General features: G+C 40.9%; 3 protein-coding genes and 1 pseudogene across 5 annotated transcripts; 2 read left to right on the top strand and 2 right to left on the bottom strand.

Moving 5' to 3' along the window:
* The first annotated feature begins 5,091 nt into the window (after positions 1-5,091).
* CYRIB (CYFIP related Rac1 interactor B) lies at positions 5,092-151,943 on the top strand. 3 transcript variants are annotated; one of them, XM_063079551.1, is made up of 13 exons: positions 5,092-5,285; positions 41,499-41,551; positions 95,461-95,499; positions 124,043-124,125; positions 130,922-131,043; positions 136,616-136,721; positions 138,399-138,535; positions 139,647-139,724; positions 141,729-141,845; positions 142,700-142,779; positions 144,333-144,459; positions 146,201-146,271; positions 151,239-151,943. In XM_063079551.1, the coding sequence occupies exons 4-13, from the start codon at positions 124,053-124,055 to the stop codon at positions 151,300-151,302; spliced, it is 975 nt and encodes a 324-aa protein (XP_062935621.1). In that variant the 5' UTR covers positions 5,092-5,285; positions 41,499-41,551; positions 95,461-95,499; positions 124,043-124,052; the 3' UTR covers positions 151,303-151,943. The 3 variants fall into 3 exon arrangements, with proteins under 3 accessions (XP_062935621.1, XP_062935620.1, XP_062935622.1); XM_063079550.1 differs by lacking the exons at positions 5,092-5,285; positions 41,499-41,551 and adding an exon at positions 64,819-65,021; XM_063079552.1 differs by lacking the exons at positions 5,092-5,285; positions 41,499-41,551; positions 95,461-95,499 and adding an exon at positions 64,819-65,021.
* A 13,095-nt stretch (positions 151,944-165,038) lies between these two features.
* LOC134364271 (U2 spliceosomal RNA) lies at positions 165,039-165,130 on the bottom strand (annotated as a pseudogene).
* Positions 165,131-171,310: 6,180 nt separating this feature from the next.
* Positions 171,311-174,813, bottom strand: LOC134363722 (gasdermin-C-like). Its single transcript, XM_063079275.1, is given in 6 exon segments — positions 171,311-171,580; positions 172,362-172,435; positions 172,899-173,028; positions 173,342-173,390; positions 173,392-173,460; positions 174,716-174,813. Coding segments are annotated over 6 exon segments (690 nt in total).
* Positions 174,814-186,941: 12,128 nt separating this feature from the next.
* On the top strand, positions 186,942-234,688 carry LOC134363721 (gasdermin-C-like). The gene is made up of 10 exons (XM_063079274.1): positions 186,942-187,155; positions 187,824-188,007; positions 198,603-198,768; positions 207,544-207,679; positions 210,397-210,744; positions 212,375-212,514; positions 212,813-212,927; positions 213,393-213,466; positions 214,253-214,502; positions 234,501-234,688. Exons 1-10 carry the CDS (start codon positions 186,942-186,944, stop codon positions 234,686-234,688), a joined length of 1,815 nt encoding a protein of 604 aa, XP_062935344.1.
* The last annotated feature ends 9,105 nt before the right edge of the window (positions 234,689-243,793 follow it).

Here is a 243,793-nt window from a genome sequence, read left to right as displayed (position 1 = left end):
GCTAAAAAAAGAAAAGTGGTAAGAAAGAATGGCTGGCTCTGGAGAGGGCACTACTGGTGAATTTTGCTTGCTTTCTTACACTTTTCTTTCTCAATTTTTCTAGGATGAGTATGGATCACTTTCAGAATTAGAAAAAATATTTTACACAAACACCCTCTCCTTCTTATGTGTGTGTGCAGTGGGCATGTGTGTGCACATGGGCATTGGTGTGCAGTTGGCATATGTGTGCATGTTGTGTGCAGTGGGCATGTGTGTGCAGTGGGCATGTGTGTGCAGTCGGCCTATGTGTGCAGTGGGCATGTGTGTGCACACCTATGCTTGTGGAAGGGACAGAGACGTTTTGTGCTTAAAGAAATGACTCATATTAAATTCAGAGGGTGGTTTTATTTCAGTATGTTCAGAGTGGGAAAATTTCTGTCCCTTATCACACAGGGCCACTTGATATCTCACTGAATGTCACTGACACTGGATCCCTGCAACACCTCAGTGGGGAAAGAGGTACCTCCCATAAGTGAGTTTTTCTGGACAATGAAAGTTTACCCACTTAGGCAATTCCTTCACAGGTAACTGTTTAACAGCAATGTCTCTAAAATGAATCACATTCCCCAGGTTTTCTTGAGGATTTAGGCCCTTGTTAGAATGTGAGGGGCTAGTTGCCTCCCACTAAATGATCCCAAGGAGTTTGCAGTATTTTTAGTTCAGACTCCTGCTCTGGAGTTGAGAGGGCAAGGACAGAGCGACACGTGCCACCACCACATCACTACTAACTACCAGGTACTGTTTGCCAGGCACGTGTGTTAAATCCCTCATGCAAACGTCCTCAATGTTCTGTTCGTACATTAGTGCACACAGGTCCAAGTCACCAGAGTCGAGACAGTGGTTTCTAAAGTTACCCTGTGATGGACTGAATGTTTCATGAGGGTGGAGCCTTCATGAAAGGGACTAGTACCCTTATAAAAGACACCCCAGAGAGCTCTCTTGCCCCTTCTTCCATGTGAGGACAGTGAAATCTGCAGCCTGGAAGGGGGCCCTCACCCTGATCTCAGACTTCCAGACTCCAGAACTGTGAGAAATAAACTTCTATTGTTTATAAGCCACCCAGTCTATGATACTTGATATAAGTGGCCCAAACAGACTAAGGCATACCCCAAGAATCTCTTTGGTTCATTTTCTGCATGAATCCATGTTTTGAAAGATTTTGCATACCATGTAGTAACAATGACAATGGCAGTAAAAAAAACTATGCCACTCATTCCCCTCAACAATCCTATTATGCAGATATGTCAGCCCCAGTTTACATAATGAGGAAATAGAAGGCCAGAGGCTAAATACTTTTTCCAACTTCCTGCAGCTAACAATAACAAAAGGCAGAATTTGAGTTCAGGTCTCTCTAACTCGACTCTGAGCTTTTCCACTACGCTGCACTCTTTTTTCAGAAATACAGATTGTTATAATAAAAATAAAAATAAAAATACAAAACTATATTATTCAATGCTAACTCCTTTTACTTACTTCTTTTTTTTTTTTTTTTGGTGGCTGGCCGGTACGGGATCCAAATAGTTCCTTCTAGTTCCAATTGTTAAAGGACCAGTTTTATAAACTGGCTACTCAGAAAGAGTTACCTTGCCCAGTTGCTATGCCTGACCTTTTTTTTTTTGGCAACTAGCTGGTATGGGGATTCAAACCCTTGACCTTGGTGTTATAACACCACGCTCTAGCCAACTGAACCAACCAGCCAGCCCTGCTCCTGACATTCTGATTTATTTATGCAGCCCTATTGGGGATATATGGAAACATTAAAAATGCAGTAAATGTTCTACTCACTAGCTTTTTTCCCCCCTCGATTTCTTTGTTTCTTTTGTTTTTAAATTTAGGTGAAATTCACATAACATGTAGTTAACCATTTTATTTGTATTTTATTTTTATTTTTTTGGCAGCTGGCTGGTACTAGTCAACCATTTTATTTAATTTATTTTTTTGTTTTTGCTTTGGTGGCTGGCTGGTATGGGGATCTGAACCCTCGTCCTTGGTGTTTCCAGCACCAAGCTCTAACCAACTGAGCTAACCGACCAGCCCTAGTTAACCATTTTAAAGTGAACAATTCAGTGTCATTTAATACATTCACTATACTGTACAATTACTGCCCTTGATTGAATTCCAAAATATTTTTGTCACCCCAAAAGGAAATCCCGCATCCCTTAAGCAGCTGCAGTCACGACCCCATCCACCCCTCCTCCCAGCCCCTAGAACAATCACTCATCAGCTTTTGGAGGCCTGGGCTCTGTGGCTCTTGGTGAGGATCCCTGTCCCAGCTTGAGGGCTAGCCATCTGTCATGGGTGCATTCTACCTCACTGAGTGGAACTCCCCAGCCTGAATCAGCTGGCTGGGCTATTTGCACGCATCTTCTACATGGCAATGCTGCAATTTGGGACAGTATTCCCTGGCAGGCTTGCCCTTGGTTTGAGTCTGGTCTCTTATCTCTCTTGGTTCTGAATGGCCAGGGGTGTGGTGAGCCTGAAAAGCAGGTAAGCAGAATGGCACTGAGTTTGCTTTTATCACGATGGGATGGGGAGGCTACTTAATTGCAAAATACTCACCAGCAGGACAAAAACTGAGTCTTCGTGTTTCCTGACTTCTACCTTCTGCTGCCCTCTGGTCTCACTCTTGCAAATAAATGCTCAGCGGGGAAACACATTTTGCAGGCATATTTTCGAGGGGCTTTTGCACATGTGAAGGAAATAGCTAGCGATTTTTGCTTGAAAGATGTTTGGACTGCATGCGCTGTGAGAGAACAGGATTCTAATATTGAAACTAAAATGTGCATGCTGTTTTACAGGTTACGTAGCATGAAAAATTCATTATCTCAGGTAGTTCTCTCAACAGAAGATAATGTTATTATTCCCGTTTTACAGATGAGGAAATTAGAGGAGTCAGAGGTTAAATGACTTGCACAGGGTTGCACAGCTGGAAATGGCAGGCTGGCCTTCCTGACTCCAAAGAAAGTGCTCTTTGCAGCATGTTGGACTTCTGTCTGCCATTGCAGAGTTGATACCCCAGGGAAACAGAGCGGGTCACTGCAGAATTGCTAGAGTTTCCCCAGACATTATTCCCAGGTCCCCATTTGCTTAAATTTGTCAAATCTATCAGAATCTGGCTAAATAAGCCAACAGCAGCTTCTCAGCCTCACTGTATCCGGTGAATGGAGACTTTCCTTTCTGAGGCACATACATATGAGTTGAACTCCTCATCCCAGGTATATCTGAACAGTGGAGTGCAGGCTAAGTGTGATCCAGCTCCTTCCCAGACCTTCACCTATTCTTACCTGCCCCCCATATTTGCACTCTATCTTACAGTCATGCCAAACTATTTGCAGTTCCCAAGCATGCCAGAAAGTTCCTTACCTCATGCTTTTAACGATTATCATGATAATAATAACAACGGTGATAGCTCTCTCCCAGGTCCTACTAATGCTAGGTTCTACACATGTGCTATTTCATTTAATCACCAACAAAACTCAATGAAGTAATTATTGTCCTTTCCATTTCATAGATGAACAAACAGAGGCTCAGAGTAGCTTAGGAGTCAGACAATCTGGGTACGTGCCCAGCTCCACCGCTATTTAATTGGTATAACCTTGGGCAAATTCCATCTCTCTCCCAGCTTCAGAATCTTCTTGCATAACACTGAGCATGATAAACCTGCCTCACGGGGCTGTTGGGAGAATGACATACATGAGATGCGCACAGCGTTTGGCACCTGGCTAGCACTTCATAGATGTTTGGAATTGTTAATGCCCATTTCGTAAGCAGCTCAGCTCTGATTCCAAACCCTTTTCCTGCTCCTCAAGTTCATAGTTCAGGAGCCAGCTGTTTCAAACCTACTTCTCTCCACTGCAAGTTCCCTTCCTTCAGGGACGAGGGCACTGAGCTCAGAGAAGGATCATCTCGGTGCCCCCAACTCCTAGCCCTGGGCCTGGTCAAGGGGAAGGTCTCAATGCACCAGACAGCCACCAAAAAAAGGGGGGGGGAGGGCTCAAGACACCTTTATTAAAGAAATGAATGGATTATAATCAGGTGACTCAGCACTCAATATGATTGGGCACACCCCAACACCCGCAGGACAGCTGGAGGTGGAGGGTGGACAGAGCCAAAGCTTTTGATGTAACTCTTCATGCCCTGCTAGAGGACGGTGGAAAGATATTTTGGAGAATATATCGTCTATATTCCTGAGAAATCTGACTGAGTTTCAAGATAATGACAGGATGGGCTTGAGGGTCTGGGGTGCAAGGCAGAGGGACGAAGAACATTATCAGTTTCCTAGGCAAGTCCCCTTACAGGGAGAACAACACACTCTGCCATAAGAGACTAGGGGAAAGTTGGGGTCTCCACAATATCCGAAACCGGAATTCTGGAGAGGGAGCTTTTGGTCTGGGAATTTCTGTACGGAGTTAAAAGTCCTCGGAGAGCCACTTAGGGTGGCGCAGACACCCCCACCCTCTGTCCCCTGACCAGGCTTTATTTTTTCCTCATAGCATTTAGCACTTGACCCACCAGAGGTGCGTTCGTCGTCTGTCCCCCGTCCCCTCCCAGGCACAGCCTGGCGCTTGGCAGGCGCTCAGTACCTCTCTGTGGCCGGGCTGAAGGAATGTGTGGACGGACCCCGCGGGGCCGTGGGTCGGCCGGGGCTTGTCCCCATTCCCTAAGTCCGGGGACGCGGACCCGCGGACAGGAACCCGGCTGGCCCGGAGCCCTGCCTGACAGGCTGTGACCTTGGGGGGCCACCCTGGCCTCCCGGAGCCGGCGTTTCCTACAACCCACAGGGAGGGCGCCCCACGCCGCCTCCGGCCGTCCTGCTGTGACTTGCCCAGGGTCGCCCCGGCCCGGCCCTCGCTCCCTCCAGCGGGGCGCCCGCAGCCCGGTGCCGGGCTTGGGGTGGGCGCCGGCGCGGGGCGGTCCCGGGCGCGGCGCGGCGGGGCCGGGGCGCGGGGGCGGCGCGTGGCGAGCGTCCTCCTTTTGTGCCCGCGCCGGCGGCTCGGCTTCTCCCAGGTCCGCGGCGCTTCCTCTTCCTCCTCGCCGCGTCTCTTCCTTTTATAGTTATTTCTCGCCTGGCACGCGCCGGGGCCGCCGCCGCCGCTGGTACTGCTGCTGCTGCTGCTACTGTCGCCGCGGCGGGGGCCGCTCGCAAACCTGTGGCGGTGACGTGACACCCGCCAACCCGGAAACGGCGGCGGCCGCGGCACCGGAGGCTCAGGCGCCCGCGCTCCCCTCGCCCGCCCGGGCCGCAGGTACGTGCCGGGGACCCGCCGCGAGGGCGCGGGGACGGTCACCGCTGCGGGGGGAGAGGGGGCGCCGCGGGGCTGGGGCGGCCGCAGGAGGCGAGGGGGCGCCGCGGTGTCGCCGCCCGGGTCTGCCCAGTGCGGGGAGCGCGTCGTGCGCCCCCAGGCGGGGGGCGCGGAGGTCGGGGTGGCTGTCCCCGGGCTGACCCCTCCCGAGAGCCAGGTGACGGCGCTGGGACCGGCCGCGGGCGCAGTGCAGCCCCGGCTCACTAGGGCTGTGGAAGGCCGGTCGCTTTAGAATTGAGGAACTGGAGGGGACGAGCACAGTCTCCATTGGCCTCAAGACTTCCTCCCGGGGTAGCCACCGCCTGTGCTGACAGCACTTCCTCTTTGCCCTTTATCTTTTCATAATCTTTTTTTTTTTTTAAATGGAAGTTCGATGTTCACGGGTGGATGCCTTTGCAGCCTGCAGGGCTTTCCCGGGGCTGTGCACACACACCGTGGGTCTGGAAGTAACCTGTGTGTCCGTTGAGACGTGTGTCCTGTGTCGGGGATGGGAGGAAAGAGGAACCGAGGACTTCCCTTGCTGGAGCCCCCCACGGGGGTGGGGGTAACAATGTCTTTGATCCCCACCCTGTTGCAAAAAATGGAGGGGTGGGGAGGGAATGAGTGGGAAGGAGATGCCGCTGGGGACTTTCATGGGGACTTTGTACCTATGTGTTTAATTCCTGATCTTGCTACTTACTGGCTGTGTGACCTTGGGCAGGTGGCTTACCCTCTCTGAGTCTTAGGCTCCTGTCTGTAAAATGGGCTGCTGTGAGATGCGCCTGGAGAAAATGAGACTGGCCTCGCTGGGGTGCAGTAATTGAAAGGGTCATTGTCAGTCACCTTTAGTTTCTGCAAACCCAGCGCCTAGAGGGGGTGCCTAGAGCACGTGGCAGGCGCTCTGGAGGTATTTGTGAAATACTGGGTGCGTGGTGAATTTTGAGAAGTGAGCTGTTGTGGTCCCACGTTTTGGCTTCCTTGCCCTGTGCCATCCCTCTCACAATCCCCAGACAGCCACATTTGCCACCTGGGCTCGTGGAATCCACCCTCCTCCCCGAGGAGGATTATCTTGTAAAAAATATTGACTCTCTGTGAAAAGGAGCTTAAACTCTGACTTTGAGACTCTCCCATTCTTGGAAAATCTCATTTGGTGGAAATAAAAAGGAATCATCATTTTGATTGCCACTGCCAGATGACAAGCGGAGGCAACTGCCAGGACTGAAAACTGGGATGATTTCCCAGGCCTTGGGGGTTCCTATAACTGTGGACGAAGCTGAGAAGTGGGTTTTCTCCCTGGGTGGGGCATGCAGAAGTGGTCAGCTGGCCTGGGTTTTTCTCCTGGGGAGGCACGTTGTAATTCGCATTCTCGAGATCCTTGTTGGGCTTTCAGAGTGGGAAGAGGCAGTGTGAGATGAAGGAGGTTAGAGTGAGTTCATGCACAGGGAACTTGAAAATGGAATTCAGATATGTGTTTCTGCACTTGACTTTGGGAGCTTTTCGAGTCATTTTGCTTTCTCCGACAGCCTTCCCTTCTCCTTTCTCAGTTCCCAAAGTCTTTTGTGTTCCTCCCTTCGGATCCTTGTCTTTGTGGGTTCCCCCACCCCCCAGGTCAGGAGATGAGTCTGAATGCTACTGTTGTTTTTAAGAGGCAACAGCAGGCACCTCTATGCAGTGAGAAGCGACAGTTTGAGCATGTGCAGATTTATTTTTAACTTGTGGAGTGGCCACGGTTACCTGTGAAGTAGAAATATTATTCTCATTTTCCCGAGACCTAAAGAGAGTCCAAGACTAAGCCCAAGACCCTCAGCCAGTGACAGGCAGATGCAGGGTTCTCACCTGCCTGCAAAGCTCGCGATCTTTCTGGTAGAGCCTGCTCCATTCTGAGTGCCCTTTGTGTTTCCCCTGCACCGGGCGGTTGCCTGGCATATGCTGGAAACTCAGTACATATTTTTTGACAGAATGAACAAAAGAGCGATGGTTTCCCCATTTCTCTTTATAGACATACACGTACATTCTGTTTCTATCTCAAAGTCGGCACATTCTCCTGTAGGTGACCTTGAAATTGTTTTCCGGTGGTTCCTCCTAATGTGGAATCCCAGTTCCTGACAGTTCTTACATCAGGATGCAGAGACTGATACGTGGGAAGGATTCCTGAGGGACTTGGGTGCCTGGATGTTGTGGCCTCACTCTCAGCATTACCGCCATCTCTTTTGAAGAGACCACCATTCATGTGGCTTTGACAGTTGGAGACTTAGCTGTCTTCAGCAAAACTGGCTTCCAGTGAGCATTGTGGAGGCAGTGTTGTTGAAGAGTCACATGTAAAATCAGTACACTTTAGCTACGTATGCACTGGCCACACAGCCTTAGAGAGCTCACGACCCTCTTGGACCCTCTTTTCTTCATCTAGAAACAGGCCAAAGAATCTCCATCCTCATCTGTCACAGGGGTCCTGAGTAAGAAAGTAAGATCCACATTCACACCTGTTTTCCCTGACACTGCTCGTGTGTGTGTGATCAAGTTGCTTCAGCTCTTGGAGCCTCAGTGTTCACATCTGTGAAATGGAGCCAATATGTTGTGTGGTTGTCTTGCTCATTGCAGCAGTGTAAGCGAAGCCCTTAGCACGGGCCCTGGTTCCCGTAAGCACCTGATGCGTGGCTGTGTCCTCAGAGGAGGACAGCATCTCAAAGGCCAGAGGCATCTCCCTTTTTTCACTTGAATTGGAGCTTCTTGAGAGAAGTAAACTGCAGGTGGGGGGAAAGGGATGATTTTATTCTCTTTTCCCTTCTCTAAAGGTGACAATTGATAAAGAAGACAGTCACTGTGATCCTGGTTTTCCTCTATATCTCAGGGTAAAGTGTCTTTCTCCCCCTCCCTCTCCTGTAAAGTCAACTCCTGATGTGCCTGTGACCTCATTTCATGTCTTCTCATGACCTTCGTGTTGACTCCTTCCTGCTTTCAGCTGAAACTTTACTTCCTCAGTTTCTCAAATGGACAAAGTTCCTGTTGCTTTGGTAGAGCTTTGGTGGTTAAGCCTTCCTTAGTCTTAAACGGGGTGACTGGCCTCATCAGGGTGAAAGTCAAGGATGCCCATGGTTAAGAACACTTATTTTTTTTCTCATCCTTTACGATACCTAGAGGCAGTGAGGGTTGGGGGGCCAGGCTGCCTGGGTTCACACCCCACCCTGGCTCTGCTGCTTGGTAGCTCTGTGACCTTGGGCAAAATGCTGCTTCTCACTTTGGGCTTCCTTCATATTTCAAATGAGGAAGAATAGCTGCCACCTAGAAGTGTTGCTGTGACGATCAACTCAGGGGTGGTATGGAAAGCCTCCCAGCAGAGTGGCACACAGTAGGTGCTCAGCAAATGTCTCCCCCACATCCCCCGTGCTCTTTCCATCCCTCCCCTGGTCCCATCATCCTACCCTTTCCTAACAGAGCTCCAGTTCCCCTTGGGAATGGAGCCCTTGGCTGGCAGGTTATGGCTAGATTAAAATTGGAGCCTCTTAGCTTTCTGAAGTCCAAGTGTGCTATTTTAAACCAATTGTTGACTGGCTGCTGTGTGGCGCTTCCACTGAATGGAAAGATAATTGTACCAGAGCTTGTCAAGAAGAGTAAATGGGGGAGTCATCGAGTTTACATTCTGTCCCATTGATTCTTTTTTCTCCTTTTCGAAGACTTACTGGCTGCCATCTGCTCCTTGAACATCGTGTTCATAAATATATAAATAATCGAAGTCGACGAGGAGGTTTGCTTTGAAAAGTGTTGCCAAGAGTGATTTTTATAAATATTTAAGATAATCTGAAACCATTAAAGGAATGGCAGCGTTTATTAAAAAACTGAAAACGTGTTTTGGGAAGGTTCCTTTTCTTTCCCAGTTGAGTAAATGTCAACAGTAGAAAAAGAGGGAAGAGTGGTTTCTGAGCGTGGACACAGGACCCGTGAGGGGTAGGTGGGCAGCCGGTCTGTCTCTGCTGTCCCATGTCGCAGCTGTGAAATCACTCATTTAAGGGGTGGGGAGGTGCCGGTAGGCCAATCCAAGGGATGAGGACAGGCTTACCATTTTTCAAAGCCTCCTGGACATCCTTGAGACTCTGAGAGGGCCAGTGAGTGACATGTGCCTGCTAGAAATTTCAGATCCTGCTTGTTGAGAGTCCTTGGCACGCTTCTAGAAGGTTCCTCGGGCCAGTCTCCTTTGGTTAATGATGGGCCATGTTTTAGCGAGTCCTGCTAAGACCCACAATTCGGGAGACTTCTAGGTGGTAAAAGCAAGGGATGTGGGTTGGAGGAGTGCCTCCCAGACTTGAGTGTGCTCCCGAATCCCTGGGGCATCACCTTGCAGATTCTGAGTCAGGGGTCTGGGGTGGGCTGAGATTCTGAATTTCTGACACTCCCATGAAATGTGATGCCTCTCATTTGTGGACCACACTTTGAGGAGGGGGGAGGGCTTGGAGATCATCTAGTCTGACCCCTCCTCCTCATTCATTTGGGACCCAGCTGACATTGAGGATGCAGATCTGAATATGACACTGGAGGTTCCCAAGACAGCTTATAGTTTAGTTAGTGGAAGAGGCAGCCATGCAAAAATCACGTACGACCAAACAGTGAGGTCCTAGGATAGAGTCCAGTACAGGCTGCAGTGGGAACGCAGAGGGTGGAGAAGAGAGATCTCGATCTGCCAGCAGGTGCTTAGTAAGCCCAGGAGGGCCTTGGCACTGTGAGCCGTGGAGGTGGGGCGCTGGCAGGGAGGGAAGGAGGGGCGGCAGTGTGAGCAGGACACGTCGTCGTGGTCTGGAAGCATCGAGCAGGAACCTCATGCTCAGAGTTTCAGGCCTCAGAGTCCAGTGCTCTAATTTAAACACATGAAGGAACTGGGGCCCCGAGAGGGAAGCATCTTGCCCAAAAGGCACAATCAGGACTGGAACCCAGGTCTTCCGTCTCCCTAGCTGAGCTTTCCCCTTTGACCCACGATGCCCATGCTTGCACCCTGAGGACAAGTGCTGGCTGTGCTTGAGCAGCAGGGCAAGAGGATGCTGAAGGCTGGAGCCCTCCCCTAGCTCCAAAGGTAGCTCTGCCCTTGACCTTCCTTCAGCACAGGACTAAGCCTATAAATCCACAGTGAAAAAGGGCCCCACATGGGAAAAGGACAGCTTTGAAATCACCATGCACCATGTCAGAGACTGATGCCATCCTATCCCCCTCCCGGCATCAGCACTCTTTGATAAGGAATGGGGGAGCACAGTGAGGGTACAGTCATCAGAGGAGTCAAGGACAGGAAGGTTTGGGCAGCAGGAGGAATAAAAGCTCCATACTTTATTCATCTGCTTAATAGAGGCTCCTGTCACTGGCTCCGTCTGGCCACTTTGAGCTCTTTGGAATTTAACCCGATGCTCACTCAGCAAATCCTATTGCACTGTAGAGCTGTAGGAGCCCCGGCCCTGCCTCTCAGCGCTGTGTGACCTGGGCAAATCACATCACCTTACTGAACCAAAATTGTCACTGGCAGAGCTGGGATGATATCACCTGCCTGTCTGGGGTCTTTGGAGGATTAGGCGGGATGATGTGTAGAAAAGCACCTAGCATAGGCCCTAGCAGAAACACTCCATAAATACAACCCACTTCCCAGAGGACATAGTCACAGATGGGTGAGAGCTGTATGATTTGTTCAGTGCCAATTTTGGACCAGGGTTATCCTTCTGGCAGAGATGGTTGTGGGGGAGGGTGGTGTGGCTGTATTTTTTCAAGATGTTTTCAAACTGCTGAGGTGGGCCGGCCCGTGGCTCACTCGGGAGAGTGCGGTGCTGATAACACCAAATTATGCAAATTGAGTTCTGTGCCCTTGGTTGCTGGCACCTTTGAAAGGGGACAGTGGTGAGGTGGGAAGTGTGGGCTATGGAGCCAGGGAGGTCTTGGTTCTGACCCAACTTCCTAACTGTGAAGTCTTTTGCAAATTGTATAACCTCCCCCAGCATCTCAGTGCCTGTTTCTCAGCTTGTTGTGGCTCTTAAGTCAGAAAATGTCTGGATGTGCCGGGCTCAGGCTCTGGAGTCTAATAGGTGCTCAGTAATTCGAGTCTCCAGTCCATACCACCTCAAGGCTGGGACTCAGGGAGAGCAGCGTGTCAACTAAGGGAGGTCTTTCCTGCCAGTCTCTTCACCTGCCCCAGCTTTGCTCAAAACCAGAGTTGAAGTAGAAAGCAGAAGACAACGTGGAAGTGAAACTTGGGCAATAACATCCTCAAATGTCTGCTTTGACCCCCTGAACTCTGGTTTTGTGTACTGCTCTGTGCTCCTGGGGCCAGTGTGCCTGCAGGTCAAACAGGCTTACCAATGAAAGAACCAAATAGAGATTTCTGTGTATCCTGAAAGTGATATTTTACAGTCATTCCTGAACACGCCTTCATAGCTCTCAAGTTTGGCATTCAACAGCAGTAACTGAGTGAGTGCCTACTATGTGCTAAGCCCTGTGATGGATCAGAGTACTCGTATCCCCCGGCCACCCCACATGAGTGCTGAAGGGGCTTGGGCAGCTCGGAGAGGAAGGGGTTTGGATTTGTTTGCTTGGGCTAACCCAAGCTCGGCCCCCTAGGCCTGGTCTTCTCACTTAGGAATTAGAAAATCATTTCTTTCTTTCTTTTTTTTTTAAAGCCAGTCAAGTTTAGCATTAGGGGGTTGTGCCAACTTTAGTGACACTAATGCTAATCAATTCTGATCGGAGTGGCCTAGAAAAGCATTTCTGACTAGGCTTGGAGATAGGACGATAGGGCAAATTGCCAGACCCCACGAAGTAGAGATGAACTGGTTGATAAAAGGCGGGGTGGGAGCTGGGGAGTGTGGTGACATTTCCAGACCCTTTGGCAGACATTTACAGCCCAGGCGAAGTCCTGCGCAAAACAAGGCTGCCATCAACACCATGTTGTGGGTTTTTGTGGGTTTTTTTTTTCCTGGTCTCCGTTATAACAACAATAACTTTCCCTTATGGAGCACGGACAGTGTGCCGTGTACTTCGTGTATTTTATTTCCTACCTTCAGAGTAACTCTGTGAGGCAGGTAATATCATCCCCATTTTATAGATGAGGAAACTGAGAATGCTTAGAGGCTAATAAGACCCGGAGCTGGAATTCAAACATACCACAGCAGCTTCATTGCCGACCAACCTTCTGTTTTGACTACCTGCTCCAGGTGAACCTCCCCTGTAACTCGACAAGGCTCCACATGGAGTCGTCTCCTCGGGAGTAGACACTGCTACTGCTAGATGCTGCTAGAGAGGGTGGTAGTTTTCTGAGTGGGCATCTCAGCAACCCTCACTGCCGAGAACCACCTACTGCAAACTCGTCAGCCAAGGAAGTTCAGAATTTATAGACTGCTGCTGTAAATAGATTACTTGGGCTAATTTGAACGGTGAGGTTTTTGGTGAATTCAGTGTGAAACTGACTCATGCTAATAACACACCTCTTGGTGGGTGTTGAGATTTGTAGCGCGTTTCATGGTCTGCATTAAGGTGCCTGCGTACACCCCCACCAGAGTAAGATCTGGGGGAAAGGAGGTCCTGAGGCTTCATGCTTTGGGGTTGAATTTGAAAGGAAAATTTCAGTGTTTGGACACTGGTCACTGTAGACAGTTGGATATAGGATTTACACCTCTGCTTTCAGTGTTCCCCTACCCATTTCAGTATGTGAACCTGCCAGAATATTCTATGCATGTGTTTCCTCTTGCCCAGTATTTCTTTCTTCTGGTCATGCCTTCGGTGTGCTTAAGCTTGCTGGGTGGGAGGGTCAAGAATCCACATTTTTAATGAGCACTTTCAAGTGATTCTGATGCTGTGGTCCCTGTCACCCGATTAGAGAAATACCTATTTAGTGTATAACCTTTTGGCCTTGTGACATCTGAGTGTGTTGGGGGTGGGGCAGTTGGTGTGACATGGAAGGACATTGAAGATTACCTAGTCACATCTTTTCCAGCCTTTTCCAGGCCATGGCCTACACAGGAGACAGAATTTGTAAGGCACAGGTTGGGGGAGGGGACAGTGAAAGAAGTATCTCCCAGTTGGAGGTGACTGACCCAGGGTCCCCACTGGCCCACAGTGCTGAGGAGGTCAGTATCTCAACACACTGTAACCTCTTCTTAGAGTCTCACTTGGGGGGAAGCTGTTCAGACAGCCAGTGGAGGCCCAGAGAGGTAATATGAGTCGTCCAGAGTCACACAGGAATATGGAAACCATTTAGGCCACTCCTCATCTGAAGAATGAGGAACCAGGGAGGTGAAAGTCTTGCTAAAGGACACACAGGCAGCTCGTGGCCTAATGAGGAGGGCCAGTTCTCATGATCAGACAGCCTGTCTTTAGAAGCTGGGTTGTAAAGCCTTGGGGCCCTGCCCAGTGCCCACCAGCCTCGGAGTTCGGGTTTCCTGTTCTGATCCGAGATGAACTAGTTTTCTGCTAGTCCCCAACAGACAGACACATCCCCCAAGACCCCAAAGCACCAAAGGAGAGAAAACCCGACAGAGCAGAGTCACATCTTCTTTGTGAAGTTCACAAGTTGGCATAGCAGGCAAAAATTCATAGTGAATATGAATGGACATGATTCCTTCTAAAAAGAAAAAAACAGTGGTCTCGTAGAAGTAGAGAGGAGTGTAATGGTTTCCAGAGGTCAGGAAGGGAAGGGGGGATTAACGGGTACAAAGTTACGGGTAGGTAGGAAGAGTACGTTCTGGTGTTCTAAGCTGACTAGAGCTAATGATGGGACATTGTGTGTATGACGGTGGGCCAGACGCAAGATGTCCACCAAACCGAGAAGGTATCTTGTGACTGAAAAATGAAACAGACAATTCCGTGTAGTAAAGCAAAGAATTTTATGAGGGTACATTACACACAGGATGATGGATCGGGCGGATGATGACCCAGAGGCGTCCTAACTCCAGATGTCTTGTGACAGTGTTTACTGTCATGGTGATCTTATGATGCAGGTAGCCAGACCGGCTGCTGCTGTTGTTGCCATGTGCGTACTTAGTCATTAAACTCCTTCTTTGTAGACAGCAAGCTGTTCCTACCTCTTGTTCTGCTACCTTACTCCTGCTTACTGTGTCACTTCTGTGGGCAGGTGCACACAAAGGACAGAGCAAGTGCTGAGGGCTCCACGATGGAGTAAGCTGGGTTCAGTCTCACATTGTGTGTTTCTAAATAGCTAGAGAAGGAAATCTTGACCATAATCACCACAGAGAAAAGGTAAATGTTTAGGAGGTGGGTATACTATCTACCCTAAGTGAATTGTTGTACAATATATGCATGTATTAGAACAACACACTATACCCCACAAATGTGTACAATTAAAAATAAAAAATAAAAGAAAGAAAATAATTCCAGACAATCCCCTGAATTGCCCCTGAAGGACAGTTCCATACACATGGTTTTATGTGTGTAATGCTGTATGTACAGTAACCCCAATGCATAAATGTACGATAGAGACAGTGGTGGACAATATACACTAAAGGACAGTGTACGATACACAAAAAAAGAAAGAAACAAATAAATACAATAGGCAAAATACACGTTTACGTTATTTGAAGTTTTTTAAGTTAAAGGAAAAAGGACTTGGCTTTTTTTGAGTAGAGTTGAATGTGGCCACGTCGAGTGAGGGTATGATGTAAGCCTGTTGCACGTTGTGATGCTTCGTGGACGTCTTCAGATTGTGCAAAGTTGCCCTTATACCCGCTGGTGGTGGGTTCCATGTATTACGTTTATATATATAATTATTCATTCAGGGGTTTCTCGTGCTTGAGTGTGATTAGTATGGCTGTCTGGTGCGGGAGACCTAGTGGACAGGAAGGAGGCAACTTTCCTTGGCCTAGCGAGGCCTGATCCAATTTTTTTGAATAAAAGCAGAGTCTCTTTGGTCACAGTAGCTCCTAGACTTAAGCCCTTTATGACTTTGTCATTGTTCCTGCACATCTCGAACCTGTGGTTGAATGCCCCTTCCTGGAGCTGATCTGAAGGGGCTTTGGCCTCCTGGACCCATGAGGGACCTCAGCCTTTGGTGGGGGACCGCAACCTTTGAATTTGACTCTGTGGCCCCTGAGGCCTCTGAGTGGAACAGTCTCTTTCCCAAGCAGTGTTTGTCAGAGTTTCTACGGAAGTGTAGAAAAACATCTGTATACTTCTGACTTTACCCTAGACCTCCCCCTCTCAGAAGTACATGGGGAATTAATCAGGTAGTCCTCTGAATGTCCCCCACCCCTGTCACCGGGTATGTGGTTGGAAAAAGCCTCTCTCCAGATAAACTCACCTTTGTCTCAAGACCTTGGACACTTAAAACCAGAAGAAAAGGAACCTGATCTTTTGTTCCCTCTGATCATCCCCAAATAGCTGTTGGGGGAGGAGAGAGGGAGTGTTTGATTCCACCTTGGAGCGATTTCTCCAATGCATTATGGAGCTCCCATTCAGCAAGGGAGATTTGAAAAGCACCTGAGATTTTTAGCTCAGCTTTTAACTAACAAAATAAAATGGAAATAACCTAGGTGTGTGACAGTAACCACATACTTAAAGCAGTTATGCTGCAGCAACACGGTAGAATATGACATGGCCACTCAAAGTCAGGGCCACAGAAGCTGCAAGGAAGCTTTGAAAAGCTATCAATCATTTATAGGAAAAAAGACTTAAAAGAAATACACCAAAGTGGTGTCAGAGGTTGTATTAGGGGGACAGAAGGTGGTTGATTTTCTTTTCCTTTCTCCCTTTTGCACATTTTTCTATAATGTGGTTATGTTACTTTTACAGAAGAAAACTTCCCCTCCCCTTCTCTCTTCTCTTTGCCTTTCCACTCCCCTCAACCTATGCAGAAGACATTAGTGTGACCATTTTGTCAATGAGGAAACCTGGGGTCAGTAAGAGGTCATATGATTTTTCTAGAATCACACCACACCTTCCTGGTGAGCAGCTGATGGGATTAGGAGAGTCTAGAAACACCTGGGGCCAGTAACTCTCTTAAGTCATACAGAAATTATTTCCAGGGAAAGGGAAGGTGAATGACAGCTACCAATGAACAACAGCGAAGTGTTTTCTGTTTGGGGGGCGTTGCCTACACAAGTGCCTAAGTGAAAATGAATTTCAGTTCAGATGGAGGGAGCTGCTGTCCAGTGCGATCTCAATGACAGATGAGTGACCTTATGTCTCTAAGCACCTGAGCATCCCCTGGCTCCTGCCTCTGACCGGGATGCACGGGACAGAGAGAAACAGATGTGTCTGCCTCTGGAAACCTACAAGGAGCAGCCGAACACAGGCACCTCGTGGGGGGCTGACCTATAACTGGCCATGGGAGTGCAGATTTCCAGCTAAACTCTGTGGTATTTAACATGCTGTTTTCTCTCAAGTTCTGTTATCAGTAATGCAGCCCATTTGTCATCTTTGCCTGTGTTTAGGAGGGGTCCTGATTCAAAACTCCTCGGCTGTTTTTTTTTTTTTTTAAATGGAAGCATAAAATATGGAAATGTATCTGGTATGTAGATGCCAGACGTATGTTTGATGAACGAGAATATGAATGAACATTCTACTTTGGGTGGATGGTTGAAATTGGTGCCCGTATTAATCTGTTTCTGTCGCTTACAAGAGAATACCTGAAACAGGGCACTTTATAAAAAAAAATATTTATTTCTTACAGTTTTGGAGACTGGAAAGTCAAAAGTCCAGGGAACACATCTGGTAAGGACCTTTTCTTGGTGGTGACTCTACAGCGATGCAGGGTGTCGCATGGTGAATATGGCATAAGCAGAGACAGCTACCTCCTTACTTCTCCCTTTAAAGCCCTCAGAACCACGCCCGTGACCACTATTAAACCATCAGTGGATTAATCCATTTACTAGGGCATGGTCCTCACAATCTAATCACCTCTTCAAGCTTCACCTTTCAATTACCCTAATAGGATTTCCCACCCTCTTAACACTGTCACAGTTGGGACTAAGTTTCTAATACATGGACTGGGGGACAGCAGTGCCTTTTAAAATATTCATTTCGCACTCTAAGTCATCACTTTTATATGTGTGTATATGTGTTTCTATGATTAGATATGAAAGGGGACACATTTTAGCATTTCAAATACGCATTTATTGAGTGTCCAGAGAATCCCTAGGTTAGTCCTTCGCCTGCCCTGCTCTGTCCCTTCCCCGGGCTCTGAGAGAGGAAGTGATGCATAAATTGGTCAGTTGTGCTGCTGTGGGTGAAGGTGTGAACGGAGAAACAAACCTCCGGCCACTTGCTGAACCAGGCACTGGGCTTGCTGAGCCATCGTGCATGTTCCTCATACTCAGAGAAGGGAAATGAAGGCCTAGAACCCAAAGTGAACACGCTGATGGTGGAGCTTTCTGCTGGGCATACATCCTCTCATTTAATCCTCATCACAACCTTGCAGGGAGATTTAGTTCAACTCAGCAGCTCGTGGCTGGCGGCCCATCAGGTGTGGAGCAGTTCTGGTAAGAGGTTTAGTCCTCACGAGAAATTGAAACCTTATGGCAGCTCCGAGGTTTTAATGGCCTGAGGGTGTTGATTTTGTCTGCTTCTGGGGTGCTTGGCATACAGGGGCCTTGCCTCTGCCTTAGGTCTCCAGCTTTGCCCATTTGTTCGTCCTGTGGCTCCGACATGGCATGTCACTTCTCTGAGCCTCCCTTCTCTTCCCTTCCCTATATACACCCATATAAAAGGATGTATATTGCACAGGAGGCCTTGGGTAACTCATGCATCTGTCTCCTCCCCACTGAGCAGACCCAGAGGGTGCTGTCACTGGCTGCCCTCCCCAAGGGGTGTGGCTGCTCTCTGGGCAGCAGACGGGGTCTTCCTAGATCTGTCCCCATGCTCCTCCACACCTCCTGCTTCCCATCCTTCTTCCCTCCCCACCAGTGCCATTCTCAGAGCGTGGGACAATTCCTTTGTTAGGGTGAATAGTGGAGGCTTAATTCTAGGAACAGACGTCTATGAATAGATGTGCTGGATGAAAGCATTTTGCCAAGTTTGAGCTGAGCTGAGTATTGTCGATGCTGAATTAAAGATGAGCTTCCTGGCTCTCTGTTCTATTTAGTGTTGACCAGACACCGTATATTGAATCTTTAAAAAAAGGAAAAGAAAAGGAAGAGAAAAAAAGTCAGAAAGGGACTTACGTGATAGGAGATAAAGTACAGTTGCCTCTCGGTATCTGAGGGGAATTGGTTCCAGGACCCCCGCCCAATTCCAAAATCCATGGATGCTCAAGTCTCCCATATAAAATGGCATAGTATATGCATATAACCCACACACATCTTCCTGTATACTTTAAATCATGTCTAGATAACTTATAATACCTACTGTGTAAATAGTTGTTATCCTATATCGTTTAGGGAAAAATGACAAGAAAAAAGAGTCTGTACTTGTTCAGTTACAGCAACCATCACGGGCCTAACTACATTTTTGACCCATGATTGACTGAATCTGCGGATGCAGAACCTGTGGATATGGAGGGCCGACTATAACACCGCCTTCTACCTGTAGAGTGCTTTGAGTTTACTCAAACTTTGGCCGTGTCCTACTAAACACTGCCAAACCCAGGACAGGGCCATTTTCTCTTTTAGATTTGCAGGCCAGGGTCACAGTAGGCCTTGCTGCATGAGTGATTGTAGAACGAATGCATATTTTTTTTTAGAAAATTGAAGCTCAGAGAGGATGGGTGGTTTGCCCAAAGCTGCACAGCTGGTCAGGGCCAGAGTTGGTACCTATTTTCTTAGCCCTGGCTCTTATTAAACTCCACTCGGTGGCTTCCTGACAGCTGCCCTTCAGGCTGGTAGAGAATGTAAAGTCAAAAGACACACTTAATTCATGAAAAGAGCATTACTGAGGCTGCATGCTCCCTTTCTTCCGAAGCTTGTTGTGCCTTTTACTCTCAAAATGAGCCCGTTCTCATAGTGGCCACATAAACTGTCTTCCCCTCCCTGACCACACCCTTTGTTGTGTGTAAGCATTTTCTTATTTGTGTGACACTCACTGGGTTTCCTCCAAAGATCCGAGAAGCCACATGGGGCTGTATTATTTTGTGAGTTGAAAGTCAGGGTGGAGCTAGAGCTGAAGGAAAGAAGACATTCGTCCTCCATGAGCAAGGACTCTGTCACTGTCTGTTAGGCGGGCCCTGAGTGGGGTCTCCTCTGGAGCACTCACCCTTTGTTGTCCAAGCCTGTCCATTTTCTCAGCTGTGGGTCATTCATTCATCAAACCATGCGGAGCCCCTGCTGTGTGCTGGGCACGGTACTGTGGGTGCTGCTTCTCATAGTTAGTGCTGCCCCATCCCTCTAGCCAGCTCAGGGTGGTGTCCACGTGGGTCCCATGCACCTTCAGACTGTCCAGAAAGGTGCTCTAAAGGTGTACGCTACTGTGGAAGCTCCTGCACCCCTCACCCCCTCCCTTTTTGGGTCTAGTGGGTAGAAAACCTTGCCCTCAGTATTTTCTGGTTTTTTACATTTTCAGCAAGCATGCACAATGCGTGAACTCTGTGCCAGGGTTTGGGTTAGGCGCCTGGACAGGGAGATTAAAAGGATACAGGTGCTGCCCCCAGAGGGTCTCAGACTGTAGGAGGAGATGGGCATAAAGACAGATCATTGTGTTAGTATGCAAAGTGTTAATATTTTGAAATATTTTGAAACATGCAAAACAATACTGTATACTGCCTAGGAGGTACAATTATATATAGTAAAAGTAGAAACTCATGGAAATGATAAACACCAAATTCAGGATAGTGCTTACCTCTGGGGATTGGGGAGAGGGTTATGGGTTGGAGGTGCCCAGGAGATGTCCTTCTATTTGCTGTATGTTATTCCTCAAGCTGAGTGGTGGATACAAGAGGTGGTTTTATTTATTCTTTACATGTTTTCTGTACATCTGAAATATTGTATACACTAAATTTTTTAAGACAGTTGTGAGCAAGGGGTTATTTGGAAACTTTAGTCTGGGAGGGTCTCTAGCCTGATATGGATGTTTCTTCTCTCGGCATTTCTAGCAAAGCACAGGGCTTGGCCAGACTCACAGACATAGGAACTATTGAACCTAACTCAGCCTGGAGGTGCTGGGAAGCGCTTTCAGTTTGAACTGAGTTTTGAAGTCCAGTGCTGGGAACAGCATTTCCGAGGTCTGAACAGGCAGGCAGGACAGCCTTCTAGGAACTACAGGTATGAAGGGGTGGGATTGGCTGAGCTTGGAGCTGTCCTTCTAGTCTGTTTTGCTCTTGGCCATTTATATTCAGAATGGCTCAGAATCCGGGTTGGCTTGGAGTTGACTCGGGATGGACTCCAGTCTCCTATTAATCCCAAGCGGGTTTCCAGAGAGTGCTTCGATGTTCATTGGGGCCTCAGCATGGCCAGGGATTAGTCCCGGCCCGAGGAGATTGACTTCAGCTTCAAGTACAGAAAGCCACTGGCAAACTGAGACTCTGGAAGGAGTTGGACCTGCAGAGTGTGAAAGCTGATGGGAGGGATGGTCTTGTACAGAAGAGAGCCAAGTGTGGGTGCACCGAGCATCTTGAGGTTGCCATCGTCTGACATGAAAGACTCATCTGGGAAACTGCTGCCTGCTGGGGTGGGGTTGGGGGGGCAGGGGCAGGAGGAGGCAAGGGGGCCCAGCTTTCTGTTTAGCGGCTTGAGGAATAATGTATATTCAAGATGGTTTTCTTAGAAAACATAGCAAAGCCAAGGAAATCCCCGGGGGAGCCAGATTAAAGCACTGATGGGGATTTCATCAGGGCTTAATCAAAAGACACTGATTGTTTTCTGGCCCCCTCTGGTTACTCTCCCATTGTTGTCTTTAATTGTGGAAACTTGTTCATTAGGGTTTCATCAAGGCTGGCTCTGGGCACCGCCCCTCCTTTGCCCCCTTTGATCTCTGGGAAGCCATCCACTTCCTTGGGGAATCTTGAGGGCTCCCCCGCTCCTCCACATCTTGGCCACTCATGTTCAAATTTGGGCCAGACTTGCGCACGTATTTCAGAACAGAGGTACTCCTCTGCACCCCAGGTTCCTGCGTGGACTAAGGAAAAATTTAGAGCGTGGGTAGCTGTCATTGGAAGGGACCTTAGTCAGTATCTAGTGCAGTGCTCAGAGAAGGATATTGAAGTCCTAGAGATGAGCTGGCAGTGAATGTTCTGGAAGAGGCAGCTTCAGCTTCTGACACTTCTTAAGGTGCCTCTTTTAATCTGCACACAAATTCTTCCTTCCAAGGCTGCCCCCAACGAACCTGCAAATCCACAGGATTTGTAAATGGAGTCTTGCAGGCTGTTTGACAACCTAGGGGCAGGAGGGTGGAGGGGAGATCGTGTTAGCTGCATCGTGATTCTCTGGCTCTGTCCAGAGGAACATAGCATGTATCTCCCACCGGGGACCAATTAATTCTGCAGGAAGTTACGGTTTACATTTCACCCTGGAAACTTGGGCATTGCACACATTAATGCGCCTTGGCTCACAAAGCATCCTCCTGCAAGTTCTGTTTAATCACAGTCATGATTGAAAACTCACTGCATTTTCCCCTGATTTTATTAGCTAGTCCTTGCCCACATTTCATCTGCTTTCTGTTAAACACTCTTTCTGGGTCTGTGTTTATAGACCCTGAATAAACACAAATCCTTGACTTTAATTAGGAAGCCAGCAATGGCCAAAAAAGGAGGCTCATTCTGTCTGTTTCTCTTGGACTGTTGTTGAAAGGAGAGTAATGAGGACAGGGATCCCCAAGCAGATAATAGTGTGGCCTGGGGGTGGGGGGAATCATGTGGTCTCTCCCACCCCAGTGGACCATATGTTCTGAGTCAGCTCGAGTTACATCTTGAATAGATGATGGCATTACCTGCACTTCATGCATTCAACAAAGGGACACCACCTTTTCATAACACCATTTCACGATCACACTTCAGAGGGCAGCAGTCTTTACCTGTGTTCATTCCTTTATCTCTGTGCCTAGGAGAGAGCATACCGTGGGTGTATTTGTTTAATGAACAAGTGAGTATCTGACATTCCATCATTAGGAATTCTTTTTTTATCTTCAGGGTATCTTTAAAAAAAATAGCCCAGAAGAAGAGTAGAGAGTGCATTAGGTCCCCAATGATGGGATGATCACAGGAAGGCAGGTGGAACTCTGCGGCCCCTGCGGAGAGGGTTTACCAAAAACTGGCTGCGGTGGAGAGAGTTGGTTTGGAAATTGATACGAAGAGAGTGAGCTTAGAGACCCAGCTGGTTTTAGTAGCAATAACATCTCCGCTGAGTCAGCCAAGCCCTCTGAGACAAAGTTCCTAATCTATAAAGAGGGGAGGGAATGGTAATGCCAGATTCTTACCTTAAGAGTCTCACCTGCTCCTTCCCACTTGGTTTCTGTTTCCCCACGGACTCTCTGTCCTCTCAGATGTTCCCATGGGTCCTGACCCAAGACATTCATCCTGTGCCGACTGTGTGCCAGGCGCTGTGCTAGGCCCTGGGGACATAGTGGTGGATGAGTTAGGTGAGTCCGTGTTTCTTCTAAGCCAGGGAGTTTAGAGTGAAAGACAGCCATGATGCAGGTGCTGTGAGGTAGAGGATCCTGGGCCTGTGCATCGAACCAGCCTGAGAACCTGGGGAGGGCATCCAACCAGCCTGAGACATCAAGGAGGGCTTCCCAGAGGAAGTGGCATCCGACAGGGTAAGGGCTGTTTTGTGACTCTTTCGGCTCCAAGCTCTAAGCAAAGTGCCTTGCATAGAACAGGTGTTCAGTGAATGAATGAGGGAGTGAATGTGTATGAAAGTGTTTTATAAACTGGAAAGTGTGGTGCAAATGGTGGGTGTTGGTTTCAGTGAATGAATGAGGGAGTGAGTGTGTATGAAAGTGTTTCATAAACTGGAAAGTGTGGTGCAAATGGTGGGTGTTGGTTTCATGATTTGTGGAGGGGACAGTAGGGGTGCCTAAGACAAGCTTCATCTCCCAGTTTTCTAAGGGCCATCAGTTGCCAAGAGCTCGGGTCTATCCTGGAGCACAGCCAGCTGGGTGACAGTGTCAGCCTCTGTCTCTTGTCCCCCCACTCAAAGAAGCAGACTGCCCATGGCTTGACATTTTAAGCCAACCCAGTATCCGGCTGCCCTTGCTCAGAGGATACAGATTTGGACACCCAGCCCTGCTCCTCTAGACCTCAGTCCTAGGGCTGGTAGCAGACTAAGGAGGTAACTTACTGGGGTGTGTGTGTAGAGAAATGGGATGATGCCCATAAAATGCATATTCCCATCACTAACTTCTAACCCTGCATTATAATTGCCAGCCTCAAAACAAAGCTCACTTTTTTATGGTCCTCCCCTCCCGATGGCTGAACCTCTGGAGGTCAGGGTTGGCGACTGATTCATTTTTGTAACCCCAGTCCCTAGCACAGGGTCTGGCACTTCTGGGTCTTGAGGACAGTTTGCTGAATGAATGAATGAATGAATGAGCATCAGAGGATGGGAAATTATACAGAATGTAGATGATGCTGAATGGCTTTATGGAACATGGGGAAAGGATGTTTCTAGAAATGGCCTTCTGCTACTACTTTAGATGTTTTGCAATCGTAGATGCTTGAAATTCTGCTTCACACTTGCTCTCTGTGGTGAGAGATGAAGAAACACTTCCGTTGTTCACACTTGGCCCCGGGGCTGTGTAGACATGCAGGGGCCTCTCCCTCACTTCCGCCACCCTGGGAGCCCCTGAATCCATTCTGTAGGACTCAGTAATGGTATCTATTGATTCTGGGAACTTCCTGTATCTTCTCATCAAATTCTTTTTTTCTTGATAAAATAGTCATAGCTGATTTCTATTGTCTGTATTCAATAGCCATGACTGGCATGTGCCACCAAGGCCATAGTGAGGCACATTGTCCCTGCTGTAGGCCTTGGTAGTGAGACGGGAGGCTTGCTTTGGTGCGTCTGTGTCTCCCACCCTCCTTTTTGTGAGGTAGGCACCCCCCACCAGCCCAACCCTTTCCTTGAAAACCCAGTCCTCTGCAGTTCAGTTCAGTAAACACTGAGCCTCCTGTGTGTGTCAGGCATTGTGCTGAGCACAGGGATACAGAGAAAAGAAGCCTCTGGAAGTTCCCTAGGTCTGCTGTAACAAAGTACTATAGACTTGGGGTATAAACAACAGACATTTATTGTCTCTCAGCTCTGGAGGCTGGAAGTCCAAAGTAAAGGTGCCAGCAGGGTTGGTTCCTTCTGAGGACTGAGGGAGAACCTGGTCCATGGCAATCTTTAGTGTTTCTTGGATTGTACACGCACCACCCTGGTCTCTGCCTTCATGTTCATGTAGCATTCTCCCTGTGTGTGTCTCTGTCTTCACATGGTTGTCTTCTTATAAGGACACCAGTCCTATGGAATTAGGGCTCACCCTACTCTGTCCTCATCTTAACTAATTACGTCTGTAACAACCTTGTTTCCAAATAAGGTCACAATTCAGCATATAACCCAGCAGCATCCAGAGGTGGAGACAGACACACCAATGGATAATTATGTCCGGCATGGTAGGAGAGTAGGGGTGGGCAGGGGTGCACGCTGTGGTTGCAGAAGGGACTCATGACCCTGATGGGGTGCCCTTGAAGAGAGGTAATGCCTGAGCTGGGTTAGTAGAATGCAAGGAGGTAGCTAGACAAATGGGTAGCAAGGAGGGGATTCCTGTTGTAGGGTGTGGAATAATGAAACCAAGGAAGCAGAGAATGGTGTGTGGTCAGTCTGGAAGGGAAGGCAGAAGCCAAAATATGGATGATCTATATGTCAGGGGTCAGCAAACTTTTTTTGTACATATGAGTAAAGTAGTAAATGTTTAGGCTTTGCAGGCCATATGGTCTCTGTCGCAACCAGTCTGCTCTGCCATCATTGTCGTGTGCAAGCAGCCACAGACCATCCATGGGAGAGTGAGCATGGCCATGTTCCAATAAAACTTTATTTACAAAAACAGGTGGTAGGCCTGATTTGGTATGTGAGCTGTAGTTTGCTGACCTCTGTTGTACAGCAAGCCGAGGAGTTTCTACTTTTTTTTGAGGTTACGGTGCATATATGAGGGTACTTCAAAAAGTTCATGGAAAAATAGAATTAAAAAATAATACGAATCTTTCCAGGGATTTTTTGAAGTGTCTTCGTATATACTTCTGGTTGCTCATAACAGTAAACTCAAGCTGGTTTAGGTAGGAAAGGGAATTAATGAAGACATATAATTGAAACGTCCAAGGGTAGTGCAGGCTTCAGGTGGGGCTTAACTTGGACCCTTCCTCATTTCTCTGCTGTTTTCCTCAGCTCCACCCTCCTGTGTGACCTTTGTCCTCAGACTGCCTCCCTCATGGTGGTGATGTGGCTGCAGCAGCTCCAGGCTTTGCATCCACTGTTTTCCCCCACTTCCTGTTGTGCCAGCTTAGGTCATGTGTGTATCCTGGAGCCAATCCCTATGGCTAGGAGAATGCTGTGTGCTGATCGGCTGAGGCCTGGGTTCCCTCTTCTTGAATTGCTCACTGACAAAGGGACTGGGACCAGATGACCTGCCTTAGGCCAGCCAGGGCAATCCCGAAGGGAGATATGGCCAGTTCTGCCCAAACTGCATGCTGTGCCCCAACAGGAGAGGGTAGGACGAGTCTACCTGAGGGAGGATTGTACGCAGGAGAGTGATGCAGTCAGGTTTACGATTTCTAGAAAAATCGCTGACATTGTGATGTTGAGGAAAAGAGGCTAGAGGGAAGGACACTGTTAGGAGGTTGTTTCTAAGATCGTTGTAGCCAGTAGTAAGGCAGTGGCACTGGACATGGAAAGAGGAGAATGGATTTGAGATCTACGGTGGAGGTAAATTGATAGAACGTGTGACTCATTTAATGTGTGTGAAGGAGCGGTAGCAAGACAGAGTCTTCAAGACGTTCCCATTTGTAGTTTGGTAACAGAGAACTGGATGAAGAGCACACATGCAAGGGAAGACATTGAGTTCTGTGATGAAGAAGGTGTGACTAAGTTCTGTGACTTAGCAGGTGTCTGTACCCAAGGTAACCCTTGCCTGCTCACGCCAGCCTTGTTAACCCGGAGTAGACCCCATCTTTTTTATTAGAATTTAAGGAAGCCAAGAAATGCTGTGTTGCCATAGAGGAAAGGTTTCTCTTCCTTCCTACCCTGTATCCTTTCTGCTCTGGCTGCCAGGAAGCTCAGAGCCAAATTTATGCTTAGTCATAGCGGCTGTAACCAGCCCTCATGTTCAGTCTATCTGCTTTGCCATTGTTTCCAGATCACTTTTTAAAATTCTTCTGTTTAGAGTCCTTAGGGGTCCTTTTTTGTAAGCTATCTCAAGTCTCTTTTGGAAAGAGGCAAGGTGTATACAGGTGACAGAGAAAGGTGGAAATGAGAACACTGTGTTGATCAGGGCCCTGAAGCTCTGTCCCCCTTTTCTGAATTAAATGCTTCTAGTCAGGGCAAGGCTGGCTGATCTTGGAGACCGGGATTTTAGGCTCCTGGAGGACAGTGCCTGTGTCCTTCATCTCAGTGTCTCCAGCATTTATCACAGTACCTGGAACATATGAGATGCTCACTAAATAGCTATGGAAAACAGAGTAAATCAGTGCTGGCTGAATCCCATGTTATCTTTCTGGGTGCTGTTCCCAGGCGGGCCAGTAGGTTGTTTCTCACTCTTTGACAAGTGGGCAGGGTGCTGAGGGGACATCCCCCCCTGCCCCCACAATTCATTCTTCTTATTGTGCCAGATCTTTTAAAAATGTCAAATCTTGCCTTCACTCCATCTCGATACCCTGCCCCTTCCCTTCAGAGTCCTCCACTCGATATGTACGGAGTGTGTGCAGTTTGCATGCCTGTTTATGAGGTCTCCCCCCACTACCCCAAAGGCAGGGACTACATCTACAAGATACTTCAAAAAGTTTGTGGAAAGATTCATGTTATCTTTTAATTCTATTTTTCCATGAACCTTTTGAAGTACCCTCGTATCTGTTCATTCACATTAACATGATGCCTGGCACTTGGTAAATACTTGCTCAGTAAATGCTCATTGACTGAAACGAGGCTGGTGTCCATCCATTTGACCAGCATTTATTGAATACATACTACGTGCCAGGCAGGCACTGTGCTAGGGCCCAGGGATACAGTGGAGAATAAGAGACACAATGTTTGCCCTCCTGGAGTTTTAATTTCAACTCCTTAGCCTGTTCTGCCCGTAAATCATGTCTTGTTCTTTACCTGTTCACTCATTTGTACATGCATACATATGCATATAAATATTATATATGTATGAGTCATTTACCAAACACCTACTACGTGCTAGATATAAAACATGCATATATATGTATGTGCCATGTATGTATAAAACAAGCATTTATTGAACACTATATGCTACAAATAAGAACATGCTTTTAGATATAAAACATGTATATTCAGCATATGCATATATGAGGGTACTTCAAAAAGTTTGTGGAAAAATAGAATTCAAAGATAATACACATCTTTTTGGGAATTTTTTGCAGTACCCTTGGATGCATATGTACAGGTATTTGTGGAACACTACTCGGTGCCCACACCGGGTGAGCACAGCCTAGTAGAAGAAATGGAGAAGAAAATGCCATTTTCATAGACTGTCCGGGGAAGTGCCCTAAATGTGATGAGCCAAGGCAGAGAGGTGGCCCTTGGTTGCGCTCCTTTCCCTGGGAGCTATGGTGTGAACTAAGGATGTCAGGTCTGCAGCGTCCTAAACACATCACATCGTGCAAGTGGAGTGGCCGCGAGTTCTGGTGACTTGATAGGGACGGTCTGGCCACAGTGCCTGCTGTGCCTGGTCCCTGTGAGGAAGAGACTCGGAGCAGCTTCTTATGTATTGATTTAGGGGCTTGCCAGAATCAGAGATGGTCTGGGGAGTAACTCAATTTGATTCTTTTAAAATAATCAATGAGATGGAAATTTCAGAAAACTAAGAGACTTAGATCTGTATAGATATAAAACTTCTCTTTTTCCTTAGAGTTGACAGTAGTTGGGGGAGGGGTCATGTTAGTGACAAAAGCATTTCTCCCGCTCTTCCCTCATCCCTTCCTCATCTGAAACTTGCTATTTATCTTGGTTATCTTGTGAAGGTTTGTCATTCTCTTAACCCCATTACTCCTTGGTTTTGAAGCCAAAATGACCCTTTCAGTCCATTCAGGCTGTGAATGGTGCCCCAGGGCAGGTCCCTGATGGCTTCTTTGGTGGTGAGGATTCTGGACGGGTCATCTGCATGAGCCCTGCATGCTGGCTTCACCCTGCGCTGGCTCTTTTCTGTTTTGTAACAGCTTTATTGAGGGATACGGTAAGCAGAAGAACAGCCCCCCAAGGTGTCCACGCCCTAATCCCCAGAACCTGTGAATACTTTACATGGCAAAGGGGACTTTGCAGATGTGACCAAATTAATAATCCTGGATTATCTGGGTGTGCTCAGTGTCATCACAGGGGTCCTTAGAAGAGGGAGGCAGGAGAGTGAGAGTCAGAGAAGGAGAGGATCAGAATCCAAGAGAGATTTGACAGTGCTACACTGCTGGCTTTGACGACCGAGGAGGAAGGAGCGAGAGCGAGCCAGGGGATATTGGCAGCCACCAGAAGCTCACAGGCAAGGAACGGACTCTCCCCTGGGCTCTCGCCTCCTGGAGAGGTTTCAGCCCAGTGAAACCAGTTCCCGACTTGTGACCCCCAGAATTATAATATACTATATTTGTTCTGTTTTACGGCACTAAATCTGTGATAATTTGTTACTGCAGCAATAGGAAATTAATGCAGGATGTATTTTACAAATCACCTAATCTACCCATTTCGAGTGTGCAATTCAGTGATTTTTAGTGACTTTATGAGTGGTGCAGCCATAACCATCACACAGTTTTAGAACATTTTCGTCACCCTGATAAGATCCCTCATGTCCATTTACAGTTAATTCATTTTCCCACCACTCTAGCTGCAGGTAACCACTAACCTACTTTTTCCTCCTATTTTAGTTAAAAAACAACCAGCTGTGTAAATTTCACCCAGAGCCCTAAGAAAAAGTCTATGAATAAAACTTCTCTTGACACTAAACATAATTTGACATCAGTTATAATTGCAATGTACAGAGAAGTCATTTCAAAATAGACCTTGGAGATCTTTCGGTACAACCTTCCCATTTTACAGAAGTGGAAACTGAGATTTTGAGAAGTGAAATCAATGCCCAACATCACACAGTTAGGAGACAGGTGTCAGCACAAACTCTGCCTTTTTCCCCTTAACATTTATAAATAACTCACTTCATTTTAATTCTTTTATTACAATACTGATACATGCTCACTTAAAACTGTAAACGACAGAGAAGTTCTGTATGTATTTTCTACTCTTTGCAATACAACTCAGTGCATCTCTGGAAGATGGGGTCTTTGTGTTGACTGGCAGAATGACTGTAGCCTTGCAGCCTTAGACCTCATATGGTTTCTCACCCTCTCTACTGCCTGTAAACATCGCCAACATTGGCAGCACAGACAAGAGCAGCTGCTGGTTGTGCAATGAACGGCTGTCTCTACATCCCAATGTGGATAGAGGCAGTGGTGGTTTTTGCAAAATTGTCTACCCTCTCCTGGACCTAGTCGTCATCAAAATAGTCCCTCAGTGCTCAGTGTTGCTTTATGTCCCATTAGTCAATAATGAAAAAGCATCTTCCAAGGTAACTATGACTTTGGAAACAGCCTGGAGTTTGAATTTCTGGCTGCTCTTTTCACAAATCCCAGGCCACCACCTGGGTCAGCAGAGTGGCCAGCCCCAGAGTACAGCTTGAGAGACTTGAACCCCATTCAGTAGATGGTATTACTGCCGTTTTTGAAGATGAGGAAACTGAGGCTCAGAGAAGCCACAAGACTTCCAAACAATGGAATATTATTCAGTAATAAAAAGGAGCAAAGTACTGATACACTCAACAACATGGATGGACTTCAAAAACATTATACTCAATTAGAAGAAGCCAGACACAAGACCACACATCATATGATTGTATTTACATGAAATGCCCAAAAGGCAAATCTACAAATATACAGTCATTCTCCCAGTCAACACAGAGATCCCGTTTTCCAGAGACCCACTGAGATGCAGTACAAAGAGCAGAAAATACATACAGAACTTCTCTGTGGCTTACAGTTTTAATTGAGCATGTATTAGTGTTATAATAAAAGAATTAAAATGAAGTGACAGTTATTTATAAATGTTAAGGGGAAAAAGGCAGGGTTTGTGCTAACACCTCTGCCTCCTAGCTGTGTCATGTTGGACATTGATTTCACTTCTCAGAATCTCAATTTCCACTTCTGTAAAATGGGAAGATTGTACCAAAAGATCTCCAAGGTCTATTTTGAAATGACTTCTCTGTACGTTGCAATTGTAACTGATGTCAGATTATGTTTAGTGTCAAGAGTTTTATTCATAGACTTTTTCTTAGGGCTCTGGGTGAAATTTACACAGCTGGCTGTTTTTTAACAAAAGCAGGGAAAAAATCAGCCACGGTTTAAGTAATAGAGGCTTGTTTGACTCAGAGCCTGTGTGTCTGAGGTGGGTATTAGAAAGCTTTTGGGAGGGCCTTGATAATCATGGAGAGGGAGAGGCTGTGTTTATGAGGTTCTTTCACCATTTACTTAACCCCCACGAGGTGCAGGGGCTTGGACCCAAGTGGACAGGATGTGGGTTACAGAATGTGAGCGGGTCACCCTTGTCCTCAGAGCTTATGCTTATGGTGTGAACTGGGATTGTAAAAACGCTGAGTGTTTGGGAACACGGTTCCCATTGTGGCATGTGCAGATGCCTGGAGATGGGGAGGGTCTCTGTATAGTCCAAGAACCAGAGGATGCGTGAGGAGAAGAACACAGGTCGTCAGGACCAGGCGATGGTGGCTTTGTAAGCTGTGTTAAAAGGAACTTGCACCTCAATCTGTAAGCCATGCAGAGCCATGGAGGAGTTGTGTATGAGCAAAGGTGGCAGCATTTGAGATGGAAGGCAAGAGACTAGAGTCTGGGGTCCATAGTGAGAGAGGGGAGTTCCATTTGCACCCAGCGGGGGACTTGGGGCCAGCCTCCAAGTACCATGACAAACCACAAGTCAGACCTGAAGTGGTAGCCAGGGCAGGAAATGGGGCCTGGTGGCAACCACCAGCCTCTCATGAACCCACTGAGCATTGTGTCAGGCAGTGCTCTGGGTTGCAAGAGACAGTAAGCAAACTCAAGCTAGCTGAGGTTCAGAAGAGATCATTTATTGTGTCAAGTAACTACCCAGTTAGGCATGGCTGATCCAGGGTCTCAGACCACTCTGTCTGGGTTTTGTCTCCTGTCTCCTGGCCCTGCTTTCCTTCCTTGTGTTTCTCAGGCCAGCCCCATGGGGAGAATAAAAGACATCCCTTCCCAGTGGCTCTGAGGGCTCTTATTGGTCAGTTTAGGGTCACATGGCTGTTTTTGAACCATCTGTTTCTTCTGGAAGTTTCCATGATTTGACTGTTCTTCCCTAGGTAATGTGCCACCCCTGGAGCACGTGGAGGGGAGGGTTTGGGGATGTCCTGTAGGAAAACTGGGTGCTATCACCGGCAGGGGTGTGGAGCCTGGGCAGGTGAGACGTCAGCGGTGCATGGCATTTCCTGTTGCCTGGCTGGGCAGGCTTCTGCAGTGGTGCCCTGAACTTGGACAGAGTGCCTAGAGGGAGGGAGGTGTGGGCGGTTCTGTGGCCTGTCCTTGGGACCACTGCCATGTGACTCAGTCTCTCTTTCTCTCTCTCTCTTCCCCTTCTCTCCCTCTCTCATTTATTGAGGCCTTGTCCCTCCTCAGAATCCTCCAGAATTTTGTTTGGATTCTTCAATGCAACCCTTACCTGTGCCCAGGAGTGACGGCCAGAATTTTGAACACTGAGCACCCACCAGAGTACCTTCTGGAAGCCTCCACAGCATCTGGCACTAATTCTTTTTCTTTGCAGGACCTTGGGGGAAGTCTGGGAGCGCTGGGGGAGGGGCCCCTGGAAGAGGCTGCTCTGGGCAGCAGCTCTTTTCGGTTCTGTTTTGGAAGCGCTTCAGTGTTCTAGCAACTGGTGCAGCCGTACTGCTGTGAAGCTGATGAAGGCTTGCTGCTGGTTTGCAAGTGTTCAGAGTAGGGCTGGAGGAGCGTGTTCCCCACTCCCAACCCTCCTTTCAGTGGGCTTTTTTGCACAGTGAATGTTCCATTGATTTTTTTTTTTTTTTTTTTTTGTGGAAGTCGATTGAGAAAATTGGAGGGTGATTGCTCAGGAAACGGTGGTTCCCCCGTGCTCTCAGCTGCCGTTTCCTCTGGGGTTCCATTAGGTAGGCCACCTCGCTCACTCTCTTTGCTCCTAAGCATTTTTTTCTTTCCCCTGGGAGCAATTCAGGTTTATGGGGAGCGTGAGAATATTTGATTTTAACTAAGGAAGTCTGAAATGGGGAATAGAAAAAGGTTACTTGTTTATTATTTCTGGGGGGGTGGGAGGACATGTGGTACCTACAAGCCATAGTCGTGTGCTTGGTTATCATCACCTCCTGGATGGACCAGAAGCCCAAGAGCAGAGGCCAGGCCAGGGGCAGTGGGTCAGCTGGCCTGGGGCTGGGGGCAGACAGTGCGGTGAATTAGGCAAGAGGGTGAACTCGGAAACTTTCATTATGGGCCAGAATTGAGTGTGGAGAAGGCAACAAGAAAGGGGTACCTTCCACCTGTTAGTCCTCCTGCCAGCTGGCCATGGTGCCCATCTTGTGACTTTGAATGATCTCACTAATCCTCACCACAACCTTTTGTGGGAAATATCCCCATTTTACAGCTGAGGAAACTGAGCCCAGAGAAGTTAGGAAGTTTGTCTCAGGTCACCCAGCTACTAAATGGCAACCGTGGTGTGTCAGACTCCAAAGCTGTGCTAAAAACCACCACCTTGTGCTTAGAGGGCATGCCTAGAGGACCCCATTGACTATTGTAAGGAGGGTAGGTGGGTCCTATAAATTAGAGCCCTAGAATAGGAAATGAGATTTTATTCTGACTGGCAGAGCCTGTCTATGGCTGTAAGAGGGAGACAAGGAGAAAGGAACTGTTGGGGGAAGGGGTGGGCAGTGGGCCGCATCTTGGGGTACAGGGAAGAGGATGAGCCCAGAGTTCCCGTGCCAGCCCTGCCCCCAACGTCACGTGGCCTCGGGTGAGTCATACCATCACTCTGAGCTGGTTTCCTTCTCATTGAAAAGAGGGTAACAATCACAATAATAGCGTTCATTGTGGCTTCCTAAGTGCCAGGTGCATGGATTAGGCTCCTGCCTTTGGATGCTCAGGGGTTGGTGTGGAAGTACTCTCCCTGCCAGCTCTGCACAGGAGACATTGGATGGGGAGGTCCTGGGGAACCCGAAGGTGCTCAGCCAATTAGGGGCAGCGGGAGGCAGCTTGTGTCCTAAGTCTGGCTTCAGGGCCCTGCAGCCATCTGACTGTTGTCCTTACAGCCAGAGGGAGGGAACAGTTAACAGGACTTGTTGCCACAGCCCTAAATAGTGCTTCCCTCTGCCGGTGGTCCTCCCATCTCTGCTGCTCAAGCATTCAGAAGAGAAAGAGTCTCCAGCTGTGCAGCACCATCACCTGGGAGCTGTCTGCAAACTCCGACTCCCAATTCCGGGACACACTGTTTTTAAAAAGCTCCCCGGGTGATTCTGATCAATGGCTGGCCTCTCCTGAGACTCACTGCCCCTTCCTGCCAAGGGGATAGATTCGTTAGGGCCAGGGAGAGGTTCCGGAGAGGATCGGCCGCAGGGGGCCGCGCAGCTGCTCAGGCTCCCCAGTCCCACGTCCCACGGGAGGGAGCGGGGCGGTGTCCCCTGCAGAGCGCTGCCTCTTCCCTGCCCTGGGACGCGCCTGGATCCCTGCCTCTGGGGCCTTGTTGACCTGGCACAGTAACTCCCAGCCAGTGCCTGCTGCCCTGTGGTAGCTTCTTTTTTTTAATTAAACTTTTTTTGTTGCTGTTTTGTTTTTTAAATTTAGCAGGGTATTTTTTTTACACTTCATTAAGGTATAATTGACATACAAACATTGCACATATTTAGTGTATACAGTTTGAGTTTGGACATATGCATGTTTATTACCTAGATTGTGGTGACCGTGGTACCTTCTGGTGAGACTCAGTGACAGCCAGCTGCAGATATGGGGACAGAAATCAAGGTGTGGCATGCCCAGCAGGATAGCTGTGACAGTTAGAATGAGAATTTAAAACGGACAGGGATTTTGAAGATGCAGTGAAAATGATGCTCACGCGTTCACATTTTTTTAGTTCAGAATCAGATATTTCTAGTATTTTTACGTAAATGTAGTTTTAGCTGCTTCTAGAGAAATCCTATTTCTTGAGGTTCTACTATGAGCCAGCCACTTTCTGAACATTATTGCATAGTAAATTTGTAAGGATTAATAGATGAAGAAACAAGTTCCCTCAAAAAGTTACAGCTGCATTAAAAACATTTTTAAATCATGATATTGTGGAAAAACGTAAGACTGGTGTAGTAAGCTGTACCCAGCCTATGCCAGGAGAATGGTTAGGCAGAATGTAGAATCTGTATTTTTATTTTTATCATGCATCAGAAGTTTATACTGAAAATGGTTCATAGTTCCAGGAGATACTGGGGGGAAGAACATCAAAGCCAGAAAATTTGTACAAACTTGTGGTGGACCTTAGAATTGGTTATGCTATCTCAAAAGGATTCCAAAATGTGTATGGGATTCACATCTTGGTGGTGAACATGCATTGGAAGTCGGAAGTACCTTGTATGTTCCTAGTATTAGGATTGTAGAAAGTTGACATGTTTTTAAAAATTTATGTGTGTGCACGTGCACACACGCAAAACCTTTATAAATAACCCTTAATATTTTAAGTACATTCTTGGATCAGGTATATTCCTGCTTTGCAAGTAAATGCAATGCTACTAAAGGCAGCGGGTTCCTGCTGTCGTGTAGGAAAAAGAGTTTCAGAGCCAATTAGTACTAGTTATGGTTATGATTAGGAAATTAAACATCTGGGATTGTGTCGAAGGACATCCCCCCCAAGTGTTAGCTTCTTTTCTGGACTGCATACTTGACAAATAATAATTATACACATTAGCAGAGCTGTAGAGAACCCGGTTAGTATAAAAAGAACACAGTCTCAGTGGATCAGGGGACACTTTAGAAAACTCAAGCATGGGGGAGGGTTCCTCCAAATGCATTCATTTTCCAGGCTGCATCTTTGGTTCCTTTTGGCCCTGGCACATGCCGGCGGAGATGGCGCCCACAGCCATGCAAGGCTGCAGTCTCCAGGGATCCTAGAGACTGTAGATCTGGTACAGTGGGGGTTTCAGACATTGCTGTTTTCCCAACAACAGATCCACATCAACCAAGACAAATTAGAATCGCATGTGTGAAGCCTGTTTCACAACCATCTTACACTAATAATGTGGTGCTTGGCCGACCAGAATATTAAATGAAAACGTGAGTTAGAGAAGATTTCATATTCAGGTAATCTGAGGGCTTAGCTATATAACATACTATAGACAATAAAATTAATGTATAGAAACTAAAATTAATACTTCTACGACTACTAATAGAAGGTGCCCACCCTCAAGGTGCTTATGATCTCATTGCAAGAATCAAGACAAACATTAGGTGATAATACAATGTGCTATACGATTGAGCGTCAAGGTTAGGTGACGGGGGCAGTGAAGAGCGTGGGGCTGATGAGAACTGCAGTTGTTATCTTGTCATCGTTATCCACAACTACTTACCTTCTAATTTCTGACTCTTTCAGGCCTAATATTTAGGGCTGCCTCTGTGATCTTATCCTTTCGGTGTCCATGTCACCCTGTAGTTACCTCTGTCAGAGCCGTTGTCACCTGTGTTGCAGTAGCCAATCCACACACTACCTCAATTGTGAGACTCTCGGAAGCGGAGCTGTGTCCTCATCTCTCTCTGCCTGGCATGTGTTTGTCAATCATTATGTTCTCATTCAGGGAACCAAGCCATTGAGTAGCTGAAGGCCCAAGTATGATCACTTTTACTTTGTTATTGGCATGTAATATACATACAGAGAAGTGCACCTCATGATGATTTTTGGATGTGTGTTTTTGAGTCCAATTGATTGACAACACAAAATGGCCAATTTGGGGAGATGGAAGGCAGAAAGAAGCGAAGCACAGAAGAGCTCAGGTGTAAGCTGTGGAAACAAGCACAGCAGATCTTCCCGTGGCTGCCTCCTGTGCTTGGCACACCGCAAGGAAAGGTGAGGGCTGGAGTCATTCATCCCAGAAGGACAAGACATTTGGAAATGTTCTTCATAAAAGGTCCTCGTTCTGATTCAGAAATTGTATTTCTTTCTTTCTTTTTTTTTTTTTCCGAACAGATTTTTGGCTTCTCAGAACTGAGGGCTAATGCGAACACATATAAAAATCACCTTTCTAATTCAAGCTCAGGGAGGCAGTTGTAGGCAGAAGTTGCAATGGGAGACCATTTGTAACTAATTGCAGTGTGTTTCCAGGTAACTACGGGAACAGCTGAGCCTTAACAAGTAGCTTTCCAGAGCCCCCTTGAATGGGAAGATTAATTACCTGTATAATGATTGCATTTAATATTTGGTAAAAAAAAGAATTGATTTGCCTTAAAGTCTGTTTTCATAAGTTTGTTAAACATTGCCCTAATAATTTTTTACATTATTGGTAATTCCTCCTAATTGTGTGAAATAAAGCTTCAGACCAGTTTAGAAAAATGATGAATTCTGAATTAAAATAATTCTGAGTATCCATTATTATTATAATTAGCTAACATTTATTGCATATTTACTATATATTAGCCACTGTTCTTGGGGAAAGCTTTATTAAATAAAGTGATTAAGTGTTGGAAATATTACAGAGCTTTTTTAATTGAACAGGATTATGGGTATATGTTTATAATTTTATTAACAGGGAAAGAATGAATCATGGTAAAGAAAACACAAGCGGTAGACAAGCCAATAAAATTACAAGATGAATTCACTGAGGGGGAGGAGTAATTATTTGAATCATTTTTTTTTAATTAACATTGTCTTCTGGGTAACAGGCACTGTTAGGTACTTTTATATCTGCTATTTTATTTAATTACAAAGAGTTCTTCACTTCCAGATAAGATTTCCCATGGGCTTCCTTAGACTAATGAGTTACCCTAGTCCTCTTCCTCTCAGTCCTGACTGCACATGAAAATCACCTGAGGAGCTTTGGCAAAGTATGGCATTGGGATTTCATCCTCAGAGAGTTGTTTAATTGTGCAGGGCTGGGACATGGTCGTGGTATTTCAAAACTCTGATCAAGCGAGAGATGTTATTTCACTTGCAGGAAAAATATTGACAATATTTTTGGCAATAAGCAACTGTTTGGAACTTCAGTAGTAGAGTTTGCTGTGCCAGGTGGAATAAATGAAAAACACCTATTTTCCTTGCTCTGTTTCCTATCAAGTGAGATGTGGGACATGTCAGAATAATTATTGGATGAAGTAGGCTAGTAAATGCTGCCCTAAACGTCTTAAACCCAAAATTTCCAGGTGTACCTAATTTGTAGGCTGGGTTTTGCTCTGAGGTGGTTATCAGAAACATCATGCTGGTGATTTGCATAATAAAAGGCTTTTTTTTTTTTCTTAAGGAAAAAAGACCCTATTTAAGGAACTTCTATATTAAATATTATTCCTTTTAATGAAATATATTGAGTACAGATCTGTGAATAAAAGGGTTTAAGAGGACACAGAGAATTGTTAGGAATTCTTTTTTTTGGTGGAGGGATTATAGGTAGAAATGTCTTTTTTAAAAATTGTGATGTTTGGGCCGGCCCGTGGCTCACTCGGGAGAGTGCGGTGCTGATAACACCAAGGCCCCGGGTTCGGATCCCATATACGGATGGCTGGTTCGCTCACTGGGTGAGCGTGGTGCTGACCACACCAAGTCAAGGGTTAAGATCCCCTTACCGGTCATCTTTAAAAAAAAAAAAAAAAAAAAATTGTGATGTTATAGTAAAGTTGTTTAATAATAAAACATTAAAAAAATAGGAACTAAATGGTTTGCAAAGCTCAACTTTTCTTTAAAAATTATTATTGTTATTATTTTTGGTGGCTGGCCGGTAAGGGGATCTGAACTCTTGACTTTGGTGTTATAAACACTACACGGTAAGCAAGTGAGTTCAGTGGCCAGTCCCTTTAAAAATTATTATAGCCTTACATTACATAAATAGAGAATTAGCTTTAAAAATAATCTATAATTGAAAGTATATGCAGTCCCTAAAATTCCAGGTCATTTTTGTAAGTAGATTTGCTTCAGTGGGAACTTTTAGTGCTCCCTAGAAAATCCCAGGAGTCATGAAGGTGTGATGCAATTGATAGCCAGGTAAAGGAAAGTTTACATTTCACTTGCCAACTTTAGGGTTTTCCCCTAAAATAAGCAACGTTTCTGGTAGGTGTGACATGATAACCTTACATTTAAGCAATATAGAGCCCCTTTTAAAAAACATATCACATTTGTTAAGAAACCTTGAGTAAGTCATATCATTCTTTTGGGACTGAGGTTCTTTGTTGGTACAATAAGGGGACTGAACTAAAGTAGTCGTCAGTTTTCAGGTTGGGCTTCACAGAGCCCCTGGAGTCTCCTGGGGAGCACTGCGGGAGGAGTATTGAGTTGGCCTGACTTGGAGATTCCCGCCCTGGTCTTGGACAGATCTGCTGTGTGTGGGGTCTGGGTTCATTTGCACAGAGAGGAAATCAGTTTGGTTCTGCATGCAATTTTAAGGACCTACTATGCATTAGGCATAGCATGAGGTGCTGGAGACCCTAGGATGACCAAAACACAGCATCAGTTTTCAGGTAGCTTAAAGTCTCCTGGAGGAGACAGACAAGGACACAGGTATAATCCTGACATTTCTTCAGCTGGGTCAGGAGCTGGATGGGAGAAGAGGGAGTTGTTCGGAAGGCTGATTGTGTACAGGAGCCCTTGGTGTTTTTTTTAAGAACCAAGTGACAAGTAGAGGACAGCTCCCTCCTTGAGTCACTGTCCAGACACCTCCAGAGTGAAAGAAAAATGAAGGGGGAAGGCATGAGGCATGGTTGTGACTCCCCTTGTGCCCTGAAGCAGATGTCAGCATGAAAGGGCTGTCAGGGAAAAAGAGAACCTGGGCTCTCAGAAGACCACGGAATCAGCCCTGAGGGCTGCAGGGACCTCAGGAGGTCACCTAGTCCAGGCGGGTTGCCCAGCAAGCCCACCCTCCTGCACATCCAGGCTGGGCCAGGTGAACCACAGTCCAGCTCACGGGCCTTTGCATGAGCTGTTTACGTTGCTTGGCTCCCCTCCTGCCTCTGGCCAATTCTAGCTTATCTTTTAGTTCTCTGTGTAGATAGTACCTCCTTTGGGGAAGCCTCTCTTACATAATCCAGTACCTTCTGTCCCCTGCTGAGTTAATTAAATACCCTTTTCTGTGATTGCTTGCTGAGCACCTGGACTCACTCAGTTGTATTGTAATTGCTTGTCCGCCTGTAATTGCTCCCACTAATCTCCCGGAGCTCCTGGGTGGCTGGGATGCTTTAATTCATGGAATTATCTCTATGGCCACACTGCTCGGCACACAACAGGTGCTCCGTAGCTATGTCTTGAGTGAATGAGTGTCCTCACTTTATAGCAGAAGCTGCAGGAGCTCAGAGAGGTTAAGTGACTTGCTCGAAGTCAGACAGCTGTGAGAGACTGGGAAGGGATTGGAGCCCATGATATGAGTCTGAAGAGAAGCCAAGATCTGGTTTCTAGAACTATAGTCCAGGTTCTCTCCGCCCATATCTTGGAAGTGAAGAAAAATCACCCTTGTTTAGAGATGGCCACTTTCCTTCTACCAGAACCACACTGTGTCCTAGGTTTGTCTCTGACTTATGCAATAATCAGCTTATACTTAGTATTCTAAAAAACAAACAAAATAAGAGTTTTGTGAGGGTGAGTTAGCATGCTTTTTCAAATTTCTAGGACTTTGCCCAAGGCCCATGATTTTTCCCAAGTAAATAACTCGTCCACATTTTCTATTTTGTAAATCTGGTCAAAGAATAAGAGAGATAGAAAAACATTCTTACTTCAACTGGGAGACGTAGCAAGGGGAGTCAGGAGAACTGTAATCATGAGTCTGGGCGTGTGTGGTGTGTATGTATGGTGTGTATGTGTATGTGGTATGGGTGTGCATGTGTGGTGTGTATGTGGGGTGTGTGTGTGCACGTGCCCACATTTGAGGGCATAGCTTGTGAGTATGCTTTTATGGTTCTTAAATGAAATCCCCTCTCTCTTTGGCCATTGAGCAGTTCTGTGATTATTATTTAGAGGGGAATGTTAAATCACACTCATGCAACAAGAACACAACAAAAAGAAAACCTGTAGCAGCAGACAAAAGGAGAGCTGGCAAAAGCAGCAGAAGTGGTTGAAATTATCAGCAGAGAGTCTCCCAGGACGATTAGACAGGGCCTCCAAAGCTTTTGTGAATAAAAAGAGGCTGGGTAAGTGGCTTCCGGTAGTTTCAGCACCTGATGAAAAGCAAAGAGAAAGCACTAAAGCAGGTAAAGATTTAGTAAGGGCCAGAAAAAAGGCATTCTGTTTCTCTTCTGTCCAATAATAAGTATCTAGACACTGCAGACTTTGCTCTGATCTTAATTAAAAATGCTGGTGAATGTGTTAAAATGGAATGTTGTTTATGGTTTTAGGAAAACTCTTTGATTCATCAGTTTTTGTCACTGTAAGAGATTTTTGAAGGCGACAAGGCCAGTGTAATGTACATTTGTTTTCCTTTTTTTGTAGAGTAGAAACCTAAATCAGGAAGTGATTTAGGGGCAGAGAGACTTAAGGCCAGTTCAAACTCAAGTTGAGCTGGGACTGAGATTTGCTGTTGCAGCTGAGTTAGTTTGGGTCTTTGCCCGTTACTTCCTGTGCAGTCTTCAGCAAGTTACTTAACTTCTCTGAATTTCCACTTCTTTATTTGTAATGCACAAGACTGTTTGGAGCATTAAATGAGAAAAGTGTTTGTGAAACAACTCTGTGAAGTATAGTGGTCTGTACAAATGCTATTTGGAGTTGTTATTCCCAGACTGTGTCTCTGGTATGGGAAAAAAATAATAGTGGGTAGGGTTTACTGAGGGCTTTTTGTGTGCTGATGACTGTTGTAACTTGCTTAATCCTTGCTATAACTCTTTTACAGGAGAAGAAACTGAGGCTTGGAGTTTGAGTAATTCATTCAAGGTTACCAAGTTGGTAAGTAACAGAGCTGGGATTTGACCACGGCCATCTGGCTCCAGAGCATGCATTCTTAACCACTTCACTATGAGGAAAAATTAACGTGGATGGTAATGGCCAGGAGATGGATTTCAGTTCAATAGAAATAAGAATCTTCTGCCTCTGTTGAAATCAGAATACATATGCATTCTTTCATTCACTCCATGGATATTTATTGGTAACTTACAAGGTTATCAGATCAAATTATTCATTTAAATAACAACTATAATTTTGAAGGGAAGAAGACACTTTCAGCCTCCTATCATCAGTAGTAATAATAATAGCTAATATTTATTGAATGTTTACTGTGTGCACACTCTGTGCTAAGAGCTTTACCTGAACAAACTTGTTTAAGCTTCACAACTGCCCTACAAAGTTGAGGCTCAAAGAAGAAAAGTAACTTGCCCAAGGACTCTCTGTCAGTAAAGAGTCAGGATTCACATCCAAGCAGTCTGGCTTGAAAGCCAGTGCTCTCCAGCACTGTGATTTCATTCCTCTTGTAGGCGTCTCATGAAAAACCCTGAACTCTTTGGGCTTAGGTGCCCTCTACCCCCATCCAGGCATTTCCCTTTTCTGCCTGTCTTCTTCCGAGGTTTCCTGGTCTCCTCACCCCCCTGCATTTGACTGGCCAGCCTCTGGAGAGGCTTACCCAGAGACTGGAGACCCTTGGCAGAATGCTATGCAGCAGTCTCTCTATAGGCATGCTTTTATTTTAATCGAGCTCTAACTTACATACTGTGAAATGCACAAATCGTAATCATACAGCTCGATGAATTTTTAATAAGTTACACCCATCTGAGCACCAGGGTATATATTTCCATCTTTCCAGTAAGTTCCCTCATGCCCCTTTGCAGTTAGTATCGCCCCAGGGATAAACACTATTCTGACTTTTACATCACAGATTTCAAGCTTCAGACTAACCCAGATCTAAATATACTTGCTCAACAAAAATGAAACAAAGTAGAGATAAAAACAACACCTGAAATAGCATGAGTGATCCTGTCATTCTACCCAATGGGTGTCTCTTGGAGTGAGCGTGAATGGCAGGCTAGGGTCTTTGTTCCAATGGCTTTTTAGAGTGTGAGCATCTTATGCCATCGAGTGTGTTTCTTATATTTATAGACTTTAATTATCATACAACATGGCCCCTATTCCAAGCCAGCTATTTCATATGGTGCTCATCCTAAGAAACCAAATTTAGTATTGAAGGAAAAACTGGCTGTGTTGGACTTCATGAGAGATTGTCAGTCTCCAACGTGAGATCTTAGTGTGGGATTTCTAAGAGGAATTTTGACTCCTTTCTATTTTCATATTACACGCTGACTTTAGAAGCTAACCCTTGAGTAAGGTGCAGTTTTAATGTGTAGTGCAGAACTCAAGCGTGGGTAAGTGGTTGTGTTAGATTTGGTGACCTGTAACACTTCTGGCAACATGGTAGACTAAGCTGATTTGCATGAGTCCTTCCTGGTATGAACACAGAGCTGACTGAAATACAAGAATTTTCTCTCGGAGAGCTAATAAGAAAAGGAAATCCACAAGTGTCATAAATGAAAAGAGAAATTTAAGGCAGGTGGTTGAATGAGAGCTGAAGCCATGACCACGCATGGAGCTTTTGCACTCCGGTATATGCCCTGGAGTCTGGGGCTAAGGTTTTAATGCCACAGTGAGTCTAGAAATGAGGTCTGGGCTAAGGATAGAATCGAGTGATCTGGAGCCTTGAAGGTTTGACTTCTTTATGAAAAGGGGCTAGAAAACCCCACTGCCTGGAGAAATAGAGAGGAAGCTTGACTTGAGTGGTAAAGTCACCAGCAAGAAATTAAAAACCTGGGACTGTACCACATGTAGTTGTGAAATCTGTATTTTCATTACCTATGAGATATGAGACCCTTCAACTTGAGAAATTAGCATAAACCTGGTCTCGTACCATGGAAACCCCTACCACAAACACAAAATCATTCCATGGGGATATTTCAACAACCCATACCTAACAGGACTCCCACAGAAAGAACTTCCTTCTTTGAAAATGAGTTCACAATGAAAACCTAAACTGTTCAGAAAATAAACCACTCCAAGTTGGAAGAACCATCTAAGAGGGACTGCAAGGTTGTATATTTAAAATGATTCAGAATTAAAGATGACATCAAAAATGTCGAGAGAGATGAAAAAAGAATAGGTTGATTTGAAAAGCAGCCAAATTGAAATGAAAAATAGCCATAAAATTAAAATCCAGCAAAAGGGTTAAATGATATATTAGGCATAGAGAGAGAATTAGTGAACTGGAAGATAATAATAACAGTTAACATTTGTTAAATTCATACTATATGCCAGACACTGTTCCATGTACTTTACTTGCATTAATTCATTTAATCCTTGGTACAAAATTATGAGGAGGCATTATTATTATCATTTGTGTTTTATAGGTGAGGAAACTAAGGCAAAGCAGTTAAAGCCACTTGCCCAAGGTCATACTTGCCCAGGGTAAGTGATGGAGCTGGGGTTTGACCCCAGGCTGTCTAGTGTAGCCTAGCATGTGTGTTCACAATTACTACACTATGGGAAATCACCAAGAATAGGCACTAAATGATAAAGAGATGGAGATAGGAGAGAATGGTAAAGAGGCATAGAAAGACTAAGGGACTGGTGATAGTAGAAAACATAAGGATTAGATATTCTTTTCTTTTTTTTTTTTTTTTTAAAGATGACCGGTAAGGGGATCTTAACCCTTGGCTTGGTGTTGTCAGCACCACGCTCAGCCAGTGAGCGAACCGGCCATCCCTATATAGGATCTGAACCCGTGGCCTTGGTGTTATCGGCACCACACTCTCCCGAGTGAGCCACGGGCCAGCCCAGGATTAGATATTCTTTCAGATCTTCTCCAGTCGTTAATTTCCAAGAATTTGTGACCAGGACAGCATCAAGGGCGAAATAGTCATAGAAGAGTGGCAGAGCCTCAGTTTCCACTGTGGTATTCATTGATGTGCTGGTAAATGTGGCAGTCTCTCTGGGGGAAGAAAAGAGGCCCTGATTTGTAGCATTTGCTGACTCCTGTGGTGTAACTACTACTACCCCCACCCTGCCACCACTTGCTATCCTTATTAGAGGGCCCCACATCCTCATGGGACTCCAGCCAAACCAGTCAGGTCCCCCAAATATGGCAGTAGGCCTAGAAAGGGAGGGGAATGACTTATGATCCTGCCACACCACCCTGGGAACAGAAACCCAATTTGGCTTAAATACTTCTCCCATGACCAATGTCAAGCTACCAACATGTTGTCACTGAACATGGAGTTGGGGAGAGATGAGCACAGTCGGGTCTCTTGAGCCAGTATGTGCCGGCTCCAGCACACCACTGGCTCTGCCATTCATTGTGTTTTAAACTCTGATCTCTGGGTTGTGCATCCAGGGTGGAATTTTCAGGAAGTTGTAATGTCATGTGTGATATCATAGGGGCAGGAAGATACATTGGGACAAGAGTGGTGCTTGCCTTCCTTTCTTCCCTTGTGTTTAAAAACAAAACACACAAAAGAAAGAGCAATAGCCTTTTGTGAATGTGGGCAGAGAAACTGGTATACTCATTACACTATTGATGAGAGTGAAAGTTAATACCTCTTTGAAGGACAATTTGGCATTGTCTACCAACATTTTAAGTGCACATGTCCTCTGATCTAATAATTCCACATAGAATTATTAATTTCTCTAATAAATCCTGCCTTTCCTGTGGTTACATCTTTGTGAAGGTGCGTGTAAGGTATATTCATTGCTGCATTGTATGTAATAGCAGGACCCTGGAAGCAACTTAAATGTGTGTCAGTGAGGAATTAGTTGAATGTATATCCTTACAGTAGAAAGCTGTGCCACTGTTTAAACAGTAGGTCATATATGCTAAGAAGGAATGATTTCCAGGATACATACTTAAGTTTAAAAAAAGCAATACACAGAAAAGTGTATGTGACATGCTGCCATATGTGTAAAAAAAAAAAAAAGAGGGGAGTGCAATTGGTTATACATACTCACCCACACACGTACACATGCTTGCTTGTGCCTAGACTATTGCTGGAAGGACACCAATAAAAAAAAAAAAGGAAATGGTGATGGGGGAAATACTGTATACCTGCTGGGAAAAGCCTAGAGTATTGTGAGTCTGGTGTGGATGGGAGATACCTACTGTATGTTTATTTATTAATTTATTTATTTTGAGGTTTTTAAACCTAAGCATATAGTACTTTTTAATTAAAAACAAATTAGTCAGAAAAAGAAAAAAAAAAACACTTTGCTTTGGGAATCTTCAACATGAAAGCCCCTCCTATTTTTAGAGGTTAACAGATCTCTTTGGTGGGGTTGCTAATCCCCAATGGGAAATCCATATTTGTTGAGCACACACCAAATGTCAGGCACTTACCTGTGTTACCTGGCTTAGTCCTCACACGTTCATAACGCTGTAGGTCTCACCATTGCCTGGCTCTACCTGGACCGCAGAGATGCCTAGTAAATGTGTAATAAACAATTATCTCATTTTCTAGAAAAGGGGAGGTAAGGTAATTGTGCAGAGTCCTGGGACATGCAAGTAGAGGAAGTGGAATTCAACAGCAGTCTTAAAGATGTTCTAGAAACAGAGGTAACCCAGCCTCTTAGAAATCTGAGTTATCTGGAAGGCATCACAAGCCTTTTTCCCTCTTGCCACTAATCCCTGGCCTCTCCCTTGAGACCACATGGAAGTATTCTGTCACTATTAATTTTTCCAACTCTAAGATTCTTTGCTCTGGAAAGTTGGAGCTGTGTTTCTGGACCAAATGAACTGCTGATGTGTTTGGAAACAAGGCGAGGAGAATTTGTGCTGTGCTGTCCTCCTTTTCTGACTTGTTTTATTTTTACAGCTCTCCCGTTGAGTGTGTATCATCAAAGGTCAAAGAGACACTAGCTTCTGTTCACTTTAAAAAAGCAGCCTTTAGGGCCTATGTTAGCAAAATAATGTTCCCAGAGGTGCTTTTATTGTTGTTATTGTTGTTTTCTTCAGTCAGCCATGTTTCTAACCCATCGTGAAATGTTTTATACAACGAGAGGCTTTTTCTCTTCTCTCTGCTCTTCTTATCATTTGGAAATAAATTCACGAAGTAGGTTATTCATCTTGAAGGGGCTGTTGTTGGGATGTTGTTGTGATTTGAGCAGCAGTAATCCAAATAGGCAAGAACACTGGAGTGAAAAGCTTATAGAATCAAAATCACAAAAACTGAGCTGGGTATTAAAGAGTGTAGCATCATCTGGAGCATTCAGATGAAATTTTTGCAAGTGAGGGTTGTTTGACCTTGGCACTTTGCTGGTCTCTTGAGATGGTATTTTGTGGGCTCATTTAGAGAGCTGGTAAGCACTGGAAGTATCGTTACCCCTCTGTGCAATGTGGGATGGAGTGGTTTTAGTTTATGTAAGACGAATATGAATCAACAGTGTTATCTGATGCCTGCAAACAGTAATTCTATCTTCACTGCCCAAATAGAGATAGAGAGGAGGTTTAAATGCCATTGTTGTGAGGCATTCCCTGCCTCCCCCTTCCTGTGCTCATATCGCACTGTGCAGTATTTAATTAAAGCAATTATCTTATTGGCTTTAAATAATTGTGGTTGTTTGTAGCTATCTCCACATCAGACTGTGAGTGCCTGGAAAGAAGGCCTGGATCGTCTTGCTGCATCTGTGTGTAGCCAGTATACAGCATATGTCACCGCACTTCAGATTTCATCAGTCAGGGTTCTTTCCATCTCGAAACAGAACCCCAACTCAAACTGACCTCTGCAGAAATTAAAAAGTCCAGGGATGGAATTTAAGGCATGGAGGATCCAAGGCTTAAACAGTGTTGCCAAGGCTTACAGTTTTTCATCATCTCTCAGTGCTGCCTGCCTTTTCTTTTTGGATTGTGGTGCAGAATGGCTGGGAGCAGTTCTAGCAGGAGGTCAAAACCACTCTTCCAGTAGTACAACAAAAGTCTTGGAATTGTGTCTCTCTGTCTCCGGTTGGTCTTTTTTGGGTAAGATGTACATTCCTAAACCAATCCAGGTGAATGCAATGCTGTGATTGGCTATCCTGGGTCAAATGCCTGCCTTCTGAAGAAGCTGGGGTGGGGTCTGTGCCACCTGGGGCATGAGGACTGAGAAGGAGGGAACGCAGTCCTTCCCCAAGGACATCCGGGAACCATTTGTGAATGGTGGATAGGCAAAAGCGAAGAATGTCTAATAGCGCAGGTTTTTAATCAGTGTTTACTCAGTGAATGAATTAACAGATGAATGAGCAAACGAGAGCAGGCTGCTGATGCTGTGATCTGGTTAGGCGATACCCGGAGTGGGGTTTTAACAGATGGGGCCTTTGCAGAGAGGAGAGATAAAAGAGGGCCCTGAAATGAAGTCATATAAGGATGACATTAAAGTAGCTGAAATATTTAACAGGAAATAGGAGACAGGAGAGACATATGATCGCTGTTTCCAAATGTCTGAAGGGCATTCATAATAAGGAACATTTGCTGGGTCCCTACTTTATGCCATTAGTTTTGAGCTACACACTTTGACATCACCCCACTTTTATTTCCATTTTATTTTTATTAGACACCTAAGTTATGTTGATTTTAGAAAATCAGAAACTGCAAAAAGAAAAATGAAAGTCTTCCTAATAATCTTGCCATGTAGGGCTAACTGCTGTTAATATTTTGATATGTAGCCTTTCAGTCTTTTCTCTCTATTTATAGCTGCATTAAAAAAAAATCTTATTTAATTTTGATAATTGTGTTTGTTAGAGAAAGAAACTGTGAGGGGCCGGCCCGTGGCTCACTCGGGAGAGTGTGGTGCTGATAACACCAAGGCCACGGGCTCAGATCCTATATAGGGATGGCTGGTTAGCTCACTGGTTGAGCGTGGTGCTGACAACACCCAGCCATGGGTTAAGATCCCCTTACGAGTCATCTTTTTTTAAAAAAAAAAAAAAAGAAACTGTGGCTCAGAGTGTTTAGGAACTTGCCTGAGGTCACTATTTGTTTATCCACTCACTGGTCTTCATCCATGTATTCAAGAAATATTTCACTGGGCACTTTCTGGATGTTGAGGATTGACCAGTGACTGAGGCAAACCCCAGCCCTCCTGGAGCTTACAGTCTAGCTGAGTTCCACATTACTTCTAAACGGTTAAATGACAGCCTCCAAGGATGTGCAGATATGTGATATTGCATATTGCACTAGTCCCACATCTCTGTCAGGAGGCAGCCAGAAAAGCCAAAAAGCTGAATGGCCCAGTTTTATATGTGCCCTCTGCCTGGGATGCTGCTCCTGAAGGGCACAGGTGTATGTTGAAGGATGGGAGACTCAGGGTGTGCCTTGCCTGTTCTCACACTCCCGCTGGCTCTGCTGGGTGATTTGGAGTATGTCCCACCACTGTATACCTATGACTGTCCTCTTTTCTGAACCCCAGAGCAGAACCCATGGTATGAGGCAGGGGTAGATAAACAGGAGAGAAATAAATATTTCTTGAACATAGCGTCCTCTGGTACTTTGACATAGCTCCCCTTGTCCAGAAAGATAGGTATTATTATCCTCATTTTGCAGGGAAGGAAGCTGAGGCTTGGATGGAGTCATGATTTGAGCTCAGGCTTGTTTGATGGCTCCAAATCTTTTGAGCTTCCTATTGATGCTCCTTTGATCTGGACATGTCTGGGGAGTGGGGCTTTAAATGCTTCTGAAACTTCAGGTGATTTGGCAAGTATTCCATTTATTTATTTTAAGATGTATTTACTGAAGGCCTGTGTACAGAAACTCTGTTAGGCTCTGGGATCCAGGGTGACCAAGACTTGTGAGGGCGCCTGCTCCCAGGGTACCTAAAATCTGAGTTAAATCCTCGGAAGCGTGATGACACTTCTGCACTATCATTCGTTCAGTGATTTATTCAGCCTTGTGTCAGGATGTATCAGGATGCTTTGAGTTGCAAGCAATAAAAATCCCAGTTCACATAGGGTAATTGATAGAAGCAGTTAGGTGTTTCACGTAACTGAAACAGTGGAGAGGTAGGTCAGGTTTCAGGCACACTTGGATCAGGGCTCTGGCTTCATTTCTTTGCGATTCTCTCAGCTCTGCACTTCGGTCACTTGGCTTTGTTCTCAGGTTGACTTCCTTCATAGCAGTGAGAGGGGAAAGAGCGACTATCTCTCCCCAGAGCCATTGAACAAAATTTCTGAGCTTCCCTCTTATTGGACATGCATCCATCTCTCAACCAATCATGGTGGAAGGGGAAATGGGATAACACCAATTTGCTTGGACCATTCACGACCAATCCCCAAAATCAGAGATGAGGTCTGCAAGACTGAAGGATGACTCTTGACGGGGAAGGAGTGCAGTAGATGTTGATCAAGAGGCCATGACAGTCTCTTAGTGGGCAGTGTGCTAGGATTGGCGTCTCTTCTCAAAGAAGAAACTTACCTTTTAGTGAGTTTCTTGAGGAAGGTCATTTACATTTCTTGACTGCTAAGCACTTTACATATATTTTCACAGTTAGTTCTCATAATGTCAAGTAGGTAATCATTTTCATTTTACAGCTGAACAAGTTCAGAGAGGCAAAGTTGCTTGCCAGCAGTCACCCAGTGAGGAAGCAGGCAAGGTGTGTCTGTGACGGTGGATTCTATACTACTTCCTCTCCTTTTTTTGTGATGGTTGTAGAGAAAATAGATCATTAACAGGGACCCTGAAAAGATTCATCTAATGACTCTTCTACAACAAGCAGGGACTTGGGAGTAGTTAATGCTTTTCATTTCAAGCTTTTGTTAGAGGAATCCTGCCTGCTTTTTTTCTTTAACCAACTATAGATGGGAGGAAAACTCTCCCAGCTTCAGGTAAACAACAGATAATAGAATGAGCTTCTGAGAAAAACAGAACCATTGTCAACTAACAATGCCTCAGAGGAGATGGTTGCATGAGATAATTTTACAAAAATGGTTTCTCTCTCCTTTTGATTTTTTCTGCCTGAGGTTGACATTAGGTTTTAAAGTAATGGAGTAACTATTATGTAATCATATACAATGCTTCTTTCCCTTGGGCAAAGTTAACTTGTGATCAAAATACAGAATGCGTTTTTTTGGTAAAGAGTTTATGTAAAGTCAGTATGATTCCTAAATCAAACTGCCAAAATGGGGGCAAACAAACTGGGTTTTCTGGTTTTCAGGTGACTCTGCAGAGATATAACATCCGACAGAGCAGAAGATGATTTGCTGAAAATCGTTTGTGTGCTGGTGGGAGAATGAGTTCGTAGTGTTCCCTGTGCCTAGCGTGCGGTCCTGCACCTTGCTGCCGAGTGAAAGGGCTCTCATTTGTCCTGACCTCACTGACTTCCACTCCAGTAGACACAGTTTCATCCTAGGAAAAAAATAACCCAAAATGGTGACATCCAAATGATGGTTGGTGACATGTTAGCAAACAGGGTTTTCAACTGAGATGCTGTGCTTTTTGAGTTCTTGTGTCTACTTTTCATTTTTTTCCAGGTTATTTTTGATGATAATTAACTTACCTCTCCACATTTCTATCAGGTTGTGTACTATGTTTTGGGTCTTGGGGATAGAGAGTTGAGCAAAGCATGGTGTTAATTACTAATAGCCTTTAGTGGCCCTTCTCTAACCAGATTCCCTCTCAGTTTGTCCATGTAGGTATAATTTTGGGGTTCTGACTTACCCTGGGCCAGGAAAACTTGTTCAACTGGACCTTAAAAAAGGTATGAAGTAAAAGTAAATAGGACATAAGAAAGGCCTGAGGGTAAAGTGCATAGGCTTAAATGTCAGGTAAAGACCAGAAAAACAGGGTTGCTGGGCTCATCGTGACCCTAGAACGTGACCACTGTGGTTGTCATTAGGGATGAGATTTAGGGGTTCTTTGTTACCATGACATAATCTAGCTCACCCTAACTGATGTCACTACTACTGTCATAGAGGCAGCAAGATTCATGGAACCTGGGGGCAGGCCATTGCGTGCGTGTGCATGTATGTATGTGCGCAAGCAAATATGTGTATGTGTTTATATGAATCTTGCTGCCTCTGTGACACTAGTTTCCAAACTTGTCTGTGCATTAGAAAAACCTGGCAACCTTTTAAAGTCCCCAAGTTCAGGACTATACACTAGGTGAATTAATTTACAAACTCGGGGGGTGGGACAGTAACATTTGTAGGTTTTTTTATGCTCACCAGGTGATTTTAAAGTGCAGACAAGTTCAGGAACCACTGTTCTGTGAAAATTATAATAATAACACCATTATTATTATTTGACGAGGACTGGGGATAATGGTAGTGACAGTAGTAATAGCCATCATTATCATTTACTGGCTGTTACCTGTATGCCAGGTAGTGTCCTTGGTGTTTTACCAACATTATTACCTTCGATCCTCACTACACTCTGCAAGACAGCTCTGTAGGTGGTTGGAGAAAGAAAGGAGGGGGTCATATCTTTCAAACTGATGTCAGCCACAGAGTTGGCTAGCCCAGATTGTCAGGTAAAGACCAGAAGGATGGAGTTGCTAGGCTTATCTTGTTGACCCCAGAGGGACCATTGTGGTCATTCTTAAGGCTGAGATTTAGGGGTTCTTTGTTACCACAGCATAACCTATCCCGTCCCGACAGATGCAGCCATTCTTTTAATAACCACAGTGGATTTAGGAATCGAAGTTCAAAAACACATTTTGTGAAGTTGTAAATTGAGGGTAAGTTTATTTAGGCTTGTGGCTTGGAAGGAGAAAAGAGTATAGTAAACCAGGCTATTAATCTTGGGTTGGTTGATTCATCCATCAAAACCACTCTGTATATATCTTAAGGAATCAGGTTAAATAAATTAATAAAACATGACTTTGTGTTTTTGTAGTACTTTTCTCAATGGAATATACAGTGCTATGCAAACATCATACCATTGCTAGTCTTTTTGACATATCCTAGAAAGATTGTCAGGTATAAGTAGGGGCTGTGTGTTACTGTAAGGTAAAAAGAGGAACTAAGTTACGTTGAAATGCTAATCTAATGTCCTTAGAGATTTCTGACTTGAACCTTGATGCAGAGGTAGGAGTTAGGCCAGGAAGCATGAGAGTGTTGGGGAGGGTGTTCCTAGCAGAGGGCACCACACGGGCAAAGACACAGCAGCAGGAAATAGTATTTGTAGGAGCTCTGTAAGTAGTGTAGTATTACTACCAAGAAAGATACCATTCCCCACTATTAGTGGTGGTTGGGAAATCCCATAAAACCTGCATTTCCACTGTTTTCTTCATCATACAGTGCACACGTCTCCTAACAGTAACATCTTTAATTGTGGAAGAAATTTCTGTGTAATGAAGGCTTCAATAAGGATAATAATTTAATCAATCCTCTTTTACCCTGAAAGATCACACCATACCAAATGTTGCACACTGCTTATTAGTAGAGATATCTGCTAATGCCTCAATGATTCAGACTAGCCTTTGGCAATGAACTCAGCAGTTCTCTGACAGTGTCAACATGAACTTCTCTGACCTTCACTCTGGGCCCAGAGTCTAGGACTAGGGGATTGTGCCCCTGTTAACCTGCTCTGGGATCCTGGACAAGTTCCATAACCACTTGGGCCCTGCATTTTTATAAGCATAAAATATTGGATTGAAGGTGAATTCCAAGGTTCTTTCTACTTCTAAAATTAGGTGATTCATTCAGATACTCAGATGCAAAATACGAGTGGCCTACAGTAAATACTGAAACGGATATTACAGACATATTCTCCAAGTCTGTGGGTTGAAACAAGACCAGAGCTTGGCAAGGTAACATTCTCCTCTTTGCCTTCTCTTGTGCATTGGAACTGGGGAGAAGGATGCATTCTCATGAAAACTGTGTTCTAACATGAAATCAGCACCTGGATTTTAGAGAGGAAGCTAGCTAAACCAGTTAAACATCTTAACTTGGACCATATTGGTTCTTTTTTTTTTTTTTTTTTTTAAATCTTACACAATATTTTCCCTTCTGTAGTCTGTTCAATAAGTGACTGTGAGAACCTAAGCTCTTTCATACTCTTAACTCATGTTAGTCCTATCCCCATTGTTTTGTTTAAAGCCCTAAATTGCAAATACAAGGTCATACCGCTAGTGATCTGATCATTTAGGCTACTTTTGGGGGGATTTAAATATCACCTTCTTGTATTGCTTATCTGATTCCCTGGTTCCAGGTCTGTAGCCACACTGGGGATTCAGAGTAGAGTTAAGACCCTAGGACTGGGCTAACTCAGGCTGTCATCTCCTTGACCATCTGCAACTATTCATTGAGTGCATGCCTTGTGCCAAGCTCAGCGCTCTCACTGGGGATGCAGTGGTGACAAAACAGCGTGGCCTCTGCCCACGTGGAAGTCACAGTGCTCAAGGAACTATGCAAATAACCATACAATTACAATGCTGATATATGCTATAAACAAGAAGCACAGGGGCCTGAGTGCTGGCAGCTGGGGACCTGACCTGCTTTGCTCAAAGTGGCAAATGTGTGGACATGATGAAGAGGCCAGGCAAGCTGTTGGGAGCTGCAGGTATGAAGAGTAGCATGTGATCCCGTGTACCAGGTGGGACCAGGTGAAGGGGTCAGGATTCAGCCCACACACAAGCACTAAGGTCCCTGTAATTTGATAAAGGACAGGACAAGGCCTCTTCTGGATATTTTCCCTGCCACCTCTCCCTTGACCTCCCAAAGCCAGAAGGAACTATTCTTGCCTTTTAATTTTCAAGACGTAGCGTCTGTACCATTTATTTGGGAGTTGTGTGTTATTTTGTATTGGAGTGAGGCAGTGTGTGACCCAGGATGGAATGGTCCTTCAGTTGGCTAATGAAAGTACCTGTGGCACACGAGTTACCCTTAGTATGTGGGGACTTGTCCTTGTTGCATCCACAGCAGCAGATCAATAGAAGTCTCAGGACTGTTGAGAAAAGGAACATGTAACAGCCCAGGTGCCCCTTTGTGCTCAAATTCACCAAAGCTTCCCTTGATTGAGGCAGTTAATGATAAACTCTATCCACCTGGGAATAGCTTAACGGATATTAGCTTGTAATTAAGGTTCAAGGTAAATTGGCTGTTCTTAATCTGCATCATATTAAGTAGTTTTCTTTCTGCCCATGTGATTCTGTTTCCGTAATAGGGTAACTACCAACCACGGGCCTTCTATTTACTTCGGCCCCTCCTGCCTCTCCTGTGTTCTCCATCGGGTTCTATCCACCGTCTTTGGCCACTTATGTTCCTTTTCTCTTTCACTTTTCTCCTGTCTACACTCTCCTTTTTTCAAATACCATCTTTCTGAACAAACGGAATTGTTCAAAACATTAAAGGAAAATAAAAAAGGATATTATTTCAACCCGAATCCCATCCTGTTGTCATTGAGTTTTAACTTCTCTGATCTCTTTTACCATTTCCCCATGGGGGTTCCTATTTTATAGGAATAGCACTCCACCATATAGACGGTTTTGTGCTTTGCTCTTTTAGCTGAATATTCACAATTTTTCAAATGTTAACTGAGCTTCTACCATGTGCCAGGCATTCTAGGGGCTGAGGACACATCAGTGAACAAATCAGACATAAATCCCTGCTGTTGTGGGGCTTAGGTCTAGTTCATGCAGTGAGAGAATAAACATAGTACAAACTATGCTATGGAAAAAGTGGAGTAGGATTAAAGATTGGGAATATTAATTTATAAAATATTTTCTCATGTTTCTATCACCTTCCCAGGTTCTTAGTAGTCATATATTATCCTTCATGTGGATGGATTATAGTTTATTTAGAACCTTAGGACTTATCTAACTTTAAATCTGGAGAGGACTTGTGAGTCACTGAAAGCAAACCTTTATTTTTTGAGGTGAGGAAACAGGTCCAGAGAAAAGGAATGACTTGCTCAAGATCATATAGTCCCTGAATAGCAAAGCAGAGACTTTTAATTTTTAATTAAAGTGATTTCATTAATTCTAATGACAGCTCTTTTAGAACCCTACTATGCTGTTTCCCTGTTGTGGGAAGTTTAATATGTTTCTGGTTTTTATTATAAATAATGATGCAATGAGCAGCTTTAAGCACATACCATTGTAATGAAAGTAGCAAGCTTGTTAACGACAACAACAGTAATAAAGAATAGAAGAAGCTAATATTTATGGAGCACTTACATTTGCTGGGCATTGTGCTAAGTGCCTACGTGAAATAATTCACTTCTGACAGCGAGTGGTGTGACTTTCCTCTTTTTACACAGGTCTGAGACCGGAGTCTGACTCTCAGCCTCTCTGATATACACGCTTCTGAGTTTGAATATTAAAATAGCAAATTTCAAAAACCAAGATCATTAGTGTATTAGTCCGTTTTCATTGCTTATAGCAAAGTATCTGAAACTGGATGATTTATTAAAAAACGAAATTTATTGCTTACAGTTTATAAGGCTGGGAAGTCCAAAGTCCAGCTGGTGGTGGCAACAGTGACCCAGGGGTCTAACATTGCAAGATGGTGGAAGCAGAGAGAGCAGAGAGAACAGAGGGAGAGAGAGACAGACTCTCCTCTCAGAACCATGCCCCTGACCACCATTTTTAATCCATTCACTACCGCACGGTTCTATAATCCAATCACCTCTTCGAGGCTCTATAATAGGATTTCCCACCCTCTTTAACAGTCACAGTGGGAGCTGTTTTTTTTTTTTTTTTTTTTTTAAAGATGATCAGGGCCGGCCCATGGCTCACTCGGGAGAGTGTGGTGCTGATAACACCAAGGCCGTGGGTTCGGATCCCACATAGGGATGGCCGGTTAGCTCATTGGATGAGCATGGTGCTGACAACACCAAGTCAAGGGTTAAGACCCCCTTACTGATCATCTTTTCTTTTCTTTTTTTTTTTTTTAAAGATGACCAGGCTCTCCCAAGTGAGCTAACTGGCCATCCCTATATAGGATCTGAACCTGTGGTCTTGGTGTTATCAGCACCACACTCTCCCGAGTGAGCCACGGGCCAGCCCCGGGGCTAAGTTTTTAATTCATAAAACTTGGAGACCACAATTCAGGTTTCAAGGAGTTTTGGGGGGACATAATTCACTTCATTACAATTAGTAACATTTATTTATTTAAGAGTTTACCAAACATTTGAACTTTACCAAACTTTTGCATATTAGGTTTAACTGTATGTAATTGCCATTTTTTATGGCCAAAGGCAGTTTGAAATTGGCAATTCCATATGTTCCACCTATTGTTTTTGTCGGTCCTCACAACACAGTGAATTAGGTGGTTGTTGTACCTATTTTATAAATGAGTAGTGTAGTATTTTAGATGGAGTTTGGACACTGGGGGATTTAGTTAATTTTTACAGAAAGATAGGAAGAAAAGGTTGGGGGTGGTTGGAAGAAAGGAAGGTAGAGTGGTTTAGCAGCTGCTGAGACCTGGAGTAGAATCCTGGCTTCACCTCCTGGTAGCTTTGTGACCTCCAGCAAATCCTTGAACTTTGTGTCAAAAGTCATAAAAATTTGTAATAAAATCTCTTTCATAATGTTGTTGGAAGGATTGAATTATAAGTGGGTGGAAATCATTTTTTATAATACTGGCAGACACTAAGCAATTCATTAGAGTTGCTGGTGGTAATAGATCCTTCGGTCAGTATATTTCAAACCAAATCCTTTTCTCCCTCCTCTCACCATAGTATTTCTATAAAACACACAAAATATTTTAAAAATGCCATTGGTAAATTAATGACCCTGGACACAATTAGGGATTCTTTCCCTACAGGTAAAGCTTTCACCGAACTCTGGTGGTGTGCTGTGTGAGTGGGTGGAACCGTGGAGATGCACCGACTTCTGTTTGGGTTTTGGGGTAATCGTGGGGCAAAGCTCCTAAATGGATAGTGCACCCAGCCATTCTTCTCCCTTTCATTCCTCTGGTGCCTGCCATTTCTGATTTTATGGCATCTTGTCCCCTCCTTCAGGTGACCCCCCCCTTCTGTGCTCTTCCTGGTGGAGGGGATGTGATTGTCAAAGCGGAAAATGCCGCGTGGTAGTCCTTTGTGCTGCTGGACCACATGATGGGCTGAAAGAGCTGCTTGTGGGAAAGGGCGGCCATTCTGAGCACACCCTCTTGGATTTTTCTGCAGCCAGCGAGTCTGTCCAAGGAGCAGTGGGCCTTGGGCTGCAAACTGCTTCAGCATCAGTAAACCCCTGGACCAGCCTATCTCTCTTGGGAAAAACCTCGCCTCGGGGTAGGGCTTGAGAGGGAGAAGTGAAGGCGTGAAGAAAAGTCTTTTCCTCTTTTTCCCGTTAAACTCTTGGTGAGAAAGCATGTTCATTTCTGTCGCCTGGATCAGCAGCAGGTTCCCAAGGTGAACCTCAAGGCATCATCCTTGCTCCGTCATACTTCACCTTTTCTGGCTGCAAACAATTTTGCTTCTCTAGTTGATGGAGGCTCTAATAACTGAAGGTGGTGAATGGGTGGCGGGGAGTATGATTTTGTAGAAATACAGCTCTAAATAAAAACACGGGAAAAACAGGAAGCTTGTCAAGAGGGAAGAGCTGTAATAAAGCATTTTACCTTTATTGACATTGAGGAAACCTCCCCTTTAGCTCAACACTTGATTTGTAAAATACTACATGGTATAGCTATATGGTGGAGTATTATATATTATATAGCTTTTAACAATGATGTAGCTGAAGTACCTTTATTAAGGAAGCGTGATTAAGATACACGGTGAAGATGAAACACAGCAGATTATAATTCAATATATGAACCATTTTTATAAAAATACATGTTATCTTTATATAAACATAGGTATAGATACAGAAAAAAACATTTGGAATGGTATCCACATGGTGTAGGTGGGTGGATCACAAGTGTTTATATTTTCTTCCTTTTGCTCATATGTATTTTCAAATTTTTGCTGCAATTGACATGTTTTACTCATGTAATCAGGGTGAAAAAAGGTATAGGGGGCTGGTGGACCTCATTTACTACCCAGGTCCTCCCTTTTTACCTAGTTGTTCAGCATATTACAGGAGGGTCTCCAGGGACTGGGCACCATGGCAGAGATCGCAGTGCACACAGCAGCCCCGTCTCTGCCTTCACAGAGCTGCCATTTTAGTAAGAGTTTTTTTGTTTTTTATTTCTTAATTTTTAGGTTTTTTTTTTTATTTTTTAAAAGATGACCGGTAAGGGGATCTTAACCCTTGACTTGGTGTCGTCAGCACCATGCTCACCCAGTGAGCAAACCGGCCATCCCTATATGGGATCTGAACCTGTGGCCTTGGTATTATCAGCACCATACTCTCCCAAGTGAGCCATGGGCCGGCCCAGTGAGAGGTTTTTCTTTTTCTTTTTTTTTTTTAAAAGATGACCGGTAAGGGGACCGGCCCAGTGAGAGGTTTTTCTTTTTCTTTTTTTTTTTTAAAAGATGACCGGTAAGGGGATCTTAACCCTTGGCTTGCTGTTGTCAGCACCACGCTCAGCCAGTGAGCTAACCGGCCATCCCTATATGGGATCCGAACCCGGGGCCTTGGTGTTACCAGCACCACACTCTCCCGAGTGAGCCATGGGCCGGCCCAAGAGGTTTTTTTAGTTAAAACATTTTTCAGCTAAAAAATTAAAGCACTGTTTGTGATAAGTGCTATGAAGGAAAAAAACAGTGGCATGCTAGGGAATGAGAGATGGGATGTGGGGGTTTGTCTTTAGGAAGGGTGATGGGAGGTCCTATTTGAGGAGGTGACCTTTGAACCTGAAAGCCAAGAAACAGCAGCGTAAAGAGACCGGGAAGTATATTGGACGTATAGGGAAGGAACAGCCAGTTCAAGGTGGAGGGGCCCTTCTTCCTTCCTGCAGATCACTTGAAAGCCTGGGGGAATGAGACTTGGAGCTGCCCTACTTGTGAGGAACGTGCTACATTTGGAAATGTGATGTAGCTCATAGGTAGACTTTATAACTCTGGGGGAAGTATGGCCATAAGGACCACTTTCTGGCTCCAGACAGATTGGTTGATGTTTTGCTAAATAATAGGAATGTTTTGCTGGGTTTGATTTGTTGGCTTCTACTTTGGTTCATTGTGAATAGCAGCCCGGATGTCATCTTTCAATGCTGGATGAGCTTCTAGCCCTATCCAGGGGATTCCCAGGCCTCTTTCCCCTGTCCGCTTCTGTGTTCACTAACTATGCATTGGATCCTCATCCATAAGGCAACACTGGAGTCTTAGCCATTGGCCTCGAAACCCTGGCTGTGGTGGAAATGTTTGGAAGGTGCCTCTTTCCTAAGGGGTTCAGTATTCATACATCCTGTGAAAAGAAAGAGAGAAGAAGTTGACAGAACTCCCTAAATGTTCTATCAAGTAGTAAGAGTGGATACATAGGCAATAGAAACCATACTCCAGGTGCTTAAACATACTGAATGATGTATTTGGGTTAAGGATGGTAGAAAGTATTGATAGAGTCTTCTCTAAGGGCAATTGGGCAACACAAATCAAGAACCATAAAAATGTTTGGATCCTTTGACCCAGTAATTCCAATCCAGGGAATTTAGGCTGAGGTCATAGTTCTTTTTTTTTTTATTTTTATTTTTTTATTTTTTTTATTTTTTTTTTTTTCGTTTTTTCGTGACCGGCACTCAGCCAGTGAGTGCACCGGTCAGTCCTATATAGGATCCGAACCCGCGGCGGGAGCGTCGCCGCGCTCCCAGCGCAGCACTCTACCAAGTGCGCCACGGGCTCGGCCCTCTTTTTTTTTTTTTTTTTTTTTTTAAAAGAGGAGAAACAAAGATGTCTTTAACAATAGTAACAGTCAAAAATGATGTAGTGCTTTAGGGTTTAAAAGTATTTTCCTATACAGTGTTTATGAGAGCTTCACGACAGTCCCCTGAAATAGAGATTGTTATCCCCACTTCACAGGCAGGACATGGAAGTTTCGAGAGATCAGGCGAGTGGCCCTGTTTCACCCTGGCATATCCAGGCTCTGAACTCCAGTACATACAGCCTTGCCTGGTGGGTTTGGTCAGAAACTCAAGGTACACTGGCAGGAGCCAAGAAAGCATGAAGAGGGAACCAAGACTGACAACAATTATTGAGTTTAACCTGTGCCTGGTTCAGTCCCCAGGATTTCACAAATTTTATGAGAGTTAATTCTTACAACAAACTTGTGGGGAAACTGAGGCTCCAAGAGGTTGACTAACTTGCGTAAGTAGTAGAGCAGGTTTCAAACCCTGACCAGGCTACATCCAGAGCTTTGAGGGGGTTTCAGCTCTATAGTGTCACTCTCTGCTTCACAACAAGAATGCTTTGAGGGATGGGTGAGCAGATGAACAGATGAGTGAGCGAATGGGTAAAGGGGTGGGGACATGAGAACCAGCTTCCACGGAGAATTAGATGTCAGGATCCCAGGGATGGCCAGCTCTTTTCCACAGCTCTGCAGTTTCTGTGTGCAGTATACACTTGCTCAGGCCTCTCTCAGGAGAGCCGCAGCTTCACTGGCCCCTGAGGCCACGCTTTTCCACACCCTTTGCCTAAGGCTCTCTTTCCTGGCTCGACTCATCCCTTGCAAAATGCCCAGAGCTGAATGAGTCTAGGGTAAACGTGGCATGTAGGGTGTGAACCTTTAAGCAACCGAAGGAAACTGAGCTATTTTACCATTATGAAATATTCTGCAGCAATTAAAATGATAAATTTGACTGTGTAGAAATATGAAAAAGGGTTGGGAAATAGTTGCATATATCTGAAGATACTAATTAAAGCAATGTGCATTTACATGGATAAAGGTTGAAAGAGAATAGGAATGAAAACTGTAAAGGTGTTGTCCTCAGACTGTGTCACCATCCAATTGATCTGTTATTCTCTACAGCCCCTGTTTCCTCTTCCCCCAGATTCAACCAGTCACAAACATCAGTATGTATCTTAGTTCTGGTGCATGTTCTTCACCCCCACTACATTTCCTAGACCAGGCTCTCAGTATCTCTCATCTGGACCCCATAACAGACTCTTACCTGGTCTGCTGGACTCCATTCTCTCTCCTGCTGTAGTCTATATTGGACACTGTGGTCAGAGTGATTTTTTTTTTTTTTTTTTTTCTTTTTCGTGACCGGCACTCAGCCAGTGAATGTACCGGCCATTCCTATATAGGATCCGAACCCGCGGCCACTGGGAGCGTCGCCGCGCTCCCAGCGCAGCACCCTCCCGAGTGCGCCACAGGCTCGGCCCGGTCAGAGTGATCTTGACATAAAACATATCTGATTATGTCTCTCCCTTAGTCGGAAGCTTCTATTTACCTGTTACCTTCAGGAGGCAAGTTCAAATTCCTTAGCATGGCATGCAAGGTCTTTTACAATCTCACCCTCCATTCTTGCCCCCTGCCTGTCAAGAACTCTCCTCCCTTTGGCCCTGTGTCTTTTCTTCTTGGCCCATCCTCCTCCTTCAAGGCTAAGGTCAAAGGTGCCATCATCTGTGAAGCCTTCACAGCTGTCCCAGGGAGAGTTTGGTTCCTCTACCCTCCTAAATTACAAGTCATGCTGTGTTGTAATTGTGAGGTTACAGCCCTTCCTTCTCACTAGACTCTGAGCCCCTCCAGAGCAGGGACCTCATGTCTTACGGTCCTTCACCCCAGACGCTCAGCATGGTACCTAGAACATAGTAGTGGGGCTTTGTGTGTTGATTGAATGAACTAATGATTGAGTGAAACAATTTATTCTCTGTAATGTTTTAAAATTGATTTAATAATGAATAAAAATTTCAAGAAAACAGCACTGGAAAGCAACAGGGTTTCTGAAATGTAAGAAAGTAGACAGAGCGCACGGGCTGAAAATAAAAAAGAAAGTAGACAGAGGCAGTGTACTGTAAATGGAGAAACAGACAAACTGTGGAGTTGACAGGTTGGGTATGAATCCTGGACCTGTCAGATACTGAGCCTTGGTTTCCTCATTTATAAATTGGACATGTAGGATGGTTATATAGGATATGCAAGACAAGGGCTTAGTACAGTGCCTTGCACGTTGTAAGGACTCAAAAAATGCTAGTTAGCCACAGCCATTAATTCATCATTGAGAGGCAAGTGCTTTTATGTAAACATCTTTTTTTTGGCATCCTTCTGCTTGCCTTTTCAACATATAACTTTTAAAGCTTTGACCTCAGCTGAAATGTGATTACATTCATGCAGAATGATGAAGAAATATTGTGGAAGAATAAATTCAGCACTTCTTGTAGGGTCTTGTTTTCTGAGCCAGCTTCCCTCTTTCAGGGCATCCCACATAGAGTGATGGAAGAGCTCGTGAGTTTTTGCACAGCCAGGAATGGGTCTAGGACTAAGGAGGAGGGTGGTTCTCAGAGGAGTATTCCATGTTCCTCACAGGACTCATCTTATTTTACTGTTATCACTCATCAATGGACTGTTTTATTGTTGGGTATCAGATGTCTGGTCAGTGTAAAAGAAGAGGTTCCTCACAGAGGCGGCTGACAATTGCAGTAATGAGCTCCCCATAATTGGAGATATTCAAGCAAAACTGGATGTTCATGTGTTGAGGAAACTATGGAAGAGATTTCTGCTTTTGGTGCAAAGTTAGGTTAGAGGTGTGTAGTTACTCAGAGCTCCTACCTACAGGACTGGGCAGATGTATGAATTCTTCCTCTTGTTCAGGTTGAGGACGGTGGGTGTATATGGACCAGGGTTATCTAAGATTGGATGTCAGTGTGTCAGATGAATGGACTGACGTTCTTGGATTGTGAGGACTGTGCTGTCAGCATCAATGTTTGTAAAATATCTCTTACCTCAGTTTAATTAAAATTGATGAAAATTATAATAGATACAGTATGGAAGTCCCAAATCCTCCTGAAGTATGATAGTTAGGGTAAAAGTCTGAGGCTTAGGACTCTTGCCTTTAGTGTGTGCCTTGAAAAAGCCACTTAATCTCTCCATGACACTCTCAACACGATTCTATATAATATGACCTTAATATTCTATACCATTTGTTCTTCATGTAACTCAGGAGGAAGACAGAAAGGCTAAATTAAGGTAAGGGCTGCCCTTCTGTATCTGGGGGCAATGAGTGATTTATTGGCCACATTCAGTAAAGCCCAGATAGTTCCTGGGATCTTACCTATTTGACTACCGCAGGTGGTTCATAATCAGGATTTCATAGATAGGCTCCCTGGGTCCATGAATCTCCTGAAAGTCTATGCACATTTTTGTGCATATATGTATTTTTCTGGAGAGAAAAGCCCATGGGATTTTCAGTTGGTCCTTTGACCCAAAATGTTCAGAACCATTTACCTCCATCTTAGTGATCTGCTCAGCAGTCAAACTCAAAATAACCCTGGGAAAGGTAACATTGTAGTATTTTACACTTTCGTGTTAATGAAAAAAAATCTGGGAGTTATATAACGGGATTAGGATGCGCTCGCTAGATGGGATGTTCTGGTTTTGTTCGCGAAGAGGGGAAGGGAGCATATATGCTCAAAGAATGCAAGGGGGACTGGGAAATAAACATGCTGCGCCCTCTGCCACATCCAGGTTCTCAGCCCACTAGACATTTCTGCTAAGAGTCGACCCCAGAGCAAGGATCTGACTTATCTGAAAGTGCCGTGCGTGGCACGCCATGAGTCCCATGTGGCGTCTGATGTCTGTTCTCACAATGATCTTTTAACACCTCCCAAGGGCGTCTCTCCACGATACCGTCGCAGGCGATAACGGTGCATCTCTTGGCTCTGGGGAGCCTGCCAAGCGCGTCTGCGGTGTCAGGAAGCGCGAGTGAGGCTCAGTACCTGGCCGGGGGTGGGGGGGGATGGGCGTGCAGCCGGCCCCAGCCATTCCAGGCGTGGGGGTGGAGGAATGTGGCAACTTCGCAGGCTTTAGCACCGAGTCCTGGTTTGCTAGTCCCGAGCTCCAGTTCTTGCCATTTCCGAACTCTCTGACCTGAGGCAGGTCACCGCCACCTCTGAACCTCAGTTTCTCATCTGCACAGCGACAAGGCTGGAAGACCCCGACCCACCCAGAAGCTATCTCGGCGCGAAGGTGCTGCTCCTTTAAGGAGAAGGGGGCGCGGAGGGGTTGGCCACGCCCCCTTCCTCTCTGCGCCGCGCCCGTCCGACCACCTGTCTCCGGCCTCTCCCCGCCCCTTTCAGGAGGGGCGGGGGAGGGGGGGGCGGAGAAGGAAGGCTGAGGATTTACCTTGCGGGGCGGGCGCGCGGCGCATGCGCAGGGCTGGACAGGTCCGCGGCGCCCTCACTTCCTGGCATTCCCCCTTCCCCCTCCTCGCTGTTACCCTGTACATCCGGGTCACTTGCCCTCCCCACTCGGAGCCGCTGCAGCCGCCGCTACTTGGCTCGTCGCGGCTCCGCCACAGGGGCAGGTGCGGAGGGGCTCCCGGTCCGGCCGCCGCCGCTCTCCCGCTCCGGGCCCGGGGCTCCCCCTAGCGCCGCTGAGGAGCCGCCGCCGCGGCTGGAGGAGGGCGGAGGAGCCGGGCTGAGAGAGCCTGGAGGCTCGAGCGGAGGGTGAGTGATTGGTTTGGACCATTTTCCCCTCTTCCCTCACATCTCTCGCTTTCCTGCTCCCCGACCCCATTTTGGAGGAGAGGCGGGTGCGGCGGGCCCTGCACCGGCGCTTGGTTTCCTCCCCGTCCCCCCAGCGCTGTGGGCCCGCCCCAGGCGCCCACCCCCCGCCCCGGCGGCGCCCCCGGCCCGCTTCCTCCCCAGCCCGCAGCCCCGGCCCCGGCCTGTCCCCGCGCCCATTCATTCGGATCTTCCTTTCTTCCGCCCCTTCCTTCCACTCGCACCTTCACGAGCGTGCTCGTCGCCCCCTCGCACCCCCCGAAGACTGTCGCCTCCGTGACCTTTGGTTCCCCGGCTCGTCCCCTCCCGCGTCGACGTTTGCCCACTTCCCTGCTCCCATCTCCCCTCACTCGTAGAGGCTGCATGTCCTCCTGCCCCCCTTCCCTGTGCTGGTCGTCACATCCACACCTCTTCCTCCCTCGGACTCCGCCACGCCTCGCCCGGACACCCAGTCCTCACGGTCACTGGCGTGGAAGTTGGTGTCTTGATTGTCCCCCATCACTTCGTCTTCCACCTGTGCGGCCAGACCTTGCAACTTATGGACTACTTGGATCTCTTAAAATTCCCAGCGTCTGAAGTCCAGATTCTCAGTCCTAGGGTGTGGTCTTAGTGTGTTTCCAAAATATACAATTTGTACTATAATTACCGAAATCTATGACTGTCAAACTCTAGTGGAAGTGGCAGTTGCTGTGGGGTTTTTTTTTTTTTTTTTTTAAACCTCATGGCTATTCTGGGCAATACTAAATACCTTTCTCTCTCTCTCTCTCTCTCTTTTTTTTTTTTTAACTGGGAAAGTATCTATAATGGATTAATTTTCTCTTGAGTGTAAAATTTGGCAGAAGATTGTTGTTATTTCTAGTTCAAATTCCTCATCTCTCGGTTCCGTGACTGATTTGCAACATTACCTGTTAGTACTGTTGTTGGTGAGACTTTTTCTTGTCTCATTTGTCAACAGCATTTATTGAGTGCCCCTGTGTGTGGAATACTGATGAAATGACTGAATACTTGAGGTACCACAGAGTACCATTCTGGATAAGACAAAGATTTTTTGAATTTGTTTACACTTTACCCCCGCTCCTATAAGCTTATTGAGTTTGCCACATCTTTACTCTTTAATCTCTGTGAAAAATGTATATCAATCAGTTTTATGTTCTGTTAGTCTTGTAGTTTGGCAGGCTGACATTCCAGAGAAGTGTTTTAACATAGCTAAAGGAATTTCAGTCACTTGGGTGTTTGGTGACTTATTATTACAAATCATTTTAAACTAATGTACCTCAAGAAAAACACACTGATCCTTTTAATTCTTTAATTGTGCTTAATAATAGAAACAGAAGCTTTGTGTCTAGAAAGACTTGATAATTGAAGCTTATTTGATAGCCCTTTTGTAAAGTGTTGCAGTTAACTGAAACTGCCAAATTGGCATTCATAAAGTGAAATGACAGCACTTTCTTTTTCCCATGTGACTTTCATAGTCCGTAATAATAAACTCCAAGGGAGGTTCTTAGTCCTAAAGTACATGTACCTGCCTTCAGTATGATGATGCTCTTGCTGTCAATATTAATAGCAATGGTTTCTTACAACCCATTTTTTTGAGGAACTAGGTATTAAAAGGGTGCTTGGCTGTTTTTCCCTGTTTAGGTTTTGGATTACCACTTTAAGCAGTAAGATTTCTTAATTCATAGCCGAGATGACATTTTAAAATTTTTTTGGCAGAGCAGTTTTGCTAGATAATAATTTCTTAAGTTCCTTAGTGGTAGTGATGTCGCTGCCTCTGAGGAAATTCTTCCTTTGTAAAATATTGTAGGATATATAGTATAAACTCTAGATTATATAATTGGATAGAGGCTAGATTTGTCTCTTCTAAGAAAGTGGTTGATTGATCAAAGGGAAGTGAGATTAGTAGATTGATTCTAGTCCAGCAAAAATGTAATTTCAGATGCTGAGTAAAGCTCGGTGAATACAATTTATTTTTGATAGATTACAGGTGATATTTAACTAAACTGAACTTAAAAATAAATGAGTTTAAAAATTACATGTTAAGTAGTGCCACTCTTGAGATTATTTGACTCACGTTTGAAATGGACATTTTTTTTTTTTTTTTTTAGTAAATAATAGTTGATGGAGAAGGATACAGGGATGCTTATTTCATTTTACTCCTAGTCTCCTTGGGGAAAATAACTGGATTGTCACTTATGTGAGGTTACTTAAATCCTGTTAAGTATTGATGCATTCAACTGTAAGAGCCTGTAATTTTCTCTTTCACTGTTTAAGGAAAACAGGACTATAATAGTTGGAAATATTTAATTATGTTGTTAGTGGCATGCTTCTTATTATTCTTGGTCTTTCCTTTTCTGTTACTATACCAGACTTTAGCACCATGCCTGCCTGGTGTGTAGAGGATACTCACTCAATAAATGTTTTGAACAGTTGATGAATGGCAAAGTCAAAGAGTTTTAGACTGTAAACAGCATTTTGTAATTATGTTGCAAAAATGTAGGAGAAAGATGTTGATTGCTCTGAGCTGCAGTTTTCTCAGTTATCTTCTATATTTTGAAGATTGGTATATAGTCGTTCCTTGGTATCCGTGGGGGAGTGGTTCCAGGACCTCCTATAGATACCAAAATTCATAGATGCTCAAGTCTGTGATATAAAATGGTGTGGTATTTGCATACAAACTATGCACATCCTTCTGTATACTTTAAGTCATCTCTAAATTACTTATAATACCTAATGTGTTGTAAATGCTATGTAAATAGTTATACTGTATTGTTTAGGGTATAATGGCAAAGAAAAAAGTCTGTACATTTTCAGTACAGACACAATTTTTTTTCCCAAATATTTTGGATCTGTGGTTGGTTGAATCCACAAATACAGAACCCACAGATAATGGAGCATCAAATGTATTGGATTATGTAAACTACTTTGAGATCTTTGGGGGAGGAAGTACAATAGATATGCCATTTTGTGTTATGTTTTAGTTCACAGAATGGATTTGTTTACTTAGAATGGGTGTTAGACGTGTCTTGTCAGCATTAGGAACAGTAGTCAATTCAGATCATTTCTTATGCATTTAACATTTCTAAAAGTCAGCATAAAAGTTTTTGGATGCAAGAGCTCATTCTTTATTATGATCAATTCAAAGTTAGGTTCATTTTTCAAAACATTTTTTTGTGTAGCAGAAATGGAAGAAATGGAATTCAAAAATGTGAGTGTTAACAATATTTCAGTGGTGATACTGATGATAAAATAGTAGCTAATACTTGCATAATGTTTACTGCTTGCCAGGCAGTGTTCTAAGACATGTTTAATCTTTACAACAACCTTGTTAGGTTGGTATTAGTATCCCCATCTGATAGACAAGGAAACTGAGGTTAAGTAACTTAAGTGACACAGCTGCTAAGTGATAGAACTGGGTCCTGGCTCTTAATTGTTATGCTGTCACATTGAACACCTGTTATATGTCAGGTTCCTTATATACATTCAGTTAGTTTTATGGCAGTCCTGCAAGGTGTAGGTTGATTTCTAGTTAATTACTAATTAACAATAGGAAAGTAAAGCTCAGAGAGCTTAGGTAACTTATCCAAGTTAATATAGAATGTGGAAGATTGGCTTTTGAACCCAAGTCTATATGACTCATAACTTAACATTCTATTTCAAGGTACTAATTTGAGGTCCTGTATTTTATATTATGTATTTAGAGTGCATACTTAAAACAGCAAATCTCAAAACTTCTTTCAGCTGCCACAAAGGATGGATAATGTTATTTGTTCTGTGCTCTCCAGTGAGTGTATACAAGATTATAATTTTCTACTTACTAGCCATAACTTCACCCTTTTCCCATTCATGCAAGTATTTGGAATGCAGATGAGTGACATTTGTAAAACATTTAAACAAGGGAATCATTCTTCGGATTTTGATTTTTTAGATGTATATATTTCTTGCAACACAACCTCACATCTGAATAATGGTAGTATGGGTGAAAATGACTATTTTCAAAGGTGTTCGGTGATTTTGTTTAAGTAGAAGACCTAATGCAAAGATACATTTTTGTAGCTATTTATTTTGAAAAGATGATCTTCAACATAGAGGTACTATTGTATTTGACACTATGAAGCTTTGAATCCTGTACAATTATCTGCCATGCAGCAATCTCTACTTGGTATGTTCTAGTTGATGCATTATGTATGGTACATATTAAATCCTAGACTGATACAGACTGTTTTCACTGTGTCTAGAATACTTCTTTCAGTCATAAATTGGCATGTTCTCAGATAATCCAGATTACACTGAATACTAATTTAGGTCAAACATTTTCAGAAAACATTTGCTAAGAAAAAAATTTTGACATATCTCCAGATATTATTATTTTGGGATTATTTGTGCCTTTTTTCTCTTCTTAGTGGGGATAATGAAGAATTGAATGCAGTAGTTTAAGTGAAATCTGAGATTTACAAGGTCTTGAAGTAGACTTTTGTAGTTTGTTGACTTATACTCTTATTGATAGATTCTTCTCATTGTAGGATCTTACTATGTATGGACAAAAACATTGCATTTAATTCCTGATTTGCTCTTTTCTGATAGTGTAAATATCCTCAGATTATAAAATGGGAGTAACAATATCTCCGTTTCATGTACCACAACACCATTGTGAAATTTTTGTATTAACTTCAATGCAACGTAATAGGGAAGGCAGGATATAATTTTATTAAAGTAATACATTTCTAAGTCACATGATAATTAAAAAATTATTTTGTTTTTAATCATCTATTTCTTCGACACCTGGCACAATATTTGGTATATGGATTGCCATTAATTACCCAAATAGTTATTGAACACATAAGCAGGGTTATATTAACAGTGAATAAAACATTCCTGGTTCCTCCTTACAGTAGAGTAGAAGATAGAGAAAAATAGACAATGTGAATTCAGTGATCTTCAGAAGTCAGGATACGAGCCCCTGTGGTGATACCATCTAAGCTAAAACCCGAACAGTGGACCAGTCAGACAAAAGGGAGAATGCATTGGGGGGTAGGAAAAGAGAGGGAGGAACAAAGCCTGAAGGTAAGAGAGGTCGTTAGAAACTGATACTTGTTCTGTATGGCAGTAATGCATAATGTAAAGGAGGAGTGGGAAAGGTGGACAAGAAGTAAACCATAAGACAGGCAACATGAGTCATGCTAAGTTCAGCTCGGTTTGAACTGAAGGCAGTGGAGAAACCATTGTAGGATTTTAATGGGGAGAGATGTGGAGTAACTCAAGTGGCCTCTTTTCCAAAGGATATTCTGACTGCTTTTGCAGAATGGATTGAAGGTGAAGTAAGATTGTTTACTGAGAAACACAAGGCTGTTGCTAAAGCGCAGGAAAGAATTGACGGTGATCTGTACTTGAGTATTGTCAATGGGGGGATGACGTTAAATCTTTAAGATCTGATAATTTACTAGATGTGGGCTCCATAGAGCTGGAAACTTTGCTGCTGGTCATAGAGTAGGAGAGTTTCTCCCAGAGGGCTAGGTGCCACTTTTTTATGTAAAGATGAGATGATGCTTGGGGCTAAGGCTAAGCCAGATGTGTTTTCAAATAATCATTTTCCATTGGCTTACCACACTGTTAGTCAGCCAACCCACTCCAAAATAGGAATACCATGCTAGAAACTCATGAGGCCTCCAGGAGTCAGGCATTCAGTTTCCACAAGAGCCCAGAAGCAAGCTAATAGCTGCTTTTGAAAGTATACCTGATAGCTGTGTCAGGGAGGCAGAGAGTCCAAAACTCCAAGGGACATTTCCAGGTAGAGGCTGCCTCCCTTTGCCAAATGCTCCAGTCAGTAAAATCATGAGTCACAGAGACTCGTGGCTCGAAATGGTCATTAGGGTTATGGGCCCCAAAGATACTAACACTTTTCTGCATTCAGCCAGCCCTTACTGATTGGAAGAATCTTCTCTGGCACTTATGGGAGGGGGAAGTACAGGCGTATAATACATTGATTCCTACTATACCTTGAGATGTAGAGGCAACAACAGTGCATTGAATTGGCCCAAAGAACCCCACCCATAAGTCATATTGTTTTCCTAACCCACTGTAAACCCTGCCCAAACCCTAGTAGCTGAATTTGGTTGTTCCATCTTCCCACAGGACCAGATAAGATGATGACTTGGGTGCCTGTATCCAAGAGAACCATAAAATTTTGAGTCCTTTGCTAAAGTTCCCTGGGCAGCTTTAGATGGGTATGTCTGGCCTTCAGACCCTCTTGGGGGTCAGGGAGACCTCAACCCTATCCCTAATCATCTTTCTCCTTAAAGTAGGAAAGTTTAGGGGTAGAAGCAGAGAGGATCAGCAGGTGCAGTAGGAGAAAGCAGTTCCGTGTTGGTAACCAAGGCTTTGCATTCACGTTCAGTCATTCCCTTGAAGTTCAGCCAAAGGAACTTGTAATGCTTTTGGTCCACCTGAAGCTCTGCAGTTGGCAGTAAGGCCATCACCACTTACACTGTCTATTTTAGCTTGGGGGATTTCTTGGCTCAGCAGTTGCAGCCACATTGCTTTATCTTTCAAGGCTGTTCACTTTACAGACATCCTTGCAAAAAGATAGTCTAGAGCAAGGGACATTCGGTTCCTCTGCCTGCAGCACATGCAAAAGAGAGACCTATGGAGAATTGTTTCACAGCATATGTAATTATACCTCAATAAATCTGACTTTAAAAAATGTTTCTGACGTGTAGTAAGAATCTCGATGCATGTTATTAGTGCTGCTCATTTTCTTGATCTGTTTCTGGGGGCAAACCTGCATGTAATAACTTTGGAGGAATTTTGAGATTAATTTTCTCTAAAATAAATCGGCAGCTCTAATAACATTTACTCAGAGTAATGACTGACATGTTCAGACATCCGATTTGAAAAAGGTCGTATGTGGTCTTTTAAGATTTTCAGGGACATTAAAGTGAAGTATGCGAAGTATTACTTTGCTTTTATTATGTCAAACTACAGTTCTCTGCTTAAAATTTCTGGCAAATTCTAACAAACCAAAATGATGTTAATTAAGCACAAAATTTTTAAGGAAAGCTTCTTTCCTTTTATGTAAAGGGACAGTACAGATTTTAGGGGATTAGGAAAGTCTAGTGTAGTTAGTGAGGGGGAGGTTTAAACTTGCAATTTTTAATGTTTCCTTGTGTGGGGGGATAGGGTTCTAATTTATCTATTAGCATTTCACAAGTTTATCTTCCCTTTCTGTTTTTTTCTGTAAACAAGTATTCTAAAAATTATTTTGAGAGCTAACTTGCTGAAGATTATTGCATTTGAATTTATTTCAACTTAAATACCTACTGTATTCTGGTATTTCATAAATACGTTTCCCAAGTTGTTTTCAAAAATAGAGAAGTCAGTTTCATTTATTCATTCTTTTTTGTTAAATTGTACATGAATTTAGAGACTTGGAAATGTAAAATAATCTTCTGTCTATGGTGGAGCCAGTTCTGAGTTACTAGTGGGTAAAAGTAGGTGGATGCCTGACAATCAGGGGCTGAAGCATTTTGGAAATAGTCTTTTTGATAATTGAGACTTCCTATATTAAAATGTGAATATAGTTAAATTAAAGCTTTTCCTCTCTATTTATAGAACAGTATGTTGAAGCAGTAGTCAAAATATGTAGCCTGGGGTTGGCAACTTTTTGAAATGGGTGTGCCAGAGTTCCATTATGGTATGCGTGATGGCGACAACTGGCCAGTGTTCCCTCTTTGGTATGTTTCACTGACCCCTTCTTAGTAGTCTATTAGCATATTAGATGTGTATCTTAAGAACCTTGTTTTAGCTAATTTTCAGTTTTCTTTCTTTATAAGTAAAATTTTAAAAGTGTATGTTGTTTTATTAAAATGAAATTTAATTTTTTAAAACATTCTCAGTTTGGATAGGTAGGTAGCCCATGCATTTAAATACTTTTAAAAAAAATATTTAAACACTTCAAAATTCTTACTAGTTGAGGTCTACAAGCAGAAGTTTTTGTGAAGTCTTCTCACTACCTCCCATCTCTCATATCTCTTCTAGGAACTTGTTTGGGCCTCATAAGTAAAAGATGAATGAACAGTTTTTTAAAAAATATAACTGGTTTACAGTATTATAGGAAATTACCCTAAGTCATAACAGGTGCCTGAAGACACTTTATCCCAGGTAGTTTTTTTCCTCTATATCAAGTTTACGTTGTACATCAGGTCTTGTAGTTAATTTCCTGTACCTAATCTTTATATATATATATATCCTTTCCCCTTAACTTCTATAAAATGGGAACTGTAAGTCACCTTTTCATGGTTTAGTTGGGACTAGTGGAAAGGAGACTGCCAAGAACGATTCACTCACTACTAGCTATCAAGCCCCTTATGTTTAAGTATGACTTTGCTGGATTTCTAGCCAAAGAAAGTTCCAGAGCAGGCTTTGGATAGTAGTTATGTGCTTTCGTTTTTACTCTCTGGTATAGGAACATATGAGTGGTCTTCAAAAAGTTCATGGAAGGGGCTGGCCCGTGGCTCACTCGGGAGAGTGCAGTGCTGATAACACCAAGGCCACGGGTTCGGATCCTGTATGGGGATGGCCGGTTGGCTCACTGGCTGAGTGTGGTGCTGACAACACCAAGCCAAGGGTTGAGATCCCTTACCGGTCATCTTTAAAAAAAAAAAAAAAAAAGTTCATGGAAAGTGCATTTTATTAAAAAAAAACAAAAAAAACAAAAAACTATGCATGGTTTTCAAAAATTTTTTTTGCACCAAAATAAACTCGTACTGATTTGTTATAATATGCCTAACAGGATCTAGTTTGAGGCATGAAGAAGGGTAGGACATCCATTTGAAAAGAGTCCCTATCAGAGCAGCATGACTTCTGCTAAAATTGAAGCAAGAACAAACATTAGATTTAGGGAGAAACTTGGGCGGAAGAATGGTAAAATCACAGATGCTTTACGAAAAGTTTATTGGGACAATGCCTCAAAGAAATCAGCAGTTTACAAATGGATAACTCATTTGAAAAAGGGACAAGAAAATGTTGAAGATGAAACCTGAAGGCAGGTCATCCACATCAATTAGTGAGGAAAAAATTCATCTTGTTCGTTCCCTAATTGAAGAGGACCGATGATTAACAGCAGAAACAATAGGCGACACCGTAGACATCTTTATTGGTTCAACTTACACAATTCTGACTGAAAAAAATTACACTTGAGCAAACTTCCTGCTCAAAGGGTGCCAAAACTGTTGTATCCGTATCATCTGTAGATGAGCAAAGCTTTCGATGGAAATTTTAAACAAGTGGAATCAGGATTTTGAAGCATTTCTTTGAAGAATTTTGACCAGATGAAACATGGCTCTACCAGTACAATCCTGAAGAAAAAGCATAATCAAAGCAATGGCTACCAAGAGGTGAAAGTGGTCCAGTGAAAGCAAAAGCAGACCAGTCAAGAGCAAAGGTCACAGCAACAGTCATTTGGGATGCACAAGGCATTTTGCTTGTTGACTTTCTGGAGGGCCCAAAGAATGATAACATCTTATTATGAGAGTGTTTTGAGAAAGTTAGCCAGAACTTTAGCAGAAAAACACCCAGGAAAGCTTCACCAGAGTCCTTTTGCACCATGACAATGCTCCTGCTCATTCCTTTCATCAAACAAGGGCATTTTTGTGAGAGTTTCGATGGTAAATCACTCAGCATCCACCTTACAGTCCTGATTTGGCTCCTGACTCTTTTATTTCCTAATCTTAAAAAATCTTTAGAGGGTGCCCATTTTTCATCAGTCAATAATGTAAAATAAAAACACATTGACATTGTTAAATTCTCAGGACCCTTAGTTCTTTAGGGATGGAAATAAAGTTTATATTTTTTTCATCTTTTTTTTTTAAAGATGGCCGATAAGGGAATCTTAACCATTGACATGGTGTTGTCAGCACCATGCTCACCCAGTGAGCTAACCAGCCATCCCTATATAGGATCCGAACCTGTGGCCTTAGTGTTATTAGCACTGCACTCTCCTGAGTGAGCCAGGGGCCGGCCTCTTTTTTTTATCTTTTAATTACATTTTTCCACAAACTTTTTGAAGTCCCCTTGTACATATACATGTGTGTATTTTTATTTCTGTATAGCTGTATTTCTATTATGATCCTGTTGTAGCTGGAGAACATAATATGGAAGAAGCAAGTGACTCCTTCCCCTTTTTTAAAAAATCTTTCTCAGTTAATCAGGTCAAAAAGATGTGCTCTCATGACCCTTAGAAGTACTATCCTAATAAGTAGAAAGTAAAAATCACCTATAGTCCTGATAATAGAAATAAGTGGTATGTGTATTATTTTGGTATACCATTTTAATGTATATTTTCATTCAATATGGTTTGTTGTATCACTGATTTTTGGTTTTGGCATCTAGAAGAACCCAGTAATTCCTTCAGTAAACATAATTATATACTAACTTTTTTTTTTCTTTCTTTTTAAAAACAATTTTATTGAGATATACTTTACATACCGTAAAAATCCCCCCATCTTAAATGCAATTTAATGATTTTTAGTATTTACTGAGGTTTGCAGCCATCACCATAGTCCAGTTTTGGAACATTGTCCACTTACCCAGTTAGATCCCTTGAATCCTATTACAGTTCATCTTCATTATTACAGTTCGTAAGGCCCAGGCAACCACTTATCTACTCTGTCTCTCAATAGATTTTCCTTTTCTGGACTTTTCAGATAAATGGAATTATACAATATATAGTCTTTTGTGTCTGGCTTCTTTCCTTTAATGTAATGTTTTTGAGGTTTATCCATGTTGTTGAGTGTATCAGTAATTTGTTACTCTTTATTGCTGAGTAGTATGCCATTGTATGGATATGCCACATTTTGTATATCCATTCATGAGTTGGTGGACATTTGGATTTTTTTTTACTTTTTGGCTGTTAAAAATAATGTTGCTGTGAACATTTGTGTGCAGATAGTTGTTCAGCTGTGTGTTTTCATTTCTTTGGGGTAGATACCTAGGAATGGAATTGTTGGGTCATATGGTAAATTTATAGTTACTTTTTACAGAAACTGCCAAGCCCTTGTCCAGACTGTACTATTTTACATCCCATCAGCAGTGTGTGAAGATTTCAGTTTCTCCCAACACTTGTCATTGTCTTTTTGTTAAAATTATTCTAGTGGCTGTGAAGTGGTATAGCACTGTGATTTGAGTTTGCATTTCCCTAATGACTAGCTATGTTAAGCATCTTTTCAAGCCATTTTCTGTATCTTTTTTGGTGAAATGTCTATCAGATCTTTTTCCCATTTTTAATTGGGTTGTCTTATTGGATTGTAAGAGTTCTTTATATATTCTGGACCCAAGTCCTTTATTAGATACATTATTTGCAAATATTTTCTCTCAGTGGCTTGTCTTTTTATTTTCCTACTGGTATCTTTTGTCGGTAAGCATTTTGAATTTTGGTGGAGTCCAGTTTATCTTTTTTTTTTTTTCCTTTAAGAATAGTGCTTTGGTGTTGAATCTTTGCCTAACCAAAGATATACTCTGATGTTTCTTCAATAGTTTTAGCTCTTAAATTTAGTTAACTTTGTGATATGAATTGAATTTCTGAGTTCACTTTTTTGCTTATGGATATCCAATTGTCTCAGCACCATTTGTTTAAGAGACTGTCCTTTCCTCTGTTGAATTGCCTTGGCATCTTTGTTAGTAATCAATTGACCACGCATGTATGGATTTCTGGACTTTCAAGTCTGTTTCATTGATCTGTTGCATAGCCTGACCTTCTGCTAAGTACCACGTGGCTTGAGTACTATAGCCTTTTATACCACATTTTAATAATGAAAATAACTTCCTTTTTTTTCTTGTAAAAATACATGCTCATATTTATAAAAAATTGAAACAATATGAAAAAGTCAGAAGAAAGCAAGAATCTCCATCTAGGATGTCACTGAATTGGTGAACATCTTTTTAGGCATCTTAATGCATATATACATGTTATGTGAGTACACACACATACCCTCCACATTTATACAAAAAGACACATCAGTATTTGCCCACAGTCATTGTTCTTGTGTACTTTTTGAGTGAATACGCTTATTGTAAGCTTTAAGAGAGGACTGATTATTTTTTTTCTTCAGGCACTTTTGTAATTCTGTGAGTTTTTACTGACATAAATTTCTGTGAAGACCAAAGCCACTTTGGGCTAAGAACCATGAATGCATTTTTCTTGGTAGCATGTTTAAATGGAACTTACTTCTCACTTCATTTGCTGAAAGATGACTTTAAAACACATTTTTAAATGTGTGCTCTATGAATAGATAGCAAATTATGTGTGAAATTTTAACAAAATTAGTCCCCAGATCCAGTTTTAAATATTTAAAGTTTCATAAATCTGCTCTTGAGGATTAGATGAACTTTTTGACAGTTGGTAATGATGTGTGTGGAGCCAGTAAATATATATATGTGGTGATTGTGAATTTTATTTGCAGTCATGAGGACTGATTGCTGCTGCAGGTTTACTTTTACTGTCTTGCTGAAGGAATAATAACCTTTGCTCTTCTGCACTTTATGAATTTAACCTTGTAACACTTGGTGAAGTCAGATCCTGAGATACTTTCAGCCGCCATTGTGGAACTATGACCGAACTCTGAAATGCTTCTCATTTGTCAGTGTAGGTCAAATTCCATTATCACAAACTTTCTTGACATTCACATTTTTCTTGCAGTATGATTTTATATGATGAATATTTGGTTTAAAGTCACATTTAGAGATGTAACAGCTCTAGTCTCTATAAATGATACTTAATTTTTAGAAGGTTGAAGTTTAATCTCTGGCAGTGGGGAGCCATTAAAGGTTTTGGATTTGGGGAGTAACATGCAACAACTTTTAGAAAGACTGTCACATTGGTTTAGTGGAAATTTGGTGTGTGGATAAGACATGCTTAAAATGAGGTGAGAAACTGGATCGCTCAAGGAAATTATACAAATGAGGTGTTTGTGCAAGATTTTAAAAAGTTAAAACGAACTAAATTTTTAGAGACAAATTAACAGAAAGGAAATGTTAATTGTGGCTAACTGAGTGGTGAGGTTATGGATTTTTATTTTCTTCCTGCTTTTAATGGAAAATTTAGAAAATATAAAATATAGGTAAAAAATAATAATAAAAGAAAAAACATTTTGAGTCATGAGAGTACCTGTGCCCTTTAATGACAATTGTCTCGCCCAGGGTTAGCAAGGTAGAAGGGAGAGGAGTAAAAGTACGGCCCTCTCCGTACTATATAGGGCTCTCCGGTAGCAGGCGGAGCTGGGAATGCAGGAAAACTTAACCTTAAATGAAGAATTTTGGTTACACTAAGGTTCTGTCAGTTTCTAAACTTCTTTTTATAACTCAAAACTGACCATAGTCATGGGCTTGCCTAAATAAAAGTTCAGGAACATTAACTTATCCACAGAATGACTTTAAAGGACAGTAATGGACAAAAAGTTGCTTTTTATGGGTACATCCCCCAGGTTCTGCTTGTTCAGTTTAATGGTTACAGTTGTTTTTCTAATAAGAAAAATGTCAATGAAAATGCATTTTTACAGGAAGAATGTGCTCATTGAAGCGTTTAATTGTGGGTGAAATGGCATCAACTGTAGCACAAGCAGATCTGTTTTGTTAGTCAGATTAGCTCCTTATTAGCACTAAAGTGAGGTAAGTAAGCCAATTTTTGAGATTAATTTTCCTCATCTACTTTAAAAAGGATAACATCACCTGCTTTGCAGTATTCTATGAAAAAATTATGGTCTATAGCAAAATGTGTGGTACAAGGAGGTATTCACATTTATTAGTACAGTACCTTCTTTCCCCCTTAGAGTAAATGTTTTCTATAGTTTTAAATGTTTTTACTGTCCTTAATATGTGTTTTACTTTCTCAAAGAATATTCCTTAAAAATACCAGATGGAGGTAGGGGATTTAGTATGAATACAGGGTGTACTATGAAGGATGTGAGAAGTATTAGTTTTTTTTTTTTTTTTTTTTTTTTTTTCCTAAAAGATGACCGGTAAGGGGATCTTAACCCTTGACTTGGTGTTGTCAGCACCACGCTCAGCCAGTGAGCGAACCGGCCATCCCTATATGGGATCCGAACCCGGGGCCTTGGCGCTATCAGCACCGCACTCTACCGAGTGAGCCACGGGCCGGCCCAGAAGTATTAGTTTTTAGGGTAGCTCAAAATTCTACTTTTAATTTGAAATCTGAAAGATTTTCAGAAAGAATGAAAAGTAGTTTGTGTGAGAAAATGTATGAATTAGGGGACTAAAGAAAAGGTAGACCCAGATGGAAAATCTTTTCATTACTGTTCTTAGAGTAATTTGGAATATATAAAACAAAAGAAAGCATTGTGTTGTAGCGAGAACACCTTGTAAAAACTAGCATCATTCTTGTGTTGTTATACTTTCAAAATGTGCTTTATTCTTCTGTCTCTTTCTGGTAAAGCTTTTTTTGGTTCTTTATTCGACTGACACTTAAAAAATGATCTTGGTCTTTTGTCTTCTTTTGGAAGTATTTAATGTTCAAATCTTATACTTTGAAACTTAAAGTTTTCTTTTTAATGATCTAGTTACTTCTTAAATGTCTCAAAAAACTAATTACCATCTTTAATTTTTGGGTATCTTTATTGTTCATATTTGCACCCCAGTGTTATATTTGTATGTAGTTAAGTTTTGCTTATTTGTAGGAAATGGCTTTAAATTAGGAAGGAAATTGTAGTCATCTTTCTATTCAAGACCAAAGTATTCTTTATAATTCATTCAAGGGTCCTTGGTTGCTAGTAGCAGAAACTGACTGGGTAATTTGGATGGAAGAGGAATTTATTGGGATGATAACAGGTAGGTCGCAGAATTGGTGGAGAGACTAGGAATCCAGATTCACAAAATGAGCAGTAACCAAAGGAGGGTGAGCAGCAGGAAAATAACAGTCCAGATTATGTTGCAGTAACAGGCTGGTAGGGTACTGTGGCAACTGGTCTCTTATTGCTGCCACTGTGAATCATTTTTTAAGTGTCCCTGGGCTTTGGACCATTCTTTCAAAATATGAAATCTTGGGGTATAGGTGCAGTATTTGTGGTCTGACTTCTTCCCTGAACTCCTGTATTCATCACCTTCACAACATCTTCAGTTTGATGGCTCATAGACCTCTCATAATTTAACAGGTCTAAAACTGAACCTTATGCTCTTTTTTTTTATCCCTCCACTTGATCCTTCCCATCTAGGCAAGTTGTCTTTTAGGGCATCTTATAATCTGGATTTGTCTGTGTTATGCTTTCTCATAGAGTCAGGTTACATATATTCGACAAGTGTATTACATAGGAGGCATATGACATCTGTTTCTCACGTCAGGGGGCATATGATGTCTGTTTGTCACATTTTTGGTGATAGTTTGATTCCACAATCAAGATGATGTCTGCCAGATCTCTCCATTGTAAAAGCTCTTTGTATGATAATACTTTAGACCATGTGACTATCTGGTACCCCACAATTTTTCACCCAGTAGCTAGCATAGGAGAGGGCAGGCCCTCTAATGATGGCTGTTCAAGTATATCTGAATAATAGCTATCAGTCATTATCAAGAAGTAATGGAATAAAAAAACTCCAGTGTTAGTTTTTAGCTTTTTGTTACAGTAGAGGAAAGATAAGTAAATGATTCATTATCATAAATCTCAGATCCTGAAAAGAAGCTGATTTAATCCATATTAACAATCATTCCCTAATTTGGAATGCAAAGGGAACAATGGATGACTGTATAGTTTTAACTTTTTTTTTAATATATAAGTCTGAGAAAATGTACGTTAAGAAGGAGGCTGGACGTACTGTCTAAAATAAATATTGATAATTTGTTAACCTCAGTGATCTATACTTTCTCCTTGTCTGTCATTTAGCATAGATCAATGTTTTTATCCTCCAAATTCATAGTTTCAGGACTTACAATTTTGTTTTTTTATTTTTTTATTTTATTTATTTATTTTTACTTTTTTATAAAGATGACCAGTAAGGGAATCATGACCCTTGACTTGGTGTTGTCAGCACCACGCTCACCCAGAGCTAACCGGCCATCCCTATATGGGATCCGAACCCCATGGCCTTGGTGTTATCAGTACCACACTCTTCTGAGTGAGCCATGGGGCTGGCCCACAATTTTGTTTTTTTAAATTCTTACTGGTACCTTTTAAAATATTTTCCCTCTGGGGCTGGCCCGTGGCTCACTCGGGATAGTGTGGTGCTGATAACACCAAGGCCATGGGTTCGGATCCCATATAGGGATGGCCGGTTGCCCACTGGGTGAGCGTGGTGCTGACAACACCAAGTCAAGGGTTAAGATCCCCTTACCGGTCATCTTTAAAAAAAAAAAAAAATTTTCCCTCTTAATTCAAGGAAGCAAGATTTACTCCCCAAGTGACTGAAAATTTGTCTCCTGTTACAAGAAATCTTTTTCACCAGATGGAATAAGTTCCTAGAAACTGCAAATGAATATAGTAAACTATACAATGAAATCTAGAATATATAGGTGCCTCTGCATTTGGTGGAAATCAAGTGAAAGGAGAAAGGGGGGAGTTAAAAAATGTACAGATTTTTATAAGTTATTAGCGAATGAGCAAAACAGCAAAAGGGTAGAACAGCGAGGATGTTGTGAGTTATTTTAAAATCATATCTTGTTTATTTATCTTTTCCAGTCTGAAATACCTAGGTAAAAATTATTGGTATGAAAGTCTGTGTAACTTACCAGTGGGAAGTATAGCAGTGGTACTTTTATTCCGTTTTTGGGTGATTATCTGTTCAAAATAATTTAAACTAAGATGTTTAAGTCTGGGAAATAAAGACAGCACAATACTAGTTTCTTCCGTGCATAGCTTAGAGGAGTTTTAATTTGTTGATTTGCTTTCTCTTCTTCTTATACTAATGTTTTGAGAATAAAAACACAATACACTGTTTTGAGCATGTAGCACAAAATAGTATGTATGCATGTTGACAGTGATTTTAGGAAATGACAGTCCCTTCTCTACATAAACTGCAACATGAAGCAATATATGTATACATGTGCCAAAATCTGGAAATACTGAATGTTTTCCACTTATTATCTCTGCAAAACCTCAAAAAGGAAAAATAAAGTTTCATTAAGGAATTACCAGCTCTTTTGAGAAATTAAATGAACCTGTGTGATGTGATACTTTTATAGTTGTGTGTATTAGTGTTTTATCTGTTGATCCTATTAGATATGCTTCTATTAATGTGGCTTCTAGTGGATACTTAGGAGAAAAGTCTGTAAGACATGTAAGGTAGTTTTAAAGAGAAAGGCACACAAAAACTGTCATCCTAGGACATTTAGCAGGTTGGACTAAGTGTTTTTAAGATAAAGCTTTAATGCATAAATATGTACGCTCATGATTAAAGAGTAATTTTTAGAATAGTACATGTCCTTTTTTGAAAAGTGTTTTCCCCTCATTTGGTTTGTAAATTCAGGCTTGAATAGTCAAAATTTGGAATTGTTTAAGCTCTCCAATAAGTAGAAATAAAAGAAGGGCCAACAGATTGAAGTTCAAACATGTACAGCAAGTGGAACAGTAATTGTTGAAAAAATTAGTGTGGTTTTGTATTTAGTGGGACTTTAAAACCTTATCCATTGTTCTTTCAAATTCTTGATGTTGCTTCAGTCTCAGTTAACAAAACTTTTTTTTTTTAAGGACTTTGTTATTATTTCATTATGTACCCTTTTTTTTTAACAGTCAGATGGATAGTGTTTAAAACACCTTTTTTTAGTAGGAGGGAATATTGAGAATATTCCTCTTTTCCAGTTTAGTGGATATGTTAATACAAATCCTAAAAAAGGTATTTTACTTAATTTAAAGCGTATGAAAATTATGTCTTTGGAAGTTGTTAGTGGTGTTTTTTTTTTGGTTTTTTAAAGATGACCAGTAAGGGGATCTTAACTCTTGACTTGGTGTTGTCAGCACCACGCTCACCCAGTGAGCAAACCGGCCATCCCTATATGGGATCTGAACCCGTGGTCTTGGTGTTATCAGCACCGCACTCTCCCGAGTGAGCCACAGGCCAGCCGTGGTGTTTTTAAAATATTGCAAACTCAAACATCATCACTTCTCTAGCTTTCTCTGACATTTTCTTCTAGACATAATTCAATTATTCCCTCATCTGTTTTCCCATAGCAGTGTAACCACAAAACTCTAGTGTAACATTTTATTTAATTATACTGTACTGCAGTAATTTGTTTACATGTCATCTCATAGACTATGAACTTCACGAGGGCAGGTTTTGTTTTACTCAGTATTTTGTGCTCTGCGTGCATATAACATCTGGCCTACTGGAGGTCTTTTGCTGATCTTTGAATTGGGAGCACGTTTTTTAGATTATGTGGCAAAAAAGCATTTCTAATAGTCTTTTAAAAATCTGTTATTTGATTGCTACCAAAACATGTGGTAATGTGTTATCACATACCAGATATACAGCATCTCTCCAAAGTGGTTATCTATGCTTCTTGTTGCAATTGAGTTATTTTGTCAGCCCAGAAAAACTATTATCTATAAAACCACAGTGGACACTTCAGAGTATTTTATTTAAGGCTCCTTTATAATTTTAATTTTTAACGCGAGCAGATTACATGTTTTTCTAAATTTTATCAGTTACCTCCCACCTATATAATGATCTCTCCTTATCTCTCATTTTCTTAAACAAATCCTTTCAGCAGTCTTTTGGGACCTTAACTCTAGATATGTTGCATTTATTCCAGTCTCTTTATGCCTTTATCATGTTGTTTGCTTATTCACTTGTTCAGCGTATATACATTGGAGACTGTGCTGTGTCAGACATTGTGCTTAGTGCAGGGGAGTACGGTAACAGCCAAACCATCTGTCATAACCACTTTCAGTCATGGGAAAGGACCAAACATTTTGATGAGTGATGCGATGGGCTATGAGGCCCACTGGGAAGATCCTTAACCTGCATTTGGAGTATATGCTTCTCTCACACTGTCCAGTTCCCTAAACTTCTGTTATAATTGCAGTCTGTAACAATAATCTAGTGTTGACAGAATCATTATGGACTTGTTACTTTTTATATATGTATGTGTACATATACATATTACACACATATATAATATATATGTATATATTATTTCCACAGGAAGTCATTAACCTCTTGCAGGATAAACATCATCTTATTTCTTTGTATCTCAAGTACTCCTAGAGACACAATAAAGATTATAATAATATTTGTTGAATTGACGAACACAAACTTCCTGGTACTCTGGTGGTACTTAAACTGGGTCCTCAGAAGTACAAGGATGGTAATAATAGCACCTGTGCAGAAGGGTAACGTTGGCCTAAATGACAGATAAGACCTGGGAGAAAAGCCAGACAATGTAATAGGTGTCCCTCATTCTTTGAGTCTCTCAGTAATCTTATGAATAGATATTATCTTCCTTTGTAAGAGCATAGTGTACTTTGTGTGTTTTTTGGTATTCTTTTTCAACCTTTTAATAATGTAAAAATTATTGTGCAGGCAGAACAAAAACAAGGTCATGGTGTTAGATTTGGCCTGTGGGTGATCTGTAAAGAATTGGAATTTGTTATATTGTATAACCTTCTTAAAATTTTCATTTTTCTAGTAGTCTAGTTCCCCCCCCCCAGTAATTTTTTAAAAAGTATTAGACTATGATGGATGGAAATATCCTAGGAATGACCTATATTCAATGAACATGCTTAGGTCTTCGTAACAGCATTAGCTAGTAAGTGTGTGTATGCATTTTAAGTGTTTCTGTCAAAAATTTCAATTAATTGAACAACTTCTGGTTCTGATTATGATGGAAAAGAGAATTACTGTAATAATAACAGCTTAGGGAAAGACAGGGTTTATCACAAAACTGTCTGCTATATTTAGGCATCATTTTGAAAGTGGAGCTGATTCCTGAAAGTCAGGGTATTAGCTTGTAGGATTCAGTTTTGTGCTTTATATGTTGATTTATCAGTTTCTTGAACAGTAATAGAAAATTTGTTTCCTGTTACTGTAAACATGACACACAGGTTAGGAATTCACTGAATCATTTTACCTGAACCACTCTTTAACATGAGTCATCAGTTTGTCATCAGTTCATCCTCTTAATCATATAAATTGTTTTTTTTAGAAAAATGACTTGCAAGAAAAAAGACAAATAAAAACCTCAAGGCTTTGTTTTTATTTGAATGTACCTTCTCTGTTCCCAACCCTTCCCTCATCCCCAAAGTGTGACCTAAACTCTCCTGCTAGCCTTGGAATACTACTTATTTCACATAAAAATTTTTGAAATATCTAACACTTGATACATATAAAATATACAAAACATGTATATAGGTTTTAAAGTATTAGTAAGCATAAAGTAGAAGTCCATGAACTCACCACTGATTAATAATTAGGAAACTACTTTGGTCCTTCCCTGTACAACCCCCTGCCTCCCGCAGAGAAAAATGCTTTCCTGCATTTTGTGTTTATCATTTTAATAGCTTTAAAAAAAATCACATATGTGCATCTTGCTAAATAACATGTATTTTAGTTTTACTGTTTTTTGAGCTATATAAAAAAATGTATCTGGTCTTCTGAGACTTAATAAATTTGTTGTTTCTAAGATTCAGCCTTTATTCTTGCAGGGGGCAGTAGCTCATTTTCAGTGCTCTGTAAATATTCACTGTGTGAAAAAGCCACAATTTCTCCATTCTCACTGAACACTTTTCCTTCCCTCTATAACAAATAATGCTGCTTTGAACATGCTTATACGTTTCTCATCACATTTATGTACAAGAGTTTCTCTGGGTATATACCTGAGAGTAGAATTGTTAGATTATGTGGTATGTAATGTTCACGTTAACAAGATAATGCCAAATGTTTTCTATAGTGATTATAACAGTTTACAATCTCACTTGTTGTCTAAGAGTATCTGTCGATGCACATTCTTGCCAACACTTGATGTCAGATTTCTTAATTTTTACTAATCTCATGGGCGTAAAATGATGTTTCATATGGTTTTAGGTCATAAGTGTTGAGGATTTAGATAAGGTTGAGGGGGTTTTCCCCATGTTTTTATTTGCCGCGCGTGCGTGCGTGCGTGCGTGCGTGCGTGTGTGTGTGGTGTATTCCTGTTCAGAAGTGTGGTCCATTTTTTACTTGATTTCTTCATCTTGTTATATTGAGTTTAGCAATTTTTTAATATACTAGATACCTTTCTCTGTTATGTGTGTTGCCAATATCTTCCTATAGCTTAGTGGTTTATATATTGTGTCTTTAAAATGTTTTGAAAAACAGAAGTTCTTGATATTAATGTGATCAAATTTATCAGTCTTTATTTGTGGTTAATGCTTTTTGTATCTTATTTAAATTAAGCACTCTATCCCTACCTTAGGATCATAAAGAAGCATTCTGTGTTTTCTTCTGAAAGTTTAAGTTTTGCTTTTCAAATTTAAGTTTTTAACACTATGGGAATTGATTTTAATGTACGGCATAGGATAGGAATTTTATTTTTTTCCATAATAATGAACTTCCCCAGCCCCATTTATGCAATCTTCTCCTCCTTTCCCCAGCAATGAATTTGGGGGAGAATTGTCATCTTCACAGTATTGAGTCTTCCTAGTTATGAACGTCTCATCTTTATATTTATTTATGGCTTTCTCTAAAGTGTTATGATTTTTTAATGCAGATATTCCATAGCTTTTGTTAGATTTTCTCATAGTTACTATATTGTTTTTTACTTACTATAAATTGTATCTGTGGGGGAAAATTATCTTTTCTGCTTTTTTACTTGAGACTAGAGTGAATTGATATTTTTATATTGATAATATTATTACCTTACCAAACTCATGAATTCCAAAACTTTTGGATTTTCTCTGAACAATCATATATGTGGGAAAAATGATTTGTTGTTTCCTTTTTTTTTTTTTCTTAAACTTTTAATCTCTTTATCTCTTGAGTTTTAACACTGGTTAGGACCTGCAAAACAGTGTTGAATAGAAGTAGTGATAGTGGACATCCTTTTCTCACTTCACCTTTTAAAGGGAAAGTTTCTAATATTTCTTTATTAGGACTTATGTTTATTATAGGTTTGGTAGAGGTAGATAACATTTTATCTTTTCTATTATTTTGCTAAGTTTATTTTAAAAAATCACAAGTGATTATAGCTTTCATGAAAAGATCTTTCTGTGTCTTTTGAGGTAATCAATATGGTTGTTTTTCTTTAATCTGAAATGTGGTGTAAACAGTTGGTAGATATTCTGAATTAACCTTGCATTTCTGAGATAAGCCAAACTTGGTAATGATTTTTTTTTTTTAATTTTTAATTTGAGGTAACAGCAGGTAGGTTTGAAAATACTGTTTTTCTTATACGTAGAATTGTGAAGCTTTATTTTCCCTGTTATTACCTGTTCTTATTTACTATTCCTTTAAAATTAATTGTGTGTGTAAATTTTATAGGGGATTTTGAACATATGAAGTAGATTAAATGAACAATGCTAAAAACTCTACTTGTATCTTTTAACAGGCATCTAATTTTACAGAATTTGAGCTTATACAGCTGCAAAACCAGGGTACTTGTTTTACAGAACATATCTTAAACCTGTGGAATTTTTAGCTTGGCATGATTGCAGCATCTGCTGTCAAAATGCATTTTACAGTCTCTCTGGTTTTTGCTGTACATTCCAAAACATACCTGAGTTGAGGTATCCAAAAAGTCCCGTTGTAGAAAGTCTAATAATCAGGGCAATGTGTTGACACGAACCAGGAGATCGAGTAGTAAGTTTCTGTGTAATGTTCTGAAGCCTAGTTATCGTCTTAATCTAGCCCTTGCCTCAAATTTTCTAGTTATGCCATTGTAGGTTATTTTTTAAGGAATCATTTTAAATTTTACAATAAAAGTTAGTGGGAAAGTAGTATAGATATATATATTTTTTAACAGAAAGTCACATTTACAGAAAGTTGTAATCATTATTCTTGAAGAGAGTTGTTTACTGAAAAATAATTTTCTCCCCTTTTCGCCTTCCCTTCTCACCGCCTCCCCTCTGTTCTTCCCTTCACTCTCCCTCACTATCCCCCAGTCATGACCTTGGGCAAGCGGCCTAACTCTTCAGAGCCTCTGATTTCTCATCAGTGAAAAAGAGTCTAATAATTTTATCTTATTAGGTTGTCAGGCTTCAATGAAATAAATCATGCAAAGTGCTTAGCACAGTATCTTAAACACAGTAAGTACTTAGCAGTGTCTCAAGCACAGTTAAATACAACAAGGCAGCCAAATAGAAAGGGATAATTAAAAAAGACTGTACCTAACTTTATATATTTATACTGAGCGTCTGATCTGGGAAATTCAAACATGATAGTGATCCTCTCATAAAGATGAAAGACCTTAAAGAAAAGTGAGAAAATTATACAAATGTATATAAAAAATAGTTGACCTCATTAGTAGTTAAAAAACAATGTGAAAGAAGGCATTACATATGCACACACAAGGCACACTTTTTTAACTGTGAAGCTCATGTCAAGGATGTGAGATTGGCCCGTGCATGGTTCTGATCACAATGTAAATTGGAATATATCTTTAGACAGCAGTTCTGCATTAGGTATCAAGACCTTGACCTACCCTAAAAAGTTTTAAGTTATTTCAACAAAGATTTATGTTGATCACAGCCAGGATAATTATGGAGGGTGTCCACGTGGTCCTGTGCACAAGAGTGCCACATCTGTGGGTGTGTCGGGCACAATGTAGGCATGTCACTTGAGATCTTGGGTGAGTGTAGGAATTCTGGGCCTTTTGGTCACATCTTGGAGCAGCAGCTGCCTAGTATATAAACCCATACTAGCATCTGTGGCATGCCAGGACTCAGGAGTGCTCATGTGAGTACACTCCCTGGCCACACAGCTGCTTCGTGTCCAGACTGAGCCCAAGGCATACCCTGAGGAAATTTCTTCTGTTAACCTGCCTTCTTAGAGGCTTGATTCTCATCCTCTTAAACCCTGCTCTTCTCCCTGACCACCCGATCTGACAAATCTGATGTGCTAGTGTCATTGAGAAATTTGGGGCAAGGGCGCCTGACACTGGCTTAGGCATATTTGTGCCCTGATGTCAAGGGATTATGTTTGTGAGTAGGCAAGAGTGTAACCCATGTGTGCAGAGACATAGGACGTATGCATGGCCAGGGTTATTGCTTGCTGGGGTTCTTGAGCCCCAACCCAAGCAGAGCTACCTTATGTAGTTGCTCAGGTTGTGCAGTAAAATACTAGTTCACGAAAATTTTTTTGAGAATGGGATAACATTTTTTCATTTGCACAAAATCTTTATTTGCTTATTGAAGTTCTGGACATAGCATTGATTATAAGAGCAAAATGTTAAAATAAACCTGAATATCTAACAGTGGCAAGATGTTTGAGAAAATTTGAACCACTCATTGACAGGATGGTTCATAACGATTAAAAGTGGTATTTTGGAAGAGTTTTTAGTGGTGTGAAAATTTTGGTTATGATATGAATGATAAAAAGTGGGACAAATACAAAGAAATATGTTCAATTATGTAAAATATGCATAAAAGAAAAATTAGAAGGGAGTAAAATAGTCACACATAGTTTGCTTTGGTTGTGGAATTATAGGTAGTGATATTTATTTTTTTCTTTACTTGCTCTGTTTATTTTGGATAGTGAGCATGTATTAACCTTATACTAAAAGCAAAAATTAAAATTGTAAGAAATTTTTATAACCTGCAAATACAAAGTCATGTTCTGAAGACCTGGCATTGCCTATTCAGTTGTTACTGGCAGTTTATTTCTTCCTGGTGGTAATTAAAATGTTTTTAGGCTGAGAAATCTTGATATTTCAAACCTTCTGAAGCATATATTTACGATGGAGATTAAGAATTTTTTGATAATGTTGATTTTAAAATGCTAAGATATATTGATAGTATTAATAATCACATAATGTTAAGATTTATTATATATACCTTGATATGCATATCTGTAGAGAAAATGTAGTTTTGGGTGTAGCAGAGAGAGGCTTCTAACCTTTGCACTTTCTCTGATAAAAACATTTTGTGGTAGTAAGCATGGTGTAGTATGACAAGAAGCCTGAGATTTTTATTCAGGCATTTGTGCTCTGGTGTGCCTTAGACGTGGTTTTTTTTTTTTGTGACCGGTAAGGGGATCGCAACCCTTGGCATGGTTTCACCCGCACCGCGCTCAGCCATTGAGCGCACCGGCCATTCCTATATAGGATCCGAACCCGCGGCGGGACCGCTCCCAAGCGCTGCACTCTCCTGAGTGCGCCACGGGGCCGGCCCTAGACATGGTTTTTTAAAGAGTACTATACTTGAGATATAGTGTCAAAATAGAGAGGTTTGTATATGTTATTTTAATTTTAATATTAAATAAGAAAGATAGTGATCATGTTCTACAAAACTAGCATTTCCATTAATCTTCACAGAGTCTTTTGAGATTATTTTCACATTGTACAAATAAAGGAAAATGATGCTCAACTTAAGTGGAAATCTCCATTTTACAAATAACAAAACAGGTGCTCAAAGAACTTAATACTTTAAATAAGTGGAAACTCAACCGCAGTCAGTCTCATTTCAGAACCAGAGTTCTAAACTATTTTTGCTGTATTTCCTTTTTATTATTAGGGACTTTAATTTTTTCATTTCTGCCTACTATTTTGCCTTCCTCTTATAAATTATCATGGTTATCTTTTCCTCTCTTATCATGATGTTATTTATATATGTTCATGTGAACTATTAAAACATTTTGATATCTTTTAATTTTATGATTGATTTTTTTATTTCAAATTTCTTACAGTGCTTCAAATTTTAGTATTACTCCTGCAAAGATAAGTTCAGATACTATTTTCTATTTTCTGAGATTTAGTTTTGATAAATTAAACTGCAGTCTATATGCAATGTATAGGCCAAGATGGGTCTATATCAATTTTCCCTGGGATTGTTTCTGCACCATTTGTTAAAGTTTTCTTTCTTCATTGCCCTGATGATGATTACATTCCTCACCTTCTACCTCCTTTTCCTGCTTGTTAAAATCCTGTCCATTCTTCAAAGTCTATCTCAGACACCAGGGCTTCATTAAATCTTTCCTAACACCTAATTTTCATGTTCTTCCCCTCACTGGGAATAAACGCTCTCTCTTTTAATTGCCACAGCACTATATGTAGATGGCTCTCATAATGCATTTTTACCTTGAGCATTTTAATTGCCACAGTAAGACTGGACATTTCTAGAGAGCACAGTCTTTTTCATCATAGCATCTCCTGGAATATGTATTTTGTTATTACAGTCATGCATTGCATAACCACAGTTATGTCAATGATGGACCTCATATACTGTGGTGGCCCCATAAGATTATAATGACTATTCCATATAGCCTAGTAAGCTATACCATCTAGGTTTGTGTAAGTACACTCTATGATGTTTGCACAATGACAAAATCACCTAAGTATGCATTTCTCAAAATGTATCCCCATCGATAAGCAACATGTGATTATATATACATAGTAGACTCTCTGATAGATATTTGGTGTGTGTTTGTGCTTATGTTTATATACAATTGGAACTATTCACACTTCTCTGTTCTCTTCCCCTGACTATATATCTGTATCAGTTTCACAGTTTTAATTATTAATGAGGAAGACTGATCTTCTCATCTGTTCTTCTGCTTTTTGAAAATTTTTTTATAGACTTGCATGTTTCTGTTTACCTGAATGAATATAGAATACTTTTTCAAGTTCTTAAAACTTATTCATATATTTGTTGGAATTTAATAATAACACGCTTTTATATTTATTGTCTGATCTGGGACCGTGGTCAGTAGGCGCATTAATTCAAATGCTCTTTTCTGTTTCTAATATGGTTTTTAATATTGTTTTTTGTATGTCAAGGGGAGTTTAAACAAATTAAATTCACTTAGATTTTATCATATACCCAAATGAAGGAGGAATGTAGTCTAGGTTGCATAACCAGTTAGATTTATGTCCATCCTTTGAAATACTACAAAGATACAAACATGGCTGACAGAATGCTCTGAAGTTATAGTTCTTATATTTTACGTTTTTGTGGAGACAAAGAAATTTTAACAGTTACTTGAAGAACCTCTAGGTTTGTAGATTTTAGGTACCTGGATTATACAATTTAAACATTATCTTATATTCACTATTTATGACCTGATACTTGATTTCTAAGAGTTTTTATGTCTTGATTTATTAAGATTCAGGATAAATTGAATTTTTCCCTATGGTTTTATGTGAGTGGCACTGGTTTTTCTTTGTGGTTTATAATGGTGGCCTGCCAAGCCACTTGTTTATTTTTGGGTGGCTACAGTGGGCCTTAGGGAAGGAAGTTTTGTCTTTGGCAGAAAAAGCAAAAAAGTGTTTATTCATTCTATTTGTAGTAACACTGATCCAAGAGGAGCTTTTGAGGAAAACCAGAGTGGTTAGGCTTTGAACATAAATAGTTCCCATTTGTGTCCTAACTGATAGAGAAAAGTGAAAGGTAAAGGATTAATAATATAATACAGACAATGCAGTGTTCTAGAGCAGAAGTTAGAGACTGATGGTTCATCAATCAAATATAGCCCTCAGACTGTTTCATTTGATCTACTACTGAGTGTTTCTCAAACTTACTTCATTAGTTGCTAACATCAAGCATCTGTTTCTCATGAATATATCCAGCATTGGATCACCTGCATTTTTAGCATGGGATGTTAATAGCAGTAGCACCATTTAGATAAAACATACATGTCTATTTGCCCTAGTTCGCACTTCTATCTGCAGTGGGCCCTGTCAACCCCACAGGCATTTAACTTTGCAGCCTCTATTGTAGAGTTGAATACAAAGGAATATTAGATCTAATACTGCTAATGCAGCTGAATCTTACAGGCTATGTATAGTAGGCATGAAGATTTTAGATAGGGAATGTTTGGGTGGAATATGGGGTGTGCGAGAAAGAGTAGTCGAAGGGGAATCCAGAGTTTTTGGAGCAACTGGAGGTATAGAGTTGCCGTTAACTGAGATGGGGAGGCTGCATGCAGGTAGATCAGATTTGGGGCGGTTAGATGAGGAGTTAAGTTTCAGGTATCTTTTAGAACATTTCATTGGAGATATTATATTGAGTAGGCAATGGCTATGTGAGTGTGGAGTTGGAGAGAAGTGTCTAGACTGGACATAAATTTGAGATATATAGATGATAGATAAAGCCATGAGATGGTATGAGACCACAAAGGGAGCAGAACTCAGAACTGAGTTCTGGACATGGCAGCCTTCAAGAGTTTGAGAGAAGAGGAGGAAATTAAGAGAGGAGGTCAAGAAGGAGCATACAGTGAGGTAGGACAAAAAGGAAGGGAGTGTGGTATCCTGGAAGGCAAGTATCTTAAACTGGTTTCATCCCCAAAGCAGAGCCTCAGACAGGGGCTTTCTTGCAGGTAATTTATTTGGTGACCTGTTAACAAGAAACAGAAGTTGGTGGACTGGGGCAAGTGAAACAGGAGGGAGGGAAAGCCAAGGGTGTATTTTTGAGCTGGTCACTTCTGTGAGTAACTGTGACTTGATCCTGAGGAAACTTTTCTCTGCGAAGACAAGAAGAGTATGCCTTTGGGTGGGAAGAAGAGGATGTTTATCTACCAGATCCCATCCCCCATTGGTTGAGGGCTGCCCATGGTGTTTACACCTTCACACTTTCAGGTTGGTGTATATTTCTGGATGGCTGAAGCATTCCTCCTGTAGGCATCTCTTACTTCTCTTGGGCAAAACCAGGAGAAGAAAGTGAGCCACAGATAGTGCAGTCAAAGCAAGGTGCCTCAGCTGGTGTGAAAACATGAGGCTGGGCACAAGAGGTGTCCTCTACAGCCCACTCCCCTTGTACCCTCCATCAGGTGCTGGCCATTAAGATCAGCCTGCTACAGAGCTTTCAAGGTGGTGGCTGGCCACAGTCTTTCTAATAGACAGAATTGGAGGGTTAGTGGAACAGTGTTCATCGTTTTAGTTAACCACCCATTCTAGATTTTCCTCACCTTCAGCTAAAACTTCAACAGGTTGAGGCTTTTTCCTGATAGAATGACCTAGACCTTTCCCAAGGGATCAGTGCCCTCAATTGCTTTATCCTTTTCATGCCATAGTTGCTGCACCTGCCTATTTAGAGTCATCACTGGGCATGGCAACACCAGTGGAATCTCCTAGGTTCTTTGTTTGCTCCCTCCTGTCCCCATTGTGTAACATGATGGTTGTCAAGGTTGGTTTACTGCCCTCCCTGTCCCTGCCATATGGTAATTCCTTAGCATGCTTGTCCAAAGTAAGGAGTCCAAAATGATCTGTGATAGTTATTGCTTCAGAATTCTGCTGAACCCTTCCCGGGTCTCCTGGCAGGAGCCCCTCTCTGCTCACCGCTCCCAGAATGAGAAAGTCTGATTCAGTGGAGCCTAAAGTTGCCGATCCTCCTTTCATCTGTTGGTTCATTTTTTTTTTTTTTTTTTTAATTTTTATTTTTTAAATCTGTCAGAGGCAGAGCACCACATTTCAGCCTTTGGAAGACAGTGTGTGTCAGATCATTTACCATCTTGGAAGACAGTGCCCTATCCCCTCAAGATGTTACCTAGCACTTTTATATATAGAAATTGTGTGTTTGTTAAATCCAGGACTCTTGGGTTATAGAATAAACAATTAGGGAAAGAAATTTTCAAATAAAGGTGATTGGTTTCAGTAGTCAAATGTTTCTTCTCACTATGTGAACTAAGCTTGTTTGTTATAGTGGCTGTAGTTGCTCTTGGTTGCACAGTTATAACAAACTTTTTGAAGATTTCATTTTACCTAAAATTGTTTTAGGCTTGGAAATAGTAAAATCAATCCTAGAGAGGACTTTCTGCTTCACTTGAGTTTTGCCAGATGTGCTTCTGGCAAATAATAGGTTATTGACATGGAGTAAGAATTTTTGTAACTGGAGTTAAACGTTTTTAATACATTGAAACTGAATGAACCTAAACTGTGATAAAAATGTATAAATATGCCTATTTTGATGATTTTAGGCCCCTGTTAAAAGAATACTTGCTAATTTTTCTTCCCTTATTTCTTGCTTCAGAAGCTGTGATAATTGTGTACTTTCCTTGGTACATCGTTAGTCTTTGTGTGACTTGAGTGTGACAACTAGGTTGTCTTGTTTATTGTTTTCTAGAGCTTAACATGATGCCTGATTCTTAATAGGTCCTTCATAAATAGTGATTGAGTTAATCCAAGGAAATAAATATATATATGTATGTATGTATAAAACATGGATGTGATAGCATTCACAAATTTTATTATTAAAGTTAGCTGTAATAAAAGCTTGTTTAAAAGTGTAATAATGTTTTAGACTTTCTTCCTTTTTTTTTCTTTAAACAGATAGAAGGAGCAGGACACAATCACCAGCACTGGCTGAAGGTAAATATGTCTTTGGGGAAAATGATTATTCAAATATAAATGAAAAGTTCTGATTTAAATAAAAACCTACATTGGCTAAATATAATTTAAGGAAAATGTTCTATACACAATACTGAACTACTAAAAATGTTTAGGAAATACTCTATTGTTTAGTTTCTGGCTTAGAATAGGAAGTAGTGGGGAAAATGTAAATTAATTAGAACTTTTTTTTACAGCTTTCTTTCAGTTGGATAGGTAATGTGTTTTTCTTTGTATTCTTTTTTAAGTCATTTTAGCTATCACTAGTATAGTTGATTAAGAAAAATCTAAACCATATTTTAGTAGTTTAAAATATTTATTTTTTTCATTGGAAACTAGAAGGGAAGACACTTGTACACATTATCTTACATAAGAATTCTACCTATTATTGGTTTTGGCTCTTTTTTTAAATCTTAGGAGTAAAGAATACTTAACCAAAAAAGTAGTTTCTGATAAAGGGTCCTGAGTACTTAAACGTATGTAATCCTGCAATTATTTTAATTATAACAAGTTAATAGGTATTTGAAATTGTAATTTTTCTATAGGTATATTTTGTGTTTTTCAAGTGAAAATGATCATCCTAAAATCCCTTTCTGTGCTCTTCCAGGTCATAAACAGGATATTTACATTTCAAAATTAGCCAGTCGTCTTATTATAGCTGATAGGACAGTTATCATGATGGTCCTTTAGAACTGTCATCACCTCACTTACACTGTATGCTACAGTGCAGGGCTTCTTGATCAGGTTTTGTGCCAAGGATCTCTTTGGTAATCTGGTGAAATCTGTTAATCCTGCCTCAGGATAATGATTAATGATTTTATGACATAAAATACATAAGATTAAAAAGGAAACCATTATATTAAAATCTTATTAACAAATATTAAAAATATAAATTCGTGATAGAGTAATGTGTGTTTCTTGTATTAGAGAATATAAGCTTTTAGGAGCAGACTATTTGCTGTAATTTTTTTTTTTTTTTTTACAGCTTAGAATTGTCATTAAAACAATCATCTAAATTATAACAATCCTCTGGAATACAAAATGGCCTTCCAAGGTCTGGCTTTGGCAGGAGGCGGCACTCTGGCTACACAGACAGAAGTGCCTTTTGACATCTTCAAAAACAGATGGAGCTTCCCTGGAAGCCCACAGGGCAGGTTTGGCCCCAGGGCAACTAGGAGTGGCTGTTTCCCTGCCAAGGCTGCTCCTTCCAAGGGCTGCGAGGCCTCTGTTAGCGAGGAACACTTTGTCACCATTGCTGGTTGTGAGTCTCTGGACTTGTGGAAAAAAAGAGAAAGAAAAGAGAAACCTGTCCCCAGGTTTACAAAACATAGGCACTCAAGAAGTGTTATGCAGTGCCACAGGGTGTTTTCTAGGGGCTGGCGGGTACATGAATTATTGAGTGGATACCACTGGTCAGAGCGCCACTGTGGCTGAGGTGGGGCCTCAGTCAGGATGAACAAGGTGGCCTGTGCCCGAACAGCTATAGGCCAATAGCTCGGCCTCACAGAGTGACCTGAGCTGGGCAGTGACTTCAGGAATGGTTTCTGCCTGAGAGCCATCAGCAACACCTGTAATGAAATAATTATGGTCAGGGCCCTGCTCTCAGTGGACTTCAGAGACTTCCTTACTTGACAGCTCCCTTGTCCTAAAAATGTTCACTTTAAAAGAACACAGTCTCCTTAGCCACAGGCTCAAGCCTTTGAAAACCAAGCACTTCTTTCATTCTTTCTCCTTCTACTGCTGCTCAAGATGAGTCTGGGGACCACCATCCCCTCTGCCTTATTGGTCTGTGGGAAGGTGCCCAGGCTAGCTCTTTCACCCAAGGAGAGCTGAGCGAGGTGTTGCTGGCCCTCCCTGGTGTTTGCTCTAATTTTAAATAGTAAGTCTGCAACATTTGTAATATGAAAATACCTGTGATTTGTAGTAATGACAGATTTATAGGTATTTCTAATACTGCTGTGGTTTGTTTCCTATAATATTGAATGAAGGAATTGCTAATTTTCCTGTAGAGGTTAGTGAAGAGGTTCTCATCAAAATTCACAGATCATTGAGTTCTCTCTCTGGACCCTGGATGAAGAATCTTTGTTAGTGAAAAGTCAGCTAGACCTTTCTTTTTCCATCATTCTTGAGTAAGTGTAGTTTTTTTTAATGTTCTGTGTAATCTTAAGGAAGTAGAGTTACACATCTATTCCTTAAAAGTAACCTAATGGTGTAAGGCGGAAGTTTGTGAAATAGCTTTGAGGAACTTGTTCGCTTGTCAATAATAACAGAAACAACAAATTTTTGGAGACGGGAGTAGAAAATAAGTGTTGAGCCTTGGAGAGAGTGCCTGCTTTAAAAAAACTCACATTCTAGTTGAAGGAACAAGAAGTAAACATGTAAAAAATATATGAATATGATGTGCCAAAAGTTTTTAGCAAGAGAAATATCATAATTGCCATAGGAAGGATACAAATAGTAAGTGTTCTATGCTTGTGTTCTGGAAGCACACACAAAAAAAGGTACAGGCTTGCAGAAAGTGACCAGGTGTTTTGCAGTTTCTTCAGTAGTATGAACTATACAATGATCACGTGCCACCCTAAACTAGGAAGAGCCTGGGATGGCGTCACTAAATTCCAATGCTGTACAGCGCCTGGTACTTGACTACAAATAAGGAGAATAGCAGGTCTGTTGAAGTTTGGTTGATAACAAAAACAACATTAACATTTGTTTTGAAGGGGATATAGGGTATATGACTTTTGTTTCTGGTTTTTGTTTTTGTTTTTTTGATATTGTGGTGGTGTTGGTATTTGATTGTATGTGTCAATGTGGTCTGGCCCGATGCCATATTTTAAAGATGTTCTCAAAAGCTATACTGCTAGATCATTGGATTAAGCCCTATTTTTTTACTAATTTGGTGCTTTTCCCAAGTCACCAATCTTTTCTAGTCCTCAGTTCCCATCTTTCATAAAATTAGGGAATTGAGCCACATGGTTTCAAGTCATTTCACAAACCCTTTATTCTGGGCTCAGGTTTTCTATCCTTTCTCATCCCCTTTACTTCCTTCTTTCCTCTTCTCCTTTCTCCCTCCTAGCAACTTTAGATATATGATAAAAATATGCAAAGTAGTTTATTGATTTGAACTTTGGCTTATGTAATATTTCCCATTTATATGCTGTGTGAAACTTTAAAAAGCTATAATAACTAGGTGGCATACTTAGTTCAAAAAAGTTTATATGATATACACATACTGCATTTGTTCTTAGTAATAGTTTCAAATTTTTATTTAAAATTAGTATACTCCATAATACTGAGAAAATAAGTTACCTCCAATTTTTGTGAATCAGCCTTTTTTTTTTTGTAAATCAACTTTTATAGTGTTATTTAGTCAAAGGTATTGTCATTTGAAAATAATTATGGAATATGCTTTTTAAATTTACCAAGGTGATTTGTCTCTCCAATTTACCAAGGTGAGTAAAATAATGTTTTTAAAAATAATGTAATGAAAAAATACATATTCAGTTATAATTATGACCTTCTCGGCTAGATCAGAATGTAATGAACAACCTCTGCTGGAGTCTGTTTAGCGTTATAAAAGGTGCTGATTTACAAATTTTTTTGTGAAAAATTATTTAATACATACTTAAAAGTTCTGTTACCAAGAGGAGAAAAATATTAATTTTCATTTTTTTATTCTGTTTGATTATGATGAGCCTAGAGGGATTGTATTTAAAAGAATGATTTTAATGTAAGTTCAGTTAATTTAAGTTCAAGAGCAGGGGAAAAATTTGTGCCTTTTTGTAATTTCACTATATTAAATTCCTTTAGTGTGCTAGGCTCAAATAAAGACTTAAAACTTAGAGAACTTTTAAGGATATTTCTTGGCTAGCATCTGTATTTTCCTAATAATCATACTTTTTTTTCCTTAAAAAAGTTTTTTTCTATAAGAATTTTTTTTCCTAATTTAAACATTTTAGTGTTAGTGTTAATTTCTTTCAGGAACACTTGAAATTTTTGTTAATTCTTTTACTATACTTTGGATACAAAAGTTAAGATATAGTCAAACTCAGGGAAGAATAGCTTCATTGCCCTTAGTTTTTTTAGTTTATAATCTTTTTTTTTTTTTTTTTTTTTTTTTTAAAGATGACCGGTAAGGGCATCTTAACCCTTGACTTGGTGTTGTCAGCAGCATGCTCAGCCAGTGAGCTAACCGGCCATCCCTATATGGGATCCAAACCCGGGGCCTTGGTGTTATCAGCACCACACTCTCCCGAGTGAGCCACGGGCCGGTCCTAGTTTATAATCTTTAAGAAGGTCCCTATGAAGAGTATTTCCTAAATAACCACTTCTAAACTTTATTCTCTTTCAGAAGCTAAATCTTCATAATTAGTAGGCACAGGTAAAGCACAAGACAGGAGATGTCTTGTTTGTAATTTTTGAATATGTGAGTATATATTTATAGTCTGATGGATAACTTTCTTTTGATCTCATTTTAGTATATTTTAAGATAGTTCAAATAGTTAATGGTTTGTCATGTGGTACAGGGATTGTTTGTTTAGTTTGGGTCCAGGGGGCCAGTGAGAATTGAGACCAATGAGGGGAAATTAACAAGTGGGTCAATTTCAGCTTAATACAAGGATTAAGTGATTCTTGAGAGCAAAATTCATGTTCTACTAATTGTGTATCATTCAGTCATTGCCTGAAGTCTCTAAAAATTTTTCTAAAAATTGACTGAAATCTAGAATCTAAGTCATGCACGTAAGGTATTTAAGCAGTGGCTAGATGGCTAATTGCCATGGATGTTGTAGAATAAATTCATACTGAAGTAAGTGGTCAAGCTTGAGTCTTCCATTTTAACAGGGATGGCGTAAGATTCTCTTATTCATTGGTGATTGGATATGAAGCCATTCTGTCTGATGTCTTCCACTCCTCACCTGGACTATTAATGTTAAGGAGAGCCCCCAATCCACACAGAAAATCAAGGAATACCTCACTTTAAAGTATACCTTATCTTTTAACTCAAATTATGAGAGAACAAAAGTAGAACAAATTTTAAGAACCTCTTTTCCATTTCAGTTCTTGTGAGAAAAACAGAGTGGTGTTTTACTCTTCTGTCAGATTCTGGCAGATTTCCTCTTGATTCCTTCCTCCTCTGCCTGTGAAATCTCTGAGGAAAGGAAAGAAAGAATCATGGACAGTACATATTTCATCCTTTCACTGCCACAGGGCCTCCTTACCTGGGAGTGAGGCCTTGAGTTCTTGCTCTTTTGCTGCTGTTTGAGTGACTGGAAGAGGCATCAGAGACTCACTTTCTTGGACGGCGGGGTGCAATATTTATGTGTAGTAGATGAGAATGTCTCTGTAGTCCTTAGTTATTCTCCATGCAAAAAAAAAAAAAAAAAAAAAATTAAAAAGTGCTATTTCTGAGGATGACTGTTGGTCTTAGGGTCAAAAATTTGAAGGATATTGGCTCTGTTATTGCTGTAAGGCATAAGAACATGAGAAAACATCATTGAACATTAGTTCAGTGGTGGTAAAGAATATTGTGGAAAAGTCATTGCTGTCTAGGCTAGCTTTAATTTGTTACAATAAATATTTGCCTGCAATTCTTGCCCTTGATTTTCTTAGTCTTCGTGGAGCTTATCTTTGAATTATCCCTTGGTAGGTAACACATTCCGTAAGCTTACTCCCTAATTTGCGAAGTGGCACTTAATTTCATTTGACCTAAAGCTACTCCTTTTACAGGATGCCCTTAGTTTAGATATTTCCTTTTTTGATAAATAAGTTTTTTTACTTGAATTGTTCATTCACTCATTAATTGAAAAATGTTTATTGAGTCCTGGCTGTATGACAGAAAGTCTCCTAGAGGCTGGAGTGTCACAGAGGACAGAGATAGGGACTTCTTAGATGTTTGGAAGAAACTTCCTGTAAAACTCTTCAAGGAACTGACACTTTCTGTCGTTTATAAACTGTTCCAAAGAATAGAGGGAACTTGTATATAAAATAGGCTTCATAGCAAAACCAAACAAGAACAGAGAGAAAAATTATAGGTCAGTCTTACTTAAGAAATAATCCAAGTATTAGTAAACCAAATCCAGGAATATATATATTTTATTTTATTTTGCTTTGTTTTGTTTTTTAGTCAAATCTTTGCCTCTTTTTTTTTTTTTTTCTATTTTCTTTTTCTTTTTTGGAATATATATATTTTAAATTACCAAATAGACTTTATCTCAGGAATGTAAGGATGGTTTAGCAGTAGAAAATGAATTAATGTAATCTATTGTGTTCATAGATTAAATGACAAAATGGTTGGCAATATAAAGATGGCAGTTCTGCCTCAGAATGATGTATTTATTTAATGCAAAATCAAATGAAAATCCCATCAGGATTTTTTGTGAAATTTGACCATCACAAAAAGGCTGAGAATAACTAAGGCAATTTTGAAGAATAATTACTTAAAAACAGTAAGCACAGACCACAAAGAAAAGATGAAAAATGACTATTATGACAAACAATATCATAGACAAAGGTTTTTTGTTTGGCAGCTGACTGGTTTAGGGATCTGAACCCATGATATTGGTGTTACAAGGCTGTGTTTTGACCAACTGAGCTAACTGGCCAGCCCAGAGACAAAGTTAAGACATGTTAGAGACTAGGAGAAAGTATTTGCCTTGTATATAAGCATCAAAAGATTGGTATCCAGAATTCCTATTTAGAATTCCTAAAACTCAGTTGGAAAAAAAAAGGGGGGGGTGATAAATCAGTCAAAATCAATTTAGGTAAACATACCACTCTGGGTATTTCAAACATAATTTACTACAGAGGATTGGTTACAAGGGTAACCAGTTGGATACTGAGATCACCCTATTCACACCATTCCTACAGCAACTGCTAGACTGTCCTGACCAGAAGCTTCTCTCTTCCTTTTGCCTTCTCCAGTCCCTCCTGTTACATAACCTAACAGGGACCCAGTTGGCGAAGATGTCTGAAAAATGTCGTTCACTGGTTCTCAGCCTCAGCAATACAGCATAGTGGCAATACAGCCCCATTTCTCAGTCTCAGCAATACAGAAAGATAGGTGTGGGGCTGAGAACGGAAAAATAAGTGGCATAGGTGGCAAAGAGAATGAATATGCATTTCATAGATGGCCTATAAACATACAAAGAGGGGTACATTTTTACCTGTAATCAAGAAATTACAAACTAAAACATCAGTGAGATAGTTCACAATTTAAAAATTAAAGCTTGTGGGTTTGGAGGATGGAAAGAGGTAATCTTTTACCAGGAAGTGAATTGATAGAAATGCTTTGGGGAACAATTTAGCATCATCTAGTAAAGTTATAGCCGCCTTTTCATTTCTAGGTAGCTGTCCTGTACAACTCTTGTACACGTGCACAGGTATATGTAATGTGTGTATGGATGTGTAAGGCGTAATTCATTAACAGTAAAAAATTGAAAATAATCTCATTTTCCATCAGTAGGGGAGTGAATAAACTGGTTTCTTTGAGTAATACAATAATATGTAATCACTAAGATGAGAGAGCATGGATAATTCTAAAAAAAAAACTCTTTGAGAAAAGCCAGTTTTTCAAAAAATTATGTACAATATATCATCTATGCAAATTGGAAAGCAGAACAGTACTATGCTGTTTATGAATACATACCTACGTAGTAAAAATTTTTAAGTGTTTGGAAAGGAAACATTATTTTAAGATACTGATTATCTTAGGAGAGGAAGGAAGGTAAGGAAAGCAGGTTAGGGGGATGTTGGGAAGTTAATTGCACAAAAAAAGAGCAGAGTAGCCATCTGAAGGAAATATGGCAAAAACGTTATAGCTTTAATCTGGGTGGTAGAGTATGTGAAGGTTTTTTGTTGTTCTGTAGTTTTCTCTAGGTTTGAATTATTTCCTAATTTAAAGAAATAATAAAGAAGAAGGAATTAAGAATCAGCCCCTCTGGGAAGCCTTTACTAACCCAAGGCTGGGGTAGGTGTTCCTTTTTCAGTGTGTTCATTGCATTCTTTGTTTCTTTGTGGAAGCGTGCCGCACTCTCTTGTTTGGTCTCTTCCACTTGTCTGTGAATTCTTCAATCCCAGGTACCACAGTATCTGTCACAGTGATAGACAGGTGCTAAGTAAAGATTGTTTAAAAATAACCAGCACCACTGCCAGGCACTGTGCATGGATGATCTGTCAAAAAAAATTTACCATTGTATAAACCTTGAATAATGATTAATTCCGTAAATATGTATATTTAAATAGCTTAATTCCCTTATATATTATATATAAGAAGTATTATATACTAGTTCCAGAAGTATTTAAAGTTTTATATTATGTAAGTTTTTTTGATAGATTATCCATTCATTGTAGCATGTGAACTGGAAAACCTTCAGGCGCCTGAGTTCCAATCCAAACTTTTTACTGGGCTTCTTTGAATGAGTCACCTGTGCTTTCTGAGCATCAGTTACTAGACATTTAAAAATATTTTAAATTATTAATACAAAAGAATGTATATGCCTTACTTGCAAATTATAAAGCCTGCAAATAAGACTCCTGTGAAACCCACTAATTAAGGAATTAGAGTATTACTCAAAGCTTTGAAGTTGCCCAATTCTATGGCTGTCTGCCCCCAGAGATAAATATCTTTAGTATGTCACTTAATTTTATGATGTCATACTATTTACAGTTTACTGATTTAATTTTCTTATCATTATGTTTCTCCTATTCATCTTTGTTGCAAGTAGGTAGAGTTAATTTATTTGTACTATATTATAGTTCATTGGGTGAATATTGCACGTGAACTTCGTAAGGATTGTAAGATTTTTTTCCCAAAGTGATCATACCAGTTTACACTTCACCAGCAGTATTTCCATTACTCTTGCTTCTTACATCAGTGTAGCATAATTTTGAAGTATATAATGGGATAAAACTATATAACTATACTGTATTAACCGAATTAACCATTATTAAAACTATCGGCATATATTTATTTTTCGGCATGATATATAAATAAAGCCATAAGTCAAAGCAGAATGCTGCTTAACAAAAATAAAAAAAGATAACAACTTTGATGATTAAATGTGACAGTGGACTTGTGGCTAGGCTTTTCTTTTGAGTTGTTACCATAAAATAAAATTTATTATTTTGTATTTGTGGATTTCAAAATAGTATTAAGTTTAAGAAAGTGAATTCACAGTACTGTTTTTGTCTGATATTTTTTCAAGAGAAAGCTTCATAATTTTGTAAAGTCGATAATTTTGAAGGGTTTTTCTCATATTTCTATCACTCACCATTTTAAATATTCCTATATTACTTACACTGGATCTCTGTACTTTGGCTCCCCTCATACCCTTTGTTCCTGATGCAAGCCATGGTAGCAGGAAGCATTTCTTTGCTTTTATGTTCTGAATTTGCAGCTCTGATAATAGTTTGCATTGCTGGTTTAACTTTTAATGGCTGGAGGCATGGCAGACTACCAGTAGTCTTTGAATCAAACTCAAAGATGCTGTGACAATTTGATGTGATACTATTTTATTGTGGTTCACTTCCAAGAAAGGAACAGTATTGGTCTCCTAATTTGTTATATTGATTACACACAGCCTGATATTCTAGTGAGTCTTTAAAATAGCTGAAATAAGATTTTTAATTTTAAAATATGAAGTCTAAGTGTATCTCCACTAGATGTCAGCATTAGGAAAGATACAGAGTCACATACATAGAATCATAGCTAGAAGCAATGTGAAAGATTTAGTCTAAGAAGTAAAGTGACCTGTGTAAAGACACACATTTAATGATAGAGTCAAGACTAGATATCAAGTTTCCCAGTTTCCGTTCCATTGTTTGTTTTTGTCACATTTGTTTAAGTTAAGTAACTTAACTGCGTGTAATTTACTAGACTAAAATTCAAATATATTGATCTTGACATCTACTAAAGATTCATGGATGGTGTTGTAGCTAGGCACCCAGGAATACTGTCATTAATCACTCTGTCTCTTCCTTTATGTTTCGCAAAGGAAAGAGAATCCAAGAATTACTTTATTAATAGCTAAACTAGTACTTGATAATGATGGGTTAGATAGTGTTGGTAAGGTTGAAGATTATGCTCCTTTCTAGAACTTCTCTAGTACCAGTCATATTCCAACCAGGAAGAAAGAAACTGTGCTAGGCATTTTAAAACAGGGTGTTTAATATATGGATTTATTTATAGAAGTGTTGGAAGCCCGAGCCAAAAGATGCTGAGACAATCTAGATATTAATGGAAACTGCAGGAAGCAACAATTACTTCCAGGGCTGTGGGAACAAAAGAGAAGAGATGAGTTAGGGAGACTTTTAGGAGCTTGAAGGAGGAATCCCATGGGGCTGGAGGCTCACATTTCTGAAGGAGGCCAGGCCCTGCACTGCTGCTGGGAGCTCTACAAGAGGCCTAGAGCCCCCGCTGTCTTGCCACTGGAAGGAATGACAACAGTACTTGAAAAACAGAAACAAGGACCTTCTTTCCACCTTTTTATTTCCTTTTAGTGACATTTGCTTTCAAACGGTGATGGTGCTGTTCTCACAAAAGCAGTTTTAATAAGTAGACTTTGTGTTTGAAGAGGGTGGTGCCTGAATATTTTCAGAAGCAGACTTACTAAGTGAGACTGTTGATAAGATGTGATTTTTTTCAAAATTTCTACTATTTTAGTTTGTACTTGCTGCTTTCTGCAATCACATAAATGCTCATCCTTAAACCTTAGATCTAGAAATGTGGCAATGGAGTGATGTAACTGGCTTTCAGGATAGCAAAACCGTGTGAATTTCTACCTGCCTTTCAACTTTAATTGTATCTACCTAACTTCAACATTTTCCGTGGAGTACATCGATCAGAAGAATCTTTTCAGCATGTGTCACATAATGTTTCTGTAATTGCTCTCTAAGGGCACATGGATTTGGTTACTTCTTCAGTAGGTTCCAGGAAGGGAATCACTTTCTCTGAAAGAACCATTGCTTATTAGTAATTTTTTTTTTTTCTGTTGGCATTGTTACTATATTCAGAGTACAATATTAATACTTTTTTATGTTAAAGCATCATTTAAACATGTAATAGCTTTTGATTGAATATAAAACAAAGCTGTTCCAGAATCTCTGGTATGTCTTATAGTTTGTCTTTGGATGAAGAAGTATAAAAGTGATTTACTATATTTTTGCTTATACAAAATATTAAACTTTGTTATGTTATAATTGCTTTATGTATTAGTCCGTTTGTGTTGCCATAACAGATATACCTGAGACTGTAATTTCTAAAGAACAGAGGTTTATTTGTCTTAGGATTCTGGGACAGCCGCATCTCGCATGGGCCTCAGGCTGCTTCTACTCATGGCAGAAAGTGGCAGGCAGCCGACAGGTACAAGCAGATCACATGGTGAAAGGAAGCAAGAGAGCGGAAACAAGAGAGTGAAAGAGAGGAGGTGCCAGGTTCCTATAAACAACAAGCTCTCATGGGAACTAATAGAGCAAGAACTCACTTATCACTCCCCCGTCCCCCCAGGGAGAGCATTAATCCATTCATGAGGGATCCACCCCCATGATTCAAACAGTTTCCAACACTGCCACATTGGAGATCAAATTTCCACATGAGTTTCGGAGGGTACAACACATCCAAACTCCATCACTTTATGAACACATGACTGAAGGGCGTGAACAGAACATAAGTTTGTGATCCCTCAGTCACTCCAGACTTTCATCACGTTGTTATATTGTCAGTGACAATTTCAGCATATTTTTCATTCTGTTAATATTTCTTCAGATTTCCTGTACATGTCATATGAAAACGATAAATTTGTTAGATTAGTAAAGCAGAAGCATAGTTTAATTCCACATTAATCCTCCATCTTCTCAAATTTAAAGACTTACAGTTGTTTCCACAGGTCTGAATATCTGATGTGTAAGATAGAGAAATGGCATATTTAATATTAGGTAGTATTTTTATGCACAATAGAATATAATTCAGGAACACTTTATGGTAAAATGTTTTCTAGAAGACCTTTTTTTCCTTTTCCAAAGATGACTAGTAAGGGGATCTTAACCCTTGACTTGGTGTTCTCAGCACCACGCTCTCCCAAGTGAGCCAACCAGCCATCCCTATATAGTGATCTGAACCCGTGGGCCTTGGTGTTAGCACCACACTCTCCCAAGTGAGCCATGAGCCGGCCCTTCTAGAAGACCTTTTTAAAAAGCATGAGACTCAAAGCTTAGATAAATTCTAGAGGTTCTTTGCCTTTAACACAAGTGGTTAGCAGTCTTTAGCAATGGTTTTGACAAGCTTCCTGTTAGTCATCGCACATTTGAAGGTGCACAGGATTGTATTAAGCATTATTCCGAAATTTTTTGTTTTGAAGTTTTAGTAGGGAGGACAGAGTATATTTTGGGTATTTCCTTTTTTCTCTAATACATATTTTTTTGCGTTCTTTACTATCTGGGTTGAAGACGATAATGAATGTCATCATTTGTTTTGCAGTTTGCGTAAAATTTTGAAGGGGCAGAATTGATGTTCTGCTTTTAATTCTTTCTCAGAGGATATGTGGAATTCACAAATAGAACTTTATTGGAAGACTTGTGGTCTAAAGGGAATTTAATAAAATTTAAAACCACATTTTGAAGCTTATTTTGCTTAATGTTATGAATGCTGTTCAATTTTACAGAGATTAGAATTATGATATAGGCTAGTCTTTATTCTCTTATTCGCATTTTAGAGCCACATTTACGGGTCTAAAAAAGATATAATATTCTTCTCAAGTTATCTGGGCAAACTGTAGACTTCCTTGATATTCATATTATCTGCCAGTCTATTTCCCAGATATTTAATATTTCAAAAGTTCTTAATAGTTTTACCTAAAAGTAATGGCTTTTACAGAGAAAAAGAGAAGAGTGTTTGCATTAATTTGGCTGAGAAGGTATTCAGCTTTATCAAGATTCTCAGGTCTTTTTTTTCAACTCAGAAGAATTTTTAATTATCAGTATTTATTTTGACTTTTTCTCTCCCCCTTGGGATATGCATATAATTTTAAAGACAATTTTATTTCTTTTCTTTTTAATCATGCATTTATTCAACAAATGTTTATGACTGCCGACCATTTCCGAGGTGCTGCTCTAGGTGCTGGGAGTAGTGTGGTGTACAAAACAAAAGCCCCTGCCTTCTTAAAATTCACCTTTCAGTGGAAGAAAGAGTAAATAGATAATCAAAAGAATATGCATTAGATGGTGATAACCATGATTTTGGGAAGGGGATAGAGAGGGTAGGAGGAAAGGGTATAATAGATAGGCTGGTCAAGGAAACCCTATCTGGGGCTTGACTGGGCAGCAACCTCAGTGAAGTGCAGTAGATTGTCATCTGAAGGTCTGTGGAAAGAGCATTCCAGGACAGGGAAAAGAGGATATAAAGGTTCTGAGGAGAGAGAAATCTAGCTGTATCAGAGAAGCTGCAAGCAGGCTGTTGTGGTTAGATGAGCATGAGTACAGTGGAGAGAAATGGCGATGAGGGCAGAGTAAGTCAGGGACAAATCCTGCAGAGATTTGTAGGACCTGGTAAGGGATTTGGGTTTTATTCTGAGTGTGATGATAAGTTATTGTGTAGTTTTGAACAGAGAAAGGATTTGGTCTGATTTATATTTTTTAAGAGATTGCTTTGCCTCTTATAATAAGTAATTGTTGGAGGAGGTCAGGGTAGAAGCAGGGAGACAGATTAGGAGACTCCTGAAGTAATCCTGGAAAGAAGTGCTGGTGTCAAGGGCCAGGTGGTGTGGCAGTGGAGGTGAGATGTGGATACTTTATGCTAATGAGAAGAGTGTATCGAGGAGAAGGAGGGGGTGTTAATTATGTCTGATGCTCCTTACAGATGAGGTAAGGTGAGGGCTTGAGAATTGGCCTCCGGAATTAGCAACATGGAGGTTACTTGATGGCTTTGCCAAAGCAGTTTGGGTGGTGTAGGGTTGGGGGAAAGGCCAGGTTGGAGCAGGTTTAACTGAGAGTGGAAGGAGAAGAATAAAAGACTCTTAAGGAATTTTGTTGCAAAGAGAAGCAAGGGAGTAGTGTGGGAGCTAGTGAGGGAAGGAGACTCAAGATATGTTTTTGTTTTGTCTTAAGATGGGAGAAGTAAATGCATGTATTCTAAAGGGAAGGTGCTGAAAAAGAAAAATGGAGTATGAAGGAAACTCAGGAGAATGTGTTGTCTGTTGCTTTGCCTCCCATGGATTTGTCACCCCTTTTCCCCTGGGTGACGGAGCCACCAAAGATTACTCAAAGCCCATCTCTTCTGAGCAGTGAGATGCCCCAGAAAGGGATTAATCTCCCAGAACCCTCAAGAGCGAGGCATTCCTTCCATTTGGGAAATTAACCACAAATTGGGGTTCTCTTCCTGCACTTATTTTCCAGCCCAGGAAGTGACAGGAAGAGACATAGGTGGGGTTTTTGCTAAGTACAGTTTAACAAGTTTAACAATAGAAGCTGGTAACATGCAATTAAGTCGATCCACTAACAAAAGCTTGATTTTAGCAAACATTCTCTTCTTACAGCAATTTCCCAGTGTCTTCACATATCAATCAGTAACCTGTCTTTGAGCCAGCAACCTTGCTGTGTTACAATTCTTTATCTTACAACAGAGACTATATAGCCTGGGGAAATTTTCCTGTCCTTTGCAAGGTCAATATTTGAAACTGCAAGGCTTTGGAAAACCAGGCCCTATGAAGTACATTTGCTTTATGCATACTCTACATCTCCCCCCCCCCCCCCCGTTTTATTTATTTAAAAGAAAAAGCATGGGCCGACCCCGTGGCTCACTTGGGAGAGTGTGGCGCGCTGGGAGCGCAGTGGCACTCCCGCTGCGGGTTCGGATCCTATATAGGGATGGCCGGTGCGCTCACTGGCTGAGTGCGGTGCGGACGACACCAAGCCAAGGGTTGCGATGCCCTTACTGGTCCCAAAAAAAGAAAAAGAAAAAGAAAAAGCTGTAGATCAGGTTTTCACAGATAAGACAAAAGCATTTAAAGCAAAGTTGGTATCATTTAGCGTGGCAAGTCCTATTAATTTACTTCAGGTGAGGACTGATGATGTCATCATCTCAGAGTGGCTGCATCAGCATCATTCCAGGTGCAGTGAATTGGGTGTAATTACCAATTGTTGAAAGTCTGGAATGGGATTCTGCTCCATATAATAGTTGATTCTGAGTCCAGAGAGTTTGTTAATGTTCACCTGTCCAGGACATTACTGTTTTTAAAGCATCTAGTCTTTTGTAAAATTTTTGATCAATTACAAGTCTTTTGTTTAGGAACAGGATGTCTCATCCAAGTTACAGACACCCTCTTTAAGGCCAGGAAAATTTAGAGAACTGCTTTTGTAGAGAAGATGTTATTTCCCCCTCTGTGATGAAGGCATTCCTCATAAAAGCATTGATGATCCATATTTTGATTGAAAAGTTCTTACTTTTCTTTGTATAAATCCCTTGGTGTTGGGAAGGCTCTTTCCCAGGTGGTCTTGTGTCCCACGTCAGGGGGAAAGATGAACAGCAGGATGAAGCAGCAGTTACACCAAATGAAGGCAACATGAAAGAGGGATCAGCAACTTAGAAGTGAGACATGCTATCTTATATCCAAAGTTTTAAATTATATCCTGTTATAAAGAGAGAGTTAATTTTCATTGAACTTATAAAAATAGCCACGTTGCTATAATAATCATAAGAATACTTAAAGTTATTAAATTTGGGGGGGATCAAATAGGGAGAAAACAAATGCTTTTATCTCTGTTTTAAATGGCCTTTTACCAAACTGTTGTTAGTTATAGATAGCTTAAGAGAGAGAGAGTTTTCTTACATTTGGAAAACAAAATATTAAGAGAACCAGCAATGTTTCAAAATAAGGAAATTGTAAAAACTCATAATTCTTTTAAATTAATTTACCAATTAACTTTTGTTGTTTTGACCTTGTGAACAATTTCACAAACCCATCAGTTTTTTTAATTAAAATTTTGGAACTTTAGTTTGAAGATATGAACTCAAAATTTGTTAGGAAACTGTACCTATCAGAGTTTTTTTTTATGAAATATTTGAAAACATAACATTTTAAAATTATAATTAAACCAAGATTAAGACTGGTAGCATTTATATCAAGACAAAGATATTTAAGAACCTTACAAGATTTTGGAGCACGTATCTATAACACCTTCAGTACTGACAATGCTTTCCTGAATAGTTTAATTTATTAAATAAGCCAATTAGTTTTGATACATTTTTTATATATCCTTTGAGAGGCTCCAGGGCCCTTGGAATTCCTCAAAGTTATTTTAAACCAGAAAGGTTGGGCTTTCAGTTTTGGAAAGCTTTGTCAAGTAACAAAATGCTTAAAACAGTTAGTTGAATAAAATAAAAAAATTATTACAGAAAGTAAAACCAAAGTGACAGAGGGTTTCAAAGGCAGAGTGCAGAAGAAATTATCATGAAATAGGTTTCTTAAACCAGTTATCTAAGGGACAAAGAAAATCTTTTACAATTTTGTATTAAGAGCAGTCCAGTGAAAAGACCTCTAGTAATCCTGTTTGATTAGTAAATCCAGGCAATGATATGTGCTGATAAGAACATTCTTCTATACTCAGGTTAGTAAATAGGCGTCCATTTATCAGAGCAAATTATACAAAGCCCAGTTTGAGTTTTAGCTATTTTTACCTAATACATATTTATGGTTTCCTAGCCATAAACTTAGTGTATTAGATCTATATACCCTTATCAGTTAATGTTAACTAGGGCCTATGCGATATTGGGCATAGGTCTCTTTTCACTAGCCGTTTTGGGTCCCAGGTTTCCACGTGGCATTTGGAGCCATATGGAGCTTAAGACAGGGCAGTATTTACAAAGATAATGTTTAAAAGGTATTGTTTCTCCCAGCATGGCCAGGAGGCAGAGCTGAGATAACAAGGAGACGTATTGACTTAGAGACAAATTTAGGTAAAAGGTTTAAGTCAAATTTTGAAAATATATTTATCAAAACTTTAGAAAATTTAAGTCACGTGAACTTGAAAAGTACACGTATTTATTTAATGAGCACGCGTTAATTATAAGCCAATTTGGTACCTTGCACATAACACAATTATACATACAGACATGAACATATAGACATACAGCTTACACATCCATACATGCAAACAACAAGAACAAACAAGGATCTTATAGGTTTTGTACAAGATGTAAAAAAGCTCACTAGTAAAAAGGGCAATCAGGTTTAGATTGTGTTTTTTTTTTTTTTTAAAGACATTGGTGAGGCCTCACCCTGCCTAAAAGAAAGCAAGATAAGAAAATTTACATTGTAAAGCAAAGTATGCAAGCCTTTTCAAGAAGATGTAGAGAAGATTTTCTTCCTTTTAAGAAAATAGCATAGAATTCTACCATAGGATTTTGTGAAGAAATACACAGATGAGACTAGAAGAGAATTTAGAAGTCTGTTTAAGATAACCAGCTAGATGCCAGAAAATTGAGACCATCTAGTTAAACAGGCAGATTTTTAGGTTAGTTTTTGTTTCTCAAATGAGTTACTGAGCTTAAGGGCTGAGCTATTGAAAGTTATTTGACTGTTGATGTTTTTTAATTTACACTGGGTCAATTTGGAGCTTGTCATTATTTTCATTACTGGTGGTCTGATGCACTTCAGAGTGGAAGTGGTTGTTGGCACCATCATCACTGGTGGTCTGAAGTGTACCATCCCCAGTGAGATAGATTGAGGTGTGATGGCGAGGCATTGGGATTTTGGGATCAGATTCAATTCTTCGTCTGGTTTGGGGTTCCACATAAGGTTTAACAGCCTTAGTACTAATCCATAGCAGGCCTGTGGGTGAGAGAACAGATGCATACCCTTATCCCCCATGTTAACAATTCAGCAGGTCCCAAAATTGTGGTCCTGTCGGCAGGTGGCAGAATAAAACCAGGGCTCTAAGGTCTCTTTTTAGGAGGTATAAAGTGTCATTCTGTGGCCATTAATTTTTGGGAATTACAGTTTAAAAAATTTGGTTAAAGACCTGTTCATGAGAGGCCAGTTTTTTATATATATATATATATATATATATTACCTCTCCTTTTTTTTTTTTTTTTTTTTAATTTATTTGAGATTTAAGAAGTCCATTAGCTCTTTCAACAATTGCCTGGCCAGTGGGGTTAAATGGGATTCCTGTGACATATTCAGTGTTCCAGTTGTCAGCGAATACTTGAAAGACTTTGGAGGTGTATGCTGGTCCATTATCTGTTTTAATTTGATTTGGAATCCCCATGGCAGCAAAGACAGAAAGACAATGTTTTTAACATGTTTAGCAGTTTCTTCTGTTTGGGCAGTGGCATGAATAAGACCAGAGTAAGTATTAACAGTAACATGTAAATATCTGAGTGATTTTCACTGGCCAAATTTCATTACCTTCTATTCCTCGAGGGGAATTAGATTTAGAAAACCTCTGGCAATCGGGAAACGCATGAACAATATCTCGAGCTTGCCTGTAAGAGATCTGATGCATGTTAGCCAAAGCTTGTGCACCCTGATGAAAAAGCTGATGAGAATCAATAGCTTTCTGTAAACATTATTATACACAGCAAAGTGATCAGCCATATCATTTCCAATTGATAAAGGGCCAGGAAGACCAGAATGAAAATGTATGTGAGTTACATAGGATGATGTCTTTTTTGAATAAGTTTTTGTAAATGTCCAAACATTCCAAATAAAAGAAGATCATCTCCCTCATGCATAGATGCATCTTGAATTACCTGTAAGACTCCAACTACATAGGCAGAGTCAGCTACTAAACTAAGTGGCGGATTGTAAAAATGTTGCAAAGCTGCAATGGCAGCTGCCAACCCAGCCCCACAAGCAGATCCACGATGGACAGCAACAAAATGCCTCCAGATTCCTTGTTCCTGCCATGTTATAGATCCCTCTTCTGATCTACCAGAATCACTGACAAACAGAGTTAGTGCTTGAGGGAGGGGAATAGGGGATGATTGTTCAAGGGTAGTTTAAAAATCAGTTTTAGAAAGATCAGGATTAATAACATCAGGATCACACCCAGCAAGCACTGGAAAACAGTGTCCTCCCCCAGTGAGCAGCCGAATACATTGTTCTAATTTAGTATGTAATTTCTTTTTTGTTGTTGATGGGGTAAGAAAATCCATTCAGTGACTCCTATTTGAGGAAGAAATTGGCAAAGCAAACCTGTGGGACTATGTGGGTGTTTAAAATAATGAAATGAATGACTTGAGATTTAACAATACGTGTTAATGGTCTGGAATGTAAAGAAGATTCAATCTGTTTTAATTCTAATTTTACTTCTTCAGATAAGTAACAAGGGGAGGACAGATCAGGGTCTCCCTTTAGAGTCTTAAATAAATGTTGTAATTGATAAGTAGGAATACCCATAGAAGGGTCTGCCCTTAGTTAATGTGGCCAAGTAATTTTTTGTAAGTCATTTAGAGTAAAAGGCTTCTGAATATGGAAAGATGTATTTTGTGGCCGTATACTTCTCTGAGTGATTTAAAAACCAAGGTATTTCCAAGGCTCCTTTTTAAAAATTTTATCTGGAGCTACTTGTAAACCAGTGTTATTAACTTGTTTGATTAAATGTAAATAAACTTGTTATAGCAGTTCTGGATTATCATGAGCATTGTCAGTTTGTCTAGTTACAGCATCTTGAAGACAATTAATTAAATCTCTATAAGGCACAGTGGGTCCCTGTCTAACAGTAGAAAAAGATTTACTGGGAGCATTACAGGGACTATGCCATTGCTTTAAATGTCCCATTTATAACTGTTGCTTGACAAATGAAGTAGCTTGATTTAATTTCTTCCCTTTACGAGGCCACTGTTCCACCCAAACCAGAGGACCGGGGGTCCTTTATGGTTTGACTGGTGGGAGTGTGGCTGTGGCCATCATGATAAATTTTGAAGGAGATGTCCCAATATAAATACCCCATTGAGCAAGGAGGTCTGGGACCCATAGGGTTTGAGGTAGATCTGGAACATAAGGCATTATGAAGGCAGTTTGTCCCTTGGGGCTAGTACACAAAAAAGGATTTTTACTTTGATAAAGGATTTTGAACCTGCCTAATCCAGTAAGTGTAACTGGTGAAGAAGTTACTTTCCATAATGGAGTCCAGTCCTTTTTAGCAATTATGGTAACATCAGCCCTTGAATCTGTAATTTTTTTTCAACAGATGATGTCAATAGTGGCTGAGTCTTATCTAATCTTTGTATCAAAAATGCATCAAGGGAAGCAAAAGGTTGAAGTTTAGATTTTGTTTCAGGAATTTTGTCCCAAGCCTTTATGGCTGCTCTAGTTGTTTGATCAAGTAACATGTCCATGCTAATTTGAACCTCATTTCATAAATTTTCGAGTGAAATAGCATGTAAGGCTTCCCGATATTCTTGTAGCCATACAGTATACTGAGCAGGAGTTTAAACAGTTTTTCCAAGTGTGTTTTCCAATGCCAAGGGGTCATATTATACCCATTAGCATTTGATTCTAAGTATCCTTTAGTAAAAGTACTATGTAAGCCATTTTCTGTTATGCTCTTTTAAAATCTTTTAAACAAGGAGAATGGGAGGTTTTCATGTCTTGACTGAGTCCCAGTTCTTACAACGGGAAAAACATGATGAGTATCAACTCCCATGTTATGTCCTTCTTTAAGACAGGACTCTATCAAAGGAACAAATGAATCGTTTGCCTGCATAGGTGGAGGTGGTGGGGGGAGAGGAGGAGGAGGAAGCAAGGATTGTTTTTCATCCTCTTTAATGGCATGAACATGTTTTTTTCTTTTGTTAAGGTTCTGAATAATTTTTAAAGCAATTCGACAAAATTTCAAAGCGACTATAATCATTAATAATTTAGTTAGATGACTTTATAACGTACTGCCTTAAGGAGACAGAGAAGGATTGAACTATGTTGAATTTCCTTCTTAGAAAACTGCAAAACTTTGGGTAAAGCTGTAGCTAGACACTGCAGCAGGCATGCAGTCACTTAATCGAAAGCCACCCCTGTGATCCCCTTTACTGGGGTGAGTCCCCCTTACTGGGATCTCCCTCTTGATGGGATGAGTAGACATCCTCTTCCTTTTGCCCCTTTTGACGGGGCCTCCCTTTTGATGGGACCTCCCTTTTGTTGGCATGAGTGGTGGACGTCGTCTTTCTCTTGCCCCTTTTGATGGGGCCTCCTTTTTGTTGGGATGTACTCTTTCTTTTCCTTTCCAAGGCTTGGCAGGTCGGTCTCCAATCCGTGGACCCAGAATTTATCACATCGGGGTCACCATTTGTTGCTTTGCCTCCCATGGATTTGTCACCCCTTTTCCCCTGGGTGATGGAGCCACCAAAGATTACTCAAAGCCCATCTCTTCTGAGCAGTGAGATGCCCCAGAAAGGGATTAATCTCCCAGAACCCTCAAGAGCGAGGCATTCCTTCCATTTGGGAAATTAACCACAAATTGGGGTTCTCTTCCTGCACTTATTTTCCAGCCCAGGAAGTGACAGGAAGAGACATAGGTGGGGTTTTTGCTAAGTACAGTTTAACAAGTTTAACAATAGAAGCTGGTAACATGCAATTAAGTCGATCCACTAACAAAAGCTTGATTTTAGCAAACATTCTCTTCTTACAGCAATTTCCCAGTGTCTTCACATATCAATCAGTAACCTGTCTTTGAGCCAGCAACCTTGCTGTGTTACAATTCTTTATCTTACAACAGAGACTATATAGCCTGGGGAAATTTTCCTGTCCTTTGCAAGGTCAATATTTGAAACTGCAAGGCTTTGGAAAACCAGGCCCTGTGAAGTACATTTGCTTTATGCATTCTCTACAGTTGTCCTAAATGTCAAATGAAGAAAGTGTTTCAGGAAGGGATGAGTGAAAAACTGGGTCGAAAGTTGCTGAGTCCAGTCAGTTGCAGTGTGAGAATCACCCTTTATGTTTAGCCAGGTGCTAGTTTTGTTGACCTTGACAGGGACAGCTTCATTGTAGGGGGTGGTGTAAAAGTCAGACTGGAATGAGTTGAAAGAATGGGAGTTGAGGAGGTAGAAAGTAACTACAGACAGCTCGTTTGACGAGTCTTGCTATAGAGAAGACAGGAAAGACGGTATGATCATAGAGGGGGTGTGAAGTCCTTGAGCAGATGAAAAGAAATGGGAGAACTGGTGCCTGGAGGAAGAGGTGTCCCTCAGGACCAGGGGTAGAGCATAGAACGTGTGGTTACTGATGGAGAAAGGTGGTAGAAAAGGTAATAGATGTTTCCACACACATTTTTTTGTGTGAAAAAATTTATGAGATTATTTCTTAGAGTATGAAGGATGGGTTGTTTGGGATTTGAGGAGATTTTTTAAAAATGCATGGAATAGTTACCTGGAAGAGTGGGAAACTAGATTGATAGGGGATATTTAGTAGGATCATCAGGCAAAACTGAGGATGTACTTCAGTTTGTGGTCATATATTAAAAGCAGTGGCTCTCAACTAGGGGTAGTTTTGCCTCCCAGGGGACATTTGTCAATATCTGGAGGCATTGTTGGTTGTCACAACTTGGTGGCAGAGGTGACGCAAGATATGTAGTGGGTAGAGGCCTGGGATACTGCTGAATGTCCTACAGGGCACAAGAAACCACTTCACCTACCCCGCCACCCCAGCAAAGGATTGTACAGCTCAAGTGTTAATAGTACCAAGTTTAAGAAACCTTGATTTAAAGTGATGCTGATCAGTGTGTTTATGAGCTTTCCTTCCTTTCTGTCTTTCTCACTCTGTATTAGTCCATTTTGTGTTGCTATGACAGAATACTTGAGACTGTGTAATTTATAAGGAACAGAGTTTTATTTGGCTTATGATTCTGGGACAGTTGCATCTGGCACAGAGCTCAGGCTGCTTCTACCTATGGCGGAAAGCAGCAGGCAGCTGGCAGGTGCAAGCAGATCACATGGCAAGAGGAAGCAAGAGAGAGAGAGAGAGAGGGGAAGGTACACGGGTCTCTTAAACAGCTAGCTCTCGCGGGAACTAATAGAGCGAGATCTCACTCAGGCCCACATTCCCCAAGGAGAGCATTAAACCATTCATGAGGGATCCTCCCCTGTGACTAAAACAGCTCCCAACACTGCCACACTGGAGATCAAATTTCCACCTGAGTTTTTTGGGGGACAACACATCCAAACTCCATCATACTCCCATCCATAAATGTTTATTAAATTTGTAAGCTGCGTGAAGAGAATTGACACTAAACAGATTCAGATCATGGTAAGTATGCTGAAGGAGTAAGTTGGGTGGTAAGGTAGAAGATAATGGGGCAGCAGGTGCAGCTATTTCTGAGAAGGTTGGCAGAGAAACACCTCTCTAAAAGTAGCGGCACTAGAGACAAGGCCTGAGGGATGAGAAGAAGCCAGCTGAGGGGAAATCCTTGGCATTAGCATGCTAGGCAGAGGAGACAGCATTAAAAAGTGTCTTGAGCTCAGAAGAGGAAAATGAACCAAGAGCATCTCTTAGGAAGTTTCTAGAAAGATAAAGGAAATAATAAGTAGCTTATGGTTCTTTTTCTACTGGCTTCTATTATTCTGTAAGGAAACTTCTAATGTTTTATGGGAAAATGGTCTCATGTATCTATTAAGTGCCTTTTCTTAGCTTAAAAGATGTATTCCACAGACTACTGGCCAGGAAGAGTGTATTCCTTTCCAGATAAGTTGTCAGCTTTGAAACAAACATCTAACATAGAGTTTGTAGTCACAAAATTCGACCACAAATAATACAGACTCTTGAAGTAAACTATGTCTGGTTTCTGTGTGTTAAACATGTATTAAATTTCTTCTTAGCTTAGTCAGAATTTATAATATTTAGTTTAAATCCAAGGATTACAATGAAGAAATAATTTGAAAGAGAATTCTTTAGCTTTTTCCTCCTAAATTGATATAGAAATAGTGCTTCTAAAATATATCAGTAGTATTTTGGATCAAGTTTTATGTATCTGGTGAAAATTTTTTTGTATCTTTTAGTGTCTTTTATATATCAACTTTATTTATTCATCTCAAACTCAAATCTTATGAGTCAGAACTCTTTTAGATGTAAGTGGCACAAATACAACTCAACTAAACAAGTAAAAGGGATATTGATTAAAAGAAACTAGGATATCTTAAAACCAGAAGAAAATCAAGCAACTAAAGTGAGAGAAATGGCAGGTAGAACTTGGGAATAAGTAGAATTAGAAATTAATTACACCAGGACACTTTCCATGACTCTTGACTGCATTCTGGCTTCATTTTTTTGCCACATACCCCAAAGCCTCACATTTCACAGGCTGTGCTACTGAAAACAGATTCCGGTAGTTCAGTTAGGTTGCTCTGCTAGTTGGTCTACTAGTTATAGCAGCAAATAAACTGTCAGGCATGGTGCCAAGTGTTGTGCTTGTATTAATCCATGTAATGACTTTAGGAATGCTCTGCAGGGGGGGTTATCATCATGCACTTCTACAGATGAGAAAACTGAGGTATTGAGCAGTTAGGAAACTTGACTAATGTCACAGAACTTTGAAGTGTGGCACAGCTAGGTTTCACACCCAGGCAAGTCTGGTACTTACCAGAACTGACAGTTAGCCAGTATATCATATTAGTTGAAATCAGTCACACTGGGGGGAAGGAGTTTTTGTTTTATTTTTGACCAAGTTAAAATATGGCAAGATAGGGTTTTAATTTTTTTTGTTTATTCCTGTGAGAGGAGAACTGATAATGTTATAATAAAACTGTTTTCAGATCTTTGAAAAATTCCATGAGTTTTTGTTTAAACAGACATGCATGATATTGGTTGCTTACACAGCATCTGTCCTATGTGCTGTACGGTAGAGGGAATTTCTGCATTAGACAACAGGTGTGCTTCTCAACCAGGAGTGATTTTGTACCCAGGGAACATGTAATATCTGGAGACATTTTCGGTTGTCACAACTTGGGGGAGGTGAGGGTGGGGGGCGGTGGTTGCTACTGGTATCTAGTGGGTTGAGGCCTGGGATGCTGCTAAATATTCTACAATGTGACACCCCCCACTCCCACCCCCCAAAAGAATTATCCAGCCTAAAATGTTACTAGTGTTGAAGTTGAGAAACAGCTGTGCTAGATAAACTCAGCCATTTTCAAACTAAGTGCCTGTGTATGGGATGAAGAGGTAAGAAATTCTAAATTACTGAGAACTTTCGAGAGTGACTAGGTCAGGACTAAATATGAAGCAGTGGTGAGGAGTGTAGGATCACATTAGGCTGGGGTGCCTGGAAGGAAGGACTAAGTAGTGGAAGAAGTGTGCAGAAGGGGCTGTAGGAAAGCAGAACAAACTTGGCTACTTCCACCATTTTCCCTGAGGGTGGATTACGTGCACACAGGTAAAAAGGTAAGGAAAGCTGATCTCTCCCTTCTCCCTCCCTCCTGTGCCTGATGATGGTCTCTTGTTCGTAGGGCGTAGGGCTAATTTTAGGACAGCATTTCAACAATATTCTTGAAAAAAATGGGCTTTATTCTGATTTATAACGTTGGTAAATTGAAGGCTCTGTCTTCAGTTATTTCTTTGTTAAAAGAGATAGAGCCATTGTTATTTTTAAAAAGTTATTCTGTGATTTTGGATTATAACAGCCAACATAATATAAGTGCTTTTGTGTGCCAGACACTGTGCTGAGTCAGAGCTTAATCTCACTGAACTGTCATAATAATACTTTAAGATAGTTATTATATTATATGTTTTAACAATCAAAAAAGTCCCGGAGACGTTAACTACCATTCTTAAAGTCAAACAGCTAGTAAACTAGAGTTGGGATTATGGTTTGATTCCATAGATTAAACTCTTAACACGAAATGATGGGCTGCTTTTTCCCATTAAAAACAATTGCAGTCCTTTCTCATCACATAGTTTCCATTTATAGTTGCAGTTTTGATATCAGTAGGTTGTATATTTGGTTTCAGTTCTTGTTAGTGAAAGAATTTATATATGTTTGGAAACAGATATTCCATATATATTTGAAAGCTTTTAAAAATTAAAGCTGTAAAATATTCTATTTCCAAATGTTTTTTTCAGAAATCAATTGAATAAATTCAGTAACCAATTTGGGTAATTGGGCATGATTTTAGGAAAAATGCTTATCTTTTCCTTAAATTTAAAAGCTTGGTATTCTTAAACTTTTTACAGATAAGATGAGATATTAAATATTTCCCTCTTAGCTTTAATCTCACCTAATATATCTGTGTAAAACATTGTACAAAATTAGACCATTGAAATTCTGTGTAATAGAAATATTAGTGTAAAAAAGAAGCTAGATCTCTACCTCTCTCATTGGGGGAATGTTGTTTCAAGGGAGAGGGACCATTCAGTATTTATCATACCTGTGAATAAATTAGATTGCTTTCAACATTTTATAAAAAATGTGTTTCAGTCCATCAGACTTTGACCTTTAATGCCAATAACTGTTACACGTATGTATATATTTCCTTTCTGGTAAGCTTCCAGTTAGGAACATGTGCCATCGTCCGGGAGTAGGTGGAGGAAGGGGGAACAGCACGGGAGTAGGTGGAGGAAGGGGGAACAGCACAGGTAACCAGAAGTGCTGACTCTTTTCACACTTCTTGTAGTGGGGGTGAGTGAGAAGGTGTCTTTTTTGTTAATAAAAATATTGCTACTTTAATGTTTGTTTCATTTACATCTGCCAGCAGCTCAGTCTTTGGAGAAAAAGTATTGTAGTTGGAGGAGGGGAGGGTGTGGATAGCTGTGATGCCACAGTTAGCCTTCTCTGTTGTTCCTCCAGTTTCCAGGTCTTAACCTGGTTTCCAGGATGTTCCTGACAGCAGCTTCATCCTCACTGAGTTAAGACATATTCTTGGGCAACATTTAAGCCAGTGCCTTATTTTCACTTTTTTTTCCTCTGCAGACTAAGTTGTGATAATTGCTGGCTCCCTATGTGTATGTTTGCTGTGTTAACTTTTAAGTTACATACCTTGTATAGTTGAATATTAAATTTACAAGTTTAATAATAAAAGTTTGATTGATCTTAGGAGATATAAGATGTAAGAAATACTGGTTTATGTGTGGTAAATTTTTTTAAGTGGGTTATTAATTAATAACTTCCTTTCATCTTTAATGATTAAACGCAGCTTGAATAGTATCTTCTTTGTATTCCCAGTAGGATTTGATTCTGCAAAAATAAACAATAATGGTCTTGATACTTACTTATTTGAGAAATCTAGTTTTGCTGTTAAATTCAGAATATATACCTCAAAGATTTTAAGGAGTAGCACTAACAGATATTAATCAAGTGTAAATATTGCAAATTATATGTAAAAAAATCTAATCTTTTTTACCATCTTACTTTTATGTTACTTTTTTGATGTGTGGAAAAGTGGGACACTAGCTGTGAACTCAGAGCCAAACATGCTTTTGTTGTTCCAAATTTTCAATGCCAGAAGCATATAAACCTGCACCTGTTGGTATTTATGAGCAAGCCAGCCTTTGCCAAATCCCAGGCCTCTGCTTAAAATTTTTTACTGGAACTAAATGATGTTGCCATTTTTATTTTTAGGTTTGCTATGCCAGCATGGGTAATCTCATTAAGGTGCTAACCAGGGACATAGACCACAATGCAGCACATTTTTTCTTGGATTTTGAAAGTAAGTCTCTTTAGCCCTTCACAGCTGGTGCATAATGGTAAAGGTGAAAGATAATTATACTCACACCACAGTGAAGGCCAGCCAGAATATTTGTTAATGAAACATGGGACTCAAACAATGATTGCATGATTTTTTTTTCTTTATCATAGGCAAACATCACCATCATATGTATAATTCTTCAGTTTTTCATTTGCTAAAATCATGTTGAGTCTGTAGCCAGTGCTGTCCTTTCATTAGTCCATGAAGCAAGTAGCCTTATGATGAACATTCTAATAGTATGCTTTAGTGACTATGTCAGTCTGTTTGCTTATAATCCTATAATTTTATTAAAAAATGAGAATTGTGCTGCATATCCAGAATCAGGACTTTAAATAACCTCTACAAATCATTGATAATCCAAAATTGGTTAGAAAAATATGCTATGTGTAATGGCATACAGAAAGTGAGTTTTATATTCTGCTTCTTTAAGATGAGATGCGAAGGTGAGCTGTGGCCAAACCTTTTAATATTACCTTTGAAATAAATTGTTCTTTCAATGCTATACTAACAAGATTACGTGTGAGTAATTCTTGATCAGAAATTTCTTTTTCAGAATACTAGCACTATTGGAATACTTAAAGAATTTTTCATTATAAGGCCATTAATGAAACTTGTCTTGGGAGAGTTTTGAGAAGAATTAGAGCAACACTTGTGCCATGTGTACAGGAAAACCACATTTCACCTCTAGGTCCTACATATCAACACCTTGAGGACCCTGTTTGCTGTCTACCAGAGCATTCTCTGGGTAACCTGAAGGACGAATTCATGGCCTAATGAACGTTTTCCCTGTTGTTATTTTTTTTTAAGTAAATTTTGGATGTTCTTTTTTATAAAGGGATATTTTCTCTTTTCTCATTCTTGTCTTGACAGGTACCTTAACATGGGGAATCTTCTTAAAGTTTTGACATGCACAGACCTTGAGCAGGGGCCAAATTTTTTCCTTGATTTTGAAAGTGAGAAGATGATTTTATATCTATTTCTCTTTGCCTGCAGTAGACTGCGTTTGTCTTGCACTAAATGAATGTTTCTACTTCGCCATCTTTTTTAACTGCTTTGCATGACTGAGCTATGAATTGTTTGAGTAAAATTTCTGGTGCCTTCTAGAACTGGAAGTCATATTTTATAGATTAAATTATGATGATAAAAATGTCTTTTTGAATTTTTATGAGATTTCATATCTCAGAGATTATTTTATAATTTGAGATCTATTCTCTAATGAAACATTTTTATGAAAAAATTTTGGTGGAAAGGACAAATATTATCTCAAGATCTATTAATAGAAGCAGTATGTGGGGAAAAATTTTATTGTAGTAGAGAAAATTGATTAGGTTTTAATTACTGTATGTGAATATTGAAGTGTTTAAAGTACAAATCTGTTCATGAAGGCCATTCAGAGCTCAGTAATTTGGGCATAATATTAAAAGGTAAGTGTGAACCTAAATTATTTAACCTTCGCAGATAATTTGAAAAGTTAAAAAATTAATTTTAGGTATTTATTGCAGGAATTTATTCTTTTCTAACTAAATAAAAAGAAAAATAATGGGTTCACAGACCTTTAAGTAATTTGCCTTCTGTTTGTTTTATGTTGCATGACCTATTGTAATATGATCTAAGAGTGGCAGGTAAGTGTCATTGACCTCAGTGCATGTTGCAAAGCTTTTGCTTTTTTGGCTGTTGGTATCGCTTTAGCTTGTCTGTTTGTCAAATTGAGAAAAATGATATTAAATTGGTGTTTTAGTGTGAATGTTGCTGTTTTAACTGATCATTAGAAAATTGTAGGAAAGGGTGAAGAGTCTTTAAAAGGTTTTAAATCATGTAATCCCTTATATTTTTATCTGTGGTTGAAAAATTTGAACAGATTTTTAAATACTTAAAATTTAAGACTTTGTCTGATTTTAAGAACAGAACAAGCAAATCCCTTAAAATAAACCCCAAGAGAGTAATTGTCTTTTCCTCCAACTTCAGCTTAGTTTTTATAATTTTATATAACTCATTACATTTTATGAATCATTTCTGTATTTTTTTCTTTAAACTAGGACAGTTTACATGAACACATCAATTTATAACTTATCTCTATTTTACAGAATAACTGTGGTCTCTGATATTTTTCTACTTTTATACATTCCTGTATATAATCTGTTACAGTGTGAGTACTGTGTGCAGGCTAGTAAAGAGTAGTAATGTCAATATCAGGACCATGTTCTATTGTTGGGTTTCTAGGGGAAAATGTTATTAGATGAATATTAGTTTTCTTGACCCTTCTCAACAATTTAACAGTGCTGTCTTAAGTGCATGTTTAGCATGAATTTTAATCAGCTTGGGGATGTTGAGCAGATTGCTGATTTGAAGATTATTCTTTCAGATGAGGCAGCTTACAATTAGAGCTGTATTTTAGTTTATTTGCATCTGTTTCAAACTTGGTCTTATGTATCTTTCTGCTATTCTGTTTCCATTTTCCTCTTTGTCTCAAATTCCTTATATTTGCATAATCTTGGCTTTGATATAGTCAAGATCTTGTTCAAGACTTGGCACTTGATCTTTTTATTAACCTAGCATTATGCTCTGGTCAAGTGGGAAGAATGAATTTAAACGTAGTATTTATAGATTATTTGATTTTGGCTTTCCAATCTGTGGAGGGTTGGATCATTATCCTTAAAATTTAAATAGCTAATTTAGTGGCAGAAAAAGGTTAAAATCACTAACAAAAATAATAACCAGTAATATAGAACTACATATGAAGTGTTAACTTCTTAAAGGCAGGTATAAATTTAAAAATATTTGTTGCCTATATCAGCTAACATAGAACTTTTGGTTTGACACTTACTGGTATGCTGTAAATGAAATTTAGTGAAGCGTGCTCTATACCAGGCTAGAGTTTGCTCCTTGTTATTTCTTATTTAGAATTTTAAATATGTTTTCTTTGATTCTAATAACATTGGCTTTCTCTTAATTTTAACTCTCACTCTTTGCATATTTTTCTTCTTTTTGGAAATATACATTTGTAAAAGCCTACCTTATCATTAGGCTACTGTAGTGAACTTGGCCCATCAGATGTGTTCTCTTACACTGTTCTATACCTGATTTAAAATTCCCAACACAGTTAATTTGCCAGTTCCACATTCTTTATATTGGAGTCATTAGTAATACATTGGTTATTTCTAGATGCACAGTAACATTCAGGTCACCGAAGTAATTTAGTTATACTATTTCCATGATTCCAATTGGTTAAATCTAGCCCAGTATGTTTCCATAGTTGGGCAGCTATAGAAATAATTCCTTGCAGATATACCTGGCTTTTTGTATCAGATTGTATACCAATTAAGCATTCTAGTGCATTTGAAAAGTGATTTAATGCAGTTTTATAGTTCATAAAACGAAGACTGTCTTTAAAGTAAATCGTTACTTCCTTAATTACTCCCCTCTCCCATTCTGTTTTTCTTTTCAGTTCAGTGTACATTTGTGGCTTGCCTCCTTCCTATATACCAGCCAGTAGGTGCTGGGGATGCAAAGATAACTAAGATACAACCCCTACCTTTGGAGAGCTCTCAATACAGAAGGATAGATAGAAATGCAAACTCATAATTTTATTTACATAATTTACCTTCAAGGTGTACATCAGGAAGGTTATTAACTTTACCTAGCAATGAATAGTTTGGGGATCATGATGGAAGGTGGTGGTGTTTGGGATTTGGGAAGGTGAATTAGAATGTTTCAATCTAATATAATGAAAGACACTGTGGAAAGAAGTCACATGGACAAAGGCCTTAAGGCATGAAATGTCATTCTGTGTTCAGTGAAACGTTGTTCTTTAGATAGAGGGATTGTTTTCCTTAAATTACATCTATATGATAAGATATTATTTTATTTATTTATTTTTTTGATGGCTGGCCTGTCAAGGGAACTGAACTCTTGACCTTGGTGTTATAATGCTGTGCTCTAACCGACTGAGTAACCGGCCAGCTTTGTTTTGATTTTATTTAATAACAGTTCAATTGAGATATAAGCCCAGAATTGCTCCATAAAATTTGGCAGCAGTTAAGCTGATTAGCAGCATATAAAAAGCACTGAATGAGGGCCTATATAGCCTCTTATAGTTCTTACATTTTTCTACTGTTTCATAACAACATTGTTAATTTATAGCTCCTCCTTAATGACAGGTCTTTAGCCTGAGTAACTACTAGATCTTCTAGTTCACTAAATTCTGGTTCTTGGGAGAAGAGGGACTTTATTTTTGTGTCTCTTCCCAATTTTAGCAGAGTGCTTTGGAAATGATAGAAGTTCAGTATTCGTTAGTTAAACTTGATTTATCTCCAGGTAGATCAAAATAGAATAATTAGAGGTAGTAATTTGTAAATGAGAAATAGAATCTATATTCTCTGATTCTTTGTTACAGTGTCTTTCCACTGAATCATACATTTCTTCTATTTCTTGTGTCTTTTGTGTTACCTGTTTCTTCTCATCATTTAAAAATATTGGGACTCACTCTTAAGTCTGACTATTTTTCCATTTTATCTCTTGCATATTTTCAACTGCTTTTGCCCTATACTTTGAAATATCTTTATTCTGGTGATGTTTTTCCTATGTTTTCTAAAATGGATTAAAGTATAATCTTACAAGATTATATTTGTTCAGAGATCAAAATGCATAATAGCCTCCTTTAATTCATGCTGGAGGCTTATGTTACTCTGCCTTCTCATTCATTCAAGAAGTATTTATTATTGAAAACCTACTCAGTTTGCATACTGGGCCAGTGGTATGTACTGTATACATTTTGGTCCTTGCTTTGATGAAACTTATGAGATAGATTGTAAACATTTATTGAATGAATGTATGATTAAAGGAGAAAGACATGTAATCACAATTATAATTTTTATGTTGACTTGCTTTTTATTTTTTCCTTTCATAGCTAATCTTTGCCTTCTTTTGTATCATAATAACTTCAAATTTAGCACTTATTTTTAGTGACTCTTTTACTCTTCATTCTATAGGAAATTGGAATGAAATTATTAAAATATTTTATCTTCAAATAATAAAAGCAATAGATACATGCCTTGATTTCCCTTGCACAGCTTTTAAAACCTAGTTTGATGAGTAATCAATATGTCTACTCTCAGTAGTAGATTATTTCACAATCAAATGAATGTCCTTTTGTAAGCTGGCTAAGTGGTACATTTTTCTTGAAATAGTAAACCTGTTCTTTGCTATGAAAAAAACAAAGTGACAAGTCTTGGTTACATTATATAATACCATTTTTTGGAAAAAAAAAGCTTTATTTTATACAGTCCTTTTCCTTTGCTAGTATTTCAGCCTTTTGCATGACTTGCTATCAGTAAAGTAGTGCTTTACCTGTCTGCTATTTTCTGTTTGTCTTCATTTCTACAGCAGTCTTCAGCAGCTTTCAAAATTATAAATGTGACTTTCCTGTGACAGTCTAAAAATGTTTAATCAGTGTGGTGCTGGGTGTTTTTCCCACCCTTAGGGAATATTCTCCTTTATTTTTAAATTTATTGGTACTTATTAAACCTTTGCTACTTATTAACCACTTTCAAGGTCTATTTTAGTCTACTTGATAATGTTATGTTTGTATGTAAGTCTCAGTGTCACATTTTTATGTTAATAGCTAATCACTACACCAAAAATGCATAGTTAAGTATTTTCAAACTTCACAAATACCTTTGATATATAATAGATAGTTAAAATATTGTCCTTTGTCATGAATTCCCACTCCATGAATTCAAACTACAGTATGTGTCTACTATTGATGTTATGTCTGTAGTTCCTCAATTCCATATGAAAAAGTATAAAATAATCATTTTTGCATGTAAAAAGTATTTTTCTCTACTGCATCTGCTGTAAGTATAAAAGTTATGAGGTGTGCTTTTTTAAGTGTATGTGTATCTTTTTGGAAATATGGTCTGGTTAAATGTGAAAAAGTATTTCTGCTAAATGACAAACTCTGATTTTTAAAAAACCTAATCATTTAGCTACAGTATTAGTATTTGCCCCTAGTACAACCTTTGGACACAGAGTCTTTGTAATTTCTCAATTGGCTCTTCTGTAATTATTTTGTCATACTATTTTCATTCTAAAAAAAAAAAAAATACGTGATTTCTGAAAAGAAATTTGAAAATTAAGGGAACAGATATGTCAACACAAATTCTTAAGTTGGCTTTGCACCTGAATGTTACTTTATAATTGTTGCTGTGGTACTGTTTTGTGTACATTAAATTTAAAATTTGGTACTGTACTTGTTGATTAAAAAAAAGTATGTTACCTATATTTGACTAGTTGGCAGGTTTAATAAGTGGGATTGAATTATGACTTGCCCCAAGCACAAAATAAAGTTAGTTTTTGTGCATCTTTATTCCTAGCTTCATGTATGAATTAAGTTTCTTCTACATTTTCTAAGTAAAGGAATAAGTAGATTATTGTGTATTTGAGGGGAGATGAAGTAGATGCAGAAGAGTCTAGGTACCAGTTTTATATGATCGATAGACAAAGAGATTTATCAGAAACATTCCTAATTAATCTTACAAATTCGGACTGCCTCCCTTTCCCCCAGAAGAGAATATTATAGCCTGCAGAAATTTTGCCAGCATGATTCTCCTCTAAAACATGGTAATCATAATGTTTGTCATTTTAAGTACTTTATGCCTTATCTGTAATGTTGAATGTGGTCTAATTGGAAAGATTTATGAAAAACTTAGTTTCCTCGTGGAAAAAAAAAATCAAATATATTTAATAAAAAAGATTTGTTCTAAGAGAAACAAATGACCAAGTTATTAAAAGCAGGATTTCTGTTAACATCCAGTCTAGCAGAGAGAAATCCAGATTTAGTGATCCATTAACATATGTTTTGTGGCTGACACCACAGGTGGTGAAAATGCCTGTATGTTTGTGTTCCTGATTATGCCTTTTATAACTGTAACGTTCCCTTCATTTTTCTCTCACTCAGTCCCAAGTGTGCAGGAACTCAGTTTTTGCTTTAGTATTTCAACATGTCAGTAATAATATTGTAATGTTGCTTAAAGTGTATCTAGTTATCAGCAGCTCAGTAAATCTGGAGCAGGAAAGTAATTTAAAGTCCTCTGCACAGGAATCTTGACCTTTCATTCATCAGCAGAGAAGTGCAGTGATACTGCCTTGGGTTTGGTCTTAGATGTATATATCCTCTCCCTTCCTTAACCGTTATCATCATATAGTTGATACAGAATTTAAAGTGATCCCTAGAAAAGAGAATCTAAAAACCATTCTTTTATAGGTTACTTTTTTAAATATAAAAACTCAACCATTAAAAGTAAAATGAACTTTATAGGAAAATAAAGTTTCAGTTTTAAACTATAGATGAGCAAGATATTTTAATAGGCTTTTATTTCTATTGCATTAAAATCATAACTGATGCATTTGCAGTCATCAGTGATAGTGATGAATATAGTAGAAAAAGTAACTAAGACTATCACAATTAAAATTTCCAATTATAATTCTGTTTGGTTTAATATACCAAATCATAATTTGTTTTAACTTACACCAAATATAGTATTTGCTGTTCCCTTGCTTCTCTGTGATATTTATAAACTTGAGACTAGCTGTTCAAATATAGAACTATGGAGAAATAAATCATCGGTCTTTTCTAAGAAATGCAAAATTAACAACAAATAGAGTATAACTCATCTTTGAAAATTTGGATTTTTATGTATTTTTTAAAAATTCATTTCACTGTAAATTTTCTTGTGCTTTCCTGCTATTTAGATGCCCAGCCTACAGAGTCTGAGAAGGAAATTTATAATCAGGTGAATGTAGTATTAAAAGATGCAGAAGGCATCTTGGAGGACTTGCAATCATACAGAGGAGCGGGCCATGAAATACGAGAGGTAAAGCACGTTCATGCGTTTTCCAGTAAACTAAAATTTACTATATCCTGCCTCTTTTTAATCTGTTTTGCTTTCTAGACTTTAGAATGATCTATTTCATATTAAGCATTATATTTGAAGGAAGATTTTTTGGTGTTATTTCAAAAGTGGTTGCAGTGATATGAGGTTAAAAGGAAAACTGTTCCATAAATGTGTAATTTAGGTATATTAAAGAAAATTTTATTTATTTTTTGGTTGCTCTCACACCTGAAATTGATAATACCTATGGGGAGCTCTATTTATACCTTTCTCTTTTTTTGGAGAGAATATAATTTCTGCGGCTTTGTTCTGCCAGTCTGTTTTTTCCACACCTCCTAGGCTTCCTAGGAGAAAGTTGAAATCATCCTTGCAGTCTAGACCACAGACCCCAACACACCCACTTCCCCACTCTGTGACCTTACACCTCAAAGAAAATATTTGGTGTGGTCTCCCTGAACTTCCCTCACCTAAACCTCTGAGCTTCCATCCATCTCTTTTTCCATTTCTATTTTTAAGAAGAATCTGCGTTCCTACTTCTTTCCAAGACTGACTTCTCTATTTTTGTTCTCCATCCAGTTCTGGAACTTTACTCTTTTAATTATTCCTTCTCTTCATTACATCTTCCGTCTTTTTTCTTTAACTTCTTCCCCTCAGCATATACATACTCAGGTTTCCTATGCTACCCAAGGAATCTCCACAGCTTCTGGACCTTAATCTAATCTCTGTTTTCTCATTACCATGTTTCTTGAAGGTAGTCTTCATTTCTTTGAAATTGTCCTATATATAAACTTTTCTTTCATTGTACTCTCTTTTAGAAGATTACTATTGAATCTTAATATGCATCCAAGTAAATTTATGTACAGACTTTGTAGGAAACACTGTTTTTAAGGTAGGAAGCCTTCCCACAAACATAAGCAGAATAACCCTTCCACTGGGAAGTATTACAATGAAAAAATCCTAAGACTAAGGAAGGAAAGAAAGAGAAAGAGAGAACTATAATAATGCCTTGAACTTTCAGAAGGAGAGAGCAAACCTAAGGATACTAGAGATGGGGAGGAAGGGAAGGAGTTTGGGGAATGATAGGTCGGGCAATGGGCATAAAGAAAAATCGCTGTTTCTAATAATGAATATGCAAATAATAAATAATAAAAATTTTAAAAAATAGTTAATGAGTGTTTCTTCATTTTTCCCCACCCTCTGCTTCTAGTAATGTTCTCTATTAAGAAATGGTGCAGAGGTCCTCAAGCAAGGACCAGTCTTTTGGGCTTATAGTTTGTATCCAGCTTGAGTTCTCTTCCAACATTTGGAGTACTAATGAAGGCAGAATAAAGTACAGACACCAGAAGGTGATGATTCTACAGATGTTTTGGTGATTGACAGGATGTTTAGTGGAAGGGAGAGTTAAATGATGCCATGGTTTTTCTCTAGATTAGCATATGGTGGTGTCATTAACCGAGGGAAATTATAGATAATGTGAATTTCATTTCTGACCTCTCCTGCACTGGACTGCTGTTCCCTGCATGTCTTGCACGTGCACCATTCCTTGCCTTTTTGTCTGGAATGCCCTTTCTTTCTTTTCCTGATGTTCTGTCCTTCCTTTAAATTCTGATAATCTTCTACTTCCTCTTACTCTTTTGCCCTAGGACTTCGTACATATTTCTTTTATGGTAAGCATCACTTTTTTTTTTTTTTTTTTTAAACCATTGATATCTTTCCACCACTGTACCTCTAGTTTGAGGAGAGTAAACCTGTTTTCTTACATATTTTGGTTTTACAGGTTGAGTATCCATCCCTTATCCTAAATGCTTGGGGCCAGAAGTGTTTCAGATTTTGGATTTTTTTCAGATTTTGGAATATTTGTAAAATACATACCTGTAGAGCATCCCTGTTGCTTTGTGTTGCTTTGCCCCCCACGGATTTGTCACCTCACTTCCCCTGAGTGACGGAGACACAAAGGATTACTCAAAGCCCATCTCCTCTGAGCAGTGAGAAGCCCCGAAGTGGTTAACTTCCCTAGGATTCTCCAGCAAGAGGGATCCCTTCCTTGGGAAATTAACACCGAATTGGGGTTCTCTTCCTGCATTTATTTTCCAGACCAGGAAGTTACAGGAAGAGAACATAGGTGAGGTTATAGTTTAACAATATAGGCTGGTAACTTTCAGTGAAACAAGCCAGATGACATTCTGGTAGACAATTAAGTGGTCTTATCAACACAAGCTTGATTTTAGCAAACATTCCTTCTTACAGAAATTCTCAGTATCTTTACATAACAATCAGTAACTAGTCTGTCTTTGAGCCAGCAACCTGCTGTGCCACAAATCTTTATCTCACACCAGAGACTTATAGCCTGAGGAAAATTTCCAGTCCTCTACAAGGTCAATGTTTGAAACTGCAAGACTCTGGAAAACCAGGCCCTGTGAAGTACATATGCTTTATAGTATATTCCACACGTCCCTAATTTGAAATCTGAAACACACCTTTGAGTGAGCATCGTGTTGGCACTCAGAAAGTCTCAGATCTTGTAGCATTTCAGATTTTGGATTTTTGGATTAGGGATGCTTAACCTGCATCAGCACCTAGTGCAGTGCTTAGCAAGCAGTTATAACAGTTGAAGAAATAAATAAAAAAGTTTTAGACTAATTTTGGCAATATTACTAGTTTTACCATAAGACTTCAGTAAAAGAAGACATGTAACCATTTCTATGAAATTCAAGTTCTTTAAACATTTAAACATATTTTGAAAAATCATACATTTCTGGAAGTAAAGCATTTAAATGATTAAGCTGGATCTTAATTAGCTAATTGATAAATTGTTATTTTCGTGTAAGTCACCAATTCATGAGTTCTACAATGTTTGATGGTGTCTCCATGTTGATTATTAGTGCTGCAAATTACCTTTTAATTGTTTGTGTTATATCATTAAACATCTTTAAAGTTTGTTTTATGATTGAATTCTTGCCATCTGGTTAAAATTGTTTCTCATAAATAATAAAGGAAAAGGCTTATTCACTATAGAGACAAAGACTACTCATTAACTCTTTGATTTTTTTTTTTAAGGTAGAAATTTTAGGATTTTTTAAAAAAATTGAAGTACTTCCCAATGGAAGGGATATTCTGTTTGTTTTTATGGGAAGGCTTCCTACATTGAAAATAATGTTTCCTCCAAGGTCTATATATAGAGTTAATAGAATGCGTATTAAGATTCAATTGTAATCTTCTAGGAGAGAGGGCAATGATAGAAAAGTTTACATATAGGACATTTAAAGAGGGCTTGTGAAATGAAGAGCTGTGAATGCTGTGACCAAAGATTGAAGTTCTCCATAGGATGCTGTCCTCACACAGTAGCGCTCTTTTCGTGAAGAGATAGGCGATGTAGCCACATATACGAGGGTACTTCCAAAAGGCCATGGACAGATTTGTATCATCTTTTGAATCTATTTTTCCACGAACTTTTTGAAGTACCATCATAGTTCACTCATTTCCATGATAGTTAAACAAAACTGAAGAACACCAAATATAAGGGAAGAAAAAGCAGTGTAAGAGATTCACCTTCCAGGCTTTGAGATTTGGTATAAAGGAACCATCAGCAGGTGCTGCAGCTCTGGCCTGGCACGCTTGCCTTCTGAGCCTGCGGGCCACGCACTCACTCCCCACATGCATTGAGGGCGGTCATTGGCTGTCTCAGCACCATGGAGGTGAAGAGCAAGAAGCAGCAGACCGCAGTGCTTTAGATACAGACACGCTAGGAAAGAAGAAGGTTTTAACCAATGTAGTGCATCCTGACAACCACAGAAAAAAGCTACATATAGTCATGACTTCAGACCTGTTTTCTATTATACACGTGGATATTCTCCCAGAAACTCATCATAGGGTTTGTCTTTACAAATATGGCACTAAGAAACCCCTAGAATTCTACATTCAGGGTGGCTCCAGTGTCAGGGTAGCACCACACGGCTTACAGAAGGTCTAGGGATCTTTATATCCCTAGATTGGTTGGTTTATGTAGAAACAGGTAATCTCAATCAATACAAGTGGTATTTTAAAATGATTGTCTTTCAGGAGCTCAGTTTGTCAGTGTATGAAATAAGAACTATAAAATTAGTTGTACTCTTGCACAAGGTACTTATACTTTAGAAAATATATTGTAAACAACGGTAATTTAAGAGGAAATGTAAATGTGGAGACCTTCATAGCTGCCTTATTGATGGTTCCAACAATGTGGAAGTAATTCATAGAGTTATTGTGAAGATAAAATTAGATGATCCATGCAAAGAACACTGCAGAGTGCCTCACCCAAAGCTAACACAAAATGAGAGTTTTCTATAATTACTATGCCAATGATGTGGGATTATGTATATTTTAGTTTAAGTAACATTTTATTAAGCATTATTCTAAAACAATAAAATTTGATTTAAGAGAGAATCTATTAAATAACCAAAGTTTATTCTCTAAAATAAACTACTAGAGAGGGAAATAAATACTTTCCTCTAATGTTGTGATATGTCCATAACAGTTTTTAATGTTTTTGAAAATGAATTATAATACCTGCTCCATGCTAACCTCAACATTGACATTTACTAAGTGTCCTTTTGCGTGTTGGGCTGTAAGACCAAAAATCTTATGTCACAGCAGTGAAATTGCCTTGGTTATGAATTTCACCTTTCAAATAATGTGTTTAGTTTGTTTGACAAGGTTAGAAAAAGCAAACCAGGTTGTTGAAAAATGCATTAATAAGTTCATAAAGGACTAAGAAAACCATCTATAGGCAAGAGGAAGACAAAAGCAAGAAAGTTATTTTGGGGGGAATAACCCTCTTTACTCAGAAGAAATTTGCTTAGTGGTTTGCAAGACTGAGCATAGAAAAAGACATATTTATGTTTATATTAAGCATTTCCAGATCATGTTTTATTTTCTCCCCTTTCAGATTTGAAACTAACTTTTCATCTTCTTATTCTGAAAAGCCTGAGAAAACTTGGAATCCGGGATAGGATGTTAGTTATAGGGAATGAGTATCTGTGACCATTTCTAAATCACATTTTTCAGGTTGAATTTAGGTTCTTAAGTATGTGCTAGGTTTCTTAGAGATGGTTTGGCCTGGCATTTGAATTATACGGTTTCTTAGCCTGTTCTCAGAGTTGGCATCATTATTTATTGCCTTACTTTTTTGGTGTCCTTTTATTTCACCAATATAATTCTTTGACAAGGAAATACTAAGACAGCAGCCTGTCTGCAATATGGGAAACAACATAAAATATTTTTCATTTTGTGGATTTAAAAGGCACCAAGGCATAATATATTTAACAAATGCATGTTGTGCCACTTTTATTCCATTATATCCATATTTATTGTAAGGGTAAGTAAGAATGTATTATAATGAGTTAAAGGATCCATGGAGTTGAGAAGGCCTACTCTCACCACCCTGGGTCCATTATTCTATATTTTATAGGTTAAACTAAGGTTTCCTATGTTTGTTAAAATTTATATTTTAATGTAATAATGATAATGTTGTGATTAAAAAAAAAATGTAACTGCTTTTATTCTTTGGACTTTGAAGGCAATTCAGCATCCAGCAGATGAGAAGTTGCAAGAAAAGGCATGGGGTGCAGTTGTCCCACTAGTAGGCAAATTAAAGAAATTTTACGAATTTTCTCAGAGGTTAGGTAAGTTAAAAATTTTGAAATTATGAATTTCCCTTGTGAAAAAGATATTTATTAATAACAGAAGTTATTTAGAGCATCTTAACATTCAGGGTGCTGAATTTGGCTGAATGTCAGTTATATAGGTAAAGCAAGCTTGTTTAGACTATAAGATTACCATGTAATCTTCTTATCTTGCCCATCAACACAGGTCTTTTATTTATTTAGATTGTTGTCTTCGACAAATAAATTCCACAAGGAGATCTCTTTAATTTCTTTGTATGCTAAAGGATCCTAGTATGAGAAACTTGGTAGAAGTTTCTCTCCAGCTTTACAGTAAGTCTTTTCTGATATGTGGGGAACTAATCTTCAAGCCCTTGGGTTATTTAAATTTTTGCATTCTTAAACTCATTGCTGATTTATGCTCAGTTCATGTATCTAAAACAATGAGCAAGCAAAATTGGAATTCCCTTTGTTGGAGAAGGAGGAGACAGAGCAGGTAATGAACAAACAGATGGGCAGATTGGCCCGCAGACCAGTTTGCTAACCTGCTGGGCTAGAATTAAGACATTTCCCCACTCATTCCTCAATACACCTATCGTGAACTACAGTAACTGCACAGGCCTCTCCAGTATCACCACATCCACTGCAGCTACGTTATTACTTTTGACCTATATTCACGCTCTCACTCCATTCAAGTGTTCACTGGCACCTGTTCACCCTTGGGTACTGTGCAAGATCCTTCCTTGGGATGCTGAAGGAAAACCAGACGTGGCTCTTTCTCAGTTTCTCATACTGTCTTCTCAGTGTCCACACACTATATATTTCATAGAATTAGAAGAGATACCCACAAGTGCAGTTAAATATCAGGTGTTTTATGAGATGCTTGTGTTAGATTCTTAGGGCTGCTGCTGTAACAAGTTACCACAAACTGGGTGGCTTACAACAACAGAAACTTATTCTCTCACAATCCTGGAGACCAGAAGTCTGAAATCAAGGTATCAACAGGGTTGGTTCCTTCTTGAGGCTTTGAGGGAGAATCTGTTCCATGACTCTTCCAGCTTCTGGTGGCTGCCAGCAATTCTTGAGTTCCTTGGCTTGTAGACACATTGCTTATGTAATGAGAATTATTATGGTCCTAAGACACTTGGGAAGCTTACTAAACCAAATATTTTGTTCTCTTCTGTAGCTAAGAGAAAGCAGTTTGTGTTTATAAGTAAACAGCATATTCAAAATATGAGACGTTGGTAGTTCATTCATAGCCATGTCCAGATTTGACTCTGTGGACACAGTGTCACTGAAGAAGTTACTCAGCTGTAGGTAACAATTACCGTTTCGTAAAACCAAATTCCACACCACTGAATGATGAAAGTGATATAAAATTTGCCCTTTGATCCTGGTGTTTAATTCAAATTCACATTCTGCATTATTTTAAATCTGGGTTTACAGAATTATAAAATTGAATTAATCTTTTAAAGATTTTTATTCAATTAAACAATATTCAGTTTGGTTTTATGCAGTTTGTTAGCAATGACAAAATTTAAACTTCCTTAATTCTTTTGATTATATTTAATCATCTTTTTTAAAGGGACGTTACTTTTCTGGGAATTGAAATAACATTTATGAATCGTTCACTTTTTAAGAAGCACATATCACAGGGATACAAATAATTTAACATTTTTGTCTTTCTTTTTCTTTTAGAAGCAGCATTAAGAGGTCTTCTGGGAGCCTTGACAAGTACCCCATATTCTCCCACCCAGCATCTAGAGCGAGAGCAGGCTCTTGCTAAACAGTTTGCAGAAATTCTTCATTTTACACTCCGGTTTGATGAACTCAAGGTAGAATTTTCTGTTGGCCCTGACTGTTATGAATATCATGAGTCTTTCAGTGAGCACTGGGAGGAAAAGCCTGGAAATCTTGTTAAAATGTACTTAAGTGATATTTTCTGGACCTTAATAAAGATGGAAAACTGGATTTAAAAATTATGGCGGGCCTTTTGATATGTTAAGTCAAATGACAAATCACCCAGTATTCAGTCTTCATCTAACTTTATTCTAAAAAGTCATCTCTGAAACAGTATTGAGCTTCTTTTCTAATATTTGTTTTTCTTTTCTGCTCATCTCCAGTTTTTTCCAGTATTCTTTTATATAAAAATGTTGTTGAAATTTTTCCTCCTTCCCTCACTCCTTTTCCCTTCCTCCCTCCCTTTCCCTCACTCCTTTTCCCTTCTCTTCACCTCCTCTCCCCTCTTCTTCCTCCTTCCTTCCTTTTCTTTTGCTCTGGCTCCTTGTAGTATTTATAACTATAAATACCCTGTTGTTAGGTGGAGCAGGTATAATGGAATAAGGTAGATTTCACATCTGGAGACTGAGAGTTCCAGTCTAGGCTCTGTCACAGTAACCAATTATGAGGCCTCAAGCATGTCCTTTGACTTTACCTTGTCTAGAAAAATGAGAGAGCAAGATTTGTAACTTCAACATTTTATGACTCTATCACAGACAACTGTTAATTCTCATTAAATTCTGTAAAATTTTTGTTTGGGGATTGCCTTGTGGATTATTTTTTTATATGCACATACACACACTTTTATTGTAATAATTCAGAGCAAGTGCCTATATGTTCTCTTTTGGTTTTGCTTATTTGGTAATACTGTTTTTTTGGTAAACAAGCTTTTAGTATATTACTTGAATTTATTGAAGAGAAGAAGGAAAATATACTGCCTATGACTGAAAAACAGTCCGTGTAGTTTTATATGTTCAATAAGGACTGAATACAGTGTTATAAGCCAGACTGGGTGATACCAATTTTAGTTCTTAAAGTGATATTACAAATTAGGGAATGTTTACATAGCTAGTTAATACTGGTTTTAGTAGTTTTTTTTTTTTTACTTAATTTTTATATTAGCGTTATAGTACATAATACATTTTCTTTTGTAATTGTCTACTTTAGATGACAAATCCTGCCATACAGAATGATTTCAGCTATTACAGAAGAACGTTGAGTAGAATGAGGATTAATAATGTACCAGTAAGTCAGTCCTTTGAACTGGGGGGTGGTAAGAATAACTCGGCTCTCAGTCTGTTCATTTTATTCTTTTATTCGTTCAGATGATTTCTAAGCAAGTAATAAAGTTAGTAATTATGGGCAGCCACAGCTGTGGGACACCTGTAGGGTGCTTACCTCTTTCTCCTCTCAGTCTCTTAAATTCCTTCAACTACTTCAGTGAAATTGCTTGTCTGTGTAACATCGGTACTTACAAAATTTCTTTACGTATTCTCATTTTAACTGTACAAAAATTTTATGAATTAAACTTGGAACAGAAGAGCCCTGGACAGAAATTGGCCTGGGATAGGAGAAGTGATTAGTGTTGGCAGGAGGCGAGAGTGAGGTCCTGGACTGTTCTCCTGTCTGTGCCCGATGCAGCTGTTTGGGAAGAAGGCTTCTGTGCCTGTTGCTTGGCTAGCATAGCATCTCTTCTGGTTTCTTTAGGCCTGTGAATCTCTTGCCATCCTCCTCTTATGCTGTTTGTTACACTTTTCTAACTCAAAGGAGTTTTACTATAAGTAAAACCTTAGATATGTTTTACCATAAGTAAAACTTTAGATTTGAAGAAAATATTGTCTTGTTCTTTATGTATTTTGAGGGCCTACATTGTACTAATTTGTGTGAAAAACAGAGAAATTTCAAAGATCAACCCTAACCTTAAGTTAGATAGTTTGATAGAGAAATACTATAACTACATATATAGGGACTGGTAAGTGGCATAAGAAATTTTTTTAAAAATATCAAAATCTTTTCTTCCCATTGAACAAATATTTTATGAAATGATTGCTCTAAGAGAGGCACTGGGTTGGAATAAAAGATTTCTCTTCCATGAAGCATCTGTTTTTTGTACCAGTTTGGTTTTGCATAGACCAGTCTCTGGTATGGAATTCACCCTAACTTTTGTCTTTTTCATACTCATCATGTAAAATGAAATAAAAGCAAGACACCCAGTCCTCTACTATAACCATCCTTGCCATCACTCAGTGCCAAAGGCATTAAAGTCATCTATGTACTACCTTTCAGCCTCAGTAATTATAGGTAAAGCCAGTAGTTTTCAGGTGAAATATCTCCCAGATCTCTTCCCCGTTCCCTGTTTTTTATCTACTACTATCCCAATTGAGAACCTAATTCCCACTCCTTTTTTGACTGTTACTCGATAGCAGCATAATTCATTTTCTGACCAACTGTTTTCCTTTTTGGTACAGTCGGCTCACTATCATCTGGTTAATCTTCTGTAGAAAATTGACTTAATTGTCATTCATTTCTTCTAACTCTCGAGATGACTCCCCATGCCATATGGAAGAAAAATATGAACTCAGGTTAGCATTTGCAGCACTTCACAGTCTGACCCCGACCTTACCTCTCACTAGTTGCTGCCCCTTATCACACTGCACATGCTGAATTACACTCTACGGAGGCATTTGAAAACATGCTCTTCCTTCCCCTCTGCCAGCTTGGATACCTTGTTCACCTGCCCAACATCACCTGCAGAGGTCTAACTCTGCTATGATTCCCTTTTAATTTCTTCTAGTCAAACTGAATCTTTCTCTCGCCCCCCTTTTTTCTGTCATTGCCTGTTAGCATTTTACTGTGATATGTTGTATGGATCCTTGTGTGTTCATAATGGAGAACAGGGTACAGTTTTTTTTTTTTTTTTATAGTCATCTTTCTGTCCTCTAGAATTTAGAACAATCTCTTGTACCTATTGGCAGTCCATCATGCTTTTATTTAATTCCTTAATATCATTTAAAATAGTTTTGAAGAGGTCAGTCTTTTTTAAAAGCTGCACAATATCATTTGTAATCTTTTTATTTTTAAATAATATTTAAGTATTTGCACATGAGGGTCTAAAATGTAATTCGTTAAGGGTATTAGATTAATTTAACAAGCATTAATGAGGTAGGCACCTGCCTTGGTCATTTTATAAATGTGATCATATTTAATAATTTATTAATTAATAATAAAGTGCTCTTATTTTCCACATAGGCAGAAGGAGAAAATGAAGTAAATAATGAATTGGCAAATCGAATGTCTTTGTTTTATGCCGAGGCAACCCCAATGCTGAAAACCTTAAGTGATGCCACAACAAAATTTGTATCAGAGGTAAGTGTTACCTGGGAAGTTATTACTTGCGTTTTTACTTTCCCACTATGTCCCATGACTTTAAAAACTGTCTCTATGCTGACAGACCTGGAAGGTGCACACCTCCCTGCCCATTTGCAGTCTGTCTGTGGAGGTCGACACCTTGGTGATAGCATGGCCAATCTGAACTCTTGGTTGTCTTTCCTTTCTAATTAATAGTACCACTGTGCTAACAAAAAACTTAGAGGTTATCATCCTAAATTCCTTTCTTTACCTCACTCCCTACAGTTCCTCCGTCAGTCTTATTGACTCTCCCTGCAAAATATATTGGGAACCTGAAAACTTAACCCATTCTCTTGCTCCCTATCAGATCAGAGTACCACCCTCTCATCTGGATTACTGTGTTCGTGCTCTGACCTTATTTCCTCCACTCTTTCCCCACTGTAGTCCTTTCTCCATAGAGTAGCCAAGTAGTCTTCTTAAAACATAAACCACATTCCCTCCCTCCTCTGCTTAAAGTGTTTCTAATGACTTCCTAGTACAAAAAGGAATTTGTATTCCTTTTTTCCTCAGGACAAAACCCAAATACAGCATGGCCTGCAGGCTGTCCCCCTGATGCCTGTCTGCATGTTCCCCGTTGTTCTCACTCTGCTAGTATGTAAGCACCTCTTGGGAAAGCAAGGTTGTGGCTATCTTGCTCATAGCTGTATCCCCTGACCTTACAACAGTGCTTAAAATCTGTGCATTATTTAAAAAATTAGGAGGAGAAGTCTTATTTTAAAGCTGCTAATTTTTTATGTTATGCTCAATTTCAAGTTATCGGTTAATAATAACTGTCACTGTTACCTTTTTTTGTTCTCCGTACACTTTCACAGAATAAAAATTTACCAATAGAAAATACCACAGATTGTTTAAGCACCATGGCTAGCGTATGCAGAGTCATGCTTGAAACACCGTGAGTATTTGCCCATCTTTTGCACTTTAACAATACTGTTGAGACGATTGGTATTTCAAAACATGTCCAAATATGAACGTGTCTCATTTGGAAGGTGGAAATAAGTATATCCGAAGTATTGAATATTAATATATGAACAAAATTAAAATAATTTGGCAGCTTAATGTAACTTCTGATTATGTATAGAGTTGGTCTTCAGCTACCTCAGACTGGTCAGACTAAGAGTCTTCAGAACAGGAATTTTGTGCTGTTTTTTATGGGAGGAAGGGAAAGCTCTTTAAAGGTTATGATTGTCATAAACATTCTCCCTTTTTAAAGAACCTAGCTTTTTTTGGTTTTGTTTTGGGGTTTTTTTTGGCAGCTGACCAGTTCAGGGATTGAACCCTGGATCTTGGTGTTAGCACCCGACTCTAACCAATAGAGCTAACTGGTCACACCCTAAAGAACGTTGCCTTCTTGCCAGAGGGCTAGAGTTATTCTTTTATTTATCTTTTCTCTCTCAATATTAGTTCTCAGTTTTTATTTTTTTATTTTTTATTTTTTTTAAAAGATGACCAGTAAGGGGATCTTAACCCTTGACTTGCTGTTGTCAGCACCACGCTCACCCAGTGAGCTAACCGGCCATCCCTATGTAGGGATCCGAACCCGCGGCCTTGGTGTTATCAGTACCACACTCTCCCGAGTGAGCCACAGGCCGGCCCTCAGTTTTTATTTATTTTTTAACATGAACCTGGATTCCCTTGTGAGTTTCTCCTCTCTTTAAAACATTTATGATGTATACCACAATGTGTTCTGGCTGAATTTTCTACAGCAAGCAGAAGGAATCCCTCTTGGATTCTTGAATAATATATAGCTTTTACTAGACAACTTTTGGTTTTGTGGAACTTTTTATTTTCCAAAGCACTATTATATATACCTCATTTTATTGGAAAACCTTGTGAAATAGGAGAGCAACTATCATCATCATCCTCACTTAAGGGAGTGAGGTCCTGGGAAACGAAGGGACTGACGCACAGTGGCTGATCCCACCCCTGTACCTGGATGTCTCCATTTGGTTCTGGACCCTTTCTGCTGTGCCACACTGCCTTCCATGTAGAAAAAAGTTCTGTTTCCTTTGAGAGAACAGTACCATTGTATTTTAATAAAATTCAAATCCAGTAATGTGTTTAGATCAGGGTGGCCCATAAATAGCAATACTTGTTCTATTAAGCTAGTGACTTTTTTCATCATATTGGTGGTCATAGCCTTTATATAGCACCCAACTCCAAACTTTCATTTAGTGGCTACTTTTGATTTCCCTAACACTGTTGCTCTCGGTCAAGTAGAAGGGGTAATATATACTAAGGTGGTGCAAGTAGAGACGGGATTATATGGGTGATGATTGCTCCACTCACCTCTTTCTCACCCATCTGGGGGTCTCATTGCGGAGAATGGCGCGTAATGTTAGCCTCCCTTTTAGAAATTGAAGGGGTAGGTCATTATCACCTGAAAGTTGAATCAGCTCATTTTTTTTGTGATGTGCCTAGTCCATTTGTATCTTTTCTACCCTCCAGGGAATACAGAAGCAGATTTACAAATGAAGAGACAGTGTCATTCTGCTTGAGGGTAATGGTGGGTGTCATAATACTGTATGACCATGTACATCCAGTGGGAGCATTTGCCAAAACTTCCAAGATTGATGTAAGTTATATATTGTTTTATAAAATTCCAAATGTTTTCCTTATATGGAAACTGTAGGCTTTTATTTTATTTAAAGAGCTAGCAGGTTGGACTCTCATGGAACTCAGATTTATAGTTTGTGGTAATGGTGGATTTTCATCCCCTCTGCTCTCTTGCTGTATCTCTTGTAGCCTATATACAGGTGGACTATAGAGTGACTGAAGGGGAACTGTACACATTTCCCATATAATCCTCCTTTTAGGATTCTTCTACATATTTGGCAATATAAATAAATAATTAGATATAAGAAATTTTCTAATCGTGTCCTTTTATTCCTTTGGCCAAAGACCATTTCATGGGAGGAGGGGAAGTGGTGAATTAATGGGTGCAAAGCTACAGGTAGGTAGGAAGAAGAAGTTCTGATGTTCTAGGATTACTAGAGCTAATATTACTATTTTACTAAATAGCTAGAAAAGAGGATCTTGACTGTAATTACCACAAAGAAAATGTTCAGGGAATGGATATGCTATCTACCCTAAGTGAATCATTGTACAATATATGCATGTATTGAAACAACACACTGTATCCCACCAATATATAGTTAAATTTTAGAATTAAACAAAAGCAAACCAAAGACCATTTCAAAGAAAAGGTTTATTTCAAAATGTATGTTAAAGTTAGTAGTAATGTTGTTTGAGTAAAAAGAGTTGAAGACTTTACAAATTTTCTCTCCCTTACCCAACATAATTTATGTGACTATAGCCAGATGTCTACTTTCTTGTCTCTATAAAAGTTTATATTAGAAACAAAGTGGTTTTCTGGTTTCACTATTTTACAGTTTCTGTCCTCACCCTCTCACATCTAGTCCATCAACATTTTGACTAGTGTTGGTGAGAACTGTCTTCAGTGTCCCTTTCATAGCTAGTTCAGGCTCTTGGCATTTCAGATATTGATCACTGATTGCTAGCCAGTTTTCTTGCCTGCATGCACATCTGTAGTATGTAAAGAGAAATAAGCTAACATTTACTGCGTGGTTACCATGTGTCAGGAATTTCGTATTTGTTCTTACGTATGACTCTGAAAATATTTCTGACAGTCTGAAATACTCCTAACAGAGCGACGAAAACTTAGGAAATTAAGTATTAGAATTGCTAGTGAATGGTAGAGAGGGGGGTGGAACCTACATGTCTCTGGCTTCCAAAGCCTGTGTCCTTTGTACTATGCCAGGCTAATCTTCCTTAAATGCCATCCTCATTGAGTTCACTTTTTTAATAGCCTGTAGCAAATCCCTGCTGCCTGGCCTGTCAGTTCCAGATGAGTCATTGTGCTTTCAAGTCTCTGTGTAACTCCCGTTTCATCCTTGTAGAGTTCCTGTCTGTCCTCTGTGTGTGATATTTTAGTGTTTTTATCATGGGGTTCTTCTACCTGGAAAGTTTCTCTTTCCTTGCTAACATATCTATTCTGTCCCTTAAATTACTACTTAACACTTTTTCCAGGAAGCCTTCCCTTAGCAAAGCTTTTGTTTTTCATTAGTGTGGGTGGAACTCCATCTAGTTTGACTGATTTGGTTCTCAAGCTTTGTTTAACTGACAAACTGAAAATAATAGCACTTGGGTAATTTTTTTTTTATTCTAAGAATAATAAATTTGACATTGTGAGTTCCATACTTGTGGTCCTGATTTATTTAAAAAATGATTTATTTTGAAAATGAATATTAAATAAAAACAAATGTTTTACCTTTTCTGTTTTCTTTTTTCCTTAGATGAAAGGTTGTATCAAAGTTCTTAAGGACCAACCTCCTAATAGTGTAGAAGGTCTTCTAAATGCTCTCAGGTGTGTATATGTACATATACTTACATACAGGAAAAAATATGGAAGGAAAATGTTTGGTTTATATGTATATAAAGAAGATGCTTCAAAATGTGAGTACCACAAAGGATATGAAGACAAATGTTCAAGCTACAGATGTGAAGATCTCATTTTGCTTATTGGTAATCTTGCTTCCAGTTACTGGTTACAGTATTTTATTATGAGGAACATCTGTGTACAAATGAGAACAGCAGCTTCATTACCTGGTTGAAGATTTTGGCTTTTACTTTTTGCTCCTCATGAAGCAGAGATTACTTATTATTTGTTTTTTCAATAAAACAAAACAGGTTGAGCATCCCAAATCAGAAAATCCCAAATTTGACATGTTAACATGTTCCCATTGGAGCATTTTGGAATTTGGATTTTCGAATTTGGGATGCTCAATCTGTAAGTATAGTGCAAATATTCCATAATCCTACATGTGAAACACTTCTGGTCCCAAGCATTCGGATAAAGGATACTCAGCCTGCTAATTGTAGGTAAAATTCAGGAAACACAGGAAAATTTAAAGAAGAAATTACGTAATCTCACCATTTTGAGATAAACCACTATTAACATTTTGCATACAGCCTTCCAGTTTTTTCTTTTCACATGTAGACAAGTTTAGCTCTATAATTTGTTATCTTTTAACAAAATAATACTATACAAAGTGTTTTATAACTAGTTTTTCCCACTCACAATTACAGTTCTATATTATTTTTGTGTATCTCTCACAATGAAAATAAAGCAGTCAGTCATTATTTGATGCCTTTTCTCAGCTTAGTCTTACTTGATTTAGTTACTGAAGGTCCTAAGAACGCGGGAATATTTTTAAATGAAAATCTCAGCACTTTGTAGGATCTTGACTACAGAGATTTAATTGGTATCATAATTTTCCTGATAGGTGATTTCTCATCATTTGATTATTTTGGTTTTAAACACAAAAATTACATGAACACAGAAATATTTATATAGTGGTATTTATGTCATAAAGCAAAATGTAGGCTCTGTCATATCAGCCTAGTGGAACCATTATGATGATTTTATTAAGATTATAAAGTGTTGTGTAAGCAGTGACTGCCTGAATAAAGAAGATTCATTCTAAATGAACATCAGAAAGATTAGGGAACATAATTAAAAATCCTTATAGTATGAAGCTATTTCAACCATGAACCTAGTTTTTAGAACTCTTTACTCTTGAGGTTTTTATAGTACAAACTTCATTGGTTTGACTAATATCTATGGTATTGTGAGTTTTTCGTACTTGATTCCTTTCTGAACACCCGCTGTGTCTCAGCCTGGTTTTTCTCCTAAGCTCTTCTCTTTCTGATTGGTCAGTCTGAAGCCAGCAAGTGTCAGGAAATCTTCTGTTAAAACTTAGAGGTAATTGAGGTCCAGGAGGTGTTAGTATTGTTTCTTTGCCTGAAAGAAGCATAATTAAAAGATTAACTTAAAAACTCAGAATCTACTGTTTATTCTTTTTTTAAAGTTTAAAGGTAGTTTAGTCTCTTTTTCTTTAGAATTAGGGCAAAGGAGGGCAGTGGTAGTGAGTGAAAGATGGAGTTGAAGTCTCCCACACAGTGATCCATGTTTGAGGGAAAGGAAGGCAGAGCGCTGTAGAGGCAAGAGCCAGGTTTATCTCTGAGTATTTAATGGAAATTAGAAAATAAAATTTTCTTTTATTTCAACTCAACTCTTCAACTGTTTGTATTCAATAGTGTATTCTGTGTCCAGTTCTTATTTTTTTGCCTGGGAAATTTTGTAAGGTTAATCAGTATACTTGGATGCTATGTAGTATAGTGGTCATAGTTAGTAACATTTCATATTACTGTAAATTTGCAACAAAATTTTATGTGTAAGACTTTATTTAATCTTCACAACAGCTCTGTGAGGTAGGTGGGTGGGTTTGGGGGTGTTGGTAATGGCTCCATTGTACGTACCTCAGGAGTTACCTTAAGCTCTGAGAAATTAAAGATTATGCAGCTAGTAAATGTTGGAATCTATTTTCAAATTCAGGGTTTTATTCTTGAAATTCCATATACTTTATGCTATCCATTAAGTCTTAGGTTTATTATGTGATTGAACTTTAGTGTGCTTTGGAATCACCTGAATAGTTGTGAAAAATGCAGTCCCAGCTTACTACCTCCAGAGAGTCTCTTTCATTAGGTCTGAGTTGGGACTCAGGCACCTTTGTTTTAAACAAACACCCTGGCTGATGTAGGTAATGCCAATACTTTGAGAAACACTGCTTAAACTAAATCAGCCTCGCCTTTAATATGACTTGCTCAGAGCAAATGAGATATTGTTAAGAAAGCATTTTGTAACCCAAAAGTACTTTGCAAGTGTTGTTGTTTACACCTCTACAGAAATGGAACTTATCTTTTGTAGAATTAGTGACCAAAAGATTTAAAATGGAAGTATAATTGCATATATATGTTTGTTTCGAATGCTTTCCTGTAGTAATTATTTATATAGTTCCACAGACATATATATGCTAATAAGAGAAAGCAACAAGTGATGTCTGCGTTTTATAGGTGGAGAAATGAAACCAAACGCCTTTTAATTATTAGAGGGAAAGAGAACAAAAGAGAGCTAGAGCTAGGAGTTCAGGTTCAGTGCTGGATAATTGCCTTCTTTATTAAATTTCAGAGGAAAGATAAAAATAGTTTCTTTTCTTCAGTACAAAAGTCATATGCACTTGAAAAAGGACTTTGTTTCTGTGCACAAAGAGAAATAATACCATACATCTCCTTATGTTATTTTCATATACATTAGATATTATTGCCTTTTCTTGATAAAAGAGTGTGGTGATGCTATATGCTTCTGGATTGGCTGTGTTCAAGGAAGGACCTGAGAACTGCTGCAAGCTAAGATCACATTCCACAGAAGGATAGAGAACTCGTATCATGGGCAGAGAGGAAAATACAACTCTTGAACGTCACAGTACTTTGCTGAGTAGTAATACTTTTAATGACTACTGTGGGAATTGTATCGTGTACATTACTATGTAGTTATATAAAGGGCAGAGGGAGAAAACAGAAATGAAGTGTTGGATTTTGAGAACTTTATTTTCTGACATCAGTAGGATTATGTATAGCTGTATATAATAGGGGTCTTCTAAAAGTTCATGGAAAATTTCTATTATCTTTTAATTCTATTTTTCCACAAACTTTTAAAAGTACCCTTGTACTATACATAAATAAAACAAAGGTTAAGTCTTTGCTACATTACTTACCATTTATTGTAAATATTTCTTTATGGATTTTTCTTTCTAGCCTGGCAGCCTATCTTTTCTTCCTTTTGCACATATTTATTGAGCACCTATTATGTGCCAGGTACCCTGGTGTCTGTTTCAGAATAGTTAGGAAGTGACTTCCCAGTAACATTGTAGAGAGTATATCAGGTACTTAATAAGCATATGTTTGTCTCTTTACCTCTCTGAAGATTTACTTAACTACTATCTTCAATTCTGAAGTTGATTTTTTAAAAACCTAGCAGGAATTGAGTTTAAAGTTCTTTAATACAGAAAGATTGTCTGTGTGTGTACCTGCTTAGAATGATCTAGTCCTTAAAGGTTATATGTGAAATTATTATAAACCAAGTTTCTCAATCTGTCTGAATTAGCTCCAAAATATATCCCACATTCAGATGTTGAATACCTGTCTCCACTGCTAATAATCTGGTCCAAGATTTGGCCATCTCTGACATGGTCCTCAGTAGCAGCCCCTAATGGTTCCCCCTTCTTCTCCTTCTGCTCCCTACAGCTAGCTCTCCCTCGACAGCCGTAATGATCCTTTCAAAACATAAATGAAATCACATCAATCCCTTGCTTACTATCTTCCATTGAGGGCTGGCCCATTAACTCAGTTGGTTAGAGTGTGGTGCCGATAACACCAAAGTCCAGAGTCTGATCCCTGCACTGGCCAGCCACAAAAGTAGATAAATAAATAATCCTCCATTGGCTTTCATTGCATTTAGGAGAATCTCCAGACTCCTTACTGTGGCTGCCAGATGTCCATGTGAGCTGGTCTTCACCTGTCTCTATAGCCCTCTTGTACTTTCCTCCTGTGCTGCTCGGTGTTACCCCTTCTCTAATATTAGCGTATCATTACTTTTCTCCCTCTGCTGGGTTGTAAGTTCCTGGAATAGTGCCTGGCACATAGTGGGTGTGCTTACTGGATTTCTAAATTGTCTCAGAAAATAGTAATCACTGTTAGTGGTGATTTTTTGGATTATATTTTTGGACTTGCATGCTTATAGCAAAACACACTTGCCTAGAAATAAGGCAGTTAGAGAATTAAGACAGACATTTTGGGGATTTGATAGCAGTGGTGATTGAGCTGTCTTAAATGTGGAATAGAACGGATTGGCAAAATTTTCTGTAAAGGGTCAGAGAGCAAATAAATATTGTAGGTTTTGTGGGCCACATGGTTTCTGTCACAGCTACTCACCTTTGCCTTCTAGCAAGAAGGTAACTGTAGATAATATATAAATGAATCAGTGTGGTGTGTTTTGATAAAACATATATGTAAGTATTGAAGTTTGAATTTTATATAATTTCCACATTAATAAAATATTACTGTTCTTTTGGATTTTTCCCCCTACCATCTAAAAATGTAAAGAAAACCCAAACTGTGCTTAGTTCACAGGCCATGCAAAAATAGTGGTGTGTTGCATTTGGCCCATGGGTGTCATTTGTCAAACTCTGGGATAGAACAGTTATTTACCTCTGACTGAGAGTTTACTTGAGAGTTTAGCCAGTCACTTCAACAAGGTAGTTGTAACTAAGTTAAACAGCTCCTGGTTGTTCTGTCCGAAAGATGGTGGGGAGGATAGCTGTGCCGGCCCTGAGAGAAGGTTTGTCCGACCAATTGCTCATTTTGTCATAATTACAGAACCCCATGCAGATTTTTTTTTTAATTCTCTAAAATTGATCATTATTTTTTATTTAGGTACACAACAAAACATTTGAACGATGAGACTACCTCCAAGCAAATTAAATCCATGCTGCAATAACAGTTCTGGAACAAGCATCTGCTGTAGACAGAAGACAGTATTCTGCAATGACTGAGAATGCACAGTTTTTTAGTGATTGCAATTACTATCTCATTTATTCTTGCTTTTATTTCTTTCCTCTGTTCCTCTTCCCTCTTTTTTAATCATGTTCTTCTTCTTACAACTTCTTTTCTGTGCCAAAATCAGTAAAGTTATACTCTTGAAGGGATATTGTCCTTTCAAACAGGCCATCTAAGGCAGCTAATTATGCATTGCATTGGGGTCTCTACTGAGAAAAATTCTGTGACTTGAACTAAATATTTTTAAATGTGGATTTTTTTTGAAAACTAATATTTAATATTGCTTCTTCTGCATGGCAAAACTGCCTATTCTGCTATTTAAAAACCCTCAATGACTTTATTTTCTACTGCCGCTTTTTTCATGTGCAGCCAAAATGAAAATGTTTAAATTAACTGTGTTGTACAAATGGTACCCAACACAAACTTTTTTTAAATTAGTAAGACTTTTGTTTAAAGTTTTAAGTTTGCATTTTGACTTTTTTTTGTAAGGATGTATGTTGTGTGTTTAACCTTTATTAACTAACGTTAAAAACTGTGATGTGTGCGTAGAATATTACGTATGCATGTTCATGTTTAAAGAATGGCTGTTGATTATAAAATAAAAATCAGCTTTCATTTTTCTAAGTGTGGCTTGGTTTACTGATGTTCTGTTTTTAGGCTTTTTTTCCATGTATATTTTTATGGAATGCGTATATACATTACAAAAGTTTTCCTTCTTATAGGGGAGAACTGGGTCTTTTCAATAGTATTTTTCTTTGCCATTGTCTATGTACATAATTTTAGTTGCTTTTAAAATTTCCTAAGCGTAATAAGACCAGTGATCTTGTCGTTAAACTTGACTGTTACTCTCAATTTCCTCTTGTATGGATGTAGTAATAGAGAGGAAACCACACTCTTACTTGATTCTGTTCCCAGGAGTGGGAAGGTAGCAACATGAAGCAGACTGTGGAAGAAAGAGCAGCCCATAGTATTGAGAGGAGAGCATGAGAGGGACTTCCTGGGAGAAAACTGAAGGCCACAATCTCATGAGTGTTAGGTAACTAACATGTAAGATCATAAGACCTACATTGTGAAGTATCTTAATCTCTCATGATTGAGAGAAGCTGCTTAAAGGTTGTCAAGTCCAAACATGCCAGTGGTTTAATGAGAGGAGTGTCTGAAGTATAATACAATTAACATGGTTAACCATGGAAGAGCATCACAGAGGCTTCCATCAAAACCTGGGTCAGTAGCGCCAGATCGTGGAATCCAGCCCCTCATAGTGGGATCCCTGTTGACCTCTTTGGCCTCCTGCTCACGACTCTCCCACTTCACACCTTGTTCTCCAAGCAGGCTTGACTTCCTGTTGTTCGTAGATTGTTCCATGTGGTGTCACTTAATATAACTCTTGTCGGGCTGAACCTGACATCCCCTTCCTCTCTCATGTTCAACTAACAAACACCAATTTTCATTTTTCAAGCGTCAGTTTGTGTTACCTCTTTCATGAAGCCTTTTGGTTAACATTGGCCATGGCCTTTTAGGCATCTTCTAAGAATATTGTAATGGGTCGAATAGTGGCCCCCAAAAGGTTATGTGCACCTGGAACTTGTAATGTGGCATTATTTGGAAAAGGGTATTTGCAGATGAGATTAAGAGTCTTGGAGATGAGGGCCGAGCCCGTGGCGCACTTGGTAGAGTGCTGCGCTGGGAGCGCGGCGACGCTCCCGCCGCGGGTTCGGATCCTATATAGGAATGGCCAGTGCACTCACTGACTGAGTGCCGGTCACGAAAATATGACAAAAAAACAAACAAACAAACAAAAAAAAGAATCTTGGAGATGAGATCATTCTGGATTAGGGTGGGCTCCTAAATCCAATGACAAGTCTTAAAAGAAGGGGGAAACAGACATTAGTGGAAGGTCATCTGAAGATGGAGGCTGAGTTTTGAGCAATGTGTCTACAAGCCAAGGAACTCAAGAATTGCTGGCAGCCACCAGAAGCTGGAAGAGTCATGGAACAGATTCTCCCTCAAAGCCTCAAGAAGGAACCAACCCTGTTGATACCTTGATTTCAGACTTCTGGTCTCCAGGATTGTGAGAGAATAAGTTTCTGTTGTTGTAAGCCACCCAGTTTGTGGTAACTTGTTACAGCAGCAGCCCTAAGAATCTAACACAAGCATCTCATAAAACACCTGATGTTTAACTGCACTTGTGGGTATCTCTTCTGATTCTATGAGATATATAGTGTGTGGACACTGAGAAGACAGTATGAGAAACTGAGAAAGAGCCACGTCTGGTTTTCCTTCAGCATCCCAAGGAAGGATCTTGCACAGTACCCAAGGGTGAACAGGTGCCAGTGAACACTTGAATGGAGTGAGAGCGTGAATATAGGTCAAAAGTAATGACGTAGCTGCAGTGGATGTGGTGATACTGGAGAGGCCTGTGCAGTTACTGTAGTTCACGATAGGTGTATTGAGGAATGAGTGGGGAAATGTCTTAATTCTAGCCCAGTAGGTTAGCAAACTGGTCTGTGGGCCAATCTGCCCATCTGTTTTTGTTCAGCCTGTGAGGTAAGAATGGTTTAAAAGAAAAGGTTGCAAAAATCAGAAGACTATTTTGTGGCATAAGAAAAGTATATATATGAAATACAAATTCTAGTGTTCATAAATAAAATTCTTTTGAAACATAGCCTAACTCATTTGTTTACACATTATTTATGGCTACTTTTGCACTACAACAGCAAAATTGAATTGTGACAGAAACCATATGGCCCTTAGAAGCTAAAAATACTATTTGGCCCTTTACAGAAAGAATTTGCCTATCCCTGCCCTGAAGAAGCACAGTGCTGCAGTGTAATAAAACAAGCCGTCTCTGCTGCCAGGAGATGGATTCAACTTCAGGTGTCGTATTTGCTAGCTCCCAGCAGTCTTTGTAGCACTCTCCAGGATTGGAATTAACGATTGTATGATTTTTGCTCAAGACGTGCCTCCCACTCCAGATTGTCTGTTCCCTGCACTGCCATATTCCCAGTGCCCAGGCATAATGAATCACTAGATGATATAGTATTGTGGAAGATGCTAAGTGCTATGGAAGAGTGTCGAGAGTGCTGCGCAGAGGCACAGTTTGCAATTTGACAGGGTGCACAGGGGTAGGTCTCATTAAAGAGGTACATATGAAAGACTTGAAGGATGGAAAGCAGTTAACAGTGAGGGTATCTGGGGAAGGTGTCCCACACAGGGCTGAGAGCAGATACAGAAGCCAAAGGCAGGAGAGTGCTGGCGGGACAGGAGCAGCGAGGATGCCAGTGAGGCTGGAGTGGAGGAAGGAGGAGGTCATGTGATGCCGTAGAGGCTACCATTTGGCATTTACTGAGGCATCAGAGGGCTCTGAGTGAAGGAATGACGTGCTCTGTTTGAAAAGGCTCCCTCCAACTGCTGTGTCAAGAATAGACTGAGGTGAGGCAAGACAGAAGCAGCAAGACCAGTTAAGACCTTTCGATAACAGGCACAAAATGATGGTGATGGTTGCAATGGATATGGTGAGAAAAGAGCAATTCAGGATGTATTTTGAAAGTAGAACTAGCAGTCTTCCTCAGCAGACTGGATGTGGGAGTGGGAGAGAGGAATCAAGAATGATCGTAGCTTTTGGCCTGAGCCAAAATGATGGATGGAGATGGAGGACGGTGGGTGGAGCAGATTTTGCAGGATTGGGAGGTTATTTCTAGGTTCAGTAGGCACTGCCATCTCCTGCTGGCCTGGTGGGGGAGTATTTCTTCAGGGAGCATTTGGTAGTGAGGAGCTGAGAGGACAGTGGGGCAGTAGAGGGTGGATAACAGGGCAGCCCAGTGTAGGGAAAGACACCACTATACGTATGGGCGCTAGTCCCCTCTCTGCCCTTAACTGGCTTTATGACTTCCCAGGGCTTTAAAAATAAATGTCTATGGTCCCACCTGGAAAAGCTGCTGAGGTAACACTGGCTTCCAGGCTGTGCTCCATCTGCTTTGGGGAGGCCCGGAGAGGGAGAGAGCTGCGCAGGAGGGGCGAAAGGTAGGCAAGGCGTCCACACACTGAGAAACGGCTTCTCCCTGGTCGCCAGCAGCTGCAAGGCAGCTCTCCTACCCCACCTCCTGTGCTGGCCCCAAGCTAGCAACTCCCGGAGACTGTGACTCGGCTGCTGAAAGGTGACTTAAACCAGGGCCGTCCCATGGGCACCATTGGGGTGGGTCTCTAAAGGGTCCTACAGAGGTGAGGAAACCGATTTTATTGAGGGGCTACTGTATGTGAGCATGCTATTCAAGTGGTACAAACATGGCGATAGTGTTGCCCCTGTTTTACAGATGAGGAAACAAGTTCAGAGAGGTCAAGAAACTTGCCTAAGTTCACACAGCTACTGATAGAGCCAGGGTTCCTCCCATGAATTTCCTATGAAATCTGTCGGGTTCAGAGCCCTTGCTCTATGTTACATTATTTTTCTCCATCTGTGACGATAATGATAGAATCCCTATTTTCTAGAAATAGGTTGACTGAATTAGAACATCATTTGTTCAAATTATGATCATCTAATTTCCCCTCCCTAGAGCCTCTCACCAGCCTCCAGTAGCTGAGGCAGGATCTGACTCTCCAGGGACTAGGCCAGCAGCCGATGCTGGGTGTCACTCAGCACTGCGGAGGGATGGAAAGGCAGGGCACCAAATGGAGGGTTCTTGGGCACCTGTGTTTCTCCTTGTGGGCTCTGGTATCCCCAGGGAGACAGGGCTAGAGATGCTGGAACCCCAGAGTAAGGTGAAGCCCCAGTAGGTCCCGGCACTTCTAGGGTGTCTGCCCTGGAACTACTGAGTGACCTTGAGCACATGCCACCCCACTCCTCCCTGCAGTTTCCCTGAAACACAATCCATCCAGGGTGGACTCTAGACTTCCCTTTACAAAGGGCTTTCCAATGTGTTAGCTCCTCTGCTGGCCCAGTGGCTTTGAGAGGTGGGTATCAACCAGGGTTTGGTGAGACTGGCCCAAAGCTACTTGTCCTGTTAATGAAGAACCAGGACAAGAAACAGGACCCCAAACATTCTCTAGCCTCACACAACAGAATCCTTCCAGCCCCCTGGCAGGCCCAGCCTTGACTGCCCGGGTGGCCAGGGGCTAGTCACTAGGCAGCTCTGCATTTCAATCTTTTCACCCATGGAGAGAGAACCCACAGACGTAGAGCACCTGCTATGCACAGACACGTGTTCACTGGAGCAGGATTATGCACAATACAGACAATAACTTTTATTTTCTTGGATCTTACAATTCTCCAGGAGATCGATGATAAACAATAAACACAATTACCCTTGTGGACATCTGGAGGAACAACAATCCAGGCAGAGGGAACAGCTAGTGCAAAGGCCCTGAGGCAGCAGTGGGGTCTGATGTGCTCATGCAACAACAGCATGGAGAGACTGCAGCTAGGTGGAAGAAGCAGGGATGAAAGCCATGGAGATGGCAGTAAAGGGACCGCAAGGGTTGCCATGGAAAGCTGTTGCACCTCTCAAGTTTCTGTCTCTCTGCACCCTGTGATAGGCTAGAGCCCTGCTGGTCAGCAGGGTGAGGGCAGGAGGAAGCAGTGGACACAGAGTGGAGGACACATGGAACCTGCTGGGCATCTTCACACCTGCTCGTCACCCAATCTGACTGCTGTGAGCCTTCAGAGGCGAGTGGCTGCTGCTTCACTTCAGCCCTATATCTCATGCCAGCTCTTCCTTTGGCCAGTTCTTACCCAGAGCCATATACACAAGGGGATTCTGGGACATGAAATTCCTGCTTCAGCAAGCAGATAACAGCTCAGTCTGGCCCAGGCTTCAAACATGCGTCTGAGCACATCTGAGCACGTCTGAGCATTGGGAATTGTGTTCCTGGACAGCTGTGACTTGTTCTGCAAAACTTACCTGCATGTCGCCTCTGCTGGGCTGGAGGGAGCCTGTTAGATGGTCTCCTGGCACAGTCAGTTGGGCATTCTCTGTCTTAATTTGTGTGATGTCTGTCTCCACTACCAGACTGAAGGGGTGGGGGGCTTGGCACATAGCAGGTGCTCAGTAAATACTGACTGAAGAAAAGGATGGAGTGTGCTGCAAGGTGAGTCCCCTTGTCCCCACTTCACACATGAGGAAAGTGAGGAAGGGCTGTGCTTCTCCACGCCAGTAAGGTTTGGCACTGCACGCACACGGGGAGCCAAATGTGAGCGGAGCTGCTCTGAGCCATCTCAAGCACAACACAAACACAGAAGGATCACTCTTAGAGGGTTTGGGGAAAAATTGCCAGGGGCCGTGGGGACTCAGCAGGGCTGATGGGCTGGGGCCTCGGGAGACCTTCCTCTGGGGCTGTCCTCCTCCCAACCTCAAGCCCACTGCTCTCACCCACTAGGGCTCTGAGAATGTATAGGACGGCTCTGACTCTTGAGGGTGACAGGTTGTCTGAGCGGTCCCGGAGGGTGCCTAGGGGGAAGCCTCCAGGGCCCTCGAGTTGTCCCAGCAACCCAGTGTCCACAGCCTGCTCCAGCTGCAGGGGAGGGGTAAGGACAAGCAAAGAGAGGCAAGCCGCGGGTCTCACCGTCTATCCTCTGCCCATGCACGCCTCCACCCAAGGTCCCAATCCCACCCCATAGTGCCAGTGAAGAAGGGGCGAGCCTAGGCTCGGGTGCCAGCTGGGCTGGGCCAAGGGTCCTCCTTTGCAGTCTCATCTCAGGGGGTGGGTGCAGGGGATTGGACTTCAGGTACATGCTGGGGGAGTGTCTGACACAGCACCTGGCACCAAGCTGTGCCCCATCAACACGGGGCCTGCCCTACCCTCCTAGACTGGGTGCTGCTCTGGAGACCTAGAGCACCTTACCACCCACCCATGGGACATGCCCACATGTCCCATTCCTACCTCTCATTCTCCTCCCCCTCCTTTTCTCTGTCTGGATCCCAGGCCCCGTGCCCAGGTCTGGCCTATGAGCCCCTCACTGTGTCCTCCAGCTCTTTGAGTGCCCGAGGGTCCCTGAGCAGCTCTTGGAGGGTGCCCAGCAGCATGGTCTGCAGCTCTGGGGGCAGCGTGGCCAAGACTTGCAACTGTGCCCCCGCCTGGCTCTGCAGGCCCGGAAGGAAGTTGGGCTCCTCACCTGGGGCCCAGCCCAAGGCTACGCCTGTGGAGATGGGGTGGATGCTGCTGGCTCCCTGCCCAGGGACAGCCAGGTCCCTGGTGCCCTCGGCCTTCCCAGGAGTTCCTGATGTCACAGACCAGGCCTGACGCAGCACTCTGTGCACATAGAGTGCTCCCTCCATGCTCACTTCACTCCTTTCTTCCCTAAGTATTTGCTGACCTGCCCCACAGCAGGTGCCAGTCACAGGCCTTATCCACCCCCAACCTTGCGCTCCATCCTTCCCCTCCCCCTGCTTCAGCCAGGAGAAGAGCCACGTTTAAGTTTCTCTCCACCTGGGCCCACTCTGCTCATCTGTTCCTGAGACCCCTGACTCAGGCCCAGCCTCCACGGCTCTGCTCCTTCCCTGCCCATATGCCCCGTGGGATGGGAGCTTCTCGGGGTCTAAGCACCATGTCGGCAGGGATGGGGTGGCCTGGGCCAGGCGAAGTGGCCAGCACCCCTTCCTCCCCGCTCCCATCTTGTTAACCAAAACAGCAGCCTCGGGAGAACCTTCCAGGTACCGAACACTGTCCACACCCCATCCCTGATCCTCTAGCCTGGACAGACGTGGGTCAAGACCCCCGTCCTATGCTGAGGGAACCAGGCCTGGGGCAGGAGCAGGACTTGCACACTTGCAGCTCTTCCAGCCCGTCTCCGCCTCCCTGGGGGAGGGCACATGCTCTCCTGCCCCGCTATGGTGCAGTGACAGCGCGGTAGAGGGAAGGGACCTGGAGAACCGTGTCAGGGCCACTCACCTCCACTAGCAACTCTGCAGAGCTTTCCTTCTGGAGGTGAAAACAGCCGCGAGGAGCAAAGGCAGGGAGAGGAAGACAATCCCCTAGAGGAAGGGAGGACAGCGACACCCTGGAGCTCTGTGGTGTGCCAGGCACGGCCAGGACCTCACAGCATTGTCTCACGTGGCCTCAAGCAGCCTCTTCACACACGAGGATGCTGAAGCTCAGAGACACAAGTGACATCGCCGGCACCACCCAGGAGCAAATGCTGGACTCAAGCTCATGCTCTTTGCACGGGGGCAAAGACACAGGCGGCGTCTGACCCCTCCTTATCTTACACCCCCCTCGGCAGGTCTGAGCACCCCAAGCGGCCCCAGCCCAGGCTCACTGCCCAGACACTCCTCTGGTCTGCAGGGCTCTGGGCTGGGCCACGGATGGGAGAGCAGCCCACCGTCTCCCATGGGTGGGGGGGACCACCAGGCCTTGCCATGCTTGGTGCCAATCAGACCACAACGACCCTTCCTCCTGTGGAATGCAGGGGTGCAGGCTGGTTCGTAAGCCCTTCCTGACAGCTGACCGCAGTGGCTCTCTATGAAGGTCAAATCCTTGTAGGTGCTGCGGGATGAGGGGATGAGGGCCTGGCCGTCCGCTGGTCTGGCTAACAGGGAAACAGCCTTCCTTTCCCTCTTCCTGCCCCTCTCCGGCCTCTCCCAGAGCTCTGGCTGGCATTGGGGGCTGGGGGTGGGGCACAGGGGGAGGGTCTTACCCCCGTGATCCTCCTTGATCCCCAGATGCAGCATCCTGTAGGACAAGTCACTGCCCCGCAGGACAGTCACTGTCTTCTCTTTGGCCATGTGGCTCTGACCCTCGACCTGCGGGGAGGCAGGGAGAACAGGAGGACTCTAGGACCCGCAGGAAGAGAGGGACGGCAAGGGTCCCTCTTGATGAAGAGATTTGTTGATCAGGGAAGGGGCTGCAGGGCCTGGGGGGCGGTGAGGTACAGAGGGGCAGAGGGTGACCCCGTACAGCAAGAACAGCATTTTGTAAAGTGTATTATTGCACACAAGATATTTCCAGAAAAAATCCCAAGGCATTCTGGGATCAAAGCAGTACACACGGGCATGATAAAAGCCCTAAGTCCCACAAGAAAGAAATGGGCTTCATTTGGTCTCATTTAGCATTTTCAGAGTCTGGCATATACATTTGGGAAAATGCTGAGCTGGAGTCACGATGCATTGCGGGTGGATAAACTCCAAGTAACCGCTAAGTCCTTCTCTCTCACTTTACACGTGGGCACCAAGGCTCAGAGAGCGGAAGCAGCGGGAGGGAAGTCACCCCTGGACGCTGGTATTATCATTACCATTGCCACCTGCTCCCACAAGGAAAGTGCTATTTAAAGGCCACAGTCATAGAGCTCCTACTTTTTCAGGCCACAATTCCCAGCTCCCTCCACATAATCAAGGTCCCCAGCTGCCCCCGCCCTCACTCCCGCCCTGTCTGTACATGGTGCCCCTCCTCGCACAACTGACAAGGGGGCAGGTCTGCACACTTGAACATCTGCCGAAATAACACGATTTGAAGCCCAGCCGTCTGCTGCGTTCAGAGGCCACGTTGCAGTTTAAACTGCTTGATCCAACGTGTGGGCATTGGAACCAGACAGACCCAGGTTTGGACTATGGCCCCACCATTCACGGGCTGTGTGCTTCTGAGCAAGGAACTTAACCTCTCTGGGCCCCAGTATTCTCACCTAAAATACCGGACATGACAGTACATATCTCCTGGCGTCGTCAGGAGAAATGAATGAGACAGAATCTGCAGAAAGCATTCACACAACGTTCTAGCTGCTAGACAGCTTTCAGTTGGCAGCTAGGGTGACCTTGGAGATGAACCCACCTGTCCTCACCTCACCCACCTGTCCTCACCTCACCCACCTTGGAGAGGTGGGACGACTGGGATTCTGTGAATGCAGCTTAGACTGTGTGAGGCCAGTGAGGCCAGAGTTCTGCGGATGCCACACGGGGGTCACAGTGAGGGGCACCTGGGGCCTGTGGCAGGTAGGTGGCCTAAGATCAGAGCTGGTGAGGAGCAGATCTGGGCGTAGAAGCCAGGCAGAGTGAGAGCTGAGTGACGTTACACCTGCCACGTGCCACACGCTTTTCTCACGTTGCTGCTTAATCCTCACATCTATCCTCCAGGCGCACTTCATGGACAAGAGAGATCAAACTCAGAGGTCAAGTAACTTGCCCAGGGTCATACAACTAGATAGGCAGAGCCGGGATTTGTACCCAGGCACAGCTGGTTCCAAAGCAGATGCAAACCTCCTGGCTCAGTGATGTCAGCCTTGTCAGCGCATCAGAATCCACCTGGGAGATTTCAAAAAATTCCAGTGCCTGGGTCCTATTCAAGACCGATCAAAAAGAATGGGGGGAAGGGCTGTTTGGGCATTGGTATCAAAAAAACCCCAAAAAGCCCAACAAAAGGCCTCTCCAGGTGATTCTAATGTGCTGTCAGAGCTAAGGTCCCGGAGACCAGCACCCAGGGACTCCATTCCCTTCCGGATGAAACGTCTTTCAGGTGGGGCAGCAGTTTGTTGAGAATTAGGATGGCGGGGCTGGGCTCATCAGTGGTGTTCAGTACCCCCATACCCACCTTGGCACCCAGGGCACACTCTGCACCTTTACATGGCCTAGGCTGACGAAGGACAGCTGCCCCGCTCCCTCTGGGCAGCCGAGGCTCTGAAGTGTGTCCTGCACGGTCTCCACGGCCTCTGACACCACGTACAGGCTCACCCCCTCCGTGTGGCTCTGCAGCTCCCTGAGGAACGAGGGCTTCAGCGGCCTCAGCTTCCTGCAAGGTGCGGGAGGGGGCAGGAGAAGAGGAGAGCTGTGGAGGGGCCCCAGCCGGGACTCCCCAGGGCCTGGGCTCCCCGGGGCCAGTGCTTTTCCAGGCCTTGTGCACACTTCGATGCTGACCGAGGCACTGAGAGAATACAGCGCGTGGCTGGCCTGTAGTGAGGGACTGCTGCTGAAGGTCATTTGCGGGTGTTGGAAAAGGGGAGAAACTGAAGGAAGCCTGAGACATCCATCTTTTAGAAAGTTTCTAATGTCCAGACCAGAGGCTGGACATTATCAGCTTTCTGCCAGCTGAATTGCATTAAAGGTGTATGTGGTGTTTAAAAATTTTGAGATAATATTAAAATTGGTAGGTTTCCCATAAAAATCCAGATTTCTAGCTTCTCTGGAAAAATGGGAAGGCTGGCACCACTGAGCTCATATTCCTGCCTGGTAAGAAGCAGCAGCAGCTGAAAAGCAGTTGCCAGCTTTAGGCAGACATGTGTCTCCAGTTAGCCACAGTCCCCACCACTCCCTGTTGCCTCACATTCAGCAGCTACCACATTTCTGTTTCCTTACCTGGCCCTGAAAACATCTGGTTGAAATTCCTGGCAGAACACACCCCTTCCTCCCTGCTACTCTCTTTTGCCTAGGCCCTTGGGTGGCTGCTAATAGTGGACACCCCATCCCAACCTACTCATCAAAGTGGCTTCACTTGAGGCCTCATGATGGCAGGAACCTTGGGCTTTTCCCTCCTGCCCTAGTCCTCATTGTTACCTGAGGGTCTCATGCCCACAGGCCTCGACTAGGAGAGCCCTGTCCGCCCATTTGACCCTCCCCAACTCTTACCTCTTCTCCACCAGCATCTCCCAGGTGTGAAGGGAAACCCTGAGGGTCTGCACAGCCAGGCTGGAGGTGCAGGTGACCATGCCACTCCCTGTCACATTCCCCTGCAGTCCAGCACTCACACAGCTTCACAACCTCTGTCACCCCTTCTGCCACCATCTCTTGGATGTGGATTGGTTGGCTCTGGCTCACCTCTGTGGGGACAAAAGTCAAGGCTGGAGCCAGATCACGAGGGAGGCAGGGTCCGGTGAGGCAGAGGGCATGGGCTTGGGCCTCAGCCCTGGGTTCCAGTGTGACCTTCCAGTGTGACTTACTAGCTGGGTGTGTCCTTGGGGAGGCCACTGTACTCTTGGAGCCTCAGTTTCCCCATCTATTAAAGGGGATGGAAGAAGGGTGGTTGTGAGGATTAAATGAGGAATTGCCAACATGGTCCCTGGCACACAGCAAGCACTAAATCCGTGTTAGTCATTACTGTTGTTTAAAATGATCATTATCATTACTTATCAGCTAGGGATCAGAGAAAGAAACCGTCTTGTCATTCTTCCACACAGACGGCACATGCTCCAGGCCAAGTACACCGAGGGCCCCGTGTACCTGGGCCGAGGCTGTCAGCTTTCTCGGCCATGCTCGCCCGTCCTCTTTGCGAGCTGCCCTGCAGCCCCCTCCACTCCGCTGCCCACCGGCCCCACTGAGGGAACCTGGGGTAGGGAACCGGGCTCCAGCACATCCATGAGGGAAAAGTCGTGGGGAAGAGGGGTGTCCCCAAGGCTAGGGGTGGCGTGTGTGCTTCTTCCTCACCAGGCAGAAGGGGCGCAGGCATGGGGAGCTGCTCAGGCTGTCGACAGGCACCAGCTTGCCCTTCCTGCCCAGCTCTCTGACCAAGCTCTGGGTCCTCACCAACAGAGATGACTACTCTTTGGGGGGCAAAAGGAGCTGTGTCCAGGGCTGGGGACATGGGGGCCTTGGTGAAGGCTGCTGGCGGGCTGAAATTCTAACAGAAGTGTGAGGATTGGGGAGCCCTGGGCCCATTTTCCCAATTGCAGAACGCACCTGGTCCTGGGCTAGATTCTAAAGTCAGAAGGTAGCATGCAGTCACAGGCAGGCCAAGCTGATCAGCTATCGCCTGGGGGATGGCGGGGGGTGAGGAATTTGCTCAGATATTGAGGGTGGGGGGTTCTGGCTGAACTGGCTTAGCAGGATTCTTGCTTAACGTGGATGATGCAAGACAGACACAAAAGTCTGAAAGTTGAGGCCTAGTTGGGAAGAGGATTCAGAGGAGCCTGACTAAAGGTTAGTTAAGGAAAGACTCTTCGTCAGACCTTGTGTTAATTATATCCACACAGACCCTATTTCCAAATAAGATTACATGCTGAGATTCCTGGTAGACACAGATTTTTCGGGAGACCACTATTCAGCCCAGTACAATATCTTCACACATTTTTGGAAGAAGGATACTGAGACATTACCTTTTTTATCCCCTGTACTTCCTGCTTTTCTCATTCACAACCCACCCCAGCCCCCATTTAGGCAACAAAGTGGACTCTGCTCTTTGTCTCAGGGGAAGGAGGGAGCAGGGCAGAGGACACAGGGAGTCAGGGCGTCCTCTGGGTTTTGTGCCTAAAGATCTGAGACAAGAGAAGGAGGGGATTTGTGGGTATCTACAAAATACCTTGCCTGAGTCTCGCTGCCAAGGCCTGGAGTATCTTCATATGCCTAGCTCATCTTTCCCTTTGCGAAGAAGGAGGCAAGGAGAGAAAATTCCAGAATAATGCCATGGCTGGGGTGGAGGGGAAGAAATGGGGATAAATGCATGACCCATTACTGGCATCAACCAATGTCTGAATCATGCCTCACACTCAGCCATGGTTTTCACATCCACAATCACAATCGAACATCACAACAACCCTCTTACTGAAGCAGATGAGTGAAATGAAGAGTATCTCAATTTTACAGAGGAACAGAGAGGTTAAGAGACTTGACTGAGGTCACACAGCAGCGCTAGGGTGTGAATTCTTTTGTTTTCTTTTACTCTAAGTCAGTTCTACCCAACAAAAATATAAGCCACATCTGTAATCTAAAATCTTCTAGTAGCCACATTAAAAAAGTAAAAAAACCCAGATGAAATTAATGTAATATACATATGTAATAATATAGTCTATTTAACCCAATATATTAAACTGATAAGAACAAATACTACACTTGATCTTAGCCAAAAGGTCAAGAAATGATTAATCCAATATATTAAAAATATTATTTTAACACATCATCAATACAAAAATACTAATGATATTTTTGTGTGTGTGCTAAATCTTCAAAATCCAGGATGTGTTTTAGTCTTATCGCACTTCTCATCTTGGACTAGCCATATTTCAAGTGATCAGTAGCCACATGTGGCTAGTCGCTATTGAACTGGACAATACAGATCTAAGTCATGTACTGCTCTAATTGTATTATCCTGCTTACCCCCGAGGAACAAAGAGAATCAACAGCTGTTGAAATATCAAGTGATATGAGGACAGAAAAGAGGCCTGAGTCTTCACTGATTGCCCCAGATTGAAGTGATTCTCTGACCACTCTCTGCATTTCTTTTATGAAACATGTCATTCTTGCCTTATATAATAGTTGTGCTTTTGTGCATTCCAGTGAGGGATGGCCCTGCTTTTTGTCGATACACCTCTGATTTGAAATACTCTGACCTGAACTCCAGGAACCTTTGAAAGATCCAGAAGTTCCAGTGTTTTGGCACCTGCTCTCCATCTTCCCACCTGCCTCCTGCCACTTGTGTATCAAGCATCCTGATATTTTTGATGTTGGAAATTATGGGCCATATGAGGAGACCTGGCTATTTCTCATCTAAAACCAGGAGTCTCCATCTGTCTACTGCAGTGGCTCTCAGACTTCAGCTGCCTCAGGATGACCAGAATTTCTGAGTCAAAAGGTTTAGGGTGGGGGCCCCAGGATGCCTCACAAGCCCCCAGGTGAGGCTAATGCTGCCGGTCCAGGGACCACAATTTGCGAATCATTGATCTACTGGAACCAGGACGATCACTCACTCCATGAGGTCAGCCTGGGAGTGGAGGGGAGTCTGTCCTTCTCTCCAAATCCTGACCACCACCTTTCCCCTCCCGCATCTGACTGCCTGAACCGATCCTGAATCCCTCAATGTGGCCCCTCAGGCCGAGGAATCCTCTCCATGAAGAAGTGCTTTTCCTTCTGTTAATTCCATAGAGAGGCGCTGGCTGAGGCTCAGTAACTGCGCCTGGGTGGCCGATCTAAGACTATCGCAATGGAGCAGCTTTGGGTACCTGACTGTGGAGCCCCCTTGAGGCCATCCCAGAGCAATGTCGTATAAAACACAAGCTCATGCTTACTTAGTGCTTTGCAAGTGCCAGCCAGGTGCTGCACGTGTCTTAGCTCGTTACAACAGCTTCATGAGGTTGAATATGATCATCCCAGTTTTAAAAACTAAGAACTCGAGCCACAAGTTAAATCACTTGCCCCTGACACACCACTAGTAAGTGGCAGAGCAGGGCCTTATATCTAGGGGAGACCAGCTTTGAAGTTTGCAGTCTTAACCTCCAGGCTATACTGTCTTTACAAACAAACAAACAAATCGCCATCACCAATGAAAACCAGCATCAGCTTCACTGAAAAAAGTGGCTCTTCATTGCTGCTCTCTGCTGCGCCCCCTGTGCTCAGACATTGGGAAGCAGTTTCCACCTGCACCTTGTCCTGGAGAGGAAATTAACAGGAGGAAGAAAGAACCTCACAACAGCGAGCAGCGGGTGGCTGGGCCTGCAGGGCAAGGGTGGGGGCCCCAGAGGCCAAGCAGCTCCAGGGTGGCTGGGCTTTTTCCTTGTAGGCACCGGAGGCCCGGGTTTCAGTGGAACAAGCCTCGCCTCGATGCAGACTGCCAGTTCTCATGTCATTCCTCAGGCCTTGCATTTATTCTCCATTTCTCTCCTGCTTTAAGAGCTGGATTTCGAGCTATGGGCCCCACAACAGCACAGGGCTTGCATTTGGTTTTCCCCTTTGTTATGATCTGAATGTTTGCATCTACCCCAAATTCATATGCTGAAGCCCAAACCCCCAGTGTAATGGTATTTGGAGGTGGGGCCTTTGGGAGGTACATGGGGTTAGATGAGGTCATGAGGGTGGGGACTTTAGAAAGCTTACTTTAGGAAGAGACACCAGAGAGCTTGCTGTCTCTCTCTCTCTCTCTGTCATGTGAGGACACGGTAAGAAGGTGGCCTTCTGTAAGCCAAGATGAGTGCCCTCACCAGGACCTGATTATGCTGGCACCTTGATCTTGAACTTCCCAGCCTCCAGAACTGTGAGAAATACATTTCTGATGTTTAAACCTCAACAGAATGTTATGGCAACCCAAGCTGACTGATACACACTTACCAAAGCATAGATATTCATAACCAGGTTGGTCTGGGTGAGACCCTTAGTGGAAGGTACATGTGGAGAGACAGAGGGGTAAGGATCTTTGGTTTTTTGTTTAGGAATAAAGGTTGTGTCTTTGGCTGGAGCTTGACTTGTGCAATGTCTCAGAAATCCCAGGAAGATTCATGAGAAGAGGATGTCCTGCTTTGACCCGGTAGTCTGTGTCCCTTGACCACTGATCATGTCCTTTCCTGGGTCCGTCCCTCCAGGCCCGGCCTCTGCCTGTCATTCTCGACAGTTGCTGGGGCTGTCCCACATGAGGCCTGCATCCTGGATGTCCAGTCCACTACTGTCCAAGCATAGCAGACTGGGGTCAGATAACCTTTGCTTGAGTCCCAGCTCTGAGTCAGCCTCGTGACCTTGGAAAGTTACCTCCATGAGTGGGCAGAACAGCAGGAAGAAGGGTCTCTGCATCCACCCCTAAGACCATCGATCTCCGTCTACCTGTGGGACCCTGAGACATGCTCCCTCATCCAGCTCTGTCACCAACCTCTCAGGTGGGATCAGAAGTCACTTTAGCTGCTTCACTTCTCTGAGCTTCAGGAAAATGATAACACGACTCTTGTTAACTCCTGACCATTCCTTCTTGTATGCTCTGTGTAAGGAGCATGGTTTAATGGAAACAGTTCTGGTCTCAGATATGAGTGCAGCTGTCTCTAAATTGCTGTGCAGTCCTGACCAAGTCCCTTGGCATCTGTGTACAGTAAGGGCTTGTCCTACCTATCTCACGGGGATACAATGAGATATCGGTGGGAATGTGTTTGGATAGGCAAATCTATACAAATAAAAACAGTAATCATGCCAAGACTTTGATGTAACTGATTGAGGCCCCCACCCCTTGTGCGGAATCAAATTCTCTCTCTCTCCCTCTGTCTCACCCTCCATCTCTCCCTCTGTCTTTCTGTCTCTCTGTCCCGGGAGAGACAGTATATCCCAGTAGTGACTTTGGGATCAGATAAACATTAGTTTGAATTCCAGCTCTGACTCTAACCAGTTTCATGAACTTGGGACAGTTATTCACCCCATGAGTCCATGTGTCTCATTGGTAGAATGGCGATTCTGTCCCTCTCCTAACTGCATGGAAGACTAGGTGAGCTGCTGTGTAAAAAGTGCCCAGTGTGTGCTTTGATGCTTAGTAACTGTTAACTCTGAAAGTAAGAATTCCTGGGTCTTATACTCAGATAAACCACAATAAGAAATGAGGTTAAACTATTTTTCTTAATTGAGGATCTTTTGGCTGCAAGAGAAAATTAGTCAAACTGCTTTAAGGGAAGAAGGGAACCAAGGGTACATGAAGGCAGTTAAATAGCAAATTAGTTATTTATTTTTTTTAAGCAGCAGAAATTACTTAAAAGCAAGAACATGGATGGCAAAGGAGGGAGGAAGATGAGTCTGTACAGCTCCACTTGGCCACGTTTCACGTCACTCCTAGCTCTGCCAGCCACGGAAGCACCCAGAGGAGGAGAGAGTCCACTCTGAAGGGTGACACTAAAACCCTCAGCTCAGGAGCAGGAACGCAGAGAGGTGCTCACTGCCCAGCACGAGAGCCCAGTCTTCCCATGGAAGCAGAGCTCTAGGGAGATGTGGAATATACTATAAGGCATATGTACCTCACAGGGCCTGGTTTTCCAAAGTCTTGCAGTTTCAAATATTGACGTTGCAGAGGACTAGAAGTTTTCCTCAGGCTATAAAGTCTCTGGTGTAAGATAAAGATTTGTGGCACAGCAGGGTTGCTGGCTCAAGGACAGACTAGTTACTGATTGTTATGTAAAGATACTGAGAAATTGCCATTAGATCACTTAATTGTCTACTGGAATGTCATCTGGCTTGTTTCACTGAAAGTTACCAGCCTATATTGCTAAACTATAACCCCACCTATGTTTTCTTCCTGTAACTTCCTGGTCTGGAAAATAAATGCAGGAAGAGAACCCCAATTCGGGGTTAATTTCCCAAGGAAGCAATGCCTCTTGCTGGAGGGTCTCAGGGAAGTTAACCACTTCAGGGCTTCTCACTGCTCAGAAGAGATGGGCTTTGAGTAATCATTTGCATCTCCGTCACCCAGGGGAAGAGGGGTGGCAAATCCATGGGGGGTGAAGCAACACAAAGCAACGAGCAGAGATGGGAGAGACTTCTAGAATGCACCATTCTGTTTTCTTTTTGTTGGGTGGAAAGAGAAAAGAAATGAATGCTAAACATTCCAACTTAATTATCATGAGTTAAAAAACAAAAAGCATCCCAGGACATTCTCAACCCGGGAGAAAACAGAAAATATGAGTGAGACAAGATCTGAGGAAGCAGGAGGCCAACGCGCCCTTCTCCACTTCATGGGCTCTCAGCACAAGGCCCCCAAGAAACATTGCTTAATAAATCTGTTGCCCTCGTCTGCTTCGTTGGGACATTGGGGATGTGGGGGAGAGAGGATGGGGGAGGGAAAGACTGGACATGGCTTCTGGGAAGAGAGGGGTGACACTGAATGTAACAAAGGTTTGGGGAAAGCAAAGCTGTATAAGTGGAATGTGGCAATCACTCCTGTAACTGTGTTCTGTGACTGACAGGACCTTGCCCAGGTGCCAAATCAATTTTTCTCCCCCAGGCAAGCCAGGCTAACTGTCTGAAGTGCTTCTCAGAAGACCAAGGGTGTTCCTGTATTGGAAAGACAAAGGCTTCTGCTGAGATGAAGGAACTCACGTCCTGGGTGTTTAGCAAACACATAGAAGAGGGGATAGAGTCCAGGTCAGCCGTCTGAGACGGCTCATAGCCTGGTAAGCCCTTCTCCCCTCCCTCGTGCCGTGACTTTTGGCTCTAAGAAACACTTTTCAGACCCTAGTTTGCAGTGGAAGAGAAACAGGTCTCTATTAAAGTGGCTAGGGAGTCAAGAAAAAGTCACCTACCCTGCTGTCATTGTGCAGGTAGACAGTTTAAACAGAGCCGCTCATACTGCGGATGAAACAATACAGGGAAAAAGGTGACATGGTGTCGTGCAAACACACTACAGGAAAAAAGGAGAGCAGAAGATTGGAGTAGAAGACATGGCTCAAGAGAAAGAAGATAATGTATTAATTGTTTGTGTTTAAGAGAAATAACCTCAATAAAGAAACCTGAAAGAGGAGAAGAAAAAACAGAATTAAATGAAAAGGGAGACTACAGCGCTCAGGGAACAAAGTCAAAACAACACAATTGCTAGACTAATTCATAAAGTAGAAAAGCAGGTAGAATGATAATTACAGGTGAGAGCTGAGTTATAGACATGGAGGAAATATCTACCACGATCTCAGAAAATGCAAAGGAAAAAAGTAGAGAGAGAGCAATTCGATAAGATAAAACGTATTTAGAGGACTCAAAAGAATGGTGACTGACTGTGAAACTGAGAACCCCACAGAGAGAATATAACATGTCTTCCATAATATGAGAAAACTGATATGAAGGAAGAATCGAATCTGCAGCTCAAAAGCAGCATGTCCCAGGAAAGTCACACAATGATTGACGCACATAATTCTTGGGGGGTAATTTTCATTTTGAAACAATTTCGGACAAATGAAAATGCTTCAAGAATAAAAAACTCTTGTTCTTAATATAATACCACATTCTCCTGGTTACATATCTGTTTCTCTGTCTGTTCTTCAATCTACATAATTTTTTGATGTGTTTCAATATAAGTTACAGACATTAGCACACTTCACCCAAAACAATTGAGAATGCACATTATTAACTACAGTTCAATAGTTGTTTACATTGTTTTGAAGTAAAATTCACATAACCTGAAATGCTTAAATCTTTAACATACTATTTGATGGGTTTGACAAATCATAAACTCTTGTGAAGATATAGAGTATTTCCATCATCCTAGAATATTCTCTGAAATCTCTGCCAAACACTGTCCCTTCCCTCCCTGGAAAAGCATAGGCCTGGCCCTGTCTGTGCAGCCCACCAAGGACTCTCACAGCATAGACTGGGGTGGGGTCAGGCCTCTCTGGACTGACTGCTCATCAGGGAGGCCTCAGCCAGCTGCTGCAGCAATGACAGGGTCCCATAGAGGGCACACAGGGGCATCTTGGCTTCTAGATCCCAGGTTGACTTGGGGCTGTTCACCTCCATCTTCAGGCCACACTCCTCCAGCAGGCCATAGGTGATGGCCAAACCCTCACCACGCAGTGGGCTGAGGAGCTTGGGGTAGAGGGTGAAGGGAATGCTCCAGGGGTATTTGAAGTTGGTTTCTAGAATGCTCCTTACCTAAAAGAAGGATGGTCAGATTGTACAGACCAGACTTTGAGATCAGGAAGAGAAAACTTCTGTCCCAACAGTCAGGGGCCATGAAAGGGAATGGAAGGGGCAAGAGCTTTGGGGTCAAGGGGACCAGGAGTCACGTACTGCTCATGTCGTGTGATTGTTATTGGAAATCATCGAACATTGGTTTCTTGGCTATGAAATGGTGATAATAAGCTTATCTCGCAGAACAGTGGTATTTGGATTTCTGTATGCGTACGTACATGTGTATGTGTATGTCTATACACACATATGTATTTATAGATACATATATATGGGGAGAGAAAATCAACAATTTGCCACTGGTAACTGTGTAGCTAGAGCAGGGCTGTTACTCACATCCCCTGAGCTTCCAAAGACCTGCGTTCCTAAATGGCTATTGCAGACCTGTTGGGGCCCCCTGCAGGGTTGCCATGGAAACTGATACTCGCCTGCCACCAGCAGGCAGACTGCCACCCAGTGGGCACTGTGCAGAGGGAGAGCACGGCCAGAGGTTTCCTAGTGGCCACACTGGGATCCTGTCTCCCCTCCCAGTGGAAACCTGTCTTTTCTCAGAATCATTCTTCTTAACCCTGCTTCCCTTACCCTCTTCCCTGGACTGCTGGCTCCTGGGGATTTCTTTTTTAAAATTATTTTATGTTTAAAAGTTTATTTTTATTTTTAATTCTCAATATACATTGTAATTGATTTCCGTGACCCTTTACCCATTCGTCTCCCCGCCTCCCTCTGGCCCCTGGGGATTTCTCACCAGCTCCTGCTGATGGAGCAGGATCCTTTTTCCCATGGACAGGGCCAGCAGATCCTGTTGGGTGTCACTCAGCACTGCGGGAGGGGTCATGTGGGGAAAGAACATGAGGGTCCAGAGTTTCGTCTCCCGCCATGAATGAGGACATGTGTAAGAGGGGAACTCTGAGGCAGAGGAATAAACCTGTGAGGCTTGAAAGTCAAGGTCTCTGCCCTGGAAAGTCCTTCCTCTGCTCTTGGGATGGTCTCCAGGTTGCTAAATAACATGGCCCAGAGGATGGGATTCTGAGGCTGGGGCTGGAAGCATCCACCTCCAGTGATATACATGTCTGATGACCAAGGGCTGGTCACTCTCTGGGCTTCTGCATCACTTGGTGAAATATCACACTGAGCTCTCCTGACCCAGGAGAGAGGTGTGACGTGACAATGAGAGATCACAATATTTGAAGGGCTTTGGAGAGGTGGCATCTAACTCAGGCCATGCAGGGGCTCTGGGGATCAACCTTGTGACTCTTCCACCCTTTTGCCAAATCATTCTTACCTATTAGGGCTTCCAGGAGGTAAAAAATGGGATACTTTTCATTAAAACATAGAGGTTTCAAGTCCTGTTGCAGTTTATTTAGGACGGTGCCACCAGGGCCATCCGAATGACCCAAGGAGTCCGATTTCAGCTATAGGAGACAGGTATTATTGTTAGTAATAATAACAATGTACAATTTGCCTATGTCTTCTGTACCTATAGGTGATAACCGTGGAGTGTGTATGGGCTCTCTACCTCCCCAAGGATTCCAAGCAGCCTCAGTGTGGGGGGCTGCACCACCCAGCCCAGGTCAGTGTGCCTGGGGCTAGAGTTCCCAGTCTTTCTCACTCCCCTGGCATCTCTCTCATCCCTCTTCCCCCTGGTATCTTGATAGCCATATCTCCTAAACATTCCCCCTTCACAGCTTTGACCAGCCCTAGTCAGCCATGGGGCCCCATCATCACGTCCTTCAGGTCCTGCAGAGCCCCTCTGTCTGTGAGCATAGCCAGGGTCTATGACATCCTGAAAGTCCTTTGAGAGCTCAGCCAGTGCCTCCATTTTCTGGGAAACCTCTTCATAGTTTCTTAAAATTTGCTCTCAAGCCTCAACACCGACCAGAAAATGGTAACAGTTCTTTGATTAGAACATCCCTGCGATAAGTCTTTCTCCAACAATATGGGCCAGACACATCCATCCCTTTTAGGTACCAAGCAAAAGCGTCTGTGCAGGTGGCATGTTGTCTGCAATTCTTCACCAAGTGCCTCTTCACCATATGGAAGCAAAGTAAAGAACATGATTGGTGCAGTTATAAAATTGCCTTCTTTAGTTTACCTTGTCGGGAGGTTCCTAATCGCATAATCATGTGGATGCTAATGATTGGGATTCAGTTTCACTTCTGTCTAACTTAAGTATTTATCAGAAATGACCCAGGGTGGGTCTGAGTGTGGAGGAGTTTACAGCTAATTGATCACAATCAATCACAGATTTCTGTGTTCCTTCTCCACTCCCAATGCTTCACTTGACTTGCCTTAAAAAAAACACACACACACACACACACACACACACAAAGAAATGATCCAAGTGATGTTTGTTTATGTTTATGTTTGCAGTGTAAGCAAGGTTAAGGCTATTTCGAAGGCTAGTTGGTTTTGTTTGCTCAGGGATTTTTCAGCCCTGCTCTTTATTTTAGTTTTGCTTTAACACTGTCCAGGAGTCTTCTGTGCTCACACTTCTCCCAATCCTGCCATCTTCTTGGATGGTTTCAAACTTATATAGAGAAATATACTGAGGCCTGAGACTAACATAAACCCAAAATTGAAGTGTTCAAGAGGAGAAAGAGCCCAATAGAGGGAGGGCCATAGAACGTGGTGTCCTGGGGTCCAGGGGGAATGGAGTTCCCGGGAGGGAATAATTGAGTCCGTATTTGTTAGTGACTTACACAGTTATTCACTGGAGGGTAAACTGCACTGGCTGAGGTCTGGGATTCTGTCTGTTAACCTCGGTATCTAGACGAGACTCTCTCCTTGATCAAACATTAGACAGGTTCCTCTGAACCCTCTTCTCAACCTCTACCTCTGGGCTTCTGTGTTTGTCACTATGTTACCCAGTTTTAGTAAAAATCCTATCAAGTGGGTTTAGCCAGAGTCCCCACCCAGAATATCTGATCACGTTCCTCACTCTGCTGCCACCTCCCAGGTGATACTTGACCACCTTGGCTTGCCTGCAGCAAAACTTCTGTTAACAAAACTTACCCTACCCTCTTATTTATTTTCCATCCACCCCTCAGTAATTTTCCATCCACCCACTTTCCACCCTGCTTCTTGGCAATAAATCCTCACTTTTCCTTGTATTCAGAACTGAGCCCAGTTTTATACCGAGATCTTTTCCCTTCTATTGCAATAGTTAGTTCCTGAATAAAATCTAATTTTGCTGCCATGTTAACCTGTCCAGCTCTGGTTTTCCTTGACAGTCTTCAGCACTGCAATCTAGACAACGTATAGATAAAGCAGACCCAGAACCTAGAAACTGTGGCTGGCGGTAATTTACACTTGCTGACTGACTGACTCAGTGAGGAGAGAACTTCGAGAAGTGTGAATCATTTTGCATAAAAAAGGGGTGAATAAATGTAGGAGAGAACAGAGTCCAGAAAGCAAAGTGTCTTAAACTTATAAGATCTTTAGCAGAAAGGAGAAGTAGGAAAGGGGGAAGACAGAAAAGTGGGAGTGAATTAGTCGAGGGAAAGGGTCCCCGGGAGAACTGAGACTCACATGGAAAACTGTATAAAGTCTAACCTGAAAAGATAACTAATGGAGAATTTTCAAGAAAGTAATGTTCAGTGCAATGACCACCCCCACCTTGGTCTCCCTATGAGTCTTAAGTAAATTTACATCACTCTCTCCTGGTGCCTATGCATTCACGGGATGAAGAGCTTCCCTATAAATTCAAAATACACAGACTCCTACCTACTGTGAGGTTTGCCATGAATAAAACGTGGGCGCTGTTTACATACCTAGATTCCTTCAAGAAGGCATTTGGAGTTCTTTTTCTCATGCCTTCCAAGATTGCTACCTTCCCAATGACATGCTGTTGTTAACATAGAAAGATCACGGTTTCTTAGCTGCTGCTACATGTTTGATTTCCCATATTTTCCCTTTTATACCCATTCCCTAGGAGGTTGTAGCATGCTTTGAGGTGGGAAACAAGGAAATGTGAAGGCGAAGCTCTTTGTTAATTATTATGAGGATCTTGACCCTCAACTTCCTCAATTCTAAGCCTAATCAAAAAGTACTCAGTGTTTTTTGGACTCACATAACAGCTAAGTTACTTTTCTCTGACTTCTAGAATACCCAACAGCAGAGCCCTCAGAGTGTTCATACATGGAAGAGTTATATACGTGATTAAAATTTCGTATTTCAAGTCTGTATTCAAGTTTTACAATGCCGTTTATAGAAAGTAAAACTCCATTTTGGTAAATTTTGTCTGGTGATGATATGTTGAAAGTACAGCTGTGCCTGCTGAGGTCCATTCCCAATGGAGCACATATCAGATTCCCAAGGTGGAGAAGGGTAGACATGGGAGTTTTAGGAATATTCAAAGAAAGCAAAAGTAAAATAAATGCATTGTGAACTACTGTCAACTGAAATTGATGTTGATGTTTTGAGTGTCAGTTCGTGATGTTGCATAGAGAATATAGCCATGGCAATCCTGTTTATATAGGCAGTACACTTACTGCGAGCCCACAGGGAGTAAGGGGAAAGGGTGTGCATTTTGTGCAAGTTTTTTTGTCCTTTTTACAAATCTCCTTTTTCTTTATCTTTAAAATTGATTGTTGCAAGATTGGATTTAAGTAATACTGTATATACATGTATATACTGTATTATACATACTTCTGTACTATACGTACTTCTGTACTATACATACTTCTGTATTATACATACTTCTGTACATACATACAATACTGTATATACATACTTCACACAGGCTGTGCTAAGAACATTGATTCCTGTTGTGCAGAACTCCACATGTAGGCAGTTCAGAGGCTCTGCTCAGGACCCTGGTGCTTGTACCATCCCCCCTCCTGAAGCTACCTTTCTTGTTGTCCCATGGTTACATTTTACTTTCAGCACATTTACCAGAGGGATGTGAGCCAAATAAGTTGTTCCAGTTACAGCTACTGGGAATCCATGAGTCAGAGACTGTTCAGCCAGTTTTGCTTATGATAGTAAGTGCGTACAGCTTCCAAAGAATCTTATCTACTCTGATCAGGAGAGCCTGCTATATGTATGAATAGAATCAAATGCTGTCTGATTTTGTTCCATAGACCTTTGGCTTGGAACGTCTTGAGAGCTAAGATTCTGTAATCCAGAACTCAGTTTCAGTCCCGGTCTCCTGGAAGAGAAGAGGGCCCTTCATACACTTAATTTTGTAGGATATTGCAGGGAAATTGAGTCACAGACCCATTGGTAGGAAGCAAACAGGGTGGGCAGAATCACATTGATCTGGTTTCTGGAGTTTGGCACAGATTCCAGGAGGTCAGAAGACTGAAAGGGGCCTTACTCGATCGTGCTCTTTCTCTGCTGGACGAAACGATACACAATCTGGTAAGTTCTAACAGGAAGAAGGGAATAATAAGAGGAGAAAATACTACGGTGAAGACAGAAATGTTCAGGAGGGTTTGGGAATGGGTAGAGGTTTTTGGTTTTCTTTTTAAATTTTGACTAATTTAACCCAAAAGGAAGGTAACACTTCTTCCTTAAGTTTTCCTTAATAATGGAGAGGTCCTGATAGCATGAAAGGCTAAGGGATGTATCTGTGACACACCTTTGTCCAGGACCAGTCTAAGAGACTCTTTTGTTACTATTCTCTGTTGTCCAGGGACCTCTTCCATGGGCCACACCAGACAGAATTGAAATGGTCATATCATGGCTTTTACATGAACTGTTGAAAGTTCTTTCTCTCCTCAGTATTTAACCTATTTAGAATGTTCAAAAACCGAATTCTTGGGCCGGCCCGTGGCTCACTCGGGAGAGTGTGGTGCTGATAACACCAAGGCCACGGGTTCGGATCCCATATAGGGATGGCTGGTTAGCTCTGGGTGAGCGTGGTGCTGACAACACCAAGTCAAGGGTTAAGATCCCCTTACTGGTCATCTTTAAAAAAAAATCAAAACACTGAATTCTGGATATCTGGGGAATTCTATTTCTATTTACTCAGAAGAGAACAACCATCCTTCCACTATCTGACTGTATGAGTTTGACAATTTTAGAACCTCTTATACATGGAAACATGCAGTTTTTATCCTCTGTGACTGGCTTATTTCATTTGGCTTAATGTCCTTGAGGTTCATGTTTGTTGTCCCATATTAAAGAATTTCCTTCTTTTCAAAGGCTGAATAATATTATATTGTATGTAGATACCACAATTTCTTTACCCATTCATCCACTGGTGAACATTTCAGTTATTTCTACATCTTGGCTATTGTTCATAGTGCTTCAATGGACATGGGAATGCTAATACCTCTTCAAGATCCTGATTTTAATTATTTTGGATAAGTACCCAGAAGTGGGGTTGCTGGGAGATATGGTAGTTCTATTTTTAATTTTTTGAGAAACCTCCATATTGTTTTTCATAGTGGCTGCACCATTTTGCATTTCTACTAATGGTGTGCAAGTGTTCTAATTTTTCCACATCTTCATCAACACTTGTTACCTTTTTTTTTTTTGATTTTGTCCTTCATGACAGGTGTGTGGTGATATCTCATTATGGTTTTGATTTGCATTTTCCTAATGATTAGTGACATTGAGCTTCTCTTTATGTATTTGTTGGCCAATTGTATTTCTCATTTGGAAAAATGTCTCTTCAAGTCTTTAACCCATTTTAAAATAAGGTCATTATTATTATTTTTTGCTATTGAGTTGTAGGATTTCCTCTTATATTTTAGAATTTAACCCCTCCACTCATAAATGGTTTGTAAATATTTTTTCCCATTCTGTAATGTTGTGGTTTAAATGTCCCTTCAAGTTCATGTTGGAGTTTAATCCTCAATATGATATTTGAAAGGTGGGGCCTTTGAGAGGTGATTAGATTATGAGGGCCCTGCCTTAATGAATGGATTAAACCACTAATGGATTAATGGATTATCATGGGTGTGGACTGGTGTCTTTACAAGGAGATCATATGAATGTGTTCTTGCTCAGCTCTTCCATGTAAAATCCTGTGTCATCGCAGAACTCTGTAGAGAGTCCCCACCAAGGAGAAGTCCCTTACCAGAAGTGCACCTCAACTTTGGACTTCCTGTTCTCAAAAACTGTGAGAAATAAGCTCCGTTTCTTTATAAATCACGAAGTTTCAGTATTTTGTTATCAACAGCAGAAAAAGGACTAATACGGGAAATTGATACCAGGAGTGGGGTCTGGTTATAACAAATACCAGAAAATGTGGAAGTGGCTTTGGAAGTGGATAATGGGAAGGTGCTAGAAGAATTTGAAGGAGCAGGCTAGAAAAAGCCTAGATTTTGGTGAGGGCTTAGAAGACAAGAAAACTAGGGAAAGTTTGGAACTTTTTAGAGATTGGTTAAATGGTAGTGACCAGAATGCTGATAGAAATATGAACTGTAAAGGCCATTCTGAGAGGTCTCAGATGAAAATGAGGATAAGCTTATTGAAAATTGGAGCAAAGGTCACCCTTACTAAAAACTGGCAAAGAACTTGGTAGAATGGTGTACATGTCTAAGGACCTTATGAAATGTGGAACTTCAGAGTAATGAACTAGGGTATTTGGCAAAAGAAATATATAAGCAGCAAAGCATTCAGGCTATTGCGTGGATACTTTTAACTACACATGATGAAATGAGAGAATAAAAGGATGACTTAAAGACAGACTTTATAATTAGAAGAGAAGTAGAGCATAAAAATCTGCAAAATTCACAGCCCATCCATGTGAGGAGGAAAAAGGCATGGTCAGGAGAGAGTGCCAGTGTTGCTTTGAAGTGACCACTGGTTGCTAAATTAAGATTAACACTGATCCAGATGCTATGCATGAATAGAACAGAAGAAAGACCCCAAAGGCATATTTGAGGCTGCCTCTCTCATGACAGGCCAGGAGGCTTAGCAAGGCAGAATGGTTTTGAGGGGGGCACGCAGCATAGGTTCACTTTTCAAGGTGTCCCAAGTTTCTGCTCCCTGCATGCCAGGACAGCTCTCCTTGGCTGCCCCAGGTGTAGCTAAAATGGCCCCAGGTGTGGCTGGACCTGCTGCTTCAGAAGATACAAGCTGTAGGCTTTGACAACACCCACGTGGTGTTACGTCTGCAGGCTGGCAGAATACAAGAGCTGTGGAGGCATGGCAGCCACACCCAGATTTCAAAGGATGTATGGAAAAGCCTTGGGGCCCAGGAAGAGACTTGTTACAAGGGTGGAGTCACTGCAGAGAGCCTCCACAAGAGCAAAGCCAAGCAGAAATGTGGGCTTGGAGTTGTAGCACATAACCCCCACCAGGGCCATATCTAGTGGAACCATGGGAACAGAACCACCACGAAGACCCCAGAACTGTACAGTTACCAGCTTGCAATGGGAGCCTTAGAGAACTGAAGCATTGGATGAGCCTGGGGGAAAATCCATATTGGGAAATCCATAGAGGTGGAGTTGCCCAAGGACTTCCATGCCAGTGTGAAGAGAATGCTGGACATGGAGACAAGGGAGATTATTCTTCAGCTTTAAGATTTAATGACTGACCTGTAGGGTTTTGGATTTGCTTGGGACATTTTACCCCTTTATTTTGGCTTGTTTCTCCTTCTGGGAATGGGAATATTTACCCTGTGCTTGTCCCACCATTGTATCTTGGAAGTAGATAAATTGTTTTGATTTCATAGATGAGACTTTGAACTTTGGACTTTTGAGTTGGTCCTAGAACAAGTTAAGATTTTGAAGCTATGGGGATGTAATACATGTATTTGTATGTAAGGACTTGAGCTTTGGATGGTTGGGGGTGAAACGTTATGGTCTGAATGTCCTCCCAAGTTCATGTTGGAGCTTAATCTCAAATATGATATTTGGAAGGTGGGACCTTTAGGAGGTGATTGGATCATGAGGACTCTACCCTCATAAATGGATGAAGCATTAATGGGTTAGTGGATTAATGGATTACCATGGTGTGGACTGGTGGCTTTATAAGGAGAACTTCATATGCTGTTGCTCAGTCCTTGCCATGTGATACCCTGAGTCATTTCAGGACTCTGTAGAGAGTCCCTGCTAAGAAGAAGGTCCTCACCAGAAGTGCATCTCAACTTTGGATTTCCCACCCTCCAAAACTGTAAGAAATAAATTCCGTTTCTTTATAAATTATCCAATTTCAGATATTCTGTTATCAGCAACAGAAAATAGACTAGTATACAGAGGTTACTTTTTCACTTTGTTGATTGTTTTCTTTTAATGTGCTGTTGAATTTCATTTGATAGTGTTTTGTTGAGTATTTTTGCATCTATATTCATTAGGAACATTGCCTATAGTATTTTTTCTCATGGTGTGTTTGTTTGACTTTGGTGTCAGGGTAATGCTGGCCTCATAAAATGAGTTTGGAAGTTTTTTCTCCTATTCAAGTTTTTGGAAGATTTTGAGAAAGGTTGGTATTAATTTTTCTTTGTTGAGAGATTTGAACATCTTTAATATGTTTATTTTTTATTTGTATATGTTTTGGGTGAGGTGTCTGTTCAGGTCTTTTGCCTATTTTAAAATTTTTAAATTGTCTGGTTGTCTCTCCCTTTTGTACACTCCTTGTCTGGTTTTAGTCTCAAGATTGCAAAAGCCTCATAAAATGAGTTGAGGAATATCTCTCCTTTTTCTGGTAGCAGTTCTTTGGGTATTTGATAGAGTTCACCTGTAGAACTTCCTGGGGCTAATTGAAGATTTATTTTGGTGTATATTTTGTAACTATTGATTCAATGTCTTTAATAGTTAGAGTTTTTTTCAGATTAATTTATTTTAAGTACGTTTGTATCAAATTATATTTTTTCTAGGATATTGTTCAATCCATGTCAATATTCATGTTTGTTGGCAGAAGTTTACACACTTGGTTGTTTCTCTAATTATGTTCCCTTTTTAGTTCCTAAATCTGTTCATTTGTACATTTTCTCTCTCTTTTTTTTTTGAATCGGTCTTGTTAAATGTTTGTCTATTTTATTTGCCTTTTCCTAAAACCGGTTTTGGGATTTGTTGATCTTCACTGGCATATTTTTCTCTTCTATTTTATTAAATTATATTCTTAACTTTACTATTTCCTTTATGGTACTTTTTGATCTGCTTTATAGTTCTTTTACTAATTACCTGGTTTAAATACTTAATTCGTTCATTTCCAGACATTCTTTTTTTTTCTGGTAAAAACATTTAAAGCTCCAAATATATCTCTAAGTATCATATTAACTATATTCCAGAAATTTTTATTTGTAACTGTATTAGTCCGTCTCTGTTGCTTATAATGTAAATACCTGAAACTGGGTGATTTATAAAGAAAATGAAGTTTTTTGCTTACAATTTTGGAGGCTGGGAAGTCCAAAGTTACACACATCTGGTTAAAGCCTTCCTTGGTGGTGGCTTCAGCAACACAGGGTATCACATCTTGCGATGGGAGAAGCAGGGAGAGAGACTCACTTTCTCTCCTTTTAAAGCCCTCAGAACCACACCCCTGAGCACCATGATTAATCCATTCACTGCAGCATGGTCCTACAGTCCATTCACCTCTTCAAGACCCCACCTTTGAATTACCGTAAAAGGATTTCCCACCGTCTTTACACTGTCACAGGGGGGTCTAAGTTTTGGGGGGGACATCAATCCATAGCAGTAACATTCACATTGTCATTTCTTTTTAAATTTGTGTTATTTAGATGTGTAATTTTTTAAAAATTCCCACACATCTTGGGGTTTAAATTATATTTTTATTAAAATTAAAAATGTAATGGCATGTGGTAAAAATGCAATCTGAATGATATTAATTCTTGATATTTGTAGAGCCTTGCTTTATGACATGTTCTGTTTTGTGAATACTCACTCCCTGTGTGTGGATAGAAAGAGTAACCTATTCATAAGGAGCATGCAGTTTTATATATGCCTATTAAGTCAGATTTGATAATTACATTGTTCATATCTTCTATATCTTTATAATTTTTTTATGCTTAATTGGTCAATTATTGAGCTGTCTCTAACAATTTTTATTCATATGTTTTAAGGCTACTTTATTAGCTTCATCCATATTTTGAGTTAGTATATGTTCTTGTTATTATAAAGTGATCCCATTTTACCCTATGTGAAATCTATTTTGTGTGAGGTGAATATGTATATACCTTTAATATATTGGTAAGCATTTGCCTGGTTTGTCTTTTTTTTCATTCTTTTAATTTCACCTTTCTAATATTGGTGTTGTAAATGTGTCTTTTTTCTAAAGAGCATATTTCTAGATTTTGTTTTTAAAATCTAATCTGACAACCTTCAGATTAGTTGATTCTTAAGTGAGAAAAAATTGATCCATTTATATTTACTGTATTTCTTGTATATTTTTATTGACTTGCATCATTTCAATTTGAGTTTTCTACTTTCTCTGCCTTTTCTGTGCTTTCTTTCCTCTCTTTTTCTGTCTTGTATTAGATTAGTCATATCTTCTTTACTCTTTCCCCTTCTCTACTGATCTGAAAGTTAGATATCCAGTTTCTAATTTACTTCTATTTATTTAGTGCTTATTATAGTATTTTTAACATGCATACTTGATTTAACAAAATCTAAAATCAGTATTTCTACTTCCCTGCCAAAAATACAAAGTTGTTTTAACATTTTAATTGTAATTTTCCTTCCCCTGTCTTCCATGTTATTGTAAAGTAGAATTTGGTTCACCTTGTTTTGTACTTCCAATACTTAATACAAATATAATTGTCATGTGGATGGAATTCTTGTTTAGGTCTACACATGCAATTACCGATTGTTTGTTTGCCTTTCTTCTTGGATTTCACAACTAAACTTATACCTTAAATCTTATTCTAACCTAACTACATTGCTGTCTTCAAAGAGAGCCAGTTGGTGGTATTTTTTCATTTTTTTTTTAAATCTAGAAAACGTCTTTATTTTATCTTAATTTTGGTGTGATAGTTTAGCTGAACTAAGACCTTTTTGGTGGAGAGTTATTTTTGCATTGCACATAAAAGATTAATCCATTTTCTTCTGGAGTTTATTATTGCAGTTGAAAATTCTACTTGTTATGTAATAGTTATTTCTTTATAGATGATCCAACTTCTGTTTATAGAGGGTTTTAAGATCTTCTTGTGTTTGCTATTACAGTCTCACTCATGTTTGATTATGTAGGTTTAATTTTATTTATCATGTTCAAGATTCATTGTGCTTCCTGTATCTGAACATTCATGTTTTCCAAATCTGGAAAATACAGTCATTATATCTTGTCTATTGCCTTTCTCCCATTCTTTCTATTCTCTCCATATATGTTACTCATTGTCTTACTAGCCTCACTTATGGTGAATTTCTTTCTCATGTGTCTTGTGTTATTGGATTGTTAGATCGTCTTACACAGGGCTTCATCTGTGGGGCTCATGTGGGGCCTATATAGAGTGTGTTTTGCTTCAAAGAAATTTCACATTTGCATTTGCCAGGATTTCTACCAACCAGGGACACATTTTTATATCAATTACTCCCCTGTTTAAAATTCTGTATTTGTTGAGCTTTGTTTTGCTGTTAGTATAAAGACCAAAGACCCCAAATAACCTATAAAGAACAGCATGGTTTGGGTGCTACCTACTTCTTGAGCCTCACCTCCCAGCTTCCTGTCACTCACTTTACTCCAGCCATGCTGACTCTGTTTCTGGAATGGAACAAACTGTCTCCCATCACAAGGCCTTTCTTCATGCTGTTCCTCTTACTCAGGATCCTCTCCCTCCCCTCTCATTTTAGCTAACTTCTTTGTGTTCTAAAATCTCAGTTCAATAATCACTTTCTTTTTTGTAAATTGCTTTTTAATTTTATTAAGTTTTTTACATTCTAGGATGTTGTTGTGGAGCAGTTGGGAGGGAGGGGGAGAGGGGAAAGGGGAAGAAAATGTGATGGAAGAAGGAGGAAGGTGGACAGGCAGGATTGAGGCCTGTGGTCCCCCCTCATTCCTACAGGGGACACCAGGGGACTTCCAGTGGTGGCTTGGTCATTGCTGGGCTGGGTGCAGATGTCAGTGGGGTGTGGCAAAAGCCCTTGTCCCCCACCACTCCAGCTCAGGAACCCAGGGCCCTTGTTGTTGTGGCTTGGTGGTCATTGCTGGGTTGGTTGTATGTGTTGGGGGGCATGGCTGAGGACCTTGGCCCCCTGTCACCCTGGCTTGGGAGAGCCCAGGGCACTTCCTATGGCAGCTTGGTGGTCATTGCTGGGCTGACTGCGCACGTTGGGGGGGCATGGCTGAGGCCCACAGCCCCCCAGTGCCCTGGCTTGGGTGAGCCTGGGTGCTTCCTGTGGCAGTTTGGTGGTTGTTGCTGGGGTGGTTGCACATGTCATGGAGGTGTGGCTGTGGCCTTTGTCTCCCCCCTCGGAACTGGTTGCAGGTGTCAGGGGGCATTGCTGAGGCCTCTGGCCCTCCCCCTTTTCTGGCTTGGTAGCCCAGGGGACTTCTGGTCCTTCTAGGTGTTATAGGTGTTCTTTGGTAAATGAGACCTTTACTAGTTAATATCAAACTTTGTCTCTGGTTGTGGGTACTTTTTTTTTTTTTTCAGTCTGTGTTGGATTATTTGCTGTTCCCACCACTTAAACTCTGTACTGGAACTAATTTGTTGTCTTTTGCTTACTACTAAAATGGGGGAACTTCCTGTTGGGACCAGTACTTGAGCTCTATGGTTGAGCTAAATTGATGCTTTGCTGCTGATTCCCTGGGGAAGGCTTTTTGTGAAGCTCAGGTTTTTTTTTTTTTTTTTTTTAAGATGATTGGTAAGGGGATCTTAACCCTTGACTTGGTGTTGTCAGCACCACGCTCTCCCAAGTGAGCTAACTGGCCATCCCTGTATAGGGATCCAAACCTGAGGCCTTGGTGTTATCAGCGCCACACTCTCCCAAGTGAGCCACAGGCTGGCCCCAAGTGCAGCTCAGGTTTTAATGGTTGACTTTATAGGTACTTCCAGGTCTAGTGAAATCTGGTACACCTGGGTTGTGTAGAAACTCTGGTCTGGGCCTGAGTCTTTTCATCAAACTGAACCCCATGCAGATCTGTATTCCTCACCAGTCTCCTCTGAGTGGTCCTTTGCTGATTGGGGTGCAGATCAGCTGTACTTGCTGTGCCCAGTGTTCTCCTGCTGGGCCCGTCTCCCTGACTACCTGACTGCAAACACTTCCCATGGGACAGGCCATGTGCTGGTCCCTTGTGATGACTCACCGTCCTCTGAGTGGCTCCTTATTTTCAGTTGTTGTGGCTCCTCGGTCCTATGTGGGTCCATGGGAACCCTGTTATTGGTATTGCTGGCCTAGAGGCCATGAAGGCCCACTTCTCCCCTGCTGCCTCCAAGCAACTTCATCTGAAGGGCACAACTGTGGCTTTTGCCAGTTCCTGCTCCTTGCACTCAGCAGCTACAGCCTGAAAGCAGCTGGGGCTTCAAATGGTCAGAATAGTTTTTTCTTTCTTTCATCATGGCTTCTCCCACCTTCATGCACTCTGTAGGTCTCTCCTTCTCTCCCCTTGAGTTCTAGCAGCCCCAGCTTGGCTGTCATTGCTTTTTTATTGTTGTAAATTGGTTGATTTGTGGGAGAGAGTGACGCTAGGGACCGTTTATTCTGCCATCTTGACTTTTTAAAGAAAGACTTCCCTGACCTATCAATTGGCCCTGATCAGAAAACCAAAATCTTTCTACCATAGGTATTGAGAGCATCGTGTACCTTTCATTTGTGGCATCAATTACGATTTATAACTGTGCATATATTTATTAGTGAGATCATTTGGTAAATATTTTTCTTTATCACTATGCTGTAATCACTGAGAGATCAGAGACCATTCCTATTTTGCTTACCATAGTATTGCTAATTCCTAGGACAGGGTCTAGCATCTAACAGAAGCTATTTAAAAGTTTGCTGAATGAGTGAGTGATTAAGTGAATAAACGAATCAATGAACAAAGAATTAATGTCACCGGGAATCATAGCTATCCTCTTAAGCATTGCTACTTTGTTTGTTCTAATAGGGCTGGTGGAGATCCTGGGTTTGCTGAAATTAAAAGAGCTTAAAAGCAGCATAAAAGCCTTTTCCACCTCCCTGTCCTTTAGAGTATCCCTAGGTTGGAGATGAGGGATACTCAGGCTTTCCTACTCCAGCCGTAAGGAGCAATGAATTTCACAGCAGTGCTTCCCATAGAAGCCCACACTGTTTTTAGAACAACAAAACTGAGAGAGTTATGATGTAAGTTATCTAAGTTATTCCATATTAAGACTTGATAACCTCATATATCTGTCCTTTCCTTTAGGAAAAATATCAGGGCTTAGTGTAAGTTTCACCACTTTCTTCTCCTCCCAACTGAACTTTGTGCTCCTCCTCTCTCATCTGCTTCTAGCAACATGCCCTCCATGTTTGAGTGTATTACTAAGAAGATAGCCAAAGAGCTTGGAGACAAGGACATGAGTCCTGTCAAATCCCTGCTGAGTGCCACCAAATTCCGTGAGTTTAATATATTACGCAGGAAGAAATCGCTCTCATTGTTTTGGGAACAACCTGACATTCCAGCTGAATTCTCCCTCATGGACATCCTGGAGTCAAGTTCTTCAGTCCCAGGTATGGTCAGCCAGGGTCTAAGGAAGAGGGAGGGAAAAACAAGGTGCTCAGATACCCGTGGCACAGCATCCAAGAATCCCTGGGGCACCTGGAAGGTAGATCTCAGGATCCACCTTGCTTTTAGGCAAGGGGCAGGAACTAACATTATTTGAGAATCTACTAAGTATCTGAACCCCCAAATTTACTAGGTCACATTGTGCTTACATCAGTCTCTCGAGGTGGAGATATTCCCATTTGACATAATAGTAAATTGAAGTTCATAATAATTCAATCACAGTTACAGATCTGGGAACTGGTAGAACTAGGATCCAAACCTAGGTCTATCTGCCAGTGAGATGCTTCCTAGGGCTGGATGCTGTGCCTGCTGCAGAGGACACACTGTGCCTGGAAAGACGATCCTGGAGGTCTCGTGGATACTGTTCAAGAGATGCTCCCATTTCTCAGGGTTATGATTTTACTTCTGTCATGCAATGCCTGGGTGGATTCAAACATTTGCCCTTTGTAGTAATTTTACTTTTCAAACATTAATTGATTAGTTACCTTCTTGACTGAGAGATTTAAATGAGTGGGATGGTTGGGATAAATTGGCCTTCTTTTTTCCATTTCCAACACCATCTGTTCCTGAGTGAATTATTGGCTAAGCCTATGGTCACATTTTCTCTCCACAGACACTGTTGTGACAGGACCATTTTCCTTTGGTGTCACTATGGTCCAGAAGCAGAAGGCTGGTGTGGATGTGAAAGCTGGTGTGGAACTGAGTGCATCTAGGGTGGCTAGTCAGTTCTGTGAATCTTTTCTTGAGATTCAGACTGTTAGAATCCCACCCCAAACCCTAGAAGACCTTCAACAGAGGTGAGGCCAGGGGAGAGGAAGGAGATGGACGGGTCATCAGGGGTTCTCTCATTGTAGGCAAAGAGACATCTAGCAGGCTGTGTTGCTGGGATCGAAATAAAAGATGATGACATCCCAGATTTTGCTACTCTTCTTGGGCATTTATTTCATTCTTCATTCAAGTGATATTTATTAGTCACCTAATAAATACTTACCAGAGCAGTAATTACCTATTACTGTGCCATTATGTGCTGGGGATAGAATAACAACAAGACAGATAAAAATGCCTGTCCTAAAGCAGCTTATGTTTAGTGCAGACAGGGAATGGGCAGGAAGTGAATAAGCAATAAAAAATAAATTAACACTATTAATTTAAATGAGACAAAGATGCTAAAACTCTTTGTTTAAATAATGTATATGGCAGTATCTTGGGATTTATATTTTTATTATTTTTTTCCCCTCAGATCTATTTAGGTGTAACTGAAAAATAAAATTATGTAAGTTCAATGTATAGAATGTAATGTTTTTATATACATACGTATTGTGAAAAGATGACCACAGTCAAGTCTGTTAACACATCTATAACTTCATCTAGTAACATTTTCTTTTTGATGAGAACATTTAATATCTATTTTGTTAGCAAACTTCAAGTACACAATACACCTTTGTTAACTATAGTCACCATACTATACATTAGATCCCTAGAACTTATTTATCTGTAATGGAATCTTTGTACCTTTGACTAACATGTCACCATTTGCCGCAGTCCCAGCCCCTTGAAACTATTATTTTGCTCTCTGTTTCTGAGTTTGACTTTTTTAGATTCCGGATATATGAGATTATACAGTATTTGTCTTTCTCTGTCTGACTTATTTTACTTAGCTCTCAAGTTTTATCCGTGTTGTCACAAATGGCAGGATTCTCTTTTATTTGTTTATTTTTCACTTTTGCAAAACTTAAAACAAATTTATTTATTTGTTTTAATTGACACATTGTAATTGTACACACTTATGGGGTACAATCTGAAGTTTGATACATGTATATATTGTACAATGATCAGGCCATGGTAGTTAATATATTCATCACCTCATGCATTTGTCATTTCTTTGTGGCAAAAACAAAAGCCTCTCCTCTACCTATCATGTAATATACAAAACTTAACTGTTACCCATAGTCACCCTACTGTGCAATAGAACATCAGAACTTATTCCTTCTATCTAATTATAATTTTGCATCCATTGTCCAACCTCTCCCTATTTTCTCTTCCCCCTTCTCTCCCCAGTCTCTGGTAACCACTGTTCTATTCTCTGTCTCTATAATTCCACCTTTATAAAAAAGATTCCACATATGATTAAGATCAAGTGGTATTTGCCTTTCTGTTCTTTGCTTACTTCACTTAACATAATGTCTTCTAAGTCCATCCATGTTGCTGCAAATGACAGGATTTCATTCCTTTTTTTATGGCTGAATAATATTCTATTGCATATCTATACCACAATTTTTTTCCCCATTCATCTGTCAACTGGCATGTAGGTTGTTTCCATGTCTTGGTTATTGTGAATAATGCTGCAATGAACATGGAAATGCATAGATCTCTTTGAGCTACTAATTTTGTTTCCATTGTATGTATATCCAGAAGTGGGATTGCTATATCATTTGATGGCTTTATTTTTAATTGTTTGAGAAACCAGCATACTGTTTTCCATAATGGCTATAGCAATTATATTCCCACCAACAACGTACAAAGGTTCCTTTTAATCCACCTCCCAGGCAACACTTATCTGTTCTCTTTTTTATAATCGCCTTCTTAACAGGTGCAGGGTGGTTTTGATTTCATTTCCCTGATGAGTGATGTTGAACCAATTTTCTTGTGCCGTTGCCCATTCATATGTCTTCTGTGGGGAAATGTCTATTCAGGTCTTTTGCCCATTTTTAATCAGATTATTTACTTATTAATTTTGCTATTGAATTGTATGAGTTCCCTATGTATTTTGGATATTAACCCTTTATCAGATATATGGTTTGTAAATACTTTCTCCCAGTCTGTATGTTGCCTTTTCACTTTGTTGATTGTTTTCTTTGATATGCAAAAGCTTTTTAGTTTGATGTAGTCCCACTTATTTTTGCTTTTGTTCCTGTGTTTTTGGTGTCGTATCCAAAAAATTGTTTCTAAGACCAACATCAAGACATTTTCCCCTGTGTTTTTTTCTAGGAGCTTTAAGATTTCAGATCTTACATTTTAGTCTTTAATTCATTTTGTTTTAATTTTTGTGTATGGTGTAAGATAAGGGTACAATTTTGCACATGAATATCTAGTTTTCCCACCACCATTTTTTGGAAGAGATTATCCTTTTTTTCCATTCTATATTCAAATAGTAGTTGACTTTATATGTATGGCTTTATTTCTGGACTCTCTATTTGATTCCATTGTTCTGTCTATTTGTATGCCAGTACTAGAATGTTTTGACTACTATAACTTTGTAATATAGTTTGAAATGAGGAAGTGTGATGTCTCCAGCTTTACTCTTCTTTCTTGAGACTGCCTTGGCTCTTCAGGGTCTTTCTTGGTATCATATATATTTTAGGATTATTTTTTCTATTTCTGTAAAGAATGCCATTGGAATTTTGATAGGAATTGTATTGAATCTATAGATTGCTTTGGGTACTATGACATTTTAATAATATCAATATTTTCAATCCATAAACACAGGTAATTTTTCTATTTATTTTGTCTTCAATTTCTTTTATTAATTTCACATAGTTTTCAATGTACAAATCTTTCATTTCCTTGATTAAATTTATTCCAAAGTATTTTATTATTTTCGATGCTATTGTAAATGGAATTATTTCTTCTTTAGATAGTTCATTGTTAGTGTATAGAAATACAATATATTTTTGTATGTTGATTTTGTACCATGCAACTTTACTAAATTTGTTTGTTAGTTCTACCAGGTTTTTTGGAGTCTTTAGGGTTTTCTGTTCAAGATCATGTCATCTGCAAACAGAGAAAATTGTATTCCTTCCTTTCCTACTTGGGTAACTTTTTTTTCTTGCCTTATTGCTGTGGCTAGGAGTGGGCATCCTTGTCTTGTTCGTGACCTTGGAGAAAAAGCTTTCAGCTTTTTGCCATTGATTATGATGTTAGTGTTGGGCTTTATAATGACCATACATGCTCTTTATTATGTCAGGTTACATTACTTGTATACTTAATTTGTTGAAGGTTTTTATTAAAAAAAGTGTTGACTCTTGTCAAATGCTTTTTCTACATCTATTGAGATGATCATATGGTTTTAGTCCTTTGTCCTGTTAATGTGATATATCACATTTATGATTTGCTTATGTTGAACAATTCTTGTATCTTGAGGACAGATCCCACTTAATCATGGTGTCTTATCCTTCTAATGTGCTGCTGAATTCAGTTTGCTAGTATTTTGTTGAGGATTTTTCATCTATGTTCATTAGATATATTGGCCTGTAATTTCCTTTTCCTGTAGTGTCCTTATCTGGCTTTGGTATCATGGCAATAATGGTTTTGGGCAATGAATTGAATTGTTCTCTCTTCTATAACTATTGAAAGTGTTTGAGCAGAATTACCATTAATATTCTTTAAATGTTGGGTAAAATTCAACAGTGAAGGAATCTGGTCTCTGGCTTTTTTTGTCCGGTGGTTTGTGATTACTGATTCAATCTCCTTACTTGTTAGTGGTATGTTCCTATTTTCTGTTTCTCCATGATTTGGAGTTGATAGGTTGTATGTTTCTAGGAATTTGTCCATTTTCTCTTAGGTTATCCAGTTTGCTGGTATATAGTTGTTCATAATAGTATCTTGTGATCTGTTTTACTTCTATAGCATCATTTGTAATGTTTCCTTTTCCAATTATAGTTTTCTTTATTTGAGTTGTCTATTTCTTTCTTGGTTTGTCCAGCTAAGAGTCTGTCAATTTTGTTTATCTTTTCAAAAAACCATCTCTTAGTTTTATCGATCTTTTCTGTTGTTTTTCTGTTTCATTTATTTATGCTCTAATCTTCATTATTTACTTCCTTTTTGTTTCTTTGGGCTTAATTTGTCCTTTTTTTGTAGTGTACATTTAGGTTGTTGATTTGAATTCATTCTGTTTTCTTAATGTAGGCAATTATAGCTATAAACTTTTGTCTTAGAACTGTTCTTGCTCTATCTCATATGTTTTGGTATGTCGTGTTTCCATTTTTGTTTGTCTCAAGATATTTACCTTTACTGGTGAGTTTATTCATGTTTTTTATGTTGTTAATTAACATCCTTTCATTTTAGCTCAAAGAACTTTTGACTTCCTTTTTGATTTCTTCTTTGACCCGCTTGTTGTTAAGGAATGTGTTGTTTAATTTCCATGTATTTGTGAATTTCTGAAATTCTTCCTATTATTTTTTAGTTTCACATCACTATGGTTTGAAATATACTTAATATGATTTCAATCATCTTAAATTTGTTAATACTTGTTTTCTGGCATAACATGATTTATCTGGGAGAATGTTTCATGTGCAGTTGAGAAGAATTTGTGTTCTGCTTCTGTTCGATGAAATGTTCTGTATATGTCTATTAGGTCCATTTAGGCTATAGTGTTGTTCAGTGTCTTCTTATTAATTTTCTTTATGGCTGATCTAGCCATTGTTGAGTGATATTAAAGTTCCCTACTATTATTGTATTGCTGTTTATTTCTCCTTTTAATTATATTAGTATTTGCTTTATATATTTTTATATATTATTATATCCAGTGCTTGGATGTTTGGTGCATAAATATTTATAATTGTTTTGTCTTCTTAATGATTGACTCCTTCATTTTTATGCAATGACCTTCTCTTGTCTTGTGACAGTTTTTGACTTAATGTCTATTTTATCTGATATATGTATGGCCACCTCTGCTCTCTTTTGGGTTATCATTTGCATTAGACTGTCCCTTTATATCCCTCCACTTTCAGCCCATGTGTTTCCTTAAAGCTAAAGAGAGTGTCACTTAGGCAGCAAATCATTGCATCTTGTTTTGTTATTCATTCTTCCACTGTATGTCTTTAATTTGGAAAATTTAATCCATTTACATTTATTTTAATTATTGATAAGTAAGGACTTACTAAGGCTATTTTGTAAATGGTTTTAGTACTGGTTTGTAGTTCTTTTCTTCCTTTCTTTCTCTCTTGCTGTCTTCCTCTATGATTTGGTGAGTTTTTGAGGCAGTATGCTTGATTTCTCTCTTAATCTTTTGTGTGCCCACTATGGGTTTTCTTCTGTAGTTACCATGAGATTTACATAAAGCATCTTATTGTTACAACATGCTGTTTTATTCTGATCATAATTTAACTTCAATTGCACAGAAAGCTGTATACTTTTACTTCTCCCATTTTATTTTACCTTATTGATGTTACAGTTGACATGTTTTATATACTGTATATCCAATATGAATTATTGTAGTTAGAGTTATTTTTAACATGTGTATTTTTAAACTTTCATACCAGAGGTGACAGCCATTTATGAACCATGATGACAATATTAGAGAATTTTGATTTGACTATATATTTACCTGTACTGGTGAGTTTTATATATTCATGTTTTAATTAACATCCTTTCATTTCACCTCAAAGAACTTTTTGCATTTCTTCTAAGAAAGGTATAGTGATGATCAGTATATTAGTCCATTTCTGTTGCTTATAAAAAAATTCCTGGAACTAGGTAATTTATAAGAAAGCAAAATTTATTGCTTACAATTTCAGAGGCTCTTAGGTCCAAAGTCCAGGGAACACAGCTGGTGAAGGCTTTCTTTGGTGATGACTTCAGTAACAGCAGGGTTTCACATTGTAAAAATGGCAGAGCAAGGAGAGAGAGACAGACTCTCCTCTCTCTTCTTTTAAAGCCCTCAGAACCACACCGCTGACCACCATTTTTCAATCCATTCACTATGGCATGCTCCTACAATCTAATAACCTCTTCAAGGCTATACCTTTCAATTACTATGGTAGGATTTCCCACTTTCTTAAGTCACAGTGGGGGCCAAGTTTCTAATACATAAAACTTGGGGGACACATTTCAAGCTTCAGTGAGTTTTGGGAGGACATAAGCCAATCTATTACAATAAGCTTCCAAAGCTTTTGTGTGTTTCAGAAAGTCTTTATCTCACCATCATTTCTGAAGGACAGCTTTGCTTGGTATAGTACTCTTGGTTGTCAGTTTTTTCTTTCAATATTTTGAATATGTCATTTAAAAAATCCAGGCCTGCCATGTTTCTCCCAAGGAATCCACTGACAGACTCATGGTTGCTTCCTTGTATTTGATGAGTAGCTTTTCTCTTGTTATTTTCAATATTTTATCTTTTTATTTGTATTTTGATAATTTATTATAATGTGTACTGGTGTAGACCTTTTTAAGTTCAAAATATATTGGGTATTTGGGGCCTAATGAATCTTGGTGTCCATTTCTCTTTCCAAATTTGGGATGTTTTCAGCCATTGTTTCTTTAAATAGACTTTTTGTCCCTTTCTCACTCTCTTTTTCTACTGGAAAATATTGTATATTGTTTTGTTTGCTGATGTCTCATAAGTCCCATAGGCTTTCTTCACTCCTTTTCATTTCTTTTTTCTTTTTGCTTCTTTAACTGGATAATTTCAAATGAACTATTTTTGAGCCCACTAATTGTTTCTTCTGCTTGGTCAAGTCTGCTGTTGAAACTCTCTTGAATTTTTCAGTTCAGCCATTGTATTTTTTTTCTCTAGGATTTCTGTTTGTTTTATGGTTTCTATTTCTTCACTGAACTTATACTTTTAGTTTTCCTAATTTTGTTTCGTTGTCTATATGTGTTTTCTTATAGTTCACTGCACCTTTTAAAGGGGATTACTCTGAATTCTTTGTCAGTCAGTTTATAGATCTCCATTACTTTAGGGTCAATTATTGGAGTTTATTAGTTTCCCTCAATAGTATCATGTTTTCTGTATACTTCATTATCCTTGTATACTTGCATTGTTGTCGGCACATTTGAGGCAGTGGCTACCTCATCTAGACTTTACAGGTTTACTTTGGTAAGGGTAGATCTTTGCCAGTCAGCCCATCCCGGGGTTCTAGACAGGCCAACTTGTAGGCTCCATGGGTAGGCAGGGCTTGCTGTTATAGTCTCTAGTTGGTGGGACCACTGCAATGCTCTGAGGTTATGTGAAACTGCTGATTGTGCTCCTGGTTAGGTAGAACCACTTTCTGGGTTCCATTGTTAGGCAGAGCTGTTTGCTAGACTCTGAATGCAGGGAGAGCCACTGTCTGTGCTCCCTGGTAGGAAAGGGTTTTTGGCTTGGCTTTGTGGTCAGGGAGGACCATTTGCTGGGCTCTGCAATTGCCTGTGGTCAGTTGTGATGGCAGGCTGTATTCCCCGGAGGAGTGGTGCCACTGTTTTGACTCTGTAATTGGGTGGGGTCACAGGCTGAGCTCTGCAATTTCCCCGATTGGGTGGGACCACATGAAGTGCTTCCTGGCTGGGTTTGCTGCTGGCTGAGCTCAGTGTTCAACCACAGACCAGGTTCTTGCACTGCAGGAAGCCTCAGGCTGTGCTTTGCAGCTGGGTAGGACCACTGGCTGCACCCTGTGGTTGGGCCAAGTCACTGGCTGGGATCCCAGCCTGGGCAGGGATACTGACTTTGCTCCATGCTCATTAGGGTTTGCTATCGGCTCCAGACCAGTTGGGTCCATAGGCTGGATCCTGAATTTGGGTGGAGTTTCAGGCTGGGCTCCAAGGCTGGATTGGGTTATTAATCAGGCTCCTTCATCAGCTGGGGCCAGAGCCTATGTTCCACACTAAGGCAGAGTTGCTAGCTTGACTTTGCCTAGGTCGGGACTAGGGCTAGGCTCTGAGCCTGGGAGGGATCACTGCTTGGGCTTCCTGGTTGGGCCAGGCCAGAGGCTGTACTCTGTGGTTAGATGGAGCTTCTTGCTGTCATCCTTGCCTGGCCAGAACCTTAGGCTGGGCTCTACAGCTAGGCTGGACTGTTCACTGGATGGCTGGCAATGACTCAAGCCAGGCTGAACTGTCTACCATACTTCCCAGCCAGACAGATTCACTGGCTTGGCTCTTCAGGTGGGCAATCCACTGGCTGGTCTTTCTCATTGAATGCCACTACCAGTAGGAACGTGGTGTTACTGCTGATAGAGTTTGGATATGTTGTCCCTGCCAAAACTCATGTGGAAATCTGATCCCCAGTGTGGCAGTGCTGGAAGCTGTTTGAATCATGGGGGTGGATCCCTCATGAATGGATTAATGCTCTCCCTGGGGGAAGGGGTTAGTGAGTGAGTTCTTGCTCTGTCAGTTCCCGTGAGAGATGGTTGTTTAAAAGACCCTGGCACCTCCTCTCTCTCTCTCTTGCTTCCTATTGCCATGTGATCTGCTTGTACCCACCAGCTGCCTACTGCTTTCCACCATGAGTAGAAGCAGCCTGAGGCCTTTGCCAGATGCAGCTGTCCCAGAATCGTAAGCCAAATATACCTCTGTTCTTTATAAATCACGTAGTCTCAGGTATTTTTGTTATTGCAACACAAAATGGACTAAAACAACTGCCAAACTCCATACACTGGTTTCTGTAAGCCCTTCCCCCTTCTTTGCTTTTATCTGACCCTGGGTAGTCTAGGCCTTCTCATTTTTTCAGTATTCTCTGTGAGGTGAGACAGAAACGGATCTCCTGTGATGCACCTTGGAATGCTGTTGAAGGTAGATATACACTTCAGGCTCTCTTTCCCTCACTGGAGAAACTATGATCCTGGGGAAACACTGTCCATGCTGTGATGGCCTGGGGCAGGGATGATGCTTTCAAAGTGAAACTGTTCCTCTTACCCTTCCAATGTGGCTTGTATTTTTGTGGTCCAAAGGGGATGCTTCAGTCCTATCCCTGGGTTCTGGGAATTTCACAAGAACATTTTTGCCTATGAATAGTTGCTAGTGGACTTGCGGTGTGGGGCTCAAAGCCAGGGACCTCCTATTTTGCCATCTTGCTGACATCACCTCTCTCCTGGGATTTAATTTACCTCTGTGCATGTGGGGAAAGATGCATAACCAATGATCCATTAAGGGCTTAACAAAAATCCTCATAAGTCTTTATGGTTTTTAGAAACAGAGATGTCAATTTAAATAATATTTCTACCAAAGCACACAATTATTCAGTACGCAACTAGTTAAAATCATAGAGCACGTAAAAACTAAAAGTTGCGTTGTGCATCACACAATTTGTGTATGCCGGCTTTCTTGCAACATCCTTATTAGAACTAACATTTGCAAAGACTATATATGATGCAAAAGAGCATCAGGATTTCTGTAGGTCACAGAAATAAAAACATTTTCCTCATAGAGGTATCGTTCAGTCTTTAGAAGGCTGTGATTTCATCGGTAAATTTTATTTGCCAGCACCAAGAAAAGTAAGTAGGTTTGAGGTAAAAATCTTTAAATGAGAAACAGAAAAGGTAGTGATATACTTTTAATAAATGGGATGTGGAGTATGTAAAGTATTTTTCACCTACTAATGTTGTGAGGGGTGCTCTGAAGGTAATAAATAAGATAAGGTAAAAGAGAGTGGGTGGAGGGAAAAGAGTCTGTTTAGGTCTCCTAATCTAACAGTTGAGCTGAGACCTGAAGAATGAAAAGGAGCAAGCAAAGCAGGATGAAAAGGATCCAGGTGAGGGGTTTAAAGCCCTTGGGGTAAGATAGAGCTTAGTGTTTGCAGGGTAAGGAGGGAGATCAGTAAGGCAGAAACTTAGACAACCAGGACTAAGGTGACAACGTGAAGCTTGGGAGATATGCAGATGTTGGATGACACGGCACCTGAAGACCTGGTAAGGAGATTGCATTTTAATCCAATGGCAACGTGAAAACCTAGTATTGGATGCATAGTGAACTCCTCTGCTGAAAAGCAATTTAAGAATATCTCAGGATTCATGTGACTTATCTAGGACACCAGCTGCATTGGGGCCTTGAGAAGAATCAAGGTTGAGCATCAGAACTGAAATGGAGATCAAATCTGTCTTCAGTACTCCAAACCTCTCATATTTCTCCAGAACCTATGTTTTCAAGTCAGCCTTACCTATCCCTGCACCAGGGAGAGTAAGTCCATAAAGGCCCACCTGTGTTAGTCATGAAATCATCCAGAATCCTCCCTACCTTATCTGTCTGCTCACATCCCACCCAAATTATGCTTCTGGACATGTTCCATGTGGACACCCAGCTTTGACAATAGGACCTTGTAAGGACTGTTCTCAACCATCTGGGCCTTCTTCTAGCCTCTTTTCTGAGAGACTCTAGTGCTGGAAATCTACAAATTACCCCTTAACAGGACAAACATAATTTAGTAAAATGCAGATTCTCGGAATAATATGGCATACATACTCTTACACCCACACCACCACTAGAAAATGGGCTCTTTTCCATCATGCATATTGGAGAAGAAATTCTGTTGCCCTAAGTACATTAGCCTCATGATCCAATATTTCCCTACTTATTGAGAACTTACCTGTCAAAGTCCAAAGGTACTGCACCCTTTCCAGATCTTGATAAGAAGAATAATGCAGAATTACCCAAAACAGCATCTCTTTTCCACTCTGACCCTTCTTCTTCTTGCTTATATCCCCAGGAAACTGTTGGATCCAGAGCCGTCATTTCTGCAGGACTGCTGGAACAGAGAGGACAACCTATATATGGTGACAGAGGTCGTTGAATTGATCAATAGTACTGTGCTGCGTGATAGCAGTAGTAAGAATGTTTTAGGAAAATTTTCCCTGTGGATTACTCCTGGCAAGGTACAAAATTGTTCTGAAGTGGGACTAGAATACAAAAAACACAGCCAGCCCTGGCAGTCAAGCTTCCCTTGTGAGAAAGCTCTGGACCCTAATCCCTGGGGCCAAGAGCAGTGGGGTCATTATTTCCTTCTTCTTACATGCCACAGTATTTTGACTTCTGACATGAGAATATATACTAATATCAATAGTATTTTAATATGTGGGATTATTCAGTATTGAAAAAATCAGAAATATATTTAATTATTTGGTATTGTATTTTGCTTTGGGAAAATGACAGATTCTTTGGGATCTAAATGTGTGGCTGCTGCACTATATACAGTCCAGTTTTATGGCTGGAAGAAATGAGGACCCACTGTCACCAACCTCAGCTGTTAAAGTACTTTATATTATATGATAACCTGATAAGAAATGATTTAAGGAGTGAGATTTAAATATATTTAAGCATAGGAAATTTACATAAGTCACTCACAATAACCAAGAATAATATTTTTAAGTGATATAAACAAATTCACTTATTGAATATTCATTGAGATAAATATGGGCCAGGGACATATAAGGTTTGTGTGTGTCTTAATGTGCTTTTATACACATTGTATTTTCTGTGCAATTTGTCCTTATTTCAGAGTGTTAGAAACTAAAGGAAAAAAAACTGAGATATGCACTAACTTTCCCAAGGTCAGTGAATTAGTTCTGAAGAAGGCCCAGGCTCCACTGTGGCTATTTGATTCCAAGTCTGGCAAACAAAGAAACTTGAGCCAATTAAAACATTAATTTGGGGGCCGAGCCCGTGGCGCACTTGGGAGAGTGTGGCACTGGGAGCGCAGCGACGCTCCCGCCATGGGTTTGGATCCTATATGAGAATGGCCGGTGCACTCACTGGCTGAGTGCCGGTCATGAAAAAGACAAAAAAAAAAAACCCCAAAAACAAAATATTAATTTGGAGGCCTACACTGAGACATTATAACCAAACTGTTGAAAGTCAAAGACAAAGCCAGAGTCTTAAAAGCAGCAAGAGAAAGGTGACTCATCACATTCAAGGTAGCTCCTATTAGGTTGTCAGCAAAATTTCTCAGCAGAAACCTTGCACGCTAGAAGAGGGTGGGATCACACATTCAAAGTGCTGAAAGAAAAGAACTGCCAACTACGAGTACTCTACCTGGCAAAGCTGTCCTTCAAAAACAAAGGAAAATTAAGACATTCTATGATGAGCAAAAACAGATAGTTTGTCACAGCTAATCCTGCTCTACAACAGATGATGAAAGAATTGTTCCTTCAAGTGGAAATGAAAGAATGATAAATCAACACACAAAAATCAGTTGTGTTTCTATACACTAATAATAACCAATCAGAAAAGGAAATTAAGGAAATAGGCCCATTTACTATAGCTTCAAAAAGGATAAAGTACTTAGGAATAAACTTAACCAAGTAGGTGAAAACATGTACGTTGAGAACTACAAAACATTGCTAGAAGAAATCAAAGACATGAATAAATGGAAAGACACCTCATGCTTTTGGATTGTAAGACTTAACGTTATTAAAATGTCCATGCTACTCAAAGTGATCTACATATTAAATGCAACTTCCACCAGAACTTCAATGGCAATTTTTTTTTTCAGAAATAGAAAACAATCATCCTAAAATTCATGAGGAATCTCAAAGGACTCTAAATAGCCGAAACAATTTTGTAAAAGAACAAAGTTGGAGGCCTTGTATTTCCTGATTTCAAAACATACTACAAAGAAACAGTAATCAAGATGGTGTGATATTGTCATAAAGACAGACATATAGAACAATGGAATGGGATAGAATGCCCAGAAATAAACCCTTGTATATATGATCAAAGAATCTTTGACAAGGATACCAAGAGTACAAAATGGAAAAAGGACAGTCTCTTAAATGAATGTTAAGAAAACTGGATATCTACATGCAAAAGAATAAAGTTTGTCTCTTATCTTATACCATATTCAAATATTAATTCAAAATGGATTGAAGACCTAAATGTATGAAGTAAAGCGATCAAACTTCTGGACCAAACATAGAGGAAGAGCTTCATGACATTGCACTTGACAACAATTTCTTGAATATGACATCATAAGCACAGACAAACAAAGGCAAAAATAGACAAATGGGAGGACGTCAAACTTAAAAACTTCTGCACATGAAGGAAACAACCAACACAGTGAAAAGAAAACCTATGGAATGTGTGAAAATATTTGCAAATCATATTTGATAAGGGGTTAATATCCAGAATATATAAGGAAATTCTACAACTCAACAACAAAAAACCTCACAAATAACCAAATAAAAAATAGGCAAAGGCCTTGAATAACACTTCTCCAAAGAAGATATACATATGTCCAATAAGCATATAAAAAAGTGCTCAACATCACTATAAAAGAAACACAAATAAAAACCACAATGAGATATTACGTCACATCCATTAGGATGGCTACTATCAAAAGAACAAAAACTAATAAGTGTTGGTTAGGATGTGGAGAAATTGTATCCCTGTATACTATTGGTGAGAATGTGAAATAGTACAGCCATTAAAAAAACATGGAAGTTCTTTAAAAAATAAAAATAGAATTACAATATGATTCAGCAATCTCACTTCTGGGTATATATACAGAAGAATTCAAAGCAGGATCTTGAGGAGATTTTTGCACACCTATGTTTTTTCATAATAGTCAAGAAATAGAAGTCAAATATCCATTGACAGATGAATTGGATAAGTAAAATGTGTGTGTGTGTGTGTGTGTATATATATATATATATACATACATATGAAATGGAATGTTACATATCCTTTAAAAAGGAAAGAGGGAAGTCCTGTCATATGCTATGACATGATAAGCCTAGACGTCATTAAAGTGAAATACACCAGTCACAACAGAACAAATATTGTATAATTCCACTAATATGAAATATGTAAATTGTTTCAAATTCATAAGAACAGAAGTAGTAACGTGGTTTCCAAGGCCTCATGGGAGGGTGAAGGGAAAATTAGTTTTAAGTAGGTATAGAATTTCTGTTTTTAAAGTTTTAGAGTCTGTTGAAGAGCAATGTGAATATACTTAACACTACAGAAGTGCACACTTAAAAATGGTTTAGATGATAAATTTAATGTTTTTTTTACCACAATGAGAAAAGTAAAAATATAACAAAACCTTCAAAACGTCCATGTAAAATCCAAATGGCTTTAAATTTATAGCACATGAAAAAAATCTACCAAAACTAAGTAGGCCTTATTCTCATAACAATAAAAATATTTTAGAAACCATATTAACGCATGAGTGTACATCAAAAAGTTCATGGAAAGATTCATATTGTCTTTTAATGCTGCTTTTCCATGAACTTTTTGAAGTATCCTTGTATTATATCACATCATTAGGTCATTCAATAAAGACAATGTGTTTATCATAATGAATGCTGAAAGGCATTTGACTAATTTAACACCCATTCTTGAATTTATCTGTAACTTTAAAATCCTGTAATATAAATCTTTCTAGATAAGGATGGGTTTCTGTATTCAGGAGCATTTTAAAGATGATTATGGAAACAAGGTACACTCTCTCAACCAACATCCAGCATCATTTGCTAATATAAAACCCTGGAAACATTTCCATTAGAATAAAAGAAAACAATCACGAATTTTAACATCATTATTAGTTAACATATTTTCTAGAAACGCTGACCAAGGATATGAGATGTTCCAATAAAAACCAATTATAAGACACAATGAAAAAAAATCTTCACAAACCAGTCCCAGATTGTGTATCTATACTTGTATATAACTTCTTCTGGAAATAAGTGGATCTATGTGGAAAAAATTGATGAAAAATGTAGGAAATTGGTTCTCTCAATTGGTTATAGTGCAGTGTTATAACACCAAGGTCAAGGGTTTGGGTCCTGGTACTGGTCAGCTGCCAAAAAAAAAAAAAAAAAAATCTAAAAAGAAAAACCTGAATAAAGAGAGAAGCAAACCATATTCCTCAAAGGAAAACTGGATGTTGTAAAGATGCCAGTAATATATAGAAAAAAATATAGGTTTAAACAATTTCTCTCAATATACCAATTTAATTTTCCTGTTCTAGTTTTTTTGGTGGGATCTTGATTAAATACACTAAGGTTCATCTGGAATAAAAAGCAGGTAAAAATACCTAAAAATGTTTTTGAACATTTTTTTTTCATGAGTTTGTTGGGGGGACCATCTATCAGATAATAAAGCATAATATAAAGCTATTTTAAATATCATAGGACTGGTACAAGGACAAAACCAGAAATTAATTGGAGACAGTAGATAGCTTAATTAGCAGATCCCAATTTATATTCAAAATGGTGTATAGAGGAAGCAATCCAAAATAATGGAAAAGAGAAGGATTATTCACCAAATTGAAAAACCGCATGGAGATTTTAGAGGAAAAATAAAGTTCAATCCTCATATTGGCCTAATTTACAAATGAATTTTCAGAAGAAGTAAATTTAAATTTTATGCTTTTTAAAAAAAAATTTTGCAGCCCAGTACAGGGATTGAACCCTGGGTCTTGGTTTTATCAGCACCATGCTCTAACTCTAGCTGAGTAACTGGCCAGCCTGCTTTTGTTCTTAAAATGAAACACACATATATAAAAATTTAAAAGTTGTGAAACAAGCAATGAAAGAAATAGAAAAAGATCAGTTGAGTTACTCCATGAAATAACAATGTGAGCACTTCAAAAATTCATAAAAAATTTTTAAAAGAAAAAAGTGAAGCTATATGCTATAAAATGGCAGTCAATATTACTGCTAGAAATAAATGTAAATGTAACTTTAAAAATCTACAAAACTTAACTAAGTAAAGAGTTAAAGAGAAAAATTGGTAATCACCAAAGAAATGCATAATCACGTGGCCATTTAAAAATGTTCAAGCTCAGTAGCAATCATAGGAAATAATATTGAGATCTCATTTTTATGTAATTTTGGAAATTTTAAAATAGTTTATTTATTTATTTTTAAATTTTGGTGGCTGGCTGGTACAGGGACTCAAACCTGGGACCTTGACATTATAAGGCTGCACTCTAACCAATCAAGCTAACTGGCTAGCCCTTTTATAAAAAAAATACAAATAATTTTCAGTGCTGCCAACAATACAGTAAAACCAGCACTTATATAATATTGGTAGGAGTGTTAACCATTACAATATTTTTGGAAAGCAAATGACAGTATGTTTCAAATCATAAGAAATGTTCATATCCTCATAGTCAGTAATTCCACACATGTATTAGGAAATAATCCAAAATGTGGACAGATATTTAGGCATAGATATTCATTATGGCATTATTTATGGCACTAAGGAATTTCGGGGGAATTTAAATGACCACCAATAGAAAAATCGTTAGTGTATAGCATAATGTACCATTATTTGGCCACACAAAAAAATTTTTACAATATGAAAGAGAAGACAGAAACTTATTATAAGTTATAATATTTTGCATTTAAAACAGTCTATAAAATGAAAATAATTTTTAAAGAATTTTATAACTAAAATCCACCTCACGGGGCCAAGCCCATGGCGCACTCGGGAGAGTGCGGCGCTGGGAGCGCGGCAACGCTCCCGCCGCGGGTTCGGATCCTATATAGGAATGGCCGGTGCACTCACTGGCTGAGTGCCGGTCACGAAAAAGACAAAAAAACAAAACAAAAAAAAAAATAAATAAAAAAAAAAAAATAAATAAAATCCACCTCACTTATACAGCAAGATGGGGAGACTTACATCTACCCTCAAAGAACTTATTGCCAAGTACCTGTTGAACAAGGTACAAATCCATAAAGACAGCAAAAGAGTAGACATACCAACAAGAGAAAAATTACAGGTGACAAGAGATGTTAAAATTCAGAAAACTCTTCTAAAAAGTAGACAAATGGTAACAGACCCCGGAAAGCAGCAATTGTGGGCCCCCACTTGCAGCAGGGAAGTCTAGCGACAAGAGCCCTTAAAAAGTTCAGGAATTGGAGGCCCCAGCTACCTCTGACAACGGGGGGCAGGCAGGGCTTAAAGTAAGAATATTGGTTGGAAATCTTTGTAAGCCAGATCTCTTTCCCACCACTGCACAGTCAGGCAACTACCCTCGCCTACCCTGGCAGAAAACTCTGGAGAACTTAGGCAATGTGGCCTCTGGATTTAGGGAGACTAGTTACAGTGAGAGGTGGGGGTAAAGAACCACATTGGAAAAGGAGAAATAAAGGAAAGTCCTCATTCTGAGTGGGAAAACTGAGCCTCTTTCCTCATTCAGCTCTAGGCATTGTGTCTTCACTCTCTTCACTTCCCAACACATGCCCCACTCAGGAGATTGAAGTATTATTCCCTAGGAAAATTAACCAGTCCCAAAGAAGTAGCTAAAAAATCCCAACAACTGGAGACCCCAAAGAAATAGCTTAATCCCTGCCTGATTGCTCAAAGGTGAACCCCACACTCAGCAAATCCTGCCTATGTACTCTTGTCAGCTTACAAGTCTCAGTTGTCAATAAGGACACACAGGAAAAACAAAACAAAACAAGCAAACAAAAAAAACCTCAGGCATTTGGGCTAAGCCAAAAACACAAAATGAAAACACGCTGAAAAGAGGAAATCAGAGGAAACAAAGACAACCCTGGAAGGGAGGAAATATCCACCCCTTAAGGAGATAATATTTTGTTTCTATGAAAGAATAATGCTCTATAAAAAAGAGCATTCCTATCTCTTAGAAATTAAAAACACGGTAGCAGAAATTTAATTTTTTTACAAAATAATAAAAGTCAGAAAACAAAATCAAATAAATTTCCAAAAAAAGTAAGCAAAAGACAGAAGAACGTTAATTAAAAAATGCAGGAGATCCAATTTTTAAATAATAGAAGTTTCAGAAGAGAGAACTGTGACACTTCCCCCTGTGTAATGGAGACATAAAAAAGAATCACTCAGTTACTCAAAGCACTATGAATGCACTGAGAAGCCTGAAAGGACTGAACTTCAGTTAATTTCCCCATTAGGAGGAGAAAGCTGAATGTGACAGCCCGATTCAAAGTTAGCTTCTCCCTTTTATTGTAAAGACAAGGAAGTTTCACAAGAAAATTCAGTTGATTTAATCATAACAAAGAACACAAGGACATGGGCAGAGTTATGGCTAAGTATAGTTTTAACAATGGAAACTAGTAACATCAGTGAAATAAACAAAGTGACATTCCATAATGCAATTTGTAAAAGGTTAAGTCGATCCACCAACAAAAGCTTGTTCTTTGCAAACACTTTCTTTTCCTATAGTAATTTACTCAGTATTTTTACACAACAATCAAGCAACTTTCTCATCATACCAATCAGTAGGTTAATCAGTACCAAGGACATCTGCCTTTTGAGGCAGCAATTTTGCTGTGTTACAATTCTTTATCTACAACAGAGACTTTAGCCTGGGGAAAGTTTCCCGTCTTTTGCAAGCTTAACATTTCTATGTGTAATTTAAAAAAGTTAGGTCCTGTGAAATACATTTATTTTATTAATGTTAGTATTTTCCACAGAGAACAGAGAAATAATGAAATGGGGAAAATTATTCAGGAAACAATACAAGAGAGGTTCTGAGAACTGAAGAATGTTTCTCCAGAATGAAAGGGCCAACTGAAGACATAGTTTGATGGGTCAACATAGATCTGCACCACAGAATATACGTGTGAAATTTCAGGACACTTACCTCAAAAAGAAAATCATAAGTGTTTCTAAAAAAGGAAATAAAGTCATATTCCAAGGCATTTCAGCCTAGAAGTCTATGTCCACTCGAATTATCAATCAAGTGTGAGAGTTAAAACAAAGATGTCTTTAGATGTACAAGGTCTCAAAAAATGTATCTTCCGTCTCCTCTGGAGAGAGTGAATAAAGAGACAGGGAAATCACAGGGGTATCACATTAAGTGATAAAGAAAAGATTGCAGTTTTCTCCAAGAGTAAGAAGTGAACATTAACTTAAATGATATTGGGATGTGAATATTTTAGGAGGGTGGGAGAGGGGAAGTGAAGGGCAAGGGGTGGGAAAGAAAATGAAAGAAAATGTTTCCTCATCATCAAAGAAGTACTCATCATCAGAAAGAGAAAGTAAATAGATATATCTGTAAACAAATCAAAACATTATAATATAAACATGAAATTGAGAAAAGGGAAGATAAACACTGGATGAAACAGGATGCTATGGGTCGAATGTGTCATCCGAAAATTCATGTATTAGAAACTTGATCCCCATTGTAACAGTGGTAAGAAATCCTGTTATGGTATTTGAAAGCTGGGGCCTATAAGAGGTGATTAGATGGTTAGGACTCTGTCCTCATGAATAGATTGATCCATTCATGGAGTAATGGGTGTGGTTCTGGTGGATTTGTAAGCAGGGAAAGTGGGAAGGTTAGCTCTCTTGCTCAGCTCATTCTCACCATGTGACACCCTGATCACCATGGGACTCTGTAGAGATCCCACCAAGAAAAAGGCCCTCACTAGATGTGTTCCCTGGACTTTGGACTTCTCAGCCTCTGAAACTGTAAGAAATAAATTAAGTTTCTTTATAAATTACCCAGTTTCAGGTATTCTGTTGTAAGCCACAGAAACAGACTAATACACACAAGGGAAAATCGAGCAGTAACTCATGTTTTGAATCATCAGGAATCAGGAGTAGGGAGCACAAGAGCAGGGGACTATTATTTTATTTTATTTTTTCTCATGAGCTTTCTAGATCTATTTGGCTTTTTAAATTACATGCATTTAATATTATCTGATTTCTCTCCCCAGGGTCAAGGTCAAAGCGAGGTTCTCAAGGAGGAGGAGAAGATGCTGGTTGTCCCACAGGGCACGGTGATGGCCTATAAGAAGAAGCAGCTCATTATCGGGCACAACGGCGGGAGTAAGCAGAGGTTTAAAGAGGCAGGTGGGGGGTGGGAAGAGAAGAGAAATGGGAGGAGGAAGACCATCAACAGGCAACATTTGCTGCTCTGCCTGTCGAAGGAGAGGGGTGAGCAACATTTCTCAGCTGGCAAGGGCACACACACATCCCACCACCCTCCGCCACCTCCAAGCATGGCCTGGCTGAAATGTTGCTACTGGCAGAAGCAGACGTGGTCTCCCACATGGAAAGGGACAAAAGGGGTACCCAACATGGAGGTGTCCTTAGCAGTGGGAAAAGCCGGGTCCTAATCCTAACCATCTCTACTTATTCAAGGTTCTGCCACTCTCAGAAGCTCACCCGGGGAGCCACAGGTTGCCCACAACCCCTACCTCAGGCCCTACACAATATTGGCACAATCACAAACAAAACTGCAGGCATAATATCCTAAAAACATGATGCAGAATTTTATCCACATTGCTCGCTCCTTCACTAGTCTCAAAAATGGAGTCCCCAGAACACACACTTTGGGTTTGGACTCCACGTGGGCAGAACCATCTGTGTCAGTGGCATGCCTGGGTGTGATGGTGAGTGCTGGGAACACAACCAGCTCTCAGAGTCCGCGTCCTCTGCCTTCCCAAATACTGAGTCTCTGCTAGAACTCATCCCAGTTCATCTGGGATGCAGCTCCTTGGAGATGCGGGCACGCCCTCACCACACACACACCCGCACACACACACATGCACACACACGCACACACACATATGCACATGCACACACACACCTGCACACACATGCACGCACACACCTGCACGCACACACCCGCACACAGCTGCACACACACACGCACACGCACACACACGCACACACACATATGCACATGCACACACACACCTGCACACACATGCATGTACACACCTGCACGCACACACACACACGCACACACACACACACACACAGATGGTTGGTATCAAGATCAGGCTTTGCCCAGTGCTAAGGACATCTCCAAGTTGGTTTCCTATAGTATCCTGGCTGCAATATCAGGTTAAGGGTGCATCCTGGTGTCGATTGCCTCTTATCGGTGGCAATAGACAGAGGCTGAGCTCTCCAATCTTGCAGTTAGTGGACCCTGGCTTCTGGAGAAAGATCAATCGTGACCCAGCAGCTCTCTTCTGAGGGGTAGGGGAGAGAATGGGATTAAGACTTTAGGGAGGGGTCAGGGACTCCTGTTGAGAGCACTAGGAGACGGTAGTGCTATTAAAGGTCATGGTGAAAGATGAGGTGATTTTAATTCAGGCAGGGGAAGAGAGGAGCCCTATTTTCACAAATATCCAAAACAAAAACCAGAAATGTTCTGATGAAAGGACACCCCATAGAACAAGGTTTGAAGTATTCAGAGAGACTCCAGTTTGTGTTCTTTGGTGACTGAAGCCAGGTGAAGTCACTGGAGGCTAGCCTGCGGTGGCTGAGGTGTGAACGCCAGGAGAGGGAGTGAGGACACAGAGTGTGGACGGCTGTTGGAGGAAGGAGAAGGGGGCGGGAGGAGGAGATAACGGGAGGGGGACACAGGGGTGCGGGCTTCCCGAGACAGCAGAGACTTGAGCTTAATGTCAGGTGAGGAGGGACCTGGTGGTCTGGTCTGCAGAAGGTGAAGACTGATCGGCGTCAGTCACTTGCTGTGCATCGCCTCGGGAGGGAAGGTCTCATCCCCCTTTTACAGATTCACACGCAGAGGGATTCTATTTTTCTCTGAAGTTACACAGCAAGTGCTATGACAAATTATTGAACTCTTCTGCATATCGTTTGCCTTTTTGATTGTTAAGAGGATAAGGTTGCTTTCCTTCCCTCTTAGGCCTACATTATGTAAGCAGGGCAGCCCCACTCCCCCCACCCCCAGTGGTCGGGACGTGACTCGCAGGCACTGTAGTGAGATTCGCCTTCATTAAGTTCACACTTTCCAACACTTAGAAAACATTTTTGTCTTCTTCAAGGGCTCTTTCCACCTGTCGAACACTTAAACTTTGGTGTAAGGCAAGTTTCAGACCTCGCACATGCAGGTTGCGGGGAACCCTTCAAAGAGTCTGATTCAGCAGATACAGAATGAGGTCAGGGATCATTTTTAAAAAATTGTACATATTTGTGGAGTATACTGTGTTATTTCTTTTCTTTAAAAAAATTTTAAAATTTAAATTAAAAAAAAAAGAGTTAGAGGAAAGTAGGTGACAGTGACTGATAAATAGAGATAGAAGAAGAAACAATACATCTGAAGAAGGGCTTAAAACTTTCCATATTTGATTTTTAAAAAATTAATCTACATACCCAAGAAACTCAGCACACTCCCAATAGGATAAACATAAACAGATTCACACCTAGATACATTATAGTCAAAAAAAAAAAAAAAAAAAGAAGAAAAAAGAAAAATATTTTAGTAATAAGTACATTCTAAGATGTTGCTAGGGGGAGGAGGGAAGGGGGAGGAGGGAAGGCCGGTATCCGCCTCAGGACCCCGGGGGCTTCTGGCCCAGTGTGTTGTTTCAGTACACCCGTCTATTGTACACTGATTCCCTTAGGGAAGACAACATATCCATCCCCTAAACATTGATCTTTTCTTTGCGGTGATTACATTCAAGATCAGTGATCAATTTTAACAAGCATTTCAGGTGGTTTTGATATAGGGGTGCCAGGGTCCAGGTGCAGGGCACGGGTAGAACTTCCAGCAGGAATGGCCTTGGCTCTCCTACTCAGACTTCTTTTCCATCCAGACGTTCTTCGCATCTTGGATGTCGATAAGCAGAAAACCTTCCCAAAAGGTGAGTTCCAGAGACGGGCAGGTCCTCAGCCTCAACCTGGGGCCCCGCTGAGCCCTGATCCCCCTTTGGATGCTCACAAGAGCCCCTCGGGGGCTGAGCCCTACAGAGCCACAGAACCGTCCCCAGCCAGGCTCCTCCACCACATGCTGCTGTCCCATCTTGACCAGCCACAGTCCACGGGGCCACAGGGCAACCCGCCTTCCTCCTCTGAACACTGGGATGGGTATGAGTTTGTTGGGAGGGATCTGCCTGGGGCTCTGTATCTCTGGAGAAATTTCTCAACTGAAGTAGTTGGAAGAGGTGAGAAATAAGGAAGAGAAAGGAGGAATTAGAAAGGTGAGGGGTAGAGGGAAAGATGTGGAAGGGGCAAAAGTGGGCACGGGGGAGACTGACTCTTGGTGAGTGAGCATTTTTTTTTCTTTTCAGCGAATTTGCGGACTTTTCAGCAAATATGCAAATTTGAGGCAAAGATATGTGAATGTATGTTTTCCAGCCAGAAATGTGGAATCTGAACCCTCCCCCAGGCCACTCTGCACAGTGAAAATCTACCTGGTTGACTTTGCTGCCATTACCCAAGGCTCTGGCCTCCTGAGCAAAGGGCAGGGGCAGATGGAGAGGAGGGGGTCCTGGGAAGAACGGGGGCAGAAGGTTGGAGAAATCCATTGTGTTCGAGGCTAACTCTTGGGTGGGTGGGGGGTTTCTTTTTTCTTCCTGGGCTACAATATGGATCCCATCCCTCCAATAGGTGAGTGGGGGTCTGCTGGAGCTGGGGGTGGGATCCCATCCTGCACGTGTCGGGTAAGCAGGGCTGGTTGCCGTTGCCACCACTGCCCTAGGGCCTGGTCCTGGTCCTGTGGACTGGGAAGGGTCCAGGAAGGCTGAGGAGGGGAGGGAATGGGCTGGGATGGGTGCAGGGTGAGGTTAAGCAAGAGGCAGGAGGCGGCAGGAGGGCAGAACACTCCGAAGTGTCTCAGAAGCAAATTGGGGGGATGGGGAAGGAACATGGTCACTGGAGATTCTCTTTCTAGGAAGAACAGAGGAAAGCTTTCATCAAGGTGAGTGTTTCTGAGGCGGAACCTGGGCTTCTGGGCGGGAAACTGCGAAGCTCAGTGCCCAAATCAGACGTTTCCATGCAAGTCGGAAGACAGAGGTGCACTTCCACATTTATGCTTTGCTCAGCCCTGCTTACTCATTGGATGATTCTTGATTCATTCATTCAGGCATGCATGCGACAAACACTTACTGAGGACTTATTGGGCAACAGGCATCATTCTGAGCACTGTATGATATGGTGGTGAACCAAAGAGACAGAAATGCCCACCTCTTTGGAGCTTCCAATCTAATGATCTCTGGTTCTGAGCAGATCACCTGGAGGCCACCTGAAGCCTCCCGGGAGAAGCAGAGAGTCCCCGACCTCCACCTGCTAGTTAATTCTTCAAAGACATTGAAAATATAGACACAATTGTATGTTAATAAGCATAGCTCCTGTGTGCCAAGCACCTTACATACATAAACTCATTTAATCCTCACAACAGCCCAATTTAACAGAACAGAAACTGATACCAGAGCACCTAAGACTCTCATCTCTAGAGCCCAGTTCTAGATTTAACATTATTTCTCTCACATGTCCTTGAAATGACCACTTGGTCATTTCTTCCCCCTTGCAAAGACATCTTTTCAGAATCTCCATCTCTGCTCCCAGCATACTGTCCCTTCCTTTAAGAATACTTGGATTGCCCATCTTTCTAGCCTCTTATGAGAGCTCTATCCCTGGAGCTCAAGCATGCTATTGGCAGAGACAATTTTTGTTGGTAACTGAAAAGCATAGAGAAGTTTGGCTCGTAAGGATGAGAAAGTTCTCTCATCCTAGGGATGTCCTAAACAAAGAAGTGTCCTCATTTTTTTGGCTGGTGTTGATGCTTGAGTGCAGATTTCAAGCGTCTGCAACAGGAGGTTTCCCAGAAAATGGAGGCACTGGCCCAGCTCTCAAAGGACTTTCAGAATGTCATGTTCCATAGGATCCTGGCCACGCTTGGGGATAGAGGGGCTCTGCAGGACCTGATGAACATGGTAAGGGGGTCCCATGGCTACCTAGGGCTGATCAGAGCTGTAAAGGGGGAATGTCTAGGAAATATGGCTGCCAAGATTCAAGGGGCAGGAGGCAATAGCGAGATGCCAGGGGAATGAGAACTGGGGACTCTGGCCTCAGGCACAATGACTAGGGTCAGGGAGAGCAGGCCCCACAGGGTGAGGCTGCTTGGAATCTGCTGGGGAGATAGAGAGCCCACACCCCACAAAAGACAAAGGCAAACTATATGACAATAATGGTATTATTATTATTATTTACAATAATACTTGTCTCCTATAGCTGGAATTGAACCCCTGGGGTCAATTGGATGGCCCTGGTGGTGTCATCCTAAATGAACTGTTTCTATGTTCTGATGCAAAGTACGTCATTCTTTACCTCCTGGAAGCCCTGATGGGTAGGAGTGATTGAGGGGAAGAGTGGGAGAATCACAAGGTTGGTCCCCAGAGCCCCTGAAAGGCCTATGTCAGATGCCACCTCTCCAAAGCCCTTCAAATATCATTCTCTCATCCTCACGTCACACCTCTTTCCTGGGTCAGGAGAGCTCAGTGTGATATTTCACCAAGTGATGCAGAAGCCCAGAGAGTGACCGGCCCTTGGTCATCAGACATGTGTATCACTGGAGGTGGATGCTTCCAGCCCCAGCCTCAGAATCCCATCCTCTGCGCCATGTTATTTAGCAACCTGGAGACCATCCCAAGAGCAGAGGAGGACGTCTCAGAGCAGGGACCTTTATCTTCAAGCCTAGTGGGTTTATTCCTCTGCCTCAGAGTTCCCCTCTCAGGGGTCTCCTTGTTCATGGTGGGAGACGAAACTCTGGACCCTTCATCATGTTCTTTCCCCCACACGACCCCTCCCGCAGTGCTGAGTGACACCCAACAAAAACTGCTGGCCCTTTCCATTGAGAAGAAGATCCAGCTCCATCAGCAGGAGCTGGTGAGAAATCCCCAGGGGCCGGGGGCAGGGGGCGGGGAGAGGAACGGGTAAAGGGTCCCGAAAATCAACAGCAATGTATATTGAGAATTAAAAATTAAAAACATTTTTAAACACAAAATAATTTTTTAAAAAAAGAAATCCCCAGGGGCCAGCGGTCCAGGGAAGAGGGCGAGGGATGCAGGGTTACGAAGAATGATTCTGAGAAAAGACAGGTTTCCACTGGGAGGGGAGACAGGATCCCAGTGTGGCCACTGGGAAACCTCTGGCCGTGCTCTCCCTCTGCAGAGTGCCCACTGGGTGGGAGTCTGCCTGCTGGTGGCAGGCGAGTATCAGTTTCCATGGTAACCCTGCAGGGGGCCCCAGCAAGTCTACAATAGGCATTTAGGAACGCAGGTCTTTGGAAGCTCAGGGGATGTGAGTAACAGCCCTGCTCTAGCTACAGTTACCAGTGGCAAATTGTTCTGTTTTTCTCTACCCATATATATGTATCTATAAATACATATGTGTGTATAGAAATACACATACACATGTACGTACGCATGCAGAAGTTCAAATACCACTGTTCTGCAAAGCGAGCTTATTATCACCGTTTCGTAAGTGAGGAACCAATGTTCGATGATTTCCAATAGCAATCACATGACATGAGCAGTACGTGACTCCTGGTCCCCTTGACCCCAAAGCTCTTGCCCCTTCCATTCCCTTTCATGGCCCCTGACTGTCGGGACAGAAGTTTTCTCTTCCTGATCTCAAAGTCTGGTCTAAACAATCTGACCATCCTTCTTCTAGGTAAGGAGCATTCTAGAAACCAACTTCAAATACCCCTGGAGCATTCCCTTCACCCTCAACCCCAAGCTCCTCAGCCCACTGCAGGGCGAGGGTTTGGCCATCACCTATGGCCTGCTGGGGAAGTGTGGCCTGAAGATGGAGGTGAACAGCCCCAAGTCAACCTGGGATCTAGAAGCCAAGATGCCCCTGTGTGCCCTCTATGGGACCCTGTCATTGCTGCAGCAGCTGGCTGAGGCCTCCCTGATGAGCAGTCAGTCCAGAGAGGCCTGACCCCACCCCAGTCTATGCTGTGAGAGTTGGGGGCTGAAGAGTCAGGGCCAGGCCTCTCTGCTTTTCCAGGTGGAGTAGCGCCAAGGATCAGCAGAGACTTGAGAGAATGTTCTGGGGTGATGGAAATACTCTATATCTGGATAAAGGTTTATGCATTTGTCAAACTCATCAAATAGTGTGTTAAAGATTTAAGCATTTCACGCCATGTACATTTTACTTTAAAACAATATAAACAAATAGTGACTCTAGTTAACAGTGTGCATTTTGAATTATTTTGGGTGAGATGCACTAATGTCAGCAACTTACTTTGAAATGCATGAAAAAGCAAGTTGGATTGATGATAGACAGACACGTGACCAAGACAATGTGATAAAGTGTTAGTGACTGGAGAATGTGGGTGAAGGGTAGAGAAAACTGTTCTTTTTTCCCCATTCTTGAAACATTTTGTGAGCCTGAAATTGTTTCACATCGAATGTTACCCTCCCTCCCAGTTTGTGTGTGTGTGTGTCTGTGTGTGTGTGTCCTTCACCCATATCCCCCAATTATGAACCCTTTATCATTTTCTTAGTCACATATCTGTCTCACTAAGTGCTCTGTGTTTCATTTGCTAATACCACTGGCTACTTGAGTTGAAGCCTGGGGGTTTGCGTTGACTTCTCCCTCTGCTTAACCCACATCTACACCATCCAGCTGATCTGCCACGGTCTCCTCACCTCTCAGCTAGACAGCTGTTCCAGTGCTCCAACAGTTGTCCTGCCACCTGTTCTCTTCAAATTCTCAAACCTTGGTGGCCTGTATCACAGCAGGCATAGGGGTTTATTAAAACAAGCAGCCCCTCCCCTCAGTTTTTTTCGGTGGCTCCTTGTCATCTAGAATCATCAGTCAAGATTTTAGATCTGGCGACTCATCAGAAGCACCTGGACCCACATTTCTTCCTGACAACAATCAGATAAGAGGTAATCTCCAGTCCGTTCCAGTGTCTTCCAGTGGTCCCTGTCACTCACTTCGCGTCCTTGTTCTTAGACAGCATTTAATTATTCTCTGTGAAAAAAGGTGGGGAAATGAGTACCTTTCCTATCTTGTTTCTTCTATCTCCTCCTTCCAATTATTTGGAAATCAACAGACTGTAATCATATCCCCCGTGGTTGTTTAGTGTTCATTCTTTATTTAAATTAACCCAATGCTAACTACCATTTTATTATTCCTTCCCTTGGATGGCTGAATCCTGTGATTAAGTAATTTTTTCAAGAATGCTTCATTCCCTGAGTTCCTTCATATTTGAGAAACTTTGTCTGTTGCCTTTATTCTTGGCGAACACCTTGGAGAGATATTACGTTCTCAGCAAACACCTTCTCGTCTTCAGTCTTTTGTAGCCATGCGAATGTCTCCAGATATTGATTGATGAAGACCAAGAACAGTCCAATTTTCTCCCCTTTGTAAATGAATTTCTCTACCTAAGTTATATCTTGAAAGAATTCCTTCTTCATCCTTGAAATTAAACACCGTAACAGGCAATATTTGTGTGTCAACTTTTCTGTGTCACTTTTCCTGGTATACCATGCCTTTTGAGGCACAGATTCAGTTATTTCCTTTTGGGAAAAATTTCTCGTATAATTAAATATATCTTATATTCTATTTGTTGGTTTATCTATTTCACAGACACCAATTGTCCTTTTGGGTTCTTCATATTTATCTTATTTTATCTAATTCCCACATCTTTTTTTTTTTTTTTTAAAGATGACCGGTAAGGGGATCTTAACCCTTGACTCGGTGTTGTCAGCACCACGCTCACCCAGTGAGCCAACCGGCCATCCCTATATGGGATCCGAACCCGTGGCCTTGGAGTTATCAGCACCACACTCTCCGGAGTGAGCCACGGGCCGGCCCCTAATTCCCACATCTTTTATTTGTTTTTCCTCTGAAAATCAAATTCTCTGAAATCATGACAGGTCTCTCCTCTGTGTCTATAGTTCAACTCTCAAATATAATTGCTTCTAATTTATAAGTTCAGAAATCTTGTTGTTTTGATCTCATTTCCTCAGCTTTGCCATTTTTCTTTTCATGTAATTCTGTTGTTTTATCTTTGCAACTTTGAGGTCTTGCCTTACTAAGGTAGTTTTCTTAAAATTCTTCTATGGCACAGAGCAATTTTTTCTTTTTCTTGAGCTATGTTTTCTATTCAAATGGGTTCTTCTGCTATCTTCTTTTCCCTGTGTGTGCGTGCATAGAATCTGTCACCTTATCGCTCATCTTCAGCACGAGCAGCTCTGTCCAAACTGTACTTGTACAGACAGTGGGGCAGGTGAGTTTTTCTCCACTCCCTCACTACTTTAACTGAAACCTGTTTCTGTTCCTCTGCAAACTATGATGTTTCGGGAGGTTAGCAAGATCCACTGTGGAGTGATGGGCCCTGAAATCTGGTTGGCGTGGGTTGAGAGATCATGGGAGGTAAAATAACAGAGATGACAAGCATAGACATTCCTGAAAGTTTCCTTCCTGTTGGTGGGGAAAAGATAGCTACAAGGCAGCAAGTAGCTCCAGAGGGTTGGAGGGTTGAGTGAGAACTATTAGTAAAGAGGGAGAGGTTGAAGATACAGGAGAGATTAGGGATATGGATGAGTTATTTGTTGTGATTTTGGCTTCTGTAAAATGAAGTGGTTTTTTTTTCCCCCTATTTGATTTCTATTTATTTCTAAGGGTCTCATATTCTGTGATTGTGGTCTTCATATTTAACTAAACTTCCAGTCTTGCTTTGGCCCTTACAACGCTTTGAGAACTTCCCTTTGTTAAAGTCACCAAAATCCTTTTAATTGACAGCCCTTTTATTTTTTCTTGGCTAGCTCTCTCTCTCCTCAAACACATCAGAACATTTGCTTCTATCTTTACCTCTCTTCCAATGTTGAAGCCTTTCTTCCTGCCCTCACCACATTACCCAGAAGATCTTGCCTACCAGGAGGCATTAGCAGTGATCTCCAAAGTGTCACAGTCTCTTACTCACAGGCACAACAAGCTTCCTTTCTCCAATCTTAGTGGTCGATGTGTTTCCCACACTGTTCAAGGTCAACTTTTCCACCAGTGGACTGAGCAAAATCTCTTCTGCTTCTATGAGTAAATGGCTCCATTAATTGTCTCTTCCATCTTCTAGATCTCAACTTCTCCCTCAAAACTGTTCACATTCTCTTTGGCATAAAAATAAGTCCACATTTTCCCTATTCTTTAAAATTCATTCTTTGTCTCTCAATCTCTTTTTACCTTTTCTCCTCCAAAGTTATGAAAAATTAGTAAAGCAATGTACTTACTACCTCTATTAACTCACTTTTCAGCCCCATGCAATCTGGTTTTGTTCTTAACACTTTTATCAAATCTGCTCTTCCCAGGGTCACCATGATCTCCTAATTAGTTAATGCAAAGAAAAAATTTCAGTCCTATTTTTTCTGGACACTTAGTAGTGCATTACGCACTACGAACCACTCATTCTGTCTTAAAATTTCCTCCTCTCTTGGCTTCAGAGAAATAATGCTCTCCTTTCCCAATCACGTATTTCTTTTTATTCATTTAAAAAACACTGTGTGCCTAGTATGTGCCAGTCACTGTTCTATGCACTTGGATTTCCACTTGATTTTGCATTCTAGTAGAGACAATAAGTACAATAAGCATATTGTATAGTATATCAGAAAGTAACTGGTGCCATTATTCAAGGGGAGATATTAAGCAGACAGTTATAGGTTATGATATATAATTCAGGAAAAGGTCTGAGTTGGAGACAAGCATTTGGGTGTAGAAAGAATATAGACATTTTAAAGTCATGAGGCAGAATGAGATCACTTGGGAAACAGTGAGATCACTACGACAGAAAAAAACTCCAAGCATTGATCCCTGGGAGCCCTACTGTCTATAAGCTAGAGGAGCAAAAATCAAAGAATACTGAGCATGAGTTAAGGCAAAGTAAGAGGAAACCCAGGAGAGTGTGATACTTTGAAGGCATACTTTTTGGAAAAAAAAAAGTTTTCAAAAAGTTTTTTTAAAGTGTGATATCAACAGGGCTAATAAGTCGAATGGTGCTAATAGATAAAGTGAGATACGAGTGGAGAATTGGCTTTTGGAATTTGCTATATGGAGGTCATTGGTAACTTTGACAAAAAGAAGGTTTGGTGGGCTTGTAGTGTGAACACTTGATTAGGATTTAAGAGAGAGTGAGAGGAAACACATGAGAGTGGGTGTAGGCAATCCCTTATCTGCTATGGGCTCCAGGTCTCATCTATTGTTTTTATACACTTGTGGCAGAGAAACAAGTGTTTACACAAGAAATCAGACAGCCAATATTCATCCTCCTCTGCTGCTAGCACAACATCATTTTTAATTGGGCACATGGTCATTCAGAATAAATAGTATATTTTCTAGTTTCCTACACTGCTATATTGGCCATACAAGCAAGTTCTGGCCAATGGGATGTAAATAGTAGTGTTGTGTGTTAGTATCCAGAAACCTTCCTTAAAGACAGTTGGTGCATGCTTTCCTCTTCTGTTACTGGTCCCTTTACCCATATTTCTGCTGGAATATGGATGGGAGGACAGCGTCTTGTATCATGAAAGATGGTGAAGCACTGAGTTGTAAAACGATTGAGTTCTGGAGGACTTTTTGGAACAGAGTTGCCCCATCGGCCCTTGACTGCTTACTTTTTACTTAATGAGAGGAAATAAATTTCTTTTTAAAATTACTGTTATTTTGGATCTGTATTATTCATATATGAACCCAATCCTAACTGTTATACCTTCCCTGGGTAATCTTATCTACAGTTACTGTTTCATTTGCCATCTGTTTAAAAATGACTACTTAACCTCCAGCTCTAGCATAGACCTCAGCCTTCAGAAATGTTTCTTAAAATGTGAATGCAGGCTTTCACTTACAGCCATTATTGGGCAACTGGCACTGAACCTGCCCTTTCTCCGTAAACAGACAGAAACCTGAACAAAATATATGAAACAACTGTTTTCAGATATTGTGTAATAGGACGCACAGGTCTGTGATCCCTTGGAGAAGGCAAACACGTAAGAGTTCTAAGAGTGTTCCAGGTTTTGGCCTGGAGCACATTCTGACCCACAGCTCAGAGAGAGAAACCTAAGTAGAGCTGAGTGAGCTCTCTGAGTTGATTTTACAGAGATAGCAGTTGGGGAGGCCAAAGGAGCTAGAATCATTAGAGCAGGGAGTGCTGGAGAGAAGGGAGTTATGCAGAAAAACAGCTTCAGTGATACACATAGGATCCCTAGAATTTTTGGCTAAATACTAAGCTGTGCATGTGCAGGATAAGACACTACCCAGATAAGCAAAAAAATATCAGGGAGCTATAACCTGTACTAGCTACTGTGAACAGAACTCATTGCACACTCAGGACATTCATTAGAAATTCTAGAGAGATCATGCCTCTATTTAGGACTGAGAAATAGAGTGAAGATATAGATTATAAAGACAAGCCTCAAAGTGATCAAGCTGCTCTGCATATAACTTAGTTGCCAGCCAAAGTGAAATTCAATACTTTTTAAAGGAAGACAACAAAATCCAGATTCATGCACAATGTATCATTCACAATTTTCAGTGTTACTGCACAAGTGAAAAAGCAGATGAAGGGCCGGCCCTGTGGTTCACTCAGGAGAGTGCGGTGCTGGGAGCGCCGAGGCCGCAGGTTCAGATCCTATATAGGGGATGGCCGGTGCGCTCACTGGCTGAGCGTGGTGCGGGCGACACCATGCCAAGGGTTGCGATCCCCTTACCGGTCACAAAAAAAAAAAAAAAAAAAAGAAAAAGCAGATGAATATAATCCATAGGAGAAAAATTAGTTAATATAAACAGGATACAAAAATGACAGAGATGATGAAATTAGCTGATAAAGACTTTAAAACAACTGTTATATGTTCAGGTATTTAAAAGAAAGCATGAACTCATTGAGGAGAGAAAAGAATAAATTAAAAATAACCAAATGGAACTTCAAGAGCTGAAAAATACAATCTATGATATAGAAAATACACTGCAAAGGTTTATCAGCAGATTAGGGTCTACAGATGAAAAGATCAACAAAATTGAAAATATAGTAATAGAAACTATCAAAATTGAAGCACAAAGAACAAAAAGACTGGAAATAAAATTAACTGAGCCTTAATGACCTGCGATATATCAGTCACATAACTGGAGCCCCATACATAGAGCAGGCTGAAATAATATCTTAAAAAAATAAGTGTTGAAAATTTAATAAAAACCCAAACGCTACAGATCCAAATAGCTCAATGAACTCTGAACAGGATAAGCACAAACAATGGCATACTGTGATACATGATAATCAAATTTTTGAAAAACATTGGTAAAGGGAAAATCCACACATACACCCACACCCATACACACAGACAACACATTGCATACAGAGGAAGAAATATTAAAATTATTGATGATTACAATGCAAGCCCATAAGGAAATGCAAAACAAAACAAAACTGTTGATGTTAAATTGACAATAACTTTTAGCAAGAGAACTTTTAAAAATGAAAGCAAACTTTTGCTTCTAGCCAAGATGGAATAACAAGGACTGCATTTTTCCTTCTGCTGGAAAAAGCTAAAAAACCCCTGTAGAGCTAGGTCAAGATCTGGAGCTCATAGACCCCTCAACCCATTCACAAACCCCTCACACGCAGGTCTGTGAGCTAGGTAATGGGCAAAAAGGTCCTTGGAGCCTTGGCTGAAGTAGGAATAGTCTTTATTCAGTGTACACACGTCTGGGAGCTAAGCAGTCCACAGACAAACTCAGAAACTCAACTGCTACTAGCAAAGTTCAAAGAAAAACTGAGAAGCTGCCAACAGAATAAACATGCTCTATATTTAGACAGGAGCTCTGCCTGCCAGCCTGCTTCACAAACTCAAGAACACACAATAGGAATTAACTAAAAAGATACACGGGTGCACATGTGCACTAACTCCACCCACACACAACTTGTTTACAAAGAAATGTGCTGCACGACCCCCCAACCAGACCTCATCTGAGGGAGCCTGACTAATTTATCCTGTCATCCCCACAACCCACTACAAAATTTATAGAATAATGGTTTTCAAGTACATGGACATCAGGTAAAAAGGACAATAATCCTTGAAATATAGGAGAAAACCAAGGCGAGCCCTCCAATTGCCCCAAATTACTGTCTTGAGAGTTTCCAGGCCATGGCACAAGGAGGAAGAACCCAGCAAGAGCCTGGCAATCTCCCTGAGATGAGTAGATGGAAATGAGAGTCTGGGGAAGCCAAGGCAGCTAGAGATCCCAGAACAGAGTACCAGAGATGAAAGAGTTGTACACAGAGAAAACCCTGTAGGCGTGTAGAACGTCCCTGGTTACTTGGCTTGCAATAGTGTGTTGACTGAAGTGAGTTGTCATTAACTTATTGAACAGGCTTTATTTTTCCCTTTACTATTAATATTATTTTAAGTTGACAATCATAACTGTATATTTATGGGGTACAATGTGATGTTTTGACATATGTACATAATGTGGGATGATTAAATCAAGTTAATTAACATATACATCATCTCACCCATCATTTTTTGTGGTGATACATTTGAAATTTACTCTTAGATTTTGAAATATTAACAATACATTATTATTAACTGTGGTCCCTCTGCTGTGCAGTAGGTCACAAAAACATACTCTTCCTAACTGAAACTTTGTAACTTCTGACCAACACCCTCCCATTTCCCCCTCCACCCCCCTGCCCCAGCCTCTGATAACCACTATTCTGTTTTTTTTCTATGAATTCAACCTTTTAGATTCTGCATGTGAGTGACATTGTGCAGTATTTGTCGTTCTGTGCCTGGCTTACTTCACTTAGCATTACATCCTCCAGGTTCATGTATATTGTCACAAATTACAGATTATCCTTTTTAAAAAGATTAACTGGTATTCCCTTATGGTATATGCCACATTTTCTTTATTCATTCATACACTGATAAACACAGGTTGATTTTTTATCTTTGCTGCTGTGTATAATGCTGCAATGAATACGGGAGCTGAGACGTCTCTTCAGTACATTGATTTTAGGTGGATGTACACCAGAAGTGGGATAGTCAGAACATGTGTTAGTCCAATTTTTAGTTTTTTGTGGAACCTCTATGATACATGAGGTGCTCAATTTCACTAGGCTCAGGATTCAGGATGTGCCTGTGGGTTTCCAGCCACTCCCTGAGGTCTCAGTCTACCTCCTCTGAGCTCTCCCCTGGAGGAAAGTTACTGTTGCCAGTTAGACCTATTTTTAGCACCAACATCAATAGAAAATGAGACCACAGGGGGCTGGCTTATGCAAATCCAGTGGCTGTGCATGCCCAATAGAGAGCACAGAACATTCTTGAATATGCCTGGTGCACATGATAGGGTCTGACCAGTCAACGTGCTCTAGGAAGAGACCGACTGATCATGTGCAAGACAAAATTTTAAGTAGCTGGGAACCACCCCCTTAATTGAATATTAATTAGATAGAGAAACTATAAAAGCTGAATCGCAGACTGAGGGGGGTTGTTGCTCACTTTCCTGGAGGCAATTTGCGCTTCTCTAGCTCAGGTATGTGTACTTTTCTTTGTATCATACTTACTTGCAGGAAGCAGCTGCTCATTCTCTTGAGCCAGCCTGCACTTTGTACTGAACTATACGTGTGTTTTTCTTGCTTTTGTGTTGGACTTGATATCTGTCCTGAACTTACTTTTGTGTTAAACTTGTGGGCCCTGCTCAGTCTCTGGGGCTATGCCCACTCTCTCTGTGGAACCTGTATTTCTTATCTGTTATATTAAACTTGTTCTTATTTTCTACTGTGACTCTGCCCTTGAATTCTTTCCTGTGGCAATGTCAGCGTCAAGAACCTGGTAAGAGGATGGGGTGGGTTGAGGCTACCTATTGGGCTCCCGGATCCTACCTCTGACATCATTTATGCTGTTTTCTATGGTGGCTATACTAATTTACATTCTTTTTTTTTTTCTTTTTTTTTGTTTAAAGATGACCGGTTAGGGGATCTTAACCCTTGACTTGGTGTTGTCAGCACCACACTCACCCAGTGAGCTAACCGGCCATCCCTATATGGGATCTGAACCTGTGGCCTTGGTGTTATCAGCACCACACTCTCCAGAGTGAGCCACGGGCTGGCCCCTAAGTTACATTCTTACCAACAGTGTACAAGTGTTCTCTTTTCTCCACGTGCTCACCAACTCTTGTTATCTTTCATCTTTTTGAAAATAGCAGTTTTAAGAGTTTCATGCTCTACTGAATGAGCTAGCCTGAATGGGGAAAAGCTGAAAGCTTTTCCTTTAAGAACAGGAACTAGTCAAGGATGCCCACTCTCACCACTCCTATTCAACATAGTGTTGGAAGTACTAGCCTGAGCATTTAGATAAGAAAAGGAAATAAAGAGCATCCAGATGGGAAAAGATGAAGTCATACTGTCCCTGTTTGCAGATGACATGATCCTATATATTGAAGAGCCTAAACGTCTACAAAAAAACTCTTGGAGTTGATAAATGATTTCAGCAAAGTAGCAGGATACAAAATCAACACACAAAAATCAGTAGCATTTCTATTCTCCAATAGTGAACATGCAGAAAGAGAAATCAAGAAAGCTTGCCCATTTATAATAGCCACCAAAAAAAAAAATAAAATCCTTAGGAATAGAGTTAACCAAGGATGTGAAAAATCTCTATAATGAGAACTACAAACCACTGCTGAGAGAAATTAAAGAGGACACAAGAAGATGGAAAGATATCCCATGCTCTTGGATTGGAAGAATCAACATAGTGAAAATGTCCATACTACCCAAAGTGATATACAAATTCAATGCAATCCCCATCAAAATTCCAAAGACATTTTTCTCAGAAATGGAAAGAACTATCCAGACATTTATATAGAATAACAAAAGACCATGCATAGCCAAAACAATTCTGAGCAAAAAAAAAAAAAAAAAAAAAGAAACTGGAGGCATAACACTACCTGACTTTAAGCTATACTACAAAGCTATAATAACCAAAACAGCATGGTACTGGCATAAAAACAGACACACTGATCAATGGAATAGAATAGAGAATCCAGATATCAACCCCACACCTACAGCCATCTGATCTTTGACAAAGGCACCAAGCCTATACACTGGGAAAGAGACTACCTCTTCAGCAAATGGTGCTGGGATAACTGGATATCCATATGTAAGAGAATAAAACTACACCCCTACCTCTCACCATATACTAGAATCAACTCAAAATGGATTAAAGAATTACATATACATCCTGAAACAATAAAAATTCTTAAAAAAAACATAGGAGAAACACTTCAGGAAGTAGGACTGGATGCAGACTTCATGAATATGACCCCAAAAGCACAGGTAACCAAAGGAAAAATAAACAAATGGGATTATATCAAACTAAAAAGCTTCTGTACCACTAAAGGAACAATTAACAGAGTTAAAAGACAACCAACAGAGTGGGAGAAAATATTTGCAAAATATACATCTGACAAAGGATTAATATGCAGAATACACAAGGAACTCAAACAACTTTACAAGAAAAAAACAAGCAACCTATTAAAAAATGGGCAAAAGAGCTAAATAGGCATTTCTCAAAGGAAGATATACGAATGGCCAACAGACATGAAAAAATGCTCAATATTACTCAGCATTCGGGAAATGCAAATCAAAACCACACTGAGATACCATCTCACCCCAGTTAGGATGGCTAATATCCAAAAGACTGTGAATGATAAATGCTGGCGACGTTGCAGAGAAAAAGGAACTCTCATCCATTGTTGGTGGGACTGCAAAATGGTGCAGCCTCTATGGAAAATGTTATGGAGGTTCCTCAAACAATTGCAGATAGATCCACCATACGACCCAGCTATGCCACTGCTGGGAACATACCCAGAGGAATGGAAATCATCAAGTCGAAGGTATACTTGTTCCCCGATGTTCATTGCAGCACTCTTTGCAATAGCTAAGAGTTGGAACCAGCCCAAATGTCCATCATCAGATGAGTGGATACGGAATATGTGGTATTTATACACAATGGAATACTACTCAGATATAAAAAGGCACGAAATACTACTATTTGCAATGACATGGATGGACCTAGAGAGAATTATATTAAGTGAAACGAGTCAGGCACAGAAAGAGAAATATCACATGTTCTCACTTATTTGTGGGAGCTAAAAATAAATAAATAAATAAATACACAAATAACCTGGGGGGGGGGAGGGAAGAAGACACAACAATCACAATTCCTTGAAGTTGTTATGACAAGGAAACAGATATGAGGTTGTTGGGAGGGAGGGGGGACAGGGAGGAGGGAGGGAGGTTTCGGTAATGGGCCACAGTAATCAACCACATTGTATATCGACAAAATAAAATAAAATTAAAAAAAGAAGAAAATAGCAGTTTTAACGGATGTGAAGTGGTATCTCATTGTGGTTTTAATTTGCATTTTCCTAGTGATTAGTGACGCTGAGCATTTTTTTCATATACGTGTCAGCCATTTGTATGTCTTCTTTTGAGAAATGTCTATTCAAGTTCTTTGCCCATTTTTAAACTGGCTTTTTAGTTTTCTTGCTATTGAGTTGAGTTCCTTAAAAATTTTGGATATTAACGTCTTGTCAGATGTATGATTCGCAAATATTTTCTCCCACTCTGTGGGTTATCCTTCACTCTGTTTTTTCCTTTGCTGTGCAGAAGCTTTTTAATTTGATATCTATTTTTGCTTTTGTTGCTTGTGCTTTTGGGGCCATATCCAAAAAATAATTACCTAGACCAATGTTGTAGAGCTTTCCTCCTACGTTTTCTTCTAGTAGTTTTACAGTTTCAGGTGTCTTTTTTTTGCCAGTCAATTTAGCAGTGGGTGCTGTATACCAACTTTAGTTACACTAATAGTTTCAGGCATTACATTTACATCTTTAATTCATTTTGAGGTGATTTTTTTTTTTTGTATAGGGTGTGAAGATAAGGATCCAATGTCATTCTTCTGCCTGTGGATGTACAGTTTTCCCAAGAGCATTTATTGAACAGGTTTCAGTGGTTCTGGTAGATATTCATTACCATGGTTAAAGAAAAGTCAGCCTTTTCCTGTTTTGGGGAACTTTTCAATTCTCATATTACATGTGTTGAATCTATTTCCTAATTTATCAGTAGCTGATCATTCAAAATTATTTTTTTTTCCAATTTTTTTTTATTGAGGTAAAATACATATAATATAAAATTGACCATCTGATGGAGTTTGGACGTGTTGTCCCCTCCAAAACTCGTGCGGAAATTTGATCTCCAATGTGGCAGTGTTGGAAACTGATTGAGTCATGGGGGTACCATCAAAACAAAAGGACAAGACAAAGCATAAAAGAGGAGACTGAGAAAACAATAAGAGAAATAGAGGAAAAGATACAGAAGACGAGAATAGAAAAAAGAGAAGCAGTTGAGAACTACTTACTCTCACCCCTAATCAATGCCTGACATCAGTATTATTACTTCCTTTTGACTAAAGAAACTGAGGTTTGGTGAGTATGAATGACTTGCTGATGGGCACACAGAAAAGAGTAGGCAGAATTGGTAAAAACCAAGTTTTTCTATTGTGAAATTTTCCTCTTGCAATCATTGTTGTGTTCACAAAGCATGAGAGAGATCCTCTCCAAGCCCCCAAATGTTTTGATGATCAAATAGAGTTATCCATTCTTTATAGTCATTATGAACTAACTGGAAGACAGGCCACCCTGCTCAAAAAGAAATTCAATTCAACTCAATTCTGTATGAAGGGACAAGCACTGTGCTGGTGAATTACAGTAGTAGGGAAGTGAGATGTCAAACTGGGAAGAGCTAGAGGGAACCAATGCAGTTTCTGTATAAGACTGAGTTCTTTGCGTGGCAGCCAGCAGAAACTGGTGCTATCTAATTTAAGGAAATTTACAGCCCTAGGGGACTGCATGTTAAAGTTTAACTCACATGCATACCATAGGTTAAGGATATTAATTGGTGGTTTGCAACCAAGAACAAAACTGGACAGGCTCAATGTGCACATGGCAAAATGCTAGACAAGGTCATTTATACATTGGATGGGAAAACCAGAAACCCTAAGACTTCAATGTCCACAAAAAAAAAATGGGCCAACTATAAAAAGCAAGCATGGAGTAGGGTTATTAGTCATATCCTGCAATGGGATCTTCCAGTTTAGGGTCTTAGAAAAATCCAAGCTCAAATATGCACAAATAGTATAACAGTGCTACCATAATATTAATGTAAACTGGGCATTCAATTTAAAAAAATAAATGTCCACAATCAAGGAAGAAAAAGTCTATGCCACCCTTGCAGGAATTCTGTTAATTAGCTACAGTTAAGTCACCTAGAATGATTTGCATAATAACACCTGATGGAGTTTGGATGTGTTGTCCCCTCCAAAACTCATGTGGAAATTTGATCTCCAATGTGGCAGTGTTGGAAACTAATTGAGTCATGGGGGTGGATCCCTCATGAATGGCTTAATGCTCTCCCTGGGGGAGGGGGATTAATGAGTGAGTTCTCACTCTATTAGTTCCCGTGAGAGCTGATTGTTTAAAGGACCCTGGCATCTTCTCTCTCTCTCTCTCTCTCTCTTCCTCTCACCATGTGATCTGCTTGTACCCGCCAGCTGCCTGCCACTTTCCACCATGAGTAGAAGCAGCCTGAGGCCCGTGCCAGATGCAGCTGTCCCAGAATCATAAGCCAAATGAACCTCTGTTCTTTATATATTACCCAGTCTCAGGTATTCTGTTATAGCAACACAAAATGGACTAATACACCATCTAAGCTGTTTTTAAGTGTGCAGTTCAGTGGTATTAAATACATTCGTGTTGTTGTGCAGTGATCACCACTATCCATCTGCAGAACCTTCTCATCCTCCCAAATGGAAACTCTGCACCCATTAGACAGTAACTCCCCATTTCCCACTGCCCCCAGCCCCCGGCAGCCATCATTCTACTTTTTGTCTCTATGATTTTGACAACTCTTGGTACCTCATATAAGGGGAATCATACAGTATTAGTCTTTTTGTGACTGATTTACTTCACTTAGCAAAATGTCCTCAAGATTTATCCATGTTGTAGCATATGCCAGAATTTCCTATCTTTTTAAGACTGAATAATATTCTATTATACGTATATACAACATTTTGCTTATTCACCCTTCTGTCGATGGACACTTGAATTGTTTCCATGTTTTAACTATTGTGAATAATGCTGCTATGAACGTGGGTGTACAGATATGTTTTTGAGACTCGGTTTTCAATTCTTTTGGGTATATACCCAGAAGTGGAATTGCCGAATCACATGGTAATTCTATTTGTAATATTTTGTAGAATTGTCATACTGTTTTCCCTGGCTGCTGTACCATTTCACATTTTCACTAACAGTGCACAAGGATTCCAATTTATCCACATCCTCCCCAACATTTGTTATTCTGTTTTTTTTTTAACCTCCTGTCATTCGTTCAATCTTTTCTCATTCTTCTGCATTTGGACATCCAGTTCCTCAACATCATTCATTGAAGAGACTGTTCTTTCCTGCACTGCATGTTCTTAGCACCTTTGCTGAAAATCAGTTGACCAGAATTGCATGGGTTTATTTCTAGGTTCTCTATTCTGTTTCATTGGTCTGTGTGTCAGTTTTTGTGTGCATACCATGCTGATTACTATCGCTGTGCAGTATATTTTGATGTCAGGTAGTGTGATGCCTCCAGCTTTCTTCTTTTTGCTCAGGATTGCTTTGGATATTCAAGGCCTTTTGTGGTTCCACATAAAGTTTAGAATTGCTTTTTTCTATTTCTGTGGAGACTGTCATGTCTATCCTACACAGGGTTGGCAATTTTGCATACCCACCAGCAGCAAATGAAGTTCTCTGTTTCATCACAGCTTCTGCAGGCTTTTGAATTTTTGCCTGTCTAAGAAATGCTATCTCAGTGTGGTTCTGATTTGCATTTCTATTACTGTGAGTGAACGTGAACATCTTTTCAAATGTTTAAACACAATTCTTTTTTTTTTCCATTTGGTGAATTGTCTGTTAAAGTCTTTGTCCACTTAAAGAATGTTTTGGTCTTTTCTCCCTATTAATTTGAAAAACTTCCCAGTATATTGGAGATATTAGCCCTTTATTATGATATTTTAATAAATATTTTGCATCAATTGGCTATTTATCTTTTGACTTTGCTTATGGTGATTTTCTATGATGCAAATTTGTTTTTATTTTTATATGGTAAAATTTATAAAATTTTAATTGTATATGAATTTTGAATTATATTTAGGAAGTTTGAGGCTATAGAGGAATTAATTCCTATGTTTTCTTCTAGTACTTGTACCAATTAATAGACTTAATTCATTTGGAGTATATTTATAGGTATTACGTGAGCAAAGTATCTACTTTTATCTTTTCTCAAATAGCTACCCAGTTGTCCCAACCTCATATAGCAAAATCTTTGCCCCCATGATTTGTCTTTATTAGATATTAATTTCCATGGGCACTTGGGTCTACTTCTGGATATTGCATTCTATTCCACTTGTCTAGGTATTCATGCATCAGTACCACATTGTTTTAACTATAGAAGCTTTATTATATATTTTTAAAAATCCAGTAGTGCTAGTCTGCTCTCCCTTTTCAGCATTTTTTTTCCTACTCAAAACGCTTCCATTTCCTATTTAATGCAGAATAAAAGTCAGAGCCTTAACAGAATACATTATCTGGCTCTTGTTTGCTCTTGTCTTCATTTCTTAATAATTTTTCCTTAGCTACTGAACCCTCGGGCACAGTCCCACCTCAGGGCATTTTCACCTGCTCTTCCTTCTACCTGGAATGGTCTTCTCCAAATATTAATGTTTCTTGCCAGCCCACTTCCGTGTGTGTTGGGTACGGGTGGGAAGTTGCCAGAAGACTGAGGACATAGGGAGTGCCCCACACCGGGCACACACACAAAGTCTGAGTGGCTGCCAATTGGGCTTCCAGGCTGGGTCCCCCAAAAACATATTTGGATTTGTTCCAAGTGGAATTAAAAGTTACTGGAGACTCTGGCTGCTGGGTGGGAAATGGATTGAAAGGGAGAATGCATGAAAGTAGGTAGAACATTGAGGACGTTTTTCTAATTGTCCAGGCACTGTATGGTATATTTTAAAAAGTAGGAGCTTTAAAACTGAATGTACTGAATCCTAGTTTAAGTAGATCATAGGAACTATTTTTTTTAACTTTATTGGCATATAAAATCACATCTTTGTGGTTTATCTGTTGAATGACTGTGAATGGCAGTATTTTCTAGTGAATTTCCAACTTGTGCCAGAAGATGGCAGCATTGTCATACAGCAGGTGATGCCTGTCCCCTCCCTCTCTCTCTTTCCCTCTCTCCCTCTCTCTCTCCCTCCCTCCCTCCCTCCCTCTCTCTCTCTCTTTTTAATTTAATTTTACTTTGTCAGTATACAATGTGGTTGATTATTGTGGCCCATTATCGAAACCTCCCTCCCCTCTTTCTCTCCCCCCTCCCTCCCAACAACCTCACATCTGTTCACTTGTCTATCAGCTTCAAGGAATTGTAACCATTGTGTCTAATTCCCTCCCCACCCAGTTTATTTGTGTATGTATTTATTTATTTTTAGCTCCCACCAATAAGTGAGAACATGTGGTTTTTCTCTTTCTGTGCCTGACTTGTTTCACTTAATATAATTCTCTCAAGGTCCATCCATGTTGTTGCAAATGGCAGTATTTCATTCGTTTTTATAGCTGAGTAGTATTCCATTGTGTAGATGTACCACATTTTCCGTATCCACTCATCTGATGATGGACATTTGGGCTGGTTCCAACTCTTGGCTATTGTAAAGAGTGCTGCGATGAACATTGGGGAACAGGTATACCTTCGACTTGATGATTTCCATTCCTCTGGGTATATTCCCAGCAGTGGGATAGCTGGGTCATATGGTAGATCTATCTGCAATTGTTTGAGGAACCTCCATACCATTTTCCATAGAGGTTGCACCATTTTGCAGTCCCACCAACAATGTATGAGAGTTCCTTTTTCTCCGCAACCTCGCCAGCATTTATCGTTCACAGTCTTTTGGATTTTAGCCATCCTCACTGGGGTAAGATGGTATCTCAGTGTGGTTTTGATTTGCATTTCCCGAATGCTGAGTGATGTTGAGCATTTTTTCATTGCTTTGGGACCTGTTGAATTCAAGGCAGTCTCTTCTGTCCCACTCTCTGCTTTCCCACCTCCGTTTTCCCATTTCTCCCTTCCTCCCTCTTTCAGCTCCTCCCCTGCTGTGTTAACATGGAATGGGCTGGGAGAAATAGGGCAATGACAGATGGGGTTAATGCTGGTCTTTTAAAAATAATTATCAGAATAGAATCTCCTTCTTAAACATGACATTGATGCTATTAAATGGCTCCCTTAAAAATCTCTGGGAGGTAAGATCTGAATTATGAGGAACTTTGAGCTATTTCAATATTTCAGAAAAGGTATGACTTGGTAAAATGCCATCTGCTTATGCTGGGATTATTATGGATCCTGGGATTATTATGGGATTATTATTATAAATCTGATTGTCCCATGCTGAGCATAGGCCTGGTTCGGGAGTTTTAAATGTCTTTCAAGAAGCTTTATTATTTCTAGATAAGTTCAGCCAGGCAATTAAACACTTTCAAAATATTGGAAACTTGTTCAACACGTAAGAAACAGGGGTGGTGAAAATGTTGGCATTTACTATCTTGGTGGAAACATAAAGATTGTCTTCAAATATTTAAAAGATGATTCTGACTAGGGCAGTGGGGACAGCTGGAAGAACCCGGTCTGGAGTTGGGAGATCAGTAGCTTGTGATCGCTTAGATAATTCAAATTCTCTGAGCTTCATTTTTCTCATTCTGTTAGGTGACTGTTGGGTCAAATCAAATAATGTATATAAAGAAACTAGCACACTGCCTAACAAGTGGTTGATGTTCAATAAGCTTTTCTTGAATTAACTGAATTCATGACAATAGTCCCCTTGAGTCTTAGACGTATGCTGTGTACCTGATATCATGGTCATAGGGGGACTCGAAATTAATGAGAGGAAAGAAGAGAAGAATGTGATTCCTTGGTCTGGGACATTCAAATTGCTATTTTTAATTTTTAGATATTCCTGGGTAATTGAACACATTTAAAAATGTCCCTTTCCTCTGGAAGAAGGTGATAAGTAAGTGAGGTACCAGGCTAGATACTACTTTTTATATCTACTCACAGCATGCAGTAGAGTATACAGTATCCACTCTGGAAATTGAGTTATTTAAAAAGAAAGGAAACCTTGAGTGGGTCTTTGCATTTGAGGACAGTTAGCCCCACATTACCTGAGCTTGCAGCGGGGCAAGTCGTGCTTTTAATCCACATCACCCTCAGTGTCATAGAGGAAGCAAGACAGAGATTTGCTGCCATTGTTTACTGTCTCTTGTTTGAGAACGTATATTTAGCCTGTCCTCGAACAGAAAGTCTAAGATGCTTACTGGAGATAGGGAGCATGTGAATGTGAATGTGGAAAACATTGGCATTGTGTCTTCCTCTTCCACTCTCTTTGGGCCAGCAGAGGGCAAGAGCAGGTGCATCTTACCTGCCTCACAGGTGTGCAGGCAGCAGAGGCAGGATAAAGTCTTCCAATGACAGCAGCTCAAGTCAGAAGGGTACTGAAGGGTTGTCTTGTCCAACTGGTCTTTGTATACTTGAATTCCGGTTATGGCATTGCCTCAGGAGAACTTCAAGAAAATCCCCAAGTGGGGTCTGAGACTTTAGCAACACCTTGTAATGCCTCTTCCTTCTCAGGAGAAGCACGAACTTCTCAGCTGTGTCCTTTGTTAATGGTTCTTACCTGGGATTTGTCAAGGCCTTGTTGTATTCCTTCTAGATGCAGCTTCCTCCCATCTTCCTCCGCAGTAAGGGAGTCCCAATGGCACTTTTTCCATAATTCCTAATAGTTCCTTTTTTGATAATTATGCTGGCCAGTGATTCTTTGTTAAAAAGTCTTTTTTTATTGTTTCTGTTTCTGTGTGTAAATACATAAACTCCTGTTTCTGCGTATAAATATGTGTGTATAGGTTTCCATAAAAGATTAGAAACAAGCTTGTCATTAAGTGAGTTGTTTCCCATTGTTTATTGAGTGCATACAAGGTATCGGGTGTTGGGGATACAGGAGTAAACAAGACAGAAAACCTGCCCTCAAGGAGTTTGTATTTTATTTAGCTGTCTTCTCAGAAAAGGTGAAAGAAGATTGTAATGTCTATTGCCGTATAAAGAATTACCCTCAAAACATAGTGGTTTAAAATGACATCTAATTTGTGTTTCCTTGTTTCTACAGCTCAGGAATTCGGAGTGGTGTAACTGGGTAGTTTTGCACTGGGGTCTTACGTGTGACTGTAGTTGGATGTTGGTGGAGGCCACAGTCATCCGAAGGCTTAACTAAGGCTGGAGGATCGGTTTTGAAGGTGGCTTTCATGTGGCTGTTTGCAGGAGGCCTCGGTTCCTCACCATGTGGGCCTCCCCATAGATGGCTTGAGTGTCCCCATAGCATAGTGACTGGCTTCCCCCAGAGTGAATGAGGGGGTTGGGGGTGGGGTTGGGAGAGAGAGAGAGAAGGGAGAGAGGTAAAAGTTGTGATGCCTTTCAGGACCTACTCAGACACTGTCGATTCTGCCTTATTACATTTGTTAGAAGCGAGTCACTGATCCCAGGCGCCACACAAGCTTCATCTCTTAAAGGGAGGAGAAGCCAGAGAATTTGTAGACTTCTTTTAAAACCACCACATAGGTGTGTAACTGTGCTTCTATCCATTTTCAGAGGCTGTGATTCCCTCAGGATGTGAAAGCAGGCCCTTGTACCCATGTATTAATTGATGCACTAATTAAATATTGAATAAGCACCGATTATTTGCTAGGAGTCCCAGCATTAAAGCCTATCTCTTTGGCCCTCCCACAGGTCTCTCAGGTGATGCTGCAGCCAAGGTGGCCTGGGCCGGGGCCTGGGGTCTCTCCCGGGCTGGCGTGAGTGCTCGGGCTCCTCCTGTGGCCGGTCAGCCCGGACAGCAGAGGAGACAGCCACTAAGAGGAGGTCGCAGGGCTGGGACCATCCTGAAGCACATCTCCAGGGAAGAAAAGAATGATTGAACCGATTCTGGAAAGAAATACATGTGGGAGACTCTGGGCATCTTCGCTGCAGCGAGATCATCCCTGTGGATATTCTGCTGCTCTCCTCCGGTGACCCCAATGGGCTGTGCCACATGGCGACTGCCAACCTGGACAGACCAGCCTGCACGGACAGACCAGCCTGGACAGACAGACCAATCTGCACAGACAGAACAACCTGCACAGACAGACCAGCCTGCACAGACAGACCAACCTGGACAGACAGACCAACCTGCACAGACAGACCACCTACACAGACAGACCAACCTGCACAGACAGAACAACCTGCACAGACAGACCAGCCTGCACAGACAGACCAACCTGGACAGACAGACCAACCTGCACAGACAGAACAACCTGCACAGACAGACCAGCCTGCACAGACACACCAACCTGGACAGACAGACCAACCTGCACAGACAGAACAACCTGCACAGACAGACCAGCCTGCACAGACAGACCAGCCTGCACAGACAGACCAACCTGGACAGACAGACCAACCTGCACAGACAGAACAACCTGCACAGACAGACCAGCCTGCACAGACAGACCAACCTGGACAGACAGACCAACCTGCACAGACAGAACAACCTGCACAGACAGACCAGCCTGCACAGACAGACCAACCTGGACAGACAGACCAACCTGCACAGACAGAACAACCTGCACAGACAGACCAGCCTGCACAGACAGACCAATCTGGACAGACAGACCAACCTGCACAGACAGACCAACCTGGACAGACAGACCAGCCTGGACAGACAGACCAATCTGCACAGACAGAACAACCTGGACAGACAGACCAACCTGCACAGACAGACCAACCTGGACAGACAGACCAGCCTGCACAGACAGACCAGCCTGCACAGACAGACCAACCTGGACAGACAGACCAACCTGCACAGACAGACCAGCCTGCACAGACAGACCAGCCTGCACAGACAGACCAACCTGGACAGACAGACCAACCTGCACAGACAGACCAACCTGGACAGACAGACCAACCTGCACAGGCAGACCAACCTGCAGTGGCTGCAGGGCTCCGCGGCTTCTTAGAACTCTGCTCCTATTCCAGTCAGGAGGGCTGCAGGAAGTGCCTGTGAGGGACCTTCAAGGTCCAGCCTTGGTGGTGACTGTGCTCCGGGTCTGGTCATAGATGTCTGTCCCCCCTCCATGGACTCCACGTGCCACCTGTTGTCTTAGGTAAGTCCCGGGAATGCACCTGCCCCATCTCCCTGCTCTCCAGGACAATCAGCACAGAGCTGGGGGGACAGGGCTCACAGGCTGAACGCCGCCCTCCCAGAGGAGCTGCTGTGTGCGTGGAGGATGACTTTAGCATGAAGGAATACATGTGGGTATCTAATCTGTGATGCGTCAGACCATGTGGAAAACACAGCGACATGTAAGAGCTGGAGAGCGGAGTGCACCTGTCTGGGTGTGGGGAGGCCACAGGTGCAGCTCCTCAGTCAACTCTTAAGAGTAACTTCCTTGTTTCTGGCTTCTAAGGTTTTCAACTTCTGAACCCAGTTGTATCTAAAATCCTCCCCTATCCACTTCTTCCCCAAGCAACAAGTGCAACACTTCATAGCTCCAGGGTGCTTTATGTAAGCGAGCTGCATGTAAGTCAGATGTTTAAAATTCAAGGATGGCTGCAGACAGACACGTGCTATATCACCCTTCTTAGGGCCTCATGAATGCTTGGAGAAGCAGGGTCCAGCCTTCATCTAGTCAAAATGGCCAAAATTAACAACCAAAACAGTACTGATTTTTAAAAAAAGGTTTATTGGCACCAAAATTGTTTAATATGCATGCAGATGCTGGTCTCCATTATTGGAATATTTTTTCATTTTCTCTTTTTTTCTCTTTCCCTAGATGCCCAAAGACATTTTTCTGGTACCTCAATTCCCGTTTGTACATTATTATTCTGAAATATATGAATCATCCCATGGAAAATAAAGGTAATAAATCTCTGGCTTTTAAAAGTCCAACAATTGAAAAACCATGATTTTAACTGCAACATTGTGTTGGGAAAATACAGCAAAATGGTCAGGGCCCCTCAGATGTTCAGAATCTTGCCGATGTGTGCCCAGGTGTTCCTTCATTATTGTCTAATGTAATTGTGCATGTGCACCCAGGTGTCCTGTGTTATGCACTTAAATATAAAGGACAGTGGCTCTGATCCATGGTGCCCCCCCACCCCCAGGGTGACCCTGGGGTCGAGGCCGTGGGGGAGGCCACTGCTGCTGCTGGAGGCTGTTGCTGTTGCTGCCAGTTTCCCTGGGACCCTCCATGAGGCCACTGCCACCGCCAGACCCATAAGCTTCTGGACCTGTAAGCTGCTGCCGGTACTGAGGACTGAGCTCGTGTCGTCTGCTGCCAGCTCCCAGGATCTTTCCCAATTACCTAGCATTGACCTGCATGTGAAGGGTCTGGGGACCCAGTCTGTACAATGGGTTTGAAGGGTCTGAGTCCTAGCCCTGATAATATAAATGGAAACTTAGTATAACTAAAATAATGAAATGTTTTGGCTTTAAATAAAAAAATAAGTAAAACATACCTCTTCTTCCCTCACTGGGAAAGGGTAAAAAATACTTTCAGCTTAGTTAAAAATTTGAAGGGTCAGAGTAGCAATATTTTCTAAAGTAGGAAACACCATCTAACCAAGGGAATGGTACAATCCAACCAGTTGCAAATTAACAGTGCAGGTGTACTTGATTCAGGTGTATTCTGAGTATTTTGGAAGCACTTTTGGTTTTTGTAATGCTTGCCTAGCAACTAGAGCCTTGCTCCGTTCACACCAGGAGTGTTTGAGCAGTTGTTCAATAGCATTAAAATTCTGAAAAGCTGCTGGATGCTGAGCCCAGATGGCCATCTAGCAGTGATGAGAGTGGGTGTCAAGGTGGGAAGACCCTGGGAGGAGGAGTATTTGCCTAGGTTGGGGGAGGAACGTGTATATCTGCTGTTATTTCTCCCTAGGGCGGCTTAGAATGACATGGTTCACATGTAAGAAAGGACAACATTTGTTTTAAAATGTCCTTGATGCTTGCTTCCATGGTGCTTGCACTGAAATGGGGCATGACACAGAAAAATAGAATGTGGCCCTTCACATTTGTGAACATTCCACAGTTTCATGATTAGAAACTGTTAATTTTAGGAACTGACACAGATAAATCAGGCTGCTTCCCCAAATTTGTTCTGGCTCAAAACAAGAATATATGATTAGAATCCTTTTTCAAAATATGGCTTAAGTTTAATTAAATCCAATAAACATCTATTGCGCACATGCTGTATGCATGACTCTGGGTTAATGGTGTTGAAATATAAAAAAGTTTGACACCTATCATTCATTCATTCATTCATTCACTAATCAAATCAATAAATATTAACGGCACAATTTGCCAGGCACTCTGCTAGGCTCTGGGATTGTAGAAATAAACATAGTCCCTGTCCTCACAGTGTTACATTCCAGTGGGGCTCATGACACAATAGGGAAGAGAAAATCTTGTGTAGCTCTCCTGGGGAAGGAGAAGGGGAAAAAACTTCAGCAGGTGAAATAAGAATTTTGACAGCTACACAGGAACTCCAGAGCCACCAACATCTGCATTTCTGAATGCTTTGTTGTGAATCCCACCCATGATGGGTGGATTCTTCTGTAACAAACTTGTTTACAAGCCACATCCGCCCAAGGTGTCCAACTGGGCACAGAAATAAAGCAAAACTGGAATTCTCTCACTCACCCACACCGATTCTGTCATTATGTCTTTTTAGATTCCTCTCTCTCATTCAGGAAGGGCTCTGAAATTTTTCACATGTACTTGCAAATTACCATTCCTGGAACACTGTAGGGCTTCCAGCGAGGAGGCATTGAAGACTTATGGACAGTAGAAAGAAATGATTTGAGATTAATTTGCTGACAGGGCATAGAGTGAATTGAAGTGGGGTAAAATTGGAATTATTAAGAAATACAATATCTTCTTTTGCTTTTTTTTTTTTTGCCCAGTAGTTGTCCTTCCCCAGCTTGGGGTAGCAGCTCCTCAGTTTTGCTTTGGGAGGTCATTGCTCCTACGCTTAGTCATTGCGATTTAATAACCATGCATAAAATGCTTGTTGGAACCATGGGTGAGACACCCTCTCACCAGTGGGGTTGCCAACTAGTAGGATGTAATCCTGAGGCTGTATTTGCCATCATGTAAGGAAAACATGAGTGAGGTGAGTCAACTCAGAGAGAACTAGAGTGGAGATAAGGACAGTGACATTTGGTAATGAGGACGTCCTGGATCTAGCCTTGCCTGAAGCCTATATGTTCAGTTACATTCGCCAACACATCGTCGTCTTTAGTAAAGGCAATTTGAGTTGGAATTTCTGCTGTTTCCAAAAGAATAGACCTGACTACGATTTAATACAGGTGAGCAGTAGCTTTAACACAGATAGTGCTAAAGTAATTGATATTAGGGATGCTTTGGAGAAGAACTACAAAAGAATGTGGTGGATGAAGGAGACAGGGATGAGGCAGTAGGATTTGTCAGCTTGAGTCAGATGACTTGGAGGATGGTAGTGTCCTTAACTGAAACAGGGAAGTCAGGAAAATATCTGGATTAAGGCAAAGGGTGGTGGGTGAAAACCTTTAGAGACGTGTTGAGTTGCCATTGCTGGCTGGGCATGTGACCTGGTAGTTGGAAATTTGGGACCGAAGCAAAGGAGCAAAGGAGAGAGACTATTTCTAAAATGGGAGGCAATAATTGAAAAACGTTGTAGTGAGACAGGAGAGCATGGTGCGTGGGTAAGAGAAATGGACCACGGCTAGACCCAGGGAGAAGACCCAGTTTTAGAACTCAAGAGGAGGAAGTGAAACCAATAAAAGTGGTTTCTTGTGCTAGTGCCATTGCATGTGTGCTCCTGCTCCCTGAGTTCACTACTCTTATGTCAGTCACTTCTGTAGAAACGTTCAGACAGAACTTCTTCAGGGCAGTCTTCTCTGTCTGTCCCTCACATGCACCCAAGGTTGGGTTTCCAGTACGACTTTCAGTTTCCAACTGCACTTACACATTTTAATTTTATTATGTCTATGAGTGTGCTTTGGCAACAGACTTGGCTCGGATTTGAAACCAAATCTTCCTTATTGTAGAATGCACAGTTGCCCCACTATGCTTTGCTGTGATGATTTCAGTGTAGGACGACAGAGAAATCAAATGAGATGATGCATATGAAATTGCTTTGACAACTATAAATTAGCATATGAGTATTAGCTGATATTAAGTATGTTATTGACTCTGTGTATGTTTAAAGTAAAATTATTGCAAATGCATATAGTATTTGTGCATATGTACATTAATATGTAATAAAGCATGCATACATATAAATATGGAATAACATTGATATTTTATGTGTGTAATTATTCTCATAAGTGTATGCATGATATATTTGTATGGGTATAAGTATGTATGTATTTATTTCAGTACTTGGGAGACAAAGTTATTGGCTTTAAAACTGTACTCTATTAGATGAGAATTTAGTCAAAAGAAACTTAGGTGGTATGTCTTGGTATCAGAACATTGTAAATTCATTCATAACCTTTAATGTTGATTGTAATAGTGATGATTCTTTACATGTGAATTTGTGGTTTTTAGCCTATAAAGAATGATCACAAGTACTATTCTATTTGTTCTTATTACAACCCCATGAGGATATTTGATTTGTACACTGGGAGAAGCGCAGGCTTTGATGTTTGGCAGACGAGGGCTTCTGTTCTGGCCCCTGTCCACTTTCTAGCTTGGCTCTCTTGATAGCTTGGCTCTCTTGAATGCATTACAGTAATTACATCCCTGAGTTCCATTTATGTTCATATTCCTGTACATATCATCTCTAATCTTTGTAGGAATTCTCCACAGGGTAGATACTATTCCCATTTATAGATGAGAACATGGGTTCTCAGTGGAGTTGTATGACTTGAAACCTTTTAAATGTATTGAGTTATTTTATGGCTCAAAATATCATCAACCTTGGTAAGTATTCCATGTATCCTTGTATTATGCTGATATTGGGTGGTATATTCTATAAATGCCAATTAGGTGAAGTTGGTTGATAGTGCTGTTCAAGTCTTCTATATCCTTACTGATTTTCTGATAGTTGTTCTATGAATTACTGAGTGACGTGTATTGAAATCTCAGACTAGAGTTGCCAATTTTTCTATTTCTTTTTTTGGTTTAATCTGCTTTTACTTCACATATTTTGAAACTCTATTATTTGGTACATAAAGACTCAGGATTGTTATGTCCTCTTGATGAATCGATCTCTTATTATTGTGAAATGAACTTTATTATCTCTGGTAATATTGTCTTCTCTGAAATGTATTTTGTCCAAATTTAATATAGCCACTCCAGCTTTCTTCTGGTTAGTATTAACAAGTTATATCTTTTCCCACTCTTTTATTTTTAGTAATTTGTGTATTTATACTGAAAGTGCATTTCTTATAGACAGCATATAGTTGCATCTTGCTTTTTTAATGCATTCTGAAAAATCTCTGCCCTTTAATTGGGATATTTAGGCAATTTACATTTGTTGGGACTATTGACATGGTATGTTTAAGTCTGTCATCTTACTACTTGTATTTTAATTTGCCCACATGTTGGTTGCTCCCTTTTCCTTCCCTTCCTCTGGAAGGAGTGTTTTTTTTTATAATTCCTTTTTATCTCATTTGTTAGATTATTTGCTATAATTCTTGGTTTTGTTATTTTAGAAATTGCTTTAGGGTTCAAGTGATATTATACTACATGCACAGTATAAAAAACTTACAATAGTATAATCCATTTGTCTCCTTACAGCCTTATGCTATTTTTGACACACACTTTATTTACATATATGTTATAAAATCCCTACTACCTTGTTGTTATTTTTGTTTAGACAGATTTGTTTTTAAAAAGATATTTTAAACCTAATAAAACATATCTTATATGTTATCCCAGGTAGTTAACATTTTCAGGGCTCTTCATTGGATTGTATAGACCCACTTGTCCATCTGGTATCGTATTCCATCTGCCTGGGTGACCTACTTCTTTTTACATTTCTTGTAGTGTGGCCCTGCTGGTGATGTTCAGTTTTCGTATGCCTGTAAAAGTTTTTATTTTGACTTTATTTTAGTTTGATTTTGAAAATTACTTTAGCTGGGTCTAGAATTCTAGGTTGATAGTTTTTCTTTCAGTACGTAGTACTCAGAGTGTTGAGATTCTTGTATCTGTGAATTCATAGATTTTTTCAGATTTGAATGTTTTAGACAAATATATGCTCAAAATTTTTTTCTGTCACCTATTACTGTCATTTTGGGACTCCAGTTACCTTGTTTGGTGGTTGATATTTTTGTGTTATATGCTAGAACCCTGTTCCAGGAAGCAGTTAAGTTACTTGGAAACAGATACTTTTGAGTGTTGCCTTTAAGATTTTTTTAGGTTGGGCCAGAATTGTGTTCACTCCAGAGCTCATTATTCCCTACTTCTGAGGTAAGAAGATCCTCAGCATATTTCTATTTCCCAGAAAATCACGAGGCTTTCAAGCCTAGCTTGGGGAACAGGCACTATTTCTGACCCTATGTGAAGACTAGGCACTGTTTCCTAAAAAGCTTTTTGGTAGTTTTTTCCCTCAGGCTTGGTTAGTTTCCTAACACAAAAGCTGATCAGCTGAATACTTGAGGAAGACTCTCTGAGAATCTCTGGCATTTTCTCTTTTTTTAATCTTTTTGCTCTCTGGTAGTTTATGCTACAAACTTTAGTCACTGTTGTCTCCCCAGGCTCTCAGCTGATTATTTTAATTTATCTCTTGGTTTATTGGCTATATTTATTTGTATTTTAAGTGGTTTACCTATGCATTGCAATACACATACCTACATTTTCACATTCTATTTAGAGTTAATATTTTATCATGTCAAGTAAAGCACAGAAGTCTTACAACCATATAGGTCACTTTACCCTGACTCTTTGTGTTATAGTAGACATATATTATGGCTAGTACATTGGAACCTCCCAGGCAATGTTCTAATTTTTTATTTTAATAATAATACGTATTTTTAGGAATTTAAGAATCCCCAAATAGTCTAATTATCAAGTTACTTAATATATGCCTCTCTTCTTTCAATCCTGAAGTTTCATTCCTTCTGGTATCATTTCCTTCCAGCCTGAAGAACTTCCTTTAGAAATTCTTTTAGACCGGTCTACTGGTCACAAATCCTCTTAGTTAACCTTCATCTGAGAATGTCTTTACTCCACAAGGATAGTTGTTTTGGAACAGAATTTTGATTGACAGCTCTTTCAGTAAAATAAAAATATTTTTCAACTGTCTTCTGGCCTCCGTGGTTTTTATAAATGTATAGTAATCCAAACTGTTCTTTTCTTAAATAGAATGTATCTTTTTTTTTCTGACCGTTTTCAAAATTAAACACACAACAGGTTTGGTTTTCTGCAATTTGATTAAGGATGTGTCTGATAATAGTTTTCTTTCAGTTTATCCTGTTTGGGTTTCACTCACTGAACTTCTTGAATCTTTACATTTTCCGCCAAATTTGGAAATTTTTACTTATTATTTCATTCAGTCATTGTACACGCACACACACACACACACACACACGCACACACACACACACACACACACACACACACACACACACGTATGATTCTCAGAGAATCTTCCTCAAGTATTCAGCTGATCAGCTTTTGTATTAGGAAACTAACCAAGGCTGAGGGAAAAAACTACCAAAAAGCTTTTTAGGGAACAGTGCCTAGTCTTCACACAGGGTCAGAAATAGCACCTGTTCCCCAAGCTAGACTTGAAAGCCTGTGATATCTGGGAAATAGGCATGTGAGCGTGTGTGTGTGTATGCATACTTTTTTTCCCCACTTATGTCTTTCTGATCTCCTTCTGGGACTTCAGTAATAGACTTTGGTACTGGACTTTTTGATATTGTCCAATATTAAGGTGGTGGCATGTCCCTAATGTTTGTTTTATTTTTAAAAAAGACTCTCTCTCTCCTTCATATTGTCTAATTTTGATTGATCTGTCTTTAATTTTACTGATTCTTCTCTCGTCATTTATATTGTGTTA

Source organism: Cynocephalus volans, chromosome 15 (genome assembly GCF_027409185.1).
Source record: "Cynocephalus volans isolate mCynVol1 chromosome 15, mCynVol1.pri, whole genome shotgun sequence".
Lineage (NCBI taxonomy): Eukaryota > Metazoa > Chordata > Mammalia > Dermoptera > Cynocephalidae > Cynocephalus > Cynocephalus volans.
This window is presented reverse-complemented; position numbering and strand designations above follow the sequence as displayed.

Excerpts from the sequence above, each read along its gene's own strand:
- CYRIB (XM_063079551.1), top strand. The coding sequence starts at position 124,053 with ATGGGGAATCTTCTTAAAGTTTTGACATGCACAGACCTTGAGCAGGGG. Across the intron at positions 131,044-136,615 it reads CGGGCCATGAAATACGAGAG|GCAATTCAGCATCCAGCAGA; the intron begins GTAAAGCACGTT and ends TGGACTTTGAAG. Across the intron at positions 139,725-141,728 it reads TGAGGATTAATAATGTACCA|GCAGAAGGAGAAAATGAAGT; the intron begins GTAAGTCAGTCC and ends TTTTCCACATAG.
- LOC134363721 (XM_063079274.1), top strand. The coding sequence starts at position 186,942 with ATGCCCTCCATGTTTGAGTGTATTACTAAGAAGATAGCCAAAGAGCTT. Across the intron at positions 187,156-187,823 it reads GTCAAGTTCTTCAGTCCCAG|ACACTGTTGTGACAGGACCA; the intron begins GTATGGTCAGCC and ends TTCTCTCCACAG. Across the intron at positions 207,680-210,396 it reads GCAGAGGTTTAAAGAGGCAG|ACGTTCTTCGCATCTTGGAT; the intron begins GTGGGGGGTGGG and ends TTTTCCATCCAG.